The sequence below is a fragment of the Gobio gobio genome (assembly GCF_949357685.1).
Source record: "Gobio gobio genome assembly, chromosome: 18".
Taxonomy (NCBI): Eukaryota; Metazoa; Chordata; class Actinopteri; order Cypriniformes; family Gobionidae; genus Gobio; species Gobio gobio.
In genome coordinates this window covers 35,401,901-35,690,258 of record NC_137111.1, presented here as the reverse complement: position 1 = coordinate 35,690,258, position 288,358 = coordinate 35,401,901, and the positions used below count along the sequence as shown (strand labels likewise).

The 288,358-nt window shown below is 38.5% G+C and overlaps 5 protein-coding genes across 6 annotated transcripts in view; 3 read left to right on the top strand and 2 right to left on the bottom strand.

The window, feature by feature from the left end:
* Positions 1–24,231, bottom strand: part of lrpprc (leucine-rich pentatricopeptide repeat containing) — a 79,034-nt gene extending 54,803 nt beyond the window's left edge. The window contains exons 1-21 of the mRNA XM_079842139.1: positions 23,998–24,231; positions 22,722–22,945; positions 22,501–22,623; positions 22,297–22,418; positions 20,557–20,615; positions 20,357–20,443; positions 20,156–20,282; positions 19,260–19,404; positions 18,822–18,979; positions 17,052–17,157; positions 16,442–16,549; positions 11,541–11,659; positions 11,338–11,431; positions 10,202–10,271; positions 6,396–6,423; positions 6,249–6,306; positions 4,208–4,314; positions 3,027–3,104; positions 2,550–2,612; positions 2,343–2,456; positions 877–1,007 (exon numbers count right to left, since the gene is read on the bottom strand). Of these exons, the coding sequence (XP_079698265.1) occupies positions 877–1,007; positions 2,343–2,456; positions 2,550–2,612; positions 3,027–3,104; positions 4,208–4,314; positions 6,249–6,306; positions 6,396–6,423; positions 10,202–10,271; positions 11,338–11,431; positions 11,541–11,659; positions 16,442–16,549; positions 17,052–17,157; positions 18,822–18,979; positions 19,260–19,404; positions 20,156–20,282; positions 20,357–20,443; positions 20,557–20,615; positions 22,297–22,418; positions 22,501–22,623; positions 22,722–22,945; positions 23,998–24,176 (2,300 nt within the window). The 5' untranslated portion in view covers positions 24,177–24,231. The remainder of the gene's footprint in view (positions 1–876; positions 1,008–2,342; positions 2,457–2,549; positions 2,613–3,026; positions 3,105–4,207; positions 4,315–6,248; positions 6,307–6,395; positions 6,424–10,201; positions 10,272–11,337; positions 11,432–11,540; positions 11,660–16,441; positions 16,550–17,051; positions 17,158–18,821; positions 18,980–19,259; positions 19,405–20,155; positions 20,283–20,356; positions 20,444–20,556; positions 20,616–22,296; positions 22,419–22,500; positions 22,624–22,721; positions 22,946–23,997) is intronic.
* Positions 24,232–65,726: 41,495 nt separating this feature from the next.
* ppm1ba (protein phosphatase, Mg2+/Mn2+ dependent, 1Ba) lies at positions 65,727–108,934 on the top strand. Of its 2 annotated transcripts, XM_079842120.1 has the most exons (7): positions 65,733–66,139; positions 93,768–93,916; positions 96,549–97,418; positions 97,525–97,642; positions 100,348–100,459; positions 100,680–100,737; positions 108,654–108,934. In XM_079842120.1, the coding sequence occupies exons 3-7, from the start codon at positions 96,564–96,566 to the stop codon at positions 108,681–108,683; spliced, it is 1,173 nt and encodes a 390-aa protein (XP_079698246.1). In that variant the 5' UTR covers positions 65,733–66,139; positions 93,768–93,916; positions 96,549–96,563; the 3' UTR covers positions 108,684–108,934. The 2 variants fall into 2 exon arrangements, with proteins under 2 accessions (XP_079698245.1, XP_079698246.1); XM_079842119.1 differs by lacking the exon at positions 93,768–93,916 and having other exon boundaries at positions 65,727–66,139.
* Positions 108,935–112,584: 3,650 nt separating this feature from the next.
* On the top strand, positions 112,585–123,156 carry slc3a1 (solute carrier family 3 member 1). The gene is made up of 10 exons (XM_079842118.1): positions 112,585–114,882; positions 116,230–116,409; positions 116,640–116,782; positions 116,949–117,074; positions 119,311–119,430; positions 120,120–120,244; positions 120,325–120,526; positions 120,712–120,888; positions 122,291–122,416; positions 122,501–123,156. Exons 1-10 carry the CDS (start codon positions 114,468–114,470, stop codon positions 122,924–122,926), a joined length of 2,040 nt encoding a protein of 679 aa, XP_079698244.1. The 5' UTR covers positions 112,585–114,467; the 3' UTR covers positions 122,927–123,156.
* On the bottom strand, positions 123,089–133,088 carry prepl (prolyl endopeptidase like). The gene is made up of 14 exons (XM_079842117.1): positions 132,782–133,088; positions 132,294–132,413; positions 132,131–132,197; positions 131,836–132,048; positions 131,639–131,765; positions 130,985–131,201; positions 130,717–130,908; positions 129,452–129,658; positions 129,180–129,355; positions 128,875–129,091; positions 128,648–128,794; positions 127,972–128,098; positions 123,690–123,772; positions 123,089–123,328 (listed from the first exon to the last, which is right to left on the bottom strand). The coding sequence occupies exons 1-14, from the start codon at positions 132,881–132,883 to the stop codon at positions 123,215–123,217; spliced, it is 2,109 nt and encodes a 702-aa protein (XP_079698243.1). The 5' UTR covers positions 132,884–133,088; the 3' UTR covers positions 123,089–123,214.
* A 77-nt stretch (positions 133,089–133,165) lies between these two features.
* On the top strand, positions 133,166–267,609 carry camkmt (calmodulin-lysine N-methyltransferase). Its single transcript, XM_079842619.1, has 11 exons — positions 133,166–133,982; positions 134,133–134,311; positions 137,353–137,417; positions 228,114–228,174; positions 231,947–232,001; positions 234,610–234,673; positions 242,484–242,550; positions 243,620–243,694; positions 254,311–254,374; positions 258,193–258,324; positions 266,204–267,609. Exons 1-11 carry the CDS (start codon positions 133,863–133,865, stop codon positions 266,294–266,296), a joined length of 975 nt encoding a protein of 324 aa, XP_079698745.1. The 5' UTR covers positions 133,166–133,862; the 3' UTR covers positions 266,297–267,609.
* Positions 267,610–288,358: the final 20,749 nt, after the last annotated feature.

Here is a 288,358-nt window from a genome sequence, read left to right as displayed (position 1 = left end):
TGTGGCCATTCAAACTATTCGACAACATGGGCGTATACTCTACGGAAGGAATTCGGTCAAATGCATTTTCAACTACCTGTGGAAGTGGTCGATTGTGGACAAGGTCAAAACTTTTTAGACCCCGTTTACACCTGTATTTAGCGTCGTCCACTTATGATCCGATCGACCAAAACACATCTTAATAACAGGTATAAAAAGGACCAGAAATTGATTGTCTTTTTTCCCCCCATTGTGATGTAAATCTAAGTGATACGGCTTCTAAAATTGACACACAAAAAAAATTTTGTAGGGAGGGACTTGATTATGTCCATAGGGATCGTAGAAAGTGGGCGTGAAAACTAAATGGAAGATTGTTTCATGTGAGTGACAGGTTGCTGGAGGGGAGGTATTATAATCCTGTTCTCACACCAGTGCACACATCAAAGAGATGTCATTGTGAGAGGGAGGGGATGGTAAAAAGACATTAATAAAGATTATAAGGGCACATTTCTTTTTTTATATATAATTATGTACATTGATAAATCAACCCTGTTGAAAGGATGAAGTGGCTTGGAGAACAGATGGCTGGATTGATATATCATCTATAAAAAACTATGAAATATTGCATAAAACAATAAGAATCGTGAATTTTATGGAAACTTTAACAGCTCATTGAATGGAAGCATTATCAGTTAACAACGATGTAAATCAGAAGATGAGAAATAGTCATATGGACAAATTTTATGGTGCTTTTGTGCCTTTTGAGGCTTGAAGCTCCATCTCGATTCAAAAAATGGCCTGACATGTTCCACAGTAAAGGGCTTGTTTTGATTTGTCGACAATTAAAATAATAGTTCACCAAGGATGTTTGTATGATGATGTGCATGTCAAACTTACAATTCCGTTTTTAGTTTGATGGCTTCCTCAGCATTGTCATGGCGACAGCACAGGTTGATGAGCATGGCATAACTGGCAGGAGTCATATCTGCTTCATACTGAATTTTGAGCTCCAGAGCTTGCTCCAGTTTCTGATGAGAGAGCCAAAGTTGCAGGGAAAAATCAATTATACATATACACAAAGACTGATAAATGGTTCTGGCTGCTGACAGGCCGACCGTCATTTTTTTTTTGCAGACGTAAGCTATTTCCTGCGAAAGTGTGACTTCCAATTCATTAGCCGCTAGATGTAAATAATTAGAACAATAAAGTGCGGTAGCAGTAAAGCTATTTGCTCTACAAACAAGTGTGTTTATGATTAAAGGGTTAGCTCACACGAAAATGAAAATTCCCATTAATCACTCACCCTCATGTAGTTCCAAACCTGTAAGACCTTCGTTCATCATCATAACACAAATGAAGATATTTTTGATGAAGTCCGAGAGCTCTCTGACCCCTCTATAGACAGCTATTTAATTAACACTTTCAAGGCCCAGAAAGGTAGTAAAGACATTGTTAAAATAGTCTGTGCCATGCGTGTGTCAGGTCTTAAAGGGACAGAAGTTATTTATTATTCAAACTACAAAAAGACAAACGATCACTTACGAGCACATATTCTGAATGTCTTCGGCAGAATTCAAATGAGCCATTTTAATCTAGATTAATCTTGGAATTAATCTAGATTAATCTGAACCCGGTGGTTCAACATTAATTTTATGAAGTGACGAGTATACTTTTTGTGTGTAAAAACAAACAAAAATAACGACTTTATTCAACAATTTCTTCTAGCCTGTTTCAGACTCTTACGCTGTTGACGCAGTGTAAACCGTAAACAGTGCAGCACTTCCAGAACGCCAGCTTACCATTGGCCGACGCCATTCACGTGAGGGCCACGACGCGCACAAGTCGTTCTACCACAGAACTAGGAAGTATTGCACTGTATACACTACGTCAACAGCGTAAGAGTCTGACACCAAGATTTTAACGTTGTCTTTACTACCTTTCTGGGCCTTGAAAGTGGTCATAAAATTGCTGCCTATGGATTTCATCAAAAATATCTTCATTTGTGTTCCGAAGATGAACAAAGGTCTTATGGGTTTGGAACGACATGAGGGTGAGTAATTAATGACTGAATTTTCATTTTTGGGTGAACTAACCCTTTAAGATAATAAATTAAAATAATATAATAAATACCAGTTTGCAACATCAAGCAGCATATCGATGGGCTGTTTTGAACAGATAAAATAACTGGCTAACACAGGAAGCCTTGCACATTCAAGTTAAAAAGACAGAATCCACTCTTACCTCAAAATAAGGCACATAATTGGTTCATTTTATACAAGTTGACCATTATAAAATGACTATGAAAAAAACAGACCAGAACACTAACAAATATGATAAGTATTTATGAGGAGAATAGGTCTCACCTCCTCTGTACACAGGAGAGCGATAATTTTTTTGAGGGTGGAATGGGCGGGCTTGCCCTCAGCTTTCAGCTCTGCCAGGGTCTTCTCCAAGAACGAAAGTCTCCCCTCCAATCCCTGACACAAACATGAGGATATTTGACTGACAGCTCACCTGATGCATTGAACACATTTGGTTGAAAGTTGAAAAAAAAAAAGACAAAAACTTACTCTAAGAAGTGGCACATCAGTCACCATACCACTTTCCTTTTTATCCACAAGAGCAAGGACATCCTGAAAAATAAATTATGACCTGCTCTATTAACGGTACCATCATACACCTAAATAAAAATATAAAAACTAGATTTGTAAAGAGATGTGCCCATGATGCTAGGGTGTTATGGGTGGTTGCATGGGCGTTGTTAGGCAGTTTATACAGTGTGGTTGCTAAGTAGCTTCTTACTGATTGACAAGTATCTCTTTCAATGGGAGTGTAAGGTTTTTTTATTGGCTTTTTGTTTTTGTCTATATTTAGATATCAGTAGCCCGAAGTGCAACTGCACCATATGTCGGAGCACTTGGCCACACAGCTATGGCTCCAACTAAGACATTTTTTGTTGTTGCCTTTTTTATTGTCTGCCAGACAAAAAAAAACACAAGGTATGACAATTAGTAACATACTTGAAAACAGCACTAATAATAAAATACCTTGACAAGCTCTGGAACCTGGTAGGACTCCAGAATGTTCCGGATTCCTCTGAAGATATTCAGTGAGATGTTGATATTCTAAAAAAACAAACAACTTATTGACACCAAATAAACACTCATCAAAATTAAAGAATTAACTGAATTGACACTAATGAGGGCAAGACAGCAAAGTAATTTCAAAATGGTCTTTAGCTTTGCTTCAGTGCCTCCATATGCATGTATTTTTCTGACCGCTAAAGTCTTTTAAATGTTGCATTTAATAGAATAGTAAATAATCAAAATTGTAGATGTGGAAATAAACCTTCCATGATCTTTGAGGGGTTTTTTTAGGTCGTTTTTAATTTTGCAAGCTAAATGCTTTGTGTACTAGCTTAGCATAGCACTAATTGATTAGCCTGCTAGCTTAGCCTATACACTCAAATATGTTTTATACACTACAGTTCACAAGTTTGGGCTTTTAGACTGTAATATTGCAATATATTATTGCAATTTCCAATAACTGCTTTCCATTTTAATATATTTGAGAATAAATGTATTCTTGTGGTGGCAAAGTTAAATTTTTAGCAGCCATTACTCCAGTTTTCAGTCACACAATCCTTCAAAATTAATTCTAATATGCTGATTTGGTGCTCAAGAAACATTTCTTATGATCAATGTTTAAAACAGATGTGATGCTTAATATTTTTGTGGAAAACAAGAAAACATTTTCGGGATTGTTTGCTAAAGTTTGAAAGAACAGCATTTATTTGAAACATAAATCTCTTTAGTAACATTATAAAATGTCTTTACGGTCACTTTTTTGGTTTACTGCATCCTTAAGGGGGGGGGATCTAGTGCCATTTCATGCTTAATGTGTGCATGTGTTCGTGACTCTTTAAGCTCTGCCCACTGCACGCATGCACTAGCTCAGCTGTTTTCGGAAAGAATCGGTACAGCATATCTGTCTTTTATAAATCTGATAAAACGAAAGACTCTTCAGAGATATGAAGGATGCAATACTACTCTATAGGTACTCAACTCACATGAGATTGGCAAAAACTGTGCGTGTTATGTATCCTTTAATAAAAACAATTTTTTTTTAATGCTAGTGTACATTTTGTCTGATAAGGCAGCATTGTGAACGGCTACTCCCTGGGGTCCTAGACAGACTTATTTAACAGGCAGACAGTTTGCAAATGTACCATGTTCTTGAGCAGGCTGAAGTACTCCCTTAGCTTCTCTTCTTTGGAGTGCACCTCTACCTCGCTCATGGAATCAATCAGGTTGTAAAGCAAGTAGGCCACATTTTCTGCAAAAGGAGAGAAGAGCCAATTTGACAATTCCTGCTTTTTATAAAAAAAGAATAGTTATATAAAAAAAAAAAATATATATAAAAAAAAAAAAATCACAAAAAGGAGCTTCTGGAGAACCAGAACAACAAAAATATTGCAATCCAGCAAATAAGCTCTTAAACTGTATATATGTGTGTTGTGCTGACACAGGCAGCTTTGCTCCAGACTTGACTGAAGTCTGTTTTAACAAGTGGCTGGCAGCTGACAGCCTCACGCACACATTTGCGTTGTGCATAGTGATGGGATGAGACAGAGAGACCGTCTCCATCGCTCCCACCTGCTCGGACACCAGCGCCGAGGCCTGCTCCAGTGCAGCGAGACGACAGACACTCACAGAAGCTCTGTTAACTCAGCGCAGAGTCAGCAAACAGACAGCACTCACACAAACATGCACACGGGTACTTTTCAGACTGCATCAGACACACACACTTAATGCAAAGTACGGCTGTCAGGATAAACTCCATCACTGCCAGAAACCCTAGACAGACACACACACACGATACTGCCAGTGAAACCAGCTAAGAGGACATATAGGCATAGAGATTTACAAGTGCAGTGTTTCCCAACCTCTGTCTTATACTATGCATCTCCAGAACTGGTATTATAGGGGAGTACCGGGGCGAAAGTAACACGGGACGAAAGTAACAAAGCGATTTTCTCAGAGCCCTTGACTATATTTGCATTTCAAGTTATGACAGCACGTTCAGCACACAACCCTTGACGGATCTGCCAAATATCACGTGATTCCGTCATTGTTTTCCGTGGTTAGGTCCGAAATATAGTTTTCAAGTACGGCAAGAAAATTAATGAAGCTGTACTTTTTTTCTAATTACAAGTTGTGTTTCTTGTTTCATGTGTCGCAGTAATGATCAATCTACGGGTTATTTTGTGCTGTTACACACCCTGAAGGTTTGTCTTTGAGTTTTTCAGTATAAAAGTAAATCGTGTTTAAATGTCAGGACTTCCTGTCGGGACGAAAGTAACACGCTATTATATATATAATGCATATTATGCTAATTTAATTTAATTTTCATATTGTTCATTCTGTTGAAGAAAAAACTTGTCAAATAGATTTACATTGCAAATAAAAAAATATTCTAAACAATTCAAGTTTGTCCTGTCAGGTTACATTTGAAACATTTGATAAACTTTAACATTTAAAATGAAAATGTAATTTAATATTTATTTTGCAAAGATAAAGGACAAAATATGTTGCAGTTACATATTAACATGGTCATAGTCAGGTATGTTTAAAAAAAAAACAACAAAAAAAAACACAAGAGTATCACAAAAAAATCTAGCTTGTATTGTTGTGTTACTTTTGACCCACCTGTGTGTTAGTTTCGTCCCACCTGATGGGGTCAAAAGTAACAATGTGCAGCTTATGTTCAAAGTGAAAATATACTGTAGTCATTCTACATTTGTACAAAATACCACCTGCTATTTATAGACCACACTTGTGAGTTATTGACCACAGCAAAAATATATCTCGGTCTAAAATATTATCTTTTAAAATTACGTTTTTCTGAAAAATGGTACTTTCGTCCCTGCTCTCCCCTACTGGCTTTCACCAAGAATTATCATGAAAATTATAGTAATTAAAAAAGTGAAAAGTCATATATGCAGCATGTTATAATTTATTAAGCTACTGTAGATAGCATTTTTCGAAATCTTGTAAAATGAAGTGTCATTTTTGAAAGATTTAAATATTGTACTATGAATTCATTTGTCGTACTGCAGGACCATTTAAATCAACAGAAAAGTATAAAAAAAAAAGAATAAAAAAAAAAGGTTATTTAAAATGGCGAGAGAGAAAAACATGAGCAGCAAATTGTGTTAAAAACAGATACATGCAGTTTAAGGAGTGTGAAAAATGGTACAAGCAACATACCAGAAGTTTCAGTGTTAGCCTGATTGAACCGGGCATCTTTATAGAGAAGCTCTGTGATCTGTAACATCAGATGATGAGGTTACTCTAACAAAGTTTTTTTTTTTTTTTTTTCATCATCTATCTCAAAATCTCTTGGTTTCATCTTACCTTTGCCATGATCTCCACATCATGAAACCTGTAGGGGGCAGTGGAGGATCAGAGATGACTCGCACAGATAGATTAAAACATTAAGTGCAACTTTGAAACAGAATATTTCAAATCTAACATCTGCCAAGACAGTGAAATCAAGATCAAGTATGCATTTGGTGTGACAGGGCTTCATTTGACCAGTGAGAACCTATAGCAAGGGTCCCACACCTTTTGACCAATCAAATCTCCACGATTACTGTCCATGATTGTTCCAGTTAACCATTTTTACTGCATAAGGAAAACATTTATACAGAGACTGCACTTAAGTCAAAATATGTTATAGCTAAACATAACTAGAAAATAATTATATAAAATTTGTATAAATAAATAAAAAACGAAAGGCATGTCCATGCCAAATACTGAAAAAGGAGGTAGATAATTACTTTGTTGCATAAGCTCAAAACATACCAACGTTCAACAAGGACAGGATCTCGCTAACACAAAATAATATTTCTTGCAAATGCAAAGACAAAACGTTTTCGTTTCGCATCTAAAAATTTTTGTTATTGTATTTTTTTTTTGCTCAGTCTGGTATACTTATGAATATTAGTGTACATACATTTATGTTATTGAGGTATACACATTTTTAATCAATTTGAGTTTACTTTATTGGATGTAAAATATTAATTTATTGAAAATAAATAAGAAATATAAGAAATCTACTATTATGTGTGAGCTCTACTCTACTACTCTCCTTGTTGAATTTGAATTAAAAAAAAATATCAAACATTTTATTCAGCATATCAACCCCATGCTTCTGGACGGTGGTTAGGGATGAAACGATTACCGGTTTCACGATAAACCACGGTAAAATTTAGTAACGGTTAGTAATATCGTATAAAATTTAATTATCATTAAAACCGCATGTGATTATCACGATTTTAAAACTCGCGGTAAATCTTGTCCAGTCAGCGTCAGTATGTTGCGCGCACCACTGTTTTCTGAATGAGAAGAAATGGCAGAAGGCAGTGACAGCACTCTGGAGATTGTTCAGCCTCTAAAAGGACCCAATCTGAGGCGTTGTCATATTTTGGCTTTTACAAAAGTCCTGAGGGAAACTTAATCGAAGATGGTCACCTGTCTGCAGAACATGCCAGAATAAAGTCGCTGTAATAGAGGGAAACACTTCAAAACTACGAACGCAAGGCAAGTGGACTTTGACCTCAATACCAAAACTACGTCTGGGAAATAATAACGTGAAGCGAACGAACAAGTTCAGACAAGACTAGGGTGACATTTAAGGGATAATAATCAGGATTTGCCATTAACAACCGCCGTTTGCGGGTGTAAGTTAACGTTATTTCGGCTGCACACTAGCCACTCTGCTGTTGAACTTATTATAGTCTTCTCAAAAGCCATCTGTTATAATCGCGTTGCGCATTATAACCACTCACACGTGTTTATATTGAGTTTATGAATGCAATGTCTCATAATCAGAGGCGTTCAGATTATCCGGAATTTTGTTCAGAGCGCGCGCCGCTCACACGCTGAAATCTACACTAAAAGCAGAGATGTGTGTGTGATATACGCAAGAGATTCACTCATCATACAGAGGTTGACTGTTTTTGTTCTATTTCAGCAGCGAAAATAGTTTCAAACAAACACAGCAGAGCCACAGCGCATCTGATGTGACTGGCATAAAGTTGGTGAATTTAGGGACCGTCTCTAAAGTTACACACAACATTGGTAACGTTATACACGTTTGAAACTTTAATAGCATTTGAAGACAATGAAAGTCATAAAACTGGCTGTAAAGTGATCATCTAGGTGTCAGGTATGATGCAGTCATTTTGATATTTAATAAAATAAACTGTCAAATCATATGGAAATATGGATATGCATTATTTCTCTAGGATACTGTTTGGGCTCTTACACAAAACATGCTAGATTTAAATGCATCATTGCTGAACACTGATGAGAATATTGCTTGAGAATATATTTACAGAGATAATATTAGAGATTATATTTACGAGAAATTATTATTATTTATGCGTTGCTATATTGACGACGGCCATTATAAGGAAGAAAATCCCACAGAATCTTGCTTAAAGTGCATAGAGCTGCTTTAGTTTGTTTGTTGATTTTCAAATATAAAACTTGAACAAAACCGTGATAATATTGATAACCGTGATAATTTGGGTCACTATAATCGTGATGTTAAATTTCCATACCGTTTCATCCCTAACGGTGGTATAAGATTTTTTTCATGTTTTTCAAAAGAAGTCTCTTATGCTCACCAAGGCTACGTTTACATGATCAAAAAAACATTAAAACAGTAATATTGTAAAATTACTACGATTTAAAATAACTTTTTTTGTCCAGTTCCTATGATAGCAAAGCTGTATTTTCAGCAGCCATTGCTCCAGTGTTCAGGGTCACATGATCCTTTAGGAATCATTCTAATACGCTGATTTGCTGCTTTCCATTTATTAATATTGAAAATAGCTGTGCTGAATAGTTTTGTGAAAACAGTGATGCTTTTTTTCCAGGATTCTTTAATGAATAGAACAGCGTTAAAATAACATTTACTTGAAATAGAAATCTTTTGTAACATTTGAAATGTCTTTACTGACACTTTTGATCAATTAAACGCATTCTTGCTGAAAGAAACTGTGTCAAATAAAGATTGTATCAATTACACCAGTAGGTGGCGACAAGTGACATTTATATATATATATATATATATATATATATATATATATATATATATATATATATATATATACTTAAAAATATGTTTAGCATTGAATCATTCAATCAAGAGATCAAAAACGCTGATTCATCCAGTAATGAAACAATTGAAGTTTACAATCATTCATCCAAACTGATTTTTTAAATAATTCAGCATTTTTTCAATAGACTGGAGCAATTAACATTGTCAAAATTAGGCTACATGTTATTTTGTACATATTATACTCATTATAATACATTTATAGTATATGTAATGGATCTTAAATGGCTCTAAAACTCAGTGGTCACATATATGCAAATTCACATACATTATGAAATCAAGATGCAGTGCTGGTAGGGAATGTGGACGGCGGTAAAGCAGGGAGATGATGAAGGAAAAAAAGATTCAACATTGTTTAATGATTAAATTATCTAGTGACCTTGACTATTACAAGAGCAGGTCGCTAAGGAGACAGGGCCTGACAACCCCCTCTACCCTTCTGACAACCCCAATTACAAACCTGACATCCATCGCTGCCGGCAACCTCCCTGCTCCTCTTTCACATCTAAATGCTTTGCTAAATACAGAGGACAGCAGCATCTGCTGCCCTACGGCCTGTGTTCAAATCAGAGTTAAAAACAGAGCTGGTCCTTAACTATTGTGCATGATGGGATTGATTTTTGATCTAAGCTGAGTGAGTGCACTAAGTGATACCATAAGAAAATGATGAGATGAATAAAATACCATGACAGGTTTATGAGGATGTGTGAGCAATGAGGTGATTGTCTGAGGGAATTAGCCAAAAAACAAACGCTGACAACCATGTTGATGGGTAAAATGCCAATGTGAGCACTTGCATCTCACCATCAGTGGCAGTCAGGATAGTTAGTAGTCTTTCAGCATCGGACAGAGGCATCAAAACAACAAAAAGGACAAACTCTATTTGCATTCTTCCCATGCTGTAATTGGGCTACAGATGACTGTGTCCATATGCATGAGATGACGAATGAGTGGCTGTCTAGCCAAAAGGCAGAACATTTTACTTGCGCACACACACACACACACACACACAAGTTTTTTTTCCATTACTTACCCTCTGAATCCAGAGATCAGACTGGATCTGAAAGCACTGAGGTCAATGGCTGGGAGAGCAGATGAAGACACTGCAAGAGGGAGAATATCCGAGTGAATGTCATGATAACGGAAACATTTCACCTCACAAACACTCCGTAATGATCTTGACTCGACACTATGTCCTTTAATATTTTTTATCAAGCTCTAAATGTGCTTTTAAGCCCTTTCTGTGTGTGTTGCTACTCTCCCCCACTAAAGACGTAAAACGCAGCTTTACTAATAAAAAGAGAGCTTCATTCAGATGATGCAGATGATGCAGCAGAAGAGATACTTTCATTAAAACAAGACTCCAGCCGTTCAACTACACCAATCGTATGACAAATTAATGACGTGGAGCCTTTACACAAGAACGCTTTTTTCTACATTCAGAATTATCATTTCAGCATGTTAAGAACATTCCATAAACAATGTTCTAATTGGGAAAATTATTTAGAGATGTCATTATTTCTGACACGGACCAGCAGTATCAGTATGGTTTCATTTAATGCCACTTCAGCATCTGTGTCTATCTTCATGGCAAAAACTGAATTACAAAAATACAAGAGTTACATATACACAATAAAAGAAAAAAAAACAAACAAGAATTTTAACATTAACATGTGATAAAAATTCTAAAACCTTTTCTGGTAAAATACTAAAGTCCTTAAGTGAGCTTGCTTCATAAAAATGTTTTCTAATTGCATTAAAATTGGCACAGTGCAATAAACAGACCGGCAAGTACTACAGCTGTCCACATACAAATGTATAACTATTCCAAGAAAGTACTGTTCGGACCTATATGAAAGAGAGACTGAACCTTTTGGAACGTTAACTGAACACCCCTGACTAAAAAGGCCTAATGGAGACGAAGCTGCTTGGTAGAGAGTGGGCAGGTTTGAGCGGCTATGCATGTGTAGTCCTGATGGGCGGCAATTAGTCTCCAAGTGATGAACAATCAAACAGAGTACATCTAAAATAAAATCTCTACAGAGTTGTGCCTGTGAGAGAACATGTGAACATATTATATGCTTGTGCGTGTGTGTGTGTGTGTGTGTGTGTGGATGTGACATGTGAGGAAAATGTACAGAGTCAATTTTCTTAGAAGCTAATGCTTACTCAGAGAGAGCAGCCCAGCGAAGTTTCCACGTGATGCTTCGGTTCGCAATTCTGCTGCAATCAAGCTATCTGTGTCCATGTCAATACCGGCCTCCTGCAATTATTAACCCAAGTTAGAGTGTTTCATAAAGTGACTGTTCTGAAACACTCCCAAGTTTTCCAGAACAGTCACAACAAACAATACGCATATCCAGAATAATTACCTTAAAAGAAGTGCGGGCACTGTTCACTGATGGGAACGACGGCAGGATATAGTTACTAAAAGTATCAACGTCTGCTGGGACGCCCAATTCTTGCATGCCTCTCAGAGCTTCCATAATACCTGAAAGGAAACAAAAAGTGATTTATTCAGACGTGCACCTTAATATGTAATTCATGACATACAATAGTTGCGTCTGCACCAAAGTAAGTTCAAGGATGGATAGTCTCAGCCTTCAGACGTCACGCCCACAGACCATTGGCTAAACGTCTGTTGCATATGGCACATGAAATTGGAAACACTTCAGGAGTTTCAAAGTCATCATCTGATTGGCTGAATTCTACAGGATTAAGGAAGACGTGTGTTGCATTCTTTAATGGTCCGCCTGGAAACAGACGCGTGATGCCAAATGCTGGATTTTCAAAAGCATGTGACGTTCACAGCATAGACTCTTTAAAATACATCTAGAAGTTTTACATGCCAGCCTGCTACTGTAAGGACATCGACTTCACATTTCCATGGCCATAAACATGACGCTGAACAAAATGAACTGCGACTGGTTGTTTTACACGTCAGTCAGATGGCCTCTGGGTGGTCCTAAGCCAATGAAGAGTCCAGACCTTCTGAAGTTAGTCTAAAGGTCTCGCTACGATAAAGGATGGGTGACTGTCTATGGAGCCAAATATGGCCCTTTAGTTCTCATGAAACCTAAAAAGTGACAAATAGGACTTCCTATGGTCTTGTCAGGCACGTGATAAGTCAAGTACAAAAAGAAGGAAAACCTGTGTTTTACCCCCATTTAATATGACTATACAACAATAATTGTGTTTTAAAAGAAACATGCATTTAATACATTTTGTTGACAATAGATTCTCTTTACAAATTTGGGATGATGGTTTGTGCATGTTTTGCCGTAGATACAGCAACTTCCGCATTTCTTCCTCAGAGCAATTCATGTGGGTCATACTTCTCGGGCTGGAAAGTATGGACGGAAAAAAAGAGTCACATCACTGACTTGAGAACCCTTATTGCTTGTCCAGTCCACCCATAAACACTGTCCCATACACAGCAAATTCAAGTGATGGCTCTGGATGCATGTATAATGTTAAATATTTTAAATATGATTTCTGAGTAATTGAGTAAGACTCTTTCCCATTATGTGGGAGAGATATAAGCACAAGCCATCTTTTCATAGGGACAGGTTAATGCTATACTGGTTCTTGGACATGATTTAAAGCCCTTGGCTGTTTACAATGCACTCAACCAGGTTTTAAACAAAGCATTAATAAAAATTAAAAAAAAGAAATAAAATACTTGGATAATTAGAATTACATCACATCTGTCTTCCTATGGCGTGGCCTGGAGGTACACCCCCTTCAGGGAGAGGATTCAGGCTTGCACCAGGCTCTCCAGCAGGGCCCTTCACTCCTGCCTAAAGCACCACATGCATATGGAATAGTCTCTCGACCTACTCAGGCGAACGTCTGTGTGTGTGGGAACACGTGAACCAGCGATTTGTGTTCTGTTTACTCTTCACCTTGGTCCTTAGCACTCTGTATCGCAATGCTCAGGGGACACCTACACACCTGAATAAAAGATGAGAGCTGCTTTTATCTGCCATTAAAACCTGCATCTGGCGCCAGGAGCGGACGACCACCGGTGTGCAAGAGCATTAGCCAGGTAAAGCACCTGGAGGCTCCATCCATCTACCCCATCTCTCCATTTCATTCTCATCTGAGCATCTTTCTCCATTCATCCTTTCTTGCAATTCAATAGCTCTTTGCTTTCAAGCAAACGTAAACAGTCAACCAGACACACTTCTCAATGGAGCCTGAGAGCCGTCTGTCTATTCATTCTTTCATTTTTATGAGAGGAGCACACCTGTTTTGCTGTTAAATAATCCATCGATCCATTTGTCAGCCATAAAAGTTGGCTCAGACAGTGCAGGCTGATAGGTTGCAAGTGAATGGGAATGGCAAATGGATAGCCAGTCACATCACTCGCTGATTCAAGACTTCTTTCAATTCAGAAAGTGTATGAGAAGGCTTTTATGGAACAAATCCGTTTCAATGAATTCTCGGGCGACCTCCAGATTTCTGTTTGCTACATCACTGGGTTTGATTGAACTATGTGTGGGAAGTAACCAGGTCTGCGGTCTCTTACTGAAGGGGCACTAAAGTGGAGAGGTCGAGGTTCAAACTGTCAACAGAAGCTGTATCTCCAAACAAGCTCAATTTAAAAACGAAATGGGTTTAAAAAATTTTTTTTAAAGTGAATAGTATATTCAAGCAAATACTTGGAGTGTGCTTGGGTCTGTTGAAACAGTAAAGCACATGTACATTACAGCTCAAAAGTTTGAGGTCAGATTTAATAATAATAAAAAAAGTTGCATCAAATTGATTAAAAGTGACAGTAAAGACTTTTATAAAGTTACAAAAGATTCCCATTTCAAATAAATGTTGTCTTTTGAACTTTCTATTCACCAAATAATTCAGCTTTACCAAAGGAATTTGAGTAGACTGTAAAATATATTAAAATAGAAAATGATTCAAATAAAAATAATACTAAATTTGAAATAAAATAAATTAAAGACTTTCAAAAACCCATGCACAGAAATTTAACAAGTTGGGGCACCTTGATGCATTTTAAAAAGATAACCCTATGATAAAAAGACTCACAAAAAGCATATCATTACAGACAACTAATCAAGAACAAATCAAATGCGTTTTGATAAATTATTATTATTTGAAATATAAACAAAATCAGCTTAATAACTTTGAGGAGCTATAAATCTAAAAATGAGGAAGAACATTTAAAAGGTTTAATATATTCTCTGCTGTAACGGGATCTCATGCATAATACAGCGCAGTGATTTGTTTGAAAGAGTTTATTCTCATGAATAATGTGGAGAAAAGCTAAAAAAACTGATGAAAAATCTGTTTTTTGGCCACAGGTGTCAGTCGCGAGTTTAAATTTCAGAAAAACGCATATAGCCCCTTTAAGACGTTGGCTCAACTTTGTTTTTTAAACCAGAAGAACAAAATGGCTCCAATAAAGAAAAAATAACCACTTTTCCCTTAATAATGAGTGAAAATGTTTGTACATATCTGTAACATCTTTTCAAAGGGTTTCAACACCGTTTAAAAAAAAAAAAAAAAAACGGGATCCGATGCAAGTAAATGGCAAAAAGATTTTTCAAAATGTGACTAGTGCAAAGAGCATTTAAGATGCAGATGTAAAAGCCTGTTGTGTGCTACGTGAGGGGCTGAGGCATTATTCTCGCACCATGTCACAAGCAATGAGCTGCATTGCTTCTTGAAACGGACAAGAACCGCTCGCTCGCGGCTGCCAAGACAAAGCTAGCATATGCTTTTTCAAACTCGCCTGCCCAAATCCACACCTCATCAAAATGCAAACTTTTCCCCCTCTCCACACTCGTGAATGGGTGGACGGAAAACCGGTGGGTGGAAAGGGGGATGGGCGTCTGCCCGCTGGTGACACCTGTGGACAGAATGTGACATGGCGCTAAATATTTCATGGCCGTGCACAGCGGCGCACATAATTGAAAGTGAATTCCCTCAAAGCGCTCACATTTACATGAGAACCAGTCACTACAAATTCTGTCATGTAACCTTCACGTAGTGCAGACTTCAACACTGAGCAAAAAAAAAAAAAACCTGTACAGGAACATAAAGGTGAGAGTGATCCTGCATGTTTCATGAAGGTTATTGGATAAAAAAAGAAAAGAAAAGAAATGAGATGTTTTTATTCTCGCTGCTGGTTGCAGCAAGATTTATCCGGACATGCTCTTTTGTTAATAACATTTATTTGTAACTCTGGAACAGATGGAGGTACGGAGAATAAATTATTGAACTAAATATCCAAATTGACAAACTTTTTATTGAGATGTCAAAGAGAACGTTTTTTTGTATTATACAAAAAAACCCAGCCCACTTTAACTCAGACTTTTCACAATCCAATTCAAGCCCAATGGATAAAACCGATCAGAAACACGTCAGATTATGGAAGTAAAATTGGTTGCAACATGCACAATAATGACCGTTTAAAGCCCTATTCGCACGGGATTAATATTATCTGGGGACCTCGTGTGATTTAGAAATTACTCCCCCACATCTGAATTTTGCGTGGCACATTCGCACGGATAAGCAAGCCTGTGATTTTACTGACTATCTCCCGGATATGATGTCAAGACTTGTAAATGTTTTTTCGTTATAGATATAGCTGTATGAAATTATAAACAGTCGTATCGATATCATTTTGATTGTTTTATAGTAATAAAAATAATTCAGTTCAGTTAGAGAACAGACGCTACAATTAAAAACTTAACTGAGCAATATTATAACAATATACGGCAGAAGATTCAGTTTCAAAGCTAAATGTAAAAGCGCCCATTTAAGCGAGTTTGTCATTGTACTGTTCTGTTTTTGTGTTTTTCATTAAGAATAATATTAAACACTCCATTCAAGCAATTTACTCCCAAATTGCTCATTCTAAAGTGAAAGTATAATCCGCGTGGCCGCACGGGAATTCATAACGGTGCGCATTATATGCAGCCTAGATCCATTCTTCGTGAAAGATAAAGATAAAAATGCGCACAGGACACAAAAACCTTGCAAAAATTATATGATCCGCCTAATCCCGGCCAAATCATAGAGATGCAGAGTCGCACGGGACTAATATTATCACAGGACCTCGGTGTTCGCCGAAATATGGTAGGTAATTTGCAGTGGAATTTTTACTTTACAAATTACAGACATGGCCGATTCGCACAGGATTAATATCACAGAGGTTCTCTGCAATTATTACAAATCACCAGAGGTCCCCAGATAATACTAATCCCGTGCGAATAGGGCTTAAGAATGAGGCTGGAAGCTCAGGACTCACCAGGAATGTTCTTGTCTTTCTGGTGATGAGTAAACAGGGGCCAGAAGTAGTGAGATCTGAGAGGCAAGCCTTCCTCCTTCATCCTCCTCATGAGCTCAACAGCCATACCTTAAAATGAAGAAGAACAGCATATTTCACACAAATGTGCCACACGAGCGGTGCCATTATCAAATATATGGGTGGAAGCCATGAGCCAGCGTTCTGATGTAGAACCCGGAAACACTGCACTGTATTTACAACGTGAACAGCGTAGGAGACTGACACGGAAGTGAAGAAATTGTTAAATAAAGTCTTTAAAAGTATTCTCGTCTATGTGGGGTCAGAAAGCTCTGAAGGTTTTAACATTAAGTGTTCCGAAGGTTTGGAACGACATGAGGGTGAAAAATTTATGTCAGAATTAAACATTTTGGGTGAAATAACCCTTTAATAACTTTGATTTAATTTAATTTAATTTAATTATAAATATGACAATTTTGTTCCAATAAAAAAGAATAGACAAATAAACTTGAATAGAAGCTTGAATTAAAAGCCTGGAGTTTAAAAAGACAACAAACAAGGATTAAGTAGTCTTATCAAACTATAAATATACTTCATTGTACATTGTACTCACTGGTCTTCTTGGCTTCCAGAGCACACTGAAGAGTGAACTGCAGTGGCGATGAGTGCAGACCTGAATCTTTAAGGTCTTTGCAAAACCCAGACAAGTTCTCCACAGACTGCAGACACACAAATTAACACTTATAACAAGCCAAAAATTCTAACAAATTCACTGAAAAGGCACAATATGTAAGATTTTTGGATTCAAATATCTAAAAACCACTAGAACAATATTAATTTTTTTTTTGGCTTGCATTATCACAAATGTTTCCAAGAATGTTTAAATCCAGAGAAATAAGCAATTTTAACCAGGACACGGACCATGTCCGTGCGTCGCCTATCAATGACATCATAACCGTGTTACCCTCAATATCCAATCGGAAACACCCAAGACACTTTAATATTTGATGTGCTTTATTAGACAGGTGAGCAACTGTTCGGATACATTCATCGACAGAAAACTAATCATTGTTATATAGCTCACCACAGTAAGGCCCAATCCCATTTCTACCCCTTAGCCCTTCTCTTTCCCCTACCCCTTCGTTTTGCGCGTTCACGTGAAGGGGTGTCTCGATTCTCTTTTGGCTGGAGTGGTAGGGGTAAGGGGAAGGGCCAGATAGCCCTTCAAACGAAGATTTTTCAGGACCACACTTCGAACGAAGGGGTATGAGGAGTTTCCCTCCACCGATTACCGTGCTGCATAGAATGTGTGTTGCCACTCGGGATCGATCACTTGCGTGTCGCCTGGCTGCCGTTTCTCCGTAGCTTGCTAAACGCACTATTAGGGTGATTTGAACACATATTAATAATAGTTTCAAAATATATATCTGGTCATCCTTCATAACGCAGTCGATATTTACAATACATATCGTCTGTAAACTCTCGCGTTACCAAGGCAACGACTGACTTGACATATAACGTATGAACATTATCGCAGCACCACAGTGGATAACGAAACCATATCCTTACCGGCCGGCTCGGATCAGCACGGAATGGAACGGTTAATAAACAAAGAGAACAGTTTGGTCCAATGGAAAAGCGGCTTCACTAGTCTTGTATGTTCTGTATCATCTTAGGAAACTCTGGCTCATATGTTTTTGAACTGAAAACGAGCGCCATTTTATTAAGTCCAAATACAGCGCAAAACTCTGTTGGGAGTGAGTAATTTGTTAAACGTGCTCACGCCTGATTTCTGTTAGATATAGGCTAGCCTACGCACTTAATTGCTGTTCATACTGGTTAAATGTCACAGGACATTATAATAAATAAAACGGGGTATGATGACGTGTAATGGTATAGTAGTGGTGTCCCATTTCTTAGGGGAATATTTTCACCCCTACGCCTTGGCACTCTGTTTCAAGGGGCAAGGGGAACAGTTAGGGGTAGGGGTAGAGGAAGGCGAAGGGGTATAAAATAGAATTGGGATTGGGCAGTCTTATTGTTCAAATCTCGTTTTCTTGATTTACCGCAAGTACCATGTTTTACCATGACTAATATTGATCTAGCGCACTGCAGTGTGCAACAAGTGTCTCATAGTAGCCACAGAGCAAACGCACAGAGAAGCATTACAATGTGTCTTTCAACACACTCAGATAATGTAAAACAGCGCTGGGTTACCCCACATACACATGACCGGAAGTGGCCGTCTGGGGCATAATAACAGCTCCACGAAATCAAGGCGTCATCAAGCCACGCCTTTGTTTTGAATAAGCGACTTCTAGCTGCGAAAAATTACATATTGTGGCTTTAATATGCACAGAATGTTTAGATTCGGGTCCCTCACCTTGTCCATATTGACACAGTGGCGAAGAAAGAAGTTCCCCAAGTCTGGGGAATCATTGTTCTGTGACTCTACCAGCAGGCCAGTGAAGCTCCTCAACACAGAAAACGCTGTCTCTTCATGTCCGTGGGTAATCAGACTCAAGCAGAGGTTCATAGCATCTGAGGAAATTGAAAAAAATCGGTGCATCAGTATCAAAATAAAAAATTTTATCAATCATTAATAACTTTCCCAAAATCCCAAAACTGAATCAATATTGCAAGCATCCCATTTCTCTAATTGGATTGGGTTCATGTTTAAAACACTTAAAATAGAATACTGCTATGAATACATATGGGACCATTATGGGCCACTTTGCTAAGTGCAAAAGGCAAAATTCAAAGCTAATGCTTCTATATTCCCTTCTCTTCCGTGACATGACACTGCCGTCAGCCGGCTCACCTGGCACATATCCCCTCTCGTGACGCATGCGCTCCACAATCTCGGGCACATACTGCTGATGGCCGGCCTTAGTCAGACTGAAAACCACCTGCATCAAATCTCTGTCCATCAGATGGATATCTGCATTCTCTATCGTCTCTAGAGTCTAGAGGAGACAAAACATATGACATAAGATATGAAAATCTGAAAGGGCTATATTATTAGCTAAAAACAATACAAATAAAAAGGAAAATCAATGTCTGTAGTAGTGAAATTATTGATTATGTTATATTTTAACTTATAATTTAAAGTTAAAATTGTAAGTTATGGTTTACAAAAAATTAAAGATGTGAAATGGATGTAAAATGATTCAAAACTTTGGGGACAGTACTTTTTTTTATATAAATGACCACTTTAATTCAGCAAGGACACATTAAATTGATCAATTGTGACAGTAAAGACATTTATAATGTTACAAAAGACTTCTATTTCAAATAAAAGCGGTTCTTTTTAAACTTTTCAATCAAAGAGTCTTAAAAAATGGTCTCACAAATAGTTGTGCAAATATTTAGAATAAATAGAATAGAAAATAGTGCTGCTTAATATTTTCGATTCTATTTATACTAAATATTAGCACAACTATTTTCAACTGATAATAATAAGAAATGTTTCTTGAGTTCAAAATCAGCCTTTTGAAATAATATCTGAATAATTAGGGGAAAAAAATGGTGGCACATTTGAAATATATTATAATAAATATATATTTAGTGCTGTCAAATGATTAATCAGGATTAATCGAATCCAAAAATAAATTGCATTACAAGCTGCATAATTTTAAGCAGTGACCAGACAATACAAGATTTTAAGATATCAACAATTTTCTTAATCAGTCCATTTCATCTCCCATAATCACAGACCTGTTTAATTTTGGCAATATCGCCTTTCTCAGCATACACGTTGAGGAGAGACAGGTATGTGTCTGGGCCAGGCTCAATCCCCGCCCCCTTCATGACTGATAGGATGCCTTCAGCACTGTCCATGTCCCTGCACAAAAACAAGTCACTCAACACGTGTGCCAAACACACAGAAAAAGCAAGTCAACGACATTGTCCACTCACCCTGCCCGGGCATGGCCTGTCACTAGGGAGTTGAACACAGCCTCTGTGATGGGCAAGTCTTTGCTCTTCATAAATCCCAGGATTGTACTGAAAGAAGTTGTGATATAAGCAACTTTTGTTCCTGTGACAGCCGAGTAAATACTATTTCTATTTCAACAAGGTTTACACCATAAGGATAAACTCATTTTTTGAAAACTCACCTTGCACCTTCAATGTCACCATCCTCACAGTATGCTGCAATGAGTCTCTGATAGGTCACCTAGACAGTCACAATATCACAAATACAAATAAACATGGAATCCAATTAAATTCCCAAGCTGGCATCAGTGATGAACAAAATTCATGTTTTCCCCATTATTTTTTGCACCTTTTGTGTCAGTTTCAAAGTCTAAAGCCTTGTCAATAAATTATTTTTGCAGTGAATGTCATTTAAAATAATTGTTTATTTCATTCAAGTATTTTTTCTCTCATTAAAGTTGCGATTTAAATGGAAGTTAGGGATGTCCCAAGACGATCTCAAAGATCATTTTATAACTGATCGGTATCGGCTATCCTAAGACCGACCTTTCATTTTATGTCAGCCGTATGCATCTTCAAGTGGGTTTGTCAACCGCCATTAAAAGGAAAAGAAGCTGAAACATGTTAGCGTGACGCTCGAGAGCCATACTTTCAGACATATTTTATACGCTCTTTTGTAACAAATCACTCAAAAGTCACTTATATACTGTTTATTTTTATCTGCCATCAGACTTTCTGAGATGTCATTGCCATAATGCATTGCTATGGCTAAATAAATATATATTTTAGTAATTGTCATGTTGGAATTACTGCTTAGTGATGATGCCCCCATTTCACATTTGTGACCCTGAACCACAAAATCTTTTTTTTTATTATTGAGATTTATATATTATTCCATTGATGTATGGTTTGTTAGGATAGGACAATATTTGAAAATCTGGAATCTGAGGGTGCAAAAAAGTCTAAATATTGAGAAAATCACCTTTAAAGTTGTCCAAATGAAGTCCTTGGCAACACATATTACTAATAATAATAGATTTTTTTATATATATTTATGGTAGGAAATTTACTAAATATCTTAATGGAACATGATCTTTACTTAATATCCTAATGATTTTTGGCATAAAAGAAAAATCGATAATTTTGACCCATACTATGTATTGTTGGCTATTGACACAAATATACCCGTGCGACTTATGACTGGTTTTGTGGTCCAGGGTCACATTTGTGCCCCTGCCCCTGAGGAACTCTCTGTATGTGCCTGTATACATTGGATTGATTTTATTAACTTTAATGTACTTGAAGTGTGCACCAAGCACTAGGAAAATATCGGTATCTTATTGGACTCGGTATCGGCAGAAACTCAATATCAAATACTCGTATCGGATCAGGGGCACAAAACACTTGATCGGGACATTCCTAACTGAAATAGTGACGGATATTTTGTTTTGTATTTTGACAATCATCCAAGTGAAACAGATTACCAAAACATTTTGTTTTAAATTGTAGCCCGGGGACTTGGTTAAGTCCATCTGTTGTTGACTGGATCGAGGCAGATCTGAATGCGAGCTTGAGGTTGATTGTAAGAAAAAGGAGTAAGCGGACTAAATAATTGGAAAAGTCCAGCATGTGTCACCAGAGAGAAGTCGGCCATTTCACCAGAAGATTGAGTTTGAGGATAATTTGATTAAAAATAACAAGGTCCAAACATATGCATGGATGAATAATTCAGATAAAAAAAACACGCATTTAGAAAACAGATAAGGCGAATATTCAATTCATGCCGACTTGATTTGTTTATTTTGTATGCCTAATATATACGCAGTAATACAATTTACATTTTTCCCTCTCAACATTACTGGCTAACTAAAATAAATATTTAGCCCAAATATTGTTTATTTGTACTTAAAAATGATACTCACTCTGTTTGGCTGAACATTAGCAGCTTCCATTTTAGCAAGGAAGTCAGTTGGAGAGAATTTGAACTCATTCTGCAGGTGTGTCTTGAGCAGGGCATTGTAATGGCTCACATCATAGGTGGCGCCTGCAGCGAACAGCAATATGAAAGTTCAAATCACAGGTTTAGAAGTACAACCAGTAACTGTTCATGGGTCTTTAACTCATACCAAGTTCATGAAGCTTATCCCAGATCCGTTGTGCCAGCTCTGTGCGCTCAGCCAAGGGAACCTCAGGAAGCAGTGAGCCACAGCTTCTCAGCAACAACAAGGCTTGATTTCCACTTGGATATCCTATTTGGAGTGATTTTAGAGATATGACATGCAGAACAAGTAGAGATTTATATACGGAAATGGATCCAGGAAAGATCCTTAAGCAAAGAGACAAGTACCTGTTCTGCAAATATCATGGAAGATGCGCAGCAGCAGTGTTTTGGTGACCCTGCCTGTCCTTCGGACTGAGCTGTCTAGTTTCGCCAGAGCCCAGTCAAACTGCTGAGCCTGCTTGGAACGGACTGCCACATTGGGCTCATCCTTCACCAGCCCCCTCTGCTCCGGGACAAGCCCATACTGACGACAACTCACACAGGGCAAGGCGGATCTGTATGAGAACGAACTGCAGAAGAAGTGTTTGCAATAAGTGTACATCCCCAGCATTACAAGAAATTAATATGTTAATGTGCTTACTACAAAAACAACTTACATTTTTGATTAATTTAACGTATTAAACAATTTATGAATGATTTAAACAATGATTTCTGACAAATTCCCACATTTATGATAAAATCCTGCTCTTGTTTCATGTACAAGTAGGGATGAGCTATGTATTGTCTATAATAATATCATAAATGTGCGAGCTGACACGATCAAGATGTAGCTTATTAGAATGCCTCAAAATTGAGCAACTGTTGAGGGTCACTGAACATAGTGGTGTTTAGTTAGTAGTTTAGTCATTAGGTAACTAGCCATCAGTCACTTGGCTTAAGTACTTTTATGCAGTAACTTTATGTAGATGTAAACTACCATAGATGATGAGGGTAACAGTTTAGCCATTTAGATCATTGTGGCCCTAAATGGAGTAACCAACATGCAAGAAACTGACATATTAAATGTTGGCCAATAAAATGTGCAGTATTCAGATGGCTTAAAATGACCTTGAGGTGTTGACCCTTGACTTTTTGCCCATGCCAACAAACAGTTCACAACTTCACAACAACACTAGTATTAGCCTAAAATAATGTTACACAACTATATTTATATAGACATATACATTAGCAATTGTTAGTAGAATTAATGACTATATAATTAGATTAAGGCTTTATGATATATATTTTGATTTCCAACTAAGACTGTTTGAAAAATAATCAGAATGATAAATGTTACACGCATTATAAAGAACCTGAAAAAGTGTTATGCTTCATTCATATATTCTGCACAGTGATATTCATGGGTGACAAAAACACCCTTATGCAAGAAAGCCATATTCCTCTTATATAACATAATTATTTGACCAAATGACAATATTTAGAAATGCTCGTTAATATTTAGTCAAATACCCTGCATACAGGACATTATCAATGCGTTATAGTACAGTTAGAGGAGTGATCACCTCTCAATGACAACTGCATGATCTAAACACGCATGGCATAGAGTCATGCTGCGTTATACCTGTTCACATTTAACCTTCCCGGGACTGTCTGACGCACACAAAACCCTATACGTGAAGTCCCGACCGCTCCGCTGTAGAGGCGACCAGCTACCGGTGCATGTCTGCTGTTTCCTATGACCTGAAGCAATGAAGCCGATGAATATTTGAGGAACCGGGCTGATCTTAAGAGCGCAGCCATGTTTAGCCTGCAAAGAGAAGAGCGAAGGACATCCGCACCACGTGACAGGTCAGAGCGCAACGGGTGAGACCATTGTATTCATAGGGGGGTTCGGTACCCTCACACGCATCATTCTTCTTCAAATAGACTAATTTACCCAGAAGTAGTTGTTCAGTAGCTGTTTTGTAAATTCTAACAATAATACGCAGGTTACAAAATATAAAACGTTAGGCTAGTCATAACTAAAATATTATATTAAAGAAATATATCAAATACATCTTGAGTTTTTCACTTTCCTGATGATTTGATTTCCTCGAGAAAATAAACGGTATTAATATGCCTAATGAATATGAAAATGTCCCTAAAATAATTAAATAGTTGTCCTTAGGATACCACAGACATATACTTAGAATATCTTAACTAAAACCATCAGGTGAGTTTTCCTTCTATTAAAACAGTAGTTATCAAAAAAACAGTGTATGTACAGTAAAAAAAATAGATTCTTTATATAGGTAGCTAAACAAAATACACAACATATTTCAATGCACTTTAGCTGAATATACAATTTGAGTGTTATGTTTATATCATAGACTACCCTGGCTACCATACTTATATACATATATATTTGTTTGTTTGTTTGCACAGTGCAATTTTAGTATTATTTATAGCCTATACTATAATAGTATTTGTTAATATTTGGAATTAGCTTTTATTTTTAATGTTTATTGTTTTTATTTCAGCAAAGAAACATTTATTTTGGCCTATTTGTTTTAATATTTCTATATAGCTACTTTTTTATTTCAGTTTTTTTTTGTGAACTTAAAAGTATGTATTTCAGTTAGTTGCCAAAGCAACATTTTTTTAAAGTTTTTTAAGTTTCAGGGGGTTTTTTATCTGTCGAAGCAAACATAAAAGATTATTACGCAAAAACAAGCGCAGAAAAAACTGCTTTGCCTTCAATATTTTGAAAACTTAGCTTGTCACACACTATTCAATTTTTACAAAATTTTGCAATGTATTGCTGATCTTGTTTAACGACTGTAACCATTCCTTATTATATTGTCCTCATGAGTAAAACTTAATTTAAATTTCAGTAATGTGTAGGATTAATATTGACGTGTGTTTTTAGCTAGACACATTTTTTACAAGCATACTGAAGCGGGAAGCTGATTGGTGGCAGCTTGAGGTCAGTTTTGGAAAGGTCAGCTAGGTGGGGTGTTGTCAAGCACGGACTAATGCCCACTGGGCCACTCAGTCTCGTGCCGGGCATCAGGGGCCAGGGGGCCCCAATTTGTCAGACGTGTGCCATGCCAAACTCATTTCCATGGCTGACACACACTGCAAGCCACCCGCACAGCAGTACACACTACACAGCTGACAGGTGACAGTGAACAGGCATTGCCTGCCAGGCATGTTGTTTCACCCGTTTGAGAGTCCATCCCTGCCTGGATCTCACTCTGTCAACCCCTGTCTGCTGAGCCCACCCACAGTGGGGTGATGTTTGGGTAGGGACGATGCTGAGTTGCTTTGGCATGGCATGGTGAGCAGCAAGAATAATGCTAATGTGTGTCAAAAACGAGAGTGGAGCTTGGTTAATAAATAAATAGATAATGCAAATGCTTTGGATGTAGTAGACAGGCAACAGTAAAGCAAGGCTGAACTGAACTTCAGACATCCACATCTGGACCCAAATACTTTTCATTATGTTTTGAGCAGCCGCCATACACACATTTCCACTTTATCTTGTATATTTCAAAATTGAATTGTGTTTCTAATATAGTATATTTTTAGCTGATATGCAGTCCAGAGTGCTGGAATATATCACTCTGCTTGCCTGTGATTGCATGTTCCAGACAGTGAGTTGGCGCATTAGTGGTATAGGGATTTCCCGTTGATATAACAGTAGCTGCATGGCAATAGATACGGGTATCTTTGGAATACTCATTTTAACATACTACAATTTGGGACAAAAAAATAGTATTGTGGACAGATATGCGAATTGGGACGCACCGAAAGTGATTATGAGTGAGTCACTGAATCATTCACTCAACCGATTCATTCAAAAACACAGATTCATTCGGGAACGAAACAAGTGACTTATGAGCGTAATGTAAACCACTGGAAGACAACAGATGGTTGTCATCGCCTGACCTGCATTAATAGAAATGCTGTTAACATAAAAAAAAGTAGTATTAATAGTATTTTCCCGCCGTTATTGTGGGGGCAGAAACATTTATGACGGAGATATGCGCACTTACTAGACCATCTCAGTCTAGTGTTAAAATGCTGAGGAGGACTCTAGCCTACAAGCCTCCGAAGGACTGGACATGGAAGGACACGGCCTCCCAAGGATGCAGTCTTCAATTTGAGAGTGAGTCACTGAATCATTCACTCAGCTAATTTGTTCAAAAACACTGACACATCCAGAAACAAAAGACTTATGAGTGGCTCCCTGAATAATTCACTCAAATGATTCTTTCTAAAGCACTGATTCATTAAGGAACGAAACTGTTGGTTGCTTGAAGTTGCGCAAAAGTCTGTCCTTCTTTTGGCTTTTTTTTTGAAAGTTGTTCATTTTGAAGCAAATACACATAAAATAACTGTGTCTAAAAAGTAAGTAACTCAATATTAACTTCTTGTTTATTGAACTGCTAAGCATTATCACATATTGCTTAACATAAACCATGTATCTCAAAGTTTGTTTATGTCACTAAGCTGTTAAAGAATTAATCGTCAACCCTCACCTGCAATGTCAGCGAGCATGTGCCACTCCCAGAGACTCGTACCGTCAGTTTACTTCTTATTCCGAAGGGAGCCCTTGCTTTTCGATGGCATGAGAGCTAAAAGTGGTGAGCTCAGGGGAAGAAATATCTCAAGGTCACTGAATTATAGACGAGAAGAGATGAGGTGAGCTGAGAGGAAAGGCCCGCTCCTTTCCCCCCTTTCTGTTTGCTGAATGAACTCAAGAAGGGTCTGTTCTGTTTCCTGCAGCATGAATGCATCTGTGTTAGCGATTTATTATTCATCACAAACTATCAATTATTAACTGATTATTTTCCCTCTTTTACAAAAGATTTCTTGCTGATCTTTCTTCCTCCTAGCCATAATTGAAAACAGTGCCCCACATATCGTTCTCATTTTCTAAGTCAAAATCCTTTTTTAGCAGCAAAATGCAATTTTACATTTTTCGGCAATCATGTAGAAAACTTTAGACAATGGTATCCTTGATTGTTTATGACTTAATAATGTCTGTCAGGTTGCCCAACAAGGGCACCAGTATCTTGTCACCTGTAGGTTATGTCCAGAGGCCTCTGCCATTCCTTATTCCCCAATATGATAGGAAGACGTTTTGTCAAAAGCAATGTAGGTAACTTCACAGTTGGCTTACCTATTAACCAGCCCAAGATTATGAGCTCATGTATAAAAATGTGTTAATATTTTTATGTTAAAAGTTACAAATATGATAAAAAAAACTAATTTTTCAACCTTTTTTGTGTTGGGGGGGTTCTGCCTCAAAAATTTGACTCTTATCCCTATGATGTATGGTGATGCCTATACTGGACGATTCCTTGAAAGTATTTTTTACCCATTAAGAGTGTGATGTTACATCCAAAACAACACAGATGATCTTTACCCACAATTTGGTGTTGTTATTTATGACAAAAGTACCTCTGGAATATTGCTCATACTGTGGAAATTAGCAATTTCTGAAAAAATTTAATAAAAATAAGAATTATTTGCAAATCAAAGCCTCAGAGACTCGACTGTGCTGAACTACAGAGAACAGAGAGAGCTGAAGTGTTGGGGAAAGAGAGAAAACAGGCCGTCCCTGAGGATTTGTCCATTTCTGTGTGGATCAGAGAGTGTGAATATGATGGCAGTTGCAGGGCTCTCTGGTGTGAAGAGTGTTGTTTCTCTGAGATCCTTGTGAACTTGAATGTCACACATGGGGATAGAAGGCAGAACCTTGGCAGGAAACGACACCGCAAACACATGGAAATCTCGAGGGGCTGAGAGACATAGAGGCAGCAGAACATGTGCGCACAGCCTCACAGTTCCAAGCTGATGTTTTCTCACATTGTATGTGCTGACCCAAAATCTCAACCACAGCTTTTATTTATCCCTGTTCCGATAAAAAGAATTCAATAAATCCATTTCCATAAGAAAACATTGAAATGTGTTGAAGTTATGTGGTGTCTGTGTTTGGGTTTGGGTAGTTTAACATAAATTCATGTTGGCAGGACCCAAGGTTTCCCAGCAGAACATTGTCCAAAGCATCACACTTCCTCCGCGGGCTTGCCTTCTTCCCATAGTGCATCCTGGTGCCATGTGTTCCCCAGGTCCCGTTCTGATGCTCATGTACCTACTGTTGGCTCTTTTGGCGGTGGACAGGGGTCAGCATGGGCACCCTGACTGGTCTGCGGCTATGCAGCCCCATACGCAAAAAACTGTGATGCACTGTGTATTCTGACACCTTTCTATCAGAACCAGCATTAACTTCTTGAGCAATTTGAGATACAGTAGCTCGTTTGTTTGATCAGACCACATGGGCCAGCCTTCTCTCCCCACGTGCATCAATGAGCCATGACTCTGTCGCCGGTTCACCACTGTTCCTTCCTTGGACCACTTTTGATAGATACTGACCACTGCAGACCGGGAACACCCCACAAGAGCTGCAGTTTTGGAGATGCTCTGATCCAGTCGTCTAGCCATCACAATTTGGCCCTTGTCAAACTCACTCAAATCCCTATACTTGCCCATTTTTCCTGCTTCTAACACTTCAACTTTGAAGACAAAGGCTGCGTCCGAAAACCTAGGCAGCTGACTCATTGCCTCGCTGCCTTATCAGACAATGACTCTGCAGGCGTTTTGTGCATGAAGGCACCTCACAAAATTAATTTCGGACAGACTTCTTAGGCAGTGTAACCGTTTAAGGATCTACAGCAAAATAGAGAGAGCTTTGGTGAGAACTAAACAAATATTTAACTACTACATTAGTAATTTCTGGCTGGAAATGACTTCAGAAGTAGAACATGTTTGTAAAAAACATACATTTACACTCAAACTGACCAGCAAACACAACTTTCGGACGCTATCTTTTTTCCCAGCTCAACTGTCACAGAATGGAAAGCACAGGATTGTGGGATATCAAAGGTAGCGAAGGATACAAATAGACTGCCTTCAAAAATCGATCAGATGAAGGTATCTCTCTCTGGAGACAGGAAGTGAAGCTAACATTAGATTCGGACGTGCCTTGGTGCCTTCCCGCCTTGAAATGTGTCCTCCGAAGGCAGCATTTTCCAGGTTTCGGACGCAGCCAAAATGTTCACTTGCTGCCTAATATATCCCACCCACTAACTAATCAGTGTTATTCACTTCACCTGTCAGTGGTCATAATGTTATGCCTGTAATAATGTTATGCCTATCGGTGTAAATACACTACTATTCAAAAGTCTGGATTCCATAAGATTTTTTGTTTGTTTGTTTTATTAGTAAAAGAAGGCTGCATTCATTTGATGGAAAATACAGTCATAATTTAAAAAATAACTGTTTTTAATTCATTGCTGGCAAAGCTAAATTTTCATCAGCCATTACTTCAGTGTCACATGATCCTTCTGAACTCATTCTAATATGCTGATTTGGTGCTCAAAACACATTTCTTTTTATTGAAAACACTGCTTAATATATTGATTTAAGCTGTTTTTTAGGATTCATTGATGAATAGAAACAGGAACAGAATAGGAACAACATTTATTTGAAATATTTTATATAGACATATTTAAACGCCCCTGTTGCCTCCTCCCTTTGCAAGACTGGAAATTACTCACAAACTTGCATAATTCCTTATTTTCTGTGTGCAAGTGTAAGTCTCTATACAAAACATTGATAGTAATCTGACTGATAAGACTGCATTGTGGCATTTGCCAGCATCCATGTATCATTACTTCTATCATTATGTTGTTATTGTCATCCAGGGCCATTCATGCATCATCACTTCCCTCTCCGCTCCTCATGACTCCAGTCCTGTCCGATTCCATCTCAGTTTCAGTGCGCGGCGTCCAGCTCCGTCCCTCCACTGACCTGTTCAAGCGTGACAGTAAAGGAGAAATCATATATTTGCACACTCTCACATGAGACTGCCTGGCTGATCTTATGACAGGCTGGGATCCTGTGACTTTGGTATAGGAGAGCTGTGCCTGAGCCAGGCAGGAATGATGTGATACACTACTGTAATGATGCCTCGGGCCGAAGAATAATCACCTGAGAATTATACATGCCTCTGTGATCAGTGACAGGGCTGTTTCTGCTGCACTTCCTGTGACCTGGGTAAGGGGCTTGACAGCACATACAGACACACCTAGCATTTTATCCCATGCATCCTATATAGGAAGCAGTGAAGTGTGCAAACAATACTGCAGGCTGTCACCCTTAATGAGATGCACATGGCTTGCAAATTGTAACATAATAAAAGAGGCTTGTTGGGTTTCATGTAGTGTTTACAGTTCATGTTCTTTTTTATTCCTGTTTGTACATGGTTTGTTTTATTTGTGAAAAATCTCTGACAGACAGCTCTTCTTATGTGTGTCTATTCTAAGTAACTGTCACTTTGTTGAAGTGTACTAAATAATTTGTAAAATAAGCAAAGATATTTTGCGCCTATATAGAATCGAATGTTATTATTTACTTTTTATTTAATTATTATAAATGTTATTTAAAAACACAATTAACTCGACAATATTACACCATGCAGGTTCATTATAGTAAAGTATAGTATAGTAACAAAAAAAAATGGTTACTTAACATTTAAAGTTAATGTAAATGAAATAAAATAAAATCTAAAAATCGTATTTTATTTCAGCTACATTTCTCATTTTTATTTAGTTTGCTCAAGTTTGCTATGTCTCAAAATAAAAAAAGCCTTTTTTAAGATTTACGCATTTCTATTAATAGTAAAATTCCATTGCATTGAATACTCCTTATGTATTTTAATTGAATAATTGATTAAGGATTGTTCAATTATTCTATTAAAATATGTAAGGATTATTATGGAATGACATCATCATGTATATAGTTTCAATTTTAAATGTCTGCAGAGGAGCTCTGACCTCATATGTATTAAAAATTGAAAGCTTAGAGTCTCTACTTTCTGGAGATATGCATCACTTTGGCATTTGTAACTTATTTACACTAAATTACTCCGGTACCATTTCCGCCTGGATTTGGCCTACCCAAATTTAAAGGGGTGGTAATCCACGATTTCACTATTCTAACTTTAGCTAGCGTGTAATGTTGCTGCTTGAGCATAAACAACATCTGCAAAGTTACAACGTTCAAAGTTTAAAGCAAAGGGAGATATTTGCTTTTAAAGAAATCAGTTTCTAAGGACTACAGCAAACGGCCGCTAGGCGACTACACACATTCCTCCAGGGTTGGTGACATCACCAGGCTCAATATTTACATAAACCCTTCCTCCGAGAATATTAAATAAGGGGGGGGTGAGGCCATTTTGTATCGCGGCGCTGTTGTGGTATAGTTAGGCTGTACAGTGGTATAAATGCAATATCCCTGTGCCTTTTTTACAGAAAACCCTGAAATTACTTAAAACTCTTAAGTGATAAATATTATAGTATATGTTGTGTGTGATATAATAAACATATAAAATAAAATAAAAAACAGACAAACAAAAGTGTTTTTTAAAAGTGTATATCTCAGGCCCTGTGTGTTCTAGCACCCTGCAGAGAGTTGTGGTTGTTTCCAGCATATGTCGCACATGTTCTAGGTTGGGTACAACATGATACAGACAAAATAATTTTTTCCACTATTTTCTGGAATCTAGTGGAAACTGCCAAACCTGTCTGCAGGGTGCTAGAGCACACAGGGCACACAGTTACTCACTTTCAAAACTGAATTTATAACCAAAAAATCTTAAAGTGTCTCTTTTTTTAGGGGAGGGGGGGGGGTTATAGCTTAGACAACATATACTTACATGTTTATCACTTTTAGCAGTGGTTTATGAAACTTCAAAGGGTTTCCTTTAAAATGACACCAAAATTGTGTATTTAGACCACTGTAGGTGGGTATGGGAAGCTTTTCAATTTGGTAGGCCAAATCCAGACGGAAATCCCAAAAATGGTCCCACACTGTAAAAAATCCAACTCACAAAAATGTAGGCTAATGATTATGTTTGAGTTAACTGGACAATTAAATGCAAAAAAGTTGGCTTAACCCGTGAAAAGAAGTTGGTTCAACAATTTGTTGGAAATTCGATTTGTAATTGCAAGTTAACAAGCATACAAGTTGCAACAAGTTAACAATGCATTCTGGGTGCATCATGCAAAACTCATCCATGGTTCCCAGCATGCATTGCGGCATGAAGCATGTCACCATTGTTGAGATTCATAGGCTGATTCTATGTCTGTGGGAGTAAATCTTACAGTAGGTCAAAGTGCTACAATTGGTTTTAAACCTTATTTAGCCTTTCTGATTAAAACCGTGCTGGATCTTTTCTAGAATCACAATTAAACAAAGTTAATAGTATATTGCTCATATTAAACTCAGTCATAAAATCAGTGAAATAAACCACTACACAATGATTATATTCAGCTGTTAGAGAAACACTAACATTAAAAAGTCGTCAAACTGCCCAACTAAAGAAAACACTGATCACCATTATTGTGACATAAAAAAAATAAACAATTTTCAACACAAAAAGATAAAAACTCAATCAGCTGAACAAAAGATCTTAAATGTGACCTTACTCAGTTAATTGAGCTGAGTGAACTACTTTGTGTAAAAGTTGAGTACACTCAAAAACGCTGTGCAGCAAGTTGCCTTACAATTTTAAGTTATGTCAACTTTTCTTTTTTTACAGTGCAGAGCTTAAGAGGTTAATCTTAAAATCTTAAAAAAAGGCTTAAATTGTTTTGAGCAGAGATAGTTAAATAAATAAAATATAACTAAAGAAACAAGCACTGAAATAATATAGCCTTTTTTTATTACAAAAACTTCAACCAACATTAAAATAACAAATCTAAAAATATTAATAGATTCTAGTATCTCAATGATACCAACAACAACAAAAAAACACTATTACAGCATGATTTTTAAGGTTCACATCAGAAATAACAGCTGCTCTGTTCATTTTTTTACAGGCTACATTTGACAGTTCAAAACTGTTGTTTCAAACCTGTACCTTGACTTATTTTCTTCCGTGGAACACACCAGGAGAAGAAGACGGGATGACGGGACTGTTGTCTATGCAATTACAAAGGTCAAAAAAGGAGAAAGCTTATAGGACGCAAAACAGCATAAAAGTAACGAAAAAGAAGTATGCGTGCTGTAGTTCAAGTTTACTGATGCATAAAATGAAAATGAAAAATTGAAAAAAATGAAATTCAATTGTTAAAGCAACATATTGTTGGCCCAGACCCAGCCCACATCTGGTACGCAGATCCGGGCCACATCTGGTACATGTGGATACAACGCGTACCAGATCTGGGCCGACACTATGTTGCTGTCTGGTATTGGTGCGTTCATACCATGTGAGAGGATGTCCGAGTCATACTTTTTGAGTTGGATCTTTTCAAGGAATTTTTAAGTTTGCTCCTTTATCTAGCTTGGTTGTGTCTATAACACGCTGGTTTTAAAATGGTCATGTGACAAAAATTAAGCAATTTTCTTTTTCAAGGGGGCAACACAGATTGTCATCTTACCCCACTCTTCCCCCTACTGTATATTTCTCAGCATCTTATGTGATGGGGAGGCAACTCCCTGAATCACACGCAGTTTAACAAACATTCAGCTCCGTCACATCCCTCAGCTGTCCTCATAGCACCTCGCATTTCACACCCTGCATTAACATAATGCTGTAATGGAGTTGATTACTAAGAAGCAATTATGAGCGAGGCATGGGAGGATGCAAGTGCTCAGTCAAGCATATGCAACAGCATGTCGACAGCCAAGGAAACCCTGAGAGCGACACTGAGCAGAGAGAAACAAGAAGCCCCCAAAAATGCACGGTTGCCCTTCAGCGTATCTTCATGGAGTCGTCAAAATGCGATTGTCACAGCATCTTAATTGACATCCTGCAACACCTCGAGAAGGATTTTAACAAGTGTCAATTATAACAGGACCCGCCACTGTAAACCTTGAATTCAAATATTTGAGGAAATGCAACACACTTGTATGGAAATGTAACTATTTTAAGTTTTAGAAAGTTGGTTGTAAATTTGCATCTCATTCGTACCTTTTCAAATGATCTGGTCACACCCCATGAGGCTTAGGTTTAGGGGTGTACCTTCACGCTTACATTTTTTTTTAATAAAATGGTATGTTTTCATACGAATCAAATCATACAAATTCATATGAAATCGCCAACTTCAAAATTAGTTTTTCCTCATGAGATTGGGAAACTCCTGCCCCCAAATCTTGATTCAAAGTTGAAACTAAAAATGCTGAAAAAAGCTAAAACCTCTATTAATTCTTAATAAAAAAATATGTCCCCATAAGCTCTGCTTTGACAAAACATTCATAATTCCATTATTATTATAAATTATTGTTTTAAATGTTAAAATTTGGCTTTTGAAGCTAATATTTGACATATTTCAAAACTTAATAGTTTTTGTTGACGTAGGGTTTATGTGCTCAATCACTCATGTGCCCCGTAGCAGCACCAGACTTACACTGGAGACATCAAGTGCCATAAGTAGACACCAGGTGCTGAAAACTGAGACAGACGTGCTGACCTTCTTCCTTTGGCTGTGTGGTCTTCATCACCTTCGCTTCTTTCCTTGTCCACCTCGTCAAAGCCCGTCCCTGAGAGGTTTAGGCCAACCCTTCTGCTTTTTGGCCCAAGAAGCCTTAAGCCACATGACATTTTGGAAATGTCTCTTTGTATTTCCTCTCTGATTCCCCCCTTTTTTTGCATGGTGTTTAAAGGGGGGTTTAGAAAATCCATCTTGCCTCCATCTCAGTAATGACAACACCAGGAGTAGGTGCGGAGACTTCAATCTGACCTGACCTTTTCCTCTCTACTTTACAGCCTGAAGCATCACGTCTTCTGTCCTCAGTCATTAGAAATGATGCCCTTTCCAATTTCATCAACCATACTCGTCTGCTGTCCGTGGCTGTCATGAGATAAATGCAGCTTACTCAGAACAATCATTTACAATTTACTCAAGTGCAAGTCATTTCACACATATTGAAAGTCTATATTACGGGAAATGATTGATTTTTGTGTATTAATTTGCCAACATTAAAAAAAGATATATTTTCTATTTTTAAAGCTACTTCTTGGTTGCAACTTCTCCTGTTTTCCAAAACATTTAAGGAAATGCATTGATATTGTGCCCCATATGCTTTTCAGATATTACCTTTCACGCAGTGTGTAATATTAGATGAATGTAAAAAGGTCTGCAACGTTTCATAGATCAAAGTGTACTACAAATGGAGTTACTGTCTTCCAAAAAGGCCCTGTCCCAAATGACACACTTCCTGTGCACTTTCGGTCTTGCAGACTTACAATGGCCGCTGCGTGTATGTATCCGTTAAGTCCACGAGACCGTAGGGTGTCCCATTTGTCCTTTTAGGTCTCAGAAGGGTGCTCGCGAGCGCCCCCTTTGAGGTCGATATGCGCCCTCGATGCGCACTTCTGCCGAGCCCGCACTGGTGCGGGCTACACAGAGGACTTCTTCCCGGCCACATTTGGGACAGGGCCACAAAACGATTCTGAACTGCCTGAAATGAGTCCTCAGTAATTCTAGGCCCTGTCCCGAATGACACCCTAAACCCTTGCGGTCTTTCTCAGAAGTGCGTATCGAGAGCGCATATCGAACTCAAAGGGGGTGCTCGCTAGCACCCTTCTGAGACCTAAAATGACAAATGGGACACCCTACGGTCTCGCACCGTACCGGACACACACACGCAGCTGCCATTGTAAGTCCACAAGACCGAAAGTGCACATGAAGTGTGCCATTTAGGACAGGGCCCTAGTTTTACTTCCTGCACGAACCGTTTGTAATAAATTTGCATAATGCCAGCCTATGGTCTTCTTTGGCTGTCAGCGAACAGTCTACTTTGACCCGCCCTCAAACATTGAAGTTGTAGCTTAGGCCTAAAAAAGAGTTTGGTTTGTGTTGTCGACATTTCGAGAAGATGTTGTTTCCTACGATGCGAAAGCAAATCCACTTTGCATGCACTTCCAAACGATGAGGACTTGAGCTCAAATTGATACTGTTAAACCGATGCTATGGTTACTGTTCACATCACACGTGCTGAGGAAGCCTCTGGAGATGAAATTCAGATGTTAATGGGTGTTTCATTTCCAACATGCACTGTAAGCGGTAGACCAATCACAACAGGCTGGGCCATCTGACCAATTATAGCCAGGGAGGGGTTTAGAGAGACAGAATGCTTGATTGAACCGTTTCAGACATTGTGCGAAAAGAGGTGATGCTGCAATGTTTGCAGTGTTTATTTGACCTTGGATGCATGTAAACCTATTAGGAGACCTAGAACCAGACACAATTAAAGGAATATTAGGTTACACTTTATTATATATTATATGAATATTTATATGAATATTTATTATATGAATGGTTCACTAACTTTGCAACTACATGTCAACTAACTATCATAGAGTATAGAATGTAGTAAACTGTTTAGGGTTAGGTGATAGGGGTTGGGTTAGCAGAATAATTTGCCATGTAGTTGCAAAGTGTTTTATAGTTAATACAATGCGTAAGGAGGTTAAGCCAGACCATGGTCTTGCAATTAACCACTCTTCCAAACTCTCAGCAACGACCTCTATTGATGGGCATGACTCTTGCGAAAAAAATGATACTTTTGAACTGGAAATCCACAGACTCTCCATGTTTCAGTTTGGTTGTGTGAACTGTTTCATGTCATACAGGAGAGGATACGTTTCTTGGAGTCCAAATCTCATCGCCAATGCCAAACATGGCCACCCTTCGTGGATTTCCTCAAGTCTGAATAGTGTATTATTATTGTTCTCACTGTAATAATCAATTGAATATATGATTATGCTTTATGTTAGCCCCCCCCCCCCCCCCCCCCCCGTTTTGTTATGTTTGGTTTTCGTTGAACTCTTAGATCCTACCTTTGCACCTTATGTAAATGATAAATAATAATAAAATAAAATATGTATTTTTGGCAGACCATAAAGTGTTGGCAGATATTAAGCAGACAGTCCACTCAATGAGAGTTAGTTGACATGTTGTTGCAAAGTTACTTAAAGTAAGTAGAATGTCTAAAGTGAACCATTGAAATAAAAAAATGACAACCAAAAAGGAAATGCCATAATCAGCCTTTTTCCAGGGTTTATGGCAAGTTAATATAATGGCAAACTCTATTGAGGGCAAAAAGCCACAAAGGTATCTTAAATGTTGTTTATTCTTTTACAAACAAAGTCCCAAGTAACACTACACACAAACACTTCAGCGGTTCTTCAGTGGTTCTTTGGGGTGGTTGACACCACTACCGTATAAAGAACCTAGCCCAGTGTGGTTCTTCAGCGGTTCTTTGGAGCGGTTAAGGTGCTATGTATCCACCACTGCCACACAAAGAACCCGTTAAGCCCCTGTATAGCTCTTTAAAGGTTCTCTAACTCTCCCTTAGACTCTTAGTTTAGTTGGGGAAATTATTAAAACAACTTTAAAATACAGTATATTTCCAGAATATAATGTGGTTCTCAACCGTTTTGCCCCCAAGGCCCCCCTTTAAGGAAATATTCCAGGGCCCCCACACAAGACTCTTTGACCTCAGAAAAGCATAAAAGTGATTCAAAACAGCTTTTGCCATTGCTGTAAATTCCCATTCATTGCAAACATATGAGAGTGGAGTAACATATCTCAAATCTAAGGAGGAAAATGGGGTGGTGGTGGGATGCAACAAGGCAGTTTGGATACTGAGAGCTGTCAGTTGCAGTTTAAATTATGTGGAAGGGGGAATACAATTGGAGGATGAGAGAAAGATAAGACATGGTGATTGGCTGTAGTCTTTGAATGAATGTACCTCTTACGGTTCTACATAGCACCATTTGACAAAGGTCCTGTATAGCCCCTTTAAAGATTGGTGCTATGAAGCACTTAAAGTGGTTCCCCTATGATTACAAGCCAAATAACCACTTTCATCATTTTTATTTTTATGAGTGTTTTTATTTAACAGTATTAAGTTAACACAAGAAATATTTAGTATTTATTTGTTTGTTTTTATCTTTGCAGTGCTGTCAGCTAAGGTTGTTGAAACCTTAGAGATCTCAGTTTAATAATCCATTCCAAACATAATATTTACTCACAGGAGGCCAGGGCACCTAAAACATTCCTCGTCATCCTCTCTTGCAGTTAGTTTGAGACGCTCTCCATCATTGGCGTCAGTGTGTAATGTCAGCCGTGTCGTGTCAGATTACCGGGCTGAGCTCTGAGGGGATGCCGGATGGCCTTGTGCTCTGCTGAAGACACCGCTAACGGAATAGGTTCTCCCTGCTCCCTGGCACTTATCAGTAAGAGTCTGTGTGTCCTGAGGGAGAGAGATTATTGTCATGATGCTGCTACCTTCCTGCACATCACCAACATGACCCTCTGGGCCTTTTGACTGGGGTGTGAGAAGATCATGTTTTATTATTATTTTTATTTCTTTACCTGTGTGTGTAATTTAAGGTTATTTTAACTATGAGTGACTGTCAGAACCTTAATGGTCTTAATGGAGAAAGATACTTTTTAGAACCAGAGTGTGTAGTTAAAGGCAGGGGGTAATGGAGGCATTTTCACTTTTCCAAATTGATTGTACAAAATACGGCATCAGTGTTTCAGGTATTACAGGATGGCATATCGGTGCCTTCATATTTTACAAATTATAACTGTGTTTTTTAGTAAGTTTAGTATCAAAATAGGCTTTGTTAAAAATATACTGGTGGTACAACAGAAAGCCACATAATGAATCATGAATAGTCTGTCTATAAAAAAATGGCCATTTCTGTAGCAGCTGCACAAGGTCATGCTCACAAAAGCAAAATACTGTTAGGATAACATGCAACATTAAAATAATGGAATAAACGTCAACAAAATAACAGAAAACATAACTCAAACATAATGTACTGATAAACCAAATAAGAATACTAAAATTATTTTTATAAAATAGAATGTGAAGTGTCATGTAAGGACATTTTAGTATAGGGGTGCTATTATAGTTTTTTTATATTGATATTGATAGTGTTTATTTTTATTTTAGTAAAAGTTGTAGTAGTTTTGCTGAGCAAAATTGTCAATTTTAAAACTTTCCCCACCAGCGTTTTTTTTTTTTTTTAAAGGAGTAGTTCACTTTAAAATGAAAATTACCCCACGATTTACTCACCCTCAAGCCATCCTAGGTGTATATGACTTTCTTCTTTCTGATTAACACAATTGGAGTTATATTGATAAATATCCTGATGTTTCCAAGCTTTATAATGGCAGTGACGGGATATATTGAGTTTGAAACTCCAAAGCCATCCATCCATCCATCCATCATAAACGTACTCCACACGGCTCTGGGGGTTAATACAGGCCTTCTGAAGCGAATCGATGGGGTTTTGTAAGAAAAACATCCATATTTAAAACTTTATAAAGTAAAATGTCTAGCTTCCGCCAAACCGCCTTCCATATTCAACTTACGGAAAAAGCGTAACTGGCGCGTCGTATTACTAGAACGTAGCTTTTTTGTCAAAGACTACGTCTGGATCGGACTACAACTTCCATCAACACCCCCACCCCCAAAGCTTCACAGTCCTATACCACTTCCTGGTTCGACATTTCATTCGGTAAAGTTAGGCAGGTTTGTATGCCGTTTAATGTATGATAATCCAACCCCGATCTCACAGCAATTCGTACGTATTTTATGAGGTGGCTAATTCATACAAATTTGTACAAGCTCACTTTTTGCTAAATCGTAGGTATTTGGCCAATATGATTTTGTACGAATTACCTAACCCTGTCCCTAAACCTACCCGTCACTGCGGTTTAGACCTCACTCGTATGAATTTGCACGAATTTGTACGAATTAGCCACCTCGTACAAATAAATACGAATTGGTCGTGAGATAACGTTGGATGATCGCGTTATTTATTTATTTTTTTTACATATGCATCTGCTTGCATATGCTATCGCTTGTTTTTGCTTTTTTTTGGTCTGTTTTGGTCCAGATATTCAGTACTGTTTCAGAAGATATAGCGCCCTCTAGCGTTTAACAGTACGGAAAAAGTTAATAACTTTTTTTATTTATGTCTATACAGTTTTTACAAATTTTATTTTAGTTTTGGTTTGAGTACTGTTAGTACATCATGTTAAACTAAATAAAAATGAGAAATTGTGCTTTGGCAACTAGCTAAAATAAAATAAGTTTATAGATTTTTTTGTTATTTTAATTCAAGAAATTTTTTTAATGGTTCTCACCTCCTTAAAGCTAGGGCAGGCAATTTTCGGAAAGGCTAGCAAAGCATAAGATCCCACCCTCATCTGGAGCATCTCCAAAGCCACGCCTCTTTCAAAACTCATGAATGCGTACAGCAGGGAAACAACAAAAGCGTCACGAGAGACAGCGTTATACCACCTCATGTCTCAAAGCACATAACATTACAATAATAATGAACAAAAAACAACTTAAAAAGCACTGACCATACCACCCGACTGCAGCAGATAAATTTTGCCATTGATTGTGTCGCTATTGAAATACATAAATTCAAGTCATGAACTGCTCAGAGTATACGAGTGACGAGTTTCCAAATTACAGCATATGGCGTGAATGCAGCATAAGCTCGTTGTTTTGGTTCAGGAGGAACTGTAAAAGGTGGCTGTTGTTCAGGTTGTTGTCTTTGCATAGAATGAAACACGCGCAGGTGTGCGAAGGTATGGAAATACAAATGCTGACAGGCAGGTAGGACACTGTTGCATTCGGACCGAATTCAAAGATTGTACGAACATTTAATGATTCTATACCTTCCACAGGAGAGTTTCACAGAGTTTAATATTTCAGAAAACTTAATTCAGTGATACCATTCATATAATATCATGTAGCACATTTAAATGAGTTAATCTATGAATGTAGATATAGCCTAGAAGATATTGACTATACTTTCAGAACAAATGGATCTCATTTGTAAATGAGTCAGTCCTAAATGTGGTATTTGAAAACCAAATTATATTTGTGTACAGTGTGAACAAGGTCATGGTCAGTTTCCTTAGATGCTTTCATCTTAGCATCTTGCCTCCTGTCTGCTCCTGTATGTCAGAAGTCATGTACTCATCTTCAGTTTCTCATCTCTCTCGTTTCTTGTCCCCCCCTCTCTGTACAATATCTCTCCCTCAGCCCTTCATTTTCGCATCCTCATATCGTTCTCGTGGCAAGAATCACATTAGATTCAGGGCCTAGACCGGCTTTGTTGATCCAAACTGCCAATCTGTCACGGCCTCTCCTCACTCCATCAACCTCTCCTAAGGGAGGTCTCAAACCTTATCAGCCCTCATCTTTTTCATTCCTTCCATCCGTACTCTTATATTTGTCACAAAGATCTCTTGACCCCTAAGTTGAGTGACTTGGCCACGACAGTGGACAGCTGTCTGCTAAGCCACCTGCCCTTTGGTGCTCTGTCTGTCTCTGTATCTGTCTGTGCACTGGCCTCCAGTGCATCCTTCCGTTATCCATCCATCCGTTGCAGGACTTCTCTGTTTGCGTAGCCCCTGGCTACTTGGAGGAGCGGTGCACGGGTTTATGATGGGCGGTTGTCAGTCAGGGATGGGAGGGGGAGTTGCAGAAGCCGTCACGGGCTTTCAGGATCATATGCTGGGTGTCACCTTCTCGCTGCCCTTGAGCAATGCAAAACCTTCAGTCACATGCTCCCAAACGTACAAGTACTCTTTAAAGAGCATCTTGCAGCTCTGTCAGAGAGATTGACAGAGTTTCCTCTCATTACATTCGTAGGTATGCATATGCTCCAAGGTTTCAGTTGGTTTTACAGACTGATGCCACATGAAATAACCTTTTATTCTCTAGTTCTTTAGAAAACCATGTTTTGGTGTCCTTGTTTTTGGTGATGATTCATACTATTTTATGTTCTTCCATGGAGCAAAAAATACAGATATTATTTCTTATGGACAGTGTTTTACAGTTGAGTTTACTCCAACTCTGTGACTAGCAGAACTGGAAAAATGACCAATGGTAATAAGGCAGTGACAAATATTTTCTTCCGTATTGTGACATTCATCTGAGTGTAAGCAAAAAGAAAAATGTTTTGAGGTGTGGCTGTTGGGAGAACGTGATTTCACCAAGTACAACATTGTTGATCCTGGAACAACATTCCAATCAACCAATCAGATTTGAGGGACAAGTTTACAGTTGATGTCAAGTTTAGGCTTACAACCAGGGTAGGTGCTTCTACATCAGTGTTATTCACCCAACCGGATCTCACAGAATTCCGTGAAATGAACACGTGCCCCTTAACTCAAAATCCGTGGCAGTTTCACTTTCATTTATTTATTTATACAGTTTGTATTATTTGAATGAGATGTGAATGAGTGTGTGTTCACGGAGCAGCGGGATCATCATTTTAGCGATTAAAACATTAAGATCGAGTCTGTTCTTTACATAAAGACATCGTGTGACTTCAGAAGACTTGGAATGCAACATGAGTTAATACTTTTATGCTGTTTTTGGTCAGTTTTTGCAATAAATACCTGTGACTGTACTTGTATTTGCCTGTTATGTGTTTTATATTGTTGAGAGTGGGTAGGTTTAGGGTAGGAGTGGAGTTAGTTGCTCCAAAATATAAAAGTAGCCTATACATATTCATAAAATCATGTCTACTTTTTACTGTCATTAACTTACATAGGAATCACTTCCGTGGACCCATCACGGAATTTTCGGCGTTTCCGTGAAACTGCCACGGATTTTGAGTTAAGGGGCCCATGTTCATTTCACGGAATTCTGTGAGACCAGGTTGGGTTCAACCACCTATCATCTATCATCAGAGTTTAAAGGTGTACATCATTCTAAAGGTATACAAAACTGTAGTGATGTTACACAGGACTTACTGCAGAGTAAGTTCATCGGCATTCATTAAAGGGTTAGTTCACCCAAAAATGAAAATTCTGTCATTAATTACTTACCCTCATGTCGTTCGACACCCGTCAGAAATCCGTTCATCTTCGGAACAGAAATTAAGATATTTTAGTTGAAATCTGATGGCTCTGAAAGTCCTCCATTGGCTCAATCGCACCGTTCACTCTCAAGTCCCTTAAAAGGTACTATAGACGTCGTTACAAAGTCCATCTCACTACAGTGGTTCTAAAATAACTTTATGGATCGGCGACAATAGTTTTTGTGCGCAAAAAAACCCCTAAATAATAGTGATGACAATAGTGATGACGATTTCAAAACAAAGCATCATGAAGCTTTGAAGCGTTATGAATCACTGAGCCGAATGATGATTCGGATCGCGTGTCAAACCGCCAAACTGCTGAAATTTGGCGATTCAAACCGCTGAATCGACTCAGTGATTCATAACGCTTCGAAGCTTCATGATGCTTTGTTTTGAAATCGTCATCACTATGTAAGTCGTTATTTAGGTTTTTTTTGCGCACGAAAACTATTGTCGCCGATTCATAAAGTTATTTTAGAACCACTGTAGTGAGATGGACTTTGTAACGACGTCTTTAGTGCCTTTTAAGGGTCTTGAGAGTGAACGGTGCCATTGAGCCAATGGACTTTCAGAGCCATCAGATTTCAACTAAAATATCTTAATTTCTGTTCCGAAGATGAACGGAGGTCTGACGGGTGTCGAACGACATGAGGGTAAGTAATTAATGACAGAATTTTCATTTTTGGGTGAACTAACCCTTTAATTAATTTGTTACATTTATATAGCGCTTTTCTAGGCACTCAAAACGCTTTACATAGAAGGGGGGAATCTCCTCAACCACCACCAATGTGCAGCATCCACCTGGTCATTTTGCGCCAGAATGCCCACCACACACCAGCACATCATTGTGCGGATGAGGCCGATTTCTGCTTTTGCGCTGTGGCTGGTGCATGGTTTAATCTGGTAGCACTGTTTTGTCTTTGTATTTGCCTTTTCGATTTTCCCATGAGTTTCATAATAAAATCGTAGCCTAATATGGGGGAGTGGGAAGGTCTTCCTCATTTCACTAAATCGGCCTACTGGGAAAGTCCTTGTGCACCTGATGGCCAGTAGCCCACATGCACTGGCTGCATTCAAAATTGCATACGCTTTTGAGTATGTACTTATTTCGCCACAAAAGTATGTTTCATTTAGAATGAATGCGTGTAGTATAAATGTAATCCGGACATACTACATTCGCAATGTTGTCATTATCGCATGACCAGTAGTTACTTCCATTCACAAATCCTCTCCCAGTGCCTCATGGTATAGTAAAGTGTCCATTATATGCACAGTGTACTTTTTGCCTACTTTTTTATGAGGACTGTGAATTCGGACATACTTTTGTCACATACTGTTTTTCGCCTACTATAGTAGGGGAGTATGGGATTTTGGATACGTCTCGCATAGGCTCCATAGCAGCTTTCATTGGCGATGGACTGCACAAGAGGCCGTCTGACTGACATGTAACGTAACCAGTCACAGTTTGTATTTTTCAGCATCATGTTTAGGGGAGTGAAAAATGTAACGTCGATGTCCCTACAATAACAGACCGGTATGTAAAACTCTTTTTAAAGACGTATTTTAAAGAGTCTATGCAGTGAACATACATTTGAAAATCCTGTGTTTAGTTGATCCTGATAAGCATTCATTGTAACAATTGTAAACATGACAGATTTTCTTCTTCCATGAGAGGGTTTGGCATCACAGATTGTTTCCAAAAATGTTACACTCTTCAACTTTGCATTTATATATCTGATGCTCTTTTTTTTTTAAATTCTTTTAAACACAGAAGTATGTAATCAAAATTGTTTATTCTAAAACGTACTGAAATATCAAAATGACAAACAATTGTCTATTTTTAACTACATTTTTCTGGAGGACACGTGAAGGGGGACATGTGAAGTGGTGCTTGAAAAACTCAACCCACAATGCTAGTGATTTCAGAAAATTATGACAGAATTTAAATTTTTTGAGTAAAATTATTTTAGCATTGGAGATTAATTTAATCTCAGAACAACTATAAGCAAACTGAACCCTTTACAGCAAAAAAGTTATTTTATATTTATAAGAATGTATTTATTTTTAATGCAAATTAAGATGTCAGTATTTCACTGTTATCAAAATATATGACACTGTTACAGTATGCATATTTTAAAGGCCAACTCACTTTAAACTTTAGCTGCTTTGCTGCATTGCTGCCAATCACACTAAGTTTGCTGAAGTGCCTTTTAATGCGTTGACTAAAACAGCACACACACACACACACACACACACAGAATGATTGGGTAAAGCATGTCATGCTCACAATACAGACAGTCTCAGGGGACGCACAAATTTCCTTGCATGCGACGTCTAGGGACAGAGGGTCACTGGTGAATATCCATCTCACACACCAGCAATCATGGCATCGATCTCTCCCAACCACCCTTTGACCTTGGCTTCAAAACACACACTCTACCTCATCCGTACCATCCTTCGGCCCCCACCTCCCAAAAACTTTAGAAACACCAATCCAGTTTAGTGCTTTAATGTGTGCAATAGTATGCCATTTAAATAACCAGTTCTTCACATGCATACTTGCAAAGGCTTGCGGATCATGTTGTGAAGTGTGTGCGGGTTGAAGACTGTGGATTCTGGGGTGGATTCCGCCGAGACTGAGGGGAGATGGAGAGGTCTTCACCAGACGCATAGCTGTCCACTTACGTTAGTGCTAGTGAGCTCCTAACTAGATGAATAAGTCAGGAAGAGGCAGACTGGCCTCATGTTAAATGTAAAAGGGCTAACAGATCGAGCCACCAGTTCACCAGTGTGCCTCTGGTCGAGGCATTTAGGTTTGTGTACACATGGGTAGAAGCACAGTTTGAAATACACCACATATGCATTCTATAGACATTAATCAGAATGCATTGAGGACAAGCACATCATACATATTTAATGCATGTCCATGTTGCATGAAACACTTTTCTGCTCGGGCCATGCACTGTATGATCGTAATTTTTACTGTAAAAGACTGTATAGTGAAACCCTGTTAATTGGTTAACATTAAGTTCCCTCATATACGGGAAAAACTATAATAGATAATGCTGTTATCTAGTGTTTTGGAAGTAAAAAAGACATCTGAAGTCATCTGATGATTTACAGTGAAAACTGACATTTCACATTTTATTTATTTTTTATTTAAAAAATTGTTCATCTTAGGTTTTTGTTTTCAGTTATGTACATTAGGATTTTACATGTTAAATCTTATGTCTTCCACTTTACTACCACAGTGGTCATCAGTATATTTTAAATGTACAAAACAGATTTTAGTAGCATCATACTGCTGAATTTGATATTTTAAAATGTAATTATTTTTAAATTACAGTTTTAAATTTTACAATTTACAGGTTGTTCTGTAGATATGTTTATATATATTTACAGAATTATTCTGCCAACCACAACTGCCAGTTTTTCTTTAAAAACGACAGGATTTTTTACAGTGTGCATTATAGTGTGTGTACTAATTGTTAGCTCGGTGGGACAGGGAACAGCTCTGCTGTATGCGGTCTAGAGTGCTCCCAGCCTGAGGACCCTAGAGAGTGCCCTCCAACCTCCCTGTCAGCTACTGTTAGATCACACATCCATGGTCACAGACTGAGACAGCATGCACACACTAACCCAAACACTCACTCACTAAACACACATACATGTTGGTAGCCCTATAATGGGCCCTAGACTGATGTGTTTCCACCGTTACTGATATTGTAAATCTAGCAAAGCTTTTTTTTTATTATTTAATTTTTTTGATTTAATCTTAACATGACTTGCATAAGTACAACCTTATTTGGTGATGAATTTTACACATGTTAAGGGAAACAAAACAAGAACAGATAGTACAATCACAGTGCAAAGATGTTCCTTATAGCCTTTCAAAAAAAAGAGAAAGGAATTTAGGCTATATATAAGATCTAAGCATTGCTTTTATACAGAATTAAAAAAAATTTAACATACATTTATTTTACACTAACTATACCTTTGTGTTATAGCCTTGGTATTATTTTACAAAAAAAAAATGTCTTTCTTCTTTCTCATCTTTTTCAGCATCACTACTCCAATCGTCAGTCAAGTGATCCTTCAGAAATCATTCTAATATGCTGATTTGCTGCTCAAGAAACATTTCTGATTATTAACAATGTTGAAAACAGTTGTGCTGCTTAAAGGATTAGTTCACTTTTAAATAAACTTTTGCTGATAATTTACTCACCCCCATGTCATCCAAGATGTCCATGTCTTTCTTTCTGCAGTTGAAAAGAAATTAAGGTTTTGGATGAAAACAGTCCAGGGGTTTCCTCCATATAATGGACTTCAGTGGGTTCCAAACGGTTCAAGGTCCAAATGACAGTTTCAGTGCAGCTTCAAAGGGCTTTAAACGATACCAGACGATGAATAAGGGTCATATATAGCGAAACGATCAGTTTCTGCGAGAAACCGAGCAGTATTTATGCTATTATTTTACCTCTTAACAGGAGAAACGCGATCGTCTCTGAGCTCTGCCATAACTTCCGGCAAGTAAGGTCAAATTTGATCGTGGTCATAGATGTATACGTAGATGCCTCATTAGCGACTGCACGGATTAGTAGAATGAGGCATCTACTATCGATATATCTATGACCACGATCAAATTTGACCTTACTTGCCGGAAGTTATGGCGGAGCTCAGAGACGATCGCGTTCTTCTGTTAAGAGGTAAAATAATAGCATAAATACTGCTCGGTTTCTCGCAGAAACTGATCGTTTCGCTAGATAAGACCCTTATTCATCCATTTAAAGTCCTTTGAAGCTGCAAAAGTCAGCAAAAGTTTATTTAAAAGTGAACTAATCCTTTAACATTTTTGTGGAAACCATGATAATCCCCATAAAAAGAAAATGATTTATTTGAGATATAAATCTTTTGTATCCGGATAAAAGTCTTTACTGTCACTTTTGATCAATTTAATGCATCCTTGCTGGATAAAAGTACAATTTTTATTTTAAAAAGAAAGAAAATAAAACACTTACCCCAAAGTTTACACATAAAATATTATTCATAATTTTCATTATCCCTAAAAACAAACAGTTTCTTTAATGCTAGAATAAATGTATAATGAAACAATAAGTGAGTACTCTTCTTATGATACTTGGTAACCTCTTTTGTCCTACTACATATTTAAATTACATCATCAATAATGGACGGTAAATATCAGTGACAGCTCCGCTTGGGCCAGAGGAAACATCTCAGCTATGTCCCATGCTACACCGATATAGGCTCTCACACACACATTTTGCGGGTCAGTCTGCGATTTGCATCACTAATTTAAAGACGAGGCTCATTAACCCAGTTTGCCTCATTAGCTAAATGCTCGCTATAGCCTACAAGTTTCAGTTTATGCAAATTGGTTAAGGATTAGCATGACATTTTTGGTCAAATTAAAGCCAAACTATGATCAACTAACAACAACTGTCACCTTCAGTCAAATTAGGTAGTTTTTATTGTGGTTATGACATTTCAATTTATATTTGCTCGATGTAAATGGCAACTAATAATCAGTTTATTTGTATCTAATAATCAGGAATGCTCTAACCTTCTTGAACACAAACCACAGAACATTTCCTCCGCTCTGACAATAAACATTTAGCAGCCTACAAAGTACAAACTAAGTTCACTCTCAACAGTCCCCACTGCAGTTCATTCAGTAAACAAATCTGGCTTGTTCTGCTGTGGAGATCAATGAGCATTAAATGGCAGACAGAGGCAGAAGTGGCTCGGTGCATTGCTCTTGAAAGAGGCAGCATTCAATCATTAAATGATTTCTTCTGGGTGAACTGCTTCCGTGAAACACTCTGAGGAATGTGATACAAGGATGAAGGGTTCATGATGTTGTTCTGGGGGTCACTTTTCTGAAGTTGCAGATATACTTTTTTACAGTATGTAGGCTACACATGCATTCATTTGGAAATTTGAAAGGAAGTTCACTGCTAAACTTTTGTTACCAACCAAGAACAGCAGGAATTCCATTCTCTCAGAGAATCGCTCAAAGAATGAGCCTTTCTCTTAGAAATTTTATAAACACAAAAAGATGCTGCAAGAACATTTGGTTGCATTTTAGGTTCAAAATAGGGGTGGAAACTGAAAAGAAAACCTTTATTAAAGGAACACTCCACTTTTATTCATCGCGTACTATGGGTGCAGCAGGCACAATGATATTACGCAGCACCTGAAAATAGACTAACTTCCATCAACATAACCAACGTGACAACCTGCTTGCATAGGGAGTGTGCTGGGGACTATTTTCAGACGCTGCGTAATACCATGGTACGGCAGCAAAGTTCCTTGATTATTACGCAGGAATGAGAGTAGAGCAACTTTTCATTTTCCGTCGGCCTTAGATGTAACTACAGAAGAGTCAAGGTTTAAATTGGAAAAATATCAAAAGCCTTTAGTCATTTTTGAGCGAGATGCTAACGGTCTAATCAGATTCAATGATCTATGCTAAGCTATGCTAAAAGTTCTACCACCAGATCTGGAGATTGGCTGAATTTATTAGAAAACGGTTAAACTCAATTGTTTAACTCGAGCGGAGTTGGAAAATGAGTCTATTTTCAGAAAAAGTGGAGTGTTCCTCTGAATTAAAAACTTTCAGGGGCTACTGTAGTCTATATTACAATATCTATTTTTAAATAGAATAGAATGAGATTATTTTATTTTTAACAAAATTATGTTACTTGTCACAATGTTAAGGAATGATATTTTTTTAATAATGTAAATCATGTGGTAACAGGGTTGTGCACAAAAGTTGGGGCGATAGATGGGGGTTATGCGCAACAAACTTCTGTAATCTGTAAAACAGGTCGCATCGCTTCTGATTCAGGGGCCGAATAGAATTTAGTTTTTATCACAGCTCAGTCAGAGCATTGCAAGTGGTGCTCTCTGCAGAGTCAAATGATGTCTAGCTCCACCTCTCTGAACATCTAATGGGGTGGAGGGATGGAGTTGTGGGAAGGGTTAAGGTGTGGTTGGATATTGTAGCTCCTCCCATTAGGCCCAGATTACATTCGCTCCTCTTTGCTGGACGTCTAGCGAGGGGGAGCTAGATATAAGCTCCACCCATTTGCTCTGCAGTGAGCAGCCGTTGAGCTCAGTAAAGCCGCAGTTTCCTCCTAATCTCTAACCATTTCTCCTCTTAATCTCTCCATATGGATTTAAAATATAGCATTCTGTGCAAAATTCAAATGGATCCGATATGTTTTGTGGTCTGCGCTGACTCGCGCATATGATCCGCTCTGTGCTATCTTGTCTCTGGATATAAATTTTGATCGGTGTAAACCAAGTTCTGGCTGTCCTTCTCTGCCTTTGAGAAAATGACAGCCCAAACGAGCTGATCTTGAATTTTCCTGTTATGACGTCATAACAGGAACGGTTACCTCCATTTCCTCCGCCCAGAGAATTTGGCACGCCCGTGCAAGCGCCATATTTTTTTGTCTTCGAGAGATCATGGCTTGTAAACGTGAATGCTGGCAGTTTCTCCGTGTTTGGATGTACAAATGAAAACAGAAGTCTTTTTTCAGTTCCTTCTGATCTATGATCAGTGATTTCTGATGTGTAGCTAATTATTCAAGTTCACACAGAACTTTATTATTCGTGCACACGCTGCGGCTTCTCTCTCTCCCGACAGAAAGGTGTTTTCGTGTTTTCTATCTTGTGAGTCAGTGTTTTTGTACGTCCTCGTCGCGTCTATCTATTCTAAAATGTACATACAGTCGTGAGTTTCTGCTCCACATCGGCAGAGCCACATCTTTAGAGATAAACCTCACGCACGCCGAGGCTCGGGCTGCACTGACCGGTCGGCCTTCAACATCACCGACCCCCAGTACTGCATCTCGCCTACAGCTGAGGCGCCATACGCTGCGCGAGATTAAGCAGAAGGGGGGTAAGCGTGAGCGTATCCGGGCTAGGCTAGCCAGCTATCCACACAATAAACTGGATTACATTCGATTACTGCTGTTGTGTCTTTGTTTGCGCTGTGTACTCAATGTGCATCACTGACACTTTTCATATGATAGGAAAATATCTAAAAATAATTATATAATCAACACTTACTCGTAACTCGTTAATCTCGACAGCTTTAATGGTACATTACATGTCTAACAAAGTTGGTAGAATAAGGAGGAAGACGGGCTCGGCGTGACTGGGACTCGTGTTTATTCAGAACTCTCAGATACAAACAAAATAAACTCGCTCTCACAACTCAGTAGTTACAATATAACTTTGTTAGCAATCGTCGCTCCGTCTCTGGTTCACTAGTGATGTCCGGTATGCGAATGAATCGTTCTTTTGAACCGGTCCTTTTTAGTGAACCGGTCGAACCAGTTCACCAAATCGAACTGAATCGTTCTAAACGGTTCGCATCTCCAGTCAGCGCTGATCCATAATTTACTAAAGTTTACTAACTTTCTGACATGAGTGACAGTCCCTCCGACTAGAAATAAACTCATAACCTGAAGTATATGCTAGTAACTGCAACAGTTTACTGAACTGAGACGTGCTGAGAGAACTGATGTAAAAAAATAAAAATAAACTGATGAGTCGTGCCTCATAGACCTCGTTAAACCACGCCCCCTCTGCTACAAGATCTAATACTCATTTCAAATGCAAAGATGTCAGCCAATCACAACAGTGGGCGTTTTCACTGAGGTCTCACATCAGACACGCCCCTTGAAACAGGGCATTCAGCTAGCCTAGAGGGCAAACATCAGTCTAGAAAAAATGCCTTTTATTTCTAAATTATGACATTTAATTATGTAAAAAGCATACTAACAATATAAGTACACCTCAGAATACATTATAAAATAAAATAAAAAAATCCATGCCATGGGACCTTTAATTAATTACTCTTTGGAACACAAATGAAGATATTTTTGATGAAATCCCAGACAGTAATTAAAATAGTTAAATATGTATAGTCCATGTGACTCCAGTGGTTCAACCTTAATTTTATGAAGGCCAGAGAATACTTTTTTTGCGCAAAAAACAAACAAAAATAACAACTTTATTGAACAATTTCTTCACATCTGTGTCGGCCTGTGTCACAAAGCATGTTAGAGCTAAAATCAGCTCCTAAATCTGTGAAAAGTTAGGGGTAGTCAAGAGGACTCGTAAATCACTAAGACCAAATCACAAACAATCCTAAAATGGATGTTGCTGGCAATCCGCCCTGCATGTGCAATGGGCCTTGGATTCTGAGCCTTTTCTTCATAAATGCAATAAATATTTTGATTCATAGATGACATGCGATGATGTCATCGCATATTTTGAATATGCGATGACATAACATAAAGGTTCATTTATGTACAGTCAATATGTATTGAAGGATGGAGAAAAGACAAAACATGGTCTCAAAACACTTGTGTAATGGGACACAAGTGTAGGCAGTGCAGGAACAGTCTGTCTCATTCTCGTTGGATTACTCAGAACCGCTAGATGGTGCTATAAGCTTCTGAAAAAAACACCACACACACACACACACACCATCTGTACAACGTCTGCACCTTCAGTCACTTTGTGTCATGACACAAAACCATTGTAGACCTTTTCTAATGCTTTTGGTCTGGTTGATATGGTTGGCCTATCTTTCAAATACGAAGTATGAAAATATGAACAATAAGTACAGCAATTACATTTGGAAAGTCAATATGTTGAATATATATAGAGAGAGAGCATTGGCCAAAAGTGATGTCCAGCCTAGGAAATTGACATATTCACCCTTTATTAAAATATTAAAAATGTGTTAAAGATTTTTTTTTTTTTTTGGCCAGGCTCTCATACAAAAAAATAAATAAAAATTATGAACATACAACAACAAAAAAACAAGAGAGAACCAATGAAATATTAATAACTGATTAGGTTATAGTCAGTGTATGCTTTTCCCTGTGGGCTTTATAACAAAATAAAACCTGTAGCTAGTTTGCCTTTTTGCCAGATAATTTTGTCGGATAAATATCTTAACCAAGTTTAGTGTTTTGTTCTTCCCTCATATTTAAAAATACATCAAATATTTTCCTCACATTTTGATGGATTGAACTTGTAGGGACATTAAAAAATCTCCTCTGGACATCACTTTTGGCCACTACTAGACCTATATTGTTATTATAGGCATCGTCATGTGTGGAGTATAGGGCTAGTTTTGATCAGACAGGCAGTTTCTCTGCAGCTGGGGTGGTTCCCACTATCTCTCCCCCACCTGGCGCTTATCCTGTGCTGTTTGCCACACATCAAAAAAGGGTCTTAGCATTACTGAAAGACAGTGAGAGAGAGAGAGAGAAAAAAAACAGACAGCTGTTTATTGTAAGTATTACAGAGAATTACAGATGGCGACAGTGTGGCATGTTTTGCATTTGTATATGGGTGCCCAGAGAAAAAATGTGTTCCGTAAATTGGTTTTGTGATCTGTTAACATATGAGAAATGGATGTCCAGACAGATATGTCCTTATTCCTTCAGGATACAAAAAAAGAAAAGAGGATGACCTGAGGCACTGAGGGATAACATAATGCAAAAAAAAAAATCATAATAAAAAATTACATTTCAATCATTTCAATTTCTTCCATTTACACACACACTATGGACCTTGATGCAGACGGTGGGAGTGCACAGTCTGTTGTTATCATTTGTCACATTTCATTATATTGTGTTTGTTGCAGACAGTAAGCCTACAATGATCTTTTGCCATTTACAAAGTTGTTCATTTTTTCAACCACTCTAATATTAAAATATAATTAAATAAAATATTAAATTAGATTTAATAACATTAACAAACCATGCCAAACACATCAAAATTTGGGTTACACTTTATTTTAAGATGTCATTGTTACAGTATAATAATCTACATGTAGATGCTTACTATACACTCAAAAAAATTACTTTCACTGTTGTTATGCACTAAAATCATCCTTGTTCACATTACTTAAAAAACTCATATAACTACATGAACTTAAATTTACTGAGTTGTTTCTATTAAAAATGAGTATTATCAGCTTTACTTAATAAGTGTTTGTTCGGTCAACTTAACATTGCTGAGTGAAAAGAACAAAGTGGGCAGTGGATCTAGTTCAGCATGTTTTGCAAGGGACTGCATTAGGAGTAAAATTAGGGATTGAAGTGTTATGTTTTTCAGTAAAGGGAAAGATGTTGTTAGTTTATGTTAGTGTTTAATGTTCAGTTATGTTGGACATTTAGAGTTTCTGTAATTTTGTGGTTACCATTGTGCAGAAGAGTGGTGCCTGTGTTTAGGCAGTGCATGGGCACTCATACACACACATTTATTGGATGAAATTCCTGCCCCCAATTATATTAAGTTTGTCCAATTAGTTATTTTAGCATTTTGTTTCTAAAAAATATGTTATTTAAAATTATTTTCCACTTCCACTTAGTTAATTTAATAAGGTAAATTAAATCGATGAATGTGTTCACATAACATAATAAACTTTTATAAATTTAACATAACATTATTAAGTAAACTGCACATATAAATATTATGTAACAGTGACAAATTCAAATGGTTTGTATTTACTCAAAGAAATTTTGTCAGCTTTACTTGAATTTATGTTGTTCATATAACTAAATTGTTGTTTGTAAAAATTACTCAATATAGTTGCGTGGAACCACTTGACGCTGCTTTTTTGGGTAAATTTAACAAGTCATTTTTTGGAGTGTAGGGTTAGGGCTTGGGTGAGGGGATAGTTGCATGTAATTATGCATTTTTCTTAAATATCAATTTTGATAATTTACTTTTATTACTATGGTAAGCATATGTAACAAGGACACTGTGAAATAAAGTGTTGCTGAAATTTGAAATATAAAAGTTGTAAAAAAAAATATTATATATATAGAAAAACGATGAATGATGATAATAACAATAATGATCAAAAATTTTATTTTTATTCTGCTATTTTCAGCAATCGTTTATATGCATTCAGATCACATGACCAATGACCTCTCTTCAAATACCTTCTATCATTTGGCTCTGGCTTGAGTGGAACATCATTAAGCTTTTAGTCAGAGGTTAAACCTCTCACACATTTTAGTATTTACCATATTTCCAAGTTCTATACAATAATTGTCAAAGAGAGCACTTACCTCTGACATAATTTGTATAGCTACTGAATAAAAATACGTGCTCAAGTCATCTGCCGCTTCTGTTTCTTGACCTTTTATTGGCACTTCATGATAATTTCCTACAATCTACCCCTCTTGATCTCCAGGTCATGACATTTAACTGCATTTTTCAGAGACATCTCAAATAGCTCATTCACAATGATTCTTTGGAGGATGAAACAAATGTGACAATAATATTACAAAGATTAATTTTAAAGTAGCTAATAAGGAAAATGTCTTGATGCATTAACCAGAATGTACAATATATATCTTATAAGAAAAAGTCATAAAATGATAGTTTTTCTTAATTTTGTATAATATTTTTAATGTACACAATTTTACAAATGTAAGCAACTTTTGTCTTCATATTTTAATTTAGTGAATTATTGAAAATGAAAATTCTATTATCATTTAATCAACCCTTATACCTTTTTTCTTTTAAAACCAGTATGAGTTTCTTTCTTCTGTGGAATATAGGAATTGTAATCTTTGGGTGTCCTATTCCTATAAGTAAACAAAGTAAAACAGTAAATTAGTAAAACATGTTAATATCTCTGGAGTGATCTGAGGTTGTTTTCCTAAAAGCCACATCTGCAGTTGGACTGGTGTACTTGGCAACAATGAAAGACTAAATAATTTCTGGAGGTGGATTCCTCTCCAGCTAACAAAAATATATTCTAAGGGGCTGCCCACATGCTCCGGGTGTGTGTTCACGGTGTATATTCAATACTCACTGCTGTGTGTTTGTGCACTCGGATGGGTGAAATGCAGAGCACAAATTCCGAGTATGGGACACCCATCACGTCACTTTTACTTGACACGACACCGTTTTCAACCGAAATGGAAAACTTTTTATGTGTCTTGGCCGTTCATAGGGTATGTTTACACAACAACAATGTACTAAAGTGTGTTTAGTTGAAAACAATGTTGTGTAAATGCCCCTTTATCAACAGGGTTTTAGGATGCTGAAAACGCAAACTTTTAAAAAAGGTTTCAGTCATACCCTATCTTTAGCATTTTACTTCTGCCGACTGCATTTAGGCTTCAAAATTCATAAAAGTTGAGTTTATCTGTGATAATTATCTTGATGGACAAAACTCTGTAAGTATCATAAACTTTTGTTGATCACAGAGCTTATTTTTAAGTATACTCCAAAAAGCCTATGGGAAAATCCTATTGGGTTTTTATCAAGGGAACCAGTGCGATGCTAACAGCCGATTGGCCTACAAAGTGACGTCATACCTGGCTGTTACATGTCTATAGAGGGTATGCACGTGACGTCACCGCCAGCCGCAGTGACTGCAGTTACGCCCACTGAGTGGCAGAAAGACTGAGGCAGCATTGGCGAAAAACACACAAAACACATTATATTAGATATCTGAGATATGTTTTTACAGACTGCCGGAAGCTACAGAAAACAGAAGCAAAGGAATCGCTGCAATTCACAGAAATAACTGGACCCTAGGCAGCGACATGTGGATTTGCAGATATCATTTTGTCTCAATATGTTGAATTTTGGGGTAAAATCATACCCTATAAATTGTATTGTTATATATTGTATTGACAACTCATTAATTAAATATTTACCATTGTATTCTGCCTAATTTGATGTTTTTAAATAAAAATGACAAAAGTTTTAGGGTGGTATGACGGTATATATAACATTGATATAATTGATCACCCAGATTTAGACCTACCTATATTGTATTTATATAAAGCATTCACAGGCAAATTTGCATTTTTGTGCGTGTATTTGCAATGTATTTCCCCGGCGTTGAAATCAGGCACATATAAATGTCAGGAAACACAATCCTGACTGCATGTCAATATCCATGGATCACTGGATCTTTAGTAAGTTGTAAGGAACACTTTTTTTTACTTTAAATTTTTTAACACTTTAATTTAGAAAATCGTTTGTATTACCCGCGTTTTCACAGTTTCCCCTATTAAATCCAGTCATGCTATAATACAGTGTTTTGAGGGCGTTTTCACAGATCCATGTGAACGGTGATTGTTTTGACAACGTTGTCTCTTCACACAAAAAAATCAAAACAAAGCTTTTCGAAACTCTGAATCAATTGCTTTGCAAAATGATTCAGTTTCAAATCGCTCGAAACACCACACGTTAGTGACGGCCTGCTGGTCAAAACTGTGTAAACAAACTACTAATCATTAAATACCATTAACAGTAGGGTAGGCAATTTCAGAGAGTCCAGCAATAACAAGCTAGCTTTGAAAGCATAAGATCCCACCACCCCTTCAGAGTACTCTCCAAAAGCCATGTCTCCTCCAAAACACATGAACGAGCAAAGCCAGAGCAGAGTCTGCAAAGTGTCACAAGAGACAGCAAAATTACATTACAATAATAATCAATGTAAACAACTTAAAGCTCTTACTTGAAAACGTATGCGTGTGAGTTCGGTAGAATGCGGTTGTCACTCCCATAAATAACCGAACTGTGTGTGAACATAACCATATTTAAGACTCTAATAGGAGTGACAATCGGATTCGCTACTTTGTGAACGTGGCCTTAGAGAGAAAGCTCTGAGAACGTTCCCTGTTAGCTCTTTCCATCTACCATTTATCCTGTTTCTGAATAACAAAATTGGAATGTTCCGACAATCCTAGTATCCATGGTGATTCAAACCACTTTGCAGTCTCCATAGAAATGCTTTATCAGCCTTTACGAGGTGCAGGTTTAGTACTTGGCCGACTGTTTACCGTAGCTAAGTTGATGGGTTAGGCCTATCTGACAACTATACCTACCCATATCCTCCTATATATAAATTCATAGACTGATGAGATCTTTTATGTGATCAGAGTTCATCAGCTGGCTCTCCAATAATCTAATCAGTCTACTCTGGTCCTGCTATTATCTAATCAGTGATATGATGTCATCAAAGAGGCAAATAAGTATGTGCCCGGATGACTGATGAGGTATTACAGAACACATCTTTATGATGACATAAAGAAGTCACTTAAATTCGAAATGACAGAAAATTTACCCAAAACCGGTTTAGCTGTTGTGGTAAAAATCCACAGACTTTTCAAATGTTTCAAATTTACATTGTGAAGAGCTGAATTTGATTATGTTTATTAGATAAGATATATATATATATATATATATATATATATATATATATATATATATATATATATATATATATATATATATATATATATATATATATATAAAAAAAGAAAGGACACCCTATTGAATTCTACTGTTTTCTGTATCATGGACATAAAAACAACCTTGAAAGTTGGAACAACCATTGCATTAGTTTGCCGCAGTGGCTCTATACTTGTTCCAAATGCCCAATTCAAAGACATCCTAAAAAATCTCAATTCTCTTTGCAACAACTTGAGGTGAAATTTGCTCATATTTTCCAACTCTTCACTACAGTATGATGGATAGCTATATATTCATTTAAATTGAACCGGAAAAGTTTTAGTGTCATCCAATTATTTTTTAAATATTATCTGAAATTATTAATGTAAATGCAGAATAACCCATTTCCAAAGTTTTTACAGAGGTATCCAACTATCTTCTGGGTAAAATGACCCCTGGGAACCAGATTCTGTTACCAATACTATCAATATTTGATGAGGATAACAGAGGAGGTGCAAGATTATCTGCAAGAGTAGAATCAATTGATGCAGAAATGTGAAGTCAGCAATCGCCAGTTTAACTGATACATTTTGCAACTATAAGTAAAATCTGAGTTTTAAATTCATAAAAATAAATATTTGCATCTAAGATGCACACTATTGGGTTTGTAACTTTTTGACAATTTTTCAAATAAAAGATTTCCTGTATCATAAATCTTTGAACTTTTGCTTAAAAACTATACAAAAACGCATTATTTCCTCAAAGTTTAAAAAAACGTCACCCCAGATAAAAATATTGGAACAACATATAACAAATCACTGTACCAGTTTCTTGGAGCAAAAATCAAGAAAGGAGTGAATAGTTGAAATTTCCATAGAATTTATTCTTCCATAATTTTGTGACTTCTATGTAAATTATCACTATTCTTCCTTTGATTTCTTCTTCAAGAAAAGGTACCATCCAATAATTTGCATTTGGAGTGGCATTCTGCACTTTTTTTCTAGATTCTTAGGCACACTTCCTCTTCTGTGTCTGTGTGATTGCTGATATCTCACTAGATTATCGGTTATTATCGATTATAGATTAAAGGCCTGTTCACACCAGGACGATTTTTGCGCGCGTTTATCGCCAACATTTGATGCCTCGTGACTAAACAATGGGCGCCAATGTGAGTGTGCACACCGACGCGCAAAACGCCAGGCGTAAAAGCGTCATTTAAAAAAAAAAAAACGCCTCAGGTTCGTTTTTTTAATTTTGACGCGGTGCGTTAAAAACTGGCCGACCAATGAGATCAGCGCTTTTGTTCACGTGGCTGGAGCTGCTGAAGTGACAGTAAAACACAACTTGGTGGCGCTCAAGCACAAAATCGGTCTTGCCGAGCACACATTGATGCGACGAAGAAGTAGTAAGTAGACAAAGAAGAAGATGAGCTGCTAATGCTGCTTGCAAAAAGTGTGTGAATGGTTTTGGCCATAGACATAATATATCTGTGGTTTTGGCAAGCACGTAAATATTGTCTCTCTTCTTCTTCTGTGTGACAAGCGAGTGTCAGAAGCGTAAAGTGCTGCAGCACCACCTTGTGTACCGGGAGCGCCATCTACTGAATTTGCACGTTCACTCGGCGCATCGCCAGTGAAAATCGCTTGGGTGTGAACCCTCAAGACGCGCCGAAAAACGCTACGAAAAACGCTGGCGATAAGCGCGCGCGATATTCGTCCCGGTGTGTACAGGCCTTAAGGTTGTATCACTTATCTTTGTGACATATATTTCTTTGCTACTAAAACAAATATAAAAAAATATCAAGTTTAGCTGTTTGCTCATAAAGTTCCCTCTCTCCTATAGAACATTCCAGAAAGATCTCAACAGTCCTAGAAAGTTCCATACAGTTCTAGAAAGTTTTAGGAATTGTTACGAGCAGTAACGTTTGTTATATGGTTGTTCCAATTTGTTATCTGGGGTGATCTTTTTTCTTTTAAATGTAACCCCTCCTGTTCGAACCACCCGCTCCAAGCGGGACTCGAACCCAGGTCTGCCGGCATGAGAGTCGGACGCTCTAACAAGGAGGCTAAAGGCTGCAACCTCTAGCATCAGTCGAGCGTTTCTTGAGATCAGAAGAGTGAAGTTTACTCGCACAGCAACTATTAGCTGGCCTCCGTCACACTCACCCCCCTAAACATCACTTCCATCCGGGTCACGGCACCAATGTAACCCCTCCTGTTCGAACCGAAACAATTTTTTTTCTACGGCATGTTTATAAAAGCTATTTAATTGAACTACCGAAGCTACCTAATCGAACTAATGCGGCATTCCAGGCAACCCGTAACCCTTGTTTTTCCAACCTTCTACCCGTGAAAGTGCACTGGATCGGCAGTTAGACCCGTGTGACTTCCTACCCATGAACTCATACTAGATCGATGTACTACCAGTTACGCGCTCTTATGTCACATAGACTGTGAAACAATGGCAGCCCCTACGGATGCGGTGTTTATGAAAGTCGTACACGAATACGTAAAACAAAAGGTATAACAGCTTCTCTTGCCTTATGCGCCGTTTTTTCTCCTCCGTTTCCCCCAAATAAGCAAGGAGTAATCACCTTTGGTGATAGAAATGATTGTAAATGAGCATAAGCCCCGTATGGTCCGCCATGCTTTGTTTACATCTATGAAATGACTTGCTGAAAACTGAGCTGGTTTTGACCAGGTAAAATGAGCGTTTTCTTACAATACTAATGAGAATTTTTAATTAAAGTATATTACAAACTTTTCATTTAGACACTAAAGAATCATATTAACTTGTACAAAAATTTCATTCTATGACCCCTTTAAGCCAGGATTAGATCTTATGCTGCGTTCAAGGCAGGTTTTTGAGCCTGTAAATTACGACTTCAAACCACGACTTTGTAGCGTTCCAGGCAGAGTCACGCCAAACTACCTGAGCGCAAGGAATTGTGGTAGCTATGTGACTTTAAATGATAATGAGCTTTGCTCACCCCGCCCCTCTGCTCTGTGGGGCGTTCGGTTCGACCCGACACAACACCACAACACAACACACGTGGAGTCATAGGCGTAATTTACGGGTGGGACGGGTGGGACATGTCCCCACCACTTTTTGCCAGGCTCGATATTGTCCCCACCACTTTTTAAAAGTAATTGAAAAATAGATTGCAAAGGTGTGTATTAAAGCAAAAGCACGATCTACAAATCGTAATTCATTCATTTAACAAATTTTTCAGCCGGTCAGAAGCTTTTTTTCCATTACAGATTTGCACAAAACTTTTGCCATATTTCCTAAGTCGATAAAAAAAAATATAATGCGAAATGACAGCGTTTCCATTAACTGATGTTATGCGACTAAAACAATTTTTTTCCTCACGTGATAAATCATTCCAAATATTATGCCACGTATGTTGTTAGGTTTACGTGTATCCCAGCCACCGCACGCGTGTGTTATTCAAGCACTGATGGCAAGGAAAGCCCCTTATACTTGAGCGGCATAAGGTGTTTCTGGGTGTTTCTCTCTCTTATCTGCTTCAAGGTCTTGATAAATTGTGGCATTTTATATTCTATTGTTTTTTATGAGTTTAATAAAGAACTCGTCTTCTGTCCAAACACACCATCATCTGTAAAAGAATGATCGACTGTTACATACGCCAGGTTATTGTGACGCATTGCTGCCAGCCTACCACATACAGAGACGAGCGAAATGTTTGAAATTGCATGGTGGTAACTCAAAGTTTTACCACTTCGTTACGGGTAACAGGTGCCATGGACCGCTCATGTTAACATCAGTGGCATAACTTTAACCTAGAAATTACGGACCCCGGTGCAAAAATATCAAAACAGGCCTACTGTAATATATTGTATGCTATAGGCTACTGTAATACATATATTCTAGAAATGTATTAAAAACAAAGACACTTTCAGCATTAGGCTACTCAAAGGCCGCGGTCTGCGGAAACAGGCCAGTGGGTTCACTCTAAAAAAAAAAAAGGTTCTATATTGCACCAAAAATGGTTCTTGGCTCGTAATCATAGGGGAACCTTTTTTAGTGCTATATAGCACCAATTTTGGTGCTTCAGTGGTTCTTCAGCGGTTCTTCAGAGGTTCTTCAGCGGTTCTTCAGAGGTTCTTCACCGGTTCTTTGACTAAGGTGCTATATAGCACCTCTGAAGAACCGCTGAAGAACCACTGAAGCACCAAAATTGGTGCTATATAGCACTAAAAAAGGTTCCCCTATGATTACGAGCCTTTTTTTTTTAGAGTGTTCGTTAAGCATGTCAATCCATTCCTGGCGTTCTTATTTTGCTTATGTATTAAATATACAGGCAATTAGTTTATGAAACCTTGATCAAAATTAAAATACAATTTATAGAAAACGAAATTCACAAGAAATGATTTCTGCAAAACAACACTCAATAGAAATCATGTCCACTCCATGTCTCCAGACATATTGCGCATCTTATAGCCTATACTCATGCCGACGAAAGCGCCTGCGAATTCTTTCATATTTTTCATTTTTGCAGGGGGGTTTTTTACCACTTCGTTATTTTGGCTCAGAATTTCGTTTGTTGGAAATATGAACTGAATTTAGGAATTAAATTTGAAATTAAAAACTTTGCGTTTGATAAAAAAAAAAATTTTTTTTTGAAACGAGTGGAGAAGGCTACAAGCAAAACATAACCTATTTAGATTCATAGTTAGGCTATATCTTTAAATATTAGCCTATTATATTATTGTTTTAATTTGTATATGTTGATGATGAAAAGTTAATTGTATTTTAATTTTGATCAAGGTTTCATAAACTAATTGCTTGTAGCCTATATTTAATACATCGGAAGCAAAATAAGAACGTCGGGAATGGATTGAACCCATGGCCTATTGGATAAGGCTGAAAGCGTCTTTCTTTTTAGTACATAGAATGCAGGCCCGGAGTGGCCATCGGGAGAATCGGGAGAATTCCTGGTGGGCAGCTCTTTCCGCTCATAAATTGGGCCGGCAGACTCGGCTGCTTTCTCTTCGTTTTCTCTGTATGTCTATATGTGTTAAGTTACTGTGTGACTGATATAACAACACAGCACATTACACTAGATTTGAATTTAAATCAGCGCATCAGACCGTGCATTAAAAAGTGCCGCTTTCTGTTGTCAGAGCGCGCGCTCTCTCTCTCTTTAAACTGAAGTGCGTCGCGTGTACTCAGGTCGTTGTCATTGAGAAAAAAAAAGAAAAAAAACCGTCATTTAATGATGTGGGGAGAGTAAGCTAATCGCGAAGAATAAAATGGATAGTAAAAAGATGCCAGGGGGAGCTGAAAAAGGCAAGTTAAAAAAAGAAAGGCATTGGAGGATGACGCAGCCAAATGTGCCAAAATTACAGATATTTTTTCATGACAAATGAGCACACAGGAATTGGAAACTCATATATAGTCAAAATACTATATAGAAAGACGGTCGGGTGCGGTTACTTGGGAGAAACTGCAACGCGTAATGAATGTGTCCCGCCTTCTAAGTAAAGAGCCAATCGGTTGAATCAAAGATCCACTGGCAAATGACTGCCAATATTATAATTTTATTTATCAAATTGATACGGATATATAAATAAAAATTATAGTGCTAAAATTATATTTCTTACTGCAATACTGCATTTTTGTTTGAATGCAAACCATTTTTTAGGTTGGTCTTGGGCATAGACTCCCGGGCTGTTGTTGTGCCCTACGCAGCGCTTTAATGGGATCGGCGGCACTGTCCCCACCACTTTTCAAAGCAAAGTTACGCCACTGCGTGGAGTGTTGCCTTGACAACATTTGAGGGTATATTTTCGAGAAATAATGGCAACGGGAGTCTCTGAGGACACATCTGAGCAACCTTATCATTTTGAACCGGAGTCGGACCAGGAACAGATGACGAACCCATCGAAGTTCGAACAGGACGTTTCTGAATGGTTGGTTAATGTCATGTCACTTTGATCTATCTTTGTACTGGCAGAGTAGCGTAGTTGCTATGTGTTTACTGATGTGTTAGTTCATTGACAGATTGATGTTATGCTATAAGATTTTTTTTTTTACATTACTTCTTAATCAGTAACAGACACCGTTATAAACCATGTACAAAAGTAAGCTTAGTGTAGTGTTAACACGTTAACTTTATCACCCGAGTACACAGTTTGTAATAACAAACATAATGCGTTGTTCATTATAAACGTGGGATTATAAATTATATTGAGAACGTCATACACAGAAAGCATGCCGTAATGTAACTTACCCTGTAAACTTTAGCCTCATTCATCGTGAAGCGTGCAAGCGATTTGCAAAGATTAATATAAAGGTTAATAAAACGTTACACTCACATCTTCCTGAGGTGCAGCAGGAACACGATCCTTTTTTCAAGAGCAGCTTATTAGCAAAACCTGCTTTATACTGACGCTCGTTTATAAAGCAGTCTGCTGAGAAATGATTCGCGCAAACATTGACGTTGATCGGGGGGAATACTCCCTTCTAAAGCAAAACTCAGCAGCCACTGGGTCTTCAGCGGTTCGGATTTAGGAACATCAAAATGACTGCTGTGTTCGTTATTACACCCAACAACACAACACCACAATCGCTTAGACGCCATTCTGCTCCAGAGTATCAACAATGGCGGACTGATGACAGCTCGCTCAGGGCGGGTCTGTGTTGAAATGCTGCTGTCAATCAACAATCTTAGGAGGGGTGTACACCGTGTAACGTCACACGGTCAGACGGCTCGATTTGAGACAGGGGAAAATATATAAGGAGATTAAAAAAAAACACTGGATGTATTTTTATCATTATAGGATGGTTGTGTACAGGCACTGCCAACACACATTTCCGTATAATCAACTTGTAAAAGTGCATTTACCATTCTATGACCCCTTTAACCTAAACCATCTGTGAAATCAGGCCAAGATGTACTTAAATTCTACCTAAGATGCCAAAAATGATTATTTTAAGTATGCTAAAGTGTAGGCTCCTTCTTGTTCAGCAGGATAAAGGGAACTTTGAGACTTTATGTATATATAACCAAGATACAGATTCACGATATCAGATCCAAAACAATGAGGTTTTATTCTCACCCTCTATTCAGCATGATGTCAAGAGGCGATGGCCCCTCCCATCACACAGAACCGAAGCGCGCGGCCGTCAATGGCACTGAGTAGTGCACGTCACCTGTCTCTAACATGTAGCTAGAAACGCTAACACGGCTCGAAATTCAACTCGATGACCAACACTCTGGTCGCACTTGTTTTTACGTTGAGCCGAAGTGAAACTGCATGTCAAAGATGTTCGTTACAGCTCGTAATCCAAGCCGAGAGCCGTTGAGAGCAGAACTGACCGTGTGAATTTAACCGCATTAGCTAGCCAGCTAGCTGGGTTTACCTTTACGTTAGCTGCTCTAGTCAAAACGAGCTAATATCACCAACGTTCAAAATATAGATGTTCAGCGAGTGGACTCTCGACCATAAAGGCACATTTGACGGCCGCCTGGAACGTGGCGTCTTCTGGAGAGGAAATTTCAACCAGAAACGTAAGTTACACCACATTTGTCAGACGAACTAGCAAGCAAGCGTTATCTAAGTTACCGGGATGGACGTGTTTTGTAACTGCTGCACCAAGTCAGTGAGCCCGTACTGTTGCCTGCTCCAGGAATACGACCTGTTAATGGCTGTGTCGCAAAACCTAGTGAGTTGCCAGTCTTGGCAGCATTTTTGGGTATTGTATCGTAGGTTTACGATTTGAACGTAAAAAGACGCCTATGATGTCCCAGATGTTGTCTACGTTGATAGCTCAGTCGGTTTTGACACACAGCCCATTCAATACACTTTACAAAGACAACAATGGTCCTAGCATTTAATTACTCGTGGTTGTTTTTAACTGTATAAGATGTAAATACAGGCTATTCTTCTCTCAATCAGTGCACAAAACAAGGGCATGTTATCAGTGTCAGAAATTAACTTGATGCAGGCCTTATTCTAAACATATACAGTGTCATCTTCTCATAATGTGATATGTACGAATAGGTCTAGAACAGAATTTTAATCGAAAGTTACATGTACATTGTATTTTTTGCCCTCAGGTTTTGAATTTTGATAGCATTTTTGTCACTGCTGGTCAGATTTATTCTTCAAACCCTGATACATTTGTGACCCTGAGTGTGATTGAAATTAGCTGATGGAAAGTTCATGGCACAAATAATCAAAAGAAAAATGCATAATTCTCTTTTACTTCAGTGCGTAGCCATTGCACTGCTTGTTCTGTGGCAGTGGACATTACTTGTTATTAGGGCTGTGTATCACCAACAATGTCACGATACGATACGCATCACGATACGGAAGTCACGATACGATACGTATCACGATATGGATCAATTTGGAATTAGGGCTGTCACGATTATGAAATTTGGCTGACGATTAATTGTCCAATAAATAATTGCGATTATGACGATTAATTGTCTGTTTTAGGGCTTTGCCGATTAATTGCCTGTTTTAGGGCTTTGTCAATTAATTGTCATACAAATTTTTGTGATTATTTAATTGAATCCCTTGTAAGTCGTCACTTGCAATAACACATTAATACACTTAAAGCCTTTAAATATTAAAGTAATTTAATCAATGAAAAATATGTATCTTTCAGAAATGTGTACATTTAAAGAAACAATGTAAATGTATATGAAAGTATAAATAATAGAAACAATCACCATAAAGTTACCATAACACATAAAGGACTGTCAATATCTCATTCCAAACTAAAGTAAAATATAAATATATTTTACAACTTTGAAAATTCTGTAAATAACAGAAACAATGAATCACAAATATAAACTATGACCATAACAGAACAGGCCATAAAAATCAAATTCTGAAATAAAAACAATCATGCTCCTTAATGGCTTGGTAGATTACGGGAAAGAAACACTAGCATGTTGACTTTTTCTGGCTTAAGACAGCATCTAACTGGGGTGACAATGTTGCCAGCTGTACTGAACATTCTTTCAGAAGCAGTACTTGTTGCACATATGCACATGTAGGCTACTTTCTCGCCAACTTGGAAATGAAAGGAAACCTATGGATGACACGCCAATTCGCTATGCCATTTTGGAGTGCTATCAAGACGCATAATCGCTTTTTAACGTGTTTATCAACGCCGTTTCATTCTATCCCCCTACACTGCCCCTACCCATCACACGCACACACACACACTGCCCCTAAACCTACCCATCACAAGAAACATTCTGCATTTTTACATTTAAAAAAAAAAACATAATTTAGTATGTTTATAAATCCATTTACATTCACGCGGAATCACACTGCGTAGACATACACGTGGAGATTATGGTTTGTTTCGGCGTACACATACACGCGGAATCACACGGCGTAGACATACACGCGGATAGCTCAAAATGCGTACAGATAACACGCCATTTGGCTTTAGAAAGTTAAGCAAAGCCATGATGTCATGTTGATTGGCGTTGTCGTTTTCGGCTTTGAAACTAAATCCGTCTTTGTTGAATAACTGGGCTGCTCTAACTCAGGATGGAGAAATCAACAGGGCAATATAATTTGAACGTAATGCTCAGCGTAATGAATTCAGAGGGAGACCGGTAGAAGTAGAGTGCTGCAGGTACGTCGTTCATGAACGAATGATTCTTTAATATGACTCGGGACTACCGAGTTGTCTCAGAGAGTGATCCGTTCATTTTGTTGGCCGCGCGTGAGCGCAAAATCCCATAGGTTCTGTACATGAAACAGAAAATGTTAGTTCATCCCTCGAGTTCGGGTTGAGTCTTTCGTTCTTCCTGTCAGTCCTATAGTAGACTATGCTGTCAGAACCGGAAAGAGAAATTATTAGTTCATCTTTCGAGGTTCGCGTTCCGCCGGGTCCGAGTCTTTCGTTCTTCCTGTTATGCTGAAATGACTCAAATTTTTTTTTTTTTTTTTCATTTTGCTGAACGAGATTCAAAGATCCGAGTCTGTAAAATGATCCGAACTTCCCGCTACTAACTACAGGGCCCCCTTGTGTCTTCTAATAGTGGGCAATAATAACGATCACCTGTAATGACCGCGATTAGACCAATTAATCGCGATCAAACGATTATTTTTATAATCGTGACAGGTCTATTTGGAATTAAATTTCTTTTGAGCAGAGTTTAGTAACAGTAATATCTGTTTATTGAATAATCAGTGTTATAACAGTTGTGATTTAAGTTAAATTAAATAAATAAATTGTCACAAAAAAACTTTGGAAAGGCTTGGTAATATTGATTATTTTGGATGTCAGGTACAATACATGGCAAATTTTGGAATGTAAAACAAATCTTGCGATAAATCTAAAACTAATTAAAAACTAACTTAACTAATGCTGTAAACTATGGGAATCAGTTGTACTATAATATTAAAGGTAAAAATGAACTGATTTGTAGCTACAAACACTTAAATTACACTAAATTACATGATGTTTTTATAATAATAAAGTTATAATATTAACTTTACAAATTACATAATCATATACATATTTTTTTAAATATAAACATTTAAATGGTGGCTGTCATAACTTGCCAGATTAATTCAAACATGCATTAAATATTGAAGAACATTAAAAATTATAATGAATATGGAATATGGTGCATATATTTAGCAAAATGCTCCTCTCTAGCGTAAATTTTTCTGGCTGACTAATGAGTTTATGGACACTGGATATGTTTTTTTCTGAGGTAAATGTGACATTACATGACACTATTTACAAGCTGTTTTACTGACGCCTTTCCGCGTTTGAAACACTGATTGAGCTATTCCATGTGACATGATGTGGGATTCGGTAAGTTGTACTCTATCTATTAACACACGTTCAGATGTTCATTCATGTTTATTTCATGCTGTAATTGGTATTAAGTATTAAGGCGGAAGAAAAGATCCGTTCACGTGCGCTGCGCGCGGCCGCTTCTCTAGAGCTGAGCTGCGCCAAAGTAATCTCACGCCACAGTGCCAAAACGGTATTTGTTTTTGAATTTTCGTAATAAAATGGACGTAAATCTGAGACTTCAATAGCAACAAAGCACAAAGAGTATTGCTATTTAATGGATGTGAGGCGCGCTGCAATTTTCCGTTCATTCATTAACTGAAAACCTCTTCTCCATTTTGAATGTCTTGCACTGCCGATCGAGTCGAGTGTGCTTTTGAATGTTGATTACATTCAAAAGCACACAGTATCGATACGGCAGCTGCTGTATCGATACACGCATCGTCAGGAGTTCATGACGATGTATCGTTGTATCGATATTATGAGCACAGCCCTACTTGTTATGATGAAGTTGGTGTAAACTAACTATATTATTGTACAGCTATAGGCTATTTATATTTAAGTCTATCCGACTTTACCCACAAAATGTAAACTTTATTATCACCCTGCTCAATTTGCCAATTGCGACTTTAAGGCTTAAGAATTCATAAACATTAATAGCTTGATTTTCTGTCAAGCTGTGTGGCCTAATTCGAGGCTTGTGGCAAATGACTTTTTGTCCAAAAAAATCCTCAATTGTGTGGTGTCATTACGATTATTTTACTTCTCCCGATTGCATTTTTAGACTATTAATCCTGATTCCTTACAATTAAAGCTATCTTGTGTAGTTTTATCAACATTACTGACTGACCCATATTAGGCTGCTGTCACTTTAAGAGCTAATCCAGAGATCCATTAGACGGTTACACATTTTAGAATAAAATTTTATTTAAGACATAACCTACAGTATTTTTGAGGATACTCGCCAAGACTGATATGTTGTGTATTTTTGACCGTTTAAGTGCAATAAACTGTGAAAAAGAACTGTTTTGTTACTTGCGAGCTGTTTGGGAGGCGGCTTTATATGCGCGCAGAGAAAACATCTTTCAGAGAGCGTGGTGCGAGTGCTACTGAATGGTTTAAAATCGATTGAATGTGGTTATGTTAAGCGCATTTTGAGAGAGAGCACCGCTCGCTTAAAGTTTTAAAATGACTGATTTGGTTTTATATTCTGTGTGGATTAATTTACTCACAACCTACATGCTAAAGGGAATAAATGTTTGTGGGAATTTCCCGTATTACAAGCACGAGACCTCCGGGAATTATTAAAATTATGCGCAATAATACCCACAATCCCGCGCCAAAATTCGATCCCTGTTTGTGATTGTCTTCCAAAGAGTTGTCAGTGTGCAGGCTGCATCTGGAAAAAGAAATCTAACATTGTAGTTTGGGGATGAATTTCAGAGATACGGATTTCCCAAATTAGTTGAAAAGTGGGTCTTTTCTGGACAGTGGACATATGTTGTCAAGGCTTGTCTAATGTAAAATTAGTGATGATTAGTACAGTCAGTGTTTTTTAGACTTTTACCTGCTGTGTACTGATGGTTTCATCAAAAGGTCTTTGTGTTCCACGTTAGTTTATAGGCTTCGCAGCTTGCCACCCATGTATCAAGCAAAGGTCTTCTCCCGCCTCGTTTCCTAATGGCACCTTACACAGACAATGGCATGGCCGCAGATGATGCAAGGACCTAAAATAACTGAAAGTTTATGGAGTGCTTGGCCACTGATAATGGGCATGGTTTGTTGGTTGATGATGGAAGGCTTGTCTTGGTCTGGTTTGTCTAGTAATGGGTATGATCAACACTGCAGCTAAAATGTCATTCCTTAAAGGCCCACTGAAGTGCCTTGGAACACGCAGCATTATTCAATGTGTTGACGTAATATCCCCTAAAACGGCTCCAGCTGTTAGCAGCTCCTCCCCTTTTTTAAAACAGCCAACATCGTTTCGTTATTACCACAGTTTGATTAGCCTTTCTGTTTTTTTTAAAGCCAGTTTCCTCCGAATCTAACCGTTTATCATCATAATCTCTTCCATATCTCTTTGAAATACAGCATTCTGTGCAGCATTTAAATGGGTCCGACAAGTTTTGTTGTCTGCGACGACTCGCGCATATGATCTGTGCTGCGCTCTCGTGTCTCTAGCCAACGGCTCTGCTCTAGACTATGTGTGTGCGCTGCAGCGGTGCGTTAAAGTAACGTGAAACCAGACTTCATTCGCCTCAACTGAAAGCATATTTACACTGTCTGAATCGTTTCCTATCGCATATGCGCTATGTGCCGTTCACCATGTAGAAAATAGTAAATGCGTGAACAACTGACTGTTTTCAGACGTAGTTCAGGGTCTATTCATAATGCAGGGGGCAGGACTTCAGATTCTAGAGCGCATTTAATTGGACAGAAGATTTGATGAGAAGGTGAAGTCTGCGATGATATCATCAAAATCTGTAATTCGTTTTAACGGAAGTGAGAGACTGTAAGTTTTGAATGCTTATATCTCCTAAATGCAAATTTTGTCATTGTTTTGGAACACACCAGCTTATTCATAACCTTAAGGCTAAGATAATCATACTAAAAGCTAAAAAACTTTCTTTTGATTTCAGTGGGCCTTTAAGATTACCTGTTAAAATGGAAATTTAGATTTTTATGTAGCTGAAAATCAACGTTCCAGAATCAGAATCTTTATTTCCTCAGGGAAATCAATGGGTAACTAAGGCAACTAGAATATGTTGTCCCCAGCACTAAAGCCATGTCCCCAGAATGAGATGCATTGTAGACTATATCTATGGCTATATGATTTAGTCCAGACACTTACTTGTATGTGAATGCAGATATGAGGACTTGGCCAGTGCACTGCCAATGTGCGGCCCAATTTAAGATCCTAGAAATGTCTAGATAATGTACTTCCATGGAGTTTTATGCTGAGGTCACACTGCACGATTTTAACCCTGATTTTCACTCGCTGACAGATTTTGCGAAATCGCAGACAAATGCATTATCAACGACGCGATCTGAGAAAATCGACGATGCGTTGCAGACGTCCGTGAGATATGTGGCATGCTAAATATCTAGACCTATCAGCGATTGTGAAATGTGTTTTGACAGCCAATGAGAGAGCAAGATACAGGGCAGTGGGAAGTTCGGGGAGGAGTTATAGACCAGAATATCATTATTACACATAAGCTTTACAATTATATCAAACAGAAACAAAGCACAAACATTTTCTTGACCAGCCTCAACAACAGCACATTGCAAAATGATTTATTAACCTCAAACTCTCTTTGTAGAACATGATCCTTGCTCCCCAGCATCCCCGCGTCTCCCCAACCATTTCCTCCTCTATAATCTTTTTTCTTTTTCTCCTTTTTCACTGCAAATCAGTGCACAGACTATTTGGATCGCAAGCTTCTTGCGGGCTATCATTTTTAATAACAATTCCAGTCTCTCGCATGCGTGATCTTGCGTTGTTTCCTTATCGCTTCTCGCGTTGGTTATGTATGTAACTAACTTAGTTTGCAGACCAGACAGAGTTGTCGGCAATTCTTCCTATTCTAAAGTCATGCAATGTGAAACCCCCTGTCGCCGATCAATCGTGCAGTGTGCACACAGCAGCAACTGCTACCCCAGATAGTCGTACAGTGATCTGACAACTTTGAAAATCGTGCAATGTGAACTCTGCATTAGACACTGGCATTTGAGCTCTCCGTCATAAGTCTAGAGCTGAGAGCTTTATAGTGGTTAGGCGATTAGAACAGATAGGATGTATCACTAAGCTTTGATTGTAGTTTTCCTTAGATCAAATGGTCCGTGTTGATGTACCATTGTTTGCTTGATGTATCCTTCTTGAAAGCCTTTGCACAGTAGCTAATCAAGTACTGCATGCATCTCATGAGTGGATTAACAAATTGAGTTAGCTTGTTAACCCCACTATCTTGAGTCCTTCTGACCCTTTAGAAGACCTGCTGATGTTTGCAAACTCTTTGATTAATGATAGGAAGATTCCGTTAAAAGTCATGTTACACTCCTTGGATCCATATCTAATGTGACCTTGTACTAAAAAGCCACATTGATTTATATTTTGCCTTTTGATTCTGATGCATGCTGATTCGACTTCTACTCTACAGGTTTAACTATAAGGTGTCCGTAGCAATGTTGCAGTCCTGTAGGTTTAGGAGATGGGGTTTTGTTAATGAATGTAGACTGATGTGATGTATGAAAGGCAGTAGATAACTGAACCGCTTAATTTTATTTCTTTAAACTTTAATACTCTTCCATTAAGTTTGGAGTTACATTTTAAGTCTGTGAACAAATTAAGGGTTATGTTTGTTTATAGTTAACATATCTAGCTAGAATAGCCTTTTCTTATTTTTGGACCAGAAATGCCATATTTGTAAGAATTGTTCTTTTTAAAAAAAAAAACATTCTTGTTAATTAATATCAAAATCAGTGGAAACAATTAATGCTTGAGAACAAACCTCACTTGATTACTTTAATTTATGTATCATTTCTTATCTGAATATACTGCGCGACCCACCTGAAAAATTTAAAGCAGTGTTTTTGCCTTCTAGGTAAAAGTAGATTTTTGTTTGTATGTGCTGTCAATTATAAAAATCTGAATCGGCATTCATCACAAAAAAACACAACCGGAAATCTGATGGTGTGAACGTCCCTTAAAGGCCTGTACACACCAGGACGAATACCGTGCGCGCTTATCGCCAGCGTTTTCGAGACGCTCTTCGGCGCGTATTGAGTGCACACCCACTTGATTTTCACTAGTGATGCGGCAAGTGAACGTGCAAATTCAGTAGATGGCGCTCCTGGTACACAAGGTGGTGCAGCGCCACTTTACGCTTCTGACACTCTCTTGTCACACAGAAGAAGAAGAGAGACAGTATTTACGTGCTTGCAAAAACCGTTCACACTAGGGATGCGCTGTATACCGGTACTGCAAAAATACCGGTATATATTTTATTTCAAACGGTACGATATCATGATTTTGCTCATTTCGGTATATACTGCTGTTCCGAAGTTCACCGCTAGGTGGCAGCGCGCTACCCAAACTGACGCGAAACCGGCAAATGTGGCAACAGAACAAGATGAATACAGCAGTTGAATCTCACTCAACACGCACAAAACTCATTAATAAAGAGAGTAGACGTGAAATTTGGAATTATTTTGCTTATAAAACTGCTGAAGAACCATCAAACCTTGCCAAGCATCTGCCACTTAATTTCTGACTTGTAAGACATTAAGAGTTCGACAGGTGAGTGCATCATTCTAACCATCTAATTTAGACTTTTTTCTTTTAACACTGATTAACGCACATACATAAGATCGTATCGTTTAAATACAAAGAAATCTCCAGCGTTCGTTTCAACCAGTGACGTTTAGACCTCATAATATTTGCACGCATACTATTGCACTATTTACATCCGCGAAAGACATGTTTATGAAACTACTCACTAAAGATTTAAATTTTTGACATAATTTTGTGTGTATTTGACTGAGGAAAAACAACTTAATTTGGAATGCGCAAGCTCTTTAGGCTTGTGTGTGTGTGTGTGTGTGTGTGTGTGTGTGTGTGTGTGTGTGTGTGTGTGTGTTTGTTTGTTGTCGGCATGAGCGCAAAGAAAACTCTCTCTCTCAAAGAGCTCTCATCCCATATGTATTACGAAATGCTATAAAATCACTTGCATGTTCAAATTGGCGAGGTTTAAAAAGATGTGGGCAGTGATTTCCGTCAGCTGTCCCGCACCGGAAGCGAAAGTGTTGAATCTGAGTGCGCAGACTGCTTTTATAGTGCAGGTGCAATGTCTTTTCAAGCCAGAAGCAATGGAGACGCGCAGTAATGCTGAAATTACTTACAAAAAAGTTTCCAAATGACTGATTGATGTGACAATCTTTGTTGATTAATTTAATAATGAACATTTGCGGTAATTTCCCGCTTCATAAACCCAAAACTTGCGAGAGTGAGCAAAATTATGCACAATACCCGCATCAAAATTCAGACCCTGTATGGTATCGATTTAATATCGGTACTTCGGTATTAGATTGTGGTACCGTACCGAAGCCAAAATTGTGGTATCGAGCCATCCCTAGTTCACACACTTTTTTCTAACTGGCAAGCAGCATTAGCGGTAGAGATGCACTGATTTCAATTTTCTTGGCCGATTCCGATTTCCGATTTTTTTGTTAATGAGATCGTCCGATACCGATTTTTGCAGATTCCGATTTTCTTTCTAAGAACTATAATTGACAGCATATACAAACAAAAATCCACTTTTTCTTCAAAGCAATTTTTTTATTCTAAAATAAATTATTAAACATTACAACAGGATCTTCTCTCACTTAAACAACTCTCAAAAAAGAAGTGTTCTGTGCCTGGAAAGAAATAGAAATAACAAATAACTGAAAATCAGTTGCTTTATGAAACAAAACGATATAAATTGACCTTTTTCTCTTTTTTACTAAAGTCCAAAAGATCCTATGAATGAACAAACCTGAAGTGTACAATACTCCTCCAAATAGTTCAGTAATTTGGGTAATAAATGTTGCCAGCTAGGGACGTCACAGTACCAAAATTCCAGTAGTCGGTACCAATACCATAAAAATTGTATGGAAGTACCACAGCTAAATGTTTATATATATATATATATATATATATATATATATATTATATATTATATATTTTTTTTAACCATTTAAAAAAAAGTATTAATTATATTAAGTTTATTATTTATGATGATAATCATTATAAATAATACATAAACATTTAAAGGCTGTATGCTGTTTGAAAGTAAACATTGTTTATAAAAAAGATCAAGTGAAAAATAATCAACCATTTAATAATCAATAATCAATGTTTATTAGTAGTAGAGACGTAATATTATTACATAGAGCCGAAGCGCTAAATCTACAGTAGGCTACAACAGTAGCCTAATATATTCTGTCAATTAAATTTTTTTTAAACCAAACTTTTATTTTGATGGGTTGCCGTTGCCCTTGAGTGTCTGTGTTCATGATATGACAGTTCTCTCAAATGAAATGGTAAATTCTCATGAAGTGACGGTTTATGCGATCGGCTGATCATTCAGCGCTATGAAGTCCATAATTTCTTTGTAATTGCTTTGGTCTTTTCGCTGCTTATACCAAGAAAAGATAGGAGAGGCTGCAGACCTGTGGCTGGCTCTGAGCTCTGGCCAGCTTTAGCCGTTTTACCTCTGCTACCTTCTTCAAACTGGGTATGTTCTGCGGGGTGATGGAGTTTTAAGTGTCTAATTAGGTTTGTCGTGTTGTGCGCTTTCCTGGTGGTTCCCCCGCGGTTTATTTTAACCTTACAAGTTTTACAAATGGCATAATTAGTGTCATCTAGTGTTTGCATGCGGCTGTGAGCGCGAGTGTGGCTCTGACGTCAACGGCGCTTGTGCTCACAGCCGCATGTAGACGGATCGGCTCAAAATCGGTGACATGTGAGACTGATCGGCCGATCACAGATCATGCAGAACTCAATCAGATCAGTCGGTGCATCTTTAATTAGCGGCTCATCTTCTTCTTTGTGTACGTACTTCTTCGTCATATCAATGTGTGCTCGGCAAGACCGTTTTGTGCTTGAGCGCCACCAAGTCGTGTTTTACTGTAACTTCAGCAACTCCAGGCACGGGAACAAAAGCGCCGATCTCATTGGTCAGCCAGTTTTTAACACAAGGCGTTTTTTTTAAATGATGCTTTTACGCCTGGCATTTTGCGTGTCGGTGTGCACGCTCATATTGGCGCTCTTTGTTTAGTCACGAGGCGTTAAACGTCGGCGATAAACGCACGCGAAAATCATCCCGGTGTGAACAAGCCTTAAGCCCCGTTCACACCGCCAGCGATGATGTCGTTGCATGTCGCCAGCACCAGAGATTCATGTCGCTAGTGGGCGTTCCCACTACGGGTTGCCTATAAACGTCATTAGCAGATCACCCTCGTCCTTCCATGCATAATTTGTTTTTAATTGTGTCTCTGTATGTACACGGAGACATATAATAAAGAACAGGGGAATTGCTAACAGCTAAAATCAACTTCTCCTCCATCTTGACAGGACACCGCAGTAGCTGTACAGCAGACGGATCACGTGCACTCCACTGACTTCACTCCTATAGGTTGTCGCTCGCGAAAATCGCTACTCATTTGCATAAAGTTGAAATTTCTGAACTTTTGTCGCTTGTCTCGTTTCGCTTGACACGCCCACATTCTGTCGCCAACGGTCACTGTCGCTCGTGTCGCCGGAAGTCGCCAGCGCTCTATTGAAATGAATGGGATCGTGTCGCTTTGTCGCTGCGTGTCGCTGGCGGTGTGAACGGGGCTTTAAGCCTGATTGTTTCGGGAGGCCTTTAAAGCCTTGAAATCTTTAAAGTTTCGACCAAATGTGCTGATTCAAAGGATTGTCATTGGTTGCAGGCACTTGTCTTGTTAGAGTCTTAAAATACATCTCAAAATACACATTTGCTCGTCTGTGAATCAGCTGTAATGATGCAGCTGCTCTTGTATTGATGTATAATACGTTTGTTTGTCCTTAGGGCTTCATAAACAAGGCAACACAAGGCCAGTGCAACGGTTTACAACTCGCTGCCCCTTTAGGGGCTGTGACATTTGATACACTGGCCTTTAAAGTTTCAAATACGAGGAGCACATGGTGTGCGTGAAGCCTAGCAATGGATATGTTCACACGTTACTGTAATTGTCTCACAACATTGTTCGTTTCCAAACACTGCGCTTTTCCAGCTGTTTGTAGTTTCAGTTCAATTAATAAAATTCAATGCTAGTTTGTTTGTCGGGCTATCTCGCTGCACTTGCAATTCCAAGGGACTGGTCACAGGAAAGATGCACTGAAGTGCCCTGTTGAAGCTCGCTGTTACCATAGAAACCACTCTTAGCTGCCACTCCAGGCGCTGTAGGCATGGAAACGGAACATATGACAGTGGTCCAATGGTTACATCATTGCAGTGCCATAGATCTCAGGAGTGTGTTGAACTGCTCTCTTCACTTTATTGGAATGTGGAAATCTTGAATGAGCAACCTGTCATCTGGACGTGTAACTCTTGAATGCAGGCCAACGTTAGATCAGGTAAGGATCTTTTTATGGTCATAAACTGACTCGCCATAATAGCGAACTAAGCTGATAATGTGGGATATTAATAGAATTCCTAGAGTCAGGCTAGGACTGTTGTCAGGCTTTAGATTCGTTCCTGCTTGATAAGAGGCGGTTGTTATGGACATGTATTCTGGGTGACAGCCTGAACTGCCTGGTCAGTGCTGACGTTTTTTTTTTTATTCATTGGCCACAATGCCTTTTTCCTGGTTATAATGAAGATATCATGATTCATAGTGATGAGGGGACGTGGGTGATGGTGGATGAAAGTCACTGTTGGGCACAGGTGGTCTGAAATAGAGAGTCGATGAGGACCAGGTTTTTTTTCCTTTTGTTGGGTCACAACATTGAAACACTCTTCAAAGGTCTAGCCCACTTCCTGTCTCTACAGGATACGTTTTATTTGTTTTAGTGCTTTGGCACAGTGTGCCCTCTGCATCCGCACACATTCATAGGCAATGAGTTATTATCATCTGGGCTCTTTTAGTTTACTGTGATGCTAAACAGAGCACATGATCAAAGCATGGCTAATCTGGAGTCAAGGCACAGGTGCTGGTTTCCAATGAAACGCTATCGTTTATACAAGTGCGCAAGAAAGTGGACTTCTTTTTTATTTTTAAAATTACTCTTATGTACCATTATATGGTTTAATCCATCTCAAGTGGTCCAATGGAGGTGGTTAAATAATTGTATTCTATTTAAATTTTTTTGAGTGATTACCTCTGTGAAATTGTATATTTTTATTTTATTTGTTTTAACCACTGTGGCTGTCTTTGTGTAATGGCCCACAACTACTTTTGGTCATACAGAGCTGTGCAAAACCTCAATCATCTGAGGAAGGTTGTAGCTTTTTGGAACAAAAATGTATCTTTAGAGCACATTTAAAGGTACATGTACATACAGGAAATCATACATTACACTAGACTGGATGCCAGCCGAACTTAGCCCCGCCCACAACATTTTAACTCGGGCAGTTCGGTCTGGACTTGATCCGTAGAGAAGTAATTATGCCCAAACAGAAACTGTTCGGACCAATGAAATTGTCAGGGCGGGCTTTAGACGATGATGGACAGATGATAAACAGTAACGTAATCATCCACGTCATCAAAGGCGCTTGGGTTGAATTTGTTCTAATCCTAAACGGAGAACTTGTTCGTATATGCATTCACCTTTACTATTTCTCTCAGAAATGATGATCGTGTTGGTAAGTACTCTGTGTATCCTTAAATTATTTTTTTACAACACCGGCAAAGATCGTTTACACATCTTTTTCTTCTAACGTTACTTCTCCAGCGTGCGTGCAGACAGGGTTGCCAAGTTTTTACAACAAAACCCGCCCAATTGCTAACGTTACTCAAAGCTAGCCAAAAACAAGCCCAATAGTTTTCCGGGGAGGTTCTCCGGGAAAAAAAGGCATTTGGGGGGTAAAATATGTGTTATTTTGGCAGGGCTGCCTGCTAAAAATCCCCTTCCTGAGTCTGTATATCACATAATTGGGGTCACTTCAACCCGCGGACTTGGCAACACAGTGCAGTTGAGTTCTGTTGACATTTGACAACTAACGTTATGCGTCGCTCCGTTGCTCTGATTGGTTGTAGGTCTATCCGATTTAGGTCTTTCCTGGTTTGGTTGAAACACGCCCCATAATCACAGCCCAACTGAGCAGTATCAGACTCAAATTCTGACTAGAATTGAGTAAGACGACGCCAGGCTAACATTACACTCTTGTTTCTTACTTGTCATTTAAGTCCAAATGTATTGATTTAGGGTGCTTTCACACTTGTTTGATTGCCTGGTCTGAACCCGAGTTCGATTGCTCCCCCTCTCTCCTCGCTGGATTGTTTAGATTATATTATTTGGGTCCGAACCGTGGTGCATTCATGTCATCAAAGCAGCAGCTTTTTACCCCATTGCTTAGTAACAACGGCATATGAGAAGGCGTCAAAATGCATAGCGTTGCTCACCTCACTTTTATATTTTTGTTTTTGAACCATTGGTTTTGTTTCCAAAGCTTCAGTACGAAATGACACTTGCGTCTCAGTGCTCCAGACTGCGACCAAAATTTGAGAGTGTGCGACTGAGTTTTACATCCAGTTGCACATGTGGGACCAGTAAATTTACCCCCCCCCCCCCTTTTTTAAACGTTAAACGTGGAAGGGTCACGTCAATGAATCCAGAATGTGTGGCAGGCCAATGAGTGTGAGAAGAATAGAGAATGGCCATTGTAAGTGGCTAATGTGTGGAGGGGGAGGGTCCTGGAGATAATCGAGCGCTCGTAAACGTCTGTTGGAAGGAGACGTAGACAAATATCACAACCTGCTATGTGTGTCTGAGCAATGAGCAAGCAAACTATTGATTCGTTCTTCCGACCTGCGGCTAGTGTGCCAGTGCCAGAGTCTACAGTGTCACAGTCGGATGATGATTCAGAGTCAGAGGTTTTTTGTGTGGCGAAAAAGGCCCGAACCCCCCATTTTCGGGAAGACTGGCTGCGAGAATTCAGCTGGTTGAGGTACTGTAAGGAGACGAACTCCATGAACTGTGAATGTTGCAGTCGCTACCCCAGAACTGTGGCGAACGATTGCATATATATCAGCAGCAAACCGTACCGGAGTTCACATGAACCATACCCTAGACTAGGGCTGGGCGATATGGCTGAAAACTATATCATGTTATAATTGTTTCATATCGGTCGATATCGATAATCATTGATATGTTTTATGACCCATTTAAAATGAGGACCAGGAGAAAAATATTTTACATTTAAAAAAATTTTTTTAAACGTAACCTTCCTTTGATTACAATCCCCTCAGTTATAAAGGCAGAAATGTCAACACAACCATGGGAAACTCTCAAATAATAATAAAATATAAACACAAGTCTAAAATCACAATGAAAACGTAACAATTATCTCTTAACATTAAGGTGCAGTGCCTCCGTTATTTCTTTGTAACTGTTACCGTTTAGATGCTTTGTCATAAGTACCTCTCCATGTAGTTTCAAAGGCTGAATCTGAAATCGCCCCCCCCCCATACCCTTAAATAGGCTACTATATGAGGGGACAGCCATTTGTAGTAGTGTCCCAAACCATAGTGGACGTTATTGAGTGCACTCATTCTATCCCATTTTGCACCGCAATAACGAGTACAGCCAATGTACACACGGCTGTCCGAATTCGCTCACTTGTCTTCATTCACTACTTCAAGTTAACTGTATTAGTGGACTAAAGTAGGGAACAGTGATTGAGGGTTTAGGGGGCGATTTCGGATTCAGCCAAAGTCAAGAATAGCACAACGGCGAGCGCGTAGAGTATAAACACGTCCCTAAACGAACGAGGCGCGCACGCTGTCAGCGGAGGCTCGCGCTGCGGAGCCAGACAAAAGTATAAACAAGGCTTAAGGTGGCAGGGCTCTACGCTAACATTTTTCTTGAGGAGCACTTGTGCTCCTAATTAAAAAAAATTAGGAGCACAGTCAAAAATTTAGGAGCACTTTCTGATCAATAACACGCATTCCAATTATAACTTTCCCATTACAGGATGATCTTTGTCCCTTTAAATTAATGTCCAGGGGCATTTTTACCATTATAAGAGCAATATTTTCTAATCTTATTAAATGTATGCATCATCTTTTGTCAATTTCGTAAATTAAAATAGAAAAGTTGTTTTTAAAATGTTAATTTAAACAATAAATTCAGTTAGAGCAATAAGACACAATCAGACTGTAACCAATCTAATTAAATCAGCATCAAAAGATCAATCTTTACACTGTAGAAGTGGCACAGCAGCTCTATCTGAAGTGCTGTTTAGACACATTTACATAGATTTAATGCAGCTCATGGGTAAATAATGTTGTATGAATGTTTTAAATATAAGTTTTAGAATTTATAAAAAGGCTCTGTACAAGTTAAACTTAAACTTAGTTAAAAGATTTATATTTTAAATAAAAAGTCCATGCAAAGTATAAATATGAAAATAAAACAGCCAGTAGGTGGCGTCAAGTCTATGTGCGAGTCGTTCATTAAATCGTTCAAACGCAGATTCATTCGATCGAAACGCTTGGAGATGCGCAACAGTTCTGATGTAGTTTTGATTTTCACGAAATAAACAGTATTGTGGCTAAAACGTTGTTACTTAATATCAACTTGTCTATTGGACTTTTTTACAAGATCAGGATCACATTTGCAATCATTTCAATACTCTGTCCGTGACTTTAGGCGCTCTGGAGCTTAATAAACAGAACTGCAGGCGTCTCGCGGAAGAACACTGCAGCCGGAGCTACTTCTCTCTGTTTATGTCTATGGCGAGTCACACAGGGACTGTGCTCCTCCGCAGCGCTGCGAACCAAACTGGAATTGAATAGTCAGAATATAAACACTTATTGTATGTGTACCTTAATGATTCAGGGTAAGATAAAAACATGGTTTGGAAAATTGATTCATGATGTACTCACTCATATGCATCTAGTCATTTTTAAACACAATAAATGTTATGGACTGCAGCTGATAAAGATTAAATCAAGAACTCATACAGGAGCGTTTTTAAATTATTTTCTCCTAATTCATTTTTGGTGGCATTTTTGCCCCAAGCCCCTGTTAATTTCCGACCTTGTTTATGATAATCCAAATGTGGTATTTCTAGTTAATTTTGGCTGCAAAGAAACATCAGCGTGAGCCGCGAGGCGTCTGGTAAGCATGGCCGCGTCACACCCGTTTCACCCATAGACCGTGGTTTCAATCGGTGAAGTGTTATTCCTTCGCACACGTTTTTTGCACATGCTCTGCTGACAGAAGGCATGAAAAGCAGTTGATTGCAGCACGAAACATAACAGTTGCTCAATCAGTCAGTGTTTAGTTTTTATTCCGATTGTATTATACATCTATTCATGAGAATCGATCGGGTCACTCGCACCAGTGCGCCTAAATATATTTTCGCAGTCGCACGCATTAATTTTCAGGCGCAAATGCGCCCAAAATGGTCGCTATGTAGAGCCCTGGGTGGTAAAACAAGTTTGTGGTATTACCAGTCTTGCTGGGGACATTGGTCTGACTATGGTCAGACTTATACAGCCATACTGGCGAGCTGACTTGTTTTCCTGTTTTATTAACAATTTCCTTGCGCGCTGCGGCACTCATTTTCCACTTATCACTCCACGCCGGTTCTGTTTACTGAAGAATGAATCCAACACGAGGCGACGATATGGCGCAACCAAACGTGATACCGTTACATGATTGGCTGTTAGCCTGTCACTCCATACGTTGCTAGGTTACCAGAGTGCCTTTGTTCATGCAACCAAACTTGATTCGCAACCTCTGGTTTTTTCCGACGAAGAAAAAAAAATATTGAACGTTTTATTGAACACATTTTTTATTGATATCGATTACATGTCTATCGCGATACATATCGTTATCGTTTTACCGCCCAGCCCCCCACCCTTTTAAGCAGATTCCGTTACGGTTTGCGGGTGTGCCTCCTAGGTTCAGATGACAACGTTCACATCATCCAAAGGAACCGAACCAAGCTCTCAGGGTTCCATATTTAGGGGCACTTTACAATGGGAAGGATTTGAGTCTCAGCCCAAATCTTTTTTTGGGGGTAGCCAATTAAGCACGCACACTTGCAGAACATTTCACATTTGAGTGCAAAAATGTGCCTTTTTTCTTTCCCTTCATTTTGGGATGAATGACCATATATATTACAGATACATAGGCTATGCGCTCTCATGGTGAAGATGGTCCTAGCTTCGGCTGCTTTATAGAAGCTTACCATTGATAAAAACGTTGAGAGTTTGAGCCTTAGCTGAAGACTCAGGATCTGGGTAAAAGGATAGGGGTTTGTATGCAATCCTATCTGGGTTTATTTATAGTGCAGTAGGCGTGAGGTGTGGCCAGCTCAGACGCTCAGACATGCTGTTATGTGACATCATTGCATACTTGCAGCTTGCTGAGCAATAGCGGGGTCTCTTTGGTTCAAACCAGGATCCCCTATGTGTCTCATCTAGATCCTTTTGCACTTTGATCATGTAGTAATCCTCTTGATTGGATCCACAATCTAATTTCGCAACACTGTGAAATAATGGTGAATAGAGGAATTCATTAACATGTTCCCAGTAAGACCACAAATTAGCACATGAACACCTTAAATCAGGGTTTTTTTGTACACCTGAACACACTTTCGCTGAATGGATTTTCCTTGAATTACCAACAGCAGCAGTTGTATGAAAGGTTCTACCAAAATATTTTGAGGAATATCTGTAGGAAACTCATTTGCGTGCATTTAGGAGAAACATTATGAATGAAACTTAATTGACACTTTTGCTTTGAACATTTTCTATATCAACAACTATAGTCTAGTCATCTAGTCTGTTGCTCAATTTCCATGAAATTAGTCGTTGTGCACATCTCTAGTATTTATTGTCCTGATAAATGGAGATTTTATCAACGTCTACACATTTTATATTGTGCCTGGGTTGACAATGTGAATTGTCAATCAAATCAATTCACAAACATTGCAAACATTGTCTTTACATTTTAATTTAGAGCTGTACAGCAAAACACTATCTATTCTTGTGTGTTTGTAAGGTTCTTACTGGGGCCAAAGCAGCTTACATCTGCTCTGAAAGTTGTAATCTGTGTGTTCACAGGGGCAGCCTGTTTGCCATAATACATCACAACATGTTTTTACATTACTTAAAGGATTAGTTCACTTACTAAATGAAAATTTCCTGATATTTTACTCACCCCCATCTCATCAAAGATGTTCATGTCTTTCTTTCTTCAGTCGAAAAGAAATTACGTTTTTTGAGGAAAACATTCCAGGGTTTTTCTCCACACCATTGACTTCCATGGCAACCAAAATGTTGAAGGTCCAAATCAATGCAGTTTCAAAGGGCTTCGAAGGGCTTCAGAGGCTCTGCACGATCCCTGACGAGGAATAGGGTCTTATCTAGTGAAACGATCTGTCTTTACAAGTGAAATTAAATAAAACCAAAGTATATAATTGTTCCAAAATGTTAAATCAAATAATGATTAGTGCAACGAAAAAAAACTAAGATGCTACAGCAGGTGCTTTTTAAATCAAATTAAGTCAATGTAATTTTAAGGTAAAATAAAAAAGATCATCCTATAGGCTACAGAACTGATAGCATTTCATTTCAAAAGTGCATGCATGTTCTTCTTTAGGCTACAAAAAGAAGTATTTCGGCTTTGTCACAAGTTAGTCTGTTTCGTTCTCATCCGATCCAACACGTGAGAAGCTGAGCTGAACAAACGCTCACTATCTGCGCTTGTGCAGGGCGGAGAGAGGTAAGCTCGCGCAACTTCAGCTCACGCAGGAAAGCGGCTCTTCATTCGGTTGTCCAGTTTCTGTTTGTAACACATTAGTGACATGTTCGCAAATGATTGCAATATAGGCGTATGGAAAAATCGGCAGAAAAATACATAGAAAACCGTCCGGTTGCCGATCGCGCGCTAGAAGCAAAAACCGTCCGGTTCCGATTTTTGGCCGATCAACCGGTGCATCCCTAGCCAAAATGCATAACGTTTTTAGCTAAAAACAGTGTAGTGTAAACTAGACCTGAATGTTCTGCAAGCCCTTGCTTTGTCATTCCTGACTTGAATTGAACCAAGAGCTGTTACTGTGTTGCGTGTTAAAGCGTGAGGTTTAAATCAATGAAATTACTGACTGCTTATTCATAGGACAACATGTTGTTAAAGCTAGCTATAAAAGGTTGTTTGCTCTGCCGGGAAAAACAATACTTGCATGTTAGTTTGGGACTTGAATAGCTTATGCAGAACAGTAGTCAAACTTTCACAGTAGAAGTAACCTATTTGTTCGAGTGGACTTGGAATTGTTTTACATTTGTGTACTCATGTAATGTTTGCTGAGAATTGAAGTTGTAACCTGTGGACAAAAAGAGCTGTCGTGTGACTGATCTGGCAGGGTGGCTGACCTCCTTTCACCATTGGCTGACTGTGAGCTCTGAGTTCCAGAACACTGCTAGCACTGTTGGATTAAACCTGTGATACAGAGGTCACCGCAGCATGAGTAAATAGGGTCACTTTCACTCTACCCTGTAAATGGATCCGTGAGTTTGTCTCCTCCTCACTAAATCTGACCAGTTTCTTAGTGTTTTTTCATGGCTACATAGGTTCTGGATTATAGAGGACGAGAAAAAATTACTAAAGTATAAATCAATACATTGATGAATAAATACATAAATGCAGAAATAAATAAATATATGAAGAAATAAATATAGAAATAATTAAATGCTGAAATAAGTCAATAAATACAAATCCTTAAATAAATAAATGCAGATATGCATGAATGAATACATAAATAATTTTGTCAAAAGTATCATTTTTAATCGTGCTATTTGTACTATTTGTAGTGTTCTACATTTATTTATGTATTTTTACATGTATGCATTTCTACATTTATTTATTTATGTGAACGTATGTTTATAAGGTAGGCGGTCCTAACCTCTCTCAATGCAGGATTGGTTAAACAGGATCGCTATTGTTACGGCTGTACTACTGTGGATACTAGTTTTGTTAAATATGGCAGGTTTTTTAAGTACCATTGCTAATGATTTGCGTTTAATAGCAAATTCTATAGATCATGCACCAAGCGACTACCTTCTGTTTCGTTTGGAACGTGTAGGCAATGATTTAGTTAAGCTCAGTGCTGATATGGATGTAGGCCTTGATCCAGCTGTGTTCGCCGGTCTTCAAGACGCAGCAGGCCAGCTTCACATGCACTCAGAAACGGAGACAAACATGGGATGTTCACCATACCTTTTACCTTCGCATGAAATCGAGGCACACCTCCTTTTGAGACACATCGCTGGAGATATAGCTTATTTATTTGGAGTGTGTGAGAGAACAATTCGTCGGAGGATGGCACAGCATGGAATAAGGTCATTTATGTAGAAATACATAAAGAAATTGTGATGTATCTATTCGAAATAACACTCGTGAGACCGCATGGCTGACTTTTCAGGTCACTCTTTACTGACTCAAAAACTGAGAACACAAGCGCAAAGCGCGTAAACCAGGCCCCGCCCATTAGCTACGGAATCTCTACAGGGTAAAATGCAAAACATGAAAGCATTCAATACATCACATTTACCCCCCCTTTTAAACAAAGGTACATTCAGCTTCACTGGAATCTGCCTATAGCAAACCTCAACAAAATTATTACTGACAACATAACAACAACCTTTTTTTTTTTTTTTTTAATAACCGTAAAGTGCCAGATCTATATTTACGACAGTAACAGTCCTATCAGTAGCTACAAGAGTGTCTGCTTCATGTATTACAAGTCCAAATGTTTAGGTGGGTTTCTAACTCTGGAAGAGCAACGTGGACTCTTAAGTAACCCCAGTAACCCTCCCACAGTCCTGTTGAGAAAACTCAGAAACTGCTTGTTTCTCCTCTTCTGGTGCACAGGGTTGAAAAGAAGTGTCCATCTCTGAGCAATCAGTCTCTTTAACAAGTTCATCTTCTACAACCCTGGGTCTCAACTGATCACCATGTCTCCTGAAAGTGACATCAGGGTCTCGTCCCTGAACTTTGTAAGACACTGGCCCGGTTTGCTTTACTATCACACCTGGAACCCATTTGTTCCCTCCTCCTGTGGTGTTACGAAGGTAAACCGCATCTTTCTCAGAAAAAGACCTCTCCATCGCTCGTTGGTCATGATAGATACTGCTTCCTGCGAACAGTGACAGCGACATCTGGATGAACAAAATCCAGACGAGTACGCACATGGCGGTTAAGGAAAAGATCCGCTGGTGATTGACCTGTAGTGCAGTTTGGAGTAGTGCGATACTGCATCAGGAAAAGCGAGATCTTATCTTCCAAGTCCATTGTCAAATGTGCAAGTTTCTTTATTCCGCTTTTAAATGTCTGCACATACCTTTCTGCCAGACCGTTGGTAGCAGGATGACCGGGAGCACTCGTTGAATGGAGAATACCATTTTGCTGTATGAAGTTTTTGAACTCCACAGACGTAAATTGTGTTCCATTGTCTGTTACAATGTGCTCCGGCAGTCCGTATGCTGAAAACAACCTCCTTAGTCTCGTGATGGTCGCTTGTGAGGTGAGGCTAGGCATTTTAAACACCTCCAACCACTTTGAATACGCATCCACAAGTATCATGAACGTGTGTCCCTGGAAAGGACCAGCAAAGTCTATGTGCAGTCTTTTCCAGCTTTGACCCGGAAATTCCCAAGGGTGTAATGGAACTTGACGTGGTGCTTTTTGTTCCATCTGGCACGACTCACATGCTCTGCTAACCTGTTCCAGGTCTGCATCTACTTTAGGCCACCACACATACTTACGAGTAATAGCTTTCATCTTAACTATCCCTGGATGACCCACATGCACTTCTTTTAGCACAATTTTTCTCAGTCTCTCCGGAATTATCACTCTGGTGCCCCAGAGCACACATCCTCTCTCTGCAGACAATTCATTTCTGCGTGAGTGATAAGCTTTCAAACTCTCGTCCACATCCATTGGCCAATCCTCCATTACATACTTCAGGACTTTGGATAACACCTTGTTACCCTGTTACACGTGCCACTTGATCTGCATTCAGAGGAGCTTGTTCAAAATGTTCAGCGATTAAAGCATGTATATTCTCTGACACAGCCGCTGTGCCCACATCCGTCGTGTCAGGTAAGGGAACCCGTGAAAGACCATCCACATTACTGTGTTTCTCGGAAGGACAGTACTCAATATGGTAATCATAAGCTGAAAGAATGATCACCCACCTCTGAATCCTGGCTGCTGCCATGGTGGGTAGACTTTTATGTTCTCCGAACAAAGTCAACAGAGGTTTGTGGTCAGTTACCATCTTGAACTTCCGTCCCCACAGATATTGATGAAACTTTTTTACTCCAAAAATGAGCGCCAGTCCCTCCTTCTCAATTTGTGAGTACTTTTTCTCAGCAGACGCAAGAGTTCGTGAGGCATAAGCCACTGGACGTTCCTCTCCGGTGGGCATGGTGTGTTGCAGAACCGCCCCAATTCCATATGCCGACGAATCGCAGGCTAAGGTAAGTGGAAGACTTGGATCATAATGTAGCAGACCGCTTTTGTCCGTCAGTAGAGAGGAGCTGCCATTGTACTTTGGTTGGGCAAAAACCGTCCATAGTAATTGACCAAACCCAGAAATGCTCTAAGCTCCTTTTCACAGGTAGGTGCTGGTGCATCCTTGATCGCAGTAACCTTGTCTGGAGATGGATGAAGGCCCTTGCTGTCTAGCACAAATCCTAGATATTCAATTTGCGTTTTTCCAAACTCACATTTTGACTTTTTCACTCTCAAGCCATTCTCCTTGAGTCTTTGCAACACTGCCTGTAGCCTCAGCAGATGTTCCTGTTCTGTTCTTCCAGTGACCAGTAGGTCATCAAGATAAACAACAACATCCAGATCTTTCATGATGTTCTCCATAATTCTTTGAAAAATTGAGGGTGCTGAGCTGACACCAAACGGTAGTCTATTGTAGACAAATAATCCTCTGTGTGTGTTGATGGTGAGCAGCTGTTTGGACTCGTCATCTAAAAGAACCTGCTGATACGCTGAAGCTAGGTCTATTTTAGAAAACACCATTCCTCCACTCAGTGTAGCCATCAACTCCTCAATCCGGGGTAATGGGTACGTTTCAGTAGTAGCTGCTTGATTCACGGTTAATTTATAGTCTCCACACAGTCTTATGGTTTTGTCTTTTTTTTATCACCGGCACAATGGGTGCTGCCCATTCACTGTGTTTTACAGGCGTGATTATTCCAGCCTTCTCCAGTCTGTCCAATTCCGCGTCAACTTGAGCCTTCATGGAGAAGGGCAGTGGGCGAGCTTTACAAAAACGTGGGGGAATTTCAGGATTCACCAGTATTTTTGCCTTAAGCCCACTGAGCGTTCCTAATTCCTCTTTGAACACCTCTGGACATGAATCTAGCACCTCTTGAAGTGTCTTTGTTTGATGCACTTGACTGACATGTTTAATTTTTTTCCAATTCAAGGTAAGCTTTTGTAGCCAATTTCTGCCACACAGAGCTGGCCCCTCCCCTTTTACTACAATTAAGGGTAGCAGTTCACTTTGCCCTTCATAGCTCACCTTCGCTTTAAACTGTCCCAATACAGGCATAATCTCTCCTGTAGAAGTCTTAAGTTTGACTCCTGCGACCCCTAGTGGCTCTGTTGGGAACGCATCTTGGAACATTTCCTCAGATATGATACTCACGGCTGCACCGGTATCAATTTCCATCATTAATTCTTTGCCATTTACCTTAAATGTCTCTGTGAATGACTTTTTGTCCTTCTCATCACTTAACAGTGAAAACATGGGCAACTCGGCTTCCTCTGCCTCTACATACTTAGTGTTTTTGTCAGCAAAACGTTTACTTTTTCCCATTTTTCCTCTGCATGCTCTTTTAATGTGACCAATTTTTCCACAATTATGGCACTTTGCCTCCTTGAAATGACACACCTGAGGGCTGTGATCTTTGCCATGACATCTGTAACACGTCTTCCCTCTCTGATCCGAATGGCGTGCTGCTCGCGCATCCACTTTGTGCACTTCTCCTGGGCGCGCGTCATACCCTCTCAGCTGCTGCGTGTCTTTTTCCGCTGTCTCCATACTCAATGCGATCTCAAACGCACGTGCAAACGTCAGATTCGATTCTGACAACAGTCGTCGTTGGCAGGCCTCGTTGCGGATTCCACTTACAAAACGGTCACGCAATGCCTCGTCCAACGTTGCACCGAACTCACAGCTCACAGCACATTGTTTCAGCTCCGCTGCATAATCCGTCACAGATTCATTAGCTCTTTGGTTGCAATGATTAAAACGAAATCTTTCCGCTATCAGCAAAGGCTTTGGCTCGAAATGGCTCTTTAAAATGTCCACAATGTCTTTGTACGACTTATCTTTGGGCTTTTCTGGTTGTACCAAGTTCCTCAGTGAACCGTAGGTTGTTGCTCCCATCACACTCAACAGGGTCGCAACCTGTTTCTCCTGGCTCATGTCATTCGCCACGAAGAACTGCTCCAGCCGTTCAATATAAGCCGACCAAGACTCCGCTTTCGGGACAAACTCGCCTATGTGTCCAACAAGCGCCATAATTTAAACTTTATCCTCGTCGCCAATTTTACTGTGATGTATCTATTCAAAATAACACTCGTGAGACCGCATGGCTGACTTTTCAGGTCACTCTTTACTGACTCAAAAACTGAGAACACAAGCGCAAAGCACGTAAACCAGGCCCCGTCCATTAGCTACGGAATCTCTACAGGGTAAAATGCAAAACATGAAAGCATTCAATACATCACAGAAATGAACAAATTTAGTATAACACAAATGGTACAAAAATAGCAAAATTAAAAATGATACTTTTGACAAAATTATTTATGCATATCTACATTTATTTATTTATTTCTACATTTATTTATTTATTTATACTTAAGTCATTTCTGGTCCTCCATACTGGATGGAGCTTTCATCACCACGCTATCCAGCTGCCTCATCACAGCAACAGACAAACATAATTCTGTTTTGATTTAAAAAAAAATATATGTGACAGTGTCTAGTGTGATTCATCTGGAAAGTAGAAATAGTCCAGACACCTACATGTCACAGCTTGACTTTGAGTCTTAAGAGGTAGTTCATCTGAGGAGAGCAAATCCTATTTTCCTGCTGAGAAGATTAATCTCTACAATCACTTCAGTGGCAGTTTATACTACTTATGTTATGAATGAATAAGGCGATCACAGAAGAACGACAGCACTAGACAGGGCTCGACAATAAGGACTGCCCGGGGCCAGCTTGAAAGACACTCGGGGCAGTTGACGGAACTGTCATCCTCCCGCTTGGGCCAGTGCTGCATCTTCACCGAAGTTGATAATTTGCTCATTTTTAAGCCTTGTCAATTTAAATATTCAAGCGCACACAGACGAGAATGTCTGCGCCTCTCAATTTGGTACTTGCCAAACGCAGCAACACACACAACACAAGCGTGCCCAGAACGGTGAAAACGTTCACATTTTCCTGAGCTTGCACGGACACACTTGCACAAAATTGTCGAATTGCCTTGTCGAGGATCATCGTAAACATAGTCGGTTATGTCATAAGTGAACGCGAACATGAAATTTGCCACTTGCGTTTTTGGTCATTTTCACAAGTTTCATGGCCCACAGAATATTTTGTTGAATGAATATCTGAACATGAGAAGGAACGGGAACTCTGCTTTATTCTAGTTCCATGCATCGCTTTTTTTATCAACACCTGAATGTGGTAAGTTTCATGAAAAAGCAGCATTTTGAGCAAAAAGCTGAGAAAATCAAGTTTTTGTCAAAGACTACGTCCAGATCAGATTCAGAATGATGATTGGAGAAGATTGAGTCCATCAACACCTAGTCTCAGCCTCAGACTGTGATGCATATGGCACATTTATCTGGAAATACTTCAGGAGTTTCAAAGTCGTCAGCTGATTGGTTGAATTCTACAGGATGTCCGCGAGACGTGTGTGTTGCGTTCTTTAACGGTCCGCCTGGAAACAAATGTTGTGACGCCAAACTCCCTCATTGAAGAAGAACAACGTTTGTGACAATGAGCACTTACCATGATCAACTAAACTCTGGGTTTTCGAAAGTATGTGACGTTCGCTGCTCCATTGTTGCAGTAAATTTGCACAACGTTCTTCAATGAATAATTTATAGATGCATGCTGGGCTGTTATTGCAGGGACATCGACTTTATATTTTCACGCCCCTAAACATGACACGGAACAATACGAACTGTGATTGTTTGCGTTTATGGTTGGGTACCGACCTCTGGATTTTTAAGGACTCTGAATTCAATTAATTAAGTAGCTAGTACTATTTACTGGTAAATATTACAGTGAACGAACATCACAGACAATGGCAGACCAAGGCAGCTCTGGTACTCCGTTGGGTACCGGTTAAAATGTAGGGATGAAACGATTACCAGTTTCACAATAAACCACAATAAAATTTAGTCACGGTTAGTAATATCGTTTAAAATTTTATTATCATTAAAACCGCGTGTGATTATCACGATTTTGAAAACTGGCGGTAAATCCTGTCCAGTCAGTCTGGTTCTGGTGCTGGTGCAGCGCGTTACGCTGTTTTTTTGAATAAGAAGAAATGGCAGAAGGCAGTGACAGCACATTTTTCAGCTTTCTTAAAGGACCAAATCTGAGGTGTGGTCATATTTTGGCTTTTACAAAAGTCCTGAGGGAAACTTCGAAGATGGTCACCCTGTCTGCAGAACATGCCAGAAGAAAGTCGCTGTATTGGGGGAACACTTCAAAACTACGAACACAAGGCAAGTGGACTTTGACCTCAATACCAAAACTACGTCTGGCAAATTAATAACGTAAAGCGAATTAACAAATTCAGACAAGACTAGGGTGACATTAAGGGATAATAATCAGGGCTTGACATTAACAAACGGCATTTGCGGGTGTAACGTTATTTCGGCTGCACACTATGGCCACTTTGGCGGTTGAACTTATTATAGTCTTCTCAAAAGCCATCTGTTATAATCGCGTTGCGCATTATAACCACTCACACGTGTTTCTATTGAGTTAATGAATGCAATGTCTCATAATCAGAGGCGTTCAGATTAGCCAGAGTTTTGTTCAGAGCACGCTCTCACTCGCTGAAATCTGCACTCAAAGCAGAGATAAACGTGGGATGTACGCAGGAGATTCATTCATCATAAAGTGGTTGACTGTTTTTGTTCTATTTCAGCAGCGAAAATAGTTTCAAACGAACACTGCAGAACCACAGCGCATCTGACATGACTGTCATAATAAAGTTGGCAATTTTAGGGACCGTCTCTAAAGTTACATACAACATTGGTAACTTTATACAGATTTCAAACTTCAATAGCATTTGAAGAGAATGACAGTCATAAAACTGACTGTAAAGTGTTCGTTTAGGTGTCAGGTATGATGCACACATTTTGATATTTAATAAAATAAACTGTCAAATCATATGGAAATATGGATATGCATTATTTCACCAGGATACTGTTTGGGCTCTTACACAAAATATGCTGATATAAATGCATCATTGCTGAACACTGATGAGAATATTACTTGAGAATATATTTACAGAGATAATATTAGAGATTATATTTACACAAAATTACACAATATTTACGGTACCCAACCCTAGTTGCTAATTTCAGCTTCTTCTTCGCCTGTGTTTTAATCTGGAGATTCTGTACTGCATAATAGCGATCCCTTACCGTATAACAGCGAAAACACAGAAAGCTGGAAAATCTCGTCAATGGCAGGGAAGTGAACTCCAGTTCACTTAATGGCCACCGGTGTCGCTAATAACAAGGGTTTCTGAATTCTACATATAACCTTAAAGGGTTAGTTCACCCAAAAATGAAATTTCTTCGATTAATGACTCACCCCAATGTTGTTCCAAACCCGTAAGACCTCTGTTGATCCTCGGAACACAGTTTAAGATATTTTCGATTTAGTCCGAGGGCTTTCAGTCCTTTGAATGCAAGTGTAAGGACACTTTGCTTTCCACGTCCAGAAAGGTAATGAAAACATCATCAAAGTAGTCCATATGTGACATCATTTGGTTAGTTAGACTCTTTTGAAGCGTCGACAATACATTTTGGTCCAAAAATAACAAAAACTAAGACTTTATGAAGCATTGTCTTCTCTCGTTATCTAGGAATCCGCGTTCACGAGGCTCCAGTGACGCTGTAGACGTAAGACGCTGTGACGTGTTAGAGCTTCGTTTGTAGTCTAAGGGAGACGCACGCTGTACTGAGTCTCCCTTAGACTACAAACAAAGCTCTGTCGCACCAGATAACACGTCACAGCGTCTTACGTCTGCAGCGTCACTGGAGCCTCGTGAACGCGGATTTTTTCAAAAATTTCATTTTTGGGTGAACTAACCCTTTAAATATATCTTAAATACATATAACTTTAAATATTGTTTGAAATTGTTCTAATTCTTTATAATAGTTTTTTTCTAGATGCTCTTTTCCACTTTAATCAGTTTGAAACTATCTTTTAAACTGTTTGTTTTTGTGTGTAATTCAATACCGTGATACTGTGAATTTGATCAATATTTCTCTGCATATGCATTTTTGCGTGCAGTCAGTGCAGACAACACAATGGAATGTTGTTGACTATTTGTCAATGTTATTTTGTGGCACCCAGTCTTTCTCTCTTCATCACGTACAGTTCAGTCAGCTAAAAATGTGTAAGGCATAATGTACAGTCAGCTGGTCGTTATCACAAAACAAACCTTCATTGGGTGGTCAGGATCCTAACGTGAAGCTGAGGGGTTTACTTTTTTACCATTTTGTGATTAATGACCTGCTGACTGTACATTATCCACCTTATTACATTTTTACTGAGCAAATAAATGCACAAGAAATATTGTACAGTCAAATATATAGAATTTGATGAATTAACAACTCGGCACTACACTGCTCTTACAGAGCCATGTAATATGTATTTTTCCGTGGCTAACACTGCGGGATACACTGCTATAGCAGTAAAGCAGCCTTGCACAGGCAATTGGATTATCTGGGCTGCAGTTTGTTGATTTTCAGAAGCTACGCCCACTCTGTGGCTTCAGGGCCAAGAATCTCTACATGTTTATTTCACTAAAAAGTTTGTTGTTAATAGAAATCTGTCTATTGAGCTCTAAGACTAAACCTTCCACATTTGTGTCCACTCTGCAGTGGGTGTTTTTGGACCGTATGTGTTGGGTTTTTTCCCCTCTAATTTTAATCTTCATGTCTGAAGCCGCTCTATTGGTGTGGCGCTACAGTGTTGATGCAGTGTGAGGGGATGCTTAATGTTAGCTTATGCTTTTAAGCTGCAGAGATCATATGTTTCTTTTGTGCTGCACTTTCCATGCCTGTCTACAGTGTTTGTTGTCTACATACTCAATGGTTGTTTCTCTCTCTGCAGACGGTGGCCTGAGCCATGGGGACGTTTTTGGACAAACCCAAAACAGAGAAGCATAATGTTCATGGAGAGGGGAACGGCCTGCGTTTTGGCCTCAGCAGCATGCAGGGATGGAGGGTGGAGATGGAGGATGCGCACACCGCAGCTGTAGGCCTGCCGCACGGTCTGGAAGACTGGTCCTTCTTTGCAGTCTATGACGGTCACGCTGGCTCGCGTGTTGCTAACTACTGCTCAAAACACCTATTGGAACATATTGTCGCCGCGGGGTCGGCAGATGAACTGCGGAAGGCCGGTGCTTCGGCACCTGAGACACCAGCCATAGAGGAGGTCAAGAGGGGTATCCGTGCTGGCTTCCTGAGGATCGACGAGCACATGCGCAGTTTCACAGACCTACGGAATGGCATGGACCGCAGTGGCTCCACAGCGGTGGCTGTTCTGCTCTCTCCGGAACATCTGTACTTCATTAACTGCGGGGACTCGCGGGCCCTTCTCTGCCGCAACGCACACGTCTGCTTCTCCACGCTGGACCATAAGCCCTGCGACCCACGGGAGAAGGAGCGTATACAGAATGCAGGTGGCTCTGTGATGATCCAGAGGGTTAACGGATCGCTGGCTGTGTCCCGAGCACTGGGTGACTATGACTACAAGTGTGTAGAAGGCAAAGGTCCCACAGAGCAGCTTGTGTCTCCGGAACCAGAAGTATTCGAGATTGCTCGGTCAGATGCGGAGGATGAATTTGTGGTGCTGGCATGTGACGGTATCTGGGATGTGATGACCAACGAGGAGCTTTGTGCCTTTGTGCGATCAAGGCTGGAGGTGTCGGATGACCTGGAGAGAGTGTGCAATGAAGTTGTGGACACTTGTCTACACAAGGTACAGTTCCTTGCTCTCACTTGTGTGATGGCTTCTTATTTCGCATAAATGTTTTATTCTCAGGTGAGATCATTTTCTTTTTTCTTCTTTCTTTTTCCTCCTGCAGGGAAGTCGAGATAATATGAGTATTGTATTAGTCTGTTTGCCAAATGCACCCCAGGTGTCAGAGGAGGCAGTAAAGAGAGATGCTGAGTTGGACAAGTACCTCGAAACGCGAGTGGAAGGTGAGAAACGGAAGAGCTCATTGGTCTACCACACGATACTTAGTCTGTCCACCATAGTTTGGGAGCATTCATACATCTGTCCCTGGCCATGCATGTCCCTTATTCAGCACCTAGTCATATTCACAGACAAATAGTTAAAAAAGATTGAATAGGCCTGAAACTGGAAACACTGCCCTCTATAATTTACAGCATAACCGAGAGAGAAAAAAGCATTTCATTTGTAAGCAAAGTGGACATAATAACTGAAATATACCCAAAGGAATCAATCTGAATTGGAATGTATGCTGAACTATAGTCAGATTGAAGATAATTTAGGGCCTGATCTAGCGTTGTTGTGGAGGAATAACTCACCATATCATCAGTGTATAAATGAAAATGTGAATGTTTAATGTTAATCCCTATGTTATTTAGATATAAAATAAATAATAGTGGTCCAAGGACCGATCCCTGTGGTACGCCTTTAGTCACATTCAAGGTTTTCAAAGTGACCCCCCCCCCCCCCCCCCCATATGTATACATTGAGTTGTACCCGATAAATAGTTCAAAAACCATCCATCGGCTTTCACTAAAACCTACACTGAGAAGCCTCTGCTTCAGTATTCCATGGTTTACATTATCAAAAGCTTTAGATAAATCGATAAAAAGAGAGACACAGTGTTTCTTATTGTCTAGTACGGCTGCGCAATATATCGAAATTATCGAAATATCGCAAGTGTACATATCGCAACATGCATATCACAGGGGCACGCAATATCTTAATGAATATAATAGGCTACTTCAACATTGTGAAAAGTGTACATTTTAGGTTGATGCATATAGCAGAGAATAGACTGGGCACACGACTGTTACTTATGTGACTTGCTTGACGTTAAAATTAGTTATTAAATGCAATAACTCGCAAAAAACAACTCCTTGCAGTCTCGTGCTGTCTGCTGTCTAACACACACACACCGAAACGTGTGCCACAGCCGTTCTTTTTTTCGTGTCTTGTTACACACTCAAACTCTCAAATACACACACAGTTATGTCAAAATGGCAATTCCGCGGATCTTTGTATTTATTCACTCACTCATGCGAAGAATATCGGGGCTGATAATATATTTGACGCAAATTAATGCAAATATTGTTTACAAATAGTCCCAAAAAGATTATTTCCCAACTAGAATTAGACCTAGAATTTCGCTCCCTGTTCTGTTTGACCTGGTTACGGCCTTGCTGTGAATTAGTCTATTATTTAAAATAAAATTAAAATCATTCATTATTTCATATTACATGATTTAATTTCTATAGGCTATATTTAGTTCAAATTCAGAGGAACAGTTCATGTTCAGAAGAAACATTCATGTTGAAGAACTGTTAATAATAAAGATTGAGAAGATTGGATCAGTTGTACTACTTTTTTTTTGCAATACTTGAAAGACTGTTTATGTGTAATACTTGATGCGGCCCAGCCTGACCCAGAGTCTACCTCCAGCGGCCCCCAGGTAAAATGAGTTTGAGACCCCTGGTTTAAACCATACTATTTCAACATGGTGGACAGCTGCTGTGCGCCAGGATGCCAGAACAGGCGAGGGAAAGCAAAGGATAAATCATTTTATGTCAATGGCGGCACGATAAAATCAGCTGGCAATATGAATCCAACTTATCCGGACCAGCCAATTTCTTACTAGCTAAAGATTTTAAGTCAAATACTTGATCTGCCTTAAAATGAATTTCATCAGCATAAACATTTAAAGAGTTGTCAATGGTTATAAAGCAGAGGAACCTGAGGCCACGAAATGTTCTATTATTTGAGTCTTATCCACAATTTTACTTGAATCCTTAATAATACTTGATGGTAATTCTAAGTTTGATTTATTTTCAGTTAAAGTTTTAATATTTTTCCAAAAAGTTTTTGGATTATTTAGATAATTAGAAATTGGAAGTACAGAAAAAGATGTAAAGTGGCGGAGATGCCACTTGCTTGGATATATTATACGTTACGTAAATATTTGAGGCCACTGTATAACATTCCAGATACATTTCAGTATATGCAATTTTATTAAAGAGAAATGTCCTTTTCCCTCACACTTTTTCTCTTGTGATCTTGAACATACTATCCTGTCTCCACACCCTTTCATCTTCCTCTTTTTTTTTGTTTAATATCTCTTGATAGCCTAACCCCACTTCTTTTTACTTTTTTTTCTTTTCCAATGGACTTTCCTTTCTGTATTGGACATTGATAATATTCTGGCAAGTGGTTGTTAGTTTTCTGAGGTTTTGGGGGTTATGTAAGCACTTGGCCTTGAGCTTTGGTCAAAGATTGGGGTAACGTTGTTGTAATGTTTGGCTGGGTGCTGACAGGGCCTGAGGGAGTCGTCGGCACTACTGCTCTAGTAAGGAATGTGCTGGCTGAACATCTAACTGGCAACAGGCCCAGAGCCTCCCAGAACAGCCCAACTGGGCCACAGGCTTTCCTTCTAGAGTCTCACTCTTGTCTCTCATTGTCTCTGTTCTTTCTTTCTTTCGTCCTTAACTGTCATTTCTCTTTTTCAAAAAACAAAAAACAGACAACACCAGTGCTCTACATTAGTATCCTTAATGCTTTACTCATTTCTCAGTACACATATACATTAAGTCCTACTGCATACATTGTAGTGTTCCATTAAATGGAGCAGTCAAATAAATAACAAACCTGTGGTTTATCCTTTCTGTCTCTTAATCAGAACTCATAGAGAAAGCAGGGGAAGAAGTTGTGCCTGAGCTAGTGATTGTCATTAGCACCCTGTCCCAAGAAAGCATCCCGAATCTCCCACCAGGGGGCGGCCTTGCCAGCAAGTAAGTAAATATCATGGTTACAAAGCACAGAGGTTCTCACCTGAACAAACATGTTTACAGGACACAGGGTTACGCATCTAATGTTTAAGAATCTGGAATAACACGACATTTGCAGGTTCAATCTCAAGTAGGCTTGACCCAGAATACAGCTTGCCTTGAATCTTGCTCTATGTATAGACTGTACCAAAAAATCTTTGTCATTCTGTTTTTTTTTTTGCAGGCACAGTGTTATTGAAGCAGTGTACAACCGGATGAACCCCCAAAGAGAAGAGGATGGTGTGAGTATGAATAGAGTCCTAAACTTTTTAAAAGTTTAGAACCTCTCAGTGTGATGACAACTGTACATTTTGCCCCTGGTCTGACCATAAAAGGAAGACATTAGAGGTGTAACGGTTCAAATTACTCACGGTTCGGTTTTTATCACGGTTTTAGGGTCACATTTCGGTACGGTTTGGTATGTGCTATGTTCAGGGAAAAAAGGACTACTATCATATAAAAATATAGAAAATAAGATATAATCAGACTATACAAGCAACAGCACAAATAAATACAATAGAGCTAAGATACAAATAAAAAAACAGTGCTCTTCAGGTTATCTAACAGTAGTTTTCAGATACAGAAACTTAATAAAGTAATCAAATGTAAAACAACATTGCATATAATATTCACTATGTAAATTAAATTGATTAATAATTATTAAAGTTACAAAAACTATTCCTTAAAGAGCAGTGAGTGATTTCCTTGTCTTTTGTTGTTTGATTAATATTAAAAACTGACAGCTGGAATATTAGGCTGCTATAAATTTAAGGCATAATGCACGGATCCAAAATACTGATACTGTACACATGCTTTGGTTATCAACTGTTTACGTTCACTTAAGCGCAAGACTGGAGAGAGAACTCACTATTTGCACGCTGTCTGAGACGCAGCCTTTCATGTGCACACTTCGGATGACTGGTCATATTAGAGCATACGGCACTTGCCTTGAACAAAGTTTAGCGAAAGCCAGATTGCGCATCCATTGACAGAAACATACATTAGCCTAACTCTGTCTGTCTGTTTTAGGGGTTATTAAAAAAAAAAAACTTATTATAGATGCCTATGTGTTGTCAGATTTGAGATGAACCGCGGTGCAAGTGCGTGCCGAACCGTGGGTGGAGAACGGAACGGTTCAATTGTTTTACAGAGAACCGTTACATCCCTAGTAGACATATAGAAATGTTACCGTCCTCTTGATGTTTGGAATCATCTCATCATGAGACGTTGCCTTGTTCTGCACCTCGCTCACTGGACCCGTTTATACCTGGTATTAAAGGGATAGTTCACCCAAAAATGAAATTCATCCGATAATTTACTCACCCTCAAGCCACGATGTATTATGACATTCTACTTTAAGACGAATACACTCGGAGTTGTATTTAAAAAATGTCCTGGCTAATCCAAGCATTATAATGGCAGTGAATGGCAGCCTAAAAAAGTGCATCCATCCATCCACATGGCTCCGGGGGGTTAATGAAGGCCTTCTGAAGCAAATCGATGGATTTGTGTAAGAATAATATCATTATAAAATATCTAGCTTCCAGCGGACCGCCTTCCATATTCAACTTACAAAGAAAGTGTAACGCTTCTCTCAGTTCAAAATGATTACGCTATGTCCATCGTCATGCTTTTTTCGTAACTTGAACTTGGTACTTGATTTGTAACACTAGAAATTTGACATTATAACAGGTTAAATATGGATATTTTTCTTACAAAAGCACAAATTCGCTTCAGAAGGCCTTTATTAACCCCTCGGAGCCGTGTAGATTACTTTTATAATGGATGGATGCACTTTTTTTTAGGCTTTTGGCTGCCATTATAATGCTTATGAAGAGCCAGGACATTTTATATAACTCCAATTTTATTCAACGGAAAGAAGAATGTCATGTACATCCGGGATGGCTTGAGGGTGAGTAAATCATGGTGTAATTTTCATTTTTAGGTGAACTATCTCTTCCACCAAGAGTCACTCAGTGTTCCTTTCTCTCATCAGAGTATTCTCTCTCTCCATCCCACTTGCCTGCTCGCGATTTATTTACTGCAGAGAGTAAAACATCCTGCTCAAATCACAGCTGTAATGAGCTCATTCAAATGATCCTCTGGCCCAAAGCACAGTGGTTGAGATCACCACATCACAAACACTCCTAATACATCCCATCAAGGAGATGAACTGAGATTTATCAGCCTGTAAGCATGACGAATCAGACATGATTAGTAACCTAACAAGTATGTTATTTTAATAGCTTATAAATAGGTTTGCTAATATGCCATTATGAACTCTTCAGCCATGTCTCATGATGATGATGATGTCTATCTGTTAAAACTGCACAGGGGGTTGCATGTTGTAAAGCCTGCAGTTGTATATCTGTGAATCTGTCCTGTCGTTGTTCGTTGGTGTGTGTGAGGCAAACACCTCAGGAGAATGTGTCTTAGTGTTTAAATTAGTGTGACACATTCTCAAAGCTGGAGTTTTCAAAGTGTTTTCCCCTACTGGACATCCAAGAGATATCTGGTGTGTGTGTGTGTGTGAGAGAGCGAGACAGAGAGATGGTGTTCTTGGACTCTCCTCCTTGGGTTGTCACGATACCAAAATGTTCAATAGTTGATAACAGTGCCAGTCAGATTGCAGGATTCTTAAAAGAGATAGTTCACCCAAAAATGAAAATTCTATGTTTATCTGCTTACCCCCAGGGCGTCCAAGATATAGGTGACTTTGTTTCTTCAGTAGAACACAAATTAAGATTTCTAACTCCAACCGTTGCTGTCTGTCAGTCGTATAATGCATGTGAATGGTAACATGCGTCTATGAGAGTAAAAAATACATGACCAGACAAATTCAAATTAAACCCTGCGGCTCGTGACGACACATTGATGTCTTAAGACACAAAACGATCGGTTTGTGTGGAAACCAAACAGTATTTATATAATTTCTTTTACCTCAAATACCCTGTGTCCTACAGCCTTCAGCGCGCGATCACTTCCGATAAGTGAGGTCAATGTACACGATCTGGCGTAGTTTATGCAAGCGCCAGAATTGATCTCTCACGCATATCTCTACCCCATATCATGTCCATTGACCTCACTTACCGGCTGTTAAATTGATCAGTATAGCTCAAGTCTTGTTTTTATTAAATTGATGTATTTAATATAATGACAGATTTATTTATTGAAATTATTCAAGTTAACATTAATAAAGCTGATTATTAACAAACAATTTTCCTGTCAGTATTGTTTTGATTAATTTTATTATTATAGCAAGGAAGCAGTACTGTTAGACAGCATTTTCATAGGTTTTAGATTTTAAAACTTGGTACTTTTGACATCCCTAGGCCTCATCAGCGAGTGATGTTTTGTTGGCTTGTTGTGAGGAGTAGACTAGTTCCTTGTGTTTCTCTGTGATAGCCAGTGACGGTGTGTGGTAAGCTTTATAATCCATCCACCCCTCCTTTTGTCGATAAAAGTACCATAACATGTTTTTCAAAGCCGGGTTTTCACATTTAGAAATCATACTCTTGGTCAAATGCATGTAGTTTACACACATAAACATAAAGGTTGGTATTCATAACACGCATAGTTAGAGGCACATTTAAGAGGATAATACACATTAACAGAACTAATGATGTATGTGTTCACCCTTTAATTAATGCAGCCCACCTGTTTCATTTGGTAAGTTGATTACTAATTGATACTAATGATTTCTGCAGAAACAGCGACTTGAGTTTGTCTGACAGTCTCACCCCATATGTACTGAACTTATGAATGCATCGGAGGTTGAGGAGGGAATTTTCCATTTATTTAATTGCTGGTTTGCTGTTATCCCTGTTAGTGTCATGCCGTTTGCAGTGTGACCAAACTGTCAAAGTACTGCTATATTACCTGTTAAACATTCAAGCCATGTAGATAATTCACTTCTTTACTTGTGTTTTACATTACCAAAGCAACATTGTTCCTGTCAATGAATGCAGATGACTTGTTTAACTTGGATTTAATTTCAAATCCTGCACATGTGTGATCTGTGGGATGAAATGGCTTACCTAGATGTGTTCCTGAAAAGTAATCATATTAGAGAACAGAAATATTACTCACTAATCTCTAATTGGCCATTTAGGGTCTGGATACATTTTTCCACAATCTTTCATGTTGATGCTTTGCACATGCATCTTTTTCTCTATGATGCAGATGTGTAATTTTGGATTCTGAGAAAAGTAGGAAATATTATCACCGTAGAGGAAGAAACATCAAATCAAAAATCCAGGATCTGATTATCCCAATGTGTTTTGTTTTCCGAATCGTGTCCGTGCCTTGTACAACACAGTTAATTCTTTGATCTTGCAGTGTAGAAATGATTAAATCACAAGTTTTCCACTTATACAAATTAAATATTAGACACAACTTGACAATTCTAGTTTCAAGGTTCGGTAATCAAAGTAATGGTTAGCTGTAGTGGAATATGTTCTTTTTGTTTAGATATAAAGAGTTTTTTGCTGACACTTGGCTACGATTATGTGTATGGACATTATCAAAAGTAGTTTAAAGTTTGAGACCTGATAGACACATGCACATACTCAGTTAAGAAAACTTTACCGAGCATGTGCTGAATATTTGTTCATATACAGGCTTGATACATTTAGTGTATATTTTAGTAAAAAGAATTTAACCCATTTTATATAGTCACACTGTAGGTAAGTTAGACTTTTGATCTTTTTTTTCTCAGCTGAAAGCGTATGCATGTTAGGTAACTGATCGGTAATGTTGAGGTGTACACTACTGTTTAAAAGTTTGGGGACGTTTTTTTTTTATGTTTTGGAAAGAAGTCTCTTGCACTCATGAAGGCTGTATATATTTGATCAAAAATACATTAAAACATTATTATTGTGAAATCTTCCTGTTTAAATATATTGAATTTATAAAATATTTTTTATATATTTTAATTTTGAAATATTTAATGATTGCAAAGATGTATTTTCATGAGCCATTACTCCTGTCTTCAGTGTCACATGATCCTTCAGAAATCATTCTAATGGCTCGTTTCCACCGAGTGGTACGGTTCAATACAGTACGGTTCAGTATGATTCGGGACGCTAAACTCTGATCTGGCTTGCGTTTCCACGGCCTACAGCACCCTTAGTTGATAGGCTAGTGTAGCGATCAACGTCATTCTCGCATGAAGGAGAAAGCAACACAGTAAACAACAGTGGACGACATACAGCAAAGCTTGTTCTTGCTTCTCGGCATGTGGATGTTTGTCAAGAAGACGCGCTTTGTTTGAGCAAAGGCTGCAAGGAAAAAGCACGCACAAGTGAAGATTCTCTGTCAATCAATCAATGTTCTGCCGTGAGTCTAGCTCCACCCTAGGTACCTCAAAGGAAGGGTGCCAAAAAAGTGGTACGGGTCGAAATTAGGGTACCATTCACAACTTCTGACAATGGAAACGGCAAAAATTGCCATAATAGTCTGATTTGGTGCTCAAGTAACATTTCTTATTATTATCAATGTTAAAAACAGTTGGGTTTTTCCTGCCTCAAAATGAGGTGGAGGTGGTAAAATCCTGCCTGGCCGACCGGCGCGCAATTTATGCCGATTAATTGTCAGTTTTAGGGCGTTGTCATACTTTTTTTTTTGTGTGCTTCGATCATTAAATAATTGTGATGAATTTAATCCTTTATAAGTTATCCTTTTGCAGTGCAAGATTACAGCTAACACATTTAAATATTTAAGTATTTATTCAGTTCAGTATCATTATATATATATCATATATATTTCTACATCTCTATAGAATGTCTATACATCTGTGTTTGTGGAACTAATTTTATTTGTTCTCTCTTTTATTTGTTAAACACAATCCAGAATCCACTTAGTACACACTACTTAATTATTGAGAAAACAACAAATTAATAACAATATGTAATCATAAGCTATGACAAAAAATATATTAAACTAGCGAGTGTATAATTCAGCAGCAAAAAGTAATTCTTGAGAAAAATCTTTGTACATTTACATTTATTCATTTAGCAGACACTTTTATCCAAAGCGACTTAAAACGGAGTAATACAGGAAGCGATCCGTCATGAAGAGGCGAAAAATCACAAAAAGTGCCTTAAAAAAAACTAAGCTTTAGACATTGCTTGGAGCAGCATAAGCTAGAATAGGGAGGGAATAGAGGACAATGTAGTTGTTTTTTTTAAAGATGAGGTTAAGTGCTCGCAGAAGAGATGAGTTTTCAGCTGTCTTTTGAATGTTGTCAGTGATTCTGCATTCAGGATGGAGGTGGGGAGATTGTTCCACCAGCAAGGAACAGTGAATGAAAATGTTCTGGAAAGGGATTTCATGCCTCTCCATGGAATCCCAATTGTACTAATTTTATTTTAGTAAAAAGGTACAAATTACTATTTGTATTCTTATAAAATGTAAATTATATATAGGCCTACACAAATAATATAAAATTAAAAGACGTTTATTGTAAAGATAATGTGCAGCTTTTTAATGGGTCAACAAGATATGATAGATACGACAGAACAAGATAGACTTTTAATAATCTTTCAGTGCACAAAACCATGATAATATGAAACGCTTAAAAAAACCGCACAAACAGCTTATGCGCATCCTGGGTGCGGAATGATGCAACATGGTGATCTGCACAAATGCGCATTGAAAAGTTCACGGGACAAAGAGATGTTGAAGGGGGCCCTGGCCCACCCAATCAGAAGCTTGATTTAAGTCTCTTTTTTCAGTTTAAGCATTCAAACCATTTAAAATCAATTTGCAAATAGACTCGCTCACGCGCTGTTTTCTCTGCGCAAAGCCACACCCAAAGCTCACGCTGAGAGCTGCGTCTCTACTGTTCTCTTTTGCGCCTCATGTTCATGCGTCATTTCTTTACAGAGAATGATCATTTGTTATTTTTCCACTAAACTATGCGATCTGAATGGTTTTAAGCGCTCTTCCATCTCACTACCATCACACTATAGCGAAGCAGAAATATCAAAATGTATGGGGAAAAAAAATCATTCTATTTAATGAGTTTCTTTTCTTTGTATTTATAACCTAAAGCTAATATATAAGAGTTATCACAAGCAACAGTGCTGTCTTTCCGAACATCTGCACTGTGACAACAGAAAAAAAGAAGCTATTGAGTAACTTCCATAGACACATTCTGTTTGTGCTCTATCAAAGAAAACAGAACAAACCGCACAATCGCTGCGTGTCCGAGCAACGCTGTGTTTTATTCCTCAAAGAATCAACGTATTTCAACAAATCAGATGAGTAAATTATTTATTTTAAAGCTACCCATTCATAAATAGTCGTTTGCTAAATTTAGCACTTTGAACGAATCAGTTGAATTCAACTCACTCATTAAATACAGTAGCTATTCTACTGCCGGTTTTAGTTTTATATTTAAAAAGTAGCCTATTTTATTTCTTTAGGTAGCCTATTATTTAATGAATTACTAGCTACCAATTACATCTTCAACAGTGTAATTAGATTACTTTACCAATTATTCTCTTTCTAAAAACCATTCCATTACTTATTACTTTCTAAATCCCATATCAATCTCGACCAGTTGAACAAAGATAGACATAAAACTGCTTGTGAAACCGGTAATCGTTCCATCCATCCCTAGAGATGACTTTATACCAGCAAATCATAATATAAGAATGATTACTGAAGGATCATGTGACACTGATAGATAGTCTGAGCATTTGACTGCCTGTCTGAGTTTTGTCTACAGCCTGAGGCAGCACGAAATTTGACGGAAGATGCAGGAAAAACCCAATATTTTTGTGGAAACTGACACATGGAACAGGATTTTTTGATGAATAGAAATTTGAAATATATATATTTTGTAATATTATAAATGTCTTTACTGTCTCTTTTGAGAGTAATTCATGCATCCTTGCTGAATAAAAGTATAGATTTTTTTCAAACAAAACTCTTACCCCAAACTTTTGAATGGTAGTGTATAGTATATAATTGTATTAATGCTTGAAGGGTTATAATTGTCCCAATCACTGTTAGATTTGGTGGTTACACTAAAAATGTAGCCTTTTCTTTTAGTAAATGTGTTTCATCGCAAAAGACGGCAGGTAGATTGGGTTGACCCCAGTGATAGTGATGTCAACTCATTGTTTTCTCTGTGTGGACTCTCTCTCTGCAGAGCGCTGCTGACCTTAAGGACCTGTGGTAGTCGTCCCACCTGAGGGAAGAGCCCCTTTTCTACACAAGACATCAATTGTTCCATCATTTCTTTTGTTCCAGTGAAGATTCAACGGTCTTTCAAGAGTCACAACACAGTGGAAACACAGTACAACCAAAAGCATTACAAACACTTTTTTTCTAATACATGAGGGAAAGAATGGAGTTCCAGTTTTTAAAAAAAACCTCAAACACAAAAATAACAAAATGCACATCATACAATAAAAAAACTGTTTTTCTCTCTTTTTTTGTGGTGGCTGTGGGTGTTCATTTTAAAACCGAGGATGTTTTGCGGGATGGACCCATGTACGTGCTGTGGTGCCTTTTCCAGTCGGCTGCAAATTCGAGTGAGGTTTGCTAATGCCAGATGCCCTGAGTCCAGGATAAAATTGATAAACTTGGCAGCCCCTGGTACGGGGTTATGGATCATCACTGGGTTTAAGTGAGGATATATATGACTGATGAATGTGTGTGGAACGTGTTTTAAAGAATTGCTTCATTACTACATAACCTGCGTGGAAAGGATTGAAGCTTGTTGGCTTTTTCCACCTTCCCTCCCTCATTCCTCATGAGCGCTGACTGACCTTTAGATAGAACCTCGGACTTGAATCTGCTTCGTTTTGCAGGTTATCATTTGATTGGTCGTCAAAAGCTTTTTAATCCTGCTGTTTCAGAGAATATAGAATATATAGAGATAAATATATATAAATTCATATATATTTTTTATTTTTCCCAAGTTTGACGTCTTTGTCGCTTATTGTGTGAAGCAATAGAGTATTGTTGGTGGCGACCGACGAGCGTGCTACGTTGTGTGAAATACTTTTGACACACTGAGATTGTTCATGTACTTGTGTAACCCAGGAACTGTGGGTGATATTGGATAAAAGGGATTGTAACTGCCCACTAAAGCCACGCAGCTTTTCTCAGCTCCCCCTTTGTATTATATCTCACAGTCTTCTCTCCTTATTAGCCCTCACTTTCAAATGCAGATGTGAACTTACAGCAACCTGCCTTTTTTCCTTTTTCTTTCAGAGTATATTGTAAAGTGGTGTTTTTTGTTTTGTTTTTTTTTGGTTAGCCGAACATGAAAATACTAGCTTTGTGATGAATTCACAGATTATTTTCTGATTCATCATACAAGTGTAATGTCGGTTTTGCTCAAATATGTTTTCAGCAGTCCATCATTGGCAACATTACTCATTGGCCTCAGAACTTGAAAGGTGATATTGAGCAGAACAATAAAGCTACAGGAAAAAGCAGTCTTGCTCCTTATGTTTAATGAATCACAATGGGATAGTTCTAATGGCTGTGACACAACACTTTAAGTCCTTTAAAGGAACACGCTGACTTTTTGGGACTTTATCTTATTCACCGTATCCCCCAGAGTTAGATAAGTCCATACATACCATTCTCATCTCCATGCGTGCCATAACTCTGTCTGACGCACCCACCGCTAGCTTAGCTTTGCACAAAGACTGGAGGTAAATGGCTCCAGCTAGCCTACTGCTCAATAAGTGACAAAACAACGGCAACATTTTCCTATTTACATGTTGTGATGTGTATAGTTACATCGTGTACTAAGACCGATGGAAAATGAAAAGTTGCGATATTCTAGACTGAAATGGTTAGGAACTATACTCTCATTCCTGCGTAATAATCAAGGAACTTTGCAGCCGTACCGTAGGTGCAGCTGCACAATGATATTATGCAGCGCCTGAAAATAGGCTAACTTCCCTCAACATAACCAACGTGATAACCTGCTTGCACAGAGAGCGCGCTGGGGACTATTTTCAGGCGCTGCGTAATATTATTGAGCCGCTGCACCCATGGGACGGCTCAAAGTTCCTTGATTATTACGCAGGAATGAGAGTATAGTTCCTAACCATATCGGCCTAGAAAATCACAACTTTTCATTTTCCGTTGTATGTAACTATACACATCACAACATGTAAATAGGAAAATGGTGTTGTTTTGTCACTTATTGAGCAGTAGGCTAGCTGGAGCCGTTTCCCTCCAGTCTTTGTGCTAAGCTAGGCTAGCGGTGGGTGTGTCAGACAGAGTTATGGCACGCACGGAGATGAGAATGGTATGTATGGACTTATCTAACTCTGGGGGATACTGTGAATAAGCTAAAGTCCCAAAAAGTCGGCATGTTCCTTTAATTTAAAACAGGTTGCCTTGTTTTTGTGCGCACTTTACGGTCAATAGCGCAATAATATACTGGCATGGAAAGAAATAATTTCATATAATGGTGTTCTCAGAAAAGGAAAGGTCTGTATAGATGTTGTGAATTTGTAATTCTGAGTTCTGACTGAACAAAGCTGAATTTAGTGTGTTGATCTACTAAGTGCCACAAACAAACCTGAGCATGTTTCAAAGATTTGATGTCTTTTACCCCAGCAAACTTCAGAAAATCTAGTGTTCACTCATTGTATCAACTTTGCCAGGCAATCTGAAAAAAAAATGTGTAGAATGTGTATCAGATGGCTAAAGATGCATTATTGTTAATAATGTGCTGTTATCTAGGGTTTCATGAAAGCCTGTTTTAAATATTGCAGAACAAGCTGTTTATTTATTAATTTGTGTGTTAATTCTGAATGAATTGTGTAGTAGTTGAAGAGTGAAGGCCTATTCACATCAAAACGAATGTTCAGTATGCGGTCCGATTTTTACATGCAATCTGTCTGTTCAGACCAATGTATAAAAAAACGGCAGATGGGCATGCAATTAAGATGCAAAATTACTGTCTGAAAATAGGTGTCGCTTATTGAAAAGCCGGTACTTGATAATCTTCACAAATGAACACAGCTTTTTTTTTAGTTTGAAGCCTAAATAGAATGAAAAAGAAGTAAAAAGCTAAACGTAGGCTATAAACGAACTTACACCACGATTACATGACCTCAACATCACCATCACTAAGCTTCCGAAAACTAGTAATTCTATAGAAATCTTAGGAAACTATAGAAAATATAGAATGGTTAGAATAGTTTGAAACTGTGTGATTATAAACAAAATAAGTCAATGAAAGCGGACTAGCAACTTATATCAGGCTTTTAACCAAAAATCCATTCAAAAAACCTATTGGCTTTGGGACGATCGAACCGGAATGCTGACTCTTTCCTGTGTTTTGGCCTACAGAAGTACATCATCCCTCCAGCACACTATGGTATTTATCAAACCAAATACGAGAGAGCTGCTTCCGCTGCTATTCATTGTCGCTTGGCAAAATAGTCTGTGAACACCAACAAGACATAGTTTTGTATAATAACAGCGGCTTTGGGTATGTGACCAAAAGCGCAAATCTTTTTGGTAGGCCACACCTTTCCATAAAAAAATCTGTCACATTGACAAAATGCGATTTGTTTCTGCCAGTCTTAACAGATGCATTAACGTCCGTTTATTCAAATATTCATTATTTGCACTGAATATTCGTCTGGGTATGATCAGGCCTTGATTAGTCTGCATAAACATGAATAAAATGATATACTCGAGTTGCAGTTTACAATCTAATAGTTATCTAGTTACATTACAAATTGGACATGATTTTTATTTTGTTCATTCTTAGAGATCTGATTTCAAGGAAATTCTGTCAGCTGTGAAACTAAAGCATTGGCTTGGTAAAAGTTTGCCAGCTCTTATTCTCATTACTGGTGTTATTTTAGTATTATTTGTGTACACTTATCAGGCATAACATTATGTTCATTAAATTCCTAATATTGCCCTGACCCATCAAGGCATGGACTCCACTAGACCCCTGAAGGTGTGCTGTGGTATCTGGCACCAAGATGTTAGCAGAAGATCCTTTAAGTCCTGTAAGTTGCGAGGTGGGGCCTCCATGGATCGGGATTGTTTGTTCAGCACATCCCACAGATGATCGATTGGATTGAGATCTGGGGAATTTGGAGGCCAAGTCAACATCTCAAACTCGTTGTGCTCCTCAAATCATTCCTGAACCGTTTTTGCTTTGTGGCAGGGTGCATTATCCTGCTGAAAGAGGCCACAGCCACCAGGGAATACCGTTTCCATGAAAGGGTGTACATGGTCTGCAACAATGCTTAGGTGCGTAGGTGGTACATGTCAAAGTAACGTCCACATGAATGGCAGGACCCAAGATTTCCCAGCAGAACATTGGCCAAAGCATCACACTGCCTCCGCCAGCTTGTCTTCTTCCCATAGTGCATCCTGTTGCCATGTGTTCCCCAGGTAAGCGATGCACACAACCCCCCGGCCATCCACGTGATGTGAAAGAAAACATGATTCATCAGACCAGGCCACCTTCTTCCATTGCTCCGTGTCCAGTTCTGATGCTCATACCCACTGTTGGCTCTTTCGGCGGTGGACAGGGGTCAGCATGGGCAACCTGACTGGTCTGCACCTATGCAGCCCCATATGCAACAAACTGCGATGCACTGTGTATTCTGACACCTTTCTGTCAGAACCAGCATTAACTTCTTGAGCAATTTGAGCTACAGTAGCTCGTTTGTTTGATCGGACCACACGGGCCAGACTTCGCTCCCCACGTGCATCATTGACCTTGGCCGCCCATGAGCCATGACCCTGTCGCCGGTTCACCATTGTTCCTTCCTTTGACCACTTTTGATAGATACTGACCACTGCAGACCGGGAATACCCCACAAGAGCTGCAGTTTTGGAGATGCTCTGACCCAGTCGTCTAGCCATCATCACAATTTGGCCCTTGTCAAACTCGCTCAAATCCTCACGCTTGCCCATTTTTCCTGCTTCTAACACATCAACTTCGAGGGCAAAATGTTCGCTTGCCGCCTAATATATCCCACCCACTATCCGGTGCCGTGATGAAGAGATAATCAGTGTTATTCACTTCACCTGTCATGTTATGCCTGATTGGTGTACTATTATATTTGAGCTTTTTTATATTTTCAGTTTTTATTTGAATACGTTTTAGTAATTTTATGTTAATTCACTCTTTTTTTTTATATTTACCTTTATTTTTATTTATTTCATTTTTAGTCATTTTAGTGCTTAAACTTATTTCTGTTAGTTGCCAAGTTTTCTCATCTACTTTTTCATCTTATTTCAATTACGGAAAACATTTTAAAATATATTTAGTTTTAGTTAATAACACTGATATGATACTTACATTATTATTTTAAATAAATGATTTTGCCCCAAAACATAAGCAAATCAGGCAATAAATAAGGTACCACTTTTTATGCATTCTGCATCCAAAATCTTGGTAATGATTTTTAGACCTTAAATTACTTTTTAGAATGATTATAATTGACGTGATCTTGACTGTGCATAAACATCAATAAAATCGTATGATCAAGCTGCAGTTTACAATCTAGTTAACCAGTTACAAGTTGGGCAGATCCTTATTTTGTTCATTGTAGAGATCTGATTTCAGGGAAAATCTTTCAGCTGAGAAACTAAAGGGTTCATAAGGTAAAAGTTTGCCATCCAATTTTCTACTTAGTGAGAAAGTCAGAGGGGTGTGAGAATCCAGTGTAGACAGTTGTCCGCAACACTAAAACCTTGTCAATTATAGCCAATGCCGTGATGAGTTACCTGACTTTTCAATAATATGTGGCCAGGGCAGTGTGTGATTGGTCTTGCTAATCTCTGCCACATTCCTCTGGGAGGGGTTTTAGTGTGTGTGTGTGAGAAAGAGAGGGATGGAGACTGAATGAGTGCTGTGCACTATGGACTTGTGAATGCCTTTATTTAACAGGACTCAGGCTGTGTCGGCTCTCACAAGTGTTGTTCCTGTGCTTTGGGATTGAATGAAGCACGAAAGATGAGCTCGATCAAAATCACAAACATTGACACAGTGGAGCTGCAAGGTGTCCAGAATGCAGCCTTTCAAGAGGAGGATGATGATGATGATGATGATGCATCCTGCTCTCGAGAGCACCTGGCCACCAGAAACTCCGTCACCAGGCCGGAGGAAAGTGTGTACACTCAGATCAAACCGTATGCTGGGATGCCCAAAGAGGTTCTGATGTTACACTCGAGCAAAGCCTGCTACCGGATACCACGAGAGATTCTTTTCTGGCTGATCATCGCATGCACCCTGGCTCTGATCGCCATGACCATTACGATCGTGGCGCTGTCGCCTCGATGCATGAGCTGGTGGCAGCTCACTCCGGTCTACCAGGTTTATCCACGATCGTTCAAAGATTCAAATGCTGATGGTGTTGGAGACCTCAAAGGTAATTTTTGAACCTTAAGGTGAGGTAAATAGGGTAAAAAAACCCAACTTTAAGATGTTCCCATGATGCAATGTAAAGTTTTTATACTCATTGTTATTTTAGTAGTATGTTATAGCATTTCATATTTTTAAATATTTAAAATTTCAATGTTTTTATTATTAGTGTTTGTTTTAAATAATACTATTTAACTTTAAATTTCAGTTCCAATAATTTTAGTACTAGTTGACAATGCAACATTTCAAATGTTTTAATATTAATTTTATTTCTTTTATTTATCTTTATATATACACAAAAACGATATTTAATAGTTTTAGTTAACGAGAACAACACTGATTATTACAATATTTTCTGTTATGTATCTTGTATTTGAAATGGCCCCCCAAGCATATGCAAATTGGGCAATTATTATGTACCACTTTTTATACATTCTGCACAAAAAAACTATTTTAGTGATGATTATTAGACTTAAAATAAATAATTTATTAATATAATTTATTTTAATATCCTTTTCTTTGTTGCATACAATGACATTATTTTGAAATATATGGAAATGTTTTGTCCGTGTTTACATACAAATTGTCTAATAATTCAAGTAAATTGTTCTGCAAATCTTAATCTAAAAATATTGTTGAGAACCCTTTGTGCCAGGTTTGGATCTTGTATTCTGAGAACACCTAATGTACCTACACGCATCCTAGTGTGCATAATGTGATCATTTTTCAACAATTTGGTTACTTTTAATAATTCACGTAGACTATATGAGACAATTAGCCTAAAACAAAAAGGCTGAACAAGTTAGTAGTAGCAGTTTCTCAAGCAGCCTTGAAAACAACTCTCTTTTCAGTAGCTGAGCGTTCCCTTCTGTAGTGTTATTTGAGAAGTGAGTGTATTGATGGCTTGGACAGACCCACAAAAGCCATGTTTTTCCCTCATAATGGTTCTGTTTTGCGTATTCAGTTTAATGTGAGAGGAGGAGGTTGTTTAATTGCTCTTATGTAATGGGCAAAATTACGTCTACCCATGCCATAAAGTAAATAAAACGGATTTTACGGTGGTACATTACAGGGTCATTAGTATTTTACTTTGAAACGCAATGTTCACACAGAGCAAACACTATGGTAAAGACTAAACACTTATCTTCGTGTGACACAACTTTAGTGACCCTCTAAAACGGTCATATTGAAAATGATTATAAAGTTTGGATTGATCAAGATAAAGCGAGGATTGTCGAATGTACAGATCAAAGGTGCAAAAGTGTCTAGATAACAATTTTTATAATTCAATGTTTAAGGGCAGGGGCCATCTTAATTTTTTATCTTACATTAATCATTCAATGTTTGACTTCAGGAATCAAGGAGAAACTGAGCCATTTTGAGTACCTGAACATTAAAGCAATCTGGATCAGTCCTTTCTACAAGTCTCCTATGAAGGACTTTGGCTATGACGTAGAGGACTTCAGGGAGGTTGACCCTCTCTTTGGAACCATGGAAGACTTTGACGACCTCCTGACAAGCATGCATGACAAAGGTGGGCATGCATTATAATAAATAATCAATGATATTTCAATCAACATTGCTGTCGACCAACAACAACTCATTGTGCAGTCATCATAGTTAGAATTTTAGCATATTATGAGCGTCACGAGTAACATGATGGTTAATAATTAACAGTTCCAAACTTGTTACAATGTTATAACACCTTTATTACAATAATCACTACAATGCTCTCCAATGTTAGCTTTTTTTTTTGTGGCCCAGGTCTAAAGCTGATCATGGACTACATCCCGAACCACACCAGCGACAAACACATCTGGTTCCAGCTTAGCCGTAATGGCACAGAGCCCTATAAAGACTACTACATCTGGGTTAACTGCACAGCAGACAAACCTCCTAACAACTGGGTATGAATGTCCATCCTCACAATGCAAACAGAAAGACAACATAAAGAATCAGTGCTATTTGGAATGTTTGTTCAAGCTTTGCTATTATATCTCATCTGATACTGTATGTAATTTTTACAATATGTAGTTAGATGTGGTTAACTATAATGTCACATTGTTTTTATAGATAAGCGTCTTTGGGAATTCCTCCTGGGAGTACGATGAAATACGACAACAGTGCTATTTCCATCAGTTCCTCAAGGAACAGCCAGACCTGAACTTCCGTAACCCCCGAGTCATCGAGGAGATGACGGTAAGACCGAGCTAAAGGAAGCATGAAGACAATGGCTTGACTATGAACATTATGCAGACTTTTACACTTTATTGTCCGGTTTCACAAACAAGGCTTAAGCTTAGTCCCAGACTAAAATGGATAACCAAAAGCGACTTGCACGGACATATCTTAAATTTTGTCAGTGTCATTGTTTTGTCTCGATTTTGAAGGCATGTTTATAAAAGCTACTTAAATGCCCTGATTGTACTAAGGCCCAATCCTGGCTTAATCTAAGCCCTGTCTGTGAAACCAGGCCTATGAGTCCTAACAAAAGTGCCAAATGCTAAAGCAACAAGCAATCGTTCTGGTCCGAGTTAGGACAAGATGAACTTACAAGATACATATTACACTCTTAAAAATAAAGGTTCCAGAAAAGAAACCATCCTAGTGTAAAGTGTTTTTCATACAGTGAAGAAGATTTTAATAACCAAAGGAACCTTTTTCATGTTAATGGTTCTTCGTGGAACCTATTTGCCAGTAAAAAAACTTTATTTTTTAAGAGTAAATATAGACTTTCCAGTCATGCGTGATAAATAGATAAGGATTTTTTAAAGTTAATGGTAACACTTTACAATAAGGTTCATTAGTTAACATTAGTTAACTACATTAGTTAACATGAACTAATAATGAACTGCACTTTTAAAGCATTTATTTATCTTTTTTTTGTTCATTTTAACATTTACTAATGCATTATTAAAATCTTGTTAACATTAGTTAATTCACTGTGAACTAACATGAACTGAACAGCTGGATTTTTATCAACTAATGCTAACAAAGATTAACAAATGCTGAACAAAGGTGTTGTTCATGTTAACTAATGCATTAACTAATGTTAACTAATTCAACCTTATTGTAAAGTGTTACCAAGTTAATAAATCAATTTTATTTTATTCTATATGTAGCAAATGAAAAAAGATTTTGAGGTTAAAAAATTTCCCATGACTTTTTAAGAATTTGTTAATATATGACTTTTCCAGGCCTGGAAATCACAATAAAATCCCTGATATTTCCAGCCTTTTCATTATTTATTTATTTATTTATTTATTTATTTATATATATATATATATATATATATATATATATATATATATATATATATATATATATATATATATATATATATATATATATATATATACGTGCATATCACAGGGTTATATATATATATATATATATATATATATATATATATATATATATATATATATATATATATATATATATATATATATACGTATATATATATATATATATATATATATATGTATACGTATATATATATATATATATATACGTATATATATATATATATATATATGTATATATATATACGTATATATATATATATATATATAGATAGATATATATATATATATATATATAGATAGTAAGCAACTTTCACAATAAATGTATGTAAGCAGCTCACATACTGCGTTGAGAAAACTGCCTTACAACCCCAGTGAGCAAGATAAAGGGGACTATAGTCAGAAATACTCACTAAAGATATAAAGCAATATACAATTCTGGAATGTATACGGCAAGAAAGGAGAGACACATTTAGAAATGAAACAGAATGAATATTTAGGAGACTACTTTATCCATTTTTGCTTTGTCTTTTTATTCTCTGAAATTCTCTTGGGACCCCTTAGAACCTTCTGGAGGACACCTGGGGGTCCCCGGACCCCAGTTTGAAAACCCCTGAGATAGATAGATACATAGATAGATAGATACATACATACATATACATGCATAGATAGATAGATACATAGATAAATAGATAATGACTATAAAATATGCATAATTACATGCAACTAACCAAAACCAGAAATCCTAACCCTAGAGTGTAAGTACATGCAATTACTTAATATTACTCTTTACTTACATGTATAACTACAATATAACAAAGACACCTTAAAATAAAGTTTAACCATAGATAGATAGATAGATAGATAGATAGATAGATAGATAGATAGATAGATAGATAGATAGATAGACAGACCACCTAAGCATGAAGCCACTACCCATTTTGTTATCATTTACATATGGCATTGTTGTTGAAGAGTAAAATATTTTAAATATTTTTGGAGGAGGAATATTAGCCTTCAAACCCTTGAACAAAAAGGCCCTTCATGCAGATCTGCAATCCACCATGCCATATCATGTTTCACTACGAACATAGGCCCTCTTTGATCTTTGTTTCACGTCTGTGTAATAGGACATAATCCATTTCTGGCTGAAGAAGGGGGTGGATGGGTTCCGCATGGACGCTGTGAAACACATGCTTGAGGCCGCACATTTGAGAAATGAACCCCAGGTTGACCCTAACCAAGATCCAGTAAGCCAAACATCATGTCCTGAGCTATGTAACCTCATGAAATTTCAGTTTACACACTTTTTTTACTGAAGCACTTCATTTGCCAGAGCCAAAATTATTCTCTGAACGCATTTAGGAGTCATGTTACTACTCTTTGTTCTCACAATGTCATTTAAGGATTTTAAGGATTACTAGTGCATATTTCTCTGGATTTACCGGCAAGTCGTGCCCATTATCCTAATTCCAGATGATTACAAAGCCACTGAAGATCTAGGGAAGGCCGTGGAATGACTCAGTGGTCTTGGCCCTCTTTCGGTCCTTATGGACTTCAAATGTTCCGGGTTCAACACAAGTTAAACTCTATCATCTGTGACATGTTGTGGATTACTGTAGAAAATCCTTTTTATTCATCCCTCAGTTTGTAAAAACATGCTATACAAAATCAGTGGAAGTCTATGGGACAAAGACATTCCAGAATGGTTAAAAGGAGAAATTTGCTTCTTGCATTTTTGTAAAAGCATTAATTCTTCCATACACAAATATGTGTTGTTTGAGCTATACAAGTCCTTTTAGTGTCCCTTTAATTGTTTCTTTAGTGGACCCCAAACTTTGGAATCGTAATGCATACCATATTTGGTGTAGATTTTCAAGTGTGCAGTGTGTCTAGCTACGAGGTTATCCTCATTCTTTCCTCTCCTGATGTCCTTCAGTCGACTGTGGACACAGAGTTTGAGCTGTACCATGACTACACCTACACACAACAGGGCCTACATGAGATCCTGACAGACTGGAGGATAGAGATGGACGCCTACAGCAGAGAGCCAGGCCGCTACAGGTATCCTCAGTTCCTCTTCTTCACGAATCTCCACGTGCTTCTCTCTTGTAAATGGCTCTCATGTGTTTTCTTTAACTTAGATTCATGGTTACAGAGAGTTATGACTATGAAGAAATCGAAAAAACCATGAGGTACTATGGCACAAACTATGCCACAGAAAGCAACTTCCCCTTTAACTTCTATCTACTGTATCTTCCTGATGATCTGTCAGGATATCAAGCCAAACGCCTGGTTGATTTATGGATGTCGAATATGCCGAAGGGAAAATGGCCAAACTGGGTGGTGAGTGACCAGATGTCTGTGCATTCTTTATGAATCACAATCTCAAGTTTGAATGGTCAAATTGGATGGTCAAACGGAGTTTAAAATGTAAAAAATTGCACACTGCAGCTTTTTTCCCCTTCATATATTATACAGTTTGTTCGCTTTGTTACAATCACAAAATATGCTTGTTTACATACATATAGGTGGGAAACCATGACAAGCCACGTATAGCCTCGAGTGCTGGGAAGGAATATGTACGTGCCATAAACATGCTGTTGTTAACACTGCCTGGAACTCCCACAACATACTACGGAGAGGAGATTGGCATGGTGAATGTAAATGTATCGGTAACTCAGGATCCTTTTGGAAAACATGATCCAGTAAGTGTAAAATATTTCATTATTTTTTAAAGTAATACTTAAATTTAGCACATTAAAATGTAGCACTTTTGTACAGTTATACTATTTTTTATATACAAAATAAATGTATTCAAAGATATTAATTTTATAATTTTACCGTCAAAAGTTTGGGGTCGGTAACATTTTTTCAATATTTTTGTAATAAGTTACAGTTATGAGAAGTCTCTGTAGTGGCCCCTTTAACCTCTAATGCTCTGGGATCATTTTTGGGGATTTCCGCCTGGATTTGGCCTACCCAAATTGAAAAGCTTCCCATACCCACATACAGTGGTCTAAATACACAGTTTTGGTGTCATTTTACAGGAAACCCTTTGAAGTTACATAAACCACTGCTAAAAGTGATAAACATGTGACTATATGTTGTCTGAGCTGTAAGCTCCCCAAAAAAGGGCGCTTTGATTTTTTGGGTTATAAATTCATTTTTGAAAGTGTATAACTGAAAGCTCTGTATGGTCTAGCACTGAAGGTGGAAATTACATAAAAAAAGGTAATATTCCTCCATTCAGATCCATTTGAATACATCTTGCATACATGATACAGACAAAATAATTTTTTCCAGTATTTTCTGGAATCTAGTGGAAACAGCCCAAACTGTCTGCAGGGTGCTAGAGCACAGGGCCCCGAGTTATACACTTTCAAAAATACATTTATAACCAAAAAATCTAAAAGCTCAGACAACATATACTTAAATGTTTATCACTTTTAGCAGTGTTTTATGTCACTTCAAAGGGTTTCCTGTAAAATTACACCAACATTTTGTATTTAGACCACTGTATGTGGGTATGGGAAGCTTTTCAATTTGGGTAGGCCAAATCCAGACGGAAATGGTCCCAGAGTAATTTAGTATAAATAAGTTACTTTGTGTAAAACAAATGCCAAAGTGATGCATATCTCCAGAAAATAGACATTCTAAGCTTTCCACCTCCACACACATTTAAAATTTTAAGTATACTTGATGTCATTCCGGACCCTAATCAGGGTCCATGGAGTTTAAGTTAATCGTTTCTTTTTATATTTAAAAAAATAAAAAAAAATAATAATTTTTTTTTGAAAAAAGTCTCTCATTATCCAAAGCCACATTTATTTGATCAAAAATACATTAATATTGTCAAATATTATTACAATAAAAACGTATTATATTATATTTTAAGATGTAATATATTCCTCTGATAGCAAAGTTGAATTTTCAGCGTCCGTTACTTTAGTCTTCAGTGTCACATAATCTTTTTAGAAATCATTCTAATATGCTTGAGAAACATTTCTTATTATTATCAATGTTAAAACAGTTGTGCTTCAAAATATGTTTGTGCAACCTTTACTGTCACTTTTGATCAATTTAATACACACTTATTTTACCATTAAGAGCAACAGTCGAGACCCGGAGCGAACACCAATGCAGTGGAATGATCAGCTCAACGCTGGCTTTAGTGACAATGAAACCGGCACATGGCTAGACATCGCTCCAGACTACAGCACTGTCAATGTGGAGGTACGCTGATTCCGACTGCTAAGCCACGAATCTGTGTGTTAATTTAGGGAAACCTCTAATCCCAGCTTATATCTTTCTCTCCAGCTTCAGCAGGCCGATCCAGACTCTATCATTTCACAGTATCGTGCTCTGAGTTTGCTCAGAGTGTCAGAGATTACCCTGTCCCGAGGCTGGTTCTGCTACGTCTGGAGTGATGTCAACGTATTTGCTTACTTGCGTGAGCTGGATGGGCTTAGAAAAGGCTTCCTGGTGCTTCTAAACTTCGGCATGGATACTACAACAGACTTGTCTTCGGTTAGTGAGCTGCCAGATTCCCTAACTGTGCATTTAAGTACAGTGCCAATAAGCCAGAAGACTTTCTCTAAATCCAGAATTCCAACATCTCGAGGGCAAGGATTGCTCCTGGAATATTCCACCAATCAGCGATTTAACCCTAACCATGCATCTGAGTGTTTTGTTTCTGAGAAAGCCTGCTATTTGTCCACGCTAGATATTCTGTACCAGTGTTGAGGGCGATCGATAAGCGATAAAGCCTATCTAGGCCTGCCCACTCTGAAATCTCATTGGTTCAAAATCCCACTCCACAGAACTGTAGATTTTCCTGATTGGCTGTGATATCTTTTGTGTTCAGTGTGTGCAACGTGGACACTATGCTAGATATGATTTTTGTCAGAATAAAGACAAACATTTATTGAAAAAGAAATGAACAGCATTTATGAAACAAAATAGTTTGGTTTATTAAAAAAAAAAACTCTGTCTTGTTGTTTTTCATTCACACATACACAAACAAATTTGTATTTAGGGTTTATGGGACTTGCGAGTTAGGTTATTTGAGTTTTCTTTTCGTCTCCGTCGAGTTTTTTGGTGGTCTAGTCCAAGTTCTGTGTACAGGAAGGCTAAGTGTCGGGCACTCTGTGAGGGGAGAAGAGCAGGCTCACTTCATATATAAGATTACTATATAACCAGCAAAAATACACATGACAAAACTGTAAACATAAGCTATTAGTTTCAACAACAGCATTCAACAGTACAGTATAAGTTAATGTGTGACATCAAACCATGATAGGATCTCTCAACTGTTCTCAGAAGAAAGTATATCTATTGAAAAAAATGCACTTTTACTTCATCATAAAGTTTATATAATAACAACCTTAAACGATTAATCCAAAGCTTTATTATGCTCAAGTATTATGCTTGAGTGTGTTAAACAGCAGGTCATTTAGCAATTCGTTCTGACGAGGTGTGGGATGTATATAATTGAGTGTTTATGTACCTCATTCAAGGACAGATGAAAATCCTCAGGGCCAAAGTGATCCCCTCCTGGCTGCAGGTCCAGAATGACAGCTGGGACACGTTCTGGTTGTTGAACAGTGCAGGAAGTACGTGTCAGTTAAACAGGCAAAGTCACCATGACAATTCTTGTTTTTTTATGGAATATTGCAGTCTGTGCACATCATTTTTAAAAATAATGTGCTCTCGCAAGTCGTAATCCTGAATCAAAATAAATTCCACTCCCTCTTGCAGTGACATCTTTTCTTTGATGACGTGTTTACTGGTCAAGGGTGGGACAACCTGTCACTCACATGAGATCACAGAGAGTCCCGCCCTACTTTTTTTTCTTGTTTGAGAAGCACTTTCACTTGGACATATATGGCACAATAGGGAGGAAACGACTAATCGCTACATTCGTTTCAAGCGGACTTTAAGCGGAAAGCGATGTTAGTCGTCAGTTACCAAACTCTTTTATTTAAATTAGAATATTAATATAAATATTAAGAAATGAAATTAAAACAATGGTATAAGGCAGGGGTCTCCAATCTCGGTCCTGGAGGGCCACTATCTTGCAGAGTTTAGCTGCAACCCCAAATAAACACACCTGAACTAGCTAATCAGTGTCTTAGGCTACGTTTACATTAAACCGGATAGATTTGAAAACAGTTTTCATTTTAAAACGCTCTCCGTCCACACTAACGTTTTCCAACAGTTTCTCATCCACACTGAAACGTCAGTAAACGCCAAATTCAACTTACTGCGAATGCGGAAAAGCTCACTGAGATGATACAGACATCATAAAGTTATCACACAATTCTTCAGGCAGGATCATTTTATTTAGCAAAATACCATTCACTGATGCGTCCAGGTCGCACTCGGTCAACCATTATTATGTTTGGTCTAAAATGCAACTCCACTCATGTTTTGTGTATTTTTTTTACAGTCCATGGTTTTGCCACAGGACAGCAAATGCGAGTACATTTTCTGTCATCCTTGCAGGACTGCGACATGAAGTTTGCAAAGTAACATATTTTAGCAACTGTGTGAAAGTGAATAGCACATAACTGGCACAATGGGTATAAACATGCATATCTATTTGTACAATATGCGTCACATGACTAAACATGCGTCATCGTTTTCAAATACCTCCGTCTTCTTCACAGTCCAGTCCACACTACGACGCGAAGACGGCGTTTTCAAATGTATCCGCTTAGGAGAGCGTTTTCAAAAAGCTACTTTTCCGTCAGTGTGGACGAAAGGACAAAACGGAGAGAAAAAGATTTGTTTTCAAACGAAAACGTATTAGTGTGGACATGGCCTTACAAGGCCCTAGACACTGATTAGCTGTTTTAATTGGAGTCGGAGCTAAACTCTGCAGGACAGCGGCCCTCCAGGACTGAGTTTGGAGACCCCTGGTAAAAGGCCATCAAATATTTTTCAGTTAAACCAACACAGTTTTCTATGTAATTATTATTATTTACTATGACAGGATTGAATAATTTGAAATGGAGTCTTTATGTATTGAAGTTTATGTATACTATTGAATTTTTTTTAAAATCATGTACACTCATATTTCCTAGTGTGCAAAACAGTGTTGTTTTAGTATATATTAGTATTTATTCATATTTATTAATATATTGAATTAGCTTTTATTTTTATATTTTCAGTTTTCACTAACTTAAAAAAAAAATTATATATTATATATTATATATATATATATATATATAGAGCAAACTGAAAACTGAAAATATAAAAATAAAAGCTAAAATTTAGTAATGCTGCCTTGGCAACTAATTGAAATAGATTAAATAGTTTTTAAGTTTTTTCATATAATATTAAATTTTATTTTATTAATGCAGCTTTATGTCTATTAACAATTCTTAATAGTTTTAGTTAATGTCAACACTTGTAAAACTATTTAATAAGGAAAAAGTTACTGAAGCGCCTTTAAATAAACATCAATAAGTCTAAATTTGATCTTGGGGGACATGAACAGAGTATATAAATGAAAAGAAATTAATTTACATTAGTTCATGTTTGTCACAAGGCCAAATGCATTGAATGTGTAAGACTAGACTGACAATATCCAAGCATAATCCGGTTCTCTGGCTCTCCATCACAACACCTGGGCATCACATGCAGCACTTTAAAGTCAACGCTCTTGAAACGGAGTGGATGATGAGAGGCTGCCATGTAGGTGGACTTGGCCCACTCCTTTGCCTGGCTGCCTTATTTCCCCACGGTGATGAGATCTCTCTGAAGTGAAGCTGAGTGTAAAAATCATATGCCTAATCCTTAAAACTCTGTCATCTGCCTCTTATCTGCAGTACGGCCGCCGGTGTCTCTCTCCATCCCACTCCTTCTCTGGGCCGCGTGTTTCACAAGCCTTCTCCTGACCTTGGCACAGCCCAGTGTATTGTTTCTTATCTCCTCGCCTGATACACTATCTCATAAACATGTTAATCGTCTCAGCTGGCAGCGTGTGTGATCAGCGTTTTATCTCCCGGAGAGGAATGGGAGAGATTAGAGGAACTTTCGTTTTTTCTGTATGTGTGTGGGGTGTTAGCGAAGGTGTTTTTATGCGTGTGTGTGTCTATAATAAAAATAATTAATGGCACACAGATGGAGAGGGAGTCTAACGGACTAAGATGTGCTGACAGCGTGTCTCATGCAACAGCTCGCACACAAGGTGACCTCAGGTTGATATGGAGAGGAATCACTCCACATCACCTGTTTCCAGATCAGTGCTTTTCTGTCCTGAGGAGAGAGTGTAAGTGCTTCTCTTAAACCCAGGGGTTTATTTGAGAGCTGGGATTACAGCCAGTGACCTCTAAGTTCATTTCCATTATACATCACTTGGTTTATTAGAGTTTGAATACTTCAGCTTAGTTTTGATAACATTTTTCACTTCTTGGAAATAGATGTCTAGATGTTCCAGATCAAATACACTGATGTTCAATAAATAAATACTAAAAATTACTTCATAGAATAAAAAATAAAAAAAATCTGTCTATCTATAATGTTTTATATAAGACATAATATCTATCTATCTATCTATCTATCTATCTATCTATCTATCTATCTATCTATCTATCTATCTATCTATCTATCTATCTATCTATCTATCTATCTATCTATCTATCTATCTATCTATCTATCTATCTATCTATCTATCTATCTATCTATCTATCTATCTATCTATCTATACACTATATTGCCAAAAGTTTTGGGACGTCTGCCTTTACAAGTACATGAACTTTAATGACATCCCATTCTTAATCGGTAGGGTTTAACATGGAGTTTGCAGCTATAACAGCTTCAACTCTTCTGGGAAGGCTTTCCACAAGGTTAAGGAGTGTGTTCATTGGAATTTTTGACCATTCTTCTAGAAGCGCATTTGTGAAGTCTGGCTCGCAGTCTCCGCTCTAATTCATCCCAAAAGTTTTCTATCGTATTGAGGTCAGGACTCTGTGCAGGCCAGTCAAGTTCCTCCACAGCAATTGATTCATAACGATTCAAAGCTTCATGATGCCGTGTTTTGAAATCGTCATCACTATATAAGTTGTTATTTAGGGTTTTTTTGCGCACAAAAACTATTCTCGTCACTCCATAAAGTTATTGTAGAACCACTGTAGTGAGATGGACTTTGTAACGACGTCTTTAGTACCTTTTAAGGGTCTTGAGAGTGTACCGTGCATTGTGCCAATGGAGGCCTTTCAGAGCCATCAGATTTCAACTAAAATATCTTCATTTGTGTTCCGAAGATGAACGGAGGTCTTACGGGTGTCAAACGACATGAGGGTAAGTAATTAATGACAGAATTTTCATTTTTGGGCGAACTAACCCTTTAAGAGTTCCTTTCACTGGAACTAAGGGGCCAATCCCAAACCCTGGAAAACAACCCCACACCATAATCCCCCCTCCACCAAACTTTACTCTTGGCACAATGCAGTCAGGTAAGTACCGTTCTCCTGGCAACCGCCAAACCCAGGAATGGAATATTTAGTAGAAAGTAAATCTTTTTTCTGCCAAATTGATGGTAGAATTGTTTATGGGAAATTTACTCTGATTAATACATTTACTGGCTTTATTTATGTTGGTGTTTCCACTATTAAAAGAAATATACCACTCAAGTTTGTGTAATAAACTGATTTGTAATGGTCCACTTTATGCCCAAGAACACCCCTTATCCATGGACTATAATTGCTTGATTTTATGTGCTAGGAGGATCTGAGAATTGTAAAGCTGATTAAAAAGGCTCAAGAGAGCATTTATACACTCACCGTTAACATCAACCCGAGTGGAACATGTTTGTATGGCGTTCTTTAGTCTTTCCACATACTTCATGACCCCAGATAAAGGAACTCTGCGGTCTTCTGAATATGCAGTGATCAGAATGGATGGGTAAAGCTGTGGAAAAAAAGAAAAGAAATTTGAATCATAAGACACAAACAACTAATCAAAAGTTTGGGGTCTGTAAGATTTTTTTTTAAAATAATTTTCTTATGCTCACTAAGGCTGCATTAATTTGATAAAAAATACAGTAAAACTATAAAATATCTTTTACAATATAGAATAACTTTTCTATTTGAATATATTTTAAAGTGAAATTTATTCCTGTGATGTTAAAGCTGAATTTGCAGCAGCATTACTCCAGTCTTCAGTGTCACATGATCCTTCTGAAATCATTCTAATATGCTGATTTGGTGCTCAAATAACAAATTGTTATCAATGTTAAAACAGTTGTGCTGCCTCTTATTTTTGTGTAAACCATGACACATTTTTGTTTTCAGGATTTCTTTCTGAATTGAAAGTTAAAAAGAACAGCATTTATTTAAATCTTTTTGCAGAATAATAAAATCATTTTTGATCAATTTAATGCATTCTTGCTGAATAAGAAAAACAAAAAGTACCCCTACAATCTTGAACGGTAGTGTATGTGATATCTGAGTGATTTACCTGAGGTATAATGTTGTGGCAGGGACAGTAAGAGGCAATGTTGTCCCTGTGTTCCCTTATAAGGGGGTCTCCCCACTCCCCCCTCTCCTCAACAGTAAGCGGCAGCGAAGGGTCTTGCATTGTGCCAAGAACATCCAGAAAAGGCGCCTGCAGAGAATCGCAATGTCATATATCTTATGGAAATACGGCTCAGGGAATGTTTGCCAAACGAAGTATTGAAGATCCACCTGTAGAATTACAGCTCTAAGAAGCAGTGGGTTATGGTTGCACAGCGCCCCCGCTAGGACAGCTCCAGCACTGCAAGCGGTGAGGGCGGTTAGAGGAGGATGAGACACTCCCAAGTGATGAAGTGTCTGAATGCAAGCAGCAAGATCTTCCACTCCCCTCCGCTTCTGCAGCACAGAGCCCGCTTGATGCCATGCCAGACCACGCTCACCACCACCCCTGCCCAGTCACAAACAACACAAGCATGCAGATGTAGTATTTTTCCGCATAACTATGAAAAAAGATTATTAGAGTGGTAGTTCAGTACCTGACGTGGCAGTAGGCCAGAGCCCAGCCGTCCTCCAGTAACAGTCTCTTCTCAGGACTGAAGGCCATATTGAGGTCAACACCATATGCTCCATATACATGCAGAAGCAGCGGAGCGTTATGCAGCTCAGATAATGCAGGCATATGGAGGAGAGTCAAAGGCACCATTGTACCATCCTAAAAAGTCAGACATTGGGATATTACGGCTTTTTGGAATCACATGGGCAGCTTTTTGTACCACCGTACGACTTCTCAAATGTAAATAACTCGTACCGGACTGGCTGCCTGCAGGCGTGTAGTGTTAAACTCAGGGAGGGAGATATACCGGATGTCCTCCCCTGTTATGGAGAGCTTTTGTTTTCTGGAGGAATAGAGGTAGCGTACAGGTGGGTGCACTGGAGAGGACAGGAGAAAACCAAATGACCCTCTGTCCACAGTCCCAACACGCTGTGGTGATAAATCACAGGCCCAGTGGGGAAGCTAAGGGCAAAATAGAAACATTGCTGTAAGAAAGTAGAAAAAGCATTTTGAATCCCATCTTTGGACCGTAGTAATGTATCAGGTTAACCCTCATGTGGTCTGAGAGAGCCTTTTAATATATCAAAAACATATTGAATATTCAAGTTCTTTGTGGCATTTTTTGGCAATGATTATAAGCTAAATTTAAATTTGATAACATGTATAAAATGCACTCTATGAAAAAAGGTTACATTACTTATGATAGGGGTCTTTAGAGACCCCAGATGATAAGAATGTAATTGTAGCATTTAACTCTTGACAATTTTCTATTTACATTTGTTTTATTTTATCATTCTACAGCGTCACAAACATTTATGCTTATTTTATAGTGAAGTATTAAAATGTTTAATTATATCCTATAATAAAAAATATTATTATACACTATCCTTTTTAAAGTTTTTTAATGTTTTTGAAAGAAGTCTCTTATGCAAAAACAGTAATACAATGAAATATTATGATAATTTAAAATAACTGTTTTCTATTTGAATATATTTTAAATATTTTGTCACATGATCCTTCAGAAATCATTCTAATATACTGTGCTCTAGGAACATTTATTATTATTATCAATGTTAAAAACAGTTGTGCTGCTTAATAATTTTATGGAAACTATTATACTTTTTTTTTTCTTCAGGATTCTTTGATTAACAGAACGTTTAAAAGAACAACCTTTATTTGAAATAGAAATCTTTTGTAACATAATAAATGTATTTATTGTCACTTTTGATCAATTTAATGCATCCTTGCTGAATAAAAGTACTAATTTCAATCCAAATTGGCGCCAAAGTTTTGAACTGTAGAGAACATATACGTCATTAGGTTCAAAAGCATACAGACAGAGAAGTCAGTCTTAACAGAACATGAGAGTAAAAACTTTAGACTTTCTAATACATTAATGTGAAGAAATAATCAAATAAGTGTCATCTGTCCAGTAAAACAATCTAAAATCGAAATAAAATTAAAATATAAATTAGCATCATTATAAATAAACACTTGTGTATGTGTTGGATTCTTCACACCTGGAGAGTGTTTAACTGATAGGGCTCTTGTGTGGTAAGAGTCTGGATCTGAAGTCGACACTGCGAATCCTTTACTGTGAACACACAGCGATCCTGAAGCAGCTCCATATCTTTAATGACAGTTCCCGGTACAGCACTGAACACAGACACCCAGTGTGTCAGGGAGGGAGAGGCTAATGGTGCCCTGAGCAGCTTGAGATTTGAGAAGAAAAAAATTAGAGTTATAATTTAGTTCTGAACAATACTGCTCAATTGGGGCTGAAAATACCTGATATTCCTGATGTGCTCCAGTGTTAGCAAGGATGAACAGGTGGTTGTCCGAGTGCTCCACATGGTACAGTAGACCAGGCTGACGGGACTGGATGAGGGTGGGGAATGAAAGTGGAGTCTTGCTGTCAATGAACCACACCTCAGAACTGATCTTACTACTGCAGTTAATGGTCACCAGCCTCTGGTCACTGGAACGACTGACCTCCACAAAGAACCTGAGGAGGGGGCAGAAGACCACATCAATGCTGGCCAAAATAACTCTTCACCAACAACTAGGACTTTCAAATTTGACAATTCTTATGGAATATTGCAGTATTTGTAAATGAGTTATCAGTGCATATATTTTTTTAATTCATGTGGCCTTGTAATATTTAATAAAAATAACTTCCCCTCCCTCTCGGAACAACACCTCTTCTCTTCTCTGATAATGTTTTTTTTTTAATAGAAGGTGAAGGACATCCTGTCACTCACATGAGATCACAGCAATAGTAAACTACTACTATCCAGTCTTTTCCCGATAGACAAAATCAAGTCCCGTCCAACATTTTTTCTTGTTCGAGAAGCCGTTTCACTCGGATATACATCACAATAGGGAGGAAAAGACTATCGCAACTTCCATTTCATGCTGACTTTAAGCACACTCTGGTCTTACTCTGGATCCTTTTCTTCATAAACAAGGGTGGTTTGGACACCAGAATCACTGAGGTGAACACGGAAAACACGCAAGCACCGAAGAGCCTCCTGGGTGCTGTAGAAAAGGACGTTGTCTGCTGCCCATTCTGCAAAAGAGAAGAGATTTGTGAAGAACAAACCCTGTTTCAATTACTATCAAAGTATAGTAAATCTTACCAAAGCTGTGCACGTTGTCTAAAACCAACATGGCATTTTGATGAAGGTTGACACCACCTAGATGGGCCAACACGCATCTGGTCTCTTCATGGTGGTCTTTCTTTACAGTGGCGGCCAGCATGGTCTCTGTGGGAGAGAGTCTGACCCTCTGGATGCTTCCATATCCATCTCCTGCCCAGTCTGCTCTGAATACCTCCACCATCTCCTGCTCACCTGTATGCAGAGATTTACTGGTTTCTACTTGGAACTAAATAAAACGTATTTTCTAAAATGGGTCCTCTTTAATATATTTTACCGTGTTCCAGGGTCGATCTGTAGATTCCTTTGCCATCTTCAAAGTATACATGATGGTGTCCTTGAAACTTGACATAATGTTGAGGAAATGATGACTCGGACTGATTTAAAACGTATATCAATCGTGTATTATACACTTTGCACCATTACAGTTGCTTAATTACCTCTAAATTTTCTGGCACATTGGCAAACTTCCTATGAATCGAATGCAATCTTCTTTTAAAACGCTGCTCCTGACCTCTGTGTTGGGCTTTAGACAGCTCAGCTGTAGTCTGTGAGAATCCCTAAATGAAGGTCATGTTGATACAAAATACTTTTGAGAAGTTGACTTGCAGTGTGATTATGCTATACTCCATCTACATGCAATTTCAACAGTATTTTGCTAATTATTACTTTTGCATGTCGATATATGCATTCTGTTACTGTTTCTAACGAATAACACTTGCTACTGTACTAAATTCACTTTTACATTCTATTTTTCAATGCTACATATATTTTAGAATCTATGAATGATTTTTGCTTATTATTGCCATGTACTTTAATGACAGTGTCGGCGAATGTCAAACGAATCAATATCTTTAAAGCAGTTAGCAGTTATGCAAAAAGTACATGAGCAAAAGTAAAACCAAAACATGTAGGAACTTGATCTTACCTCAGTGTAAAGACGTGAGATTAATGGGTGTATATTCGCCCGATATATATTGCGTGAAACTGGTCGCAAAAGCAGCAGACATGAGGAGGTGATCAGATTCATTTAATGCAGCAAGGATATCACTGTCTAATTAGTTTCTGTTACATTAAATGTCAGAAATACAGTGCATTAATCATTCTGGGTAAGTGTCACATTCAAAATACTTAAACTTCCCTGCAGCCCATATGCTTATTCTGTAGAACTGTGGTACTTTTGACATTTACACCATCGATGTCCGTTCATTTGAGTCGGATCTTTTTAATGAACTGATTGAATTGGTTCACATAACCTGTCTGAACGATTCATTTACCATCAGGAATCAATCGGTCCGAGCTGTTGTTGATCAGCACTTGAACATTTAAACTTTCAAAACGGACTCTGTCGGACACGTGCAACTGAAAATAAACCGAGAGCCGAATAGTGAACTGAATTCGCTGATAAAGGTGACTGTTGGAATGTTTAATGTGAATGCAAACTGTGTTTATGTTCTTAATTACCTTTTTATTGAGCTGAATGGCTACAACAAACTGAGCTGTAACACATTAAGTTAAAATAAACAACGCTATTACAGATTATGTAACTTCACGTCGACGTGTTGTTATGTCAGGGCTATTTTTATCGGCTCTTTGAAACGAACTGTTCAAAAGAACCGATTCGCGGAAATGTGTCGGTCCCCCGATCACCAACGGCGCAAAAATATGACATCCAGTTCAGTTAAGAGTAATCGAGTCAAAAATCATAGATGATAGCCGATAGAGCAGAGTGTTCGATGACTCTGGTGATTAATTGGATTGTCTTTCCCACGGCAACAAGAGGAGGTGGTGTACGGAAGTAGCGTGGGATTTTATTACTAAGCAACAGAGACCAGTACATACCGGCGTATAGGTAAAAACGGTATTAAATTGCACCATCGACTTAAACCACATCCAGAGAACAAATGCCAAATAAGCCTTCGCCTAGACTCTGCAATCTGTTGTCGTTGTAGTAATTACTACGTTATCTTCTGCATGAAGCCGAGACAAATCGCTCAGGTTGCTCTGCCATGAATAAGTGTAAAGATCCCCCGTTAACTGCGACAGAAATGCATGCGAATCATCACCAAAATCACGACTCTCACTGTGGAACCGATGTGGCCCGTGCACGATGGGGACTTCTGCGACAGGTGAGGGGGTTTCAGCGAATCTCCTTTAGTTTACAGCTGAATGCGTTTGTTAAGCGTAAATATTACATTTATATCATGTTATGCGGTTATCACGTTAGACATATGGATGCGTCTATGTAGTAGCATCTGATGTATCTCTTCGCAATGCAGGTTCTGAAACGGAAGCAGCTCGACAGTTCAGCTGTTCAGCAGGTGTCAGTTCGAAGATTCTCCTCCTTTAACCTGTTCTCCAGGAGCAGGGTCACTCCCACAGAGACCGATGACCCATCAGACGGGCAGTGGGTGGAGTACAGAAGTGCAATCTTTCCCCAGTACAGTGCCTTACTCAGGTATGCTGGAGAAAGTGTTGAGTACACTATTTGTTGGGTGTTTTTCATTTCCACACACCCATGGTCTCTCAAGGACTGCTTAAGGGATAGTTCACAAAAAAATTAAAATTCTGTCATCTTTTACTCTTTTACTTCATGTCATTCAAACTCGTATGACATTCTTTCTTCACAAAACACAAAAGGAAAAGTTCTGAAGTATGGTTATGCTGATTTTATTCCATATAATGAATGGAGACTAAAGGCGTCAAACTCCAAACAACAACATCAACAACAACAACATAGAAGCAAAATAAAAGTTGCCAGTATGACTTAAATTATAAGTCTAGAAGAAATTTAAGTAAAAAATCCTCCTGTGAAAACATGTCTTCTCAGCCATTGCCATCATTCATTTTCATTGAATGAAAAAAGAGCAGTTTGGCCATTCTGCTAATGTTAACTGCTTTATTTATAGCAGAGTGGGTGAATAAACGATGACAGTATTTTTTATTTTAACTGCTCCTTTTGGTCATGTCAGTATAGTAATAATAGGTTTTATTTATAAAGCACTTTTCCCAAGATCTGTACAAGAAAATAAACCTTCCTCCAAAATGGATTAAAATCATAGTTTTTCCCCCTCAATTCTAAAAACAATACCCCATAATGACAATGTGAAAGAAGTTTGTTTGAAATATTTGCAAATGTATTAAAAAATAAAAAACTCAGTATTCACAGCCTTTGCTTGATGTTTTGTTGAAGCACCTTTGGCACCATTTACAGCCTCAAGTCTTTTTGAGTATGATGATACATTGTCTTAGCCTGGTCTTACCAGACTCTCGTACATTTAATTTGTACAGAGAGTCTGGCCACTCTCCACTGACAAGCATTAACTTCCTTGAAGGCGGGTACTCTGTTGAAGTTTAAAACTATTGGATCTGCCCAGAGCCACTCTGGATCAACCATAACCAATCGCTAAAGTTTGGTCATGACGTATGTCATCTAAAACTAGCACACGACATCAACGTCATCGTTCTCAGTCACTCCCTCTGTTCATTGATTGGACCGGTTAAAATTTGACTGGAGAAAGCCAGAGAATATACCGCAATCCCAGACGGAGTACTGAAGGAAAATGAAAATTGAGCGGAAGTACGTAGGAGGGCGGAGCCAGGCTAACATTGTTTGGCTATCACCAGACAAAGCTCAATCTTTTAAGATTGATCATTAGTCTGGGGAGTCTGCTCTGTATTTTCTACTGCACAAGAGGCGTGATAAACAGGCATAGTTCAAATGACTCTGTACACCAGGGGTCTCCACACTCGGCCCTGGAGGGCCACTGTCCTGCAGAGTTTAGCTCCAACCCCAAATAAACACACCTGAACCAGCTAATCAGTGTCTAACTAGGCCCTAGTTAGACACTGATTAGCTGGTTCAGGTGTGTTTAATTGGGGTTGGAGCTAAACTCTGCAGGACAGCGGCCCTCCAGGACCGAGTTTGGAGACCCCTGCTGTACGCAATTGGATAGTCCTTCAACCAATCAGACCAACGATCCGGGTGACATAATTTGCAGAGTGGTCGGTAGTAAAGTAAACACATCTTTCTTTTGTAGGAATTGTTCCGGGGCAAGTTTCTGTTCCGTTTTCAAACAAAAAGCCATGTTGAATGTAAAAAACAGACAGCTGCTTGCCATCGCTTCTCTAGCGTCATCGTGTTAAACCCGCCAATAGCGTGCCAAGTGGATAAGCCAATTTGTGATTGGTCCCCGCAGATTTGTAACGGAAGCAGGATAGAAAAATTTACAGGTTTCCAGCCTGAGTTGCAGGGCGAAATCAAATCGCCGGCAGATCGGGCTGGGTTTACCCAGTCTAGATGCTACAAGCTTGGCACACCTATTTTTGGGCAGTTTCTCCCATTCTTGCAGGACCTCTCAAGCTCCATCAGGATGGATGGGGAGCGTCGGTGCACAGCCATTTTCAGATCTCTCCAGAGATATTCAATTAGGTTCAGGCTGGGCTCTGGGCTCTGGCTGGGCCACTCAAGGACATTTACAGAGTTGTCTTGTAGCCACTCCTTTGTTATCTTGACTGTGTGCTTAGGGTCATTGTCCTGCTGGAAGAGGAACCTTCGCCCAGTCTAAGGTCTAGAGCGCTCTGGAGCAGGTTTTCATCAAGGATGTCTCTGTACATTGCTGCATTCATCTTTCCCCTCGATCCTGACTAGTCTCCCAGTTCCTGTCACTGAAAAACATCCCATGCTTCACTGTAGGGATGGTATTGGCCAGGTCATGAGCAGTGGCTGGTTTCCTCCAGCAATGACGCTTGCCATTCAGGCCAAAGAGTTCAATCTTTGTTTCATCAGACCAGAGAATTTTGTTTCTCCTGGTCTGAGAGTCCTTTAGGTGCCTTTTGGCCAACTCCAGGCGACCTTTTACTGAGGAGTGGCTTCCTTCAGGCAACTCTACCATACAGGCCTGATTGGTGGTATGCTGCAGAGATGGCTGTTCTTCTGGAAGGTTCTCCTTTCTCCACAGAGAAACGCTGGATCTCTGTCAGAGTGACCATCGGGTTCTTGGTCACCTCCCTGACTAAGGCCCTTCTCCCCCGATCACTCAGTTTGGCCAGCCGGCCAGCTCTAGGAAGAGTCCTGGTGGTTCCAAACTTATTCCATTTACGGATGATGGAGGCCACTGTGCAGAACACTAAAAAGAGAAGGGTTGGGAATACTATAATAATAATAATTTGTTACATTTATATAGCGCTTTTCTAGGCACTCAAAGCGCTTTACATATAGAAGGGGGATTCTCCTCAACCACCTGTAAACCATACTGTATACTGTAAGAAACCATACTGTAAGAAAATATATGTTTTTAGTTGAGATTTGAATAAGGATATAGTAGCAGTGCCACGAAGAGTAAGAGGGAGAGAATTCCAGAGTTTCGGAGCCACAGCACTGAATGATCTACCACCACATTATGAATAAATAAATTCTGTTGTTTATACTAACATTCATTTTTTTGTCAGTATCTCAGCTTATTTATGTCTATATCATGTTTCCTTGATGCATTTCAGAGACAATCTTGGTCCTATTAGAGTGGACGAAGTCCTCAGCAGCTTTGACAACACAGGAAATGTCTGTGAGTATCTTTTCTGTGCATGTTCATACTTCATTTGTTGCATGTAGGTTGTGAAACGGATCACATTGTGCGAATCTGCTCTTTTAATGCAGTCTTCTATACTTTTTGAATATGAATGTACATTACTCTGTAATCTTCAACTGAACATGACCTATGGCAGGCAGCAGGGGGTCAGATAAAGCTGCAGCTCCATGGTGCACCAGAGGCAGGCACACTTGAGCCTTATAAGCACCTTATTATAAGCAACTTATTGACTTCTGCTGTCTATGATGGGTATTAAAGTATATTTTTACTATTTTACTGTGTATTAAATAGTCTGTGAAATGCACATTTTCATGTTATACACTTCCATTCAAACGTTTGAGGTTAGTTCGATTTTAGTTTTTTGGAAGAAATTAATACTTTTTTGCCTTTTGTAGTGCAGTATAAAAGGGATAGTCTACAAATGTAAATTTACCTTTATACTGTTCCAAACCTTTCTTCTGTTGAGCACAAAAGGAGTTGTTCGGCAGATACACCAAAGACACAGAATATGTTGCTGGCTGAGACTCATAATGGTATTATATTTTTAGTTATGGTTCTTTGTTGTATAGGATGAAAGAATGGCTCAGACGTTTTTTTATTTGAAAACGTATTTAAAACTTTTTTTAATGTAGATTAATTGTTTTAGGATAGGAAGGAGACTGATTCCGTGCTGGTTTTCAGTAGCTTGTGGTCTGAAATGTCTTGAAATATTTGGCTCTTTTACTGGATTAGTTAAAAGGGCCAGCATGGCTCTCTTCTGCGGCAGGGTCATCGCTTCTCTTTTCAGACCTTCCTCTCAACCACCCTTAATTGATCTTACGCATTGGTAAGCCCAAACATCTCCCCCAAGTCCTTGTCAGCTCAGCTGGGCAGGCTCATTGTCTGCAAAGGGGGGTGCCCCATGTGTTACCCACCTCACATACCCAGTTTAAAATCCTCGTCTCAGGATTTGACAAGCCGAAAGGTCTCTATGTCCTCTGAGGCACTGAATGTGGATTAGCTATCCAAATGTATGGATTACGGTGATCCAACTTGTCAGGGTTGGAAGGGTTGACGGTGCTGTGGGTTTAAGTGCTGTTGTTTCCAGCAGGGATCAAGAGGGACACAAAAGGTCTTATCTGAACATGCTGGGTGGACATGAAGAGCTTTAGAGAGGCTTGTTGACCAATGGTTTAAATTCAAACATCAGTTCTTCTGCTGTCATGTGCTCAGGTCAGAGTTGGTTAAAAACTAAAGAAAAATGTAGTTGTAGTAGTTTGGAATACTGATACTCATTTCAGAGGAGCTCTTTGTAGCCTTCTACTAGCAGGGCCTAACAAGACACTAAGTTCTTTCACACAAACCGTCTTTTTTTAGGAAATTTACTGGTAAATTACAGTTTAGAGGTCATGTGTGAATAGAGCGTGATATTACCAATATGAGCACGTACAGGGACGCTTTGACGCGAGAAGTCTGCTTTGGACCAATCATGAAGTTCTGACAGATTTTCTCCACATGCACAGTTTAAATGCTGCGTGGCTAGTCGTGCTACACGGCAGATAATCATTTTTCAAAGTTGTATATAAAACGAAGATGTTTTGAGAACATACCATTTTAGTCTTTCTACTTCAAAAGTTAGGGCAGGCAATGTTTTTTTCATAAACCCTTTTCGTTATACTGTTTGAAACTCTCTTCACATCCTCATAGTAATCATCAAAGAAGTGTTGTAAATATATATCTTTTTTTTTTTTTTTACATATATCTTCTGTGGAAGTCTCAGACCAAAACATTTTCGTCCAATCATTGCATTCGGACCATTGATAGCCATACTTTGATATTTCCATACCTCTGCGCACCTGCTCACACAGACATCACACGTCATCAATGCATTTCATGAGGCTTTGTGAGTTGTAGACAGACAGTCACAGAGCGCCGTAAACAAACAACTGCCGTCTTTTACAGTTTCTCCTGAACAAAAACAAGTTTCTGCTGCTCTCACGCCATGTCGTAATGACCATAATTATAAGATGGCAACTCTTGAGTCATGATGTTCACGTCCTCAGACTTGGAACTATGGGTTTCTATTGTAACACTATCAACGGCGAAATTAATCTGCAGCAGTCCGGTGTTACAAGCCAAAACTCTTTCTTTACATTCATTATTATTGTAATGTTACGTGCTTTGAGACATGATTTAACGTTGTCTCTTGTGCCGCTTAGCAGACTCTGCTCTGGCTGTGTGTATTCATGTGCTTTAAGGCGAGACTACAGATGAATAGGATTTTTTTTTTTTAAATTACAAGATATCACTGTGAATCTTCTCCAGTTTATTACTGGCATAAACATAAGGAAAACATGTATTACACGTTTTGTGTAAGTTAATGTTTTAATATGCAAATGAGGCCTTATATACTTAAAGCTACACTATGTAACTTTTCCGTCCACTAGAGGTCGCCTGTTCAAAACAAAGGCGTAGTTTGATGACGCCACGTTTGAGCGCAGAATCTTGGGACATGTGGTCTTAACCTCACAGCCGGTGGAAAACAGTCAGGATAGGACTCGGGCAGAAATCATGTTCATGGATGCGATTATTAACATTACTGTAGTCTGAAGCAGAGCAGGACCGAGTGTTGTGGAGCTGAGCAAGGCCGCAGGAGCGATTGAAGAGCGGGACTGTTATTATGGCACAGTCACCGGCGGGACTTTTATTATGACACGGTTGCCGGCGCCACTTCCTCTTTTCCAGTCATGAGTGAGGTAACGCAACTCTGTTTATCGTATTAGATATATCTGTGTTGAAAAGGAAGTTATGATGTTCGCTCGGCGGCTGCTATGACACTTGTTCACACTGCAGTGAGAGTAAAGTGTTTCACTGAATAAAACCGGAAAACGAGGGTGACGCAGATATGACTCAATCGACAGGCGACTCCCTCACACGCATAGCTCACACGTCCCGGTTCCTCGGTTAAAATAGCAATTTCTCACGATTTACAAGTAGTTGGAAACATTTGGGATATTTTAAGTACTCAACTGAACAAAATATATAACACTGGCCTAGTGGTTTCTGGATATTTTACTGCAAAAATCCTACATAGTTCACCTTTAAAGGTAGGGTAGGTAGGATTTGGTTAAAAAACTTTTTTTCCAAATTTGTTTAAACTTTCTTTATATATCAATACATAATTAAAATGTAAGTACTCAGAAAAAGAAAGTCCTAAAATTGAGTGTCTGTAGACCTCTCACGACTGTTTTAAAGACAGCTCATTATTTCCATTCGTTCCACCTTCTCCCTTCTGGGCTCTTTCCAAAGCCACGCCCCCAAAACACATGAACGCGCTACGCCGACCGCGATCAGCTCAGCTGAAAGACGCATTATTTACCTGAGGCGAGCGGAGAAGAAGTGCATGTAGTGACATCATGTCAGAATCACATAAAAAACCCTAACTTTATCATTATGAATATAATCAAATAAGATGTCTTTTAGTACTCACTATCAAGCTAGAATAACGATACTGGTAAAGTTTAAAATACACACACAACACCGTGTCTACGACACACACAGATACAAGATAAAAACATCAACATAAACATTGGTAGAGTATATAAAAACAAACCAAGGGCCGAAATAAACGTGCAGGTAAAGTTCCCGGTGAACATGGTAAAAGAGTTTAGACAGAGGGTAGTAGCTAAAGCTAACTTAGTTCTAAAAAAGGTTCCTGGATGCGGTGTACTAGCTTTTACACATGCATTTTGTTATCTAAAGTTACATTTTGCGAAATTCAACACGACAGCGATCAACTTGAGTATTTATCATCTCTACTAATGGTTCGCTAAGTGTATAACATTGTAACTTTATGCTAAGTAATGTTATGTTAGCTATATTAGGCAGCTACGTGTGCTAGTGAGACATGCTTCATGAAAACATAAACCAAAAAAATGTATAATCAAAATGAAAGATTACCTGTCCAGCAGAAATACAGCCTCTTGAACTCAAATCAAACGGGTGCGCCAGGGTTGCCAGGTTTTCAAAACAAAATCCGCCCAATTGCTACTCAAAACTAGCCCAAAACAAGCCCAATCGTGTTTCTCCGGTAAAAATCGCATTTGGGGGGTAAAATATGTGTCTTTTTGGTAGGGCTGCCTGCTAAAATTCACAAATCCCGGGGCAAAATATCACATAACTGGGGTAATAAATTAATAAATTATTAATAGCAATAGCCTTAAGCTGAAGAGAACTACCTTAGCAAACACACATTACAGTCACAAAAACTGCAAAAGAACTGTCCCTGTTTGTTGTATATGTCCATCTATAACTATTTGAATCTAATTCTGACGGGGTTTCATCGTCTAATCTGTTGTTGCTTACTTTCTTTTTACTAGCTCTTGCTACTTGGTCATTTCTGTGAACATTTATGAGCTGATTTCGGCGTTGTCTGCATTTTCTCTCAGGCGGAGGAAAGCACAAGGAAGCGTCAGCGCATATCTCGTAGTGGGAAATTCACATCGACCAATCAGATGTGGTTTTCGGCTGCAAACTTTCGCGGTTGGCTAGTTCTACAAAGGAAATGCCCATATTTGGATTAGGCAGCGCTGTGTATAAGACTGAGAGCTTTATAATGATACCAGGCATGACATGTTTCTGTGAATGGAGACCGCACGGGAGCTCGCGTTAGAATGATTTTTGATGATTAAGGGTAGAAATCTAAAGGCACAAGTTGACAAAATATAATGAAATAACAACCTTAATGTGTAATGTTGACATTTTTTTATTTTGACATGAAAGCTTACATGTTAAGGGAGCAAACTGGCCCAAAATCTCAAAATTGACCACTGCATGAAAAAACTATGTTTTCACCTGCCGTGTCTCGCCTGGCTTGGCATGGCTTTGTAGATGCTTTGAAGGGAGGGTGGGATCTTATGCTTTTAAAGCTAGCTTGCTAGTGCTAATCTTTCTGAAATTGCCTACCCTACCTTTAATTAAGTGTGTTACTTGCCATTTCTTTGTAATTATTTGTAAAATCTGAGTGAAAAAGGTAAATATTACACCATACTATTGCTCGACGTCTCCATTTTTAAAAGCAAAAACGCATTCTGTATTTGCGGCCCTTTGCGCTTTTCACTCAGAAGTCAAAATATGTTGTCACATTTGACAGATAGTGAAACTAAGTGCCAGAGTTTACCGGTATTTTAGTGCTGATGTGTGAATGATACTGTAACAATAAAAAAAATAGAAAGCTGTTATATGTGTGGTCAGCAGATTTGGTACATTTACTGGAAAAGTTGGTCAAATGGCAATTTTACTGTAATTTACCAGGTTCAGTGTGTTAAAGCGGCTTATGCTATCCAGCCAAACCTTGGCCTCTTAACTCGTTTGCATAGTAAGGTTGACTAGTCAAATAACCATATATATATATATACACACACACACACACACCAAACAAGTGGTAACATATATTTTATTTATTTATATTTTACTAAACTGTGTATCTTTAACTACACATCATACGTTGTTGTATGAACACCCAGCTAGTAACTTTTTTAACTTTTAAAAAATCTTTTTCCAATTTAAGTTAGTTGTAACTTGTAAGCTGTATGTTTGATTCACTAAAAAGAGTTGTTCATTCAGTAATCGAACTGCAAAGATCAGTTGTGAGATCATGCTTTAGATTCAGTAGCGAGATGCCAGTATGTTAGGACACTGTTCTGTCCGCATCGGATGAAGAATGCATGTGTGAGAACCTTTAACCAAACCAAACCTCATGGGTATTGGTAGGATACTCTCAGCCAGTCCAGCCAGGGTCTTTATCCTGCGCCCTGAGTTAAAACATTCTTTAGAGAGGTCACATGATGAGGTGGAGGAACTGATCCCCTCTGAAATCACGACATTCAAGCTTACTAACAGGCAGCGCTCAGTCTCAGCAGGGTTTCTGCTGAACACCCCACCAGTGCAGTTATCACAAATCCATGCGTAATGGTGACTTTTAGAAGCTTTTCATAGCTAAATAAGTGTTATTAGTGTGTGTGTGTGTCTTTCTTTTTATTTGAATCATGTGTTTGTTTGTGTGTGTCCAATGGTTTCCTCTCACATGCCTGTCTGTCCTACCCCCTGCTTGGGCAATTATGTAGATTGGGGGACCCGGTGTACTAATTGCTCAGATTGAGGCTGTCCAATGAGGCCTGGTTAGACCTGCAGAGGTCAGAGGTCTGGCTCTCCATCTCTGCCTTATTCTGCTCTCCTGTGTTGGTGAGAGTTAATTAACGCTGCTCTCAAACTGTTTACAGGACGGCTCGCTGACCAGACTCAAGCCCTCATTACTGCAGAACGGCCTGTTGAACGTGTGCAGACAGGGTCCAAAAATGAACACTCGCCAAGCACCAAATGCCAGCTAGAATTGTCCTTGGCGAATAAATAAAACAGTTTCTCACCAGTTAGATAAAGAATGCATTACTACCCGCTGTTGTTAGCAATGTGAACTATTCTGTCAATCAGTCTACTACTACTAAAACATTTTTTTACTTCAATTGTGCAAAATCATCAATAGGGAAAATAATCTTTTCATTGAATTTTTTTATTTAAAAACATTTTATTTATGGCCAAAAAGAAATATTCATGACCGTTCTCAGTTCACACAGCATTGTCAGGGGACCTGCACAATTTTTTAGTATACACATAAATACAAGTACATTTTTTTTTTCAATTTGTATTAACATATCACTGAAATAGCATCATTGTATTTTACAATATTTGTCATTTAACTTTTTGTAAAGTATATAGAATTTATAATTGTTATTCAAATACTGCAGCAATTAAGTAGGAAAATACATTTGTTCAGGAGAAAAAATGATTCGTGCTTCACTTTACTGGGCTTGTTACTTTCCTCATTAAGACTTTAATCTCCATAATGCCATATTCTTTATTTGCATAATTTTGACAAAATACTACAACTTCAACAATGTTACGACGAGAGGCTTTTTTTACTTTAAGTGGCATAGCATCTTACGCACAGAAGCCATTGGCACATCCGGTTATCCCGGAGTTAGTTCTCCATTTTTTTAATATCTGCCTCATGGCCATGGTTGTATGTTTTTATATATTTATTATAATACGTTTTTTGTATAATTTTTAAAAAATGTATTTAAATACATATTGTAAATACACAGTTGTCTTGATAACTCAACACATTTTTTTTCTATTTGCGTAGGATTGACAGTTCAGCTGTGTCATTTGGAATTATAAAAATAATTTAGATTTAGATTTAGGTGGACACAACTAAAAAAGTGAAACCAGCAGGGGTATGTGCCACCACAAATCAGACTCTCACCAATCGGGTATTTATCGGTGTAAACTACCATGACTACAAACAAACCATTAAAAAGTGACACCCACCGTTCTGAAATGCATTATGAAAACTGGCACCAACCATTTAGAAGTGTGCTGGACCTTGACACTAGCTCTTCACAATGCAGAGTAATGTAGGTCTGTGGATATTATATTACAGCAAGGCAAATACTTTATCAAAACATAAAGTAGGCCACAATCGGATGTGCCACTAAGCATAGCAGCACGTGCCAATGGTTTCTGTGTGTAAATTGCCATGGTTATGACTTTATACTTGAAACCTCAAGGTTTTATTCTATTATGAACCCTATTATGAGATTTATTTATTTTTATATTTCAGTTATACTATAAAAAATGGCCTGTAATTTTTTTCAATTCACACAGTTAATTTGGACACTCTGAGTCCAAAATGAAATGAAATTAAATAATGAAAATAATAAATAAAATAAAATGGCTCATCATACACAGTAAAAGTGTCTTCAATCAGTGCCACTGGTGAAAAGGCCAAGAACTGCTTTCATGATAAAGCCATCTACAGGAAATATTGTCTGTGACATAGAACTGACCTAGACTCTGTGCTGAATGATAAATGACTGACCCAGATTAAAGTCATTATGGGAAGCATTATTATAAAACATGATGTTCTTTTTCTGGCTATGTGCAAGATGGCATCATAAAAGGATTTGCTTTTCTGTACAAGCATGAGTATAAAAGCAAATGTTCTTAATCATGGCTACAGGGGTCAGCAGAGGGGCGAGCTGTATCAGAGTTACGAGACGTGGTAAAGGAAACCCTGAAGGAAAGAAATTACAATACTAGACTTTGCTGGGACATTGTGCGGGGTGTAATGCCACAGTAATTACCAACATACCTTAGCAGCCAGGTAACACTTTTTCTTTTGTTGCAAAGGTCCCTTCTAGTCTGGAATTAGAAGGGAGAGAGGGTGAATGAAGAAAATAATAACACCCTAGAAATTCACACTCCGGAGTTGTGTAATATTAGACATTTTCTCCATCATTTTTTCAAGTTTTCACCTTTTGCCCGTCATGCATTACTTTTTTGACTATTCACTTGCCTGTAAACTAACTGGCTTTAAAAGGAAAGCTATGGACTTTGATGAAATTCACACATTTTTTTCCCTAAACATTCTAATTGGTTTGAAACAACCATGAGAAGCCATGCTTTACAGTGAGTTTACTACAAGTAAAGGGTGGTTAAAACTCTCCAAGAGCAACAGTGTTGTTAGATCGTCCGAAAGTGTCTAACATCTATTTAGCATAATCTAGCAGGTGCAAATGTAAAGTTTAGGAGGGCAAGTTTACACTTATGACACTAATATCTCGATGTTAAATATAGTTTATCTTGCTGTTTTGTCGTCTCAGAGAGTTCTAAAACAGATGCAATCTCTGTATTTATTAAAAATGAATCAAAAAATGTCATGAATAAAACATCTTGAATCTCTAAATCAAGCTCCGCCTTCTCCATTGTATTTACATCGTACCATGTCTAAAGGTACCATGGTACTTTTAAGCTCTTTTATTGTTAGTGTAGAGAACAACAAATGACCCATATGCCACTGTTTCTCTGTGAATGTGTGTTTCTGTGCTCCCATTGGACTTGTGTATTAATGTAATGTAATGTAGTTAATTTGTTTCTCATTTCTCTGTCAATCAGACTGCACTTTTTTGTCATCCTATTGGTGCGTTTGTGGACCCCTCTCAATGCTCGAATTCACCCTTTCGCCTGTATCGAGTCCCCGGTTCCCGGTTTGCCTAGCAACCATGCCAGGACTCCAGCAGCCCTAATGTACTTGATGATGTTTTAAAACAAATAGATCATTTATCTGATTAGCGTCTTGGTGGAAACAAGCCATGTGAATGGCCACCTTTTACTCAGAGCTTGGGCAGCACTCCAAAAAACCTGACTCCCGGGAGGGATGCGTATATATGTGTGTGTATGAGTGTGTGCGTTGTCTGAATGTATGTTCGTCTGCAAAGCACTCAATGTAATGACTCTCTCACACTTATTTTTGTAAGTGCTGTCTCTTGGTTTACATGTATGTGACCTAATTAACAGAACTAACATGCCATGCATTTTTTTAAATTGGCTTTTATGTTTTTACAAATGTTAATTTTAATCATTTATATTAATATTTTATTTTTATTTAAAACTTTATAGCCTTTATGGTGAAAACTTGCTAACAACAACAGATGTTTTTACCTCTATATTATCAGACAGTGAATTTCACCAACATTTAGTCAAAAACTTGGGTTTACATATTTACTTATATATTTCAGTATATATTAAAATTTTATGTTTGGATGCACTAATAATAACATTTTGGTCAATACAATAAACTGGTCATTATTTTCATGTTATGGCCGATATTAAAATTCTAGACTATGTTGTCTAAATCAATTAAAAAATCTAAAATCAATCATTATAAATGCTAAGTGAATTACAACATTGTGTACAGTAAGAAAAGATTACATTTAACAGTGTTATTAAATTGTTCATCTTTATAAAGATAAATTTTAGTGGGTGTTTTAAATGTAGAAATAAGCATGAATAGTTAAATATCCAATGTCCGCATATATGTCCAATATTTATAAATCAGATGATAACGGATATATTGGTATCTGTAGTTCATTGGCCTTAACATGTGTACCCTGACTAATATATTTAATCATAATTCACAAAAGTTAAGGTTGATCAGAATGAATCAATACATTTTACCTTGGCAGCGCAGATCACATACGTTATTTGTCAAATATGTTTGTCAAGGTCGGTTTTGTGAGGTCACGGGCATTGGTGAAGAGTGCTGAGTCGCTTAGTGTGTCTGTGACAGCTGATCGGGGGTTCTGGATCCTGAAACACTCCCCCTCTCTAACCCCCCCAGCTGGACATGGTGCAGCCTGTCTTTTGTATTTGACCAGCCAGCCTGAAAGCTGGGGGCCGGTACGGCTCTGAGGGAGAGCCAGTGCGGAGAAAGGGACCGAAGAAAGGAGAGAAGTAATTACGTCCAGTCATTGAGTTCTGAAGATCCCCCCCCCAGGTTCATTACAGGGGCCCTGCACTGGCGACAAAACGTCGGCCATTTGGAGCGAAAGGAGCAGGAATGTTTTGGAGGAATATGACACCTCCAGATCCCAGCTCTGGCAAGAGAAGCAAGATTAAGAAGCCCACACCCCCTGCTCTTGGGTCGCGGCGCAGAGAAGTGTAGAAACGGGCTGATTGCTTGGCTTGCCCATTGTCTGCAGTTTTTCATATGTACCGCAAGCCGTTTCACATCACTAGCTTTTCAGGACAGGACAGAGGCCCCACACTTTTGCTTTTTGTCCACTCTTATCTTTTTTTTTTTTCGAAGGCTCAAAGTAGAATTTGTCTTGGAGTACCCCCCAAAAATGAAAATCATCTACTCACCCTCATGTTGCTCTAAACCCGGATTACTTTCTGATATTCAAAATAAACTCTGTTTTTGGACCCCATTGACTTTCATTGTTTGGAGAAAACATTCTTCAAAATGTTCTGCAGAAGACAAAACGTCATACAGGTTTGGAACAACATGAAGATGAGAGAACTTTCTGGCCAAGTTGTGAATGAATCCAGTGAATGGATACTGGTTCAACTGCTGCACCTCGTTTCTGCCTTCTCACTCAGCTCGGGGCGGCCCACCTCTGTTCCAGCAGGTTGGTTCCTGTCTCATTGTCTTGGTGGAGCCATGAGGGGATGTAATCTTCAGCAGAAAGGAGAAGTCATTTATTAGTCCCAGCCCAGGGGTTCATGCTTCACAAAACGTATTGAGGCTGTGCCGACCAATCAGAACGCAGAATTAGGGGAGTGCTGTGAGGGTGACGTTGCTTCTTCTTTCACCCACCTCTCCTTGCCCATCCGGCCCAAAAGGATTATGGGGGATTGATGTAGTGCTGGTCCAGTGGCCAGATGATGCCAAACCTCCCCACTGAGCTTTTTAGGTGCATGTCTGTAAAGCCCGTCTCAGAAAAGAGCCTTTCAAATGTAACACAACTGTATGTTTTTTCGGTAGAAACCGTGCCCGTGATCTTCAAATATCTGACCGCCGTTTGAGAGATGCACTATTGTTTTGTAAGTACACCAGTTAAAGAGCCTGCCAACACCCACCCCTTTTCCAGCACACAATCACATCACACTCTGTAGAACAGTTTGTGGCACACAAAGATGCACACAATGATACTCGTACACACACACACACCCACATTCCCTCCAAACAATCCAGTCGATGCTTTTTCGCTGCTTTGCCAAGTGGCTTTTTACAACTGTTCCACAATGGAGAAGCTAATTACTGTAGATTTGGAGAGCTGGTTAATTGATCGTGCTAGCGTCCTAATTGCATCTCTCTTACCTGGGGCCTCTGAAATGGCAGTGAATGCCTCTCATGTGACCTCTGTGTTTTGACACAGTGAGAAAAACACATTGCTGAAACTCTTCAGAGGGATACTTGTGGAGAGAAGGCATGTTTATTTAGGTGGGTTTTTTTGGGGATCGGCCATTTTTAAAGTGGTGGTTATATGGCGGTTTCGGCTGTAATTGTTTTAGCTTTTTTAATTCTGCATCCAGTTGGGGGCACTCTCATACTTTGCAAAACTGTTCTCTTGGCATTATCTGATTGGACAAATATTCCCCTGTTATTTGTTCATTTTGTAAAAGGTCTAAAAAAAAACACCTGACTGGCTTATTAGTAATGCCACCACCTTACTTTCTAGAACTTTGTGGGATTTATATTTTCCAATCAAACAAGCGACTCGCGGTGTTTCTAAAATTGCAGTGGCTAACTTACTAAATTGACACTTAATTCCCCATCGTGATGAAGATATTAATCGAGGAGTGTCACATTACGTTGCGTGAAGAGGTAATTCAGTCTATCTGAACTCGCGCACTTGTTCTGTCACTCACTCGCTCTCAATTTAATGTGTGCGCACGCACCGATGATGCGGCGTTGCCCTCGCTGCGAGTGTGAGCTGAAACCCATAGCGTGCTCCAAAGTGGGGCATCACTAATCAATGCGAATCATTTAAGTCCATTCTCTCCTGTGCCACAAAACCCAGCGTTTTAGCAATCAATTCAAAACAAGTGCCATCGGCTTTTCCAGTCTGTGGTACACATGGCTATATGAGCGAGTATTCGTAGGGAGCGAATGTGCGAACTAGCCTGAACTCGGCAGGAATGCACGTATGTGTGTGTGCGTCGGCGTACGCATGTTTTCTGCCGCTTTTTCTCTTCAGTTAAACGCTCGTCTACATTTGTATGTACTCTTGTGTGTATACAAGAGCTCTGCATCAGATTGAATTAGCCAGTATTGTCCTGCTCACTAAAAGGGGGCTATGCTATTAGCAACCTTTCTAAGGACCACCGCATCCTGCACCAGGCAATCAGATCACTCAAGAGCCTCTTTCCCCTGCCGTGACCTGGGCTCCGGGCCCGCGTCTGGTAAAGAACGCTTCTCTAATGTCCCTCTCCAGCCTCTACTAAGCCCCCACCAGCCAGCGGCGAGCCCCCTGCGTCCTTCACCTCACACAGGGGAAGAAAGACAAGGTCACGCACATGGAGAAATAAAGGAGAAATGATTCCCATTCAATTGAGGTGAAGCATTCCATTTAGCAGCTAGCCCCGGGCTGCCACCGGGAGAGAGCTCTAACTGTCCAGTGCATGCACCATGCACATTGCCCAACTGTGGGTGTACGTTATTCAGAGAGGCTGCATGGCTCTGACAGGCGATTACTGTAAATAATGAAGAGATGGGCTTCAGATATGAAGCGATCAGACACAAGCTTGTGGCCATGAGAGAGAAACTGAGAGGGTGTGGAACGGATCCACTGTTGTATTGTTCTCTCCTGCCAGTGTTGGCTTGATATAAGACGCATTCTTTTCCACTGTCTATGTTAGTCTTTGTTATGTGTCAGTCATAGCCTAAAACCCTTGCAAAAAGTAATACAGTAATAGTATCTCATGATAATATCATGGTATTTTCATATATACCATTGTACTGAATGACTTGCATGTTTATATATAAAGGTGCATATGGCGCTGATGTGGTACGTCAAAGAATATGCCCAAAAAATGAGTAAATTACTATGGTACCATGTGGGTTTATCTCATGAAAACATGCCCATGTGATATTTCACACCAAAATCCATGATTTATTTTGAAAACTGCTATTTTTAGACCACTAAGTTTTTCTTTGTGGAATTTTGACATTTTCATATTAATTAAGTATATTTTGTTTGTCTTGAATTTTGTTGTTGTTGTAATTTCCGTTTTTTTTTCTCAGTGGTTATTCTCTATATATATTATTCGTTACAGCAAAAAATGTATATATTAGCATAAAACAAGGCAGTGCATTAAATACTACATGATGGATAAATATGTACAAGGAAAATAATATTTTAATAAATAGATCATATCCTGTTTTGCCTTCAAGTAATTTAACATTTTGATTATGAATATAATGTGACAAAAGGCTGAATGGTTTTAAAAAATCTTTTGTGAAATATTATGTTTCATGAGTCCCAATACCATGGTACTTTTTAAGTGAAACATTGTAATTGGGCTCTAGGAATCAGATTTAATTCAGCTGGTAGAAAAAAGAGTGAAGGTGTGGGGTAGATGGGAGGAAAGATTAATCTCTTGAGTAGACACACTGCTGCTCGTCTGGATATACAGAAGTTCATTATTAATATTGATAGAGATGGACAGCGAGAGAAAAGGTTGAGAGATGCACAGTATTGGCCTCTCGCATGCGCGCACACACACATACACACACAGGGTCAGTAATAACAGCGGGCAGGCTCCATTACTCCCACAGTCGGAGTGTTAAGTGCTGTCCTGGTGTCAGTGGAAGATCAATGGCCAGTACTGTGTCGCAGTCAACGCAGCCCTGCCAAACAGCCCCAGGGTCAGAGGTCACTCAGCCAGACGGTCCAGAGGGCGTGGCGGCCCTTAGGGGGTGGCATCACCACAGCGACCCATCGATACCCAGGCGGGGCAACAGAGTGCTAATGCCCTGCTGATGGAGGAGCTCCCTGCCCCCGAGGACCATTAGAGAGAAACACACAAACACATGATGCATTTACACCTCACTTTTCTCTTACAGATACATACATGCCGTTGCACATTAAAAGAGTGACCCGAGCACATGATCGTTTGGCCTGAGCACGTCACCTTCGCTGTAGGACAGACTCATCAAAGACAAGCGTGCAGTCTATTAATTTGGCTTGCGGTCTGTCTGAGTGACAAGTGCATTACAGATACTCACAGATATTGATCAGATACCCATATGGCCAATCATTCCTTCAATTATGATGTCTCGCGCACTAACCCTAATCATTAAACACGAAAAGAGGGCATTGGGGCTTCATTTTAAGTCATTGTAACTCATACTAAAACAAAATCCACATTGACCACATTAGAGATCTGAGAATATTTATGTGTGTGTATGTAATCAATTATAGGATACATGTAATTTTTGTAATAGATCATTAAATGTTATACATGTTTTATAAATAAATTCTGGACAAGGCAGAATTTCATATTTAGTCAAATATTTAATTATTTTATAACATATTAAAAGATGAATAGAATATAAATATTCAGCAGTCTGTGTACTCAGTTTAATAATTAATAATAAATTGCAAAAATAAATATTTTCATTCACTTTTTATTGAACATTTATTCAACTTTTTCGCACCTTGCACTCAAATGATTTTGAAATTGCATATGCAACTGATATTGATCTGTGCATCTCCCCTCGTTTGTGCATTATTTGTGCATCTAACCTCACCTTTCATTTCACACTTAAACCGACTGGCAGTACAGTGAGATCTGATTTAATCCTAAATCATACAAGCAGACGTTTTTGTTCGAGAGTGTTTAGATGGGTGAAGCATATAGCTGCCGATCAATACAGATACTCCGGTTGTTCTCTCCGAGGTCATCATTGCTGCTGGAGTTGTAATGGCACTCTAGCCCTCTCCACTCTCAGCCTCCATCTACTTACAATCTAGTGACCCCTACCACTCTACCTCTTCTGCCTCTATCATCTCTTTCACTCCATTTCGTATTTCGGGTAGCATTTTATTCCTTTCTGCACTTTCTGGCGATGACCTTGGGCTGCGAGCCTTCAAAAGCGTTCGGTTTGCTCTCTTCCATTTTACAGGACACAAATACGCTTAAAATATGTCTAACAAGTTATGTACTGTACTGTGTACACTCGCCGGCCACTTTATTAGGTACACCTGTTCAACTGCTCGTTAACGTAAATATCTAATCAGCTGATCACATGGCAGCAACACAATGCATTTAGCCATGACAATCTGCTGAAGTTCAAACTGAGCATCAGAATGGGGAAGAAAGATGATTTAAGTGACTTTGAACATGCCATGGTTGTTGATGCCAGATGGGCTGTTCTGAGTGTTTCAGAAACTGTTGATCTACTGGGTCTTTTCAAGCACAACAATCTCTAGGGTTAACAAAGAATGGTCCGAAAAAGAGAAAATATCCTGTGAGCAGCAGTTCTGTGGGCAAAAATGCCTTGAAGCTATATGTCAGAGGAGAATGGCCAGACTGGTTCAAGCTGATAGAAAGCCAACAGTAACTCAGATAACCTCTCATTACAACCAAGATCTGCAGAAGAGCATGCCTGAGAACACACAACATGGCAAACCTTGAAGCAGATGGGCTACAGCGGCAGAAGAACACACCGAGTGCCACTCCTAAGCTAAGAACAGGAAACTGATGCTACAATTCGCTTGGGACAATAGAAGATTGGAAAAACGTTGCCTGGTCTGATGCCTGGTCTCAATTTCTAATGTGACATTCAGATGGTAGGGTCCGATTTGGCATAAACGACATGAAAGCATGTATCCATCCTGCCTTGTATCCTGCCAACGGTTCTGGCTGCTGGTGGTGTAATGGTGTCAGGGATATTTTCTTGACACATTTTAGGCCCCTTAGTACCATTTGAGCATTGTTTCAACACCACAGCCTGCCTGAGTATTGTTGCTGGCCATGTCCACCGTGTACCCATCTTCCGATGGCTACTTCCAGCAGAATAACACACCATGTCACAAAGCTCAAATCATCTCAAACTGGTTTCTTGAATTTGACAACGAGTTCCCTAAACTCAAATGGCCTCCACAGTCACCAGATCTCAATCCAATAGAGCATGTTTGTGATGTGATAGAACGGGAGATTCGCAACATGGATGTGTAGCCGACAAATATGTTGCAATTGCGTGATGCTACCATGTCAATGTGGACCAAAATCTCCAGCACCTTGTTGAACCATTGCCACAAAGTATTAAGGCTTTGAAGTTTTGAAGTCAAAATTGGGTCCAACCCGTTACTAGCAATATGTACTAGCAGCTGTCATTCCATTTGGTGTTGGTGCGATTTCTTAAATGTTTTTGAAAGAAGTCTCTTATGTTCACCAATGCAGCATTTATTTAATCAAAACAATGTTAGTAATGTTATGCAGTGTTGTGTCTTAAGCCCTATTCGGACAGGATAAGTTTTACATGGAGAGGTGGGGTAAAGTAATTATCACAAGAGCTTCTCTGTGATTTTAGTCCTGTCTTAATGTACCATCTCAGTAATCATTACGGACAATGTCAGTAAAGATTACAGCGGCTTTTACCTTATGTAAAAAGGTCCGGAAAAATTACCTCAGGCAATGCTAATCCTGTGCGAATAGACCAGCTGTAAATATGTACTTAAATATCACGCCATATCCTGTTTAAAAGTAGTTTTTTCATGTTTATTTCAAGTATGGAGACGCTTGAAGAAGCATTTAGTTGTGTTAGGCCGCGTGTCCACTAGGGGTGGTGAAAAAAATCGATTATCGATTAATCGCGAGTATGTTATGGACGAGCATGAATCGATCATTAAATTTTCAAAAATCGATTTTTTTATTTATCTAAACCTGACACTACCACCGTGTGTGTGTGTGTGTTCATTAGATGAATGTAAATCTGTCGTTAATGCTGAGATGATTCTGAGGGAACACTCTAGAAATCCTCCCGCCTCGCCTCCTCTGGAGCTCAGGCACATTAGCATTAGCGCGTTAGCACGGCTCAGATTCGCGCACAAACACCGAATAAACGCCTTCAATCCGCAGATTTATGAGCGCTTCAGATGAGCGAGCGCGACACACATCGACGCGCACATTCGCGGGAATAAAGGCGATCCTGAGGACGCGATGAGCGGATCACACACACACACACACACACAGCCGGACTGATGCTGGAAACACACCGCCGCTCCGCTGCACCGACCCGCGGCTCCCGCTCACGGAACCGAACGGGCCTCGACACTCCTCCGACACAAACCCGTTTTTCTTCTGTCGTTTTTTCCCCTTTTGTCTATCTCACGTCAGGAAACGAACGAGAGGAGCTCGAGCGGTCCACGCGCTCCCGCCCCCCTCACGCGCGCACCGCATCCATCACTCTTGACATTTTGTCACTGTGTTCTACAGTATATAAGCTGAAGCTACAGTAAGTTGTACAAAAATGTTCATTTTGTCTTCTTAATGATTAAATTGGACAATTTTCTTCTAGAAAGACAAGGTGTTTAGGTGAAGAAAAAACTTCTTCTTTACCTTGACATGTTTCGACTGCAACCTGCAGTCTTCCTCCACCTGAACACGTTGTCTTTCTAGAAGAAAATTGTCCAATTTCTACAGTAGAAAATTGTCCAATTTCTACAGTATGTTGGTTCTGATCTACTTCCTAAAGGAAATAAGCCTTTCATTTATTTGTTATTGTTTAGTTCAACTTGATGAGTCACAACACAATGTTATGTATTCATTTCTGTGTAACTACACGACAAGTGCTTCTGTTGTGAAATGGAAAATCAATAATCGCTAATCGAGAATCGTTAATAATCGAAAATCGACTGTAATCGAATCGGGACTTCAATAATCGTAATCGAATCGAATCGGGAAATCCAGACAGATTAACCACCCCTAGTGTCCACCAAAGCATTTTTATCCGGCTGAAAACGCTAGGCACTCTGCTGAAAACGTCTCCCTGTGGGGTTTTGGCAGCGCAGCGTTTTTTTCAGTTGAGACTCTGCTTGTTATGATACGGAATATCCGCGAAAGTGTTACTAGTATCTCATTTCACAGATTTTTTTTTTCTGTATTGATTCTATATAAAAATGCGGATACAATGTAAAGTATTTGCTCTGGCTCTTGTTTTAAATGATTTTGTTCCGTTATTACACTGCTTGTTGTCATCTGTTGACGTTGTACAGTACAAGCAGAATGTTGCGGTTGGTCGGTGTTGTATTTGTCCCGCCCCTCCTCCACTCTGATTGGACGGCTGGGAGAAAAGTGACAGTGATGAGCGCTGTGTTTTGCTCAAAGTTGAACATTCTTCAACTCTAGGCGACCAGTAAAAAACGCTCAGCGCTTGAGCGTGAAATACTCGCTCAGTGCCTCGTTACGCTCATGGAGTTCTAAAAACGCGGTTCTCCCATTGAAAACAATTGAATATGCCAGCCAGCTGCGTGAAAAAACACTTGGGTGTACACACGGCCTTATAGGCAAGCACCACTAACATTTTCTGTAGAAAATGTCTAGATCATGTTGTGTATTTGCGCACGTGATATCAGGAAACAACGTAATACGTACATGACGACAGGGAGGGGACGGCAGTGCGTAAATCAAGTTACCCCTCCCACTTCTGCTAGTTTTACTGAGATTTCTCATCCGGTGTGAATTGGCCATTAATATTACAGATGTCCTTTGGTAAAATTACATTACTCCATCTACCCTTGTAAAAACTAATCCTGTCCGAATAGGACTTCAGGGAATGATGCCAATGTGAATGGATGCGATACTACCCTGAGTTATTGTAAGTCCACCTGTTTGGCTTTCATTGGCGTTCTACTTGTAATATGTGCTCGGTGGATAACAATCCCATGTCTTTTGACATGGCAATATCTTGTTAACCACTCAGAACCCACCGTGGCAATTTTATACATATGCAAGCTGCAAGCACCACTTACATATAGTCATTTAGAGCCTTTTCTGTAACATATAAGCAGTCGCGCTGCGTGTAATTTTAGCAGTAGTGCAAATGATCTTGACACATTGGTGCTCACATTGGTTTGAGTCCAGCCTGCAACCCAATTATGTACTGTCTCTTCTTCATTTTAACATTCTAAAAAAGAGGCAGCAGCCCAAAAATAGCAAAAAACACTCGTTTCCACTCGCCAACAGCTGTTTATTTCCATAGATTACCAGCTACCAATAGTGAGCACAAGTCAATTGCAGTTTACTCTGTAAATACTGTATACCTGGTATACATTTCACCATGACAAAATGTCATAGGTATTATCTTGCTTACTCTGCTTTTATTTATTTACATAGTGATTTCAATAATGCACAAAACCGACAAACGGACTTTTATACAGCTGTTTGACGGTGAATATTCCTGCCCTTCAAAAGCACTCCACGTACAGCAAGCTTGCTGATTGTCCTCTTCAGGCCTCCGTATTGAGAGCTCATTCTGTCTAGTACACAAACAAATCAATCAACAGATACTCTGACTGTGTGTGTGAGTGCCTGAATGCTTCTGCAGATGTTTACACAATGCAAAGCAATAAAGTACTTGCGCTAATACACATGCATACACCTCTAAATATCTATATAAGAGATACTCGGCTGAGTATCTGAGCACTTTGAGTCTGTGTAGATGATGGGTGACTCTACATGCCCTACACTCAGGCTTCAACCAACTAATTTGATAATATATACAAGTCGGCTATGTATACCGAGCATCCTTGACATCCTAGACACAACAAGAAACTGAACTTGGGAACGAGTTAAAATTTATCTCCTGGTGTTGTGGGACAAAGCGGATGGATTTTGGTTTTCATGAAATGCTTGTGAAAATGACAAAGCTTTGTTTAGAAGATGAGGTTATTGTGAGACATTTTTTTTGTTTTACAGTCACGCAATTCGACTCTTTGTTTTGCCGTTTATTTTGAAGTCTGACAGGATTTTAGTGATGTTGTTTCTCTGAGGTGGGTTTCCTTTGTAGGGACCGAGTTTGCACAAACAGCCTGTTCCCCATCCGCTCCAACACAACTGTAGTCTCACTTGTTTCACATAATACATCACAAGGCCTCTGCAATCCTTCATTCTCTCAGTACAGATACTGTATTATAACATTGCATACAGATTTTTCTTTGACTTTGGCCCTGTGAACAATTCTTTAATCTTTGTCTTGTTTCTTTTTTCTCTGAACCATTAATATTTGAGTGAACAAATGTCGTATTGCATTTAATAGCATGCTGTGATGGAAATGACAGTGGTGGAAAATTGCTATGGCTAATTTCATACTTAGCATTATGTGTTCTAAATGCATATGATTATTATTTAGACCAATTGGAAAAGAAGCTCAATTAAAAAATATACGTATATTAAGAGATATTTAAGTGAATTTGAACAATTGAAAAGTTTTTTTAAAAATAATTTACCATTTATTTTGTTTTAACTAAAACATGTAGTACACTCTTTGTTTATATCATTTTGATAGATTAAATAGATTTTCTATGTATAGAAAAACTATTTTCATATTTTAAATTTAATGTCATACATTTAAAAAAGACAAAAAAAGAGCCAGACTTATATAATAATACAAGTGTAAAACAATACAATTTCTACAGAAAAGGCATATGTTCAAAACCCATTTGCCCCATTGATTTAATACCTGATTTAATATGTCTTAAAAGAATATTCATGTCCACTTTGTTATATATTGGTTCTGTTTTTTAATTGTTTTTAAGTTTTCATTTTAAGTATCCTACATAGTGTCCCAAGTTTAAAGAGACTTTATTTATTGAGCAAAACGTATAACTAGAAACACCTGGAGTATAAAGAAAAAACGTTCAAGTTCTCAACCTACGTGATGTAAAAGTTTCTGTCTTGCTGTACTTTCTCTCAACTGTAGGTGGCAGCAGCTGCAACATTTTAATGAAACTGAAAACAGAAAAATGGATCCCAACATAGCCCAGCCTGAGAAGGAGTGCAGTTTTCTTTTTAAAGGTTTTCCCTAAGGTCTAGCATCGTTGTCTGGTAGGCTTTAGGTCAAGGTGGATGATAAAACCTCTCAGACCAGGATGAGCATGTTTGGTGGGTTCATAGGGATTGTGTGTGTGTGTGTGTGTGTGTGTGTGTGTGTGTGTGTGTGTGTGTGTGTGTGTGTGTGTGTGTGTGTGTGTGTGTGTGTGTGTGTGTGTGTGTGTGTGTGTGTGTGTGTGTGTGTGTGTGTGTGTTTGTGTGTGTGTTTTTTAATATGAATGCCAATAACTCATTTTTCTAAGGAACCTCCTTAATCATGTTTTATTTTACAGTTGCCTAATTATTTAGCCAACCCTAAAATTGACTTTTTTGCCGTTCATAGTCTGAGGTTTTTGAAGTGAAGCATGTTGATATTTTGATACCAAATGGAGGGGAAGAGAGGAAGGAATGGAGCGATTGAAGTGAATGGATTACATTAGTCCTTTCCCCACTAGAATTAACTGAACCGAATGATATGCATTGGGCCTGTTAACATTACAATCATCAGCTCGTTTTCTGCACACTTGTTGGTTTGGATTATGTTATATGTGTGTGTGCTTGTGTTTATTTGTGTGTTTATGCCCATACAGCCTTAAATAGAGCACTTTGACTCATGACAGCCTTTAAGACTCCATTTAGAAACAAACCCTGTAGCTTCTCTCTCTCTCTCTCTCTCTCTCTCTCTCTCTCTCTCTCTCTCTCTCTCTCTCTCTCTCTCTCTCAGACACACACACACACACAAACCTCCTGCTGCTATTTTGTTTTTCCAATGCGAGTAAATTATTTTAATTGGAAGCTAGTCGGCGTAAGTATTAATCTGGATAATGAATGATGCTATTTATTTAGCAAAAACTACCCAGAGCTCTTCTGTCTCATTGATGTCTGTTCCTGCATATTAGTACGTTTTGTAATAGCAAATTTATTTGGAAGTTAAAGTGTGTGGACAATTTTAGTGTGGAGATTAAATTTAGGTAATGTGAGAAGCAGGTGTTTACGGGGCAGGAGGGAGTTTTTGAGCAATCTTTAGAGAGTGTGTAATTAGGTTTTATAATTGAAATGCCAATGTCATTTATCAAACAAATGAGTTATGTTTTTTCCACAGTTTTGCGACAATAACCAAATGAGGAGAAACAAACAAAAAAAGTAATAATAATTTAAAAAAAAAGAATGTTCATTCAGCGCTCCGAAAGCGTCAAGCAAAACAAAAGCTTTTTGCAAATCCTACATGAAGAGGGATGGATATTTACAATACCATTATCTGGCCATTCTGGAAATGGATTTTGGAAATGATATTGGTATTTTTTCATCACATTTAGAAGATTATCGTATTATGCAGATATATAGACGTATCTATATCTTTATATATATATATATATTTTTTTTTTAACATGGATTGGACTGCACTGTAATAGCATACAATTATGCAAATGCAGTAGAACACCAGCAGTGTACATTAACAAACTATATCACACGCACGTTTTAAGGGATGACCCTCTGGATAGATGAATAAAAGTAGTGCTATTGTAATTCGAGAGATGGCTTGAGCCAAGATAATCCTGAACAGATGATCATTTTGCTGGCAAATTTGATTGATAGCAGCAAAAAGAGGGAGAATTATAGAGAAAAAGGTGGCCTGGGATTTTTAGGAAGATTTAAAAAATAGGAAGACTACAGTACACAGCACACAAACACACATTGTGTTTTCATGTTTTATGGGGACTTTCAATAGACAATGGTTTTTATACTGTACAAACTGTATATTCTATCACCTAACCTTAACGTTAACCCTACCCCTAAACCTACCCATCACAGAAAACTTTCTGCATTTGTTTACATTTACAAAAAACATCACTTAGTCTGATTTATTAGCTTTTTTTTTACTTTTTATTTATTTTACTCATGGGGACCAAAAAATGTCCTCACAAGGATTATAGATATTGCCATCCTTGTGGGGACATGTTGTCCTCATAATGTAGGGTTTACCTGGATACAACCCTCCCCCCATCCCACACACACACACACACCATGTCATCTCTCTGCCGAGGGGACACTCTCTCCATCTCCGCGCTTTTCTTGTTGTTGTACCCCTCTTCCTCTCTCTCTCCATCCCCCCTCACCCTCAGTGCCCTTTTAGTTGTTTCATTTTCACTCATCCTCTTGTTTTTCCTCTCTCTCTTTCTCTCTCAAGAGTGTTGGCAGTATAATCCTCAGCTTCAGCCTGTGTTGCCACAGAAACATCAATAATATTCCTGCTCAACAACATCTTAGTGCATTAAAGTGGTCATATGGAGTACACCGCTCTCCCTCACCCACTCTCACCCTGCATCGCGCTCATTTTGGCCTCTTTTTCTTTCCCTGTAATGCTTTTCCTGTAATTCCTGGGCAGAAATAGCGTGGTGCGTGTGTACTCGGGAACAAAGGACGAGACTGAAGGATTGTTAGTGTGCTCAGACCTTTCCCAGTCCTTCATTATCCGGAGACTCGCGCGCTCTCGCCTCAGGTTAAAGGATGCAAGGTCAGGGGAGGAAGACTTTGACGCCGCCGTCAGGTCATTTGACACTGGATGCTAATTGAATTTTATGTAGTATACAGCTCATTTTGAAGGGCCATCAGTGGAGAAAAATGCTTTTTGGCAGAAGAGTGTGTAGTTATGATGACATAGCAGAGACGAGCCATGTTAACTTTAGGGTATGTTCAGAATAGCGTGTTACATGTATTTTGTCAGTATTCAGTAGGCATATTGCACACTGTATTTTACCCGGACAACCTACTATTTTTGCTGTATACTAAATCTCACAATGCAATGTGCTCACCTTGAGGTTAAAGTCAATCTGGAATGACAATTACATTTTCCCCCTTATCCTTATTGAGTTGATGAAAAGCTATCAATTAATTAAATGATAAAAAATTAAGTTGAAAATTGATTAATTTAAATGAAAAGAAAATCGAAATAAATCACTTTCTAAAAAATGTAAACGTTATTTATTTACCTGCATATCATGTGACCATTAACAGACATCAGAGAGCTGTGTACATGAAAATGTTTTGTTAAAGGGATAGTTCACCCAAAAATGAAAATTACCCCATGATTTACTCACCCTCAAGTCATCCTAGGTGTATATAACATTCTTTTTTCAGACGAATACAATTATGACTGGCTAATCCAAGCATTATAATGGCAGTGAATGGGAGGCCAAAATTTGAAGCCCAAAAAAGTGCATCCATCCATTATAAAAGTAATCCACACGGCTCCAGGGGGTTAGTAAAGGATGCGAAGAGATGGTTTTTGTAAGAAAAATATAAATATTCAGCACGTTATAAAGTAAAATATCTAGCTTCCGCCAGATGTCATACGTTGCGCCAGTTACACTTTCTTTGCCTGGTCTGCCAGGAGCTAGATTTTACTTTATACATTTTTATATTTGGATATTTTTCTCACACAATCCCATCAATTCACTTCAGAAGGTCTTTATGGATACACTTTTTTGGGCTTCAAATTTTGGGCTCCCACACTGTAAAAAAATATGTAAAAAAGTAAGTTACCTGGTTTCCTTAATTTTGAGTTCATTGAAATTAAAAATTTGAGTTAATACATTGAACATTTTTGAGAATTGACATCACCCTTTATTCAAATATTATTAAAAGATTTTGTATGCATATTGTGTTTTATTTGTGATAATGCAGTGAAACATGCCAAATTGTGCTTTTTCACGATTTATCAATTTTTTTTATTTTATTTATGTGGTTCAGATATTTTGAGTTTCTATTTATTAAACCAATTTCCTTCATTGTATTAACTCAAAATTTTAATTACAATGAACTCAATTTTAAGGCAACCAGGTTTACTTTTTTAAGTTAAACCAACAAAATTTTTTTTACAGCATATTCACTGCCATTATAATGCTTGGAAGTGTCAGGATATTTAATAATATAACTCTGATTGTGTCGTCTTAAAGAAGAATGTCACATACACCTAGGATGGCTTGAGGGTGAGTTAATCATGGGGTTATTTTCATTTTTGGATGAACTATCCCTTTAAATTATTGAAATATTAACTTAAAATCTCATGGGGTACAAGTCAATTTAGGTCAAAGGGGTTTGGCTGACCAAAAAAGTTTGTGAATCCCTGGATTAAAACCATTAATTAGAAGTAATTTCAACCATGATTTTTTTAACGTCTATTTCTTGAATCATTATTTAATTGGACTGTCAAAAGTTAATTCCAAATTGTTATTAAAATGATTAAATGTTTCCGTCTGGACACCACTGCTGAATTAAAGATGCAACTCCGTGAGATCATGTGACAGCAATGTACTGTTTGAAGCATTTGTCTTTTTGTACTACCATATGCAGTTTTACATATTATTTATATGCTGTTTGCATTTTATGTAAATGCTGTGTAGTATTCAGTAAGTAGTATGTTAGTATTTGCTTAAAAAAAACTGTGTTTATGGCTGCATATGTAATCACATACTCTCTTGAGTATGTACTTATTTAGAATTTATTTTGAAGTAATTACTTTGCGCCCACTAAAAAAGTTGTTTCTATATAGTATGAGTGTGTATAATCTCAATGTATTTCGGATACACTACATCCGCCATGTTGTCATCAGTTGCATCACTTCACTGCCGTTCACAAATCCTCTCCCGTGGCCTCATGGGATAGTAAAGTGTCCATTATATGCACACTTTAGAATCCTGCTGTAAATACTAGGCCATCCGGGTACTTTTTGCCTGCTCTTAGTAGAATTCAGACACTTTTTTGTCACATGTTCTTCACCTACTAGTGGGGAAGTATGCGATTTCAGATGCATCCTATGTGTGTGACGGCACCTGTCGGCACAGTGCACAAAACAACTTTATTTGAGCAGTGTTATAGTAACTACACTGTCTTCAGGCACACTGACCTGCTCGTCCGTGGCTTTGTCTCTGTGTGGGGTTAAGTGTGTGTGTATGTGTGTTCTCTCTCACAGTCGATTGCACTATTTGCACCCTGGAATTCAGAATATATTTGTGGATCACGCACATGTGTTGCCCTCAACTACTCAGACTTCAAATCACCATCACACAAACACACTCCCTCCTCCTCAACATTCAGCACCCAGAGTGTGTGTGTGTTTGCATACTATTTTTGTGGAACGCATTCTCAGCACTCCATTCACTGATGATCACACACACACACACACACAGCTGGGGGTATGTTCAGGCTGGGGATGTCATCATCACAGCAGCCAAATTATTCTGATTGACCGTCTGATTTCCTGATAGAAGGGCTTCAGTCGTTAACAGAGGCAGGGGTCCCGCACTCCTAGTTCAACTTTAATCAAATGATTTGATTTTGCCTTTTATTATCTCTCCCGAGTGCTAAAATATCACCGGTGGTGGGCTTTTCAACCACTGATGAGACCAGCCTATCTTCGTTAGACTCTAGAAAGTACAGATGAGGGGTAGATGGGACCAGAGCCCACTTCCTGTTACTGCAGCGTGAACCAACCAAAGTCAGAGGACCGCCTGGGCCTTGATTCGCTTTTAAATTGTGACAGTCACTTACTTATGCAGGCATCCTGGTCAAAAGCTGCACACTTATGTTATTGAAAATATGAACTACCATTCGCATTTTTTATTTTAATTAACACTTTAATTTAGCAACGATGCATTAAATTGATCAACAGTGACAGTAACAACAGTTATAATATTACTAAAGATTTCTAGTTTAAATAAATACTGTTCTTTTGAACTTTCTATTCATCAAAGTACAGAATTAATTAATTGTATTACTTTTGAGAATTATAGACCAGCTTAAAAAAGTGCACAACAGTCTCCATAAGCAGTTTTTCAGAAGCAGCTTAAAATCTGTTCATCCAGAAGCAATAAGTTCCAGTTATTTAATAGAAGTGACTCAGAAATTAGAGATCAGTAAAACCGTCATTGGAAACCTGACCCATCACACCTGTGTTGTTCAGCAATATTCAATTCAAGTCCATAAAATGGTGAATATATACACCTTCTCATTTAGCTTTTTTTCAAGGGCTTTGCTTGTGAATATTAATTACGTGTCTTAAGGTTGTTCAGTAGACCTAATTGATTTACTGAAAGGCAGACGTTGGCAAGTAGACGCTTGCCATAGTAGGATTAGTGCTTACTATTTGTGTTTGTTCAGTGTACTGTCAGCGGCGAAGGTTGGCAGCCATTTCTATTTGTTTTAAGGGATTACTTCCTCCTCAAATAAAATTAACTCGCCCTCAATTTGTACCAGACACTTTCTTTCTTCTGCTGAAATAAAAAAGAAAACATTTTAAATGTACTGATCAGTCTTTTGTATGCATTTACATTGAATCACCCGCCTGCAGTGTTCAAGCTTCAAAAATGGATTATTAAACTACATTTTATTACATTTATCTATAACATTGCATTACTTTATAATATATCCCCTCCAGTCTGCTGTTAGTTGCTGCAATAAGATTGAGTCACAGTTAAATTGCATGAGAACCACATTAGTATGAATCATGAAAGTGGATTTTTTTAATTTGATTTGATTTTTTAAACTGGATCAACTGATTCAATTACAAAGATCTGACTCAAAAGAATGACTTCACAAATCAAACATTGCTACTTCTCTTTACAGCATTGCTATGTGCCAAGGACACTTTGAATGTAGGTCAAAAAGTTCAATTTAAGTTTGTTCCACACTGAAAGCTATCAAATGGCTTCAGAACTCTAGGAATGTAGCACATGAATCACACAAATCAACTTTTTTCTCATTTATGGTCATTCATGTTCATTTCTTTGTTTGCTCGTTAATCCATTCATTTGATAATTCAATGCATTTATTTAACTTTATTAAAACATATCATTTTATAATATATATATATATGTATATTTGTATTATTACTTTTCCTTTGTAATTTATTGTGTTATACATATATGTATGTGCTGTAAGTACCCAGAGGTCCTGGAAACCACAAAGAATTCCTTGTGTGTTTGTGCACATTTGGCTAATAAATCTCTTTTTGATCCTGATTATATAAAAAAAGTGGGCTTTGATCAAATTGACAGCTGTATTCAATGGCAGTTAGTCACATGGGTGAGCAAATGTCCTCAAAGTTCCGTCTCAAACTCCCTTTGTAACTTTTCTGTTCTCATATCTGCGCTGCCAAGTAAACCATTTCTGTCTTGTTTGCTGACACTTGAGTTGTCATTTTAGTTGTCGCTTCAGTACAGTTTGATTGACTCAATGACAAGTTGGGGTCAATAAGTTTCAAAGTGCGCATGAAGGTTAGTCACATCTCAATCTACAAGCTCTTTTGACATTTGCTTTGAGCACTAAACCAGCTCAGGTGGTAGGAGCCGCCTGCATAAGCATAGCAAAACATACAGCAGAATACAAGCATGAAAAGGTTCAATGGACACTCCCACACTTGCAGCAAATACACTCGGTCATCATCTTGTTGGGTTTTTTTTCCCCCAGCGTTAGTGTGTAAAGCTGAGCTGCGCACCGAGTGCCAACTCTTTGCGAGCGTCTTCAAATGCCAAACGTCTTCCCTGCATTCCAGTCTTTTTCAGTCCTCTCCATGCAATTTTCAGTTATTTTCTTGTCTGAGTGCAGCTTTCAGTGTGGTTGGTTTCGGGACACACGGACACACACACACACACACACATACACATACACACACGTACACAAACACCTTGCCTTAAAGCAAGCACCGGCTGCCCTATGTTTGGCTGGCCGGATAGGAAGGACTGCAGTGAACTAAACATGCCATGGGTCATGCAGATGTCACTTCCTATTAACAAGCACAGATTGCAGCCCATGTCACACAGGTCATGCACCTCCTCCCTGCTTTTTGTGTGTGTGTCTGTGCACGTGAATGAGGCGTCGCTCTCTTAGTGAGCGATAGACACCGCTAAGTACAATGATACCGATCCTCTGGGTTTTATCATGTTCAATGTACCTTTTCCAGGTTTAGGTGTAGTGAATTAGCGGACATTTAATGGTAGACTTTGACTGGACAAGTAAGGGAGCTTGGCACCCACGTAAGCACACCTACACACACTCGAATGTGGACACATGGCTCTCAAACTCACACACACACACACACACACACACACACACACCTAGCATGTTGCCTACCTAGATGGCATTTTAAGGCATCCTACACTCTAAAAAAAAAGGTTCTATATGGCACCTTAGTCAAAGAACTGGTGAATAACCTCTGAAGAACCGCTGAAGAACCACTGAAGCACCAAAATTGGTGATATATAGCACTAAAAAAGGTTCCCCTATGATTACGAGCCAAGAACCATTTTTGGTGCCATATAGAACCTTTTTTTTTTAGAGTGTAGGCAAAATTCTTGCACAATAGATAGGCAGCAACATTTATAATGGCTTGTTTTGGCCTTAAAGGGATAGTTCACCCAAAAGCAAAATTTGTATGTTTATCTGCTTACCCCCAGGGCATCCAATATGTAGGTGTCTTTGTTTCTTCAGTAGAACATAAATGAAGATTTTTAACTCCAAACGTTGCAGTGTGATAGTCGTATAATGCATGTCAATAGGGATATTTTAGAGTATGAGAGCAATGAGAGTAAAAACACATCTTACGAATCCTTATTAAACCATGTGGCTCGTGGCGACACATTGATGTCTTAAGACACGAAACGATCGGTTTCTGCGAGAAACCGAATAGTATTTGTTATTTTTTTTACCTCTTATCAGAGGAATGTCCTCTAGTATTCCCAGCGCCATAACTTCCGGCGAGTGATGGCGTGGGGGACGGCTGATGCAGAGCCATAGAAAGAAATGAAATGCATTTTTAAATATGTAAATTTTTCTTACACAAATGCATCGATTCTCTTCAGAAGGCCTTTATTAACACCCCGGAGCCGCGTGGAGCACATTATTAGAGATGTTATTTGACAGACAGATGCATTTTCTATGGACTTCAAAAACCCTAGCAACTATTACTGCCATTATAATGCTTGGATTAGCCAGAAAATTTTTAATAGAACTCAGATTTTATTAGTCTAAAAGAAGAATGTCATATACACCTCGGATGACTTGAGGGTAAGTAAATCATGGGCTAATTTTCATTTTTGGGTGAACTATCCCTTTAATATAAGGTAGCCAATCCCAGAATCCACTGCGCCAACCACAGTGAATGTCAGGTATTTAATTTATTCTAAGCTAAATTCTAAACAAAATAGTTGAATCTATTAAAAAATTGACAATTTTACACAAAAATTGTTTCTCCTAGGTAGTTCTGTGCTAAGATATGGTGGTGTTAGCTTAGTAACGTGCTAACCTCTATATGAATATAATTCTATATGAATCAATTGTCAGTGTTCCACCATGTGCTTCACTTCACTATTGGTGCGACTACCATGTAGAGTGTTTAAATTTCAATAGGCTCATTGGAAAAATGTGCCTCTACCTACATTTTTGCTGAAATCCAAAAATGACCTTTACATAAAATTCACTGCAATTTCCAGCTGAAATGAACACTAGTGGGAGTAAAACACCTTTTATTCCTTTTCACACAAATTGTGATTACGGAGCAGATTATTTATTAATAAAGACATATTTTTGCCCAATACTGTGTTGACTTCAAACCACTTTTTCCATAGTGCATGATTTGCAAACTAATGTTTACATCACATAACCAGCTCCATTTCTATAGCTTTTCTAATGTAGCAAATTTGCTTGGTAGCTCACCTGATAGAGTGTTGCACGTGCACTGATATAAATCACTCTGGTATGAGTCCCGTAAAAAACAAATAAAAGAGCTTAAAGGGATGGTTCACCCAAAAATGAAAAGTCTGTCATTTTCTCACCCTCAAGTTGTTCCAAACTATATGTATTTCTTTCTTCTGCTGAACACAAAGTAAGATATTTGGAAGAATGTTTGTAACCAAGCAGATCTCGGCAGCCATTGACTACCATATTATTTGTTTTCCCCGCTATGGTAGTAATGGCTGCCGAGATATGTTTGGTTACAGACATTATTCCAAATATCTTCCTTTGTGTTCAGCAGAACAAAGAAATTTATGCAGGTTTGGTACAACTTGAGGGTGTCTAAATGATGACAGAATTTTCATTTTTGGGTGAACTATCCTTTTAAACACTTGGCGTGTGATCTATGTTTGCTTTTGTTACCGGTTAAGTTTATGGTTGGATTTAGTGTAGGTGGTGTGTTATTTTTAAACCTGGGAGAGCATAAACCTTTTAGTGCCATTTACCGGACATTTAATTTTTGAACTGTCACAATAGGTACTACAACTATCGCAGAACGTTGCCAGATTCACGTTCATCTGTTTCGTAACTCTCTTTTAGCGCAATGCTCTGGACATTTCACTTTGAAAGTGTCGTGAAACGTGCAAGAAGCAACATCATTTTTTTTGGTGGAAATATTACCACATGCAAATTTTCCAAAGAGCCTGTGTTGTTAAATTTAGTGTGTGTTCACACTTGTACAGCAGATCGGTTCGCCTGCTTCGTTTGGTCTGGACCAAAAAACAAAATATTTAGGCCTGGTCCGCTTAGTGTTCACATTTTAACAAAAAAAAAAGATACCGAACCTAAAGGCACAGGGATATGTTCACAATCTGATTGGTCGGCTTTTTATTATGTGTATTTCGTGACGGAACTTACAGAACATCCAAAACAATGCTCTGTGCTGGGATAAATGTGCTCGTTGTATGTGCGTAGCCTACAAATGATGGTATTTTGACCAGCCGGGAACTTGTGAAGAGCTTGTAAAATGTGTCAAAAGAGCAGCAGAATCCCTCCGTCACACACACAAAGATCTGCGGTCTCGGTCTGCTTGTTTGGTGCGCACCAGGATTCGGATGGCAGCGTTCATACTTATTCAAATAAACCACACTAACAGAGCAATTGCACCAGCGTTCGTTTTAATCACACCAAACATGCCAAGTGTGAAGTGTAAAAAAGGTTATATTTCACTGATGCTGCCTTGGCAGAAGGCAGCAATACAGCACACTAGGTTTTGGAACAGAGCCTTAATGTGTGTGTGTGTGTGTGTGCGAGTCAGACTGATTTCCCCCTTCAGCAACTCTGTTTTTGAAAAACAGATCTCAGATAGCAATAGCAGGGGAAAGCTTTGAATTAGTCATGACTGTGGACTTTTAGAGTGCTACCGTTTTAGGATTGCATTTGTGTGTGAGTGGCCTGCACAGTAATCCTCTCCTCTCTGCCCCCTCTCTCTTTCCCTCCACCTTGTTCTGTATCATCGTAGCTTGCTTGCTGAATAATTGCAGTGAGGGGACTTTTCAATGAATTCGTGATTGGCTCTCTGGGCGCAGTACACAGTATAGGGTGAGTGTGTTCCCTGCTCTTCCTCTCTAAGCCCATTTCTCCTCCTCTAATGCAGTCCAGCCTCCTGCAGACATTAACACATGAATACTTGACTATTACAAACTTCTTTATGCTTTTCTCTGATGCTTTGTAGCCTTGTAGTCTAAATTTCTGATGTTCTCTTACCAATACACTGGTTAAAAACACTTTTGCGCATGGTTTTTGATTGTGTAAAACCTTGCATTTTGCTCATGAACCATCCACAACCCATCTCAAACTAGAATAGCGCTGCGGCAATTTAATTTAAGTTTTTAAATTAAGTCATTGACATTATTTTCAGCATAAACATGCCTCTTTCTATGCAAATGACGTGTATAGAATACCATATTGACAAAAGTCAGAAGTTTTGGCCTGATTCAGTTAGAATTGAGCTATCGACCATGGAAAGCATGTGGTGAACTGAAATTTACTTAAAGACACTCTGTATGAAAATCAAGTTTTTAATGTTGTTTATATATCTATGTTTTGGTTTTAAGACCATCCATGTGCAAATTCGTCTCAAAAAGTGATTTGAAATTGCATGCGTCCCTTACATGCCTTGTAACCAATCACATCAATGCATGGGTCAGGCTTTAGCATATCATCATTACTATGCTGCAAACCAGGGGATTCTCAAGAGAAGGCAGTTTATATTTTTCTGTTGATATGAAAAATCTGGTACATTTAGCAATATAGAGGGGGAATTATGTAAATTATGTATATTACGATATTATGATGCACTATATGCATGTGGCGTTCTAAGTTGTTCAAAGCGTTTCTAAGAATGCTGACTTTTAGAAGGCAGCTGTCTGACTCTGAGATAGTGAATGGGAACATGGTTTGTAACATTAGCAACACATTATTTGCCAAGCAATAGGCAAATCATATTAATTACCGTTATGTGTCCGACATTGTAGAGAGCGATACATAAAATGCATTACCATTCTGATACATTGACTTGTAGACGACCCTGTATAATTCACTCTTCCACTTCTTCTGAATCAGTTTCTGGTTCAATCATATATGCCGCATTAAACCACTTGCCATTTTGCAACGTTTACTAAAGTAAATTTGACCAAGTGGATCAGGTAGTCCGAGCTCGTGTGATTGAGTAGAAGCGGGGCTAATTTGTATATTCATGGGTCCGCGTATACTAAATGAAGCAAGGAGTTACATTCAAGGCATAAATAATTTTTTTTCACAGGAATTTTTTTTTAAATATGTAATTTTGCTGATCAAAGATGAGTTTTAATGGATGCAATTATTGACTACAGGTGGATGTTAAAAGGAGTGTTTGTATTCATATTATATCCTTTAAAGAATTGGTAAAATTTGTGTGAAGTACAGTTTTTCACATTTTCAAACCAAGCAGCTTTCTGTTGGTCAGCTTAGTGACCAACTTAAACCCAATGAAAAATGTGCGTGGGAGAACAGGGCTCAACACTTTTTACTTGCCCTGCGAAGATTTTCACTGGCCCCACCACAAAAAATAAATAATTAGAATAAAATAGGCCTTATTGTTATTGTTGTCTGTTTTGACCCACTTTACAACTACTTACAAACATACTACACTACTTTTCCATCGTTTGGTGAGGACGTAAAAGAGGACTCAATTCAGAGTATTTGCTTGCTGTCTTCGGATGTGTGTTGCGCACACAACTTCTCAAACAGCGAGTACCGAATTGATTTCTCTTTTGCATCTTCTTGCGCTTGAATATCTTTATTGGCAAGGCTTAAAAATATGTGCAAATAATAAACTTTTGTGATGACGCAGCACTGGCCCGATCAGGCAGTGACAATTCTGTCTACTGTCCCGAGCGTCGTTCACGCTGGCCCTGGGCCATCGGGCAATCCTTATTGTCGAGCCCTGGGGAATATTTCCTCCTCCTGAGAAATTCTTGATCGTGTGGATTCCTATTGAAATTACTGGATTTTGCCCACAAAAATTCACTAAACAATGTTAATGATTTTTTTTTTTGCCACTGTCCTTTTAAGACCTCTATATAAAACCTGCTTTGTATGTGAAATGAGTAACTTTATGATTCAATTGGTTATATTCCAGTATCATCAGTAAATCTCTGTACCAATGTTGTAAATTATACATGGCAGTGTTTCACATGGATTCAAACTGGTACTTGTGTCATATACTTTCCAATGTATAACTGAATATGGATCCTGTCCTCCACCAGCATCATTATGCAGAGTGTTGTGACATAAACACTAGTGGGCCTACTGTTAATCAAGTGGGAGGAATCAATAACATTTTTCAATTGTACCAGATCCTACACTTCATCAAAACCCTGACAAACACACACTTACACAGTCTCATCCTCCCTCATCCACTCACCAGCAAACACAACTCACACACTTCAGCCTCCCACAGAATCAACTATGCAAATGTGTCCTCCAGCAACAAACATCCATATAATTTTATGTTGTGTGGCCCATTGTCACCTCCAACAGCAGTAAGACAGTGGCTGCATCCGAAAACTGAAAAATGCTGCCTTTGGAGGACACATTCATAGGTAGGAAGACATTAAGGCACGTCCGAATCCAAACTTAGCTTCACTTCCTGCCTCCTGAGATGCCTTCATCTGATTGATTTTTGAGGGCAGCGTAGATGTATCCTTCACTGCCTTTGATATCCCACAATCCTGTGCTTTCCATTCGAGACAGTTGAGGTAAAAAATAAAGATGGCATCTGAAAATTGCGGTTGGCGGTTCGTTTGTGTGTAAATGTACGTTTTTGACCAACGTTTTCCACTTGTCATTTCTAGCAAGAAATTACTACTGTAGTAATTAAATTCTCGCTTAGTTTTCACCAAAGCTCTCTCTATTTTGCTATCGATCATTAAACCAGTACACTGCCTCAGAAGTCTGTCCAAAATCAGTTCCGTGAGGTACTTTTGTGTGCAAATGCTTCCTGCAAAGTCATTGGGCAGCGAGGCAACAAGTCAGCTACCTAGGTTTTCAGGCAGAGCCAGTATGGAGATCTGGCATGTTGATGATTAGAGGGTTGTATAAAATCAGGGCTACCTAATCCTGTTCCTGGAGATCCTACCTGCAGAGTTCAGCTCCAACCCTGATCCACACCTGTCTGTAATTATCAAGTGCTCCTGAAGATCTTATGCTGCCTTCATGTGCTATCGGAAATGTCCTACTTCCCACGTCTGAAGTCGTGATTACGAGCTCATTGCATTCAAAATTTGACACCAGGTTCATGTCCAATTTTTTAACTAGGAAACTAGTATTTACGATAATTCCGATAGCATGTGAAGGCAGCATAAATTAGCTGGTTCAGTTGTGTTTTATCAGGGTTGGAGCTGAAATTTGCAGTAGGTTAGACCGAGGGTACATTCATCATTTCAAATGATGAATGTACAAAATCTAATAGCTGAATGACCTAAATGACTGTTGTTCTAAAATGTTTTTTATTATTACTATTATGTTTTTTTGTTTGTTTTTTAATCGCTGTAGGTTAATATTGGAAATACTATACACTCCCGTAGTCCTGTTTAAAGTTTGGGGTCACTAAGATTTTTAACAAAAAATTTTTTTTAAATATTAAAACTTTTATTTAGCAAGGGCACATTACACTGAAAACTGGATTAATGATGCTGAAAATTCAGCCTTGCCATGACGGGAATCAATTACAATTTAAAATATAATAAATTAGATTTTATTTATTTATTTATTTAAATTGTAATAATATTTCACAATATAACTGTTTTCACTGTATTTTTATTAAATAAATGCAATCTTAGTGAGCATAAACATAAACCATACCCATCACAAACTTTTGATTTGGTAGTGCATATGAGTCGATATTGGATATGTAATTGTGCATCTCTAGACCTCTCTAATCAACTAGTCAGTTGTTGGACAGCTAGTCAATTAACTGACCATAGTGACTCGTCACAGGTAGAAGTCAGCCTTAAAGACATACCAGACTAACTTTGTTTGAGTTATAAATTGTAATATTTTGTGGATTTAGTTTTTTTAAACTACCAGATTATTCGCCCTCTGAAAGGTATGTCATTAATGTAATACCCCACCTTGCCTGGCGTCCCACTAATGTGTATGAGTGAACCTGAGTGTTAGAGGGTGTTAGACACCTGCCTGGTGCACCAGCCCACACCAGCTGGTGTCTTTGTTAGGACTAAGTACAGTCAATTAGATAACAACTGAATGAACACAAATGTGTTTGTGTGTGTCAGTAGTGTAAGAGGACTCAGTGTTGAATAGAACTAACAGAGTCCTGAGCGTCTTTTACAAGCTGTTGTGCTTAAAAACATAAATGCTTGTGCTTTTCAGAGACTACTTTTATACTTAGGGTGAAATAAATCTGTGCAGTTAAAAATTTTCTGCTGTGGGTTTTTTTAGCAAAAGGATTTTTCCATTTAACTTGGTTAACAGTTATCATGGCTTTATGATCTTTTGATAACAAATGAGAATCTGCTACTACAGATTGGCATAGAAACCTCATACTTTCCTTTTATAAAGTTAGCTGTCTAGTGATGGGTGTGTCTAGACAGACGTTCCTCAGTAGGGGGTTAATATTTGACCAGACGCTGCCTCTCCTGGTAGTCCCATTATCTGGGTTACCCAGCATTCAGCAGACAGGTGCTTCCCCTCCCTGTACGCTGTGACCAGGGAGGAGAGGACTTCTCTGGAGCAGGACTTCAATAGGTGGGCTGCTGGGACAGCAGCAGGATAAGGAAGTCAGGAGGTTTACTAATTACAGTGGTGTGTGTATGTTTGCGTATGTGTGTGCGTGTGTGTGGCACTGACCACTGCGCCTATTGCAAAAGAAAACAACCAAGTCCAGCCCAGGTGACTCATTACTTTCCAAAAGTAAATACTGTAAGTAACAATTAGTTACTTTTTTTAAGGGAGTAACACAATATTGTAATGCATTACTTTTTAAAGTAACTTTCCCCATCACCGGTGTGGAAGGGTCCATTTTCTTGATTGCTACAGTAGGCTTTCAATACAGTAAAGCACACAGTACTATTAATATGAATAAATTATGTTGTTTTAATTTTTCAATCAATGCTCTTAAATGGATTAAGTCATATTTGAAAGGAAGAACACTATATATGAAATTTAATGATCACAATTTCTCTGTTTCTTATACTACTACGGTGTTCCACAGGGATCCACTTGGACCATTGTTATTTAGTTTGTACATCAATGATTTTCCTGGTGTGTCAATGGTTTGTCCTGATATAGAGTTTCAGCTATATGTAGCACCAGAGCAAGAAGTCATATTACTATTAATCATGTCTTATGATAACTGTTAAATCTTTTGGGAATTGGGATGTTTTTCTGTAAACAACCATGTAGAACTTCAGAGTCCAATTTTATGTTATCAAGGAGTTTAAATATCTGGGTGTCTGGATTGACTTTAATCTTTCTTTTGGAACACATGTAAGAAAAATATCCCCAGGAGTTAGGTTTAGTTTAAGTACTAATTTTAGATTTATTAGAAATTAATTGAGTCTTGGTTCTGTATATGTTCTTGGTTATGTATATGATGCAGTAATTATCCCACATTTTACTACATAACAAAACAATTATGTCTATAAATATAAATATATTATATAAAATGTAAGTCTTGGATCCAAAACCCAAAAGCTTCTGTGCTTGTTTAATTTGTAATAAATATAGACTTATGAGTTGGAGAATTTAAATTAATTATGCAAAGAAGTAATACTCATGGTACAAGAGGAATGACTAGAGGGGACTGTATTGTTATGATTCGTAAAAATACTTTTATTGAGTCCAATACTTAGTGTCTTTTCACTGTTAAATCGAAGCTGTGGCTTATCAATAACCGATTATGTTAGCATTAGGGTATGATTTGTCTGTCCTTTTTTATCTTTATTTATTTTTAGTTTTTTAGTTTCAAAAACTAAAAAACATTTCAAAAACTAAAAAAAAAGGTATGAGTGAGAGTTGAAGCTTACTTCAGTTTGTACAGTTGAATTTCAGCAGGAAAAATAAATGTCACTTCCTGAAAATGGTCTCAATGGAAAGTAGCCTACACACCAACTGGGAAGATAACTTCAGGGACACAGTAAATGAAGAAAATTGTAATATATATATATATATATATATATATATATATATATATATATATATATATATATATATATATATATATATATATATATATATATATATATATATGGTGTGTACTTTCCATTGAGACCATTTTCCATTTATATATATACAGGGAGTGCAGAATTATTAGGCACGTTGATTTTCTGATCATATTTTTTTTCCAGGCACATTTGATCAATTCCAAACCACAGTAATCCTAATAACTACTATTGATTTAGTATTTAATAATGTATAAGTGATATATAATTGTTCATGAAGGCTGGAAATGAAAATCACCTTATATTCAGGTGTGCAGAATTATTAGGCATGTTTTCTTTTACAGATAAATTGAGCCAAAAAAGAGATTTAACTCAGACTGAAAAGTCAAAAAGTATTAAATGCCCATGAGAAGGATGCAATACTAATGCAATACTAGACATTGCAGTTAAGGCATGACCATTGGACAGTGAAATGCTCGTTGGGTCAGCAGGGTCAGACAAAAACATGTGGCGGAGAAAAGACACCTATTAACCGCAAAAGAATTAAGAATTAAGGTGAAGAATTAAGGGTGAAACCATCAGGAACCCTTTAGTCTCCAGCGCCACCATTTTCCAGAGCTGCAACCTACCTGGAGTCTCCAGAAGTGCAAGGTGTCAGGATCTCAGAGACTTCAGTTAGGTAAAGAATCCTAAAAAATGACCCCCACTAAATAAGAATCATAAGCTGAAGTGTTGTAAAATACATGAAGCCTGCTTTTTTATAGGCTTTTTAGGTTTTATAGGTTGAGAATGACTATTGAAGGACCAGCACCACATCCTCTAGTACCACTGTTTGAAGAATTAATCTTCCAGAATCTGGCAGTTCGTTTTGGGAGTTCATTTTTAGTCCATCTCTGCAAAACGGACTTCAGAATGGACTAAAATGAACTCCCAAAACGTACTGCCAGATTCTGGCAGATTAATTCTTCAAACAGTGGTACTAGAGGATGTGGTGCTGGTCCTTCAAGAGTCACTCTCAACCTATCTGTCCATAAAGCCTATAAAAAAACCTTCTTCATGTATTTTACAACACTTCAGCTTGTGATTCTTATCTAGTGGGGGTCATTTTTTAGGATTCTTTACCTAACTGAAGTCTCTGAGATCCTGACACTTTGCACTTCTGGAGACTCCAGGTAGGTTGCAGCTTTGGAAAATGGTGGCGCTGGAGTCTAAAGGGTTCCTGATGGTTTCACCCTTAATTCTTCACCTTAATTCTTAATTCTTTTGCAGTTAACAGGTGTCTTTTCTTCACCACCTGTTTTTGTCAGATCCTGCTGACCCAACGAGCATTTCACTGTCCAATGGTCACGCCTTAACTGCAATGTCTAGTATTGCATTAGTATTGCATCCTTCTCATGGGCATTTAATACTTTTTGACTTTTCAGTCTGAGTTAAATCTCTTTTTTGGCTCAATTTATCTGTAAAAGAAAACATGCCTAATAATTCTGCACACCTGAATATAAGGTGATTTTCATTTCCAGCCTTCATGAACAATTATATATCACTTATACATTATTAAATACTAAATCAATAGTAGTTATTAGGATTACTGTGGTTTGGAATTGGTCAAATGTGCCTGGAAAAAAAATATGATCAGAAAATCAACATGCCTAATAATTCTGCACTCCCTATATATATATATATATATATATATATATATATATATACAATATAGTATTTCTAATGTCTATTATATCTGTTTAAATGATAAAGAAGACCTAAATATATAATTTAAGCCCTTTCTTATTTTATAGAAAATATGAGTAAGCAAATCATAGAGACAGAAATGTCACCGTAAGAGACCGTGGATGGGGGAGACCCTTCCGATTTCTCGAATCAGGAACACGTTACAAATCACCCCTAGGGCTGTACGATTAATCGAAAAATAACTGAAACCGACATTCAGAACCTCTAACCGACGTATTTTTCCCATGTCGGTTATTTCGGTTTTCACGTTACTCCGCCCCGTCAGTCACATCAAGTGCAGTTTGCAGGCATGAGAGATGCAGGAGCAGTTATCTGTGTTTATAGATACCCAGAATCACTATAGTAACTGCATGTTTTACACAGTTTATATACAGGTCAGTTAATACGCGCTTCCGCCGACACACACACACACACATACACACACACAGACGGCGCGCGCAAGCCACGAAGCCAGATCGCTTTCACTTTCGTGCTCATAAAGTTTGTCAAGTAAATGCGTATAAAGGCGTGCCAGTTTCAACATTTAAATCGATTGTGCACTATTCAAAAATAACAATACGTATCCGTTCAGTGCTCAGATTCTTTCTGTGACACAGAGAGCCGAGCCGTGTCGCGTCTCTGACAACACGCGCGCCCTGAAGGCAGACCTCTTTCACCTCCGTCCTCACAAAGCTTTGTCATTTGTATGTGTTTTAAGTCCTGCCAGTTTGAACGTTAAAGCGAGTTTAGACCATCAGATGTGTATTATGTTGAACTAATGCCTGATATATTGTGACAAACGAACACTCAGACAGAATCTCGCACATCGCGTGAAGATCGCGCGCAGAGGAGCACAGAAACGCAGTGTCAACGCTGTTCTGTGACTAAACTAAAGTCACTAAAGTAGCTTAAACTCAACCGTTATAGCATATTTGAATACCTTTTAAAGTAGGCTTAGTACAAACCACAGCTTCACAATGAATAGAGACGGTATGACTAATTAACACACACACAATCACTCTCTCATTCATGCATTCAAATAAATGTACTGTAGGCCTACAGTGTCAATTTATCTGTATCTGATGTAGAACAAACAGAAATCTGGCCCATAGACAATACCTGCTGAAAGTGAACCGTTTCCTTCAAGTGTTTTAAAATCACAAAGAAATGCACTTTTTCATTAGAAAAAAAATTCCACCTTTAATAGTAGAAAATATTTACAGTAAAAACCTTATCAGGAACTTACTCAAAAACCTTACGAGGGCAAAAAAACAAACAAAAACAAAAAAATCGTTCATTAATCGTAATCGAGGTAAAATGTTCAATTAATCAAGGTTTTTATTTTTGGTCAAATCGTTACAGCCCTACGATTCACTTCACACATGCTCTGTTTAGTCTTTATTCCACATGTGAGAAACGTATAGCCCTTTGGCATACAGATCAAATTTCAGACTTGAAAAATAAAATTTGATCTAAGTAAGTAACTTTTTTTTACTTCTGTTACTTTTTGTTATGGCAATTCCTGCTTTGTAGTTAAACTCATCAAAGTTAAAGGGTTACTTCAATGATTTAGCATTAAGCTTTGTATCAGTAGAAACCCGGTAGTATATTCGAATTATGGTACTTTCCCCCCTCATGTCCCCCTGAGACGAGAGAATCATGCATTTTTTTTCTGGAAAAAATCCTCCGATGACGCAAATACTGTCATTTTTACGTCATCTGAGGATTTTTTGGCCAGAGGCTGAAGACTACAGGCAGTAGAAGGAGCTAGTTCCGCATATTTTCAACCCGCCCACAGGGGTGGGATCTCACTCACAGAATGTAAATGCGCACGGCCGCTTGGCTCGGGCATTAATAACGGAGCGGTACGGAGCAAAGTGAGTGTTTCAACTTTTCAATTAATTCCTATGAAAGTTAAGCTTCCATAGGCATTGTCTGATAACGCGCCAGACTGGACACGCATCGTGAATGACTGCCGCGCTCTGCTCAGCTCTTCGCTCTCGTGATGATTGAAATCAACTCCTGGTGCGTTTGTGTCGTGACTTTCGTCCGGCTCACACTTTATTGAAAAGACACGTTCAGTTTTTAATTGTAGTGTCTGTTCTCTAACTGAACGAAATTATTTTATTACTATGAATATCAAAACGACGGTGGGGGCGGTGCCGCGGTGGGCAAGTGATATAACCAGTAGCCGTGGCTTTGGGAGTGGCCTTATAGGGCAGCGAAGCAGGTGCATTCTGGGAGTTGTTGTCTTTCATCCACATGAGACAAAAATACATTTTCTGACTTTTCTCGGTCTAGAAGGCACCAAATTCAAAAATAATTTCACATTTCTACTACATAAATGACCAGTTTAAATACACATTCCTCTTCCCAGCGCTGAAGTGCCCCTTTAAATTATGTTTATTGTGTGTCTGTGTAGATATGTTTCATGCAAGTTTTTAGTGCTAATGTTTTGGCTGGTAGCTGTTAGGTGAGCTAGTTCATGGCTACAAGACTCTGGGTTAGTTGTAACATAAATGAAGCATGTTACAGCGCACCCCAAGTAAAGTAGTAGTAGTTTTTTTGTTGTATTATACCTTTTTTTTTTTCAGTATGCTAGGGGTGTCTAAACTCCTGCAGACTGTCCTGCAGAATTTAGCTCCAATTTGCCTCAACACACCTGCCTGGAAGTGTCTAGTATGCCTAGTAGACCTTGATTAGCTGGTTCAGATGTGTAATTGGGGTTGTAGCTGAACTCTGCAGGATGGTGGCCCTCCAGGAGCAGGATTGACCACCCCTGGCCAAGGTCTTGGAAGAGAAGGAAAAATTGAGGGATGTAAAATGAGCATTTGCTCATTTTATTCATTTTTGTTGCACACATGCACATACAGTACATCAATTATGTTAAAAAGCCTGTGTTGAATAAAAAAATATTTCTTATTTCATAATGTTACATATCACCCCGGTGGATAAAATAATGTTACATCTCACCCCAGGTTCTGTTACAACTAACCAGGACTATGGGGTGAGTTGTAACATTTCACTCCTTGTGTTTGAATCGAAAACACACATTGTGCTGCAAAGATAACAGCTATGTCATTTAATAGCTGACACTTGTAAAGAGTTTTAATCACATTTTGAATGCACTTAAAAGAACTCCAAGATGCAGACCGAAATGTCAAAATGGTTACAAGCATCCCCGGTCTCCCCTATAACAGGAACGACTCATGTACAAAGAGCAATTAATTCAGTCACAACACTCACATATTGTATCGCTGGTCAAAACTCATCAGGAGATTATAATTCCCTCCTCCTGTGCAATCATCATTGAAAGGTGTTGGGCATAATTTAGGTGGATTAGGAGATTAGCTGTTTATTGTGGGTTTTACCCATGGGCCTTGTCTGATGTAACCCCTCTGATGAAATGGTTTGTCTCCAGTGACTGTCAGCTATTGTTACACCTTTGTAGTGGTCGTTTAGAGAGATGTCAGCAGGGGAGGCTTTTAAATCTGTAAAGCATATTTCCAGATTTTCTCACTGTTACATTATTTCATTAATTCGAGTCTACTAATGCACTGGGATTTATTCCCCTGCCTCAACCTAGAGCAAGTGAATTATTTCATCAGAAAAAATGAATGGGAGCATTTCTTTCCCTTTTTTTAAAATGAAGGTACGAAGACAAGCCGCAATACATACTGGAATAATGGTGTAATGCATGACACGGTACACAGCACCTATTCTTAAAAAAACTAAAATCTATTAAATCAACAATTAAGTACATTAATTCCTACTACGGGTGATCAATCTTGATGCATCAATCTGACAATGAAATTTCAATTACTTCTATATTATTAAACCTCGACAGAGCCTTTTTCAGAGCATGTCCTTGTGCAATGAATCATGAATGCTTTTAGATTTTTGTAAACCCTGAAAACGTGTTAAACTGTTTAATTTAAGGTGTCAAGTCAAAGTCAGTTTGTTGTAATTTCTTTGCAGAAAATAGTTTTGGCGAAACCTTGGTATAAATATTCCTTATTTAAGGGACATTAAACTATCATCACAGTATATACAAATAATAAATGTACACAAAGGACACATTAACAGACTGTAAATATGAATACCAGGGGTATCAATGCAATTGATGATATTACAGTACCATGATAATACCATGTTATTTTTCAGATGTGTACCATGGAACTTACACTATATGATTTGGATTACCTTGAAGTGCCATATCAAAACCATGGCATATGAACATGGTAACCATTCAGTACCACAGTGATTTCATTAAGTAGAAGTTAGAGCATAAACACATGCTGCTGGTGTCTGTAACATTAAAGTGACTGTGCAGTGGCATTATTATATTAAATATTAGCCTACTGCCTGTATAATAGTATCTGGAGTGAGGTAATGAAGTAAATATGACTAGTGCACATTAAAAGCCACATGAGTGACTGTAGGTGGGCAAGTGGGCACGTCATTCATGTGCAGTATGTGTGAGCAGCAGTGACACTGGGTTATTGAGAAAAAAAGGACTATATTATTTGACTACTAATACTATTCAAAGGTCATAATGATTTTTCAAAATGTTTTTAAAAGAAGTCTTATATGCTTTCCAAAGCTACATCTATCTATCTATCTATCTATCTATCTATCTATCTATCTATCTATCTATCTATCTATCTATCTATCTATCTATCTATCTATCTATCTATCTATCTGTCTATCTGTCTGTCTGTCTGTCTGTCTGTCTGTCTGTCTGTCTGTCTGTCTGTCTGTCTGTCTGTCTGTCTGTCTGTCTGTCTGTCTGTCTGTCTGTCTGTCTGTCTGTCTGTCTGTCTGTCTGTCTCTCTATCTCTCTATCTCTCTATCTGTCTATCTGTCTGTCTGTCTATCTCTCTATCTCTCTAATAGACTAATAATATATTAGACTTTATATAAGAATTTTTAAACTGTGTTAAATAAGAAAAAAATATGTTAATATATTTTAAATTCCATATTACTAGGAATGCACAGTATATTAGAATCATTTGTCATTCCTCTCGTCATGTATATGGATGGATAGATATTGCTCCTATACATTTGTATTACATTTGTATCATCTATCTGTCTGTCTGTCTGTCTGTCTGTCTGTCTGTCTGTCTATCTCTCTATCTCTCTATCTCTCTAATAGACTAATAATATATTAGACTTTATATAAGAATTTTTAAACTGTGTTAAATAAGAAAAAAATCTGTTAATATATTTTAAATTCCATATTACTAGGAATGCACAGTATATTAGAATCATTTGTCATTCCTCTCGTCATGTATATGGATGGATAGATATTGCTCCTATACATTTGTATTACATTTGTATCATCTAACTGTCTCTAAAAGTTTTAATCTGTCAAAATGCTAATAATATATAATATATATATATAATAACTATTCAAACTAAAATCCATTCATTTATAATATATTATATAATATTATATAATATTATGATGCCTAAATTCACTTGTAGCATTTAAAAGTTTTGGTTTTTAAATTATTTACAACAAAGTGACAAAGTAATATAAAATGTTATATTTATATTCTAAAATGTATATTACATTTATATTACAATTTTATAGTATAATAGTTTTCCAATTTATAGTCAGTCACATGATCCTATTTAATAAGAAACCATTCTAATATGCTCAAAAACATTTCTTATTATTGAAAACAATTCATTTTTTGTGGAAACCATGATGTTGTTTTTTGTCTAGATTCTTTGATTAACAGAAAGTTTAAAAGAACAGTTAGATATGTTTTTTTCTTTTTACATTATAAATGTCTTTACTGTAACTTTTGATCAATTGAATGTGTCTTTGCTGAATAAAAGTTAATTTCTCACAAAAAACATCTTACTGATCCCAAACTATTTCAAAACTGTGAATATCTAACTCTGATACTTTAACGACAAAGCTAGTGTTGACACCAATGTGTGTTAAGTTGTCTTCAAATATTTCTTTGAAAATGCTAGTGGTTCGTAATCTCTATAATCCAATTAGAGATTTCTTCTAATGTATTGATTTTGATTATTTGTCATATTCATACTTCGTGATAACCAGTGGTGCTGGGCCTTAACCAGGGAATACCAATGAACAAAATTTAAAAAATATTGATTGTTTTCAGTTTGGTTTTTTGAATGCATGTTTCAAACGCACACCACTGCTGTGGTCAGAAGCTGGCATGTTGGATAGATCCGCCAAACAGCAGCTTTTTAAAAGTGTCACAGTGTTTATAGTGTTTAGGAAATCAACCTACTATACTATGAATGGCTTACTTCTAGTTTTCTCGACACAATATACTGGTATAGGAAAAAGTATTTTGACAAGAAAAAAATGGCACACTTCACATTTAAATTTGGTCTTTTCTAAATTCACCGCCTCAATGCAGACACGTCAATTTCCCACACAATACATTGTGAAAAACGGGTTTCTACTTCTCTGATTGCTACTCATTCTCATATCTCAGCTTCATTTTCTCACCTGTGCATTAACAAAATGTAGCCTACGCCTCAGAAAACAAATTTACGCTTCCATGAAATGTTTATCTTTACGTCTGAATGTTTTGCCATTTTCTCTCAGTGGTGAATACGGTTACCCAGTCGTCAAAAGGACACTTCCTGTCTGTCCTCTGAGCACATCCTGTGTCATACACCCTTATTGTTATACAGACATGTTGACAAGGCCTTCTCTCTCACTCCATACATGACCTTCCACTGTCTGGCTGTATTTGTCAGCTCAAAGGAGTGTATTGTCTCCACTTCCAATGCCAGACAATAGACACCATAGGGTACAGATCTGACCCTCACAGACTGATCTTAGCATCTTACCAATGTCCATGTCAGCCAAATACAAATAATTGATACAAGCCTATGAGAATCAGTGAGAATATACTTCATTGGCACCACTATGAGTGCTTTTCCACTTCCTCTGTTTCATGCACTTCTATTGGCTGAGACCAATTGTATGTACTCTGTTCAGTGCCTGATTAGAAATAATAGACAAGTATTTTAGTCAAGAGTATTATTTTCTTCTAATATGTTTATACATTTTGCATACCTCTGCTGGGATGTACTTAACCTGTTCACTTAGATTTAATCTTTAAAAATGTTGCAAAATGTACAATAAATAAATAAATTATAAATGTTATATATAAATTATATTATAATATATGTATATACATTTTATATTTTGGTTTAAAATATATATTATATTTATATTATAATTTTATAGTATAATGCCATTTGCCATTTATTGCTTACCGGTTATAACACTAAATAAATAAATAAACAAACAAACAAACAAATAATTAAATGCAATCATGCATGCACGCGCGCACACACACACACACACACACATGGCTTTTATGTGTGGACCCAATTTGTATGTGTATCCCTACATATTCTGCACATTACATTTCCAAAGCTAAAAATAGTGAAATAGAATTACCAATAGTACAAATTTCCCTTTTTGTGTTGTCGGTTAGCAAGCTAACAGCTTCGCATTGGGCTGTGTGGTTAAAAAAACTCTTTTGATGTGTTTTTGATCAGGCATTGAGGATCGTGGAGAGGATTCTGCGGGGGTTGACACTGGCCCCTTAATCCTTCTGGTCTTTATTAAATTTTTTTAAATTATTAAAATGGCAACTTTCTTTATACTCCTTTAATCAGATGACCAACCATTTGTCATGTGATTGAACTTCCTGCTACACTCTATTCTGATCAAAGTGTCCTGGTTCAAGGGCGACATGGGTACCTTGCTCTTAAAGGTAAATACTTCTCGCTTCCACAATTGAAGAACGATAGTGCTAACATCAGAGATCAAGCCTAGCGTAATACTTCAAAGAGTTCACGGGGGTGTTAATTTGTGCTGTGTGTGTGTGTGTGTATGCGTATGCATAGGTGGAATATGCGTGTCCACTGCTATTGCTGCCTGCTGTCAGCCTATTTCAGATTGTACAATGCAGAGCTAAAATGTTTTCAGTGTATTCTATGTGTGAGCATGACCCAGACCGACCTCGCATCGCAACTCCCATCTCCAGCTCTGATTGGGCTGCTTTGACAGCTGCGAAATCCTGCGTTTGTATGGACTCGTATCTTTCTGTAGTCTCCAAACGGTTCTTTCTTTGTACAAAATGAGCAGGGGCAAAGCGAGGGACCCCAACTATTCTGTTGATGCCCTCTGCCGGAGTCTGAGTCGCCCCCTTGGACTCACATCCATTTGAAACAACCATGCTTCTATTCATTTGGCCGTAATTGACCAGTTCTGGTTAGCCTTCGTCGTGGCACGAGAACAAAAAGGGTTACAGTGAGTCAGAGGGGCAAATATATTTTTCTTCCATGTATTGGCCTTTTTGTATGACTTGGCACACGCATACTCAATGGGGCTTTTTTAGCAGGCTCCTATCTGTGCCACACATTTCTAGCATCTGCCTACAGTTTAGCAGTTGAATAGTGTGATTTATAGTGTGCCCGCTAGAGGCATTGGACGATAATATCCAGGCGAGAATATTGTGTGTGTGTGTGTGTGTGTGTGTGTGTGTGTGTGTGTGTGTGTGTGTATAAAGTTACTCTCTCATTCTGCAGGGCGCCATGTGCTTCGGCAGCCTGGTAGCGTGTCATCGGGTTGCTCGCTACACGCCCTCTCTGTGGTTCTAATGACTCTGTAACTGCAGCGAGAGGTGAGGTGCAATAACCCCAAACTATCTCTTTACCCTCCCGAAGGCCCCGTGCCCTCCTGCCCATCTACTCGGATTCTCTCGCTCCCTCCCCTCCTTCTTCCCCTGAAACCCACTCCTCTCATTACTGTGTTAATGATGTGTTTACATCCCTGTATGTTATTAAAGGCTAACCTCAGAGCACTAATAATTGGGGCTCCCTTTCACACTTTCTCATCAGCTCTCGTGTTTTTAGGCACACACACACAAATAAATATACCCCTGCTGCTCCCACGGGAGGAAGAACTGTTAGAAAAGATTCGGTTAGATTTCATAATTTCCAGACGAAAATATGTGATACGGGATGCATATATATGACGTTGGATTGAATATTATTGCAATTAGAAGTGTTACTGATCCCACTAGCATTACAACACACTGTCAGTAAATTAGGCTACATTTAAAGTCAACATAAAAACAAAATTGACCCCGTTTCAAGTTCCAAACTTATCAGTTCATTTTCAATGCATCAAGATACATAACAACAGGTGTCCACCTCTGCATATAAATGTCCAGTTTTTATTGGAGTTGGGCAGTCATGTGTTCCGTTTTATAGATAGATGTACGTTTTTCTATCCATTGACCCACTTTTGGTGTGTGTGGTTTCATCCAGTAAATTGTTAAGGTTTTTTGTGCAGTTCATAGGAGTATATGCATAACATATCTCTGGTTTTGGCTACACAAATTCTAGGTTATTGCTTCAAGCTAAAAATAAAGGGGAGTAAAAGGCAAGTCTACATGTAAAAGTTTAATAATTTCGTCAACAGTACAGCTCTCGCGTCATCATCAAACGCATGTGTCGTGGTGCTCACGTAGACGGCATCGGCTGCCGCAGAACTCGAAAGCGCTGCACTGTTTTAACAATGTAAACTGCGTAGGAGACCGACACAGGCTAGAACAAAATGGTTGAATATAATTGTTAATTTTGTTTGTTTTTGCGCTCAAAAAGTATTCTCGTCGCTTCATAAAATTGGGGTTGAACCACTGGAGTCACATGAACGATTTTTACAATGTTTTTACTATCTTTTGGGGCTTTGAAAGTGTTAATTAAATTGCTGTCTATGGAGAGGGCCTGAGAGCTCTCGGATTTCCTCAAAGATATCTTAATTTGTGGTCCGAAGATGAACGAAGGTAGCCTAGAAATCTAGACGCACCCTTGCGGCAGCAAATCTAATTTGCAGCCAGGGTAGTCTAGCAACTCTCCGTTGGCTTGCGAGCTGGTAAAACCAAACTCTGGTCAGGCCAATCACATCGTGTATAGAGTCGGTGGGCGGGCTTAACATAATGACGGCAGTAAACAAAGCAGCTGCCGAAAAGCGGTCTTTCGAATCGGCTTTGGCCGCGACTCTGGAAGACTTGGAGTTTAGCTTTTCTTTGAGAAAAGAACAAAGAACGGAACTGAAGTCATTTTTAAGAATGGAAGATGTGTTCGGAGGTTTGCCGACCGGATACAGCGAAAGTTTAATATATCAATTAGCTCCGCTTCAGCTTCTTCGTTGCTCTGGTTGGTTGTAGCGCTATCCTATTGCGTGCAGAGGGAATTTGAAAGACAACCGTTTATCCCGCCCCTTGGATTGAGCAATGCCAAATTTGGTGAGTTCCCAGACCCAGCATCTTGATGTGGGTCTGGCTTGTCAGACTAGAACGAAGGTCTTAGGGGTTTGGAACGACATGAGGGTGAGTAATTAATGACAGAATTTTCATTTTTGGGTGAACTATCCTTTTAACCCCTTTCCAAAATTGAAGTATTTTCTGACAATCCCAGAATATATGTGTACCTTCCCACACCAATATTTCTCTACTTCTGGATATCATTTACGGCGTTCTAACCCATTTGCTTTCTTGATGCACAATTTACACCTTATTTTGAATGTAATTCGCTTCCAGTTATTTTTTAGCTATACAAAATAACTGGTGTTTCTTATCACATTATTTTAATGTATTGTCATAATCGTAAACACTGGTTTGAAGCGCATAATAGTTTTACTCTTTACTGCACTTTTGTCTTTTTTAGTTATTTACTTATAGCAGCTAATGAATCTGAATCTCGCAAATTCACAGTAAAGAACTTACTTCCACTTTGTAAATTAAGATGGATATAGTATATTTTTCATTAATATTTTGAATTGGCTTTTATTTTTACGTTTGCAGTTTTCATTTTAGTAAGTTTTAATGAAGTGCTTTTTTGATTTTCTTTTTTTCGTAATTGTTGTACTTTAGGTTACTAATATTTATATTTTATTTCAGCTTTTTATATTTCTCATTTATTTCAGTTAACACAAATTATTTATAATACTTTTAGTTAACAATATCAACAGTGGATAATGTTAACCAATAGCGAAATAGCTATTATAGGTCTTGTTTTAGCAAATATTCTCTCTGACTGTCTCCATTCTTGCATGTAATGTCCACTTTCCATGATCCAGAAAAATCCCATTGGAAAAAACAAACATCTTTTTTCTTGCTAAATATCCTGTTTCAATATCCTGGTTGTAAATGGCAATTCACATAGACTTTAAAAGACGTCATTGATCATCTCTATCAGTGTAATCATAGTCAGTGAGTGTGTCATCTGAGAATAACACTGAGGGCTGTGTGACATAAGCAAATTGACTCTTTTTACAGACACACACACACACAGACACACACACACACACATATAGTCACTGGTGTGTTTGCGCTGAGATGCTTTATTTGTTTTTATATCCTCATGATGCTGAGAGCTCTCTATGGTTCTGCTTTGTTTACAGGAACCCTTCGAAAGGTTTTTGCAAGAATATTTTTGGATACTCTCATGATTTGTATAGAAGGAGACCAAACAAGTGCCTAAGTGTGTGTGTGTGGGGGTTTGATTCGTTTTTTTGTTGATGGACACATCTCACTTGCTCTCCTAAGCCCCTGATGACTGCACCTTAGTGCTATCTCACTCAGTGTATAAAAGCCTTTCAACCATGACTGCTATAAAACCAGCCCAGCACCCAAGAGCAGTTCAACAAGAGGGTGAATGATCAGACTGCTGTCATCAGGGAGACAGAGAGAAATTGAGAGAGAGTGGAGAAACTGTCTCGGAGAGAAAGAGGTTGAGCGGGAAAAACATTGCTCTCAGGGTGTGAGAGAAGTGATATGTTTGTTTTGCATGAAGTGGACACTTTCTTCCACAGGGGTCCTGTGTAGTACCATTGACTTGTGGGAACTGAAGTTTGGAGATTCCCTGCAATCGCCCAGCTCTTATCAAAGTCATTAACCTTCAGGCTGGATCAGTATTACAACAGCAGAACGCTTTAAACGGATGTGCGGATTGATGCACAGGTGTGTAAGAGGCTTGTGGACGGCATCTGGTGGGACTTAGCATTCAGATTTAAACAAGGCAGATGATCTCATAGCCATCTTAGACCGGGATCCATTGGGCTGATCTTCATCAAGGTGCTCGACTTACCTCAAAAAATAGGATTTGTCTGTCTTTAGTGCCGAGCAGAGTTCATTTTGTTGAGTGACCCAAGCAGTAGTGTCTGTGTAGTGAGGCGTTGCTGAGGAGTCTCGTGAAGACACGGATGCTCTTTGGCCTCTTGAGATTAGGCTTTGAGCTTTGATCAGCTGTCCCTTTAGATCATCTTGATCACCTGCACACAGACCACCTGAGCTTTATGTCATACTGAGGGATCATCCTGTCATCTTTGAAGAAGGCCCTGACCCTCAACTACCTGATAATCTGCTGGTAATTCTTATCAAAGTCTTCACGCAGCCTAGGTTAAGTCAACGAGTACCCATACAGTGTTGCAAAAAAAATAAAAAAATAAATAAATGTTTTTTTTTATATTTACTATTACTATTAATTTTGTAATTTATTTTCTATTTATTTATCATTTGAATAGGCATCTGCTTATACACGATATAGGAATATTCTGATCCCTAACATGTGTATCTAATTGAAGAAAATAACAAGTATGATAGGTTTAAACTAGCCTGACATCATCATACTCACTTCTAGTCAGAATATGAGTCTGATACTGCTCCATTGGGCTGTGATTATGAGGCGCGTTTCAACCGAACCAGGAAAGAAAATGCCTCTGCACTCAATTGGATAGACCTACAACCAATCAGAGCAATGGAGTGAAGCATAGTTGTCAACAGAACTCAACTGCACGCACGCTGGAAGAAGTAGAAGATGAGTGTAAACGATCTTTGCCGGTGTTGTAAAAGATTTTAAGGATACACGGAGTACTTACCAACACCATCATAATTTTTGAGAGAAATGGTAAAGGTGAATGCATATGCGAACAAGTTCTCCGTTTAGGATTAGAACGAATTCAACCCAAGCGCTCTTTGGTGATGTGCATGATTACGTTACTGTGGATCATATGTCCATCATCGTATAAAGCCCGCCCTGACAATTTACCCTTCGCTAAGCCACGCCCGAAAACCGCCACAGGCCAATCGTCAAGCTTTCGAGCGAGGGAAACATGCCGAAGCGTTGTGCTTATGGATTATGCAAATCTGATACCCGGTATCCTACAAGTTTGGACGGGGTGGAATTTTTTCCCTTCCCCAAACCTAAAACCCAAGGGGAGAAATTACGGTGTTCTGTCAACTTGTCCTACCATGACAGATTTTGCTACTGTAGCGCAAAATTATAGCTATATCTATCGATCCATGCTACCGCACCTAAAAATCCTACTGCGTGTTAGCGTTTGTGACTAACTTACGTGAAATAATTCAGTGTAACTTTTCCGAGAATTCTTATTGGGGAAAATTATTTTACAGTGCAAAATACCCCATCAGATTGTGATACCAGTATGAAATAAACAGGTAGATGATTTTACAGTGCAAAATACTCCATCAGATTGTTGTGGATCAAGCAGTGTGGGATAATATATATATATATATATATATATAAAATATAAGCGGGAGAATGTTATCATTGCAAAGTGGTCAGGCTAATGTCTTGCGTTAATGGATAAGCTGTTTATAATTATTAGATTATTTTCTAATTTCACTTACCCTGTTGTGCATGAACATTGCTGTTCCTCAATTTGTGAGTTTCCCATTGGAATGGTCAGCCTATGAGGCTGCTGCTTGCGCTGGGACCTATAGGCTTTAGCTTCAATTTTGATGAAATTATTCTCTAATCGGTTGCATATTATGTCATGGATATATCCCTCGAATGCATTTTGCAGTCCCTTTTGTCTTGCTCTCTCAGATATTTCACCTGTTCGCCAAAAATGACTAATTATCTCCTTGGGAATGTCTGACACCGGCGCATACATACTGTAATAGACTGGCCAGGCGCGAAAGCTTGTCAGGCATAGCAGCAGTAACTAAGGAGGGTGGGGCTTAGTGAAGGGTCAATTTGATTGGTCTGAACAGCTCTGGTTCGAGCATAGTTGCTCCACAACGGATCAAATCCAGTCCGAACTTCTCGACCTCAAATGTTGTGGGCGGGGCTAAGTTTGGCTGGCATCCAGGCTAGGTTTAAACTGATTTATTTATTTATTTCTCAACTAGGGTACCAATTGGGCAGGGACTGTCACTGTTAGTCCCCTCAAATTAAAAAAAAAATTAATTATGTCCCTGTGAAACAGAATATGACTACGAGTAAATGTGTGCTTATTTTATTCTAAATCAGAATAACGTGTGAGTGTGTGAACTGTGTGTGTGTGTGAACTGTGTGTACAGTGGTTCTGTTTGAGTGTTTTTTTTATTTTATTAGCTTTTTGTAGGGAAAAAAGAGAGCGACTGGAGGAGTGTATTTGAGCTGGATAATAGAGGCGATCTCAAGGTCTTGGGCAGCAGGTGTCATGGATTGTGATAGTCAGGCTGTCTTTTAGAGAGCTGTTCTGCGTTTAAAACCACACCAAGCGACACTCTCTCTTCCTGAACCTTCACCTCTACTCCAGCTCCTGACTGACAGACGCAGCACTGTAATGAGAGGAAATCAGGACAAATTAAGCCCAATTAAACATCCATTTATGCCTCTGTCTGCTCTTCTGCCAGGCTGGTGAATATTCAAGCATATCAGTGAGAGGAATAAGGTGATTTAATATCATGGCAGTTGAAATTGTAATTTTTTTTCAGTGTTGTCTGATTGATTTTATGCATATTATTTGGTCTCAAACAATGTGTCTTTGGCACCAAAAATGTCTGAACCAGAGCTTTGCACAGGCATGAAGTTGAAGGCCAATCCCTAAATAAATAAATGATAAAGGATGGATAAACATAGATATAGATGGATAGTTAAATCTATCTGTTTTGCTTTGATGGCATGATGGTCATGTTCTCGTGCATGATTTGAGATGGTCCAAAGATCTCGTGCTTCAATGAAAGAATATCTGACCGTTTGTGTAAAGTCACACATGATCAATGTCACACATTTACTTATTTCATTAGTAGACTAGAAATAGTGCAAAACCTGAAATGTTTATTATTCATTTGACAAAACATTTATTTGCTTTTAATTCTTTCAAAGTCCTGAAACTGTATTAATTTCCAGGATTAAATTGTTGTCAGTCTTTTGAACCTCTTTTTTTTTTTTTCTCTCTCGACATCACACTATGATTTCCATGTCCAGCTCGATTTGCCTTGTCTTCACTGCTGGCCAGTTTAGGCCAAAGGTTGTGCCTCCCTCAGATGTAATAGTCTATAATCACTTCTTATTGTTATTCAGGTGCAGGAAGAATGTCTTATTCAAATGTCAGGGTCTCTCATTCTCTTTCACCCCCTCTCTGCTTTGCTTCCCTCAGCTCTCCTTTCTCACTCACATCAGGTCTTTTGACAGACTATAGGATGGCAGAGCAGACGTTAGGTAAATTACTTTTCATGATAACAGAGCTGAGTTTAATGAAATGCATTGCTGTGTCAGCAGCCCTACTGTTCTGCAGCAGAGGAATCAGCTGTCAATCATTCCTTTCATGGAGAGTGGGCGGCTGAGCACCCTATGTCCTTTTTAATAGTATGCGAGATGGGAATTATTGTGGCGCAATTCATAGTGCATTGAAAACCTAGATGCCTGGATTCAAAATGTGTCTGTGCATATTTTATAACCTAAAATTACCCACAATCCTTTGCACAACAGAAAAGGAGAATTTTATGACCATTCTTTTTAATTGTTCAGTTTTTTTTTCCTAAAGAAAGAAAAAATGCCAGGCTTAAACTGTCAAAGTAGTTTTTAAACATGACAACCTAAGTTATAGTTAGTTTTATAATGGATACCTTTATATTTCTATAATTCTGTAATCATTTACTCACCCTCATATAAGTTCAAACCTTTTTGACTTCTGCGGAACACAAAATAAATTATTTGGAAAAATCATTTGTGTTTGTGTGTGTATAAAATGAAAGGCAGTGGTGCTCAATATTATTTTGTATGGACAAAAACAGTGCTGTACGGAAGAAAAAGTCTTTCAGGTTTGGAATCACATGAGGGTCAATAAATGCATATTTGTTGAGTACATAGAGCATATAAGTATTCATATTGGAAGAGCAGTTAACATTGGGTTCATGTGCTGTGCTAGACTCTGTGCATGTATCATGCCCTTTAAGCGAACTCCAACACAGTCTGCACTGACTATATATGCAATAAAGATAATGAACAAGTGTTAGTGTAATGATAATGGCTGGATTTCACAGATTATCCGATTACCTGTAGTGATCCTAAAGGGCTTAAAATTGTGATACCACAGAAAGTAATGCTAACAGCCCTCATCATGTGGAGCCAGCTCTGAGACCATTATATTTTCATTTTTATAAGTAATGTAATTTCCATAGAGGCCCTGGAGATACCAGATGGTTCATAGTAGAATGAATGCATTTAATTTGTGTAGACATCACAGCTCCCAATGCCAATATGCTTAGAAATGGAATTCTAGATGGACTTTGTCCATACAGAGAAATTAGGAAAAAGTTAAAACCATACAATATGGTTGATAATCCCACCGAAGAAAGACGTCAGTAACAATAAAAAAGAACCCTCCAGAACTTGAAGAGGAATTACCTCCTTGTTTCTTCCCCATGACTATTTAGTCTGCTGTGCAACCTCAATTTGTGCCTCTTTAGTGTTGCAGCATTGGCTCCGCTACATCACATCTTCTGACAGTGACAGCAAGGGGTGGAGGATGTTCAGCGGGGAAGAAGATGAGGCAGCGGTGATGGAGACAGTGATGTTGTCACATGCAGCAGTGGCTGATAATTGGTCACGTCCTCGCTCCTTCCCCACCGAAGATCTATAAAAATGTAAATGAGCATGAAGTTGCTTGGTGATAGCAATAGAATCTGAAGCAGCAATGAAAACCATTTAACAGGCTAGTGCAGCGGTCAGCGCCTTTTCTGGAACTTGTCTTGAAAAGACTGTTGGCTGGTAAGGGCTGCCCAAACAATGTTCCTCTTGACACCAACCCTGACATTACCATCAAAGTCTCTCTGAATCATATTTCAAACCAGATATTGATCTTTTGTTGATGTACCAAGATCATGTAGCTGTTTGTTGTTTCAAAAACAACACAAAACTGTACAATCAACCCAAAATCATACCTCTCTTACCAGTTTATTCCTCCGTTAATCTGACTCCAGCGCCTACTGCCTGTAATGCCCCATTGAGAAAAGGCTCACCCATTTCCTGGCCTAAAACCCAGTCTGGAAACCCAGCTATTTCCACTCATGCAGTCAATATTCTCCTCCCTTTATGCCTCTCCCTATACCTAAGGCACAATAGCCTGTAATAACAGCAACGTCTTTAACAGTGGTGGAGATACGCCGGCGTGTCGACAGCAAGAAAAGGCCTCAATCAGTATCCATAGAGCACCTCCAATTGTGTGATCTATGGGGCAGCGGAAAAGGTAATTTGAGCAAAAGAAAATGACACCAGCACAAAAAAACATGGTGATTTACGCAAAGTCAAATCACACCGTTCCATCGACACCTGGCTGTGTTATTATCTCAGGAGTTGGACCGCCGGGTTCCTCCGCAGGGTATCATGGGGAGGAGAGAGAAAAGCGAGGCAAAACATTTGTACACAAATGATAGAAGGGAAAAAAAAGCGAAGATGCTAAACAAAAAGCTTTCTCTCCTCATCCGTGGCTATCAATTCTCCCTCCTCTGGTTCTGAAAGCATTGCTCCTGGCTCGATTGTTCAGGCATTGTTCCCTCGAGGGCAGGCGGAGTCAGAGAAGAGGGTATCAGAAGAAAAGGGACAATTTGTTGTTGTTTGTTGATATCTAGACCACTATAGCTTGATTGCCTAGCATTAAACCGGCAATAACAGCCCCAATCATCACACTTACACCACAAGATGCAGAACAACTGAATTGGATCAAACTTGTCTCTCCAGTTGGCCCACGCTCCTTCGCTCTATTTCTCTCTCTCTCCTCCATGAAACGCTTATTAGCCCGTATTGATCCGACTTGGTCAATTGTCAGCTCCTCTCATCCACGGAGTATTGACGGCATAATCAGTGGATGGAGGCAGTAGACAGATGAAATATGATGTCGGTGGGTAAATTATTGGCTGCTTGCCTGTTGACCTGGGCAGGGGGATTCACACCTCCTCAAAGCACACATGCACAAAAGCCCGCATTCTCCACCAACTTATTTACACCCACATGCTACTTTGCAGTCATATAGATTCTCACCCTTGAAACGGACGCAAAAAGATTGATGGAAAACAAGCTCTTGGGAGCATGATCACCTGTTCATTTAGCATCCTGATTATTAATTAGTTTCAATGTATTTGAATAAGTAAGAGGAAGCATTTAGTTGTGTTTTTATGCATATAGTCTACTCGCGCTCGTCATTGACTGTGAATTAATGGGTGCTTATTTTTCTCTCCCAGCTCAAGAGTCAAGTATCCATGCATCTCCTCCTGCAGGGAAATGAGAAGGGAGACTATTGTGTGTACACATGCTGTTTTCATCTATGGAGTGCTACTCTGCTGCAAGGGCAGCCTTGAGCTTTCTATGGCCTCTAGTTGAATCGTACCCTCCTCCTAGAGATACAAAACACTCCAGTCCTCAAAAGGCGAAACCGCTTATCGAAAAACATCTACCATATAACAGGGTGTCCGCGGGGTTGTAAAAGGTAGTAAATGAAATTAGCCAAAATTAAGGGCATTAAAAAGTATTAAAAAGTAATAAACGTCATCTGACGAGGTATTAAATATTCAAGCCCAATTTTTTTTTAGATAAATTTTCAATTTGTGTTAAGTGCAGGCCTTTTTTTTCTAAAATTTGTGTAGATTTATTTATATGTTGAGAGTAGGACCTGCACGATATTATGTGAGGTGGTGTTCGTTCGCGCGCGCGCTGAAACAAACTGGGTACCCAGCTGGCTTGCTGCCAAACATGTACGCGAGCTCGCTTCCATTCAGTAATTAAAGCATGGAGAAATGCAAGTTCTCGGACCTCTGGCTGGAGGACTCACGATTTAAAGACTGGCTTAGGCCAGTAGTTTGCTACAGCCGTGAGGCTTATTGCCACGTCTGCAAGAAGACAATTAATATAACCTGGGTGGGGGTGAATGGCGTCAAATCGCATATCAAATAGCCACCAAGATGCGCGGACGTAGCGAGCAGCTTCCCATATCAATGTTCTGCGCTACGGATGCATTAACGACTCCAACCTCCACTGCTTTGCCCTCAACCCCAACTGCTCTCCCATTTCAAACCACTGCCAGCAGTAACGTTAGTCCTAGCAGCATCATCAACAGGTGAGTGACAGACGTCAGAAAGCATACGCTATGCCCTATCACCACCGCTACATTGCGAGCTGAGGTGCTGTGGTGTTTAGACCTTGCAACTAAACACCACTCTTTCAATTTGAACGATGGCATTGAAGAGCTGTTTCGAAATATGCAAGTTGCTTAAAGCTGGGCATACACGGTGCGATTTCAGCAAGGTTACCTACTCACACTGTACGAGTAGATCGCATGCGATGTAAAGCCAAAGCTCACGTTTTATGTGCTCACACCATGGCTCACACTGTGCGGATCGTCGAGCGCGACTTGTCTGCTCACACTGTACGAGTGAAATGTGCGCAAAAAACCTATAATAGAGAAATAGCCTATCAAATGCATCAGCTATCGATATCAAGAGGATTTAGCATTTACAATTTATGATTATTATTATTATTAGGGTAGGCCTACTTTTATTATTAAATTGATATTACATTTAATTTGCCTCTGTGATAATTTCATAATGCATCAATGCAGGCTATGCAAAACCAACACTCTGCATTATAAAAGAATAGATAGATTAGCTTACTCCTCATTATTTAAATACATTTTGCCCAATTAAACAAGGAATTATAGGCCTATAATTAAAATGATTATCAGTCTATAATATGTCAGAACACTACAATAATATCAGTATTATCAGAAAGTAAGAGCAGCTTTATTTCAAAAACAACTTGTTTAACACGAAATGGACCTATACTTCTCTTCTAATTAGTTTCACAATATGGGCCACAAGAGAAATATTAAGAATATAAATTCAGACAGTTATAGGCTATACGTTATCAGCATATATGTTAAAGCAGATTTATATAAATAAATAGATCTCTCTTGTCTCTGTGAGAATATGCGCGAAAGCTTGTCAGATTTTACTTTCACTTTCTGTAGTGAATAATTGACTAGGTTTGAGACTTCACCGACTCGCACATTGCGTTTTTGTGTGATATCCACTGACTCACCTTCATGATTTAAAACGAAAAAGAAAAAAAATCTATATTGCGCCGTGAAAATTGCTCTCGTTTCCATTTGGAAATTTGGTTCAAATTTGGATGCGTAGCTGTTCATTCAAATGTCCAACATTGTTATGCAATTGTTACTTTTTGACACTGGTTAAAAACTATGGACAAAGGCCCGTTGTGACATCTTGATTAATCCCTCTGCTTTACTTAAATGTATCAGCTTAATTTATTTTAATAACACCTGTGCTTACTTCTCGGCCACCTCTTTTTTATATTGCTCACACATCAGTCTTACTGACTAATGATCTATGAAGAAGATGTCTCCTTCCTCTCCTGTCTTTATTTCTATTCTCATCTCTGTGGGCAGTTGATGTTAAGTTAAAATGACCTTGTTACATTGTGATGCAATATGTTATTCCATTTGGAAAGATATTTCATTTGCGCTACTATAGTTGCAGCTTGAACTCGCGCTGGTATTAAAAAATATTTTGAAGGTATTAAAAAAGGTAGTAAAAGGTATTAAATTCAACTTAAAGGTCCCCTTCTTCACGATTCCATTGTTCAAACTTTAGTTAGTGTGTAATGTTGCTGTTAGAGCATAAATAAACCTGTAAAATTATAAAGCTCAAAGTTCAATGCCAAGCGAGATATTTTATTTAACAGAAGTTCCCTTTCAAAGCCTACAGCGAACGGCTGGCTTGGACTACATCCTGGTACTTCCTGCTTTAATTACGTCAGTAGAGCAGTAGAACAGACTAACCTCCGCCCACAAAGAAACGCGAAAAAGGGGGCGCGGTCTTGTTGCTGTCCCACGTGGAGAAGAGGACGGTCGCGTGGAGAAAAGGAACTGTTGCGTTGAGTGTGTTTATCGCCATGTCATCGAGACGCTGTTATTTTCATCCAGGAGTCAAATCACCTTTGTTTGGCTTTCCCAGGGACGCTGTAGAGATTATTGAACGCATACATCTCTCCGTTAAGAGGCGTGACCTTTCCAACGTGCGCTAAACTGCTGTCAAATTACAACACAGGAACCGCTTTCACGTGAGCTAAGCTGCTGTCGAATCACAGCACAGGAACCGCTTGCACAATCAGAACTCGTTACGTATTTCTGAAGGAGGGACTTCATAGAACAAGGAAATCACCAGCCGTTTTTAGGACAGTGGAAACAGCAGTACACAGATAAGTAAATTGTGTGAAAAATACTGTGTTTTTTTACACGCGAAACATGAACACATGTTATATTGCACACTGTAAACACAATCAAAGCTTCAAAAAAACACGAAGAACGGGACCTTTAAGAAGTTCTGTATATACCCTATATAAGCATAATTAAGGACTGGCTGATATACAACAGGAATATGGGTGGTAGGGTGTGAGATGTTTAAAGTAAGGAGGTCTTTAATACCTGGGGATCGGTTATCATTTCGGTCAAGTACGGTTCTGTTCTTTCACATGCTACTGAATATACATACAGAGAAACAGACTGCTCAAAAAGTGTAGTCTGATTACAAAATGAATGACTGAGTTTTTTTTAATTTTTTTTATCAAAAACACAGCTTACAATTAACTATGAGACTTGCAGTTGTTTGTTGATTGGTTGTTTGTGTAGTTAAAGTTGCAGATTGAGTTTTGTCACAAGTATCTTATAAAATTAAAAGAACAATAACAGACATAAAATGTGGTAACACATTTTTTATAACACATAAACTGGCTATCAAATGTTTGGGGTGGGTGCAAATTATTATTATTGTTTTATGTTTTTGAAGCATACTCCCAAAAGCTGTATTTATTTGATCAAAATACAGTAAAAACAGTATATTATCAAATGTTATTAAAATTGAAAATAACTTTTCTATTTTAATATATTTTAAAATGTGATTTATTCCTGTGATGGCAAAGCTGAATTTTCAGCATCATTACCCCTGTCTTCAGTGTCACATGATCCTTCAGAAATCATTCTGATATGCTGATTTTGGTGCTCAATAAACTTTTTTAATTATTATCAATATTAAAAACATTTGTGCTGCTTAATATTTTATAAATTTAATAAATCCTTGCCGTATAAAAGTTTTAAATATCTTATTGATCCCAAACGTTTGAACGGAACTGTAATCAATATCAGTTATTGGATTACATTTATAGCACTTATATGAAGTAATTAAAAAAAACACCTTCTGCAAGAATTGTTTTAAATTAATTTATTTTTGAATTTATGTAATCATTTGTGCATGGCTACATTTTAAGGTAAATCTATTCCTGCAACGATTTCCTATGTGGGAGGAAGTATATTCCATTAAGTATTTCGATTTCCCTCCATACACAAGATCGCCACATTCGCCACAGCACTGACATGCCTTTTTGATTCATAGAGCTGAAGTCTGTCCCATGCTCTCTAGTTGGCGTCTGATGTTCTGCTCCCCCACTGAGTGCCCAGCTCTGGAGACTTCATTGTAGTGAAGAGGAGCATCTGGCAGGGCCTCGGTCTTGCTGAAGGCCGGTGCTCACATTGTCGTCTGCTGATTAACTTTTTATCAAGCACTTAGATGGGCATCTGTTTCAGTCAGTTTTGCTCTGTGTACAGTTGAACTGCCACAACTGGATCAGTGCCAGACGAAGTCATGTGTTCATGCGTCTTTGTGATCAGTGTCAAAGGACATTACGGCATGCATACCATGATTGAGTCACTGCACTGTGCATTGTATATCTAACTTCTCTTCATGATGGTTGAATGTACATAGTTGAATGAGTAGGAATGAACCTCACTTCCATTTCTGGAAGGATGTTTGCTCAGCTTGGTTCCACTGAGTGATCTAACTGGTGGTATTTAGGGAATTAAAGGGATGGTTCAACTCAAAAATTTAAATTCTGCTGTCATTTACTCATCCCAGTGTAGTAGGCGAGACCAACTCATTCATGTCCCGATCAAGACTGAGACCAAGAGTAGGTTTGAGTTTGGATCGAGTCCAAGGCAAGGTTTTGCAATGTTGACCTATTGACTTTGAATGTTCAGCTAGTCACTATAGCTATTTACTCTGGAGGAGGAGATATCAGCATCAGGCATCAGAGTGTTGTATTTGAATGTGTTTAATGCTTTATCGTTTACCACATGAAACAGAAATGATAAACATTAGACTAAGGGGCTGGTTGATTGCAATACCTCTCAGAAATCACTCAGAAAGAGTGCAGATGTGATTTTTGTTATACCAACATTGTAGCAGGTCTACATCTCACTCTATCCAACTTGTTACTACCATCATATCTGTCGCCTTGAAAAATAAAAGGTGCATATAGTGGCATAAGCTCAGCCAGGCTGAAGTAGCGGCTTTGAAATGATACTAATTTAGTGTGAAATTGTGCAGTTGATTCAAGGATATAAACTCAAAGAAGAAACTATAGGCAGTGATCTGACCATGGGTGGAAGCAGGAGAAACTAAAACTTGTTCAGAGTTTATTGAGAGCGCGAGTATGTGTGTTTGCTTACATCTGAGAGTTTGTGCTTATTTCCCATGTCACTTGAAAAGTAAAGACATAAAGGAATGACTATATAAAATGGTGAGCGTGATTGAGGAAGATGGCATGATTGAGACATGCTTATGGATCGCTCCTCACTTCTTTTGTCCTCAATGCCGGACTTGTTTGTTTACTCTGATTTGGAATTTTGTTCAATACAAGTTTTGCAGAAAACTATCCTACATTCTGTCAGATATCCTATCAGGATGCAGATCTTGAAGGATCAAATTGTTTCATAGATAAGGATGGAAAAATAGTGTAGCAATTACTACACCTCTAGTGGTACCAAATGGAATGGCAAAAATAATGAGCGTTGGCAAAAAACATTTCCCAAACACTTCTATAGAGCTTTTCAGTCATAATGTCAATTTTTTGGTTGAACACGGAAGACTTTTCCCCCCTCATAATACCCTCAGGAATGCTTCTTTGTAATGGGGGTTGTGTCTATGGTAGACATTATGTAAAAATACTTGCATCTTATATTACACACAGTCCTATTTTAAATTAGAATTTTGAATTGACCTTGTTGCTGCAAAGTTGGTGTGATTTGTAAAGCATATAAGACCACTCATGGGAAAAATCCAGTAATTTCAATTGGAATCCATAGGAATTTCACATGAAGATGAAACTATTTCCCACATATTTCGCAGCGGGTCCAATTGGGTCACCCAGTTTCTTGTTTGTCAATACGGTTTGAAAGTGATTCTGTGTGAGCTGTGCTTCATACATCACTACACTATTGACAATAGACAGTGGAACATTTGTCCGTAAAGTTTCACTAAGGTGACCGCAAAACAACAAATGTACGTTCTCAGGAAAACCCCTTCTCACATACACTAGAGAAAGACATAAACACTTGTACCTGTTGACCAGCAACACCTCAGCCTCTGCACTCTGCCCTCGGGATCCTCGTGAAACAGTGAACTTGCTCTCTATCCTTTATTTCTTTTTCCCGAAGACAAGTTAAATTAGCAGTCTGGCGGCGATGCCCCACCGTCTGCTGACTTTCCTGTGTTGCCACAGCGCACAGTGACTGTCAGTGAGAGCCTGACGGCTTAATAGTCTCTCCTGAGTGGATTTGGGCACTTTGCCTGCCTCTGTTTACATGCGCATGTCAGCCCTAAAATATTCAGATGGAGATGTGAAATATTCATATGAGGTCCCCACCAGGCCTGGCAGGATCTCCTCCACCCCTCCACACACACCTCCCATGTGCTGTCAGTCAGTACAGACCCAGGAGGACGCCACTGCGTGTATTGTCTCTTTAAAGCGGAGGAACGGAATGTGACTGCGACAAAGTGAAAAGATTTTAGCTGAAATTGGTATTTATCTAATGACTTAATGTTAGAATAGTCCTGAAGAGAAAAGCGCACCACTAAATTTATCGACTGCTAAGTAGGCGAATAAACATCAAATCTGCTTTCCCGGTTTTTCTTATTTATTTATTTATAATCAGTGCCTATTCACGCTGGGGTTTTTTTTGCACATCACGTACATCAGGATTGTCTTTCAAAGCAGGCCAGTACAAATTGCTTCTGCTAGTATATACTACATATGGGTTCATTCAGTGTGCACTAGAGCAGAGGAGTGACTAACGTTCTGTTTGAGCGAGCGAAAGGCAGTGAAAGGGAGGGAGAAGTGGGTACATTAGAGAAAGAAAGAAGAGAGTGTGACATTGGGAATTGTTGGCAGCCCCGGCTTCATTGGCGCTTTCTTTGAATGGCTGCCATATGTCCTTGCTTATCTTGACATTCTAATCTCCGTGCTGGCCCGAAGATGATGGGGGATTTATTTAGTCTGCTCTTTGGAATGAATGCAAACAGTGGAATGGCTCGGCCCACCGCAGCCTTCACCTCGTTTCAATCACGCTGGTTAAAATGACTGTGTGATACGGTTTGCGCTGTGGCCCACTCTCATTCTCAGTCTCTCTATTTTGTTCCCTATCTCTCCCCTGCATCCCTTTTTTTTACTGTCACTTGCAATGCCTCTGTTTATCTCTCAGCTTCTTCCCTTTTGTGTGATATCAAACCCACAGAATAGCACATGCCACTGCATTATATTCTAGTATGGTGTTTTCGTTTTCAGCGTGCATCCTGTCAATATGACTTTTTGTGTGGGTGCATATGAGGTTTGTTTGTTTTTTCCTTAGTGTTTGTGTGTTGAAATGGCGAGAGAGATGTAGAAGGGCCACTTCGAATAGTATGTGTATATGGATTGGGGAGAGAGCGCAAAAATGTGTGTGTGTGTGTGTGTGTAAAAGGGTTGTGGAAAGTGGCTGGCTGAGAAGGCTGTTCTATATATATAAATGCCTTGCTAGTTCATAAGTGACGTTAATGATAGAGCCAGGCAGACAATGGCAAGCTGTCAGGGTCAGTAATTGAGTGGGAGGGATGAGCTCTCTTCATTTTAGTCCATCGGTGTCACGGCGACAAGAGCACCACGGCAACTCGTCACCCAGAGATACCAGCCCGCCCGAACAATAGCTCCTGTCCGTCACAGCACATGGCCGTTTAGTGCTGGCAGGGTTAGTGAGATGATGCTCTTGCCGGAGAAGAGAGAGCACTCATTACCGCGGTACTTCTCCGTATTGTGACGCACACACACATCTACATACAACAGATCACTGTCGTCCACAGCAAGGAGCGCTCTGTTAGGTCTGTTGCAAAATAGGATGCTACGGTTAATTTTATTTGAGCAATGAAAAATCTTAACTAATCGACTTAAAGGCATATTTCACCCAAAAATGCAGCCTCACTTTCCAAGCCTGTATGACTTACTCTCTTCTGAGGAGCAAAAAAGAAGATATTTTGAAGAAAGTTTCTGAAGAACTGATTTTTTTCCATATACTAATACAAATTATAGAAAAGCTTATAGAAATATAAAAACATAAATAAATGTAGATCAACCATTTGCTATTAATTGTAGATAAACTATTTGGTCTTGGAGTATGATTAGGTGTGGGACTGTATGAAAATTTCATGTCACGATTATAGTGACCCAAATGATCACGATTGTCAATATTATCACGTTTTGTTAAAATGAGATGCACACACTGAAAACATTTCAACTAGTTTTATATTTGAAAATCAACAAACAACAAATAAAACTAGCAGCTCTATGCACTTTTTTTAAGCAAGATTCTAATTTCTGGGGCATTTCCTTCCTTATGATGACCGTCATCAATAGCAACGCATTATAACAGCGCACATCTACGATGCAACTTGCGTCTCTGTTTTTGATTGTATTGAAAATGAAATCAGAGGACTTTACTATTTATACTACTAAAATTATTACTATAACTTCTTGTGATCATCTTGTCTGGTGGATTGTTTTGTACACTGTACAAAATGGATTTATAAACAGGTAAGTTAAAATTTAAAACCTTAATCTCAATTCAATATGTCCCCGTAATTATTTATGTGGTAAAGAAAATCTGTGTAATAAGCGTACAAAGAATATACAAATATTATCCCTTAAATGTCACCCTTAAAAGTCGTTCGTCTTTGGCTCAAAGCCACTTGCTGCAAACTTTTCTTCACGTTAATTACAAGAGATTGAGATAAAATATTTAAACTCAAAATTTTGTCCAATTATTTCCCAGGCGTAGTTTTGGTATTGAGTTCAAAGTCCACTTACCTTGCGTTCGCTATACAACAGTGGGTGATGGTCACGAAAACGACTCGGCAGAATTAAAGTGTTTCCTCTTATTGCAGCAACTTTTCCTTTTGCATGTTCTGCAGACAGGGTGAGCATCCTCGATTTAAGTTTCCCTCAGGACTTTTGTAAAAGCAAAAATATGAAGACATGACCACACCTCAGATTTGGCCCTTTTAGAATAGGCGGAAAAATCTCCCGAGCGCTGTCACTGCCGCCTTCCATTTCTTTTCGTTCAAAAAACAACATCACACGCTGCGTCTGCGCCAGAATGATGATGGCTGGACAGGATTTACAGCGAGTTTTCAAATTCTTGATAATCAAACAAGGTTTTAATAATTCAATTTTAAACAATATTACTAACTGTCAGTACATTTTATCGTCGTTTATCGTGAAACCGGTAATCGTCCCATCCCTAAGTATGATTCTCGCTTCGGGTGCAAGAGGTCCCGAGTTCAAATACCGGACGAGCCCCCATATGTCACACCTTGCTCAAGATGCAACATTAAGGGGAGACGACAGTGTAATAAACTCAAAAGAAAGAATGTATTACATCCCAAATTAACAGGACAACTTAATCACAATGTCAGTCATCAGAAATATCAGTCAGTGTGAATGGATTTATAACATGCAATGTTGTCAGGACAAGTGCATGATCAGCGAAACAAATTACATTCTCAAAACTGAAGCGCAGAACTGTTCAAGCAACAGCTTAAAAACGCCCCGACAAGCCACCGTGTATTGCTTAAATAGGAGCCAAGACAGGATTCAGGTGTTCTCAGGTCACACCCCAATCACTAATCAAACCTGCAAAGAGAAAACAACTACCAAACCCACACAAAACAACTGAATCCTAACACTCCCCTCATCCAAAATGATGACCAATTACTACTTTTAACATTGATGTTTTGTCGTATAGGATTCAATTCTGTTTTTGGGTTACAGCTCAGAGATCAGGTCTTCCACCAATCCAACCTGCGTCTAATGTGAAGTCATTGTTTGCGCCTGTGCCGTGAAAGGCTGTTTTACTTGGCAAGAACATGGCCCTATTACTTAGCCTAATTAAAGCAAGGTACATAATTATGCTTAATTACACACCGACAGGAGTCCCCCCAACCCTTTTTTTTATTTCCAGTGTGTGCTTTGTATCATTGCATATCAAATAGGTTTACAGTCTCTTTGGAGATTATGTGTATTTACTGTTTAAGTGTACAGATTTAGATGTGTACGTTTGTATAGATTAGTGAGAGGCATGTAGGAAGATCAAAACAAGAGTTTAGGTCCACCCAGCTAGGTCTTCAACAAGAGATGGCAGGAAAAAAGGTCATGCGGCAAAAAGAGAGATGGAGGAATGCTTGTGGGAAACATGGCTTTTCTAGGAATTAAATATTTAAACAAATCAGCATCTCGAATTAGACTGTGTGTATCTCCTGCTCACTCTGATTAATATCTCATCTGCAGAGGGATTTTATCCACCTCTTGAAAGGGAATGAAGGGCCGTCTTTTTCGTTGAACACTTAGTCTTCAGTGGCTTCTTTTGGATGTAGTTTGGTCATTTTTAAGCTGTCAAAATGTGTTACATTTACCCTAAAATGCATGTGTTCACAGAACATAAAATTTTCTTGTACTTCAGTACATAAGAGCTCTGTTCCAAAAGTAGTGAGCTACCTACCTAGATAGCACATTTTATGCTGCCTTCTAAGATACTTCATTTTGGCCAAAATTTGTATTGCATTGTACAGGGAGTGCAGAATTATTAGGCACGTTGATTTTCTGATCATATTTTTTTTCCAGGCACATTTGACCAATTCCAAACCACAGTAATCCTAATAACTACTATTGATTTAGTATTTAATAATGTATAAGTGATATATAATTGTTCATGAAGGCTGGAAATGAAAATCACCTTATATTCAGGTGTGCAGAATTATTAGGCATGTTTTCTTTTACAGATAAATTGAGCCAAAAAAGAGATTTAACTCAGACTGAAAAGTCAAAAAGTATTAAATGCCCATGAGAAGGATGCAATACTAATGCAATACTAGACATTGCAGTTAAGGCGTGACCATTGGACAGTGAAATGCTCGTTGGGTCAGCAGGGTCAGACAAAAACAGGTGGTGAAGAAAAGACACCTGTTAACTGCAAAAGAATTAAGAATTAAGGTGAAGAATTAAGGGTGAAACCATCAGGAACCCTTTAGTCTCCAGCGCCACCATTTTCCAAAGCTGCAACCTACCTGGAGTCTCCAGAAGTGCAAGGTGTCAGGATCTCAGAGACTTCAGATAGGTAAAGAATCCTAAAAAATGACCCCCACTAGATAAGAATCACAAGCTGAAGTGTTGTAAAATACATGAAGAAGGTTTTTTTTATAGGCTTTATGGACAGATAGGTTGAGAGTGACTCTTGAAGGACCAGCACCACATCCTCTAGTACCACTGTTTGAAGAATTCATCTTCCAGAATCTGGCAGTACGTTTTGGGAGTTCATTTTTAGTCCATCTCTGCAAAACGGACTTCAGGATGGACTAAAATGAACTCCCAAAACGTACTGCCAGATTCTGGAAGATTAATTCTTCAAACAGTGGTACTAGAGGATGTGGTGCTGGTCCTTCAAGAGTCATTCTCAACCTATAAAACCTATAAAGCCTATAAAAAAGCAGGCTTCATGTATTTTACAACACTTCAGCTTATGATTCTTATTTAGTGGGGGTCATTTTTTAGGATTCTTTACCTAACTGAAGTCTCTGAGATCCTGACACCTTGCACTTCTGGAGACTCCAGGTAGGTTGCAGCTCTGGAAAATGGTGGCGCTGGAGACTAAAGGGTTCCTGATGGTTTCACCCTTAATTCTTCACCTTAATTCTTAATTCTTTTGCGGTTAATAGGTGTCTTTTCTCCGCCACATGTTTTTGTCTGACCCTGCTGACCCAACGAGCATTTCACTGTCCAATGGTCATGCCTTAACTGCAATGTCTAGTATTGCATTAGTATTGCATCCTTCTCATGGGCATTTAATACTTTTTGACTTTTCAGTCTGAGTTAAATCTCTTTTTTGGCTCAATTTATCTGTAAAAGAAAACATGCCTAATAATTCTGCACACCTGAATATAAGGTGTTTTTCATTTCCAGCCTTCATGAACAATTATATATCACTTATACATTATTAAATACTAAATCAATAGTAGTTATTAGGATTACTGTGGTTTGGAATTGGTCAAATGTGCCTGGAAAAAAAATATGATCAGAAAATCAACGTGCCTAATAATTCTGCACTCCCTGTATATATCCTTCAGGAAGAAGGCAGACACGGAAGTTGGCATCTTCTGCAAAAACCCAATGGGATTTTTTCATTAACTTTTCATTACATGTTTTATCATCATAATCTTCACAAGTGTGAACAACTTTTATACATTTTGAAGCCTAAAGCTAAACATTTTAGGTTAAATGTCCCTGATAACCTCTGTAGTTCCATTAAGCCACTTGCTAGCAACTTTGCTAGCCTTTTTCCATTAAAAAAAATCCATTGACTTCAGGACGACCGGAAGTGTTAAAATGCTAACTCATTTCAAGGTTTTGGTCTACAAAAATATGTAATCTCTGCAGAACTCTTTTAATTCATATATAAATAGATTTCATTCACTGCTGAATACAATCAATAAAAACCGTTAAATGTCATTTAATAAAAACTATTTTACTCACTATTTGCATGCAATGCATTATTATTATAATTACAGTATTATGTTGATAGCTTAGCAACATGCTAACATTAAACTACTAAAATCAACAGCAATTTGTGTGATATGCAGTATTTGCCTATGTCGAGCATTTCAGTTAACATGCATCTTAGGGGCCGTTTACACAGAACAGATTTTTCCAATCCACTTTGCTGTTTTTCCATTCGTTTATATATATATATATACATTTATTTGCGCTAGACCGACATGTTTGACCGTTGGCCTTGCGTCTTTTGCATCGTCTTTCACATGACACAACATTCTAAAAAACATGCTCTCTCAAGTTCAGTTTAAAAAAAAGTTTAAAAAGTTTTTTTTTCAATTCCACTGCCCTACGTCTTGCTTTTATAAACGCAAAATGCATTCTTTGTTAATGGCCCCTTTGAAGGTCATTGCCTATGTAGACAGCAGACTGTAAAGCAGCTCACTAGGTCGCTTGAATGATGTTCAAGGTCGCTTTGTGTCAGTTACTGACCACTATCTTTACTTCGATAAACTTGACTGTACCTTAATGCGGCGAGTCTGTGCCCTGTAGTGCTGGGGGGTAAACTGGGACACTTGCCTCCCCCATCCTCCTCATCCTTGGCCTCTGGAGGTGTCTTAGCAAGGAGCTTCATCGGAGTAATAAGGATCTCTGGGCTGTCCCTCACCTGCAGGCATATCACAGGTCATCTCTTCTATTTTCGTTTGTGGCTAGCAGCGAAGGCCGTCTCATAACCGTACTCCTCAACAGGTCTCAGTCCCTTAAATTGCTTTAATGACCAAGTACGATATTTACCTATTAATAAAATTAATGCAAGAGATGTTTGCTTTCTAGGGTTTTCTCATGTGATCACTGTACCTATAAAGAATGACCATCGGGTGCCTGTATATTCATGCTCCAATGACCACATCCCTCCTAAAAAAAAACAGTTTAAACTGGTTGTTTTTTTAGCTGGAAGATGTCTAAAACCAGCCAACAGACCTGCTCGACCAGTTTGGGAGATCAGCTATGATACAGTTTGTCATCAGGAGGGTCCGTGATGTCTGCACACCCCTTTCTTTTTTTCTTTCTTTCTTTCTTTCTTTCTTTCTTTCTTTCTTTCTTTCTTTCTTTCTTTCTGTCTTTCTTTCTTTCTTTCTTTCTTTCTCTCTTTCTCTCTTTCTCTCTTTCTTTCTTTCTTTCTTTCTTTCTCTCTTTCTCTCTTTCTCTCTTTCTTTCTTTCTTTCTCTCTTTCTTTCTTTCTTTCTTTCTTTCTTTCTTTCTGAAATTGCAGTTCTGTACTCGCACAAGCCTATTATTCCTCACACTGACTGTGGTTTGCTGGGATACAATAGTTTTCTGCTCTGAGAGGTGGGAATATGGTGCTCACAATACATTCCTGACCAGATAGGCTCTTCAATTGTACTCTGGTATGTTGGAAGATTAGTCCTTTTGCTGTGGAGAGTAACAGCTTGACTTTCAGTGGAAAAAAAGGTTAAAGTTCACAATTTGTTCATATGTGTGTGTGTGTGACTCTTTTCACATCTAAAGTGTCCCGTGTCTTTGCCTTGTTTGTGCAGTTATTGCACATATCTTGGTGTGTCCTGCTATGGTGTTGGTGAAAATGACTTGGTATGTGGACAAGGCTTCGGCCCATGGAGTGCTGCTGTTAGCCTGCTGAAATAGCTCATCCCCAGCAGCAGGGTCTGTGAAACCTGTGGCTTTATCTGGCCTGTGACTGTGTTTGGCCAATGGCTATAAACCAGTGCTGCTCAGGTTCAGTCACAGGATTGAATCACCACTCTGCAGAACACCTGCAAAATCATTGTACAAGATTTTTTTTGCACTTCATTGTATTTTTTCTCTCGGTTACCAGCCCAGTCACTATTATACAACATGAGGTGATGAGGACTGTGTCAAAGGTGTTTATTCACTCAACTTCTCACATAATATCTGCTGCTAAGTAGTATACTCTGCACTCAGTTCATCTTATCTGTAATTTGCTTCAAGACGATCCCCCAACAACAGATATCTCCCCCGATGGCATAATATCTGCTCCAAGTTCATCTGGAGTGACACAGATTGAGAAAGTGTATCTTTGCCCTGTGGGCTAAGTCTTTAAAAGAATAACCCTCATTTGCTAGGTGCCTGAAGTCCTTAGAGGAGGGAAAAGCTCAAAGAAAATGCCACATCCAATCTTTTTGTCCTTATTTAAATTATTTGAGTCGTCAGAAGAAGGCGTTTGGACTTGTCTCGATCCACTGTGAAGTTACGTGAAGTGTTGTTCTTGCTTAATGTGTTTTGGCTTTCCCCGCTAATGTTTTTTCTGGCACTGTTGGCGTCTGTCTTTTGGGATTCTCTGAGATGTCACACTTGGGTAGTGTTGTTTAGCAAAGCCATGGTGCTTGGTCTTTTTATTTACACCTTGTTAAACCCCAAACCTAAGACTGTAACACCTTTTTTTTCTGTTAGGAACTAGAAAAGTGTTCTGACAGTTGAAAAGAATAATGACAGTAAGGCTGGAAAAAATCAGCTAATTAATTGATTAATTTATATATGTGTATATATGTGTGTATGTATGTATGTATGTATATATATTATTTCTATTATATATATAGAACAGCATTTATCTGAAAAATTAAGCTTTTACAACATTTATAAATGTCTATACTGTCACTTGATCAATTGAATGCATCCTTTCTGAATAAATGTATTAATTTCTTTAAGTTATCCCCCCCCCCCCCAAAAAAAAATCTTACTGACCCATAACTTTTGAACGGTAGTACGTTACAAAATAGTACAGTTTCCAAACTTTTTACTGGTAGTGTATATATGTGTATGTGTATGTGTATGTGTGTGTGTGTGTATGTACATTTTTAAACGTTCTTATTTGTATATTTGTGGTGTCCGAGTCATTGACTGGGCAAATGCTGGCACCTGGTTTTTACCCAAGGTTAAAAGTAGTGTCTAGAATGACAATAACCCAATAACCTAAATATTTAATTTTAAATAAAAAAATTATTCAAATCAATTTAAAATAATACAATTGTAAATACATGTACCCTAGAGCAGGGTTATCTCAACTCTGGCCGTCAAGGTCCACTTTCCTTCAAAGGTAAGCTCCAGCTCTAATCAAACACACCACAACAAGCTAAGCAAAGTGTTCAGGTACTGAAAGCTACAGGCAGGTGAGTTTGATCAAGGTTGGACCTAAACTCTGCAGAAAAGTGGACCTCGATGGCCAGAGTTGAGATAATCCTGCTCTAGGGTACATGTATTTACAATTGTATTATTTAAAATTAAATAGGTTTTTCATAATGTTTTTATCATTATCTCCCTCATCTAGGATACCAAGTGACCCAGGGCTGTCATTGGTGCCCCTTCAAACAAATGCAAAACACCCCTTAAAACTTTGTATCAGGTATTGCAACATATGTAATTATATGTCAATTATATTCACAGAAAGAGCGGGAGCGTGTCCACTCAAAAGTGTGTGAGCATAGTAAGGGAAAAATGTGTGTGTGTGTGTGTGTGTGTGTGTACACGAGCGCACATGTGGCTCTAAATGGCTTCGCTCTCCCCTGGTGGGCTGGGGTTTGCTGTGTCCGGAGCTTTGCTTTGTCCAGGGCTTTCTCTCTGATTAGGCCCTGGTGAGGTCTCACTTAAGGCAGAGGGAGAGTAGCGTTCTACCTGCACTGCCCATGCTGTTCCCATCACAGCCACTTCCCCCATAATGCCACTTAATTCCCCAAGAAGTGGCACACTGCAGCAGTGGCCAGCCAGAGGAAGGGTGTCGTAATGCATCTGGACCCGACATCGCCCCACAGGGATAATAGCCCTGATTGCTCCTGATTCCCCGTCTCCACAAAGTACCTCATGTAAAATAAGTGACATTTAAAAGGCATCAAGATGTGAAAAGGAGCCAGGGTGTGCACCAGAGAAAACGAGAGAGAGAGAGAGCAGGGGATGCAGTAAGCTTTTCACCTGAAAGACGAAGAGAAAAAAAGGTCCCTTCTTTTGCTGGCGGGGGAGCGACAGAAAAACGATAAGCCCTTGTGTCGCGAGCTGACCCTCGCTGCTAAGCTTTTTAACTTCCCCCTGTCTGTACTGCTTTTCTCTCTCCTCACACAAATCCGCATACACACGCGCGCACACACACGGAAAGAGAGAGAAGGAGGCAGAAAAAGAGAGACGCTGGCAGTGGGTTGACATTGCTTCTGGGAAGTGCTTGAGTCGGCGTGCTAAAAATCATTTCGGGTTAGATAGAGGCCCCCTGAGCTGGCCCGGGGATATCACCACGCTCATCTCCGTTTAGAGTGAAAAGCGGCAACGCAAAGCACAGCCTGCAGGCGCCCTGCTTGTCCGTTCTCAGACAGAGAAAGAGAGTCGGAGAGAGATAAAGAGGGAATTCAGTGGCCCTTGCTGTATACAGTGCTGAGGGTACAGCCAGCATATGTGCCCTATGGAATGCTCTGTGACCTTAATGCCCCGCCACAGACAGTGAAACGCAAATCAGTGACTCATTCAGCTCAATCATGCACTGGAGCTGTTTATCTTATAAGTTTAACAACTTGTTGTGACAATAATACTATTGCTTTTTTCCTGCCTCCTTCTTGCCTTTTCTTGCCTATTGCCTCCTCTCTCTGAGGGTCAAGGTGAACTAATTGTTCAACAACTGACCTGGATTATCAACAAGTTTTCATGTAGATTTCCTATAGGGTTTTAGTCTAAAAACAGCATGACAGTTAAAGCACAACATGTTGCCTGCACAGTAATTATATATACACTGCCCGTCGCTGTTTGGAATTAAATAGCCAAATGCTATGATTGGATCATTATTGCAGTGATTATGATGTGTCTAGCATGTTATATGTTTGGCAACAGTTCTTCTAACCCTAACTGATGGAGTGTATAGCTTTTAATTTCTTAAACAACCATGCAGGAAGACATAGCCATATAGCCATACTCCAGGATGACAATGTCAAGATTCATCAGGTTCAAATTGTGAAAGAATGGTTGGGAGAAAGCATGAAGAATCATTTTCACACATGAATTGGCACCTCGGAATCCAGACCTTAAATGCATAAAGTATTTGGGATGTGCTGGAGTAAACTTTACAGAGTGCTTGACTCTTGCATTGTCAAAATACAAGATCTTGACTAAAAATGTATGCACCTCTTGATGGAAATAACATCACAACATTTATTTCCATCAAGTGGTCCATCAAAAAGACTTGGTGTTATGGGAAATCATGACACTTGACATCCGAGCCACTCGCCCCTAATGGCACACCTGGCTATGGCCCTGCTTTTCGGCTTGGTGTGATTGTTTTGCTGAAGGCTAGTCAAACTTAAAACTTGAAATCACTACTAGTTTGTCTTGCAGTGGGCTTAAACCAAGACCAAGCAACCTCATGTCATGACTTTATTACATAAATCAATCAAAAGGGTTTAATATTCACTGGTTAGGGACAAAAACTGCTTGCAGTACCTGTCAGAAGGATGACACCATGATGACATGTTGTCATGGTTACAGTTCAGAAGTAAACAATGATAGACAATGTCACACTTGAGACATCTGTGTGCGTCTGTGTCTGGCTCTGGCCTGTCCATTGTTATAGTTGTTAACACATTCTCACCTGCACACATTAAATCACACACACTCACACACACACACACACACACACACACACACCTGCAGCAGTGGATAACTGTTCACACATTATCACCCACTGAGCACACACATTTTCTCACAGTGCTGCTCCTGAATCCCCTACAGGGCCGTGCAGTAATGTAGGTTAAGATAGCTGCTAACAAGAGTGCTGTGATGCTATATAACAAGGAAAGTGGGTTGCACTGACACTATGTTCATCTGACTTTTCAATAGCTTTATGATGGGAACTTTTTCCTGACACATTAATGAATATTTTCACTATGAAATTCTCGTTCAAATGCCTTTTGTCCCTGGCGTCTGGTCATTATACCTCCACAAAAAAAACACTCAGTGGTAATTACCCTTATGCGCTAAAACAATTCATTTCTTACAAAGGAGAGGTCTGCGCTTTATAAGGAGAGATGTTTTTCGTCAGCAAGCACGTTTACAATATCTCATCACCCGTCTCTTCACCCCTTTTTTCTCATCAAACTCTTCCCTTCTCCTTCTCTCTCCCTCTATTCATCCCTATCATTTCTCTCCCTCTCGCTTTAATTGTTTATATGCATTAACATTCTCCAAATAGACCTTGTTCAGGTGACAGGGCTGTAATTTGGCGGGCCCCTGTTCCACAGTACAGCAGAGAGAGGTAAGCAATTTAGGCTTGCGCGGCGGCTGTAATCTGGGGTTGTCAACGGCCTGCGCCGTTCCAGCCTATGCTAATCAATCAGCTGCGGCCTGCACCCGTTCATCTGACCGGCTTAGCCCCGCACCCGCGTGCTGATATATCTATTAGTCTGCCGTCAGCGCCGCGCCACTGCGAAGATGAGATTCCGCCAGCTTTGGCATTTTCTCTCACAGATAAGTAAGCTATCAGGCCACCGGATAAATAGCAGAGCAAAGAGTTGCCCCGGCCCCCGCGCGCGCCGGTGACAATGCAGCGATGGCTCTTCTCCCCTCATTATACGCCGCCACCCCTAATCCAAAAAAGTTGTTTACCAAGAGAGGAGGGCGGCCTTATCTACCCGAGGCACAGTGTTGCGGCTTTGAAAACACACTCGTGTGCGCAGCTGGGCAAGACGGAAAGGCTTTTTTCCCTCTGTATTCTGTCATTTTGGTGTGCTGGAGCTGTGTGGTTAGAGGCTTCCTTTTTTTTTGTGCTCTGAAAATTGCTGAGGGGTGTGTGTGTGTGTGTGTGTGTGTGTGTGTGTGTGTGTGTGTGTGTGTGTGTGTGTGTGTGTCTGTATGAATGCGTGTGTGGGTTTGCGTTGTAAAAGATTAAGCTTGTCGAATGTGAACCCAGTGTTTTCGGGGTGGGCGGTATGTCCAAATGCATCATGGTATGAGCAATATTATATGACAGCAATAGGTATTTTGGCTCAGAATTCCATTTAAACTGTTTTTGGAAAGTTGAGGTTAAGGTTTTTGGAAAGGTTAGCCTATTCATAACAGGATAACTAGTACGGAATTAATGCTGAAACAGCTTCAAATTATGTAATGCTTGAGAAAAACAAAAGACTGGTGATAATAAAATTTTTCAATGTGACTGTATAGCTACAGAATGTTTGAAGCTGATATAAAACGGCTTATATGCCAGAGCGGTGATGCAGAGACCCGACAGCAGAACTATTGGCTCATTGGGACTCTGGTTCAATTCTGACCTGGGTCATGTCCTGTGGGTGGTTTCATTAACTGATTAGAATAGTATTAAAGGAACACTCCACTTTAAAAAAAAAAAAAAAAAAAAAGGCTCATTTTCCAACTCCCCTTGAGTTAAACAGTTGAGTTTTACCGTTTTCGAATCCATTCAGCTGATCTCTGGGTCTGGCGGTAGCAATTTTAGCATAGCTTAGCATAGATCATTGAATCTGATTAGACCGTTAGCATCTTGCTCAAAAATGGCCAAAGATTTTAGATATTTTTCCTATTTAAAACTGGACTCTTCTGTAGTTACATTGTGAACGGTATATGAACGGTCGACGGTAAATGAAAAGTCGCAATTTTCTAGGCCGATATGGCTAGGACCTATACTCTCATTCCTGCGAAATAATCAAGGAACTTTGTGCCATACCATGGGTGCAGCGGCGCAATGTTATTACGCAGTGCCTGAAAATAGGCTAACTTCCATAAACATAACCAACGTGACAACCTGCTTGCACAGGGAGCGTGCTGGGGACTATTTTATTTTCTGGCGCTGCGTAATATCAATGAGAGTATAGTTCCTAGCCATATCGGCCAAGAAAATCGCAACTTTTCATTTTCCATCGGTCTTAGTACACGATGTAACTACAGAAGAGTCAAGTTTTAAATACACTCTTTGGTCATTTTTGAGCGAGATGTTAACGGTCTAATTAGATTCAATGATCTATGCTAAGCTATGCTAAAAGTTCCTTTAAAAGTTAGTAAGCTAACTTTTTCTTCCACTTCTGCTTCCAGACTTACATGAAAATGTGATCTAATTTGAATGTGAAAAGTAAGACTTGGCTAACTACAGTTTTTTGTCAAACTAGTTTTTAAGATACTTAACATAGTCGCTATGTTTAGTCAACTGGCAGCTGAATTTATTCCTCTCTCACTCCATCCACTGTCCTGTCAAATCTTCACTGCTTAATATAATGAAGACCAAATAATAATTATAGTTAAACTAGTTTGCCAAAATGTGTTGTCGCTAAGCAGTTGTTGTCCCTATAGGGCACAACAGTCGGGTTTTGCAAGTAAAAATCCCATTCATTTTCTCCATAGGGGAATACATTTTTTTTATAATATCTTATTACCTTTAAAGACAAACCCAATTTTTCTGTGGTTCCCGGGAAGCGATTGGGGGTCAAGTGCCTTGCTGAAGCTCAAGTTGTTTCCTGCCGATATTGAGAATAAAACCCACAACCAAATGAAACACCCAAATCATGCCTAAAGAACTCTTTAGTGCCCACTCATTCGCATTAAGCTCCCTATACTCAGACTACTTAAATATTTGTATCTATATGCATATTTTAAAATAATCTTTAAATACATTGTAAAATACACAGTGCTCTTGTTTCTGTAAATACAATGAACATCTTTCAATTAATAGTTATATTTATCTGTCATTTTTTTATTTGATTGTCATTTGCAATGTAGTTCCTTGTCTCTATAAGGCGTCTAAGTATACAGTCTTGGCTTTTTGTCTGATTTCCAAACACTTTTTTTGCTTCAGAACAATGTTTGTAATGTTGTGATTCACCTTAAATCCAAGTTGGTTTGGTTCATGGCATACAACTCTTTTAAGAAAGATTTTTTTTTTAAATCCCTTGGGAAAAATACTTCCAGTACCAAAGCCACTGAAAAAGTGGGCAGGCACTGTTGCTCTCTATCCGCTTGTTAAGTCGTGAAGTCGTTTCTGGGTCCAAGCCTCAACTCGTTTCACTTGAGAATGCCATCGGCGGCTGTTTATGAGCGCTATTTATTCATATTAAACATCAAACATTTAAAAAAGTTAAACATTTTAAATACTTTCAGTCTACACAACAGTCTCTGTGCTCACAGCGTCACAGACATTAATATTTTAACGATTTATAAAAGATGAATCACTGTCTGGCCATCTGGAATTTTGGTATGGAGATAAAGGTTATGATTATAATTTTTTTTTGTATTATTACACCACATTGTGTGTGTATATTAGCACCGTTTGTTGTTTTTCTTGTGGTATGAGTATGCCGTGTGACGTCAGACTTGACAACCAGATTGCGGATATGAGCTAGAATGGCGCATCAAAACAAAATGGTTTCATAATCAACAAAGTGACCATCTGCAACACCCTTGGGAGTGTATACCAAAGTTTTTGGCTTACACATTTATTATTGAAACATACCAACTCAGAATCTACGGTTTACTAACCATAATGATTACTTAAGACAGGACGTTTCTGTAATATACTGTAGGTCCAGGTCTTCAACAGCCCTGGTTGGTTCTACAACCATTTTTGAACTCTTTCATGAACTGTGCTGTGTTGTTGCATCTCTGATTGCTTCAGACCCCAACACATCCTCTCTGAGATGTCTGCGGATGTACGTGTGAGAGTGAGTGAGTGTGTGTTCACTAATCCTGAGTTGGAGTAAAGTAGCGGTGTGAAGGAACAGATTGCAGTTGATCATGCTGAAATGCTCTCTTATCCGTTATTGGATCTGAAATGGAGGAGGCTTAGGAATTATCAGAGGCCGGCGGTAATGTGGAGATCATCTGGAGAAAGCTCAGGGCCGGCCTGCATCCTGAAAGGGAGGAGGGAACACACAATTATGAGAAAAAAATATTTTTTTCTGTTTCTCTTTGCTGCATTTTAGAGTTTTAATATTGTGATGTATGATTGATTCATTATAGTTTTTTAGCTAGAGCTGTATGGCATGTCATTCTTTGACCTCAGTATCCATAAAGTGTTGTGGTAAGCTGATTGTTTGTCCTGTTCATTGTTCCTGTTTAAGCCCATGACGTTAAGGGTCTCTATGTACATGCAAGCAAACAAGTGGCACCAGAGCACAGCGACTATAGTGTGTGCGTAAGTAAGTGCCGGGCGGCATCTGTGCGTCTCATCCCGGCTCATATGATTAGTGTCTGGCATTTCCACCAGGATTAGCCAGGCGCTGCATTTTTCCAAAGTTCACAAGGTTAAGAGTTCACCTACACTTAGGCTGCTTGTTGGAGGACCACAGTTGGGTGATATTTCTGCGCCACTATAGCGGCAATAAACAAAATGACTAACTTATTGACTTTTTAGAATTAAAACACTTTTTTATAACAACGTTCCGCTGTTCCGTTACAGTGGCATAATGAGCTGCTGTGTGCGTTTTTGTTTAACCACACTTAAAAAATTTGAGTTTTGAAGATGAGTAAAGGGAGTTAAAGGGGTCATAGAATGGTACATGCACTTTTACAAGTTGATTATACGGAAATGTGTGTTGGCAGTGCCTGTACACAACCATCCTATAATGATAAAAATACATCCAGTGTTTTTTTTTAATATCCTTATATATTTTCCCCTGTCTCAAATCGAGCAGTCTGACCGTGTGACGTTACACGGTGTACGCCCCCCCTACGATTGTTGATTGACAGCAGCGTTTCAACACAGACCCGCCCTGAGCGAGCTGTCATCAGTCCGCCATTGTTGATACTCTGGAGCAGAATAAAGCGATTGTGGTGTTGTGTTTTATTAACCTTTATATTAATCTTTGCAAATCGCTTGCACGCTTCACGATGAATGAGGCTAAAGTTTACAGGGTAAGTTACATTACGGCATGCTTTCTGTGTATGACGCTCTCAATATAATTCAAAATCCCACGTTTATAATGAACAACGCGTTATGTTTGTTATTACAAACTGTGTATTCGGGTGATAAAGTTAACGTGGTAACACTACACTAAGCTTACTTTTGTACATGGTTTATAACGGTGTCTGTTACTGATTAAGAAGTAATGTAAAAAAAAAAATCTTATAACATCAATCTGTCAATGAACTAACACATCAGTAAACACATAGCAACTACGCTACTCTGCCAGTACAAAGATAGATCAAAGTGACATGACGTTAACCAACCATTCAGAAACGTCCTGTTCGAACTTCGATGGGTTCGTCATCTGTTCCTGGTCCGACTCCGGTTCAAAATGATAAGGTTGCTTAGCTGTGTCCTCAGAGACTCCCGTTGCCATTATTTCTCGAAAATATACCCTCAAATGTTGTCAAGGCAACACTCCACGTGTGTTGTGGTGTTGTGTCGGGTCGAACCGAACGCCCCACAGAGCAGAGGGGGCGGGGTGAGCCAAGCTCATTATCATTTAAAGTCACATACACTGAAATGACTTGCTGAAAACTAAGTTGGTTTTGACCAGGTAAAATGAGTGTTTTCTTACAATACTAATGAGAATTTTTAATTAAAGTATATTACAAACTTTTCATTTAGACACTAAAGAATCATATTAACTTGTACAAAAATGTCATTCTATGACCCCTTTAAAGAGGGTAGCAGAGACTGCTCTGTGTCACATTTGGTAATTCATAGTTTTCAGTCACGTGACTGTCGCGGAGCCTTGGAGGGCAAAACAGCCATAGAACTGCAGCAAAAGTCTTTTTTTTTTTTTTTAACTATGTGAACAAGATGCAAGTTTTGGGCACTTGTGATCCATATACAGCTCCTGCTGCTGTATTTCAATTACTAAAAACAGCGCGTAACGCAAAAAACACTTGCACCAATACGGATTAAATTAAGCAAAGTTTAACGCTAATCAAGGATTTGTTGATCTGGGCTGGGTTTTATTTGAAATGGAGTTGTGTTGCACCACTGAATTTTAAACAGATTAACTATGTAGAAAGACCGTTAGAATTAAAGGGCTGATCGGGATGAACTGACGCCAGGCTAAAGAATTCGTATTAGTGCAACCCACCCTTAAAAGTCCCTATAACAGTGATATTAAAAGATTAAATTCAGTTACACCTTTTTGTCGATGCATAGCCTACTATATGCAGGCGAGTAGATGAACGCAACGCGTTGACCTTTATAATGTTTTTTGATGGGGAAAACACTTAACGAGAAACCTTGTGTTGTATTTATATTCTGTGTTCATCTGATTGCCTGTACAAAGTATGCAACATCAATAAGGTGTATATTGAATGTGGTCTTTTAAAATCACTGTCTTAATACACTAAAACTTACTACAAACCTGGTAAAAATGACTAGCGGGCAATGGAGGAAAGCCTTGTTTTGCCCTCCAGGTGGGGGTTCCTATAGTGTGACGTCACGTGGAAACTATGAATTGAGGGTGTGAAGAGATTGTATGATCCCCATGACGAGCTTTTATCTGCTATCACCTCATGGCTTCTTTATTTCCTCAAGTGCATCTTGACTCCTGGCCTACACACACCTTTACATGAACATTTCTGCTTTTGATCTATAATTTTTTTTTTTTTTTTTTTTTTTTAGATTCAAGTCTTTTTGTGTCTCTCTTAGTGTCCATGTCAGTAGTAAATCTACTACACTATCGTTCAAAAGTTTGGGGGTCATTTTTAATGTTATTGAAATGTCCCCCAAGGCTGCATTTATTTGATTAAAAAATACAGTATAAACTGTAATATTGTGAAATATGATTACTATTTAAAATATCTGTTTTCTATTTGAATATATTTGAAATAATGTCACTTAATCCTCTGATGGAAAGCTGAATCATTACTCCAGTCTTCAGTGTCACATGATCCTTCAGAAATCATTCTAATATGCTGATTTGCTGCTCAAGAAACATTTCTTATTATTATCAATGTTGAAAACAGTTGTGCTGCTTAATATTTTTGTGGAAACCATGATGTATTTTTTTTTTTGTTCTTTGATGAATGCAGTTATTTTAAATACAATTATTTTGTGACATTTATTTTCTGTTACTTTCGTTCAATTTGATGCATCCCTGCAGAATAAAAGTATTAAAGGGGTCATGGACTGCATTTTTTTGATTATTTTGTAATGTTCTTTGAGGTCCACTTATAATGAATCAAGAATTTAGAAGTAATAAGCTATTTTCTATCCTGTTTTTGACCCTCTCTTTCAAACACTCTGTTTTGATACATGTGCCACATTCAAGACTTGGAAGTAAATGCCCACTGTTTTGCATATTACAATCATTTTCAACATCCCCGCCATTATAAGTGTGGAATTGTTTTAAAAACCTCAGATGTTGAAAGATACCTCGTAATTCTCGTTACAGAGTTGAAACATTTGCCAACAATGTGAAACATTTATACGCATTACATAAGCTTTATAAGTCTTGGTTGTGGCAAAAAGTTTAAGTACTTGGAGTTACCACAGTTATGGTTGACAAGATTCTTTCAGTATCCGGGAACCATCTGCATTAACCCCATAAATGCAGAAGCAAAAGAAAGAACAGCAAATCACAACTTTCACAAATACTCAGTACATATCAAACGATCTGTTACAGACCATGCAGTGGTTAAATCACTGTTACTCACACTTGTGTGTTGGAATCAATATATCACAACATCTTTTATTTTCAGTCCCCCTGAAAATCCTGTGCCGAACGGCGTCTTGTTTAAAGACATATTTGCAGTAAAATAAAGCGAACAAATGTGTCTTACTGATGCAAACTTAAGCTTTCTTAATGTTAGGATCACAGGGAAGGTAATGCAAAAACTTGGCACTTCAAAACGTCTTGTAATCCTCAGAGCCAGTTCTATTGTTGCTGGAGTAATCCTGTGTTTGCGTCTCGTGTTTTACTACTAGATAACATTTGCAAATCGGTGGGCGGGGCTAAAAAGGCAGTAGGCATTGATCTTCTTCTGCAGTGGTGGTTTTCCGTCGCACTATTACATCATAATGTGACAAAATCCAAAACCAGTCATTTTGCCAGCTTGGTTTCAATCAAAAATAATAAAAAGATATACAGAATTTTTACAATTACCAGTTAGATGTCATAAGATTAAGGAAAATGCATGACCCCTTTTAGCGTATGTTTATGTGCTTGCAATAAAACTTTGATAACTACAAAAAATATATATTTTATGTGACTGCATAAAACGTACTGACGACACAACTTCAAACAAAAAAATACACATTGAATACGCGTACTGACAGAATGCAGGATGGTTATAAATGCATTTAATTTCTGAATATTTAGCTGTGCCAAACTGTATTACACTGTCTGTGACCTAAATGTTTATTGCATAAAAATCACTTAGAAATAGTGTTTCATAGTGTTTTTTGTATAGCACCTTTGACTATGTTTCAAAGCTGCTTCACAGAAAGGTTTTTTTTTTTTTTTTTTGCTGCAGATGATTTGCCATATACCTGCAGTTTTTCTGCACATCAACTGTATTTGCCAAGGTATTTTTACGTATTTTTGCTATTCATCGCATATTGAATAAAAATGAGCTTTTTTTAAGGATTGGTGTACTTCTGCCGAGAGTAAGGAAAGAAATCCGCCTATTGCCATAATTATATCTCTGCATATCGGTATTGAAAAGACCTCTAAAAGCAGAAAAACTCTTGCCCTTATTAAGCAGCTCCTGTGTTATCTCACCATTTGTACAATTGCTGAATCAATCCATTTCAAATGTCATTTTTAAGAACGTCTAACTTATGAAAATGTCATTAATACATTTTGTGTACAGTTTATTTGAAAAACCTCAGGTGCTTTCTTCAGAATTGTTCTTTTATGTTTTAGCACTACAGGAGTTGATAATTGAAGACACCGCATTACACTTTCCTAGTTCTAGGTTTATCACTGCAGAATTAAAAATGATAAGATTTAGCCCATCATTCAAACTCACAGTTATTGGCTTTTTAAATTCTCAGTCACATATTCTGGGTCTTCAGAGATTACAGACAGACGAATTAATCGGCCCAGGTGGGCCACCTGGATGAGCCTAGAAGTAGTTGGTATGACCTCTAAGTGTCATAAGTTGTTTTTTTTCTGTCTAGCTACAATCCTTATGTGATAAATCTTACACTAGCCTCTCAAAATGTCAGATGGTTCATCAGCTAGTGGAATAGCAAGCAGGTGCTGCCTTCTTTTAATGGCAGAGGCATATGTTGACGTTTTATCAATAGACATTATTAAATCTTGCTTGGGTGAGTTAATCTCAAGCTGATGGTGCAGAGAGGTTGAGAGAGACGGGCTTTAACAGGCCGTCCTGAAAGGCAGGTCATAAGCTGCTTATTATATCGACTCTGTCTTACAAATGCACACACACATTTTTTTTTTCTCGCCTTCTCTCTCTCTCTAACCTTCTGTATTTCTGCCGTTCTTGCATGCACTGAACAAAATCATTAGCAGGGTCATTCTGCAAAAAGACTTGTATACCAATGTGAAATTACTTTATGGATAGCTGTTGAATAGTCAATGCCGACTTTTACTATGCTGTAATAGGCTATAGACATTTTTATGAATACACAACGCTTTTAAAAAAAATAAAAATCCAGTAATTTTATTTGATTTCCGCCCTTTTTCTTTAGTCTTAGTGATGCGATTTTACCTTCTCCTTGCTGCTATATCCATAATATAATATTAATAATGATTAATAACTAAATACATTGAACTAAATCCAGCATTTGGCTTTATTCTCTCTATATTCTTTTTTTTTTAATTTTAGTTTACATCACATATTATTAAAAAGTTATGTCTCCAGGTTGCGCTTCAACTTTATTAGTGTCCCCTTTCTGAGTAATAAACTATTGCATAATAAATAAAAAAAATCTGTCATAATGACAAATTTCCAGAGATTAATCCTTTTGGGGCTATTTGAAGTCACCTTTTTTACTTTATCTTACATTTTGTTACTTTTGTCAGTAGGGGTTTCTCTGAAAATGTCAACCCTATTACCTTCAACCTTGTGATAATTAAAAAGTGTATTTGTGTAAATATCGATATAAATTCTACTTTTAAGAAGTACGTTGCAGCATAAGGCTTGTAATGTAGTGTATTTTTGAAGGCATATTTATATTGTGACATATTAAAATCTCTTAATTAAAGGGATGGATCACTCAAAACGAAAATCGTCATCATTTATTCGCCCTCATTTCCCAAACCTTTATTATTTATTAATTGGTGTGTTACCTGCATTCTTCAAAAATATCTTCAAAATAAGAAAGTCATCCAGGTTTGGAACGATATGAGGGTGAGTAAATGATTGATGGGTGAATTTTTGAGTGAACTATCCCTTTAAACTTAAGTTGGCTCAGTTAAGTTTTTTAATATTTAAACACGTTTGTCTGACAGAATGTTTAAAATCTTACAGAAATGTACAACCTAAAAAGGCAGCGTTTCATAGAATGATCCAGTGCGCGCACACCAAAAACACTTTTATTTCTTCTTTCTTTTAAAACACTTCACAAATGTTATACATGAAGATACGTTGCAAACGAAAGTAAAGTTACACACACAAATCCAAACACATAAGAGCTCCCATCAAAGGCAGACAGCTCAGGGGCCTAAGTTTATTGAAATGACTATTTTTCCTCAGCTGCACGTGTGTATGTGTGTGTCTGAGAGACAATAGCAGCTTTATGGCTCTTGCTGGAGCTAGCAGAAGGAGCAGAGGCTGACAGTGGGTGATAAGACCACCAGCCTGCTTCTTGTGATAATCGTTCGCTGGACCCCCACTCACTCTGTGCACAGCTTACAAGCCTAAGTAGCCAGAATCTTGCGTGTGTGTGTGTGTGTGTGTATGTGTGTTGGAAGGGAACTATAGCGAGCAGGGAGCGTTCATGAACACAGAGAAAGCACCAGTGCAAAAGAGAGTGAGACACTGTCTTTATGTTGCATCATGTGAAGGTTACCAGGAAGGCTTGTCCTTGTGTGAGCATGCAGTATGTAATAAATCTAATTCAAACCTTGCTTTCTATGAAGAATAATGTCATATGTTCTTAAGTCTCTTCATGATCTGGTTATCTATAATTTAATCAATCCCTCTCAACTCCTATGCAAGGCAATGTGAGATGAAATGTGTTGGTTACACTACAGCAATGCATGATTAACTAGTTGAATATTCACTTTTAACAATTGCATTAACAGTTGAAATAAACATTGGTATTTCATATGGTTTTATAATATGCAGTATATTCCGTACTTTTATACAGCAAAGATGAATTCAACTTTCTATTCATCAAAGAATCCTGAAAAAGTCACTATTTCGGCTAAATATATTAAGCAGCACAACCAGTCACAAGTCGCTCGGGTATATTTGTGGCAATAGCCAACAATACATTGTATGGGTCAAAATGATAAATTTTTATTTTATGCCAAAAATCATTAGGATATTGATTATTGAAGTAAAAACCATGTTCCATGGAGATATTTTGTAAATTTCCTACTGTAAATATATCAAAAATGTATTGATATGCATTGCTAAGGACTTACGAGGGCGATTTTCTCAATATTTTTTTTGCACCCTCAGATTCCAGATATAGTTGTATCCTGGCCAAATATTGTACTAACATACCATACATAAATGGAAAGCTTATTTATTCTGTCAAGGTTGTTGTAGGGGAGAGGAGCGAGGACTCAAGGATGCAGAGGAAAGGGCTTTTTAATGATAATAATAAAACAAAAAAACAAGACAAAACAAAACTACCCCGAGGGGGAAAAACAGACTTGACTTGACTTTACTTGGCTTGGCATGACTTGACAGGAGCAGGGAAACAAGAGGTACATTCGACGACGATTCCGCACTGGACTGCAAACACAAGGAGATTAAATAGGGAACAAACAAAAGAGGGTAACGAGGGAAGACAGGTGGGGCAAATGAACCAATAATCAGGAAACAAGGTGGGCGGGGTTAGACAATGGACACGAGCACATGGCACAAAGAAACACTTAACAAGACATGTGCTCACACCAAACATGACATGAACATGCAGCTAATGAGAACTCATCAGCTGCATGTTCACACAAAACATGACAACATGACGTAGCACGTAGCCAGTGAAAAAACACCAACCACGTGCTACACAACATAAGACAAAACATGAAAGCACACGGCCGATGAAAACATGAACCGTGTGCTACACAGAACACACAGACAGAAGAGCACACGCTCACAGGACAAAACAAACACGCGGAGCATGAATGTCCGAATCCCAACACAAAACTGAAACCCAAACTAGACCGAAGTGCTGGGATCCGAACACCACGCCCCGCACACAAAACACAAGGACAGAAGAGCACGCAGCTTGAGCATGCTCAAAGCTGCGCGCTCACACAAGGCAAGACAAACAATACAGGAGTGTCAGGGCTCTGTCACAAACCAAGAGTGAACTAGACCGAAGTGACAGAACCCTGACATATTCAGCTTTCAGATGATGTATAAATCTCAATTTCAAAAAATTGACCCTTATGACTGGTTTTGTGGTCCAAACGTCAAGTAAAAATGAGTTTTGATTGGTGGTTTAAATATATCAGTCAAATGGCCCCCTCATATCTGAATGGACTGTTCATGGACAGAATATGCTGTAATGTGCACTAAATTTAATGTGAAAACTTGTCTAGTTAGATTGACAGGACGATCTTGTTGCACAGGGACAGGGAGCACACAAGTATCTGTATGCAAGAATCATTTTTTAACAGCACTATGATATACGATATACCAGTAGCTACCAGTATGCTTCATCTAACCCCTCTCTCCTCTCCCCCTTCTCTTTTAGGTGTCTGGCCTTCTGAAGAGGTGATGGCCTACTACTGCCTGAAGAAACGTCACATGTTTACGTGAGACCCCCCCCCCCCCTCTCTCTCTCTCTCTCTCTCTCTCTCTCTGTCTCTCTCTCTCTCTCTCTCTCTCTCTCTCTCTCTCTGTCTCTCTCTCTCTCTCTCAATTTCATTTTAAGTGTGCTTTATTGGCATGACGAAAACTGTACATATTGCCAAAGCAATGGCAGCTAGGCAGCATGCAGAATGTGTGCAATGTAAAGTACAATAACATTCTGTTTCTCTCTCTCTTTCTCTTACACACACACACACACACTTTGGCTATATGACAGAAAGGCAAGGGGCACTTTTTGATTTGCACTCAAGGCGGTACACAAGCCTTTGATTTCCTGTTTTTACATTCAAGAGGCAGAGGAGGGAAGAGAGGCTTATCGATCACACAGCGGCAAGCTGAAGGTCAACTGGGCATATAGAGACAGAGCAGGGTTTTGCGCCCTTGGGCCAATGCTTCTGCAGGAGTGTGTGTGTACGGAGGATGTTAATACCCGTGTTCTGTTGTGATTTGGTCTGTGTATCGCTTTTGTGCATATGCAGACCTCTAAATTAAAAGCTGAAGTTAATTTGCATTAGTGTGTGTGTGTGTGTGTGTGTGTGTGTGTAGTATGTTTGTGCACGTGTGTGTGTCGATGTGTGCTCTTGTTCCTGTATGTCATCAAGGACTGTCACCCTCTCGCTATCTTCCAGACCTGTTATCAGGCACTCACCAAAAAGAGAAAAAGAGGAGGATAAAGCAGAACAAAAAAAAAGTCAATTTACAGAGAGCGCCCATCTCTTCTCTTCATCCCTTTGGTTTTTCGCCTTTCTTTCCACTAGCCCAATGTACAGCCAAATAGCTACCTGTCACTGGGGCTTTGTCCCCGTCGCGGCTCATACTAGCAGTTTTGTGCGCATTAATTTTTAATTGCACTCCCTCATACAACAATCGCTCTCTCTTCATCCTCCACTCTGTCTCTCTGTCAATGGAAGGTGTCGGATCACGGGCTGAGAGCAGACAAACACATGGAGACTGTTGTCACGGAGCGCAGAAATGACTGGCAAAGTGATGAAGTCAAGCTGCCAGTGTGTGTATGTGTGCAAGGACAGTTCTGGTGTGCGGCTGTGGACTGCTTTTGATCTACAAGGACTCTCTACTGTACATTCTGTGTATGACAAACACAAATGAACTCTATGCAAATTATAGTCTTTGTGTAAAATAATATGAATTACCTTTCATATGAATTATTCCATACGGGTGCTGTAGGTCTCTCTCTTTCTCTCTCTCTCTCTCTCTCTCTCTCTCTCTCTCTCTTTCCTCTCTCTCTCTCTCTCTCTCTCTCTCTCTCTCTCTCTCTCTCTCTCTCTTTCCTCTCTCTCTCTCTCTCTCTAATATCTATATATCTATGTCTATCTATATATATATATATATATATATATATATATATATATATATATATATATATATATATATATATATATATATATATATATATATATATATATGTATATATGTATATATGTATATGTGTGTGTGTGTGTGTAGGTGTTTGTATGTGTTAACTGTTATGTTTAACAAAAATGTATGGAAGCTTGTTTCTGCCACTGAATAAGAAATAAAAAAGCCAATTGTGACTTTTAATCTCACAATTCTTTTTTCTTGCAATTATGAGTTTACATCTCTCAATTCTTACAATTGGGAGATGTAAACTCTCAATTGTGAGAAAAAAGCCCCAATTAAAAAAAAAAACATTTTTCCGTGGTTGAAACATGCTTCCATTAAAATGGCAGGTTTGTTCTGAGAAAAAAAAAGCAATTCTAAATGCAAATAATAAAGTAATTATGCATAGATCCTTGTCCCCCTCGGTTGAAATCACAGCCCCACCCCACCAACCCCCCCCCCCCCCCCCCCCCCCCAAAAAAAACTGAGGGGCCCTAGAATGTTGGGCACTTCATGCTCTTATCTGTCGCAGCTTTCCTTACGTAGCAGAAGGGGAGGGGCTATCAGATTTCAATGCTGAATGACAGTAGTGTACAGTGTATAGTGCTTTATTTGGGACACAACTATGGTTGCAAGTTTTAATAAATTGATTAAAATTACATTTTAATAATTTTTAAAGATTGATTTAAAAGACTTAATTTACTATAAGTATGTTAAAATGTTTAATTTCAATGATGTGTTGGTTTGCCACTTGGTGTAAAGCAATATATGTAGAAATATAGGATATAGCACTTATAAAATAAGTAAATATTTTTGGATATTTACCATAGTAATACCATGGTATTCCAAGTACCTTGGAGTACTATATAAATACAATAGTAATATAAATATGCAGTATTAGGCTGCTGGAATACAAGATTTTCACAACATGCTTATGGGGGCAAAATGAATTCACAATAACTATAATATTGCGATTAAATATTGACATTTTGAAGAAGAAAAAAATCTGTCAGTCAAGTGCATCTTGTATATTTTGTGTTTCACTTCTTTGGCCATTTCATCTCAAAATAAAAGTGTAGGGAGATGGAGAGAAAATATTTTTTTTTTAAAGTATAAAAGCATGCAAAAATAACTTTCTGTTGATCGGAATTTTCCTGCAGTGCAGACTGGGGGGTCTAACACTGTCTTTTTTACAAAATATATATATATATTTTTTTGGATGTGGGTTTAGTGTATTTATTTCGTAAGTCATCTCTTCTGACATGATTTTCTTCGGCACTAGTAGCTACACAATGTGGCTGCATCCAAAATCGCATACTCCCCTACTATATAGTACGCGAAAAGCAGTAAGTGACAAAATAAGTATGTCCGAATTCACAGTACTCATAAAAGAGTAGGCAAAAATGATGGACACTTTACTATCCCATGAGGCCATGGGAGAGAATTTATGAATGGCAATGAATGCAACTGATGCTGGTAGGTCAAGATAATGACAACATGACAAATTTAGTATGTTGATCATACTTCATACATTGATACTATATAGAACATACTTTTTTAGCGGTCACAAAATAATTACTTATTCAATATAAGTACCTACTCAAGAGAGTACGGCTGAATCTGAAATTGCCCCCCTATAGTGGGCTCCGAAACCATAGTGAACATTATCGAGTGCACTCGTTCTATCCCACATTGCACCACAATAACAAGTGTACAGCTGATGTACACTCAACATCTGTCCGAACTCATTTTCATTCACTCATTCAAGTGAACTGTATTAGTGCACCAACTGTGTTGGAGTGTGGCTTGATTATTTAGGATTATCATGTGCATAAACATATCAATATTTCTTTCTTCTTTTTTATATATACTGGATATATAATGATTATCATAACTACTGGTATATTGCAACACCCCTAATTCAAAATACAGCATTACTGTACCATCTGATATATCATTGTACTGTACAGAATCGGAAAACCGATCCCACACGTTTAATTAACTTACAGTTCTTGCTGTTCCACAAATCCGCATTTCCAGCAGGAAAAAGGACAATTGCGCTTTCTTTTGTCAACACATATACACCCGCTCGCATGCAGAGAGAAGAAGGGAGAGGAAGGTTGAGATCAATGAGCCCAGTGGAATTGCATTCCAATCAATGGCATCCCCCTACACGGGCAAGTTAATTAGCGTTATTGTCAAGACACAACAGCCATCTCCCTCTCTGCTTCTTTCTTTATCTCTCTCATCCTCCTGTTTTCGTCTCATTTGAACTGAAAAACTTCACTCTCATACTCATGTACTTCAATTTTTACGCTAAACAGCCTATCAAGCCAATTCTGTCTCTCTGTCTCACAGGGGCTCCTCGGTGTGTGAGCTGGGTGGAGGGATGACGTGTCTTGCCGGGCTCATGGTAAGTCAAAAGTGAACGCAAAAATTACATACAGTACTCTCACACAGACAGACAATCACAGGCAAATGGGCAATTTGTATCAGCATGGGTAATCTAACATGGGCATATTGTAAGCAACATGAAATCGGCCGGTGCACATTGACATTTCTACCTCAGTGACCATAAACACACGTGGCCCAATGGGCTAACTTCATCAAAAGCGTTCAAACACACGGGCTTGCATATGCAAGCACTTTCTTTCTTAGTCTCTCTCACACACACACACACACACATACACACACACCAGTGGCTTAGGCTCTGGCTATGTGTAGTGTATAGTAGTTTGTAGTAGCCTCTCCAGATGGACAGGCTTAACATGTTATCGATTTCGCCTTCACAAGACCAGCCTACCCGTATCTCTCCACTCAATACCCCCGTGTTGTGACATTACAGACCACCAGTGGATCGCCCTCCTCTTCCCCAGTCGATCTCTTGTCTCTTTTTTTTACTCGCATTCCTCCTTTTCTCAGGTCGGACTTAGTGCTTGTGTTTATTTAAGTCCTTGACAAGGAAAAATGGCTCCTCTCCTTTGTCCTATGCCCTGGAGTGCTGTGGTTTTGGCAGTGCCGCCCGTGTTTTTCTTGGGTGACTGGTTGGTTTCCTGCAGGTCTTGATGCCCATATGGCTAGCTGGTGGTGCAGGCCCCGTGACCTGACTCATGCCCACAGGGCAAAAAACACAGCATCACTCTGGAGAGATATTTCTCCTGCATTGTCTCATTTTGTCAGTCCCTTTGTGTAATATTGTAACGTGCAATTCATATGTAATTCATATTTTAATGATGTTGCGAAGTGTGCATGTTCAAAACGATTTTTGCCTAGGAAAATTTGTCCAGGAAGCTGTTTTATGTTACAGCATGTTGTATATTCGTCACATTATGCCATCAAAACAGGAGGAACAAATCTTTGTTTCATATGGTCACCCAAGCTGCATTTATTTGATAAAAATACAGTTACACAGTAATATTGCAAAATACTATTACAATTTAAAATAACTGTATTCTATTTTAATGTTTTAAAATGCAATTTATTTCTGTGATGGAAAGCTAACTCATTATTCCAGTTTTCAGTATCACATGATCCTTCAGAAATTATTCTAATATGCTGATTTGCTGCTCAAGAAACATTTTCTTCTTATTATTATTATCAATGTTCAGTTGTGCTGCTTAATATTTTTGGGGAAACCATGTTTTTTTCAAGATTCTTTGATAATTAGAATGTTTCAAAGAACAGCATTTATTTGAAATAGAAGTCTTTTGTAACATTATAATTGTCTTTACTGTCACTTTTGATCAATTAATAAATCCTTATTTAATAAATATTTCTTTAAAAAACTTTTGAACGGAAGTGTAGAGAATATGCTAATATTTCTAATAATCCCATCTCTAAACTATGGTCTAAATAATCCCGTTCTCATAAGGACAATGTTAAAAAAAAATGCAAAATACAGTTTCATGGCTGGTAAGAAATATTAAAGAAAACATTACATATTTAAAATGAACTCATTCATTGGCAGGTGTGACAAAGTAATTTTTGCTTCCTGTGAAATGTCTAAAATCTAAAATCACTTCATTCAAAAGCACAAATATAAATCCTTGCAAGCAATTTTACACACACACACACACACACACACACACACACACACACACACACACACACACACACACACGGGGGGGGGGGGGGTGTTGTAAAATGTGGGGACATTCCATAGGCGTAATGGTTTTTATACCGTACAAACCATATTTTCTATCCCCCTACACTGCCCCTACCCCTAAACCTACACATCACAGAAAACTGCACAGTTTAATTTCTGTGAAACAAACCTCATTCTGTATGATTTATAAGCATTTTGAAAAGTGAGGACATGGGTAACGTCCTCATATTTCACCCTCTTTTTGTAATACCTATGTCATACCCATGTCATTATACACATGTGTCCTGATATTTCACAAAAACATGCCCATACACACACACTTACACACTCCCTGCTTCTGCCCTCTGTACCCCTCCAAACAACTGTTACACAGCACCTCTGATAAAGATGACTACTTGAATGAAAAGACTGTATAAAAAGAGGACAGAAAGAGCTGACAGTGGAGCAGCACAAAGGCAGAAGCTTCGCAGTACAAAGTTATATGAAGGGCATCAGGCAGGCCTCGCGAGCCGAGTAAGGAGTGACAGCAGAGCGCGATGGCCCCGCCTGATAAACGCCACACTGCAAATGAAAGGCTCGGCGCTCACCATCATCCCCTGTCACAATGCAATTACCCAACAGAGTGATAGCAAGATAGAGGGCTCCCAGCCACCGGGAATGATAAAAGTATTGACTGATTTGATTGAATGATTAAAATAATGCAGACATAAAATAAAAAAAACGGCTGAGACAGACAGAGATGGATGAGAGGGAGCAGGGGAGAAAGAGAGACGGGTGGTCGTTTTGGAGTAGGGCTTTAAAAATCAGCGCTCTTCAGATATGACTGCTTGCGAACAGTGTGCTGTGGATGTCTTGCTTTTGTTTTATGTATTTGTTTGTTTGTTTATTCTTCATCTTTTTTGCTCTTCTCCGGCAGATTGCGGTTTGTGCTGATGTGAAGGAAGTGCTTCTATCTGATGGCAACGAGAAGGCAATTCAAAGTATCCTTACATTTATGTAACTTCTGTTTCAAAAAACCTAGTGAGCTGCCCGCTCCCTACATAGGCAGCTGCTTTCTAAGGCAGTGCCTGAACTGAAATGGAACCTCATAAGTGACTGACATTCTACTTGGGCAGGATTTCTATACAAAGTGCATAGGAAACAATTACAGGCAACACACTTTTTTTTAAATAAGAATATATACTTATATACACTGTAAAAAAAATTTCAGGTCTCCAATTGAAAATTTTCTAGTGACCGATCACATCTAAATTTTTCAGTTGGCCAATTGAATTTCTGTGAATTGATGCAATTTGGCCTACTAAAAAATTTAGATGTGATCGGTCACTTTAAAATTTTCAATTGGAGACCTGATTTTTTTTTTACATTGTACCGAATACACACATATTGTTTAAAAAAGTTTTTGTATTTAAAGAAAGGGGTCGGTTTTTTTGGTCACACTTACATATTACTAGGATATTGGCTGTTTATTAGTACTTATAAAGAACATATTATTGGCTTATTCTGCATGACCATATTCTACATCACTTAATCGTACCCCATACCTAAACTTAACAACTACCTTACCTATTAAAAAGCAATTAGAATTGGACCCTAAACTAATGTGTGATAATTTTTTTTTAAAGAGAAGAAATTAATAATTTTAAGGAAGGATGCATTAAATTGATCTCAGATGAATGAATATTAGTTTGAGCTATTTTACTCATCAAAGAATCCTGACAAAAAATGATCACAACATTATTAATATAAGCAGCAAATTTTGAACATTGATAATTGTTATGAGCAAATTATCATATTAGAAGGATTTCTGAAGGATCATGTTTTGACAGAATGTCAGAAAGGAAACTGTTATTTTAAATTGAAATAATATTTCATTCTTAATCAAATAAATGCATCCTTAGTAAGAATAAGAGACTTCTTTCAAGAACATTAAAAAATCTTACTGACCCCACATTTTTTTGAATAGTACTGTACTGAAAGTAATGCTGAAGAAGAGAAAATTTAACATCTTAAACCAACCTAAGATGGTTTGCTGGTCAGGCTGTTTTTGGACACTGGTCAGGGTGTGAAACCAACTTAAAACTAGCCAAGATCAGCTTAAACCAGCTAAGACCAGCTAACTAAACCAGGTTAGGCTGGTTTAAATAGGTTTTATTTTAAAGGGGTGGTTGCATGCGATTTCACTTTTTAAACTTTAGTTGGTGTGTAATGTTGCTGCTTGAGCATAAACAGTATCTGCAAAGTTGCAGCGCTGAAAGTTCAATGCAAACGGAGATATTGTCTTTTAAAGTTATGGCAGTTTATTGCCTACAAAAACGGCTGGTTTGGACTACAACAAGCTTCTCCCCGGGTTGGTGACACCATAAACCCTTGCTATTAACATAAACAATGCCCCCGCGAACACGCAACAAAGTGGGCGAAGCCACGTCGCAGTCATTACGAAAGAGAGAGAGCTGTTGCAGAACTACAAACTACATTTGGCCATCTAACCAATCTAAGACCATTGCGTTTTTCGGAGGGATGGGCTTCATAGAAGCAGGAAGCAAACGAGCCATTCAAAGGACAGTGGAGACAGCGGTGTGGAATAAAGGTAAAATATAAGAAAAATACGGCGTTTAAAAAAAAAAAAAATATTAAAACGTTATACTGCGCCCCCAACACAACCAAGCCTAGAAAAAAAACACGGAAACCACCCCTTTAAGCAGCATTATAATTAACATTTCTCTTGTTCGTCCACCATTTTAAATTTTATTGTGCTTCTGGGATACTTAAAATTTGTCAAAAATGAGGTAACTTGGAAGGCAGCATAATTCAGTTGCCTAACGTTTGGAACAGCTTTCACATTGTAAATTGTCACCTTATTAAAATGCTCCATACAGAGGCAGCTCACTAGGTTTTGGAACAGAGCTTGTGTGTTTGTGTGTTTCCAAACCATTCCAAACATGACTTTGTTTTGCAGGAGTGCTGACAGCGAAACGTTTAGTGTGTATATTTTGAGTGTAGGCTCTCTTTGCAAGCGTAGCCAAGAAAAGACAACCTTGTTAGGTTTATTTAACTCGTATTTACCTCAGATATTCCACTCACTTCCACCTCTCTCTCACACACACACACACACATTCAGTCAGCCATTCTTAACGTGCGCTCTGTCAAAGAATACCCGCACATGCACACACACACACCCCTCGACATATCTGAATGTGAGGCAAATCATCCAGCTGACACCCGAAACCTGCATTTAGCATGTTTAATACATATTCATGTCATTGAAGGCTACCGCTGTGTGTGTTGACTCACCTGCTCCTTGTCTCTCACCCTCTCCCCCCTTCTTCCATTCCTCTATTGACTTTCCCTTTTGCCAGGAGCACAGATGAAGCTTAAACAGGTGACAGGGCACAGCTCGAACATTCTTTCTTCATTCCCTTTCTTTGCTTTTTCTTATTCCCGCTCTCCATCTCGTCTTTCCAGCGCAGTCACTCAGATTAGCCACGTCGCTTGGCTCACAAAGGCAGGAAAAACGGAGACGACAGACGTGACAGCAAAACGCCGCAAAATTACCGTGCCCACGTTCGTTAGTACAACAGCCAGCGCTGCCACTACAATGAGCTTTTATTGAATATCAAGACTCGAAGAACAATAGCCGTGGCATGAAATTAACACAATTCCTCATTGAGAAGAGATTTGTTTAAAAGAAAATGGAGGGAAAGGGAGCAGAGCAAGACATACTCAAAACATTCAGAGTCTGTCTCTAAACCGCTTCCTGTAATAGAGTGTGAAAAGACTGGCAGTAGGCTGATAGAGCATTAATTGGCAGTGCTTTGTTTCAGAGATGTGTCTGCCATAATAGAACGCTAAGAGATGATCTGATGATCGGACGAGGCCAGGAAAGGACAAGCTGTCTTGTGAGAACCATATACAGAGTGGGTTTTTTTCTGTTTTAGAGGAAAGAAAATGAAGGGCTGTTGTTTTATTGAAACTATTTCAAATTAGCATGGTAGTCATAGGTTTGCTCCAAACTGTCAATGTAAACATATATTCAGTTGTGTATATTCAGAACTTGTTTTTTTTTTTTTTTTCTTGAACCGTGTATATATATTTATCCTGGCTATATAATTTTATATTTTTATTTATACTTTATATACTATGTATAATTATACTATATATAATAAATAAATGTCGGTGTCTGTTCTTAGGTGGACAATTAAATGGTATATTTCATTGTGCCTGTCCACCTAAAAACAGATATTTATTGTGTAATTAATGTAATTATATTATATATAATTATTATTATCATGCAGTAACTGCAACAATAAGTAGTGTAGTATGTAGGAAGGATGTATATAGTCTATAATCTATATAGTGTATGTATAAAGCCTACCACAGATCAGTATCGGCCGATAATCACATTATATGACTCAATCGGCAGTCACTAAAATAGGCCACCAACAAATTGCAAATTGAAGACGTCAGACTTTAGCGCCACAGTCATGTCATCACCAGTGTGAAGTTCTCAAGAAACTATGCGTTTTTTGAGATTTGAAAGCCCTCACGCACAGTAAGCAGCGAAACGATATGTGTGCGCAATGTCTGAGAGAGGAACACACCTGGAACGCGCACACATAAAGCTGCTGCTCATACAGCGCGTGACTACTTATCACACTGGCCTTGAACGGTCAAATACACACATTATGTGTAAAATGCCCATCTGTGTGAGTATCTTTGTAAACACGGTCTTTTATGTCTTAGGCTATGCGTCCACCAAAGCGTTTTAGCCAGCCGAAAATGCTAGGCGCTCTGCTGAAAACACCTAGCTGTGGGCGCTTGAGAGCATTTTGGCAGTGAGTGTTTTTTTTTTTCATTTGAAACGCTTTGCTTGCTATGTTTAGGAATATCCGCGAAAAACAAGTAATCCTGCAGGTAAACAAGAACGAGTAATGCGTTTTGCGTTTTTTACCGGTCACCGAGACTTCAAGAATGTTCAACTTTAGGTAAAACGCAGCGCTCATCACCGGTACTTTTTACTCAGCCGTCCAATCACAGTGGAGGAGGGGCGGGACAAATACCACACCGACCAACTGTCACATTCTGCTTGTACAATGTAAACAGATGACAACAAGAAGCATAAAAATAGAACAAAATAATTTAAAACAAGAGCCAGAGCAAATACTTTACATTGTTTTATAGAATCATTACAGAAACAATCTGTGAAATGAGATGCTAGTAACACTTCTGAAGATATTCCATATCATAGCAAGCAAAGTGTCTCCACTGAAAAAAACCCTCGCTGCGCTACCAAAATGTTCTCAAGCGCCCACAGCTAGGTGTTTTTAGCATTCGGTGTTAAAGTGAAAGCAGGCTAATAAAGCTGCTGCCGTCCTTGCCATTTATGTAAATCAAACAGTCTCTCGTACTTGTGAAGATCATGCACTGTTTTTGTACATTTGATTACTTTATACAGTTTATATACATCTATTTCTAGTGCTTGAAGTTTAGTGCTCGAGTGTTGATGGTGAGCGACTATTCAGAACAGCTGCATATGTTTTGGATGAAAAGGGCAATAGACTATCTCCCCAAAATGCAGAAAAGCTTGAATTTATAAAGAGAATCCTGCCTTGCTTACTTAAGTAGGACGTAGGAAGACAAATACTCAGCACTTGCTGAATAATATTCCTGATCATTTTTTTATCAGTCAACTTCGTTTGTTCATTTAGGAGTTGCAGTGTTTCTATTTGTTTTTGTCACATATTGGACAATGTTTAATTACACCTTGTGGGTTGTAATTATTTTCAGTTTGACATTTAAGTCTTGTAGGCTCTTAAATAAGCCAGAGTATCCTAATATGGATAGTGTTTTGCATAAGCCCTGTTTTTAAAGGCCTGTTAATTGTAAAACTGTTTATTTGATTCTCAATCAAAACAACAATCTATATCATTACTGTAAATAATGTCTGTGGTATTACTTATCTGGGGGAAAAAACACTGACATTCAACAGGGAGCTTAATTATTTCTTATGTAAAGCTTGAATGATCAGGATCGGTATCGGGTGATCATGATGCAAAAAATCGGGGTAACACTTTAGTTTATAGTCCAATTCCCACTATAGTTGCGTATTAGCATGCATATTAGGAAATTGGCTGTTTATTAGTACTAATAAACCACATATGAATTACTTATTCTACATGACTGTATTCTATATTCCTTAATCCTACCCAATACCTAAACTTAACAACTAGCTTACTAACTATTAATAAGCAGTAATTAGGAGTTTATTGAGGCAGAAGTTGTAGTTAATAGTTAGTTAATAGTGAGAATTGGACCCTAATCTCGGTAATTAGTATCGGCTGCAAAAATCCTGATCAGAGCATCCCTAGTATATAGTCCAAAATTTATGGTTAAATTTTTTTGCCACAATTGGCCCACACTGGAAAACACAACCTGGTTAGTGTTGTTAAGACCCCTGGTATATGTCTACATATACACTAACAATTGGATTTTGCTCCATATACGATATGTAAATATATTATTTTTTTGCTTGCTCTACTAAATATGACTCAACTAGACATATTATTACAAGAACATATATGTACACACACTCTCTCTCTCTCTCTCTCTCTCTCTCTCTCTCTGCATACTTAATCAAGAAATAAGCCAATGAGCCCACTTGGGGGTGAATAAAGTGTATCACAAAGTGCTGAGTGGTTTCATGACTCAGTTTTGATCTCAGTCTGCGAGTTCAAAAGACTGGCTGAGCTCAGATTAAAGCTGTGCATGTATAATCAAGAGACCCTACTGTTAACTGCTAAATTTCGCTTCTCACACACTGTTTACAATCTTTAATGACTGCTGCCCTCTTGAGCTTTACAAACTCTATAAAGCAGCAGTCATGAAACTTTGGAAGACAATATATGCACAGGTGTTACACAGGAAGTGCAGTTTTGATCACACTGTGTCTCGGTTCAGCGCTGACCTCTCCCCCAGTGGTCTTTTCCTGATGGGATTACACTGTAAGCTTTCCACTCTCGCTCTCCTTAGCAGCAGATCGCACCAGTGTAATGCGCGCACCCAGCCTCCTCCCCTCTTTCATCGAGGGATTTGCCCTCCATCCCTGCGCTATAGATTGGATTTGCTACGGTTGTTTTCCATGGAGTGAGAGAGAAAGCGGGGCAGAAAAAGCGAGAAATCGTAATTGAATTAGTTTAAAACTGTCGAAGGGTCTATTCATAGATGCACTGACATCAATCCCGCAGAATAACCACAATGGGTGGAGGCCCATCCAAGGAGATGGCCGCAGGTTAAAAGCCTCCCTATTGATTACCTATGATGATGCTTTGCATGAGTTGGTTTTGAGCTCAGTGGTAATCTGAGGATGAGGTGTGGAGAGAAAAGGCTGTTACGGAAGCAAACGGACTGTGTGGGTTGATGTCATATCAGAGGGCCTGACATAATAGAGTAAAATGGCTAAACAAGAAATCAGCATGGTTTAATAGGCTCTAGATCAGAGGGATAAAGGAATCTATCTTGCGTTCCATCTGCATCTCTGAAGTAGCTTATACTTTTCTACTTTTCTTTATTATGCAACTTTTTATTGCAACACTTCTCACTGCTGCCTCTCTACAATTTCCTTCCATCCATCCATCCATCCATCCATCCATCCATCCATCCATCCATCTTCAATTATTTTTGCGTTCCCCCAAGAAACTTTGCAAAAGTTTGAAACGCTTGCAAAAACTCTGAAATATATTTTTTTCTTCCCACCTCATATTATTTAATCAAACACAAAGTTTTCTGGGGAAAGGCAAAAGCTTTGCTTGACAATGCAAAAGTAATATAATTTCGTAACGCTTTACTTACAGGTGCAGTGTGTGAATTTTAGCGGCATTTAGTGGTGAGGTTGTGAATTGCACTCACCCAAAGCTCACCCCTCCCTTTCGAAGCACATAGAGAAGCTACGGGGGCCGACACAGGACAAAAATGTTGTCGTCGGAGAGACCAGAGAGTAGCTAGCACTCTGTAGAGAGAAGTTACTGTAGAAACATGGCTTGGCAAAATGGTGACTTCACTGTAAGGGGACCCGCGGTGTATGGAGATAGAAATGGCTCATTCTAAGGTAATAAAAACATAACGGCATTATGCAAGGTCTTTATACACCACTGAAAACATAGTTGTGTATATTATATTGCATTTCTGTCAATAGATCCTCATACATACTACACACTGCACCTTTAAAACATTTATGTACAAGGCATTATAAAGGTATTCATAATGCACGTTGTAATGCATTACATTTCATAAATAGTTCAAATTCATTATAATATTTGCACATTCCTTAGTTACATCTGAAATGTATTTCTTTGTTTATTGTTTATTTTTCATGATGATTATTGATACATTATTATTAATAATATGAATAAATAATAATAATAAAGTATTATTAGAATGTTTGTTTGATTAGTTGAATTGAATAGTGAAGGAAAGCAGCCATCAAGTGTCCAGCAGACCTGGGAAGTCCTTCAGTACCATTTATAGCGTATCACCTCAAGTTGATTGACAGACTGTCCGGAGTGTGCATAGCAGTATTGACCAATCAGCATCCAAGACTGGAACTATCCAGTTTAGAATTTGTTATTTCATACTTTTGATGCCTTCACTATTATTACAAACTATGGGAAACAAATAGGTGTGTTCAAACTTTTGACTGGTAGTAGATATATTTGTCTTCATGATGTTGATGTTTGTTTTTCATGCTTTTATTAACTATGAAATAGCGTTGCATTTCTTGACAAAGAGCACCAGATGTGCGCAGTGTAATCGAGAGGAACAGACGAGAAGGGCTCTTCCTGTCTACCAATGTGTCCAGCAGGTAAGAACTCTCATACACGTCCCAACATCTCTGATAATGAAAGACAGAGCACTAATATTGCTTTTGCATTACTGCCATATGAAGTCCAGCTCTTATGTCAATACAAATTCAAGTGTTATTATTCACTGAATATGTGAATTCTTTGCGGAGTCGAGCATGCCATGAAGTATAGGAAAGTGTGTTTGGTTAAAGAGGCATTTACGGCACTTGTATTCGGGACATAATAGTGTCAATAAGTAGACAAAAATGAGGTCGCAAGGCTCCGTGTCACTCCCTGAACCCAGTTGGCCCGGTAACGAGGTATCCACAGCCCGCGGAGCGAGCGCTGCGCTCTCTAACATGCTAAGATGTATCCAGGCAGAGCGATGATGAGCCACTCGCCGTGATTGAATGCCCTCATCTAGAAAACTCAAACACACACACACTCTCTAACACCCCTCTCTCACATTTGCCAAAACACAGCTCATCCACTGTGCACACCATCACGCAAATGCATTATCACCTAAAAAGTAATTTTGGCACTCAGTGATCTAACCACTCTCTCCCCCTCTCGTCTCCTCTCCTCTCTCTTGCTCTGCACACTTCCCCCTCCCTGTGTATTTACACTGGGCTGATGAAGTGAAAGAGTAAACGTATAATTAGCCTGCATTACTTTGATTGTTTTCTTTAGAGATTAGGCTTCCTGTCAGAGCGCGCGGTTTGAGTGGGGTGAAGGTCGCGTGTGATTGGTTGAGGGAGGGGGGGGGGGTGGATTCGCTTTCTCAAGTCAGTGAATAAGCGGTGCGGACCCCCGCTGAGAGAGGAGATTGTATTTCCACAAGACGTAATTTTTGTTTACTGACTGTTAATAATGACTAATTAATAATCAGATTTGCTTGCCTGGAAACCGGCCCTAGCACTTAAAGAAAAGAGAGAAGACGATTGCCGCCAGACAACGGCGCAAATAAAACGAGTGTCAGGTGTGTGAAATGTCTCTGGACGCATCATTATTTCGAGGGTCTTGGATGAATGATAAATTGTGCAACAGGGTTTATGACGCAGCTATCATCCTGGTTCTGTCCTTTTTCAGGGTGGTGAGATGGGACAATGAGGCTGATGTGTCCGCTCTGGAGGGTCGCTTTGACGTGGTGATGTGCGCTGACTGGTAGGTTGACCCTTTTGTTGAACTGTCAGTTCTTCAGATATCCACCGACACCTTAAACATGACACCCGTACGATCCTAACGCCTCCAAAACAGATCTTTCGGTCCCAAACCGCTTTTATGATTCTGAGCAGAATCTGTACATCTCTCCACACCAGCCGTTCTTACAGCTATTACAAAATAAATATCATATCTCACACTTTACCATCATCTCCAGCCACAATATGTCTACACCCTTAATAAAAGTGTGCACCTTGTGTCCCGGTGATGTGCCATTAATATTCCTGCGCCCGTAACGCTTATCAGATGGCAGCCATCAGCTTGCGGATGGCACTGCATTATTTCCCCTCCGCCTGCGCCGCCAGGCATTTCCATTTTTCAGAAATTGCCTCTTTTTCATGCTTGGCGTCCCAGCAAATGGATGTCTTAGGCAAATTGCAAATAATTATGCCTGTGCAAGGAGAGAAAGAGAGCGAGAGATAGAGATTGTGGAGCAATACAAACATTTCAATTAGCCCGGTCCTGAACATGTGGAACCATTGCTTTGTTTTTGTTTTTCCCTTAACGTGTCTGTGTAAATGTGTTGTTGTGTGTGCGTTACACTAGTCTTTTACACTTATTTGGATGTAAATTTTACTACTACATTCAGACGTCATTATGTAATGCAAGAAAATGTTACGATACCTGAATGGTGTATTTTTAGATCATTTGGGAAATCCAGCTTTGGGAGGCATCATGTGATCAAAGATATTTTCTACAGTATTTCTTTATATTTACATGTTAATGTAGTTGTTAAAGAGATAGTCCAACCAAAAATGAAGTATGAATTATACCAAACCTGTATTTATTTATTATTTATTTACAAAGTAAATGTCTGTGTTGTTTTTGAGCCCAATAATTTATAAGAGGTCCTTGTACTGTAAAAAAATATCCTGGAAGTTTCAGAACTCCTTGTTTGTCCAAAAACAACTCTCAATTGAAACCAAGCTGCCAAAACGACTTGTTTCAGATATTGTTTCACTATGACGTCATAGTGTGGCAAAAGACCGTCTCTGCCTACTTCTACATCTTCTGAACTGATATGAGAGAGACACAAATACAGATTACTTGCACAAAAAATAGAGATGCCTCTGAGGATTACAAGGCGTTTTGAAGTGCCAAGTTATGGAAAAACACAGTCTTTGCAATACCTTTCTTGTGATCTAACATTAAAAAAGAGCAGATTAACTTTATTTTTAATGAAGTTCCATAATTTTGTTTACACAAAAAACTGCAAGTTATCCTTTGTCAACTATAGGCCTAACTGTGGTAACTCCAAGTACTTAAACTGAATAAACTATATGGCTGAATTTCACCAGTTGCCATTTATCAACATCGGAATTTTTCAAAGCAATTCCACATGTGTAATGGCAGGGACGTTGAAATGTATTTTAATATGTCATGTTTAATTAATCATAGCATTGGGCATTTACTTCCAAGTCTTAAATGCGGCAAGTATATCAAAACTGAGTGTTTCAAAGAGAGGGTCAAAAATTGGATAGAAAATAGCCTGATCTAAATTATTTTTGGATGTAAAAATGTTGCTAACATTATAAGTGGACCTCGGAGAACATTATTAAAAAAAAGCAAATATCTTATTTGTGTTCTTCAGAAGAAAGAAAGTTGAAAGTTGGAATGACATGAGTGTGAGTAAATTATGAAATTATTTAATTTGCCCCTTTAATGCATAACTATACATGTTAAAGTGTGCCCCTATTATGCTATTTTAAAGGTTCCTATTTTGTTTTGGAGGTCTCCTACAGCAGCTTTACATGCATCAAAAACACTTTAATTTTCTCATAATATACAATGCACATCATCACATTTTTCAATGATTCTCAAACGAGATTCTCTTTCTGCGAGCTACTCTGCTCTGATTTGCCAGATGGCCCAGTCTGTTGTGCTTGGTCTACCGCATACAGCGCTTGTCGGAAGCTAAACGTCCATTACATAACAGAACTTCAGCTCTGTAAAGTACTGTAAAGACAGTAATGATGACATTGATTTTACCACATCAATCCGAGTGTGAGTCCGATGATGAAACATTGGAAGAACTAGCTATTCAACCTGATCCTCCATTGCAAGGGCGACTTGAGCAGGATGTTTCTCAGTACTCACTACTCATTTTTAGGTATGTCAAAGGTATGCCATCAGCATTAAGTGTATGTCCATCAACAAACCCCTTGTGTATATTTCTAATTTACTACGGTGCAAATGCTGGAACTGTATCGATAACAGCGCGTACGTTAGCCGAGCACTAACGTGAATAACTGATGTAACATTACAAAACAAATTTTGCTCCAACCTTGTTCTTTACTCAAAGTAGTAAGAACGACAGACAACCTGCATTAATAGACACAGGTTTAGGAAACAGTGGCCCACAGCTGCTTAGCAGAAGTATTTCAGTAAAACAGTAATAACGTGAGTTAGCCGGTTAGCCAGAGACCTACACAATATAAAACACAAAACTACATATTTTGAACACCCAGTAGAAAATATATACATCAATAGTTATTCATACATACATGTTGTGATTCTGAGCAAGCTAGTCCAAATAAACTGGCTACTGACCCATCTTTCAAGAGCAAGCGTTTTGCGAATCCCATGTTGAACTCCGAGATTTGAGAAGCAGTAAAATTACGTGTTTGAGGCCGGGTCAAGTTGTTCACGGGCGGACAACATACAACATAGGCGGCATTATGCATATTTTCTAGTGATGTCTAGGCGGTTCAGAGTCGATTGTTTCTTTATATATTGTGCACTTTCAGCTTTACAACTTTGCAGAACGTTTACATTCACAAACAGCTATGTTACACACTGCATGAAAAACCATAATAAGGGCACTTTAAATTGTGTACCTGTAATGTAATGTTTGGCAGTGTTTTATGTATTTATAGTAAATCTGCATATTGAATGTACAGAAAAATGGCCAATGAATAAAGGAGATTATTAGAGAGATTCTATCCGTTCACTTATTCATGTCCGATTCTTTTGTATTGGTCCCTGCTCTCATTACATGAGCTATAATAACCCTAATTAGTACTTGAATTATATCCATTTTCGAATCATACACATTTTTCTATATCAAACTTTTTCTTAACACTATTATAGTTTATTACGTTGTTATTACATTGTTATAGGCGCAGCTCTAAACAGGATGTTCTTTGGCATTGTCGCTATCTAGCACAAAGTGGTGAGGCTGATGCAGGCGGGGAATAATGATACCTGTGTGTTCTCTGGCGATGATCACTAAAGCCTGGTACAGCCTACTATTATTCTAATGTCAGACAAATGGCAGCTAATACGCAGGTAAAATGTGCAGCAGAGGGCCAGCATGAGATTGATTTGTGTGTAGTAAAAAGATACTGTGTGTGTGTGTGTGTGTGTGTGTGTGTGTGTGCGAGAGAGAGAGAGAGAGAGAGAGAGAGAGAGAGAGTGGAAGAACGTATGTGCGGATGAATCATGCCGCGTTGGCTGTCCCCCCGTTGCTTGCGCTGGCAACTCATCTGTAATTGCCGTCGTCAGGAGAGTGATCGCTCGGCGATTAACGAACATAGCCATGCTGACGATCACCTGCGAAAAGGTCAACAGCCACACTTCTGCTCCGATTAATTATAGTCTTTCAGACAATCATCAAGAAAGGTAGGACATAATGCGGCGGCGCTCGCGCTAGGAGAAGAGAGAGAGAAATAGAGACGTAGCCTCAGCTATGATAGCAGAAAGTTCTTCCAAAAGACAGCCCTTGTTTCACCTCGTCTTTGTCTTCACAAGACTATGCTATTCTTGTCTGAAAACTGTTTTATAGCTATGCTAAGAGTTGACAAAAGCATGAAATTAGCACTTAAGGCCCACAGCTCTTTACTTGACTTGTGCAGTTTGGTTTAAAACAGTATTTTCTCACTGATGAGCAGGTTAAGTACTAATATGCTGTTTTAATCTGAAGTTTTCATTCTTTGTGATGTGCCTGTTTCACATCACATATATAATGCATTGCCTGTCTGTGCTCTTGTTGGTTTGTAGTTCTGTCTTGTTCCTGTTTCACATTATACCGATTATCTGCAACTGTGTCCTTAGTTACTTCCGAAAACGCATGCTGAGGAAGTGTTAAAAAAAGTACATTTTGTATAGTATATGTGTAATATGAATGAAAATCTGGATGTACTACATCCCCCATGTTATGATTGTCATGTGATCTGCATCGTCGGTTGTGTCACTGAATTACTGAAAATTAAGTGATTTCTTGGTTACTGCATTGAGTATATTCCTTTTAAAAACGGCCATAAAATATAAAATGGTTGGCACTGAAATAAGAGTTTTTACGATTTTTTTTTTTTTTTTTACTTTTTAGCTGGGGCTGCAAATGCTTTTTTATAGGACTTGTGATTATCACTATATAAAAAATAAAATAAATAATGATGATTATTATTTAGATTACTAATTTAAAAAAAGATAAAGATATAGTTAAAAAAATCAATATTAATGAATTGCAGAGTTCACACCACAGCTTTAACAATAATGGCATTATCACGATTTTTTTCCAGGTGATGAACGATAAAAACATTGACAGCCAATCAGAGTCCATCCAGCTGTTACGAACTCGAGCATTTAAAGCGGCAGACAAGTGTGCTTAGAATGAACAGAACAATATCATCCACTGGTGTGGATGCTAATATAGTTATCTTTATAGTTATCGTTCCTGGTGTGGACGGGCCTTTAATCTCTTCATATTCAAACATGAAAACATCAAGCTTTTATTTTGGTGGAAGACAGAAGCTTCTCTTTTTAAAGTCTTAAAGATTGAAACTACCTTGTAACCAATCAGGTCAACGTTTCTGTTGATATGAAAAATTGTGTATACATTTAGCAATATAACGGGTGAATTATGTATACGATGTATATTACAATGTTATGATGAACTATATGCCTTTCTCCACTGACATTCCATAAAGCGTTTCTAAGGATACTGATTTTTAGAATGCAGACTGAGATGGTGAATGTGAACATGGTATATACACGAGGAATAGGGGAGTGTGGGGCACAACCTAACGCGGGGTTAGTTGTAACACGCATGTTTTAACCCTTTCCACACATGCCAGAATGACGAAACTTAGTGCATTTACTAGTTGCCATATCAACATTATTTAGAGAAAAAATAGCGCCAAAATTCAAAAATCTCTGGAAGATATTACTGAACATGTTTTTAACCATAGCAAAAGTAAATTTCTTACTTAAGTTTAGTTTTCATCTCTGTTTTTTGTGTTTATTTAAAATAAGACAAATCCAATAATATTTTAATCTTATATCTGTTATTTAACAGTTGAGATGGTTCTTTATTGCTGATCTTACCAGCAGAAGACACGAGCCGCGATTTAAATCCCAGTTGCGCAGATGGGGTGCGTTGTAACACTGCGTTACAATGAGCCCCTATTAGAAATATGCCATTATATTCTATACTTGTATGAATTCTTTTGAGAAACCATGAGAAAAGGGTGAATAATGTCTGAGAGTTAATGTTCAGAAATTATTAATTATTATTATGTTTTGAAATATGCTGTATTTAGCGATGTGTTTGTAGTCAAACTCAAAAATGCTTATATTTTTAATGATTAAAAAATGCCATTATTTTATTTTAAGAAGTTAATAATTGTATTTTGTTGACAAAATATTTTAGTTTGTCTTGTATATTTTTTTGATTATATCAGGTAACATTTTAAGCTGTTATTTGGTCATGTTACATTGTGCCCCACCACATGTTACAATGTACCCCACCTATGGGGCATGTTGTCACATTTCACTTCCATTCTTTTCTCGGGGTAAATAAAGAAAAAAGTATACACTGTATTAATGAAACAAAACCACATAATTGTACTAGATGTGTGCAATTAATGTGGGAAAAAATAAATACTCTGAACCCCAAGTGGATTTACACAAACTGAGAAAGTCAAAAAGTGTTAGGTTGTGCCCCGCTCTCCCCTATTCACGCTTCTCTGTCTGGCAATCCGATGGACAAGTCAGGGTTTGGCGGCCAGGAGAACGGCACTTCCCTGACTGCATTGTGCCAAGTGTAGAGTTTGGATTATGGGTTGGGGTTGTTTTCCAGGGGTTGGGCTTGTCCCCTTAGTTGCAGTGAAAGTAACTCTTAATGCTTCAACATACCAAGACATTTTGGACAATTTCATGCTTCCAACTTTGTGGGAACCGTTTGGGCATGGCCCCCTCCTGTTCCAACATGACTGCGCACCAGTGCACAAAGCAAGGTCCATAAAGACATGGATGAGCGAATTTGGTGTGGAAGAACTTGACTGGCCTGACCTCAACCCGACAGAACACCTTTGGGATGAATTAGAGCTGAGACTGCGAGCCAGGCCTTCTCGTCCAACATCAGTGCATGACCTCACAAATGTGCTTCTAGAAGAATGTTCAAAAATTCCCATAAACACACTCCTAAACCCTGTGGAAAGCCTTCCCAGAAGAGTTGAAGCTGTTATAGCTGCAAAGGGTGGGCCCAGTCCATATTAAACCCTACGGATTAAGAATAGGATGTCATTAAAGTTCATGTGCATGTAAAGGGAGACGTCCCAAAACTTTTGCCAATATAGTGCATGCAAACATGCTTGCAGGGAGTCTGTTTTAAAGTGCTGTGGCACTCTGGAAAAACATGGTGTATCCCATCACTTAGATCCTTAGTTGGATTCGCGGTAACACCAGGCTAGGGTCAAGTATGTGAAGAAGCAGTCAGCCGTGCTCCATGATAAGTGAATCAGTCATCAGTATCCTCCACTTGATCCCTCCAGCAGTTCCCATGGCAATGGGCGCCTGAAACTAACAGGTGAATCTTCATACAGTATGTGTGTGAGATTCCCTTTGGTCCCTTAGGTAAAAACAATTCTTGTGTGTAATCATGTCTGTTGAATTGACTAGACAACAGTTAAATAAGATGTGTGTGGACATGAGGGGAAACATACTTTATTGAAACATTGCTGTCTATGCAATGGTAGTCGTTATGTTTTGTGACCTCCCACATCAACTGAACCAAAATTGAGAGTGCATGTTTCTTAGTGGTCCCTGGATTATGCTTAGACCGCTTTACATACACACACGGAACATGGAAGGGTTTTGCTACACAAACATACACACGGTGTGAATTCCTGCAGTGGTCTCGTCGCGATCACTGTTGTGGTGATTGAGTGACTGCGATAGAGCTTGGCATCTCGGCTTCCTCTAAGCTTCCTGTGTGTGTGGATTCTGAGATAAAGGCTTTTGTGCATGTTTATATATTTATTTATTTATTTATTTATTTATTTTAAGGAGTTACTGTGTTGTGTTTTTTCATTTCTGGTTTCTTTCACACCTTTTATGGTTTACTTGCCCCTAGTTGAGCTCGCTAGTGCCAGTGCCAACTCATTTTGTGCAATCATTTCTTTTTTTCTTTTTCCTTTTTTTAAGACATGGTGAGTTATGAAAAATGAAATGAAAAAATTGATTTACATTTTAAGAGCACCTCACCTTAACAACCTAAGTATGCCTATTTGTGTCACCTGCCATGCTGCATTGATTTGCCCTTTTAACTATAATAATAGTACATAGAAAAAGATAAAGTAACACATAAATATAAAAAAAAGCACTAAAATGGAACTGGTCAATAATGTTTGGAAATTGCTTAAATTTTTCCAATTTTTTTAGATGTAGTATTTAAATTGACCATTCAAAGCATTTCAGTGTTGAGTTCTGTGTAGTTTGTGATTTCAAGGTTTAAAGCTTCATAACATTTCAGTCAGCTGAATTACTGAGTCATAACAAACACACTAATGTGAACGACTGTGAGAATATGTGTGATATATACCGGTCACAATTTTGGACACACTTGACTGACATGTTTCTTATGATCGTAAAGGTTTGTTTAAATGCAGTTTATGTTTTGTATATAAATAAATATTCAGACACCAGATATAATTTTTTATTTATTTTTTACTAGTGGGTGCAGGACACTATAGTTCATGTAACTGAGGATAGCAAAATAAAGTAAACTGTGACATATTATACCCAAAATTCTTCATACAGTGGACTACCAGTAAAGTTGATAAAAATTCGAGACCAAAATTATTCAGACACTTTGACCATTACATACCTTTCTATCAAAGTTATTTGACACTATCAAGATTAATTTGATCTGACACAGTTTAACTGAATTCTTGTCATATTTTATTACCATTTTCTAAACTATAGGGAATAAACTGTGAGAAATGTTGACGTGTCTGAATACATTTTGGTTTGTATGTATTTATGTATGTATGTGTATATGTGTGTGTGTGTGTGTGTATGTGTATATGTGTGTGTGTATGTGTGTGTGTATATATATATATATATATATATATATATATATATATATATATATATATATATATATATATATATATATATATATATATATATATATATATATATATATATATATATATATATATATATATATATATATATATATATATATATATAAACAGTCTCTTCATACATGAAGGATTTTAACTCTAATCATCAATAATGTCAGTCATTTTAGCATAAGCTCCAACAACGCTGTTTGATGGTATGATTTTTACAAGTCATTTATCTGCCTTCAGTGAATCCTTGAGGTTTCATTGTGGGGATGAAGTTAATGCACTCTGGATTAGGTCAGATTAAGTATTAAAATCGCATCAGAGTGGCAACCCATGCATATTTTAATCTTACTGCCGCAACCTTCAGATTAACACATTCAAAAATATATCAAGACAAGCCCTACTTACAGTGTGTTTGTCTTCTGCCGTTATCATCTTGGTGAGCTATGTAGGGTTTTGTTTAGAGTTCTGTACTTCTGTAATATGCTACCACACTTCTATGTATAGCAATGTAAATGCCCTGTTCACACGGGTCAGACAAGCGAGAGGGATTTGAATGTCAGTTAGCCACTGTTTAGGGTGACGACAACAAGCAAATCTTGTGGCTCTGATTATTGCAGGTGCTGTTGCAGATGGTCATTAGCTTTTAATAAACAGAAAATGCTTTTTATAAAAGGAGAATGAATGAAAAGCAAGTATTACATCACTCACAGGTCAATATATGGAAGTAAAGGAGGAAGTACCATTGGTGAAGTCGAAAGGGTTTTGTTTGACGTACCCTGTCAAGGCCAATGTAGCCGGTCGAACATTCCTGCACTCTCACCCCTAAACGCACCCTCTATTGTCCAGACTGACCTACTCAACCCAAAACACAGGGTCAAAAGTTTAACTGCTAATGAAACGCTTCGAGCCATCACACTTTTGACCGTTAGACGTGGCCAGTGAGATCACACAAATATGGTTTCATCAACATAACTCTGACCTTTTACTCCTAGCAAAGGCGAGCAGTGTTTTTTAGCTGGCTCAGAGGTGATTGGACCCTTTTGCTAGTAAAAAGTTCAATTCTAAAGTCAGTCTGGAACATAGTTTGCTTTTGGAAAAAGAGTATGATGAATGGGGGGAAAAGACAAAAGAACATGTATACGAAGTTCATTAAACTGATCAAAAGCGACAGTTTGTATAATGTTACAAAATAATTCTACAAAAAATCATTTGAAGTGTGTGCATGTGCGTGTGTGTGTGTTTCCTCTAGGTAAGTATTACCAAAAATCTATTTTTTGTCCTCATAAGGAAAACACCTTATAAATCATACAAAATGATGGGGTTTTTTATATGTAAAAATGCAGAACGTTTTCTGTGAGGGTTGTGTTTTGCGGTGGGGTTAGGGTTATGGGATAGAATATACAGTTTGTACAGTATTTTTATTTTATTTTATGGAAAATCAACATAAAACAGAAACCCAACACGTGCACTATATGTATGTATATGTGTGTTAAAAACAAATATATGCATATAATATATAATAAAATAAAAATGCACCGTAAATCAGAGTATTTAATCTCAAACTGTCATTCTAAGATATTATTGTTAAATATTTACATTTTATTTTACATATATTCATTTAGCAGATGATTTTATCTAAGGTGACTTAAAAAAATAAAGGGAAAAATAAGGGACCAGCAATTAAAACAATTGTATATTAAAAATTCAATTAAAAAGTATGATAAGTTATTAAATACAATCCTTGTTCATTTAAGGGCTGCATTATTATAGATTAGTCATTTAGCAATAGACTTAATTGATCAGCCAATTTATATTCTTCTTTGTGAAATGAAATGTTCAGCATTGGTTTTGACATTTGAAATTGTGTTTATCACTGAAGGGTTTTTCTTGTTCTGTTTCTTGTTTCATGTGAACGTCACCTGATACTTCCTTGATCATTCATCTCTGCTAGCGTGTGTGTTTTACATTTGATTTGAATGCTGTCACACCACTGAAACAAGATTTGTTCACATCTGAGGGAAAAAGAGCATCTGCATCTACAAATAGTTTATTTTTCCGCCATGCTGGTGGATTTATTCGCAAACAATGAAAATAAATAGCCTGCTGCTTTATCTGCTGCATAATGCTGCTTTATCTGGAACCATTATCGTTGCAATGCATTCTAATCTTTCTAGTTTCTCTGTCTTTCTCTTCTTCTCTTAGTCTGTTTCTTGACCAGTACAGAGGCAGTCTGGTTGATGCACTAAGAAGATTACTGCGACCTGATGTAAGTGACTGTGTGTGTGTGTGTGTGTGTGTGTGTGTGTGTGTGTGTGTGTGTGTGTGTGTGTGTGTGTGTGTGTGTGTGTGTGTGTGTGTGTGTGTGTGTGTGTGTGTGGACTCTCAGTAATTAGTTGGCATGCAGTGATTGAGCGAGTAATGGAATGGCAGGATTAATATCATGTAATACTTTAATACTTATTATGTGCAACTTAGATTGGGTCATCTCATCTATTTTATGCTCTGCACTAATCATAAGACCCACAAGCCCTCTTTCATGCCCCCTTGATATAAGACCCTGTACAGCAAATGAAAAACACTTCAATGATAACAATGGATTTGTATTTATCTTTAAGGTTTTTCATGTCGACTTTGATATGTGATGTCTTATTGAGGATGGTGTGCTGTGAGCGGTGTGTGTGTGTGTGTGTGACAGAGAGTAAGTGTATGTGATGGAAGACCAAGAAAATAATTAAATTTGGGTCTCCCTTAAAACACAATTTTCTCTCTTTTTTATTTAATTGGTTTACAGTCAAAAATTGGACAAAATGCATTATGCATTAAATTCTGTTGTTTCCGCCACAACTCAAATTAACAGTCATTTTATGATGTAATTTTATTAATAATAAAGTAATAAATAATACGATAATGAATAATACTTGGTAATAGTAATTTTATTTGAATAATAAATAATAATATGAAATGTATATATATATTTTATTTTCTTCACATTTGATATTTTATACAAGCATGGTCTTTGCTTACACTGTTGTCTCTGTTTAGCTTGTCAGTCAAAATAAATATTGATACAAAAATTATAATATTTGGGGGATTTAATATTTTAATAATTTTTGGGGTTTTCACATTTTAAGGTTTAAAGTCTGGGTCTGTGACAAGAGTAACAAAATCCATACACACAAAGCATTTGAAAAGTGACAGCAATAAATGATGAAGGCATAGTAAAAGTTTCTAAAACGTGATGTCAACTTAATATAAAAAAAGAATAAAAGATTAAACTTGTTAGTAATTGTTAAAACTTTTTAATAATATACAAATTCTCCTAGTCGTCTTGCAGAGATAAAACAGATTTATTGTTGTGATTTTTCCCCACATCACTGCTGACCAAATGTTTGAGCCGATTTATTGAAACCAATTAATTTCCCTCCTAATGATTCTAATTTCTCATTCTAAAAATGCCAGTGGACCATCCGGCCAGCATACACAGCTGATTAACACATCTGTAGATACGTGGGTTTGTGTATGTGTGTGCTTTCGGCGTACGTTCCGTGTAGAGCTTATGAAAAAATGAAAACATCTGTTGTATTGAGATGATCCTCTTCTCATATTAGTTGTTGTTTGTTTCATTTGTGTCTGTGCCTATTTAATTAAAGCAATATTATGAACAAAATATGAAATAATATTTAAAACCGAAGGATTTCAAAGAAACTTTGAACCTTTGGGTAATCCTCTTAGCTTGCCTGGTTGGTCGGCTTGTTGATCTATAAAGAGAGGGGATGCGCTTCCAGCCATTGATTGGATTAGGTTAGCTTTAATCTTTTTGTTTATTATCTAATATAATACCTGGGAGAAATCAAATAGAATGTAATGATGCAAACCACCACGTACACTGTGTGGGCTTTGAGATTCAGTGGAGACGAGCTAGGCTGGATGGGGAATAGAGCTCAGCCCCCTGCACTAAAATCTTACCAGAGTCTACCACAAGTTTTAATTTAAGGAATTACAATTTTCCACAACAAAAAAAAAATCATACTACTACCTCACTTCCACTGTTTTATCAATTAGATGGCCTTGCCCCAAAGTCACAACACTGGCTGACTCAAAAATTGACTAGTCAGACCACTCATACAAACAAAGCTGTGATTTAGGGTGTGTTAAAACGAACCCTGGTGCGATTGCGCTGTTAGTGCGGTTCATTTGAATAAGTGTGAATGTTGCCATCCGAACCCTGGTGCGCACCAAACAAGCGGACCGAGACTGCTGAAAAGATGAAAACGAACTCTGGTGCGGTTCGAATGATATATGAGCGTAACATGGACCAAAGACATGTAAACAAACCAAAAACAGAAGGATGAGACCCTACAAAGGACAGAATGCTCATGCATATCTGTTTTTTCTCGTTGTAGTTGTGATGTTGCCATCACAGTTCTGTGTGATGAACTGTGACCCCTTCCGTTTTGGACCCCTTTACACTTTTTATAAGCTCTTCACGAGTTCTCAGCTGGTCAAAATACCATCATTTGAAGGCTACGCACATTAACCAAAAACATGGCATGATGTCACAAGATGCGACGCTAAAAAGGACAGTATGCTCAAGACAACCCGTTTTTGGGGGGTTTTTTGTGGCTACGTTGCCCATTACAGTTCGGTGCAGGCTTCGGAATTTCCATCTCCTTGCAGCAAATCTTCGTATGTATGCAACGGAGGAATTCCTGACAATGTTTTGACTCCTTTCCACATTTTATAAGCTCTTCACAAGTTCTCAGCTGGTAAAAATACCCTCATATGTACGCACATACAACAAGATGTATGTAAGATGTGTTCTTGTAACGTACATTATCATTTACTATTACTTATATTGGATGTTGGTCACTAGGCTTGCTACGATAGTCGGTGTTGCCGGTGTTACCGGTGTCCAGACTCAACACCGGTTACATCACTTGCCCACCGTGGCACCGCCCACCGTCTTTTTCATTTTTTTATAGTAATAAAATAATTTAGTTCAGTTAGAGAACAGACAATACAAATAAAAACTGAACGTATCTGCTTAATAAAGCAGGATCCGACCGTGAGTCTCGGCAGCGGCAGGAGTCATTCATCAGATTTAAGAGTGAGGAGCTGACGGAGATGATCGCGGAAGATTTGGTTTCAAAGCGAAACGTAAAAGCGCCTATTTAAGGGAGTTTGTCATTTGTTTTGTTGTTGTGTTTTTCATTAAAAATAATAGGCTAATGAACCCACAATTCAAGCAACTCGCAGCCGAATTGGCGCTAATTCAAAACCGAAAGTAAAATGTGCACGGCCGCTCAGAGCGTGCATTGTTTACTTTCGCCTGGCTCCGCATTGCGAGCCTCCGCGCTACTCTGACTGCGCGCATTTATTTTTGCCGCGCGCACCGAGTATAAACAAGGCTTTACGGAAGAACTGTTATTCATTCATGGCGTGCATCTCAATCATAGACTGATCAATGCTTGATCAGTGCCCTGACTACTGAACTAGGGAACTGATTGAGACGCACCCATGGCCTCACAGAGCGCACATTTACAGACAAGCTGTCATTCATGGTGTGTGCGCACTGGCGCGTTTTCAGTTCAGAGCGGTCGTGTGCATGTTACTTTCGGTTAGATAGAATTAGTGATTTAAAAGCCTTCGGTGATACCGGTATTACCGGTGTTGTCACACATCAATTAACTGGTGGGGAAATTTCCTCACATCACATCCCTATTGGTCACCATGATTTTGCCATGTCTGCCATATTTTGTTTATCCTGAAACAGCATTCTTCCAAAAATATAGTACTAACCCTCCTAAGCCTAACCCTACCCATAACTTAATCCTAAAATCAGAGGGAAATGATAGGTGAATAACACTGAAGTAGAAGCACCCAACCCTGGTTGAGCCTAAACTTGACGTAAACTGTAAACTTGTCCCTTGAATCTGATGGTTGATTGGAATGTTGTTCCAGGATCAAGAAAGATGTTGCACTTGGTGAAATCACATTCAACATTGGATGTTAGCAGATGCATAATTTGTTATTTGTGAAACGCTAGTTAAGTATCTCTACACTGTGTACGTTTGTGATTTGTAGGGCACTGCTCTAGTATTTGCCCCTACCAGAGGAGACACACTGGCAGAATTCTGCAGACTGGGAGAGAGCGCAGGCCTGAGAGTGTGTCGCTATGACAACTACGACTCACACTTGTGGGACCTTCACCTAAAGGTATGTGCAGTATGTGAATGTGGCTTTTATTGTATATGTGAGTGTGCGTAAAGTGTTTTAAAGTGTCAAAAGGTTGAGAAACAAAGTATGAAGTTTGTCTGCATTTGCCACCGCCTTTGTCCGTGAACTACATTTGTATTTTGAATGTTTCATTGAAGTACAATATGCTATGTCAGTAGGAACAGGAACAGGTAGCTTCAGCTCAAAATGGACTCTTAAAAGATAAAAGCTGTTTTTCTTAGAAACCCTAAATGAATGGGGCATGGTTAAATCCTTTCCCCCTGCCTGAAAGCACAAATACCATACCCAGGTCAAAGCAGCAGTGCCGTCCAGCTGGTTAACTTGCACTGATAACACAGCCACGGCTGCCATTTTTGGTTACCGAAGAAGCTGTGCGGACCCATTATGCCCCACAGGCCGAACAGTGCCGGCCCTGTCTATGCCTGAAGAAAATGGGCCTGTCAGCGGGACTCTAGAGCTGAGTGACTGGAACTTTATTTCTGTAGTGATGGACATAGCTGGGTAGAAAAAAGAGTGTTTGAATTTACAGACGTCAATCGAATGGGGAGAAGGAGAGAAAGAGAGAATCAGAAATGCAGATTTGAGGTGTACATAGAATCCCTGGAGTGGAAAAAAAGTTTTATTTTTGTTTTTTTTAGAATTTCCCCGTAATATGTGTGAACAAACCTAATACAGCAACTGAAGTGAAACGTTTTAAAGGGTTAATTCACCCAAAAATGTTTAATTCTGTCATTAATTACTCACCCTCCTTCCAAACACGTAAGACTTTTGTTCATCTTCGAATGCAAATGAAGATCTTTTTGATTAAATCGGAGTTATCTGTCCATCCATTGACAGCTAGGCAACAAACACTTTGACGCTTCAAAAAGTTCACAAAGGGATTGTAAAACACATTTCCAAAAGCCTAAATTCAAATTCAATCTGTTCATCATATAAAGCGATTGTGTATCTTCAGTAAATGTTGGACTAAACCTCTCGATTCATATGGATATAGGCCGCATTACATGTCACCTATAGAAATGTGTACTTGATTTATGTCCTAATTTTTTTCTTTCTTTTTTTAAATTAACTCATTTTTTGGACCACTTAATTTTCCTATATTCCCTATATTAACTGTTAAATATATCTTTGAATCCAGTTGCTGTGATTCCAATTCAGATTTCAATTCAAAGTCCTCTGGGGTGTGGCCAATTCAATTCCAACCCTGATAAACGCCACAAAAGAGTTAAAGGTAGGGTAGGCAATTGTGGGGAGGCTAGCAATAGCAAGTTAGCTTTGAAAGCATAAGATCCCACCCTCCCTTCAGAGCATCTCCAAAACGCACAGCAACAGATTCTGCAAAGCGTCACGAGAGTTAGATTACCTCATGTTTCAAAGCACAAAACATTACAATAATAATCAACAGAGCTCCTACTTGTACCACCTGACTGCTGCAGATTCATTTCGGCATTGTTACTGTTGACATAGAAACGCGTAAATCCGAGTCTGAGGACATGAATAGCTCCGGGTAGAACTGTAAGAGGCGGCTGCTGTTTATTTTTGACGCTCGCTGACTGTCTGTCTACAACTCTGCATAGCCTTATGTAATGTGCTGAGCAGGGTGCGCGGAGGTATGGAAATACTTATGTTGATAGGACATCCTATAATCAAATTGCCTACCCACCCTATAAATGAGTGAGCTGTGATTTTATTTTCAGCCAAGTGGCTCAATCCTCTCTGCCTGTGAACCATTGCAGGTTTGCAGAGAGGTCATGTGGTTGAAGCTACAGGCGGCGGACGGATTCAGTGGCCGAAGGAAGCAAAATGTGTGAAATCGCACCTTTTAAGTATTGTCCTGATGAGTAAAAGCGTCGTCACCCTTGCCCATTTGCACACACACAACTAGCTAATGCAGTCAGCTCGTCATTGTGTTGCCCTGGTGCACCTGAAGTTTAACGGGATCTTTTTGAAGCAGACCACCTACTGTGTTTCTGTGCGGATAATGACATGAGCAGCGAGGGGCCGAGATAGCTGAGTCAAGAGTCCCCGTGTTCGCGCCCGCGTGCGTGCGTCTTTACTCTCGGTTTGTCGTCAGTTCATGCAGCTGTGTGTGTGATATGAGGGGCGAGCTGAAGTGCCCTCATCATATCTCAAAGTGATTAATTCCTCTTTCTTATCTTCTGATGAACACCCTGCCCCCTGCGAGTGCACGCTGGGTGAGGACGTACGGAAAGAAGTGCACAAAGAAACGCACGGCAGACAATAGATCACATGCCCCACCTCCTTCAGAATCCCAAATCACAGTCTTCTATTATAGCAGCGTCTCCGGGCCCCTCCCGGACTTACACGTACGGTTGTCTGTCACTTCTCACCTCCAGCCAGCTTCTGATGTCTTGGAGATTGAAGTGTTTCCTTTAAGACCCTAAATCTCCTCCCTCCCTCCTTTCCCGTGTGTGCAGGCCGGCCGGCCACGGATGGGGCTCTCAGCGGTGTAGGGACGTGGCGAGGGGGCTGTGTGTTATCCTCTTATCCCCACTGTTCTGGAATAGAGCACCAGCAGCTGGAGGACTGCAAGCCGCCTGATAATGCAGCTATTTTCTACTCGGCCATCTTAATCTTGTTACTCAAATGGTTGTGAAGAGAGTCATGAATTTTAATTCAGACATCCCCCGTCCACACCCACACATATACATACACATATTAACTTAATCTCTCTACATCCTCCCCAACTTCCAGCTGTCTGTCTGGCCGTATCTGCTCTCTTCGCGTTTAACACCCAAATCTATCCATTTCTGGGGCCTGTAGAGCGAGCATCCGGTTGTCCGTTTCATCCCGTGCTTTCTAAAGAACGCCTCTCGCTCTCCTCATCGCAGAAAGCAGGCTGAGGGGGAAAGAGGAGAGGGAGGGAAAAGCAGCAATAAAATAAATGACTTGCATCTTGGCAGCCGCGCGATTAAAAAGTAGGAGCCGATTTATCCAGCCACCCATGAAGCTGATTAGCAGGCTGTGATCAGGAGGAACAGCTTTGCTTGTTAAACTTTTCACCTTTGCGAGCTCGCTGCCTTTTCCCCCTTCCTCTCTCTCTCTCTCTCTCTCTCTCTCTTTCTCCATTTCTAAGCTTCTTTGCTATATCACTCTCTAACACTTTTATTGCTCCATCTCTCACTCGCTCACTTTCCTTCTGGTCTCTCTCATTCACTCTGTTCCTCAATCCTCACTTCTAGCGGTGTTAAAATTCACAGGGTCCCAGTGATTCTGAAAACAAAAATCTTTCATTTGGAACATTCTGCAACGTAATCAAACACAAACGACACTATATATGTTGTGTCCACAAAAATATTAGGCAGCACAATTGTTTTCAACATTGTTGATAATAAGGCATTTCTTTAGCAGCAATTCGGCATATAGGATCATGTGACACTGAAGACTGATGCTGAAGAGTAATGATGCTGAAAATGCAGCCGGAGCTTCTTCTCTCTCTGTTTATGTCTATGGCGAGTCACGCAGGGACTGTGTTCCTCCACAGCGGTTCCTACCAGACCGGTCTGAAATAGTCCCAATATAAACACTTATTATAAGTGTACCATAATGATTCAGGGTAAGACAAAAACACAGTTTGGAAAATGGATTCATGTTGTTAATTATCATTATTTAATTTTTGTAAATCGTGAACACAAAAAAAGTTACGGACAGCAGCTTTAAGATAGAAAACAGTTATGTTAAATTTGTAACAATATTATTGCTTTTACTACATTTTTGATCCAATAAATGCAGCCGTGGGTGAGCATAAGAGACTTCTTTAAAAAAAAAAATAAAAATATTACCGACCCCAAACTCTCGAATGGTAGTGTATTTAGTTAATCCCCAAATGTAGTGAGAATAAATCAGTTTAATATTTAAATATATAAAAGTATTTAAATTAATATTGTGTATTATCCCCAAATATAATGTAAAATAAATGTGATTTGTTCATTTCACAGTGTGTATCTTTTATCTAAACTATTTTATTGATATTTGGTCGTAATAATAACATTGTAATAGTCATATTTCTGCCACATACCTGCAAACAATTTTGTAAAAGCCTAAGGTTAATAAAAGGGATAGTTCACTCAAAAATTCTGTCATCATTTAGTCACACGCAGGTTGTTCCAAATCTGTACGAGTTTCTTTCTTCTGCTGAACACAAAAGAAGATATTTTGAAGAATGTTGGTAATCAAACAGTGCAGTAGCCATTGTCTTCCATTGTAGAAAAAAAATACTATGGAAGTCAACTGTCTGGTTACCAATATTCTTCAAACTATCTTCATTTGTGTTCAACAGAAGAAAGAAACTCAAACAGATTTAGAACAACATAGGGGTAAGTAAATGGTGACACAATTTTTCAAAAAATTTTGGGTGAACTATCCCTTTAAGATAAATAAAAACTCCTTTTCACATTTCATGTAATATAAGATGGTGTGCAATGACTGATGGGCAAATTTCCCTCTCTAAATCATGTGATATATCACTGTGCGCTTGTTCCCAAAACTGTTTACAGTGCCCTTTGGACTAAACATATCTGCTCCCTTACGGTTTGAAGTCCACTTTGCATGGGAACGTACCCTCTCTTGCACTGCACTCTCACTTGTCTGGTTTGGTGTGAATGTGTTGGTCTTCGCATTGGGCTTAGTGTTGGTCGGCTGGCTGCCCCGATTACAGAGAGGTCGCGGGTTCAAACATTGGCTGCTGTGTCGAGGGGTGGAGAGAGAGATAACGCACATGAAGGGCAAGAGAGAGGCCTTTTATCTGTTTTTATTTTATCTTGAGCCACAGAGAGGATGAGGTGAATGTTAGAGTAAGACAGAAAGAGAGAGTGTGTCCATGTGGGAATATCCAAGTGGTGTTTATACAGATTTTACGTTCATTTGTAATGGTTTATTCTCTGTGTGTAACCAATTGAGAATGTTTAGATACTCAATACTACTGTTCATAATATCCCCTTCAAAGTTCTGCTTGAAAAGGCCTTTTAATTTCACATGGGAATATCACTTCAGCACATGCTGGATGAGTTGGTGTGTTCTGTTTCTAAAAATACCCCACAAATCAAATAAAATGGTGGTGGTGATTGTGTATATGACCTACTCTGCACTTCTCCAGCACATTTTAGTCACTCTGAAAAGTATGCACGCACGTCAGCTGTGTTTGCTCTTTGGAGGGGTCTTATTTTCATAAATGAACTGTTTCTTTTTCTAAGTGCTGGCGGAGTGTGTGGGAATTTGGACGATCTGATTGGTTGGGACAGGAATGAGCTCCAGGGCAGAAGAGAATGGCAGCGCACTGAGTGTACTGCCACAACTCTAGAGTTCAGACGGTGGCAGAAAGGCAGACCCACAGGGCATATTGTGCAGCAAGGCTGCGTGACATTCGCTTTGCAGACACCTCTACTCTAAGCGGGCCATTATGAAGCAGTTAGTGGGATTCTTGCCACTTGTCCTTGTATGTTAAAGGGAGTTCTTGTAGTGCACATCTGAATAGTGAAGGGCATATCCCAGAAACTAAAAAAAAAAAAAAAAGAAATACAGCAGACAAAATATGTGGCTGAACATTTATGAAAGCAATAGAGTAGGTTTCATTTGAACATTGGTGTTGACGCAACAAACCCAATCAATCTAAATCTTTACCATTATTTTCAAAAAAGTATTTAAATATATTTTTCAAGATACAAAATATATATATTTTTTAAATACTTTAAAATTATTATTGTTTTAATGAATTTTAGATAATGAAATTATCATAAATTATTCATTCATAAATATGGAGTTTTGGAGTAGAAGTGTTGTAATTAAAATAAAGCTGAAATAAAATCAAATATGAATATTAGATGAAAACTTAACCCTAGCTTATTTCAGTAATGCCTAGTTCATACTGCACGATTTTCAAACTCGTCGGATCACTGCTCTTTTCACACTGCATGACTATCTGGGCCAGCATTGAGTCACTGCTGTGTTCACACTGCACGATGGATCGGCTACAGGGGGTTTCACACTGCATGACTGTACAAGAGGAAGAATCGGCGACAGCTCTGTCCTGTCCGCAAATTACGTTTCACAACAAAACACACGCGAGAAGTGAGAAGGAAACAACCCGAGATCACACGTGCGTCAGACCGGAGTTCTCGCGCGAGACTGGAATTATTATTAAAAATATAGACTGCAGTGCAGAAACTTGCGGTCCAAATTGTCGGTGCGCTGATTTGCAGCAAAAGGGAGAAAAAGAAAAAAGATTATGGCGGAGGAAATGGTTGGGGAGACACAGGGAGCAATGATTGAGAGTTGGAGGTACATAAATAGTTTTGCAATGTGCTACTGTTGCAGCTGGTCAAGCAAATGTTTGTGCTTTGTTTCTGTTTGATATAATTGTAAATATATCTATTAAAATACTGATATTCTGGTCTATAACTCCTCCCCGAACCTCCCGCTGCCCTGTATCTTGCTCTCTCATTGGCTGTCGGTCATCGCCAATGTATTTTTCAGTCAGGAAACCGTTCACACAGCAGGAGTTTGAATCGCCGACAGGTCCAGATATTTAGCATGCCAAATATCTCGCGGGCGTCGGCGACTCATCTGCGAGTCTCTCTGATCGCGTCTTTGATAATTCACACTGCATGATTGTCACTCACGTGCACGAGTACCGATTTGCCTATGATTTCAGGCATTTGTCGCGATTTCGCAAAACCTGTCGGCAAGTCAAAATCGGGGCTAAAATCGGGCAGTCTGAACTAGCCATTAGTTGCCACAACAATTTTTTGAATTAAGTTATTTAGGTTGAAGTGCTAAAATTAAAATTGACATAAAAGTAAATTAAAGCTAAGTAGGATTATTAAAAATGTAATATAAATAATAAAAGCACAAATAAATTACAAAAACTTGGACTCATTCAAAATATATAAAAACTATAATATTATAAATAAAAAAAGAAAAGGTTGGTAGTTGCTCCACATGAGATTTTACAGCTTGGAGTAACCTTGCCATGTCATTAAAAAGTCAAATTATCTGATTATTTTAAGAGATTTCGTTTTTTACACTGTCATGAGGGTCTGCAGGAGTCCTCTTTATATCACTTCCTGTTTTTTGTTTTTTTTCTCGGGATGTTTTTTGTTTGATCACCTCATGACTTTGCTTCATTGCTTTTTAATATAATTCCAGAATATATTTTACAAAATCTATTTTGCTGAAATACTTTTTGTGAGAAATGATAATAAAATATGCCTAATACTTAAGGCTTTGTTTTCAGGAATGTATTTTTTTTAACCAGGCATTTTTTAAATTATGATATCAGATCTGTCCTGATATCTTAAAATGAAAATGCCAGACATACTTGGCAAAAAAAAAAAATATATAAATATATTTATTTTTTATTTTTATTTAGAAATTAAAATGGCTTGTCATATAAGATGTGTATTCAAGTCACTGTATGTTTGAATTGCATTTTTAGAGGTATAGTTAACCCAAAAATGACAATTCTGTCATCATTTACTCACCCTAAAGTTGTTCCAAACCTGTATAAATGTCTTTGTTCTGCTGTTCACAAAGGAAGATATTTGGAAGAATGTTTGTAACCAAGCAGATCTCGCTCCCCATTGACTACCAGTATTTTCCCCCCTACTATGGTAGTCAATGGGGAGGGGGGTGCGAGATCTGCTTGTTACAAACATTCTTCTGAACTTGAATCTCTTTAATGTTTTTGAATGAATTAATAGACAGTGTTGTGTCACTGGCGCAGATATTTACATAGTCCTTTTATTTCAGATGTTTATATAAATACTGTGAAACAATGCAAAAATGTGTGTTGTTAATTTGATAACATTTTTCCCTGAACATTTGCATCTTTGTTTTTCAGATGCAGAGAGAGGGAAAGGAGGTGTACGATGAGAACATCCACTATCCTCTTCTGCTCACTCTCACTCACGGGTCCAGTCCAGCCCTGATCTGAGCTGGGCAAAGCCATCTCATACCAGGCTGCCTTTGTACCGCCCACCCCGGCTTCGCCACTGTGTCCTCACCTCCTGTGCGTGTGCGCCAGGCCTAAACAGCCTCTTATCACACTCCTCAAATACCTTTTTTAACTACCACGTGTGTGTGTGTGTGTGTGCGTGTGCTTTGAAAACAGACAGTGACTGTGTCTCACCTAGAGTTGCCATGTGTGCGTGTGCTTGACCTGTTTACTGTGCAATAACGGTGTGAAATGTGTTAAATGGGAGTGGAGAACACATCCCTCCCTCTCATCCTACAGACACTGCGGATGTGACGCTCAGATATGAACTCTTTCAATGCCTGTGAGTATGCGTGATATCAGAGATGATGTTTCAGGGCAGAACATTATGAATTTATGAATTCCACTCTGGAGGCTGATACAGCTAATCAGGTTCGCAGGACTATCTTCGCCTCTTCACAAAGACGTAAATGAGGCCGCAGGGTCGTCTTGATCATGAGATCTTGTTATCATAATGACACCAGCTCCAGAGAAGTTCATCGTTAGCTACTGATTCTGTATCTACACTCAAAGCTTCATTCTGACACCAAAGGTTATGAAGGGTTGAGATGGATGCTGCTGCGCTGAATGTTATTTGCTTCACTGTGAAAAGCTCTCACCTGGCATTTTTTTTTATTGAAGAACTGACAAGATATGACAGATTAGGCCAGACTAGGGCTGGATTGATGTCTTGACAGCATCACACTACCATTGGTAAGACCTGGAGCAGTGTTCCCCACTGAGTCCTATGTGTTTAGAGAGCACTCAATGTGCACTTAAAGAGATAGTTCATCCAAAAATTATAATTGTCACTGTTTATTAGCTCACCCTCATGTCTACTGAAATCTGTTTTATTTTCTTTTAACCTTAGTTAGAATACAAAAGGCTTTTTTGTAGCAGAATGTCCAAACTGCTCTTTTTCTGTACAGTAAAGGTGAACAGTGACCATGACGAGATTTCCAGAGAATTAACAACTTCAATTTCAGTCTTTTCTGCACACAAAGGCTTCAGAGGACTTGGAAATGTATTTATGGTGCTTTTTTCCTTTTTGGAACTTGTCAGCCTCTGTTCACCATCTTTCACTGTATGGGAAAATGTTTTCAGACAGTCTACTAAACTTGTTTATGTTCTACTTATGAAAGAAAATAATACACATTTGGAAACGGCATGAGGGAATTTTAGACAGAATTAAAATTTTTGAGTGAACTATAGCTTTATAGGGATAGTTCACCCAAAAATGAAAATTAGCCCATGATTTACTCAAGCCATCCTAGGTGTATGACATTCTTCTTTCAGACGTATACAATCAGAGTTATATTAAAAATGTCCTGGCTCTTCCAAGCTTCATAAAGCCCAAAAAAGTGCATCCATCCATTATAAAAAGTAATCCACACGGCTCCGGGGGGTTATTAAAGGCCTTCTGAAGAGAATCGATGGGTTTTTGTAAGAGAAATATCCATATTTAACATGTTATAAAGTAAAGTATCTAGCTTCCGGCGGACCGCATTCCGTATTCAGCTCACGGAAAAAGCGCAACTGGCGCGATGATGACGTCGGACATAGCATAAAAAAACGTAAACGGTGCGACGATGACGTCAAATGGAGCGTAAGCATTTTGAACTGCTTCGTAAGTTGAATTTGGAAGGCGTTCCATTTGATGCTAGATATTTTACTTAATAACGTGTTAAATATGGATATTTTTCTGACAAAAACCCATAAATTTGCTTCAGAAGGCCTTTATTAACCCCTCGGAGTCGTGTAGATTACTTTTATAATGGATGGATGCACTTTTTTGCTATTCAAATTTCGGGCTGCCATTCACTGCCATTATAAAGCTCGGAAGAGCCAGGATATTTTTTAATATAACTCCGATTGTATTCATCTGAAAGAAGAATGTCATATACACCTATGGCTTGAGGGTGAGTAAATCATGGGGTAATTCAATTTTTTGGGTGAACTATCCCTTTAAGTCTAAAATGTATGAATGGATACAATTAATAGAGAACTATATTCTTTGCTTCTGAGTTTGTCTTGTATGCAAAAGTTATGTTTTGGTATATCTTTGGTATATAGCATTATTTTATGGCCAAATATTATTAATAAACTCTTAAACTATTTTATGCGTTTAACAAATAAATCCGATTTTTTTTTTTTCCTATAACTGACTTTTAGGGCTTTCCTATAACCTACTTTTTTTCCACTGTTGTTTTCTCCTGGTGGTGAGCCGGTGACGCCTCATTCAGAGCTCTTTGGTTCGTTGTGAATTGTTCAGGGCTGTGTGCTTCTGCACTGTGATTACATTTGTACAAAACACAGACGAGTCCAAAGTGATTGTTTCTCGCTGGCACCGCAGGTGCTTGTAACGACTGTGATTAAATCATTGTTTTGAATCCTTCTGTGTCCTGGTAATTTTTTTTTATCACAGATTATTTGATTTGTGGTGTGAAGACTCATGGTTATAATGATTAATGCCAAAATGGTTTCATTGTATTTAATGCAGTAATTGTACAAATTAAATATTCTAATTGTTTTTTTTGTTTGTTTGGTCAAATGTTTGAGACCAAAAGTCTGTGCGTGCGTGCGTTATATTGTGTGTATTCAGGTTTCAGGCAACGCCTCCTACATTATGAGGACATGCCGATGTCCTTGTTATTCAAAAACGTGCTGAACAATTTTTTTAATTAAAAATCAAAAAATGCAGAAAGTTTTGTGTGATGGGTAGGTTTATGGGTAGGGTTAGTGTGTTTAGTGTTTAGGGGGTATAATATATGGTTTGTACAGTATAAAAACCATTACACCTATGGAATTTCCCTGTAAACCACATATACCAACGTGTGTGTGTGTGTGTGTTTTAAACCTGGAAATTATTTTTAGGATCTCAAACATGTTTTAAAAAACAACGTTTTTAAGTTATGATGTAAAACAATTTTTTTTAAAATAGGAATCACCAATAAAATAAGCAGATATATGCTATTTGGAAAATCTTTGTTCAAACACTGATCAAATAAATTTCAATAAATACAATTTTCGCGCATATTGTTATGCTACTAATATAATTGATATGAATACATTTGTATTAAAGGGATAGTTCGTGCTCCAGACTGCCCTGAACACACTCAGGACCATTTCTGGAAGCTGTGGATTACAGGTAATAATGTTGTAAAAAATTGTTGGTTTCTTGCACAGACCGATTGTTTCTCTTCATAAGACCTCAATGTATTGTCAGGAGCCATGGGTATTAATTTTATTTAGCCTGTATGTTTCTTTGACTCTCAAAGTGACGGAAGCCATTCATTTTCACACAGTTTCTTTACTGTTCTACTGAAGAAAACTAGACACCTACATCTTGGATGGCTTGAGGGTGAGTAAATGAACAGCAAATTTTTATTTTTGGGTGCACTATCCCTTTAAGTTAGCATTTTCACTGGTGGTCTCACTTTTGGACCCCACTGTATGTCCTGCAGAGTCCCTGTACTGGCGGATGGCCTCACATATGCCTCAATTCACAGTTTGACTGTCACTCTAGGCCTCTTCATTTCCCATGCTCCGATAGCCAACTGAAGCTCAGCTGTAGAGTCGCTATGCAGCTAATCCTGTCAGTCAGTCTATGGAAAAGAGAGAGGGGCGATGAGGAGGAGGAGGGGTAAAAAGGAACCCAACTCTGTCTTTTGAGATTTGAAAGAGGTCCGTTGTCCCCTCCCTCTGTCCCAGTAGAGGGAGAGAGCTCCCTGTTCACTACAAGGGCTCCATTAACTTGACCACTTGCCCTTTGCACACAAAGCCTGGGCCGGCCCACTGTCCCTCCCACCCAATTATGTGCGATTAAGCTCAGTGTGCTGTGTCAAGATGCAGAGGGACAGAGAGAGAGAGAGAGTCGAGATACTCTGTAAATGGAGGGAGAGAGTGAAAAAGAGGAAGAGGGTAGTTATTAAAAGGCACTGCATGCCTGTAACCTGTAGTTTGGCTTATTGTCTACCAGCACAAACAGTCTAAAGTACATTGTTTGCTGCTTTGTAGTGCTTTAGGAATCAAATTGGATATTTTAGAGTAAGATATTGTTGTATATGTTTTATGAAAATGATGGTAAGTAATATTTTACAATAAGGTTGTATTTGGGTAACATGAACTAAATTACTCTTTAAGCGTTTATTAAGGTAGATGTTAATATGTACATATACATATACATATACATATATACATATACATTTCAAGTTCTATAAATGTGACCCTGGACCACAAAACCAGTCATAACATACGTCGCACGGGTATATTTGTGGAAATAGCCAACAATAGTATGGGTCAAAATTATCGATTTTTCTTTTATGCCAAAAATCATTAGGATATTAAGTAAAGATTATGTTCCATGAAGATATTTTGTAAATGTATCCCAAATGTATAAATATTAGTAATATGCGTTGCTAAGGACTTAATTTGGACAACTTTAAAGGCAATTTTCTCAATATTTAGACTTTTTTGCACCCTCAGATTCCAGTTTTGCAAATAGTTGCATCTCGGCCAAATATTGTCCTATCCTAACAAACCACACATCAATGGAAAGCTTATTTATTAATTTAAACAAATTGACCCTTAGGACTGGTTTTGTGGTCCATGGTCACAAATGAACAATGTATTATGAAGAAACATGAATTAACAGTAAACAATAATATATTTATAAATTAAATAATCTAGATTCATAAAGAACATATTTTGTAAACGTTGTTCATGTTTTTAGTTTATGATACCTAATGCCTCAACTGATGTTAACAAATTATATTTTACTGTAAAGTGTTACCAAAATAATTGTTTTATTTTTAAATGTATATTTAATATTTTTTTATGTATACTAAATGCAAATATCATCAATATTATGATATACTTTGAAGGCTGCAACTAAGAGTATTGTACGATTTTAAATTTGAAACATTTTGCAAAACATATCTTATTTATACTGTTTTATTAACGTGTATCGAGTTTATTAAGGTAATGGTAGATAATTCTGACATGTTCCATACCCATATAAATTGCATAAAAAATAAATAAGGGTCTTACAATTGTATACAATTGTTTTTGTGGTGCTGGTGTGAGGGCACATGAAGAAAAATGTGTTTAAAGAATAAAATGTATGATCATTTTTAGTTCTGAAAAGTGGGATATAAATAGGACAGCACAAATTTGATTTGGTGTCTGATTCTAAAACATGTTTTGTACACAAACTCAGATAGACGCCATGATGTTATTGAATGGACCATGCTCACTTGGTTGTGCCAATCTCCCTGAGGCAGATTGGCAGCATCGGGGGAAAAAACAGGTGAACTGAAGATGAGCTGTTTCAGGTGAGCATGTTTTCTCATCTTACCAAGGATGGATTATGGCTCGGGCCTGACTGCCAGGGGCCTTGAGCTGTGGGGGCCACTCTGGCCTGACACCCTGAAACAAAACACTGCAAATGTGAATTAGTAAAAAAACCAGTAAAATACATAATAATACATAATAAAATTCACACAAATCACATAATTAAATCATTCAGTACATACAAAATTTCTAAGAATGTATACAGAAAACCTAAACTAAAAAATGTAAGTTGTGTTCGCTAAAAAGTACAATTTCAATTTACGAGCATTAAAAAAAATAATAAAGTAGCGACAGATTTTTTTGTTCTTTATTGTGACGTACACCCGAGCATGACAGATTATCAGAAAAATAAATAAAGTTTAAGTGGGCTAAATGATCGGAGAAGTCTGTTGTTTTTACCGGAAGATCCAGTTGTGACATTTTGATTAAACATTACAAGGACAAAGAAAAAAATTAAAAGCTGAATTATTCAAAAGATCTATGCATTTAAAAAACCGATAGGGTAAATTTCATGCCGAAATTTAATTGCATTTGGGTGGTGGCCTTGCAGTTGCTGGACCATTAATCTGTCCTTGCGCTTACTGGTATTTTATTAAATGTATTTTCTGTGTGAAGACCGGGACATGAAGATTTTGTTTTGTTTTGTTTTTTTCACCGGAACTTTATTAAACTGCAAACTCTCTAATGTGCCGCTTGCACTTAGTAGACATTATATTGCTGTTTTCACATCCCAAATTCTGACCAACGTGCAAACCGCATCTGACCTTGAGTTTCAAACCAATAAAAGGTCCCTTCATAAAATTCCTTTCCTTCAGAAAGGTTTTTTGGTTTTGGTGTGTTGCTTTTATTGAAGAAGTAGATTTTAAAGTATCCGTCCTTAATTTCGCAGTTGGGTTTTAAAAAGGTTTTCCTCTAACGGGCAGACTAAATCAAGGGAAGTGAGTGCACAGTTCCTGAAAGCATTTTCTCCACTGAGAGCCATTGAGTGTGTTAGCAGCAGGAGTTGGAATGCTTTCCTTTCCAACACCTGCTACCGGCCCTGTGGGGCCTGGATTACCTTTTCATTTCCACCCTCTCTGCAGAGAGAGAGCCGAAATGCTAAGTGAAGTCAAAATAAACGTGGACCCTTCGGCCTGTTTCTGAGCACCGGCATCTCTGCGACGTGGTGCCACTTTAAATGTTGTATCTCCAGGAATATTTCGAGCGGGGCTTGAAATGAGATTTAATGGTACGACTAGCATTGTTCACTTGAATAAACCGGAATAGTTTCTGTGATGAATTTACAGACCTGCAGTCTTATATGAATAAAAGTAATCAGTTAGTTACACCCTTTCCTCCTGCCCTCTGGAGAGGAAATTGTACTATTCAGAACAACCGAATGCCTATGTACCATGACTATGCGGTTTGAAGCTGCGAATGACTCCGGTTGCTCAGAAAAATCAATGCATGTCGTAGAGCTCTCTGTTATCTCGCTGATGATAAAGCAAATAGCATATGTGCAGCGTGCAACGGTTCCCAGATTGCTGTGTTTGAACATGCTGCCACACCGCTAAACTAAATCTAAACTGGATCTTCATGCCGCACAATGAATGAGACCTCTTGGCTCAGTTTTTTGAGAAAGTGGCCATTTGAAAGAGTAGTCTCAAAAAGCCAGCTCTCCATCAAACTGACTTATCCTATCCTCCACCTGGATTTGACATTAAGCCTTTTGGAAAAGATCCAAAGCACTCAAGAGGTAGAGGCTTTGTGAAAGTGAATGCACTCGGTGGAGTTGATTGGTGGCACATAATGTTGAATTAGTATGCAGTCTACATGAAGAAGAGGGTGGGCAGTTTTGACAGAGCTTCTTGTATATCTGAGCATCACACACAACAGTCCTGTATGGCCGTGTGTGTGTGTGTGTGTGTGTGAGTGTGTGTGTGTGTGTGTGTGTGTGTGTGTGTGTGTGTGTGTGTGTGTGTGTGTGTGTGTCCTAAATGGGCAGTTTGTTTCATTCTACACAACCTGAACTGGATCTGGTGCTGTGAAGTTCTTTTGGCTTCTCTTGGTCGTCAAGGTGACTGTGTGAACGCCTCTAATGCTCTCTCATCTCTTTCAGCTGCAGCGATTGGTCAACAAGCTTCTTCCACTCACAAGTGGCCTGCTAAGCACGAAGAGGGTCAGTTTCTTTTCTAGAGGTCAATGAAGCAGCAATGTGCACCACTTACCCACAGAAAGACACACATACAGTAAAATACAAGTAAAATCTACATACAGAGAGACATACAGTTGCACGAAAAAGTATGTGAACCGCTTGCAGAATCTGTGAAAATGTGAATAATTGAACAAAATAAGAGAGATCATAGAAAAGGCATTATCTTTTTATTTAGTGCTGTCCTGAATAAGATATTTTACATAAAATAAAGTTTACATATAGTCCATAATAAAAAAAAAAAAAGCTGAATTTATTAAAATTATCCCGTTCAGAAGTACCCTTGATTATTAATACTGTGTGTCGTTCCCTGGATGATCCACGGCTGTTTGTGTGTTTTGTGACGGTTGTTCTTGAGTCCCTTGTTTGTCCTGAGCAGTTAAACTGCCCAATGTTCTTCAGAAAAATCCTTCAGCTCCTGCAAATTCTTCAGTTTTCCAGCATCTTTTGTATATTTGAACCCTCTCCAGGAGTGACTGTATGATTTTGAGATCCGTCTTTTCACACTGAGGACAATTTAGGGACTCAAACACAACTTTAAAAAAAAAAGGTTAAAACATTCACTGATGCTCCAGAAGGAAACACATTGCATTAAGAGCTGGGGGTGACATTTTTTCAACAGAATGAAGATGTCCAGTCCAAATATTTCTTATTTTATTTAAAAATAAAAAAAAGTATTATTTAGTACTGCCCTTCAGAAGCAATTACTTGCATGTTTCCCGGAAGACATATTAAGTACAATATAGTTTTCACCCCCCGGCTCTTAATGCATCGTGTTTCCATCTGGAGCATCAGTGAATGTTTCAACCTTTTTTAATAGTTGTGTTTGAGTCCCTCAATTGTCCTCAGTGTGAAAAGATGGATCTCAAAATCATCACTGCTGGAGAGGGTTCAAATATGCAAAAGATGCTGGAAAACTGGGCAGTTTAACTGCTCAGAACAAACAAGGGACTCAAGAACAACCATCACAAAAAAACAAGGGAAAAAAAAAAAGCCGTGGATCACACATCATATCATCTTGTGGACTATATGTAAACATCTTTTATGTAAAAGATCTTATTCAGGACAGCACTAAATAAAAATAACCTGCATTTTGTATGATCTCTCTTATTTATTTATTTTATTATTCACATATGCAACTGTATTTTGACATCTCGTAGGGGGGGGGGGGGGGGGGGGGGGTAAACTTGTTCCTCTGACGACATATACTGGATCGTAATTCATAGTATTTTCTAAAAAAAAGAAGAAAAAAAAGAAGAATGTAATGCATAGCTCTTGTTCAGCATGTATATTATACTGGAACACACTTTTGCATGCATTTCTTTCCAGGAAGTTTAATTTTGTATATTTGAGTGGACTTTACAAGGATTAAGCTGTTGCTTAATTCAACACTGTGAATATGCTTTACTTAGCTCTCTTGGAGGAGTTTTAGTTTGTTATGTGAGCTTTTGCTTGTGGTGTTGGCTTGATTCATGCTTTACAGTACTTGGTCCCATTATGAAGAGTCTTTTCTACTTTTTGGCACAGTACACTTGCCTTACATTTTAAATTGGACTGTAATTGCATTTTATACAAAAACAACTTTTAAATTCTTATCTCAGCTTTCATTTTTTTAAACACAGACAAAAAAAAACACTTTCCAATTTAGTACAAGATATAGGCCTATGTCATTTTACTATATTGCAGCTGTTGTTGGCTGTACGAGTCATAAGGTTCTAATGTTATCCTGATTCCGAGCCCTTTGTCTGGCACATGAATTTCTGCTTGGGTATTTTTCTAAGCAGATTACACCACACTTCGAAGCTCGGATTACAGAAAATGTATCCAGACTTAACTCATAAAATACAGCCAGGTCTTATTGCAGTTTAACTCACACAGCTCATGCTAATTAGGTGTTTGATGCTGTTAATTGGGTTCCCACTGCTTTTCAAATTGATAACGTCAACCCACTCTCAACAAGAGCGGAATTTTTTTGCCTGTCAGACTGTGCTGTCGCCTCTTCCTGAAAATCGATTGCATAACTTGAATCTGAAAGTGTGTATCCAAAGCTACATTTCAGTAAAATATTTTTTCCCCATTATTCATTGTTATCTATTATTATTATTATTAGCATCATCACCCTCATTAGTAGTAGTATTACACCGGTCTACAGCCAGAATGCTTCTGAAATAAATGTAGTCAAACTTTATTACTTCTGGGTCACTGAGAACGAAAATTATGCTTAAAGTTGGTGATTGGCTCTAATTTTTAAGAAATGCTATTGGGTCAATATACGACATATACAACCGTATAAACAGCCTTAAAGGGATAATTCACCCAAAAATTTAAATTCTGTCATTAACTACTCACCCTCATGTCGTTCCCCAGTGGTTCAACCTTCATTTTATGAACTTTGCTTCATTAAATTAAGGTTGAACCACTGGAGTCACAAAGACTATTTTAAAGAAGTTTTTAATACCTTTTTGGGCCTTGAAAGTGTTAAATAAATAGCAGTCTATGGAGGGGCCTGAGAGCTCTCGGATTTCCTCAAAAATATCTTAATTTGTGTTCCGAAGATGAACGAAGGTCTTGCGTACGGTGGCCCAGTAGTGCACAACACAACGAAATTTAAAAAGCATACATAAGTTCACAACACAACTAAATAAATCCACAACACAACGAAATCAAGCCACAACACAACGAAATCAAGCCACAACACAACGAAAAAGCCGCAACACAAATAAATAAAGCCACAACACAACGAAAAAGCCGCAACACAAATAAATAAAGCCACAACACAACGAAAAAGCCACAAAACGATGAAATCATGCCACAACACGACGAAAAAGCCACAACACGACGAAAAAGCCACAACACGACGAAATCAAGCACAACACGACGAAATCAAGCCACAACACAATGAAATCAAGCTACAACACAACGAAAAATCCACAACACAACGAAAAAGCCACAACACAACGGAAATGCTCCCGACCCCTAGGGGACTCTCGAAGTACGATAAAGTTAGTTTTCCTTGCATTGTTCTATAGATTCGCCAGTCTTACAAATATATAAACACCACGATCAGTTTTAAGTGTGCAATTGTATATCGACATGAAATATCAATTCAAAATCCCCTACTTGCATTATAGCTGCATATTTATATATTTATACTCGAGAACGCTTTGATCCGCTGCCACGGTGCTAAGGGAACGTCTGCCAATTCCACCAAGTTGAAACATATAATTTTTTCTACATCCAATGTTGTGTTGTTCATTAAGTCAGCTTTACCAATACAATCAAGCTGTGGAATTTTAACATGTCTGTTTTTAAATGTTAAAAGTAATTTTAATACAAATGATATGGTTCAACCACTTGGTGGAATTGGCACGTTCCCTTAGTGCCGTGATATCGGGTCAAAGCATTCTCGAGTATAAATATGCAGCTATAATGCATGTAGGTGATTTTGAATTAATATTTCATGTCGATAAACAATGGTTAGCCTACATACTGTTAAAACTAATTGTGGTATTGATATCTTTGTATGATTGCCGATTCTATACAACAGTGGCAACTTTACCGCGAGTGCCCCTGAGTGGTTGGGAGCATTTCTGTTGTGTTGTGGCTTGATTTCGTTGTGTTGTGGCTTGTTTCCGTTGTGTTGTGGCTTTTTCGTTGTGTTGTGGCTTGTTTCCGTTGTGTTGTGGCTTTTTCGTTGTGTTGTGGCTTGTTTCCATTGTGTTGTGGCTTGATTTATTTGTGTTGTGGCTTTTTTGTTGTGTTGTGGCTTGTTTCCGTTGTGTTGTGGCTTTTTCGTTGTGTTGTGGCTTGTTTCCGTTTTGTTATGGCTTGATTTATTTGTGTTGTGGCTTTTTCGTTGTGTTGTGGCTTGTTTCCGTTGTGTTGTGGCTTTTTCTTTGTGTTGTGGCTTGTTTCCGTTGTGTTGTGGCTTGATTCCGTTGTGTTGTGGCTTGATTCCTTTGTGTTGTGGCTTGATTTGTTTGTGTTGTGGCTTTTTTGTTGTGTTGTGGCTTAATTTCTTTGTGTTGTGGCTTGTTTTCGTTGTGTTGTGGCTTGTTGTCGTTGTGGCTTGATTTATTTGTGTTGTAGCTTTTTCGTTGTGTTGTGGCTTGATTTATTTGTGTTGTGGCTTTTTCGTTGTGTTGTGGCTTGATTTATTTGTGCTGTGGCTTTTTCGTTGTGTTGTGGCTCGATTTATTTGTGTTGTGACTTGTTTTCGTTGTGTTGTGAACTTATGTTTGCTTGTGCACTACTGGGCCACCGTACTTACAGGTTTGAAACGACATGAGGGTGAGTAATTAATGATAGAATTTTCATTTTTGGGTGAACTATCCCTTTAAAGCTGCATAATGGTAATGATTTGCCATCAATTCCAGTTGGTCATGCAGTCCATGTGAAGGAAGCACTTGACACATGAAACAACTTTTGAGGTGCATAAACTATGACCAACTTCAGTGGCGATTTGAAGGCTTTTGCTCTCATGCTGAGTCTGCAGACAGGATACACAAAGTACTGCTGTTTTCTCTGCAAATGAGATGGTCATGCAAGAGATTCCCCAATACATCAAGAGAGACTGGCCACTCCAACAGTCATTGGAGCCTGGAAGGAAAAGTGTTCAGCATCCACCACTTGTTGAATCGAGGAAGGTTTGTTACCAACCTTTACAAATCAAGCTGGGTCTGATGAAGAACTTTGTCAAGGCCATGGTCAAAACACAAGCAGCTTTCAAGTACCTCCGTGAAAAATGTCTAAGGTTAAGTGAGGCTAAGATAAAGAAAGGTGTCTTTGTTGGTCATCAGAGTCATGCCCTTGTTAGAGATAATGCATTTGACTATACATTTGGCAAGGAAAAGATGGCATGGAAAATCTTCCAGTTAGAGGCAATAAATTGTCTTGGGAACAACGAGGCAGACAATTACAGGTTGTTGGTGGAAAAGCCTTGGTTGCAACACGTCACTAAAGATACATTTTCTGCACTCAGATCTAGATTTATTTCCCACAAAACTGCAAAGTAGTGAGCGACGAGCACAGTGATTTCACCAGGACATTGCAAACACTATCAGGGCGAAAGGAGCCCATCAATGCTCTCAAACTATTTCTGGACAGTGACAAGAGATGCTCCATTTAATGAACGCAAGAGACAAGCCAAGAAGCACAGAGTAGACATTGAATACTATGTACACCGACATAAAACGTAAAAAACGAAATATCATGGAAACCAATCAGCTGTTTTTGTAATTGTCATACTTGAATTCAGCACATCAAAATACATAATAAATAGTGTATTTTAGCTCTGAAGCAAAAGACTTCTAAACAATCGTAGACTGCTGTTATCATTTCCCATGCAATACAATAAATACACAAATTAGAGCTGTTTATACTTTTATACTCAATTGTGCAAGTAACTATTCTGCCATATTCTCTGTTAATTATAAAATAAAGTCTTAAATCTTAATAATTTTTAACACATGTTTAGAAGTACCTGTATACGAACACACATCTTTGTTTACTGAATTACTGAATAGTAAGCAGTGGGGGAACAATAGCTGAAAAATGCTTTCCCCGCTGCAGTTGAAAGACAAGAGGGAGAGATTTCCCTCTGTTTGACCCGTCTGTCAGCTCCAACAAGCCCTCATACATCAAAGATTGCTCATAAGGAAATGTCCAACAACCGGCAAAAACAATCCCGTGTCCTTTGATGACAGACTACTGTATACATGCAGAATGTGTCTGTGGAACAGTGCCAGAACTTTAGCACAGGATTTTTTTGATCTCTCACTCTGTTGCCTCGTCAACTTCCTGCCAGAAGAAGCTTGTGTTTCCAGGGCTGGGTGGCAAGGAGAGTTCGGGGCTATGTGTTTAACTATGAACTGTCCTCAGAAGTTTGGGTCACACATGCACCTTCCATGTCCTGTGCTGTTGTTCGCGTCACGTGTTTATGCAGAGTTGGTGGGAGTTTTGGGGGGGGATGCAGGTCTCAAAACTGCGGCTGAGGTCTTTGACCATCAAAGAAAATACCTATTTGGCATATTTTCACATAAGTGAAAAGACCAAAATCTGAATTATTTTATATTGGGTATATATTTTCATTGGGTAACACTTTGTTTTACAGTGTCATTGTTACATGTATAACTAAATGATGCATAATTACAACTGGTCCTAAACCAGACCTCACCCTAATCCTAACCCTATAGTAAACATGCAGTTGCTTAATATTACTCAGTATTTAAATGGATACAGTGCAACAAAGACACCTTAAAATGAAGTGTAACCTTTCATTGTTGCAACCAAACAGGTTTTTCCCCCGTGCCTTATTCCTTTTAACCCAGCTATCCAACCTCCAGTCACATCTTAACTTAAGAAAAACGTCAGTATTCAGCCGGGTGAAGCCTGAAAACGTTGAGGTCTTTTGTGGGAATCAAGTGAGAAAAGTGAACTCGGGGGAAAGCAGGCTGTCATGGACCTCAATGGTCGCATTATGTAAATCTCTGACGTCCCTTGATGTAAACCTGAATAGAAACACATTAACGTCTCGTATATACTTAAAAGGAACCCAGACTTCGCCGAGCTGAAACGGCAGATCCAGTAATCATGTTGACAAATTAATGGCAGAGAATTAGTTGTCCATTAAAAGTGTATTATGTGCCATGCTGGCACATAAAATTACTCCCAAATAAGTGTGGAGGGAAAGCGCGTGAGGGAGAGAGAGAGGAGAGAAGCACGAGTTGCATGGCGAGGGGGTGTTTGACTGTCACTTTGAGATCCAGAACCATCAAAGCACGCTAAGTGTATGCTTAGGGGCTCTAACCTCTGTTGAAAGGTTGTAATGAGGTTATATGAGGATGAGGTGTCAGGCGTTAGGTCTCTCTGTTTCCCTTTAGCATTCAGACTATGCATGTGTGTGTATTAGGGTATGACTGTCAGTGTACTACACTCATAACCCCTATTCATTTAGAGGATAATTTGGCCCTGCTGTGCTGTGATATATAGTGTCACCAAACCTGCCATTTTATTCAGGGTGGCTCACACTGCCAAGACACATACACATGTATACACGGTATCATAATTTCAAAAATGATAAATATTAAATTTTAATATATGTTTGTCTTAAACAGGAAGAGAATTTTGTAAGGAATTCAAATGCCAACTATATTTTTTTTCTTCAAAAAGAGCAATGATTTAAAACTTCAAATCCGTCAAATTTACAAGTACAAATGTGACATTACAAGCAAAATAAATGCTCAGTGTGGGTGAGGTTTTATGAATAATCTGAAATTTAGAATCAGTATTTTTTTCATATTTTTCGCACAAATATCAAAACATCCTTAAAACATGATACATTTACATGACAGGCAAAATAAAGAATATAATACGTTTAATTTTCCTACCACATTTATGAATACCCTAGTGAAAAAAACTACATAAAGTACATAAAAGTATTTGTAGCATATTTAGCATAAAATAAATGTATTTCAAAAACATTTTGGTTTATTCATTTTTCACTAGGGTAGTTTTCTTTTCAGCATTAATCAATATGTTTAAGCTTAAAACAAAGAGAAGAAAACCTGTATTACAAATTTAAATTGATTTAAATTACATTCTTTATACGACATTTACAGCCGTATAAACAGCCTTAAAGGGATAGTTCACCCAAAAATTTTAAGTCAATTAAAATATATTTTCTGAAAACAATTGGTTTTGCTGGTAAATTTGAAAGACGTTTAGATTGAACGATCTTTTTTCGCAGTTTTACTTCAGACATGTTATACAGCAGCTTATTATGGATAACATCTTTCCATATGTGTATACACAAAACATCTCCACAAAGTACGTGATTGTGCCATTTTTTACGCATTGTCACTATCTCGTGAAAGCTGAATCGCGTCATACAAAGATAGTGCCTTATATACCGAGCAATAGGGTAAAATGTCAGTGAAGTTAAATGATATAAATGTCAACTATGCCACTTTTGCGTCCAAACCTGCAATATGTACAGATAGTCTGTCAGTTATCAGTGAGCTAGTGAATGTATACATGCCTATTTCAGCTGTGGCTCTGAGTTGTGAGTGACAAGACAAAGCCAGAGTTAAATAAACATTTGAGACGTGGTTATTTCTCGCTTTCGCTCTCTCTCTCTCCACATGTCTGAAATGTAATTCAGATGTCAACGCAGATTCTCTCTCTATAAGACAGTATGCTGTCTCTCGTTCTCTCTCTCTCTCCTCTCATTGTTCCTTTTGTTCTCTCCGCTGCTGCTTTATTGAGGAAGACGTTGCAAGAGGAGAAGAAAAGATGACACACATTCACAGTCGTGTTCTCTTTGGAGCGCTTGTCATTTCTACAGCAGCGTGGTGACAGTGGTTTCTAGAACAGAGCATCTCGCCAGTTCACAGTGAAGTAACTCTAATGGAACCGTGACACTGGCCGTCAATCTGTGTGCCGGTCTGTCTCTCACAGTGTGAAATTACAATCATCATATTCCACTGCTGAATGGAATCATGCAGTCATACCAGCCATTTCTAAGATCTACACAATCATTACCGCAACATCTCTTGCACTATGTAACTCCTGACTGTCAAAAAAAAAATACAGCCATTTTATTTCACAGTGCTATTGCATCATGCCTTTTTGGAAGTCTTGTCTATACCCAGCTACACCTTTCATAAAGAGCCTTAGATAAGCACTGTAAAAAAGTCTTTCCACTCCAAAGTTTCACATTTTATTCAGTGCATTACTTGTCATTTCATTGTAATTAATTAGGCCATTTCAGAGTGAAAATGGTTTCTTTTTCAGTGTAGGAATTTATTATTTAACAATAAGATAATATCTGACTGCCATGCATTTGTATCAACAAGTTCTGAAAATCACATTCCTTGCAGAATGAAATAATAAACCGTGATCATTGGAAATAACCTCTCTTCTTTGTTTTTATACCCAGACTGGCAGTTGATTCTATTGTACGTTCAATATTTTATGCTTCACATCAGAGCATCAGCCTGAGCACTCCTCATTTCTGTTATTTTATAAAAACCTTAGAGTTCCTTGTTCCTGAGGTTTTGGCTTTATAATCTGAGGCGCCCAATCAGAACCGCTCTAGATGGTAAGAAAAAGCATCCAGAACATAATACAGCCAAGAACCAAAGGCCACCAACCTCCACAATACTGTTCACATTTGTTTGGAGCCAGGCCATCAGGATACAAAGGCACAACGGAAGAAGGGCTAACTTTTAGGAATGCCTAATGTCCTATAGGGCAGGAGACTGACTCAGGGCAAGGGGTAGGGGGCTATTGTTTGATAGAGAGAGAGACAGGGGTGGTTTAAGGGGGAGAGAGAAGTAGAAAAAAAACTGCTTCTTTCTCTAGCCTCCAGGAGTAAATGTATTTCTCAATCCCTGTGTTTTTCTGTCTAAAGCAGATTTTGTAAGTTCTGGACGAAAAGAAGGCCCAATTTGAGTGCATAAGTTAATACTAAGCTATGCTAAAATGTTTTTTTTTGAGTGATGCAATAGGTTCCATTTTAGGAATGGCTAAATAACAGAAAAGTCCCGAACAAGTTTGATTATGTTCAGTGAGAGATTAATGTGAATTGCACTTATGACAATGTCGAGAAACAAAATAGTGTCACAATCGCGAGCAATCAGCCAAACACAAAGCGTCCTTCCTTAAGACTGAAGAGACATTCAGCTCGGTTTCTTCACGATCCGCGACAGAGTCGGTCAACACATCTCGGTCTCAGACAATGCTGAAGACCACTGCGGTATTGAAGCTGTGCATATGGGATTTCGTAGATGAAATCCATAATGGTAAACATTGACAGATGGCGTCAGTTTGTTTCCATTGGGGACTGAGATTGGTACACTTGTCCTAAGTGGCCCATTGGTACTGAAGACTAAGCACGGTTGAAGAATACCCTTAATAACGTCCTTAAACAAGACCTTTTGTGGCCCCAGCCTTTCTCAGGCCACAGAATTAGGCTTCCTTTTCTGTGGCCTTTCTCTCCCTCTTTTCTCCCCCTGTAAACCACTATGTGAAGTGGTTCATTACGGAGGCTCTCCTCCACTCAGGTAGTGGCCCCAGCCATTCCCAGCTCTTCAGTCCTGTAACTCTCTGAGGAAGGAAAAAGGAAAACATATTGGACAAAGGTCCTGTTAGCACTTCCTATGGAAAATTAGCAGCTTTCGCAAAGGTAGAAATCCCAATTACCTCACATTGTGAGGATGCGCCTAAAGGCTCGCTAGCAACTCGCAACAGTGCCAAAGTGAGCACCCCCCTCCCCGATCGCCAATTAAGAGCGAAGATGCTCTTCTCCCTCCTGAGTGCATCTATTTACCTTGTCCAATGCTCCCCACTCCTGGAGCCCTCAAAAATCCCCAAAATGCACCTTTGAGACACAGAAGTGCTCTCTTGCTTGAAGCGGGGTGGCGATGGGCCTTTTGCATCCCAACCGTTATGCCCTTTAGATCCAGTGGGGTCTGCTTGGGATGCATTGTCCATCCCTGAGAATTCTCTCAGGACAGGAACAACAGTGCGGAGACAAATGGGACTGACTAAAGGAAGGGTGGGGGCGCATGCTTGTAAGAAAAATAATGACAGAGGGAGGAAAAAAAACGTGCACGTCACTATAGACGGATCTGTAAGGTTGGCTTCAGATTTCACTCTCTGTGGAATGCACTAGACCTCTAAGGCCGCCAAGAATGTTAGTGCAGTACGCTGTCAAAAGCTCAAGGAGGAACCCAACGCTTTCAGATGATGGGCTGAATTAAACCTCCTCCTCCTCAACTAAACAAATGCTTGTTTTGGCATACGGCGACCAGAAGCAAATTCTGAACAGGCGACCGCAAATGGAACAAGGTCTGAATAGACAAAGGAATGTTGTTGTGTTTTGCCAATGATTCACAACAATGCGCGTAAAAATGATCCAAAAGACAAAGATCCGTTTTCGTGAGACACATTCCTAAGTCATATATCTTTACATTCAAAATGGATGTAAATCAGTCTGAGCGCACATCTCCTGATATTATACTCTCAGTCTTAAGAGCACTTTTCCATATATTTTTAAAACATGACAGTAGGGCTGATGTACAACCCAGTGTTTTTATACAGATGTAAAATTCATACGGTTCTTAAATGCTGCAGTGCATTCAGTAGTGCTTGTTTGGTGGAGGTCGTGGAGAACAATCGTGGGAGACAGACTTCCGTTATGCTTTGTCTGTTTTCAGGCATTTCAGTCCTTTTCCTCTCACGGATCTTTCCACTTATTAAATATTTAACTGCTGCTAGATGATTATGACTGTATAAAAATAAATGTTTTAAAATTACACTTTGTACAGTAATTCAGATCATTGATCATCATGCAGGTTCAATGTAATATGTTGGAGTTGATGTGAAAAGGCTGACTGAAAACTGTCTTTTACTTAGCAGGAGGAAAAAAGATAAATACAAGATCATACAAGGAGCAGTTTAATATATTTTTCAGATTATAATGTATTAAAATAATTTATGTTTAGCCGAAGAAAAGTGCACTTTTAATAATTTTTGTTATTTCAAAATCTGTTGCTGTGTTTATTTGAAATTATTTAAAATTAAAATTATTAATAAATACTAAGTGTGTAACAATATTTTGTGTGACAATATATCGCAATACAAAAATGCAACAATATGTATCACTGATAGTGACAATCTGTATTGTGTATAGTTCACCCAAAATGAAAATTACTGTGCGAAAAAAAATCAAATTTGCATTTTTAGAACTACATTAAATATAATAATGAAATGGGGGAATATTTGTGGGTCATGATGATGCCAAATTTCTTTTTACCAGTACAAAGTGTCTCACAATAATGCGTAAAAATGAGCCAAAAGACAAAGATCCATTCACTGTTTTCGTAAGAGACATTTATAGGCCATATATCTTTACATTCAAAATGTTTCAAATGGATGTAAATGAACACATATCTCCTGATATTATACTCTCAGTCTAAAGAGGAAAAAGTATTTACCATATATTTATAAAACATGAAAGTATAGGGCTGATGTACGACCCAGTGTTCTGCTGAATATTTTTAACAGATGTAGCCTAATATTCCAACCCGATCTCACAGCAATTCGTACATATTTTACGAGGTGGCTAATTCGTACGAATTTGTACGACCTCACTCGTACAAAATTGCACGATTTTTGCTAAAATCGTACGTATTTGACGAGTTGAAAAAATCGTATGAATTCGTGCGAATTAACCCCACCTCTAAACCTACCTGTCACTGGGGTTTAGACAAAACGTAAAAATTCGTACAAGTGAGGTCGTACAAATTTGTATGAATTAGTCACCTCATAAAATATGTATGAATTGGTCGTGAGAGTGTTGAATATTCATAAAGTTCTTAAATGCTGTTCTAAAAAAGTGTCAGTGAGATCTAGTCAGTGAGAGAGTGCATTTTGTCTAAAACTCAGCATTTTCAGCTTCAAAATCATGGATATTTTGATTCTGGTGTCACCATTGTCCTGTGCATTGGGTTACCAGCACCAAGTCCAAGCCTCTTCATTTCCACCCCAATTTAATACCAAATTTAGCATTTAATCAACCGTACATTTTTGTTAACCTTTTACTATAAGTCTTGGAGTATCGCAATAATATTGCATCGTGAGTTCAGTATCGTGATATGTATCGAATCGTGACATGAGGTTATCGTTACACCCCTAATAAATAAATGTTTACCTTTCTCCTCAAATACAGTGCAGCAATCTATAATCTAAATAAATTTGCATTTTAACACAAATATGAGATCTTTTCATTATAGCTCTCATTTAGATAACATAAATTAGTGTTGCTTCCTTCAAAATGTCAACTATTTTAGTTAGCATGTCTGATTGTATGCTAATGATTCATAAATATTGACACATTATATTTGAATCTTGTAGCATTGTACAGTATTTCACTGATTGATACGAGAGAAACAATCACATCTCAGGTTTACACATGCATGAATTTGTACATAAAATCTTAGCAAGTCAGGTTAATACTGGATGTGATGAGTGTAGCTTAATGAACTAACTACAGATGTGTCCCTTCAATTAGCCTGTCAGAGTAGAGATTTGCTAGACATTGCAGTGTTGCGTATAATGAAAACTCCCTTGAACACTGAAGCATTGAGTGAAGTGAAAAATCGCATCATACTCTGAAACATTCTGCCACAAGCGCTAGCAGTCAAAAATCCCCAGAGAACTACAGCGTTTAGAAGCTCATCAGAAAGGAAATGTAATGTTAAGAAGCCATAAATGCATCTTAATGTCAATGTCTCTATTTAGTGTGGCCTAAAATGAGTTTTCTCAGTGTGCGGAAGAAAACGTCATTAATGCACAGTTAAGATGTTTTGAGAATTTCAGCAAATTATTTGTTTTGTTTCATCAATAAGAAAAAGATTCATTTATATCTGATGATGCAGCCACATCCTCTTTCATATTTGCAAAAATATATAATAATAAAAACCCACTCAGCTTACTATTGGAGTAGCATTTTACACTTTTTGGCGAGAGTTGGTACATTATAATTAAAAATGACAATACTTTCACTTCCTCTGATACTTGTTTTTTTTTATCTTACATCGCTTACCAAGCAAATCAGAAATATTCAGACAGGTGAAAGCCCTGAAAATAAAATGACAGTGAGACGTCAGAGCTTCACTGTTAATTAATCAAAGACAGAAGAGCTAATCATTATGGCTGTGATCTCTCTTGCTTTCCTATCCATGTCATTCTCTTTGTTTCTCTTTAATTGAACAGGTTTTGGTTCCAAGAATTGCTTCTTTTTTTTGTGAATGCAGTCCACTCGTTCATATCTGTGTTACCTTTCTAATTCATCGTTCAATATCAGTATCTGCACACAGGCATCCGCACCTCTGTATTTGCTCTCTTTAAATTGGCTCTGGCCTGTGGCAAACAGAGCTAGCATCTGGAATAGAAAAATAACACCTGATGACAGTCGCCTAGCACCACGGCAGTAAATTAAGTCCTCAATGCCACGCTCCGCTTAAGTGCACGAAGCACGATACCAATCTGCAAGTTTATTATTGCCCGTCCCCGTTTGCCATTATCGGAAAACACAGTCATTAAAAAGCATTTGACCTTTTTTCAACAAGGATCCAGAAATTACTTTTCCTTTTTTCCCCCCCTGCCTGCTCTCTCCTTCTGCCATTCTCGAATCATTCTCCTCAGCAAAATGTAATGTGACCCCCTTCACAAAGTGAACTACAGCCAGACAGCCCCGAGGAGATACTGCATTTAGTTAAATGTTATATTTGCCAATTTCATGAAGACAATGAAGGGGAGAATGAAAATAGGATGAAGACGAGGGAGAGAGAGCGAAAGAATATGGCACCCTTCTGACAATGTAAAGAGGACAGCTTTGGCTCTTGGACAGTGATGCGGAAGCTTGCTAACAGAGGAGAGGAGAGGAGAGGAGAGGAGAGGAGAGGAGAGGAGAG

Coding starts and splice junctions, on each gene's coding strand:
- ppm1ba (XM_079842119.1), top strand. CDS start 96,564: ATGGGGACGTTTTTGGACAAACCCAAAACAGAGAAGCATAATGTTCAT. Junction 97,643..100,347: donor CCTCGAAACGCGAGTGGAAG/GTGAGAAACGGA, acceptor TCTCTTAATCAG/AACTCATAGAGAAAGCAGGG. Junction 100,460..100,679: donor GGGGGCGGCCTTGCCAGCAA/GTAAGTAAATAT, acceptor TTTTTTTTGCAG/GCACAGTGTTATTGAAGCAG.
- prepl (XM_079842117.1), bottom strand. CDS start 132,883: ATGAATCTGATCACCTCCTCATGTCTGCTGCTTTTGCGACCAGTTTCA. Junction 132,049..132,130: donor CAGATCGACCCTGGAACACG/GTAAAATATATT, acceptor CTCTGCATACAG/GTGAGCAGGAGATGGTGGAG. Junction 129,092..129,179: donor CTGGCCTACTGCCACGTCAG/GTACTGAACTAC, acceptor GTGACTGGGCAG/GGGTGGTGGTGAGCGTGGTC.
- slc3a1 (XM_079842118.1), top strand. CDS start 114,468: ATGAGCTCGATCAAAATCACAAACATTGACACAGTGGAGCTGCAAGGT. Junction 114,883..116,229: donor TGGTGTTGGAGACCTCAAAG/GTAATTTTTGAA, acceptor GTTTGACTTCAG/GAATCAAGGAGAAACTGAGC. Junction 120,889..122,290: donor CTTTTGGAAAACATGATCCA/GTAAGTGTAAAA, acceptor TTTACCATTAAG/AGCAACAGTCGAGACCCGGA.
- camkmt (XM_079842619.1), top strand. CDS start 133,863: ATGAATAAGTGTAAAGATCCCCCGTTAACTGCGACAGAAATGCATGCG. Junction 234,674..242,483: donor CAACGAGAAGGCAATTCAAA/GTATCCTTACAT, acceptor AAAGAGCACCAG/ATGTGCGCAGTGTAATCGAG. Junction 254,375..258,192: donor GAAGATTACTGCGACCTGAT/GTAAGTGACTGT, acceptor TGTGATTTGTAG/GGCACTGCTCTAGTATTTGC.